Genomic DNA, 288,358 nt, shown 5'->3' on the forward strand with positions numbered 1-288,358 from the left:
TAACATCATACATTCATTTTCCAAAACGCATATAACTTAGATTGTTGGTCTGGCCAGAAATGGTTAGCTATATAGCTACCTACAACTTCAACATCTTGTAACTAAGCTCGAACGTTAGCTAGCGCAGGTGGTCAGAGTTATAGCATGTCCTTTTCATAGGAGTCGGAACTCGCAACAACAGAGGCCGTGTCACAAAGCTACTTGTGTTGCATAACACCAGGTCTTGCCTGGTGAGCTGTGAAAATAGCAAGTCGAGTAAATTCAATATTTTTTTAGAGCTCGCTAAACCATTGCTGGACATGTTAGGATACACACCTTTGCTCCTTCTGGTAAGTCACGGCCATTCTATGCTTTACAGATGAAGACTTTACTTGCTCAAGATTGGATTCAGCCCGGTGACGCCGTTACATCAACAGTGACCTGTTTTGATTTGGGTTTGTTGCCTCTAGTTAGTACACTGTCAGACAAAAGTTAGCTAGTAAGTTACCACCATAACTGCAATCCAAAATGTATTTGTGCCCTAGACATGGGTTGCACGCCGGAGGCTAATGTGACTTTCGTCTAGATTACACTAATTCATAGTCATAGAAATAGGAAGACATTGCTAAAGTAGGCAATTAATTGGTATGAAACAACTTTGCCATATTATTTACTTTAGAGATGGCAATGGTGCCATTACTGTTACTAGCAACGTTCATTTAAAAAAATAGCTAGCATTGCTAATGTTAGCTAGGTAAAATACAGTGGGTGGTCCTCTCAATCTTCATTAGCTGGCCAAAGTTGGACTGCATCAAAAGTATGGCGACATCACAATCCAAAAAAAGGTTTTCCTACTAATTATTTGCATTCTTTTGAAATGTTAACATATTTCCAAGCCAAATCCTAGTTGTATTGAGGTAGGCTAAAGTCAGCCAGCTACCTAGCTAGGTACTAGCTAACATTAGCTATGCTAGCAATGACAATGATTTTCTAAATATACATAACCAGCAGTCTGCGGTCTAGCTACCGGTATACTCACCACCACTGGGAGCAACGATCTCCAACCACCTATTCTGTAAGGAAGGGTCCTTCAGCAGGGCATGCATACCATAGTTGGCTGTGCTTACAGGGGCGGACTTGTAACCGAAAGGTTGCAAGATCGAATCCCTGCGCTGGCAAGGTTAAACAAATATTATAAATTATAATAATGCGGTTCTGTCCCTGAACAAGGCAGTTAACACACTATACCTATGCCGTCATTGAAATAAGAATGTCCTTAACCGAATTGCCTAGTTAAATAAAGTTTTAAATAAAATACCTGGAAGCATGCATTGTCGAACCAGTGCCAAAGGCATAGGGCTTTTCAGTCTCAAACCGCTGTGATCCTTTGAATGCGTTGGGGGCGATAAAACAACATTCAATGAAGGGTAGCAGAGGGGCGATTTCTTTGCATCTGGAGTTATCAAAACCCAACCTTCATTTACATCCTGATACACTCCGTTTAAGACGAGACTGACTTGATGACCAAAATGATCCAATTTACACTTCCTAGTAAATTTGGAATAAATGTTTGACTCATATCGATGTCACACAGGCCGTTTTCAAAAGGATTTGTTCATTTTCAGGGGCAGACATTCTTTAACCGTTTTAAATTTCAACTTCAATGTGGGTGACGTTTGCCTTCACAACGATCCCGGTTTAGACTTTTCCATTTTGCACACAAAGGTCTTGATCTTTATGAGGGGCATCCTTCATCGCCTGTGTGAGGCTCTGCGTAGTGGCCAGAGCTAAGCATTGCATTACTGTTGATGCATCGGGAATGTTACAACAACAACAAAAATCCACAAAAACAAATATTTGTGGAATACTGCTTAGAAAAATACAATGGTAAAGAAATAGTTTGAGAATGTCAGCATGTTTTGGGAACATTTGAATGAGTCAAAGATTATGATCACGTGACTTATGGCTGGTCGCGTGACGTCTCTTCTGCTTTGTTGTTGGCTAATGTGGGAGCTCTAAAAAAAAATGGAGGGGTTTAGACGGTTAGTAAAGTGTTTTTTATCCCTATCTTCAGTGTGGAATGTTGGTCATTTCAAGGACAGTGGAATGCTCTTTCCCCGAGAGTCGTCGTCGCGAGAGATCAAAGAGCTGAATGGACTATGGAACTTCAGGGCCGACCACTCGCTCAACAGGAACTTGGGCTTTGAACAAGCATGGTACAAAAGTCGCCTCGCAGAGGTATGTAAAACATCAATTGGCATTGTCTAAAGAGACCATAACTATGCAACATGGCTATTGTCGTTAATCGTGCTCAAAAGTATGTGCATGTGGACTACGGGTCTTGCTTGTGCATAATTAGTTATGGGTTAAATAAATTACCTTCAATGAGTGTGGTGTGTGGGAAATTTGAATTAAACTTTTATTCGCAGAATGCTCTATCTTTAGTCTGCAAAAAAACAGTTCAGTAGTCTGTTGCAACTACATAGGGTAAATACATTTTAGTCCAATAAATAAGTTGACATTCACAACTACAACTATTTGTTTAGCCAAGTAGTTGCATGTATTTGAGTAGTTATACATTACAACAGTGATATACCATGGCTCGTTTGAAAGGGTCAAAAGCAATGACTGTAATCCTACATGGTGTGGCAGGTAGCCTAGTGTTTAGTGTTGGGCCAGTAACTGAAATGTTGCTTGTTTACCTTGTCGGCTCGGGGATTCGAACATCTGTCATTCTGCAAGCAGTTAACCCACTGTTCCTAGGCCGTCATTGTAAATGAGAATTTGTTCTTATTAACTGATTTGACTAGTTAAATAAAGGTGAATGGACAAAGCCGGGGAGAACTGACTGCCCCTTCTAATTGAATCCAAAATGGAAATATTTGTGGTCAATCTTAGTGTAATAAATACACATTTCAAAACAATCATGGTACCAATAATTGCTTTTAATACACCAGATGTCCATGAACCTATTTTAAAATCTCAAACACGTCATTAGGACTAAGCCCTCAATCACGTGACACTTCTTATGTGAAGACTCAATCACAGGACAATGAGACAGATATTTCACCGGATGTATAAATGTGGAGCATTCGCTTGGCGTTTCCACTCACTACCAAATATGGCAGTGGGAGAAGATTCTGCAAATTCTCATCAATAAAACATTTGCTCTCAATACAATTTCTGTTCCCAAAACTAGAATATGTTATGAACATGGTGGACTAACTTTAGTAGACTTTACAAAAGTTAAAGTTCATGAGTATGAAAGTGAATAGAAATGTTGCACACGCGCACTTCAGGGTCCCTAACGGACATATGCAGATGTGAGAACAGGCCAATAGAATCTTGCTATCTCATGCATGGCTCTGCCCACCTATGGTGTGTTCATAAATTCAATCTGGAGTGTGCTCTGGGCGTTCTTAATTTCAGCGTTTCGCTATCTGAGCGTTCAGAGCGCACACTGGAAGTGGTCAGAACGCTTGGATCAACCCTACTCCTCGGCCAGAGCATCCAGTGTGCGCTCTGAACATAGGGGTGTGTTGGCTAACGTTGGCTGGCTTGCTAGCTATTTCCAGACACAAATGAGAGAACGCCTCACTCTGACCATTTCACTCGCCCTAGCAGAGCTGGTTATCCAGAGTGTTGGTGACTGTAACTTATGCTTTTTTGCCGACGTTTACTGACACTGGACATATATATGTAACAGGCGTTAAGCGTTTGTACCGGAGTGCAGAATAACTGATGAATTTACACTCTGACGAGAGTGCTCTGAAATTGAAGAACACACCCCTACTTGCTTGTTTTGCCCACTATAACAAATTTGTTCCAATTAGAAAAGGCAGGTTGGTTTAGTTCTCTTGGTTTAGTTATAAAATTATTTGACTCAATAGCGTATTGAAGACTTAAGATGGAATCTCATGAAGACATGCTGCGTTCAAAACTACTGGGAACTTGTAAATCTCAAACTGGGGGAAAAAAATAATCGATTTGAACGGTCATCCATCTCGGAATGCTAGAGCTCTGACGTGAAGGTCACTGACATCACGATTCGACCATATACTGTTCCCAGTTAAGCACAAGCTGACGTGCTGTTTGAGCCACTCCAGGAAGTGACTGCAGACTAGCTCAGCGCTGCCCCCTCTCATTGAGTAACTCAAGTTGAAAGGCAACTGTGGTACTGCAGGCTGCCATTAGCACCTAAATTATCATTCTGTGTACGATTTTAAAATAATCAGTTCAAGGACATGCATCTGGTCTATTAGAAGCAATTATTGGTACCGTTAGCAGCGTTCATCATTTTTCAGTTTTAAAAAAAATTGTTTGGATAATGGATGAAGACTCCAAACTTTGAATTTTTATAATCCATCCAATATTGACTTAATTATAGCACATTTTACTGGCAAGGATAAATAATGAATTCAAGGATTTTGGTGGGAATTCAGCTATCCAATTTGTCAAATGTAACATTTTTCTTAGAGTGTGTGTGTGTGAGTGATTAAATCAATGTTATTTGTCACATGCCCCGAATACAACAGGTATCACAACAGACCTTACCGTGAAATGCTTACTCACAAGCCCTTAACCTCTTACATCTATGAGGGCGCTATTTCATTTTTGGATGAAAAACGCTCCCGTTTTAAACAAGATATTTTGTCACAAAAAGATGCTCGACTATGCATATAATTGATAGCATTCGAAAGAAAACACTCTGACGTGTCCAGAAATACCAAGATATTCTCTGTGCGTGCCCTAGAACGTGAGCTTCAGGCAAAACCAAGATGAGATGGCATCCAGGAAATGACAAGGATTTTTGAGGCTATGTTTTCCATTGTCTCCTTATATGGCTGTGAATGCGAGAGGAATGAGCCTGCCCTTTCTGTCGTTTCCCCAAGGTGTCTGCAGCATTGTGACGTATTTGTAGGCAGATCATTGGAAGATTGACCATAAGAGACCACATTTACCAGGTGTCCGCCCGGTGTCCTGCGCCGAAATTGGTGCGCAAAAGTCACCTGCCAGTATTTTTACATGGGATACAGAGAGGAAAGCAAGCTTCCACGAACTGCATATCAATGAAGATATATGTGAAAAAACACCTTGAGGATTGATTCCAAACAACGTTTGCCATGTTTCGGTCGATATTATGTAGTTAATCCGGAAAAAGTTTTACGTTGTAGGTGACTGAATTTTCGGTTCATTTCGGTAGCCAGACGCAATGTAGAAAACGGAACGATTTCTCCTACACACAGACGCTTTCAGGAAAAACTGCGCATTTGGTATGTAACTGAGAGTCTCCTAATTGAAAACATCAGAAGCTCTTCAAAGGTAAATGATTTTATTTATTTGGTTATCTGGTTTTTGTGAAAATGTTGCGTGCTAAATGCTACTCAAAATGCTATGCTAGCTTTGCATACTCTTACACAAATTAGTCAATTTCTATGGTTCAAAAGCATATTTTGAAAATCTGAGATGACAGTGTTGTTAAGAAAAGGCTAAGCTTGAGAGCAGACGCATTATTTTCATTTTATTTGCGATTTTCAGAAATCGTTAACGTTGCGTTATGCTAATGAGCCTGAGGCTTTAGTCACAAACCCGGATCCGGGATGGGGAGTTTCAAGAAGTTAACCAACAATGCAGTTTTGAGAAAATAAGAGTTGAAAAAAAACTAGAAAAGAAAATAATTTACTTAACTTTAGTTAGTAACACAATAAAATAACAATAACGAGGCAATAATACAGGAGGTACCAGTACAGAGTCAATGTGCAGGGGTACAGGTTAGTCAAGGTAATTTCTACATGTAGGTAGGGGTAAAGTGACAAAGCATAGATGATTAAAAAGCTAATGGGAGCAGTGTAAAAACAGGGGGGGGATTAATTGTTCAGAAGTCTTATGGCTTGGTGGTAGAAGCCGTTAACCTCTAGCATCGAGCAATCCCGTATCCGGGAGCTTAATCATAGCCTCAAGCTCATTACCATAACGCAATGTTAACTATTCATGAAAATCGCAAATGAAATGAAAGAAATATATTCACTCACAAGGTTAGCCTTTTGTTAACAACACTGTCATCTCAGATTTTCAAAATATGCTTTTGAACCATAGCTACACTAGCATTTGTGTAAGAGTATTGATAGCTAGCATAGCATTAAGCCTAGCATTCAGCAGGCAACATTTTCACAAAAACAAGAAAAGCATTCAAATAAAATCATTTACCTTTGAAGAACTTGTTTTCAATGAGGAGGATGAACTTGTTTTCAATGAGGAGGAGACTCTCAGTTAGATAGCAAATGTTCATTTTTTTCCAAAAATATTATTTGTGTAGGAGAAATCACTCTGTTTGTTCATCACGTTTGGCTAAGAAAAAAAGTCAGTCATTACAACTTTTTTCCAAATTAACTCCATAATATCGACAGAAACATGGCAAACGTTGTTTAGAATTAATCCTCAAGGTGTTTTTCACATCTATTCGATGATAAATCATTTGTGGCAGTTGGGTTTCTCCTCGGAAGCAAATGGAAAAATACACGCAGCTGGAGATTACGCAATAATTGAGACGGAGGACACCAAGCGAGCACCTGGTAGATGTAGGCACCTGGTAGATGTAGTGTAAAATGGTCAATCTTCCAATGATATGCCTACAAATACGTCACAATGCTGCATACACCTTGGGGAAACGATAAAGTGTAAGCTCATTCCTGGCCCATTCACAGCCATATAAGGAGACATTGGAACACAGCGCCTTCAAAATCTGGGGCACTTCCTGTTTGAAATTTCATCATGGTTTCGCCTGTAGCATCAGTTCTGTGGCACTCACAGACAATATCTTTGCAGTTTTGGAAACTTCAGTGTTTTCTTTCCAGAGCTGTCAATTATATGCATAGTTGAGCATCTTTTCGTGACAAAATATCTTGTTTAATACGGGAACGTTTTTTTTATCCAAAAATTAAGAGCGTCCCCTATATCCAAGAATTTGACAATTTTGGGGGGGGGGGCCTTCCTCTGACACCGCTGTATGTATGTCCTGGATGGCAGGAAGCTTGGCCCCAGTGATGGACCGGGCCGTACGCACTACCCTCTAGCGCCTTACGGTCGGATACCGAGCAGTTGCCATACCGGGCAGTGATGCAACCGGTCAGGATGCTCTCGATGGTGCTGCTGTAGAACTTTTTGAGGATCTGGGGACCCATGCCAAATCTTTTCAGGCTCTTGAGGGGGGGAAAGGTGTTGTCGTCCCCTCTTCACTGTTTGGTGTGTTTGGACCATGACAGTTTGGTGATCAATGAACTTGAAGCTCTCAATCTGCTCCACTACAGCCCTGTCAATGTGAATGGGGGCATTCGGCCCTCCTTTTCCTGTAGTCCACGATTGGCTCCTTTGTCTTGTTGTCCTGACACCACACTGCCAGGTCTCTGACCTCCATATAGGCTGTCTCGTCATTGTCTGTGATCAGGCCTACCACAGTTGTCGTCAGCAAACTTAATGATTGAGTTGGAGTTGTGCTTCGCCACGCAGTCGTGGGTCGAAAAGGGAGTACAGGAGGAGACTAAGCACGCACCCCTGAGGGGAACCTGTGGTGAGGATCAGCGCGGCAGATGTGTTGCTACCTATCCTCACCACCTGGGTCGTGGCCTGTCTGGAAGTCCAGGATCCAGTTGCAGAGGAAGGTATTTAGTCCCAGGGTTCTTAGCTTAATGATGAGCTTTGTGGGCACTATGGCATTGAACGCCGAGCTGTAGTCAATGAACAGCATTCTCACAGATGTTCCTTTTGTCCAGGTGGGAAAGGGCAGTGTGATTTGAGATTGCATCATCTGTGGATCTGTTGGGGCGGTATGCAAATTGGAGTGGGTCTAAGGTTTCCGGGATGATGGTGTTGATGTGAGCCATGACCAGCCTTTCAAAGCACTTGAAAGGCTGGCAACCGCCGTGAGTGCTATGGCTGACGCTGTGAGTGCTATGGCTGACGCTGTGAGTGCTATGGCTGACGCTGTGAGTGCTATGGCTGACGCTGTGAGTGCTATGGGGCGGTTGTCATTTAGGCAGGTTACCTTTTGCTTTCTTTGGCGCAGGGACTATGGTGGTCTGCTATGTAGGTATTACAGATTCGATCAGGGAGAGGTTGAAAATGTCAGTGTAGACACTTGCCAGTTGGTCCACGTGTGCACAGAGTACACGTCCTGGTAATCTGTCTGGCCCCGCGGCCTTGTAAATGTTGACCTGTTTTAAAGGTCTTGCTCACATCGGCTACGGAGAGCGTTATCACACAGTTGTCCGGAACAGCTGGTGCGCTCATGTATGCTTCAGTGTTGCTTGCCTCGACGCGAGCATAGAAGGCATTTAGCCCGTCTGGTAGCTCGCGGTTGGGTTTCCCTTTGTAGTCCGTAATAGTGTGCATGCCCTGCCAGAGAAACTATGTATGTAGAGGGATATTTATCAATCACATTTTCTTATTGTATGAGATTTTGTTTAAAATAAGGACATTTGCATAAATAAACTGAGCCTATTTGCATATATGAGTATATTAACTTAAAGGGGTGGAACAGGGCTGTAACCACCAAACACTTACTCGTCTAGGCCTACCTGCAATCACCTGCACTGTCTTGTCAAGTTCTGTTGCCTAATTTAACAAGTGTGTGTCAATAGCAGGATACCCTCGGATAAAAATCAACACGCTTGGCTCTATATTATTACTTTTTTTCTTCCACAAATGAACACCATCAAAATAAAGGTATTTTCTCTTTCTTGTGATGCAAGTGTCAAGATGTTGCGTTAAATCACCACTGGAGCTTTAATTAGTGTTCTTATAGATTCAACAGAAAGCCAAAGTATTCCATCCATTACAGGGGTATGTTAAACAGGTCATTATAAACATTTCCACAGTCGTAATGTTAAAACGAGAAACGAAAGGCACCAGAAAGAGTATGAAAGTAAAATAAAAGCAATCAATCCAGAGCGATTTTAAGTGAATTTTGCATACCTCAGACTCAGGAAATGGGTGGCTGGAAAAAGACAGATCCTCAGGTGGGCAGGGCATGCACGTTGCTAGTATCATGATTGTCCCCCCCCCCAAAAAAAAATAATAATATATATTTACATGAAGATTGACCACAAATATAAAACATTCTCCATCTCCTATCAGGGGCTAACAATTCCTGCAGTTCCGCAGTCGTCCGTCGTGCGGGCAATTTTTCATCTAACCTGGTACTTGCAGATACACCTTTATACCGAATCGAAAACAAAGGTATTTTGTAAATGTCCGTGTTCAGCTGCAGGCGGTTCGCCAAAAACCAGAGAATATTCAGAAAAATGGTAAAAATCCATGTTTTGTATCATGTGAGAAATGCCTCTTGCATGTGTGTTCTGTGTTTTGGTCACACTGACGCGCTGTTATCACACAGATGACTCTAGGGCCCAAAAGCCCATTTTAGCATGTGCAGCGCCATTGGACTTTCACCATTTGGCAGTAGTCAACAGGGTGGGACTTCCTATGGGTTAAGGAAGGATCACATAATTCCATCCAGGTTATCAGGAGGGATCAGCCAATGAATTATACTCGTGATAAAACATTCCGGATTTGCAGGTGCCAGTAAATTGCCAACCTTTGCTTTATACCTGTTGAAACAACACATTATAGGTGGCAGTATGAAACATTTCAGTTTGTGTATTAACTTGTAGAAGACAATTGACCAGGCCTACTTCAAAATGGAGATGGCCTCAATGGTACTGCCCACGCTCTCACATGCCATGATGGGACATATACTGTTGGGTCCTCTATCTCTATTAGGGTTGCACGATATATTGGTGAAAGTATCGGAATCGGACAATATTAGTTAAAAATGCTGACATCGGCCCAATGTCTAGTTTAATGCCGATGTGCAGAACTGATGTCAAAGCTGACGTGCATACCTATATGACGCCAAGTAAAATTTTGCATTGCATGTGCACAATGTCTGCTGTGTGGATCGAGCAGTCATTTGAAAGAGTAAGAAAATGTCAGCGAGACAACTCAAAGGCAAAATCCATTAACGCCAAGATGATGGAATTCATTACCCGTTTTGTCGTGGGTAATGTTGGCTTTCGCCGACTGGTGGAGCACTGGTACGCACTACCTATCGCGCTATTTTTTTCAGATCTTGCACTACCAGAGTTGCACAGTAATAGAATCACTGCTATTAGCTTCACCACTGACATTTGGACCAGCAATATCAGCATGCGGAGTCTGACGGCACAGTGGGTCGTCAAGGATTTCCTACTGAGGAAAGCTGTATTGCCTGCTCATGAATGTGCTGGTTCTCATACCGCTGCTGCCATTTCAATGGCATTTGAGAACATGTTTGAAACTTGGAAACAAACACACTCCCAGCTCCATTCGAACAACTGACTGGAGAAATAAGCTCATCAACTGCGTCTGCAGCATACGTGATACCCTCTGTCATGGCATTGATACGCCTGGTCGTCAAAACTGCCGACACAGGCTGTGAACAAGGGATTCGGTGGAATTCTCGAATGTGTCGCCACCATACAAGGACCGCTACCTCGATGCAGACAAACAGGGTTTACATGAAATGTTAGACACGGTGACAGTGCTCACAGAGGAAGAGAGGCCACGGACAGACGAGCTGAAACTTCACTGCTTGGCACGTATGATGAAATCTGAGTTAAGAATGCAATGACTGAACAACGAAACAGCACAGCAAATAAGTGAAAGAAATAGGTTTGGATTGTTTTACTGGTAATGGGGACATACGTAAATGCCAACAAAATAACGTGTGTGCGCAACCTTTTTTTATTTAACTAGGCAAGTCAGTTAAGAACAAATTCTTATTTACAATGACAGCCTACCCCGGCCATACCCGGACGACGCTAGGCCAATTGTGCCCCGCCCTATTAAATTCCTAATCACGGCTGGATGTGATACAACCTGGATTCGAAACAGGGACTGTAGTGACGCCTCATGCAGTGCATTAGACCGCTGTGTGTGTGTGTGTGTTAACTATTTAACTGTACTAGAATGCTTAAGGCCAAATTCATTTTAAATATCAGTTATTTTTTGGCATGGAAAATATCAGTGCATCACTAATCTGTCTGTCATTTACTTCTACACGTGTCCACGTTGCATAGAAACGACTAGAAATGCAAGATGTCTGGTAGCTAAAATGGCAAGGGAACTGCTTTTCTGAATATTCTCTGGTTTTTGGAGAACCACCTGCAACTGAACAGACATTTGAACAGATACTTTTTTTGTTCTCGAGTCAGAAAAGTGTATCGGCAAAAACCGACCCTTTCTGCAAGCCAAAGTATAATGGCTACTATGGAAAAATTCACATCGCCACTTAATGTATAGCTAATGCTTTGTGTAAACTCTCAATAACTCAACATGATTTTAAAGGGATAGCCTGTTTCAAATAACCTTTAATTCCTCCCTCTTTTTCTCTCGCTCTTTACCTGTATTTGTTTATGTAGAGTGGTCCAGTGATTGACATGCCAGTGCCCGCCAGCTACAATGACATCACCCAGGACCCACGGCTGAGGGATTTCATTGGCTGGGTGTGGTACGAGAGAGAGGTGTTGGTACCCTCTGGATGGGTGTCTGAGGGAACCAGAGTTGTACTGCGAGTTGGGAGTGCACACTACTACTCAGTGGTCGTGAGTATCTCACAAATTTTCAAACACTTCTGCTTAAGTTGCCATTCTGTTTCGCTCGTAGGATAATTCCTCAACCTCTTCTCACATGAGTTAATCTGCAATGTTCGTGCACATCCCTCATTGAAAAGGGTATGATATTGTGTAAAGACTGTCACTCTGGCTACATGGGAATAACAGTATTTCTTCTCTCTTTTCCTTCCCTGCCAGTGGGTGAATGGGATCAAAGTGATGGAGCACGAGGGCGGCCATCTTCCCTTTGAGGCTGAGATAGTGGAGGTCCTCCGTAACAACCCAGGTGGGGCCTGCAGGATCACCATAGCTGTCAACAACACCCTGACTCTCCAAACCCTGCCCCCAGGGACTATCCAACATATAGACGACCCCACCAGGTGACATGATGAAGAGATTGTGTGTATATATAATACAATTAGCATTGCCAGCGTTTCCCAAACTCGGTCCTGGGGACCCCAAGGGGTGCACATTTAGTTTTTTGCCCTAAGACTACATAGCTGAATCAAATCATAAGTTTGAGTTGATTATTTGTATCAGCTGTGTAATGCTAGGTCAAAAAACAATGTAGATTCACATTGCTCTGGCCAAAAGTCACACCCACTAGCCCCCGCCTACACACAATCAATGTATGGAGAGATCGTTAGAGCAGCCGGATTAAATTCAGGATGCGTCGTCACTAGTCCCAGGACAGAGTCTGGGAAACACTGCGCTATGTTATCATTTTTAAGTTGGGACTAATCTCACATTGCCAGACACACATTTTAAGATTTTCTACAGACCAAACCTAAAATGACAGGTCGTGGCTAACTAACTTTTGATTCCTTTTCTGGTGTTAGGAGGGGAAATCATGTTTTGGATTACAAATGGAGGAAAATCTATGTCTATTGTCTACAGGTATCCTGCTGACTATGTTGTGCAAAACACAAACTTTGACTTCTTCAACTATGCTGGCTTACATCGGCCTGTAAAGTTGTATACCACTCCTAAGGCGTATGTGGATGACATCACAGTGCTGACAACCTTTGCCGACAACATTGGTGAGTGCAAAAAAAGAAAACAACAAGATTCTCATTCACTTGATCACTCATTCAGTTATTTAGGCCTGTTCATCCATACCCTTTTCACACTATCTTGCCGACCAAAACTGTACTGACTCGGATATTTCCTTTTCACATGGTTCTTTTCTGCATGATTCCATCAACTAATGGAATAGTGGGAAAATGGCACAAGTTTATTGAGGTGTTGGTTTCTTCTGTTATGTGGCCTAGGTCTGCTCTCCTACCAGGTGTCGGTGCTGGGCAGTCCCAACCCCTTGGTAATGGTGACTCTCTCAGACAAAGATGGCCGTTGTGTGGCCTCTTCCACTGGACCCTCTGGGGTCCTCAAAGTAACGGACGCCAACCTGTGGTGGCCGTATCTAATGCATGAGAATCCAGGTTATCTGTATTCTATGGGGGTGAGTTGGGCTGCATTCATAGTTGTATTAGTCTACTGTTCCTTTACGGTCTTTTTTGTCAAACCTTTTATCAATGCAAACTACATCAAATTATTATATGCAGAAATAAAATAATTTGCAGTTTTTACTCATGTATCACCCTATCCGTGTGATTGATGACTCACAGCTCACATGAACATAGCATCAGTTTGACAACTCAATCACACCACCCACACATCCATTTCCTGTGTTTATGTAACAAATTATTTTGTAGCCTTTTCAGAAAGTTGCAAAATTACAGAATGTTCAAAATGTCTTGTACAGCAGATATAATTATCTGCCTGTCATTGTAAATAAGAATTTGTTCTTAATTGACCTGATTGGTAAAATATATCTGACCCATAGAATTTTGAGTTGTGTAAGCTCTATTGCAACGTCCTAAATCTGAACGTTTCACCTAATTAGTGTATTCAGACCCTTTGACTTTTTCCACATTTTGTTAAGTACAGCCTTATTCTCAAATTGATTACATTGTTTTCCCCCGCTTTGCTATGAGACTTAAAATTGAGTTCAGGTGCAACCTGTTTCCATCGATCATCCTTGATGTTTCTACAACATGATTGGACTCCACCTGTAGTAAATTCTATTGATTGGACATGATTTGGAAAGGCACACCTGTCTATATAAAGGTCCCACAGTTGACAGTCATGGCAGAGCAAAAACCAAGCCATTATTAGGGTGACGGAATAGTCCGTATAGCTCCGAGACAGGATTGTGTCGAGCCACAGATCTGGGGAAGGGTACCAAAAAATTCTCAGGAAAACCGTGGCCTTCATCATTCTTAAATGGAAGAAGTCTCTAACAAGACTCTTCTAAGAGCAATCGGGTGAGAAGGGCCTTGGTCAGGGAGGTGACCAAGAACCCGATTTGTCACTCTGACAAGCTCCAGAGTTCCTCTGTGGAGATGGGAGAACCTCCCAGAAGGACAACCATCTCTGGAGCACTCCACCACCTTTATGGTAGTGGCTAGACGGAAGTCGCTCCTCATTAAAGGCACATGACAGCCCACTTGGAGTTTGCCAAAAGCTACCTAAAGGACCCTTTACTCAGTACTTTGTTGAAGCACCTTTGGCAACAATTACACCATGAGAAACAAGATTCTTTGGTCTGATGAAACCAAGCTTGAACTATTTGGCCTGAATGCCAAGCGTCACGTCTTGAGGAAACCTGGCACCATCCCACAATGAAGCATGATGATGGCAGCATCATGCGGTGGAGATATATCTTTCAGGGACCGGGAGACTAGTCAGGATCGAGGGAAAGATGTACAGAGATCCTTGACGAAAACCTGCTCCAGACCTCTCAGGACCTCAGACTGGGGCGAAGGTTCACCTTCCAACAGGAAAACGATCCTAAACACACAGCCAAGACAACGCAGGAGTGGCTTCAGGACAAGAGCCCGGACTTGATCCCGATCGAACATCTCTGGAGAGACCTGAAAAGAGCTGTGCAGCGACGTTCCCCATCCAACCGGACAGAGCTTGAGAGATTCTGCACAGAAGAATGGGAAGAACCAACCAAACACAAGTGTGCCAAGCTTGTCGCTCCTACCCAAGAAGACTTGAGGTTGTAATCGTTGCCAAAGGTGCTTCAACAAAGTACGGAGTAAAGGGTCTGAATACTTATTTAAATGTGATATTTCAGTTTTTTTTTTAAACATTTGCCAAAATTTATAAATGTGTTTTTGCTTTCATTATGGGGTATTGTGTGTAGATTGATAAGGGGGATGGGACTATTTAATCCATTTTAAAATAAGGCTGTAACGTAACAAAAATGTGGGGAAAGTCGAGGTCTGAATATTTTCCAAATGCACTGTACATCCCTCATTGCCAGGTTCACATGACGACAAGTGGTGAGGGTTCTGTCTATGAGGATGTGTATGCTCTGCCTGTGGGCATCCGCACTGTGCAGGTCACCAACACACAATTCCTCATCAACAACAAACCCTTCTATTTCCATGGAGTCAACAAACATGAGGATGCTGATGTGAGTACTGAGTAGTACCGTTAGAGGGCAGCAAAACTCTGAACCAGAAAGGTGGGCAGTGTGTCAGTTTTGTCTTGTGTATGCAACTGACTTCCAGCAGGTGTTCTGTCATATCTGCCAAGGAATTTAAGCAATAAAGATGGTTGAAGTGGCATATAAGTTCTTATTATCTGATTAGGTTCTCGTGTTTAGAATAAACACTTTTTTGTTATCTGGTTTTATGTGTATGGGACTCTGTAATTCAATAGAAATTGGTGTGTCAACTGTCCTCATTGCTTGCTGTGTGTGTGTGTGTGTCAGATCCGAGGCAAAGGCCTAGACTGGCCCTTGATGGTGAAGGATTTCAACCTGTTGAAGTGGCTGGGGGCCAACTCGTTCAGGACCAGCCACTACCCCTACGCTGAGGAGATAATGCAGATGGCAGACCGCCATGGCATCGTGGTCATCGATGAGTGTCCCGGGGTGGGCATCAAAGATATGTAAGTCATCGTCATAGTGACCGTTGCGGTTCCTGTGACCTCTCTGAAGGTTACACGTTCACCAGGTGTCAGCAACATTTGACGAGAACCTCCAAGGTGTTCTTTCGCACAATGAGTGTGCCAGTCATTTTTTTTTAAAGATACTTTTATTTGAGCCTGTCCTTTTTTTGCTTGCATGTCTAAACCATTAACTGCTGTTTTTTTAATGGACCATTGTTGGCAAGTTTTTATATACAGCATTGAACTTTTAAAATATTATCAATGCTCTGCCAATACATCATCAATAAAGTCTGGCGTCAGGTCTTCTGTGTCTCCGGGACATCCACTAACCTTATCCTGTCTCTTGTCCCCCCCAGCCGTAGTTTTGGGAACGCCTCCCTGTCACATCACCTGGCGGTCATGGATGAACTGGTGAGGAGGGACAAGAACCACGCCTCCGTGGTCATGTGGTCTGTAGCCAATGAGCCGGCTGCTGAGATGCCTCCTGCTGGATTCTATTTCAAGTAAGAGAATGTTAGCATTCATTCACGCTCCATAAATGTGCGTCCTTGTTACTTAATGAACACTCACGTCATGCAAGAGTGACATTGTAGTGAACAAGGACTGTTAGTTACACTGAAACTCTTCTTAGTTCTCACATTTCCAAACGAGGTAGCCCTTTAAGCTTGCAGTCAGTTTACAGTATGACAATTGCATATTTGGTCAATAATAAGGACCTAAATTGGAACACAGTGGATGTACAGTAACATTATAAATGTCAGTGTCGGCTTTACAGCAGCACTGTATGGGATTCAACTAACATACATTTTAAATGTGTGCACCACACACAACCAGAAAGATGCCCCATCCCTCCTGTTAATTGGGTTACTTTTGGAAAACAGTGAGGAGTGCTGTAAATCAGGAAGAGAATTATAATAAACACCGCTTTCACCATACATCCTCGAGTCCAAATGTGCTCTTCACATTTCCATATTATAAAACTCATGTCATTTACCGTATCAAAGTTTTATAGTCGTTGTGCTACATGTACAGTCACAAGGATGACATGGTGTCATAGCCTGGGTCTAGTGTGAGTGAACATTATGATGAATTTATCTTTTTACTGGCTCTGCACTTCTCGACTAATTCAGTGACAATACATCTTTTGACTCCTCCGTTCGAGTCAGTAATGCCCAAAGCAAGCCTTCCTCTGACACCGCCTGGCAAAGAGGTCCTGGATGGCAGGAAGCTTGGCCAAAAGTGATGTACTGGGCCGTACACCGAGCAGTTGCCATACCAGGCGACTATGCAACCAGTGCTCTCGATGGTGCCGCTGTAGAACCTTTGGAGGACCTGAGGACCCATACCAAATCTAAGTCTGCTGAGGGGGAATAGGTGTTTGGACCATGGTAGTTTGTTGATGTGGACACCAAGGAACTTGGTACTCCACTACAACCCTGGCGCCGTCAATGGGTCCTTTTCCTGTAGTCCACGATCAGATCCTGAGTCTTGATCACGTTGTGGGTGGGGTTGGTTTTTTTGGCACCACACTGCCAGGTTTCTGACCCTTCTCCCTATAGGCGGTCTCATCGTTTGTCGTCGGCAAAGTTAATGATGGTGTTGGAGTCGTGTTTGCCACTCAGTCGTGGGTGAACTGGGAGTACAGAAAGGTACACACACCCCTGAGGGACCCCCATATTGAGGATCAGGTTGGCAGATGTGTTGGGGGTGGCCTGTCAGGAAGTCCAGCATCTAGTTGCAGAGGGAGGTGTTTAGTCCCAGGGTCCTTAGGTTAGTGGTGAGCACTATGGTGTTGATCTCTGAGCTGTAGTCAATGAACAGCATTCTTACATAGGTGTTCCTTTTTGTCCAGGTGGGAAAGGGCAGTGTGGAGTGCAACAGATTGCATCATCTGTGAATCTGTAAGGGCGGTATGCGAATTGGAGTGGGTCCAGGGTTTCCGGGATGATTGGATTGTGAGCCATGACCAGCCTTTTTAAAAGCACTTCATGGCTACCGTCGGTCATTTAGGCAGGTTACCTTCGCTTTCTTGGGCATAGGGACTATAGTGGTCTGCTTGAAACATGTAGATAATACAGACTCGGTCAGGGAGAGGTTGAAAATGTCAGTGAAGACACTTGCCAATTGGTTAGCGCATTCTCTTTAGTGCACGTCCTGGTTATCCGTGAATGTTGATCTGTTTTAAAGGTCTTGCTCACATCAGCTACAGTGAGCGTGATCACACAGTCATCCGGAACAGCTGGTGCTCTCTTGCATGCTTCAGTGTTGCTTGCCTCAATGCGAGCATAAAAGGCACTTAGCTCATCTGGTAGGCTCGCGTCACTGGGCAGCTTGCGGCTGGGTTTCCCTTTGTAGTCCGTAATAGTTCGCAAGCCCGCCACAAACGAGCGTCAGCCAGTGTAGTAGGATTCAATCTTAGTCCTGTATTGACGCTTTGCCTGTTTGATGGTTCGTCTGAGGGCATAGCAGGATTTCTTATTGTCCGGATTAGTGTCCTGCTCCTTGAAAGTGGCAGCTCTATCCTTTAGCTCGATGTGGATGTTGCCTGTTATCCATGGCTTCTGTTTGGGATATGTGTGTATGGTAACTGGATACGTCTTCGATGCACTTATTGATGAATAAGGTGGCTGAGGTGGTATACTCCTCAATGCCATTGGAATATGTACCATGGTTTTCCAGTCTGTGCAAGCAAAACAGTCCTGTAGTGTCCGCATCATCTGACCACTTCCGTATTGAGCGAGTCACTGGTATTATCTGCTTTAGTTTTTGCTGGTAAGCAGGAACCGGGAGGAAATAATTATGGTCAGATTTGCCAAATAGAGGGAGAGCTTTTTTACATGTCTCTGTGTGTGAAGTAAAGCTTTTTTTATTTTATTTAAAAAAAAATTCTCCTCTCGCTTTTGACATGCTGGTAGAAATGTAGTAAAACAGATTTCAAGTTTGCCAGAATTAAAGTCCCTGGCCAGTAGGAGCGCCGCTTCTGGATGAGCATTTTCTTTTTTGCTTAGACGGCTATGTAAAATATTGATAGTGTGGTCTACAGTTTATCATGAGGTACTCTACTTCAGGCGAGCAATACCTCAAGACCTCCTTAATATTAGACATTGCGCACCAGCTGTTATTGACAAATAGACACACACCGCCTCCCCTTGTCTTGCCAGATGTAGCTGTTCTGTCCTGCCGATGCACGGAAAACCCAGCCAACTGTAAATTATCCGTGTCGTCATTCAGCCACGACTTGGTGAAACATAAGATGTTCGTTTTTAATGTCCCGTTGAGGTGGGTTACCCACTCACCGACGAATCATCATGAGGCACTCCGATTTCCGCCCTCTGTATTTACTTCAAAAGAATAACAGGATTTTGGGCCTGGTCTCGGAGAAGCAGTACATCCTTCGCATCGGACTCATTAATGAAAAAAGTCTTCATCCAGTTCGAGGTAATTGCTGTTCTGATATCCAGAAGCTGTTTTCGGTCATACGAGACGGGAGCAGCAACATTATTTACAAAATAAATGTGAAGAAAAAACTCACAAAATAGCACAGTAGTTTAGGAACCCTTAACCTCTTGAATCTATAGGGGTGCTATTTCATTATTGGATAAAAAAAACGTGCCCGTTTTAAGCGCAATATTTTGTCACAAAAAGATCCTCGACTATGCATATAATTGACAGCTTTGGAAAGAAAACACTCTGACATTTCCAAAACTGCAAAGATATTATCTGTGAGTGCCCCAGAACTGATGCTACAGGCGAAACCAAGATGAAACTTCAAACAGGAAATGAGCAAAATTTTTGAAGCTCTGTTTTCCAATGTCTCCTTATATGGCTGTGAATGCGACAGGAATGAGCCCACAATTTCTGCCGTTTCCCCAAGGTGTCTGCAGCATTGTGACGTATTTGTAGGCATATCATTGGAAGATTGACCATAAAGAGACTACATTTGCCAGGTGTCCGCCCGGTGTCCTCCGTCGAAATTGGTGCGTCATCTTCAGCTGCAAGTATTTTTCCATGGGATTCAGAGGAGAAAGTAGACTTCCACGAACGATATATCAATGAAGAGATATGTGAACAACACCTTGAGGATTGATTCTAAACAGCGTTTGCCGTGTTTCAGTCGATATTATGGAGTTAATTTGGAAAAAAGTTTGCCTTTTTTTTTTGGTACCCAAACGTGATGTACAAAACGGAGCGATTTCTCCTACACAAAGAATCTTTCAGGAAAAACTGAACATTTTGCTATGTAACTGAGTCTCCTCATTGAAAACATCCGAAGTTCTTCAAAGGTAAATTATTTTATTTGAATGCTTTTCTTGTTTTTGTGAAAATGTTGCAGGCTGAATTCTAGGCTTATAGCTATGCTAGCTATCAATACTCTTACACAAATGCTTGTTTAGCTATGGTTGAAAAGCATATTTTGAAAATCTGAGATGACAGTGTTAACAAAAGTCTAAGCTTGAGAGCAAATATATTTATTTCATTTCATTTGCGATTTTCATGAATAGTTAACGTTGCGTTATGCTAATGAGCTTGAGGCTATATCCGGCTCCGGGATTGCTCGACGCAAGAAGTTAAAACTGCAGCCACCCCCTCCAGCATAATTGTGCACCCATTCCAAATAAAATGCAATAAATTTTAAAAAAAATGTAAAAAGTCAAATGGGTTTCCATCGCATTTTCATCTCTGAACTTTAGTTGAAAACTGATTTAGTTTTTGTCACAAATAAATGTTGCGTTGGGATAGCGAATGTGCCCACTGCTTTTGGCACACAGTTTGCGGATACACTACTACATAAGATTATTATGGACTTAAGTGCAAGATTATTTTTATTTGTCAAATGGCAGCCAATCATCGATCATCATTCACCAGAATAAGACCCTCTCTTTATTGAAAAGAGCATCAACCTCATCACTGTGCACTTTCACCACCCTGTGAAGTTCATCATTTATTTAATCTGTAGCGTAATAAACTACATGCTTTACCATAATGCCGTGAATGAAAAAATGTTTAAAATAAATATCCGAAATGTGGGCTACTTAACTCTCATAAAAAGGTGGGATGGAAACCTGGTTAATGTCAAGACATTTTGAGGATGCTGGAATTATATTTTGGATCAACATGCAGATGCCTACTGGAGACTTGAAGTAGCCTAATCAGATTTTAAAAACATTGCCTGGTAGTGTTTAAGCCACATACACTACCAGTCAAAAGTTTTAGAACACCCGCTCATTCAAGGGTTTATTCTAATTTGACTATTTTCTACATAGTGAAGACATCAATGAAATGAAATAAAACATATGGAATCATGTTGTAACCAAAAAGTGTTAGACAAATCAAAATATACTTAAGTTTCTTCAAATAGATACCCTTTGCTTTGACAGCTTTGCACATTCTTGGCATTCTCTCAACCAGCTTCACCTGGAATGCTTTTATAACAGTCTTGAAGGAGTTCCCACATATGCTGAGCACTTGCTGCTTTTCCTTCACTCTGCAGTCCAACTCATTCCAAACCAGCTCAATTGGGTCAAAGGATTGTGGACGCCATGTCATCTGAAGCAGCACTTCATCACTCTAATTCTTGGTCAAATAGTCCTTACACAGCCTGTTGAAAAATAAATGTTAGTCCCACTAAGCCCAAACCAGATGGGATGACGGAGGTAGCCATGCTGGTTAAGTATGCCTTGAATTCTAAAAAAAATCAGTGTCACCAGCAAAGCACACCATAACACCACCTCCATGCTTGACAGTGGGAAATACACATGTGGAGATCATCCGTTCACCCACACAACATCTCACAAAGACCTGGCGTTTGGAATCAAAAATCTCCAATTTGGGCTCCAGGCCAAAGGACAAATTTCCACCGGTCTAATGGCCATTGCTCGTGTTTCTTGGCCAAAGCAAGTCTTCTTATTGGTGTTCTTTTAATGGTTTATTTTCAGCAAATCGACCATGAAAGCATTATTCACACAGTCCTCTGAACAGTTGTCTGTTACTTGAACTCTAACGCATTTATTTGGGCTGCAATTTCTGAGGCTGGTTGCTAATGAACTTCTCTGCAGCAGAGCTCTGGGTCTTCCATTCCTGTGGCTGTCCTCATGAGAGCCAGTTTCATTATAGCGCTTCATGGTTATTGCGACTTCACTTGAAGCAACTTTCAAAAATCTTAATATTCCGTATTGACTTAACTTCATGTCTAAGGATCGGACCCTTTAAAAGAAAATAAAAATAGCCTAAAATGACATACTCAAATCTAACTGCCTGTAGCTCAGGACCTGATGCAAGGATATGCATATTATTGACACCATTTGAAAGGAAACACTTTGAAGTTTGGAAATGTGCAATGAATGTAGGAGAATATAACACATTAGATCAGATGTAAGATAATACAAAGAAAAAGGTTAGACGCAATTTAGATTTTGGCCTCTAGGTGACAGCAGTGTATGTGCAAAGTTTTAGACTGATTCAAATGAACTATTCCATTTACATTGACTCTACTCTTCCTATCAACTATTCCTATTTGATCTTGTCGGTTCATATTGAAAATTGATGCAGCTTTGAATGCTTTTGTGTGGTATGATTGGTAGTTAGCCTATTGCAGATCTGGACAAACTATCCACCTACCACTATTGGCACAATGAATGGTGTATAGAGGGGCAGGATAGACCGTTAGACTGGTAGACTATACTGACCTGTGGTATAGTAAAAGTTATACACTATGCTTTTCCGTGTGCGAAGTGAAGTACCGAAGCACCTTGATATAGGGGAAGCGCATGCAAGCTGATGAGGAAATTTGGCTAGGATGGAGGAAATTTTATATAGTAACCATGGGTAAAAAACACCATACCCTCCCGTGCCCAATTTTTTAAAATTATTTTTCAACACAACCCAACCCAAAGTAAAAAATAAACTATCTGATAAATAAACTGTTATGCTCTCTGTATCCATATTTTGGACCAACCCTCCCACCCAGTAAATTGAACTTTCCCTAGCTAATATCGATGAGGCAAATTTATAAAAAGGGGAACGTTCATCAAGTGTCATGACTCATGCATGTTATGTATACCTAGCTATATTTACGGCGTCCACCCAGTCTGCCAAGAGTTGGTGAAAAATGCACTTTGATAACATTTCACTTCCTTTTATGTTATGAAATCTTAACAAGACAAATATGATTAATGTTCTGACTCATTCAGTGGGGTCTTTCTCAAACATATCATTAACCTTATGTCCAAAAAGTCATGTTTCATAACCTAATACATCTGATAATTAACACCAAGCTCTATTGACAGTGTTGTAGCATTCTTGACGAAACTTTTGTGGATTGTACATTTTCTGGTCATCTTCTAATTTTTTCCGCGTGTCGCAAAAATGTACACGAACTGACTTAAATGTAAAAGGCTTTGAAAATAAACCTTGCGGTACACTGCTCGTTTTAACAATTCACTGCATTATATTTTTCGGATTTATTTATTATTTAAGGGAAAAGGAGCATAATGTATATATTGTAGGCTGTGTTATTGTGGAGCAGCTTTTAGAAAGAAGTCTGAGTGTATTGGTAGAATGAGTCTGAGCATGTCTTGGTAGAATGCCATACTGGCCTGTGGAATGCGTCAGAGTCGTACTTAACAGAGCATTAACAGGTGTAGCTCAGGCCAGGGAGTGACTGGCAGAAGTGGACGGGCACACAGCAGGGATTTCCTCATACAGTTAATTTACAATAGTTAATAGTGTTGTGGTCATAGTCAACAAAGAGCCTGATACGAGAGACTGAGTCATTCTTTATACTGGTTTAAAATACTTTTCTTCTTCCTGGTCCTTTCTCCTGTACTCATCAGTCTCTGTATCCCGACCTCAACCCTGTGATCCCTTACCCCATCTTGGAACAGTAAACAATTGCTCTCTGTTTTTGTGTCTCTTCAGGACACTGATGGCGCATACCAAATCTCTGGACCCAACTCGACCTGTCACCTTTATCACAGACAGTAACTTTGCCAGGGACAAAGGGGTGAGACTTCACCGTTTCTCTGTTCTGCTTATGAAGGATTCTTTCTTCATAGAACTACGGCTCTCTCAATTCATTTTTCCTCGCATCCTCTCTCACTTCCTTCCCAAAACACATTCGAGGAGGTCAGAGGGAGAATTTTGGACCTTATCCTACAATGCGCTTTGAGAAGAGGATGCAAGGAATTGATGAAAGACCAACTGAAAAAAAGTCAGTCTTTAGTCTCCCTTTTTGACTGTGCTTGATTCTAAAGCCCTTGTTGGAATATATGTAGGGCCATTTTGAAGGCATACCTATGCCCTGATTCAATATTGTCTTACTGCTTACCTGAGGTCTGACTCTGCAGCCACAGTGACTCCCTGCTGCAAAGTCTAAGATAAATTTAACAGAATTTCACGGGAAGTTCTACTCCAACTATCCAGACAGTAGTTGATCGGTGGTGCCACTTAGTGGTGGTGCTTAGCTTAGTCACTATCATTCAAATTCCATTCATTACAATGGGAATTCAATCAAAATGTATTTTGTAACACCACCATTGTATCTATAGTTCTAGCCCTTTTCGGGCTTATTTCTTCTCACATTGAAACCTGATTTTCATGCCCATGCTCCATCAACTATGACATTTTAAATGTCAATGGAAATGTATTGACCACTGTTTACCCGGTATTTCTGCTCTTCTCACATTGAACCTGGTCTTTCCCCAGGCTCCCTTTGTGGATGTGATCTGCGTGAACAGTTACTTCTCCTGGTACCACGACCCAGGTCACCTGGAGGTCATCCCCTTCCAGCTCAACACCCAGTTTGAGAACTGGTACGGGAAGTACCAGAAACCCATCATCCAGAGTGAATATGGAGCCGACGTGGTTCCGGGGCTACACACGGTGAGTGTTCCAGAACTTTTGTTCTTGCAGAACCTCTTCCATGTCGTGTCCTCACAAGACAGAAACAGACTGAAAAGGACGTAAGGTATAAGGTAAACACGTGTGTATTTGCTGTGATTTCATGGCCTCTGAGGCGAACAATGGTCTGGATACCAGTTTTTCAAATATGCTTGAACAATTTGTCAAACACCTACCCAGGCTAGAACACAAGTTGAAACCTAAGGGGTTTGAGCTTGAATGATCAACCCACATCTCTTTAGTGAAATAGACGTTTGTCTCAATGAGAACCCGTAGAAACCGAAGTTAAAATGTGGCTTTCCATTTATGTTCCCCCAGGACCCTCCCATGATGTTTACTGAGGAGTACCAGAAGATGGTCTTACAGAACTACCATGATGTGTTTGACCGAAAGAGGAAGGAGTATGTCATTGGAGAGCTCATCTGGAACTTTGCTGACTTCATGACAGCACAAAGTAAGAAGGAATCAATACAAATCTATAGTACTGGAGTTCATTGAAATTGTCAGAACAACCATTCTTGTTAAATATACAATTGAAGCTAGTTGTCATACCTTTGCTTGTTTCAGTTGTGTGTATATTGAACAGAAATGACAAACTCCATCATGCCTAGGTAAGGAAAAAGGGAGCAGTAGCACCAACGTTTAGTAATGTGATGGTGGGGTAATAGAATGCTGAAAGTAGGCCAGTGCTTGAAAAGGTGCCAGTATTTATGTGAAATGTATTTAAAGTTCCCAGTGTTGTAAGTAAAGCCAGCAGGAATGGGTATGGCACATCAGGAGGGTTCATTCTTACTTTTAGACAGGCCACTGCGCAGGGAGTCTTGTTGTTGATGGACCTAGCCTTGAGTGGAATGGCTACCTTGTAGTGTGTTCATATAGTATAGTAAGCTTTGTTAAACTGGAACCTTGTCGTTGTGTCATTTCGAGATAACAGTTGTACGTGTCAAACTGCTTTGCTTTATCTTGGCCAGGTCGCAGTTGTAAATGAGAACATGTTCTCAACTTGCCTACCTGGTAAAATAAAGGTGACATTTAAAATTGTTGGGGTGATTCATGTACTGGAGGCAACTCTGCAGAGGGGTCACTAGCTGGCACAGCCACAAAGTCATAAAATCTGATTTTTAAACATAACTTTAAGAACACGGCTAACCCTAATGCCTATCCTTAACCTTAAATGAGGACCAAAAGGCTATTTTGCTTTCATGAATTTTTACTGTATTGTCATTGACTTTGGTTTCCACTAGATGGGCCAGCTACAATCAGTTATGCTTCCAGGGCAAGAATCATGACCATCAACATGCCACTACCCCAGGGCCAAGTTAGACTAGCACTCCAGAATACCATGTTGACACTGCTGGTCTTAAACAGATTACCCACCCAATCCTCACTTTACATGCTGGTCTGGCCCCATGTGTATACAGGGGAGTGAACATAATGCACTGTTTGAAGCAAGACAGTCTCCAAGAGAAAGCAGAAGCTGTCTGTTCCTTTTCCACCTAATGGTGTTGAATTTGGCGACCGTAAGAAATGAATGTACAGATCTATAGACTTTATACTTTTAAACGGCTGAAACAAACATACACATTTTGTTCAGGAAATTAACCCTTTCTCTTCCTATCTCTGCAGCGGTGACCCGTGTGGTGGGCAACAAGAAGGGCATCTTCAGTCGGCAGAGACACCCCAAAGCTGGCGCCTTCCTCCTGAGGGAGAGGTACTGGAGGCTGGCCAATGAGACGGGCCTGCTGCCCATTGGAGCTAGGTACCCCTGATACACCTGGATGGGGGGGACACAGCACCTGGGTTGTATTCATTAGAGCAAATACCTTCACTTTGTAACAAAACATTTAGCTATTGGACAAGTCCAGGTAGTCCTTCTGTTTATCTGTTTTGTTCCGTTTGGTACCTAATGAACACAACCCTATATGTGGGACAAACCCACGACTCAGGGGGTTGTCTTATGACAACTACAATGCTCAGAAGACCACATCAGATTGGTTCTGGTAACAATCTCACTTTGTATTTTGGCTGAGTATTTGTCTTCCTCTGTTTTTAATTCAGGAATCAACCCCATTTTATGCATGAATGTAAATCATGATGATGATCTGTGTCAGATGAATGGGAATGTGTTGTATGAAAAATGCATGTGTATTGTTCTTAGAATGCTTGCTGGCTCAATGTTAAGACTTCACCAATTTTACTTTTTCCAGATTGTTGTTACAGCCTGAATTTAAAATTGATTCAATTGAGTTTTTGTTACTGGCCTTGACACAATAACCCATAATGTCAAAGTGGAATTATGTTTTTAGACATTGTTAAAAATGAAAAGCTGAAATGTCTTGAGCCAAGTATTCAGCACCATTTGTTATGGCAAGCCTAAATAAGTTCAGGAGTAAAAATGTGCTTATCAAGTCACAAGTTGCATGGACTCACTCTGTGCAATAGTGTTTAACATGATTTTTGAATGACGACTGCATCTCTGTACCCAACACATGCAAAAACACATGTAAGATCCCTCAGTCAAGCAGTGAATTTCAAATGGATTCAACCACAAAGACCAGGGAGGTTTTCCAATGCCTCACAAAGGGCACCTATTGGTAGATGGGTAAGAAAAAGCAGACATTGAATATCCCTTTTAGCATAGTGATGGTGCATCAATACACCCAGTCACTACAAAGATACAGGCGTCCTTCCTAACTCTGTTGCCTGGGAGGAAGGAAACCGCTCAGAGATTTCACCATGAGGCCTAATGGTGATCTAAAACAGCTATAGTTTCATGGCTGTAATGGGAGAACTGAGCCGGGATCAACATTGTAGTCACTCCACAATACGAACCTAATTGACACAGTGAAAAGGAAGCCTGCACAGAAAAAAAATACAAAACATGTATCCTGTTTGCAACAAGACACTAAAGAGTAATACTGCCAAAAAAATAGCAAAAATATGTTTTTGCCCTGAATAGAAAGTAGTCAGCTTGGGACAAATCTAATGCAACATATTACTGAGTACCACTCTAAAAAATATTGTCAAGCATAGTGGTGGCTGCATTCTGTTATGGGTATGCTTGTAATTGTTAAGGACTGGGGAGTTTCAGGGTAAACATTGAATGGAGCTAAACAGAGTACCACTCCATATTTTCAATTATAGTGGTGGCTGCATCATGTTATAAACTCGGCAAAAAAATAAATGTCTGCTCACTGTCAACTGCGTTTATTTTCTGCAAATTTAATGTGTAAATATTTGTATGAACATTAATATTCAACAACTGAGACCAACTGAACAAATTCCACAGACATGTGACTAACATATGTAATGTGTCCCTGAACGGGGGGGGGGTCAAAATCAAGGGTAAGTCGGTATCTGGTGTGGCCACCAGCTGCATTAAGTACTGCAGTACATCTCCTCATGGACTGCACCAGATTTGCCAGTTCTTTCTACGATATACCCCACTCTTTCACCAAGGCACCTACAAGTTCCTGGACATTTCTGGGGGGAATGGCCCTAGCCCTTACCCTTCGATCCAACAGGTCCAAAATGTGCTCAAAGGGGTTGAGATCTGGGCTCTTTGCTGGTCATGGCAGAACACTGGCATTCCTGTCTTGCAGGAAATCACGCACAGAACGAGCAGTATGGCTGGTGGCATTGTCATTTTTTTTACCATTAAAATAACATCAAATTGATCTAAGGTGTAGACATTGTTAATGTTGTAATGTATTGTAGCTGGAAACAGCAGAATTTTATTTTTTTAATGGAATATGTACGTAGGCGAACAGAGGCCCATTATCAGCAACCATCACTCCCTGTGCTCTTGAGTCAACATGGGCCAGCATCCCTGGGAACTCTTTTGGTGTGTAGCCAGTTCAGAAGGGAAACCCGAGTGTGGTGGCATCAGCTGATTGCATCAGCAGATATTGCACCAATTGGATTCACACACTAATTACATGCGGTCTATTTAAGTTTACCAGTTCTACACACATTTCATCAATGCCGGATGTCAGGCACTCTCATTGCGCTGGTGACTCATGCTGATGTAACTACTCGTTATGCTCACTGTTTCTGATATGAACTTTCGGTCACATGTTATTTGATCCCTAGCATAACATGGTCATAAACATGCCATAATATATAACAGTCACAACACTGTCATGACCCATATTAAGACGCATTGTGATTTGTATGTTCTAATATTTTCTGGCTGGTTATGAGTGTCAAAGACAAATCATACACAAGGCAAACCATTCCATTCTACTTGTAAATAGTATGCTATATAACATTTCCTAAAATTTCCAATTTTATTACCGATGTAATTCTGCCTCTTCGACCTTCCTCTCCTTTCCGCATCCTATGACTCGTCCCCATTCCTCCCGGCCGGCTCGGCCCTCCTGTCCTGCTCCGTGTCTGAGTGACTCATTGCGAGCTTACAGAACAGGGCTGCGGACAGCTGAGTGAAAACTAAACATCCGGAGGACCTAACATCCTTTCACTCCCTCCTCTCTACCTTCTCTTTCTCTGTATCTGCTGCTAAAGACACTTTCTACCACTCTAAATTTCAAGCGTCTACCTCTAACCCTAGGAAACTCTTTTCCAACTTCTCCTCCCTCCTTAATCCTCCACCTCCTCCCTCTCTGTGGACGACTTTGTCAACCACTATGAAAAAAAGGTTGACGACATCCGCTACTCATTCACTCAGCCTTTCCAAGTTCTCTCATGTCACCCCGCTCCTCCGCCCACTCCGATCGAAGCCCGCATCCACTACAAGACCATGGTGCTTACCTACGGAACAGCAAGAGGAACTGCCCCTCCCTACATTCAGGCTATGCTCAAACCCTACACCCCAACCCGAGCACTCTATTCTGACACAGGATCTGAATTATCAGATCTTCAACCAAAACCAAATATTAGATAAAGGGAACCTGAGTTAACAAATAAAAAAAATAAAAGTATACTTATAATAAATAAAATATTTAACAAAGTTTTGCAACACCCAAATCCCCTGTGTGAAAAATATATTTCTCAATAACTGGCTGGTTGTGCCACCTTCAGCTGCAATGACTCCAACCAAACGCTTCCTGTAGTTGTTGATCAGTCCACCTTTAGCTATAATGACTCCAACCAAACACTTCCTGTAGTTGTTGATCAGTCTCCCACGTCGCTGTGGAGGAAATGTGGTCCTGTCTTCCATGCAGAACTGCTGTAACTCAGCGACATTTGTGGGTTTAAGCATGCACTGCACTGGCACAACATCTCAATTGGGATTAGGTTTGGACTTTGACTAGGCCGTTCTAAAACGTGTTGCTTCTTAGCCATTGTAGACTTGATTGTGTGTTTTGTATCATTATCTAGCTGCATGACCCAGCTGTGCTTCAGCTTACAGACAGATGGCCTGACATTCTCCTTTATAATTCTCTGATACGGAGCAGCATTCATGGTTCCTTCTATTAAGGCAAGTTGTCCAGGTCCTGAGGTAGCAAAGCATCCCCAAACGATCACACTGCCATCCCCATGCTTGACCACTGTTATGTTCTTACTGTGGAATCCAGTTTTTGGTTTTCGCCAGGCAACATGTTGTCCAAAAAGTTGATTCAAGTTTGCCAAAAAGCAAATGGATGATCATCAAGACTCTTGGAAGAATGTTTTAATGGACAGATGATTCAAAAGTATAACTTTTGGATGACATTACCCAAATCCACTATGCCTGGTGAAACCAAACACTGAATTCCACAGTAAGAACATCACACCAACGGTCAAGCACGGTGGGTCGAAAAATGTATGGATGTGAATAAGGCATTTCCATTTCAAATGTATACGGGTAATTCCACTGCAAATTCTTTATTTTTCTGAGCTACTTATCTCAGATATAGGAGACAGACTTCCTTTAGATGTGTTTTTGGACTGTTTTGCCATGTATGAATGTTATTCAGTGAGTTTCTATATTGATAAGGCCAAATTCAATGTTTAGTAATGATAAATAAAAAGTGACACCTACGGGGGTTCTAAAATTCAAAATGAAATAGCTAAATGATCCATGGTCTAATGATCCATTTTAACAACCCCCCCCACCCGCAAAAAACAACAACCTAAAGAGGTGTGTAGACTTTCACTTGGTACTGTATGTTGGCACAATCGGAAAATTAGGTTTAAATTTAAATCAAGCTAAATAACAATGTCCGGATTGAATCTAGCCCTTGGTAATGAACTGTAGAAATTCTTAAATATTGTTCCTTCCTTACTAGTAAGTCCGTTCCCTGGAAGAGAACCACCACAGCCTTATACTGTGAAACCTTGACATTATCAACCCAATGGATTTAAGTTATTTTCAACACCCAATGTTACGTGTTGAGACAGAATAAACATTGAATAGCTGTTGCCATTTAAACATTTTGCTCGTTGACAAGATTTTCAGTTACATATTTTCAGTGAAATATTAATTCAAGAGTGAGATGTCATAGGAAGAGGCACAGAACTCACTTCAGAAGGAATGTTTTAATGGTAGACCATTTCCACACAACGACACAATTAAAATGTTCACTCGTGTCAACTTCCGCAACAGTTTCTCACAAGGGAAGCAAATACAGAATTTAATCCGATTGTTTCTCTGCACCCATCTCATCAACCATTCACGTAAAACTTGTTCCATGTAAGAAAATACAGCATTTTTTTTCAACTTAATATTTGGCAAATAGAAAGCAAACCTAGTCTTCCTCCCACAAAGAAATTACATGGATTCCTAGACCTCCAATCCTTTTTTTTTCTACCAAAAATAACCCATAATGTTAACTCTACAGCTAAAGGGTGTAGTTACTAATGGAGTCCATTTATACAACATTAGGGAAGAAATAACTATTATTTCACTAAGTCACAGTCAGAGAAAGAAATAAGAACTTTACAATATTGTAATTTGGACAAAGAATATATTTTTTTCAGAAAAAAAAGTGTCCATCTCTAATAACAGAGAAATTAAAGATGACATTTTTTAAAGATTAATGTACTGAAAATATAGTTAAGAGAATTGGGTAAAAAACAAAACAATGACCTTTTAAATACAAGACGGGCTTTTTGGTGGGTCATTTCTACCCACACGGTCTATGGAGTAGCCTGGTCTCAGATCTGCTTGTGCTCTTGCCAACTAGCCAACAGAAGGCACTTTTGATGGCATTTGTTGATGCAGCGAACATGACCGTCTTCGCTCTAATCTTGGGACCTTTTAGAATTCACTCAACACTTTATGAAACAGGACACTGATCAGGATTAGCTGAGGGTGTATTATGCATTTAGCTGTTTCTATTGACTTTATTCAATTATTTTAATTTGACAAAAACATACATCAAATGTGGTGACTCCTTATCTAACAGGTTAGGAACACTGTTTGTAAAGCTTCTTTTAGGGACTTTGACTTGTGATTTAATAAGCCAAACATATTCCACCCACCTCTCTGGAATTGTGGGACTATTAATCAAGTATCCCAAATAATTCAATAGTAACATGGGTTTATGTCCCAACAGCACTAAACTACTGTAGCAACGATGGCTATTTTAGTTTGTTGATGGCAGACAGTGCCAACAGACACAGTGAGTAACCCATAGGAACATCTATACAGTGCAGCCAGACTGCTTTAGATCAACCTCCAGGAGTGGAGCTTTAGAAGTGAGCATACAGGCTTCATTTCTGGATCAGTGTCATCGTGCAATGGTGTCTCTTCCCAATGACCTCAGTGAGTTTGTCACTGATAAAAGTCTGATGCAACAAACCACGTTTTGAATACCAAGTGCAGAGCTAGTGAGTTACAATGTAACCAATACGTACCTCGTTAACAGACTTGTGTAACAATCTGCCATATAATACGTAGCTAAGATAAGTGCCCATCTAAAACCATATCAATGAGGTTGTTCAATGTGAGCCAGGGGATGTTGCATTGGAAAGCAACCTCACAAAACAAGTACAATATTATTTGGGGTTGAATGGCTTTAAGCTGATCCATCAGCTTCCCTTGGCGCTGGTTCTGGACGTTCCACCTGGCTTGGGTTGTTCCACACACTGTGGGCAATACTGAGAGGTAGAGGCAAGGACACTGAGTACTGTGTGGTTTCCTTCCCCACAAACAGTGCTGTTGTACCATTAAGAGAGAGACAATGAACCTTATTTCTCAACCAACAACAGTAACCTACAAAAATGCCTTAGGAGCTTTTTTTATGAACAAAACTGCCTACTACTATCAACACCATTGAGCGGACAGAATCATTGCGTGTTTAGCCGCCTGTGCTACATTACCATTAGAATATACAGGAGAGGGGTGAGACACTAACAAAGCATTTAAAATACACAATTCAGTTATTGATAAAATAAAATGTAACAATGGTGAGAATGAGCAAAAAGTAGTGATACATTACATATATCCCTCCTCCCAAAAAAATAAAGGTCATTCACTTCACACCTCTTTTAGGCACATAAGTCTTCATGGATCCCACTCCTACAGTAGCGTGTGGTGTCAGGAATGCTTATCACACGTAATAAAGACAAGACAGTGAAGGTGCCATTATGGAGAGTATAAGTAGTCTCGGCAGTGGAGAAATTAACTAGGGCCATGTTCATTAGGCACCAAACGTAAGAAATCTAAATGAAACAGCTGGGACTACCCGGACCTTGTTTTCCAGTGTAAATAGTGGAACACTGAGGAAGGGCTTATCAGATGCCTTGGGACCTCGGTGAGAGCGACTGAGAAAGAGATGAAAGAAACTGATCAGTGAGCACTTGACTTGACTCACATTAGATCCACGCAACTTAGAGCAGCATGCCTCGCTTGGGATTGTAGGAACTTAAGATGTCACACACTGACTGACTGACTGCAAAACAGATCTTCATGCAGACTCAATTCACCCAGATGACGACTTGATTTCGGTTACTTTTTTGTTCCTAATTTTGTGATTTAAATTATTTTATTTGTTTTTTTTAACTTAGTCTACATTAACACTAAATCACAATCTAGCCTGGAATACTGCTCAGCAGCTATTTACAGAATTTCTAAAAGAAAACAAAAACATGAACATCTGACAATTACACAAAATCTCAAATGTTTCATATTAGTGGTCCTTTTCAAAAGACAAAACAAAATTGCTGTAAAGTGTAAACATAAAACAACTCTTGTGTGGTGTTTGTTGTTCATCTGTTTCTCTCTCCTCATGGAATCAAAGCTGCTGCTGTGAACTGTATGACTGTTCGCCCCATGACCATGCATTTCGTATTCTGACCCATTTTTTACTACAACCTGACCCGCTCAGGTTGTAGTAATGTTTACAGCTAGCTTCCGGACCCGGTCAGCTGTGCAGGAACATGACCTTCCTTTTTATTTCAAGTAAACACCTTCCTATAAGTCCCAGTTTTCTTCCATGTTCTGGTCCTTCTGGTTCAGGAGAAGGGTGTCCTGTCCTGTCCTCCCATCTTCCATAGTGAAGACTGGCATTCTGCTGTTGCTTCCCTGCTTGCTTGGATTTAATGTGTTTTCAGCCCCATAAACCCTATTCATCACCTGTGTCACAAGAGTTAGATTTTTTTTTTTTTTTATATAGAAACAAATTATTCCCCCTCTTCTTTTTATTTTATCCTTCCATCACGTATGCAACAATGAACTTGATGTCTGGCCCAATTTTTTTTTTCCTACGGTAATCTTCTGGTTTCTTTTTTATAACACACAGCAGAATAAACATTGTTTTGGGAGCAAGGTCTCCTGGTGGCAAGTCAAAATGTTCTGTTCAAGAGGTCACATTTCATTTTTTTGTTTGTTCTATTTTTCACTTGCCTACTGTTCTTTTTTACAACCCATCTTAGTCCTGTTTGGCTGGAACCTGCTGCTTCCAGGCCTCATTCAAGTAAACCAGTCGCTTGTAGTTGAGCATAAAGAGAATGAAGTTCAGTGTGTATGTGGTGATGCAGATGATGCAGAAGTCCTTGAGGACGAAGTAGAGGATGTAGCCCAGGTAGAGCGAGCCCATCACCGATAGGATGGACGTCGTCATGACGATCAGGGCAGCCATCGCACTCACTGTGATTCCTGGAACCAACCAGATGAGAGAGAGCAGGGGCTTAGGCTACGGAGATGACGTGCATTGCACAAACAAATACAGTAAGACATGCTGTGCAAAGGTGGCAGTGAAGAAATATAAATCACTTTGACAAACACTACTACATGGAACAGACAAAAGCAAGAGTTTTGGATAAAAACACGAGTCACGAAATGCCTGGACCTTTGTACACTTGAATCAGGGGGGAATGCCTTTGTCAGGTGACTTTGTATGAGAGTCAGTCAGCTTTAAGTCTTACTTATTTGCTTACTCATGGTTGACGTTGATGTACATAAATACAGAGATCAGACACTTGGCTGTTAATGGCACCCTATTTCCCATATAGTGCACTACTTTTGAACAGGGCCCATAGGAATCTGGTCAAAAGTAGTGCACTATATAGGGAAAAGGGTGCCATTTTGGACCCATCACATTAGCGGTGGCTTCTATGCTATGCAGCCCTTAGGCCCCTCATTTGTAACCTGGCACTAGTGAGTGACCACCACAAAACTCTGGCTGCACCCTTCAACTGAAAGTGGAGCGCTTAAGACCAGACCTGGGTTCAAAATACTATTTGAAATATTCTACAGTGCCAGATGGGTGGGTTTGCAGTTTTAGGACTTGTCTTGGTCCAATAAGCCGGACAAGCTCAATCAAACCCAGGAAGTTTTTGAAATGACTTAGTCAACATGGATGTGGAGTCTCTATACGCCACCATTGAACATGAACACGGATTGGCAGCTCTGCACCATTTCTCGAGTACCCGGCCTGAGACCGATGCCTCCCACGAATTCATGGTCTCACTGACTGGACTCTTAATAATAACATCTGTCTTTCAGAACAAGTTAAAGGATGTACCATGTGAGCTTGCTATACAGCCCTTACTACGCTGGTTTGTACTTATGTAAAATGGGAAACATATTTCAGTTTAGATCCTTCTAAAAACCAGTTATTTGACCGGATTATATGGTGGGGATGCTAAAATGTTTACCTGCTCTGGTCCGGCTCAGAAGATGAACTTATTTCCTTCCACCAATACAGCATTAACCCTCACATCAAACTATGGAGTACAGCAAGGATAACATTTGTTGGACCTTGACATCAGTAAAAATGACAGAGGTTGTTTGCACATCAATCATTTGGAAGCCTACAGATTGGAATACCATTCTGAGGGCAGACAGCTTCCAACCAAAAAGGCTAAAAGAGAACATTCCATATGGCCAATTCCAAAGAATCTGCAGAATTTGCGATCAGGAAACAGACTACAGTGTCAAACCTGCTGAATTGGAGAATCACTTCTTGAATCGGGGCTACAGCGCTCAGGTCCTGAAAGATGCAGGTAATAGGGCTGGATTACTTGACAGAGAGAACTTGTTGCGAAGGGGAGAGCCTCGTGATACATCAGAGTGTAATTTGTTACAAAATAGAGGGCTGAAGCAGAGAACATTACAAGAATCATTAAAAAGACTTGGGGAATCTTCCAAAGTGATACATCACTACGCCAATTCTTTCTAGAGCCACCAGTTATAAGCGGTGTCCTACCCTAAATGACAAACTAGTCTACAGCTCTCTTCCAGGTGACTCTCAAAACACTTTGCTAGACCACAAACCCAGGGGCTCATTTAAATGCAAGTATTTTGTTGACAGCTTCTAAAATGGAGTATCAAGTCAAGCATTTCATTAACTGCAAAACCACTCATGTTGTTACAGATTTATCGGCACCATCTTGAAGGCAAGATGGCAGCTTCGCTTCTAGTCCTTAGGAAACTGTGCAGTATTCTGTTTTTTTATGCAGTATTTCTTACATTGTCAGCCCAGAAAACCTTAAGTGTATAAGCATTTCGCTACACTCGCAATAACATCTGCTAACCATGTGTATGTGACCAATTCAAATTGGATTTGCTTGGAATGTCCACAGTGCAAGGTGTTATATATTGGACGGACAAAGAGACGCCTTCAAGACCGCTTCGTTGGACACAAGTATGCCATACGGGTAGGCAATGAAGACTACCCCATGGCAAGGCACTACAAGTCCCTACACCATGGAAACCCTACCTCCCTACAAGCTATGGGTATTGATCATATTCCGGGGACCGTCTTAAACAGTTAAACCAAAGGAAAAGTTTTTGGATTTACAAACTACAGGCCACTAAGTACCCTGGTTTAAATGAAGATATGGATTTACAAACTACAGGCCACTAAGTACCCTGGTTTAAATGAAGATATGGATTTCTCACCCTTCCTGTAGGGTTGTGATGGGTCCATTTGCTGTCATCTAGTGGACATTTTTGCTCTATTTCCCTCAGCTATGTTTAGACTGTTGTGGTCCATGTTAGCTGTGTAACGGTGTACTATAAAATAAATGGTTATCTTATTCTTAACACTGTGACCAGTCATATTCAGGGTTGGTTCTGATGCTTCTAGCCTTGAGATGCATCTGATAACATATCTACAGTATTTCACTTTAACATGTATAGTATTGCTTACTAGTGTTACAAATTATTTCTGTAACCACTCCCTCTTCAAAGTCAGGGTTGATCATATCTTTGCGCTCCCTGACAAAAGCCATGCACCCAAAGCCATACAAATAAAGACATTTTATCTTGGTCCTCCTTTCTTTCTGATGACTTCAAATAGGTGTTTTTGAACCCAGGTCTGCTTAAGAAAGTAAACCACTGAGCCAGATGCATGACAGGACACAGGACCCCCTGGTTAAAGGAGGAAGAGCAGGTGTTGTAGAGGACATTCTAAACAGACTGGTTCTGGCACAGGCTTCTATTCATAGTGATGAAATGACATTAGAGGGGAAAGGGACAAAGAGACAAACACATTCTGTACAAGGGCGAGAGTGCTACAGGATAAGGTTAAAGCTACCGGTTTTTAGTTAACAGGGGGAACTGTGTAAATACAGTGTGACAAAAGCAGCAAGAATGGGGCAACAGAAACCAACTGTACAGTAAGCCTTAGGCCATATCGTTTAGCCTAAGTCTTCTTAGCTGACTTGATAATGAGAATAAAAAAATTAAACAATGTCCAGTGGCCACAGATGAAAAGGCTCTTTTTAGGAGAATTCCCATTCTGAGACACCAGCTAATCCATGGTCCCTTCAACCTACGTCTAAATGATTCATTTTTAAAAATAACTTATATCCTCACAAACCTAACCACAATGCCTGGACAGTAAGTTTCACCCACTGTACCACTGTTGTGTTAGTCAAATCCAGCTGTGTAGTAAATGGATATGGGTAAAAGGGGCTCTAGTTCTGAGTCAGGACCAGTTGGCTAAACAGAACACAGGGCCCTTAGGCCAGTCAGCAGGGGAACAGATCTGAGTCAGGACCAGTTGGCTAAGCAGAGCACAGGGCCCTTAGGCCAGTCAGCAGGGGAACAGATCTGAGTCAGGACCAGTTGGCTGAACAGAACGCAGGGCCCTTAGGCCAGTCAGCAGGGGAACAGATCTGAGTCAGGACCAGTTGGCTGAGCAGAACGCGGGGCCCTTAGACCAGTCAGCAGAGGAATAGAATCTAAACCAGCAGGACTGACTTAGGAAAACCGCCATCCTGCCACCAGGACGTCAGGCGGGAGTGTATAGTATGACTTCACACAGGGAAGGGGCCCTTAGAGGGGCTCAGCAAGAAGCATTACACTGATCTAGGTCTACTACCTTAAGGACACCAACATGCCAGGTATATAATAGAGCAGGGTTCCCCACAACTGGCCTCCCGTGGGCCGAATTTGGCCCGTGGGTGATTTTATTTGGCCCCCTAAGATCATTACTATTTATTTTTAAACATTTTTATTGTTGGACATAAGACTGTAAAAACACAGGCAAATCAGCTCCAAGTGATTTTACTTTTGGAGATCTGTTCCAAAGTATTCACACGCATAAAACGCATATGTGATCGTATAAAAACGAAAGGTTTGAAAATAGAATGTTATCTGTTTGAGCTTCTTGCGGTCAATTTGCAGAGTCCCCAAATTATTTAAAATTATGTTCCAGCCCCAACCACCGCGTCATAAATAAATACAAATCGGCCCACGGCTGAATCTATTTGTTGATCCCTATAATAGGTTTGTTGACAAGCATATATTAATTATGCATCCAGATGTAAGTGGCTTTGACCTGTAAAAATATACACACAGTGGTGAAAGACATAGTCAAGTGTTCCTAATTCTATGGAGGACACTGAAAGGACACTTTAGGTTTATTAAACTCGTGGGAAGTAACAAAGAGCTCTTGTAGGACCACGGCACAAATAATAATATTATAATAACCAATCATTTTGCGATTTATTTAACCATCTTACATACAAAACCTTATTTGTTCTTCGAAAATTGTGAATAACTCACCACCGGTTAATGAGAAGGGTGTGCTTGAAACGATGCACATAACTCTGCAATGTTGGGTTGTATTGGAGAGTCTCAGTCTTAAATAATTTTCCACACAGTCTGTGCCTGTATTTAGTTTTCATGCTTGTGAGGGCCGAGAATCCACTCTCACATAGGTATGAGGTTGCAAAGGGCATCAGTGTCTTAACAGCGCAAGATACTCTGAGAGCAGCCCAAATCAGAAATCTGTCAGTGGCTTCTAATTATAATACATTTTCACAGAACCGCTTGTTGCAATTTTGATGAGGCTCTTGTTCAGATATCAGTAAGTTGACTGGAGGCAGGGCATGAAAGGGATAACAAATCTAGTTTGCGTTATCCGTTTTGGGAAAGTACCTATGTAATTGCGCAACCAACTCACTTTGGTTCTTCACTATATCACATTTGACATTGTCCTGTAAACTTGAGTTCATTTGCACATAAAATCAAACAACGATGGAAAGACCTGTGTGTTGTCCTTGTTAATGCAGTCAGAGAAGAGCTCCAACTTCTTAATCATAGCCTCAATTTTGTCCCGCACTTTGAATGTAGTTGCGGAGAGTCCCTGTAATCCTAGATTCAGATCCTTCTGTCGAGAAAAAAACATCACCCAGATAGGCCAGTCGCGTGAGAAACTCATCATGCAAGCGGTCAGAAAAAATAACTTTAAGCTCGTCTCAATTTTTTTTTAAACTTGTTGATACTTTGCCCATTGATAACCAGCGCACTTCTGTATGTTGTAAAATCGTTACATGGTCGCTGCCCATGTAATTGCAAAGTGCAGAAAAAACATGAGTTCAGGGGCCTTGCTTTAACAAAGTTAAACATTTTCACTGTAGTGTCCAAAACTTCTTTCAAGCTGTCAGTCATTCCCTTGGCAGCAAGAGCCTCTTGGTGGATGCTGCAGTGTACCCAAGTGGCTTTGGGAGCAACTGCTTGCACGCGGGTTACCACTCCACTATGTCTCCCTGTCATGGCTTTTGCTCCATCAGTACAGATACCAACACATTACCAAAGTCCATTTGATGTCACAAAGCTGTCCTGTACTTTAAAAATATCCTCTTGTGTTGTCCTGGTTTCCAGTGGTTTGCAGAAGAGGATGTCTTCCTTAATTGACCCCCCATAAATGTAATAGACATATAGCAGGAGCTGTGCCAAGCCCGCCACGTCTGTTGACTCATCCAGCTGTAACGCATAGAATTCACTGGCTTGTATGCGAAGCAGTAATTGTTTCAAAACATCTCCTGCCATGTCACTGATGCGTCGTGAACCAGTGTTGTTTGATGAAGGCATTGTCTGTATAGTTTTTTTGGCCTTTTCCCCCAGCATTGTCCCAGCCATATCCACGGCAGCAGGAAGAATTAAGTAGTATAGTATGGGGCTTGCCTGTCCTAGCCACTCGGTAGCTAACCATATAAGACGCTTCTAGCCCCTTCTTATTAATGGTATCTGTTGCTTATATATACACGTCTTACTACTCTACATTTGTCTTAATTCTCGCTCAAAAAACTCCTGTGGCTTATTTTTCAAATTGGCATGTTTTGTTTCTAAATGTCTGCGCAAGAGTGAAGTTTTCATTGAGTTGTGAGATAGTACTTTTGCACATATAACACACTGTGGCTGAGGAAAGGCACTACTCCCAATATAAGTGAAGCCCAAACCAATGTAGTTCTCATCATATTTGCACGTCTTCAATGGTCCAACGTCCCGGTCTGTTGTTCGGTGCTTTCCCGGTTAAGGGGGCAGTAGCTCTTCGGCTGCATCAGATTCACAGTGTCCATGCTAGCTGGACTAACAACAAATGTAGAATTACTGATGCTAGCATTGAATCTGCTTGTGAAAGCAGAACAACTTGTGTTGTCGACAGGTGCAGTGCTGCTGGTTTGTCTCTCTATGGGCCTTAGTTTAAAAAAAAAACTTATCCATTTTCGAGCAAACGGGAGGAGCAGCAGCTACGTTTGGCTACATACGGAATGTTAGTGGAATTCCCACAAGAGTGTAATGGTTAATGAGATTGGATGTTAATTATTTGACTAGGCTACCTGTATATACAGATAGTTTAAATGTTATTTTTGGCAGTGAAACGGGGCTACTCAGGCAAGAAAAACCTTACCCAAATGCCCGTTAGAAAATATAAATTGACTGTTTGAAAATGTTACTTAAAAATAAAAATATTTATGAATCACTTTTTGGTGTACCCCTGACGGCATTGCGCGTACCCCTGGTTTGGGAATACCTGGTCTGAGAAGAACAGTATTGGTAGGACAGGCAAATAGCCAAAACGCAAATGTGATAATGTATTAGGCCTACTGCACAAATCTAATTCCTACAGAACGTTTATTAATGTTGTATATGCTTACATTTTGTAAGTCTTTTATTTTTTCATCTGAGCGGTAAAAAAAGAAAAGAAAAAGAGTTGGTGACCACTGGCCTACATCTTGATTTACCTGGTTTATTTAGAGATTTGCATTAGCTGATTTTCTCCATCTGGGTCAAGTGCCATTCTGTGACTGGCTAATACGCCTTTTTTGCTGCGGTAGAGTATCTTGATGATATGGAGTATCGTGATACTAAACCTGGCATTGAAGTAAAACATTCTGGTATAGTGACAACGCTACCCCTTTAATATACACCACAGTCCTGACTCAGGACTGATCTGAGCCACGGTGCAGTCAAATATAGTAAAGAGGAAGTGAGGGCCTGAGAGTGGTGGGTCAGCACAAATAGCCCAAAGTGACTATTCAAGGAGGCTTGTCACCTAAATTCTCTCCATACTTTGCATAGCATGAGCCGGTGGCTGTGGAATCGAAAGTCTTACCTAGTAACAGTTGAAAGACATAAAAGAAAATTCCATAGACACTGTTTGGCTGGTTCATTGCACTGTCGATTCCGAAGATTGAGCCCAGCAGTCCAAATCCTCGGCCCCACCTACACAGGGGGAGAAATTAGGAAAAAACAAATGGAAATGTGTTAGTAATCGTGTTGATGAATTGCAGGGACAAATTCACAAATACATGTATTCAACCTGAAAAACAAATAGCAATGTACGCCAAGGAAAATGTCTGAGAAGGTCAAGCTATTATTGGGTGAGATTATGATAAGGTGATCGCCTAAATGGTGTAATTTACAAGTTATAATCATAAAGATATGACGGGTGACGTCTACAATCCTAAATTATATAACCATGTTGATACAGTATCTCAATAGGAAGGCTTAACAGGTGTCATATACAAGCTATAACCATAAAAGTAAAAGCAGAATTTCGTCAAACCATTACAAAGGGAACAAACGGAAATTCCAGAGGGCGACTGTACGGCCTCAGAAGCAAAATAACAAAGTACCCTGGAAACCTGAGTGGCGCACCAACCACTGGTCCTGGTTTTGTCGTCTCCCCTCCCTGCACTGCCTCCACGGGATCACACCACTGCGTTGTTCACAGCAGCACTTAAGTAATGCATTTAGGACCTACACAGAGTGTACAAAACATTAGGAACACCATCCTAAATATTGAGTTGCACCCCCTTTTGCCTCAATTCGTCGGGGGGCATGGACTCTAAAAGGTGTCGAAATCATACCACAGGGATGCTGGCCAGCTAGGGAAATTAACTTTTTGGCCCACCAGCCACTATGGCATGTAGATTTAAAGAATCTACTAGTCACTCAGATCATTTACCAGCCAAATTGTGTTTTATGCTATAATTACAGAAAACACATTTTTTGATAAGACAAGAAATGTATTACTAGTAAGAAGTAATGGGGTATATTGCTGAATTTCATGAACTGCGTCTTAACAAATACATGGTAAACATTTTTTTTAGATGCAATAGTAAAAACAGCTGTTCAGTTATTAGAACTGTTTTATCAAGAATCAACAAAAGTGTCTACAATGCCACAAAAGGCTGAGTGATGTGGTTTATATATTATACTTCAGGGTGCTACGCTGATATAAAAAAGAATAAAAACATTTTAGGAGTACATGTGCTCCGAATTAGAAATGTAGAAGCACACAAATCTAGGAGATCTAAAGGACGGGCCGTTAGGGTGTATACGTTATTTATAATACGAGTCACCTGGACAGAATCTGACCTCAGAAATGAAAATGGATGGCCCTCCCTTCAGCAAAAAGTGACCTTCCCCTTTAGCAAAATAAAAATGTAAACGAAGTGGATTGCAGATAACATGCCTTCCGTTTACCAGAGATTTAGATATGCAGCTTTATAAACTGTTCTTCGTACTGTAAGCATTTGCAGAACATACATCCATAGTAGACCTGATTACCAACAATGACGAGACAGCCTATAGGGAGGTGGTGAGGGCCCTGGAGGAGTGGTGACAGGAAAATAACCTCAACGTCAACAAAACGAAGGAGCTGATCGAGGACTTCAGGAAACAGCATAGGGAGCACGGCCCCGTGCATTGACAGGACTGCAGTGGAGAAGGTGGAAAGCGTCAAGTTCCCCGACATACAAGTCACTGACGATCTGAAATGATTCACCCACGGCATCCCCAGTGGCACAGTGGTCTAACACGCCGCATCGCAGTGCTAGCTGTGCCACTAGAGATCCTGGTTCCAGTCCAGGCTCTGTCGCAGCAAGCTGTGACCGGTAGACCCATGGGGCAGCGCACAATTGGCCTCGCATCGTCCGGGTTAGGGGGGGGTTTGGCCGGCTGGTATGTCCTTGTCCCATCACACTCTAGCGACTCCTGTGGCGGGCCAGGCGCATGCATGCTGACAAGGTCGCCAGGTGTATGGTGTTTCCTCTGACACATTGGTGCAGCTGGCTTCCGGGTTAAGCGGACAAGAAGCAGTGCGGCTTGGCCGGGTCGTGTTTCAGAGGAAGCACAGCTCTCGACCGTCACCTCTCCCGAGTCCGTACGAGAGTTGCAGTGATGAGACAAGACTAACTACCAATTGGGCAGAAAAAGGGGTAGAAAACAATGACAGTTGAAGTCAGAAGTTTACATCCACTTCCATCCACTTTTACATCCAGTCATTAAAACTCCTTTTCAACCACTCTACACATTTCTAGTTGACAAACTATACTTTTGGCAAGTTGGTTAGGACATCTACTTTGTGCATGACACAAGTCATTTTTCCAACAATTGTTTACAGACAGATTATTTCACTTATAATTCACTGTATCGCGATTCCAGTGGATCAGAAGTTTACATACACTAAGTTGACTGTGCCTTAAACAGCTTGGAAAATTCCAGAAAATGTCATGGCTTTAGAAGTGTCTGATTGACTCAAATTATGTCAATTAGCCTATTGGAGGTGTACGTATGGATGCATTTCAAGGCCTACTTTCAAACTCAGTGGCCCTTTTCTTGACATCATGGGAAAATCAAAAGAATTCAGCCAAGACCTCAGAAAAAAATTGTAGGCCTCCATAAGCCTAGTTAATCCTTGGGAGCAATTTCCAAACGCCTGAAGGTACCATGTTCATCTGTACAAACAATAGTACAGTATAGAGTATGAACACCATGGGACCACACAGCCGTCATACCGCTCAGGAGGAAGACACGTTCTGTCTCCTAGAGATGAACGTACTTTGGTGTGAAAAGATGCTAGGAGAAACAGGTACAAAAGTATTTATATCCACAGTAAAACGAGTCCTATATCAACATAACCTGAAAGTCCGCTCAGCAAGGAAGAAGCCACTGATCCAAAACCGCCATAAAAAAGCCAGACTATGGTTTGCAACTGCACATGGGGACAAAGATCGTACTTTTTGGAGAAATGTCCTGTGGTCTGATGAAACAAAATTAGAACCGTTTGGCCATAATGACCATCGTTATGTTTGGAGGAAAAGGGGGAGGCTTACAAGCCGAAGAACACCAACCCAACCGTGAAGCACGAGGGTGGTAGCCTCATGTAGTGGGGGTGCTTTGCTATACAAGAGGGACTGGTGCACTTCAGAATAGATGGCATCATGAGGTAGGAAAATTATATAGATATATTGAAGCAACGTCTCAAGACATCAGTCAAGAAGTTAAAGCTTAGTCGCAAATGGGTCTTCCAAATGGACAACGACCCCAAGCATACTTCCAAAGTTGTGGCAAAATGTCTTAAGAACAACAAAGTCAAGGTATTGGAGTGACCATCATAAAGCCCTGACCTCAATTCCATAGAAAATGCGTGGGCAGAACGGAAAAAGCGTGTGCGAGCAAGGAGGCCTACAAAACTGACTCCGTTACACCAGCTCTGTCAGGAGGAATGGGCCAAATTATTGGGAAGCTTGTGGAAGGCTACCCGAAACGTTTGACCCAAGGTAAACAACTTAAAGGCAATGCTACCAAATACCAATTGAATGTATGTAAACTTCTGACCCACTGGGAATGTGATGAAATAAATAAATCACTCTACTATTATTCTGACATTTCACATTCTTAAAATAACTAACCTAAAACAGGGAATTTTCACTGAGATTAAATGTCAGGAATTGTGAAAAGCTGAGTTTAAATGTATTTGGCTAAGGTGTATGTAAACTTCCGACTTTAACTGTACATAGACATGGAATCACTGGTCACTTTAATAATGGAACACTAGTAACTATAATGTTTACATACTGCTTTACTCATGTCATACATGTATACTGTATTCTATTCAATGCCACTCCGACTTTGCTCGTCCTAATATTTATACATTACTTAATTCCATTATTTTACTTTAAATGTGTGTATTGTTCGATATTACTGCACTGTTGGAGCTAGAAACACAAGCATTTCGCTTGTCATGACTGTCCTGTGAGGATCCAAACAGGTCAGATCAGCTTTGTAATAAATAACTTCAACCAGACCCATTCTCACTCGCAGAGGACCTGGCATCCTTTCACTCCCTCCTCTCTACATTTTCCTCCTCTGTCTCTGCTGCTAAAGCCACTTTCTACCACTCTAAATTCCAAGCATCTGCCTCTAACCCTAGGAAGCTCTTTGCCACCTTCTCCTCCCTTCTGAATCCTCCTCCCCCTCCCCCCCCCTCCTCCCTCTCTGCAGATGACTTCGTCAACCATTTTGAAAAGAAGGTCGACGACATCCGATCCTCGTTTGCTAAGTCAAACGACACCGCTGGTTCTGCTCACACTGCCCTACCCTGTGCTCTGACCTCTTTCTCCCCTCTCTCTCCAGATGAAATCTCGCTTCTTGTGACGGCCGGCCGCCCAACAACCTGCCCGCTCGACCCTATCCCCTCCTCTCTCCTCCAGACCATTTCCGGGGACCTTCTCCCTTACCTCACCTCGCTCATCAACTCATCCCTGACCGCTGGCTACGTCCCTTCCGTCTTCAAGAGAGCGAGAGTTGCACCCCTTCTGAAGAAACCTACACTCGATCCCTCCGATGTCAACAACTACAGACCAGTATCCCTTCTTTCTTTCCTCTCCAAAACTCTTGAACGTGCCGTCCTTGGCCAGCTCTCCCTCTATCTCTCTCAGAATGACCTTCTTGATCCAAATCAGTCAGGTTTCAAGACTAGTCATTCAACTGAGACTGCTCTTCTCTGCATCACGGAGGCGCTCCGCACTGCTAAAGCTAACTCTCTCTCCTCTGCTCTCATCCTTCTAGACCTATCGGCTGCCTTCGATACTGTGAACCATCAGATCCTCCTCTCCACCCTCTCCGAGTTGGGCATCTCCGGCGCGGCCCACGCTTGGATTGCGTCCTACCTGACAGGTCGCTCCTACCAGGTGGCGTGGCGAGAATCTGTCTCCTCGCCACGCGCTCTCACCACTGGTGTCCCCCAGGGCTCTGTTCTAGGCCCTCTCCTATTCTCGCTATACACCAAGTCACTTGGCTCTGTCATAACCTCACATGGTCTCTCCTATCATTGCTATGCAGACGACACACAATTAATCTTCTCCTTTCCCCCTTCTGATGACCAGGTGGCGAATCGCATCTCTGCATGTCTGGCAGACATATCAGTGTGGATGACGGATCACCACCTCAAGCTGAACCTCGGCAAGACGGAGCTGCTCTTCCTCCCGGGGAAGGACTGCCCGTTCCATGATCTCGCCATCACGGTTGACAACTCCATTGTGTCCTCCTCCCAGAGCGCTAAGAACCTTGGCGTGATCCTGGACAACACCCTGTCGTTCTCAACCAACATCATGGCGGTGGCCCGTTCCTGTAGGTTCATGCTCTACAACATCCGCAGAGTACGACCCTGCCTCACCCAGGAAGCGGCGCAGGTCCTAATCCAGGCACTTGTCATCTCCCGTCTGGATTACTGCAACTCGCTGTTGGCTGGGCTCCCTGCCTGTGCCATTAAACCCCTACAACTCATCCAGAACGCCGCAGCCCGTCTGGTGTTCAACCTTCCCAAGTTCTCTCACGTCACCCCGCTCCTCCGCTCTCTCCACTGGCTTCCAGTTGAAGCTCGCATCCGCTACAAGACCATGGTGCTTGCCTACGGAGCTGTGAGGGGAACGGCACCGCAGTACCTCCAGGCTCTGATCAGGCCCTACACCCAAGCAAGGGCACTGCGTTCATCCTCCTCTGGCCTGCTCGCCTCCCTACCATTGAGGAAGTACAGTTCCCGCTCAGCCCAGTCAAAACTGTTCGCTGCTCTGGCCCCCCAATGGTGGAACAAACTCCCTCACGACGCCAGGACAGCGGAGTCAATCACCACCTTCCGGAGACACCTGAAACCCCACCTCTTCAAGGAATACCTAGGATAGGATAAGTAATCCCCCCCCCCCCCCCCCCCCCTAATGACTTAGATGCACTATTGTAAAGTGGCTGTTCCACTGGATGTCAGAAGGTGAATTCACCAATTTGTAAGTCGCTCTGGATAAGAGCGTCTGCTAAATGACTTAAATGTAAATGTAAATGTAAGAAAACTGGTGGGGGTTGACAGTTCACACCCAGTTGTAAATCAAGGAGAGAACATTCAGCAAATCCCTCTCCAAATTCACCTAAGGAATGTGCTTATGTTTCAACAGACCTTTTCCCGCTGAAACTAACACGTTCTAAAGCGAATACTGGAACAATATTGCTAACATAGGACGTGTGGAATGGTCAGTGGCGATCTGGAAAACACTGGTGACGTTTTGGGTGTTATTAAAAATGCCATAAAGGAAATACTGTAACTTGGAAAGTTGATCAACTATATGTGTGGTGTCCAGTCGATGCATTGTGCATAAAAAAATGAAGAATTAGTGTTTTTGTTAAGAGAGGGACATGATTTTAGGAGCCTTTTTTTGTTTGTTGACAAGGCACGCCCTTGAGAGGTCAGAGAGTGTTAGCCTGACGGAACCGCCCCTTTTGAATGAACTGTATAAAATGATGGGTTAAGAATGAACATATCAGACCAGAGACGTTGAGCAACAGCTCACATTTAAGGTGGTTTGAACTCAATCTCAACACAAGGTAGAGACGATAAAGTCCCCTCCCGGACAATCACTGGTAAGGCTGATTAGCTGTCCTAAGTAAAAAGTTAATTGAAGTGGAACCATTCTACTACTTGGCTCAATCCACTGTAGTATGCTACTCTCATTACCCCACTTGGATCCATCAACACGGCTGACGAGCCTATTTTCAAAGCAGCATCTTCCAGAGCAAATGGAAGGAGAATAAACTGTTAAATCATCACCCGTTTGGTAGGCTGTGATTCGTAGGCTGTGATTCGATGATAAATTAACAGGCACCGCATTTATTATATGCAACGCAGGACAAGCTAGTTATACCATCAACCATGTGTAGTTAACTAGTGATTACGTTAAGATTGATTGTTTTTTATAAGATACGTTTAATACGAGCTAGCAACTTACCTTGCTGCACTCGTGTAACAGGTGGTCAGCCTGCCACGCAGGCTCCTCGTGGATTGCAAAGTGATTGGCCATTATCGCCATCCAAAAATGCCAATTACCGATTGTTATGAAAACTTGAAAATCGTCCCTAATTAAATCAGCCATGCTGATTAAAAATCGGTCGACCTCTAGTTAATGGCTTTTGTTAAAAAGAGGGGAGTCACAGCTTGCCATTCCTACTTTATTTCTCAACTCTTAAATATGTGTGAACTGCACCATTTTAAACCCAGGGTTTTTAGCAGAGGCACGGTTGAGCACATTACCGCTCCGCAACTGGCAGTGAGTGCACAGGGGAGAGTCAGGCTAAATGTAACATCGGTCAATTGTAGGCTGACTGGGGTACAATGCCTCTCTACCTCAAAATAATACATTTAGAACTACTCAAATTGTGATGAGACAGATCATATTTTTTGTTGCGCAAGAGTAGTGGAAACCAGGGAAAGTGTTGGGGAAAAAAAATGTTAAATGAAGTGGTTTCTGTGAGAAGTACAGGCAGGGGGCTTTTTACCCCAGGTGGCGAGTTACCAAGTTACCCCAACATTAAATTCAGTGTTTATGCAAGTTTTTGGGACATAAAATTAATCTATGATAATAACTAGTTAAAAGATCACATTTGAGATCTGGCTAATGATTAGCCTAATAGGGTAAATGCAGAAAAGAAACCCCATGCTTCAGCCTATTTATTTGTACTTTGCTGCATCAGTTGGGCTAAAGGTGATAATGTTTATTGCATGGTCCATATCAGGTATGCTTAGGCTATATATGACTCGTTTCAGAAAACTAGGTGTATGTTGCGTGTCACTACGTAACAGGAATGTAAACTTTTTTTTTATCAAAACGTTTTTTGGGGCAGAAATGCTTTCTGGAACGTGAAATTTCATGTCATACAATTTGTTATTAAGGCACATCTGTAAATACAAATACAATTGTTAAATAACGAGCCTTGTTGCTTTAGCCATGGAAAAAGCCCGCAACCTTCCCACTAGCCATGATTGGCTGAGATAGTGAGTGGGCTGGACATGCATTTACATTACATTTACATTTAAGTCATTTAGCAGACGCTCTTATCCAGAGCGACTTACAAATTGGTGAATTCACCTTCTGACATCCAGTGGAACAGCCACTTTACAATAGTGCATCTAAATCATTAAGGGGGGGGGGTGAGAAGGATTACTTATCCTATCCTAGGTATTCCATGCAGAGAGGTGAGTTCGGATTGGTCTGCCATGTAGCACGCTTCTGTCTATAATATGAGCTGGTTAGTATGTGTAGATTATCCTTTCTAACATGGCTGTTTTGAAAGATATCACACAGAAGAACTGCTTAAGTGGCACTCTCCACTTTCTGGAGGACCGAGTTTTGAAATCAGTGGAAGGCCCGGTGGAATTAGAGTATGATAGCTAAGGAGATGGAGAAAATTCTGCCGTTTGATTGCCAATATGAAGACTGAGTTGAAAACACACAGAAGGCTCCGGATTACAAGATCAAACTAAGGGCAACCATGGCATCCGTGACAAAAAGGGAGAAGCATCCATCCATGTATACGGACGGGTAAGTTAGTCTAGCTAGGTGCATTTTCAGATATTACACATTTCTAATTTTGTCAAAGTCATTTTCATTTCATGTTAGTGTACTTCCTAGCAGTTAGGCCTAGTTCCCTTTAGGGTTCCTGTATACAGTTCACAGACATGCCACACAGACAAAGAGCATCCAGTCACTACTCTACCATTAAAAAAAACTCCCCTTGTTGAGACAAAATACTGTAGTCCTACACAATGACACTTCACAGGGCAGGTTGAGGTTGGTTATTTGCTTCGGTGTTATTGAAGGCTGCTCATGATTGCGTTTGCAGGCAGATTGTGGTTGATTAACTGAAGTTCTCAGCAGTGTTATTCTCATGACTTGTGCATCATGTCTGAAACTATTCCCTGCATTTCCCCCAGAGACCTGGCATTGCTTGGATGTCAGCATTTGTACAAACAGGAGTGTGTATGTCCTACAACCCAGATAACTACTTACAAATAAATTACCTAAAATCACTCTGGCACATGAACTATGTATGACCAACAATCATAAACTGAACTCGAATGACATGGTTTCACTTTAGGACTCTAGTTTAATTCAACAGATTCAGACAGATGCCCTTGTGTTAATTCAACTTTGTTAATATACAATTCTGTATTTTCCAATCTAAGGATTAAGTTGTTTATCTTGTCATTTTACAGCCCACAATCCAACTAATCGCATCAAGGGCAGAAATGCAAGGCCCATATTTGAGATCGCTATGGAATTATACAAATGCAGCATAGTTTTTAGAATTGTAGTGAGACGTATTAAAATGATATCCGTTTAAGATATTGGTAAACTTGTTTGAGGTATTCTCCAATGTATAGCCGATTCACATAGCTAAGAAAATGCTACCCAAAACTGGCTGAATGGTTACGCCTCTCGTCTAGCTCGCTAGCCAATGTTAACTTAATAAGGGGTGTCGCCCCATTCGCTACCTAGCTAATTTAGCAGTCAAAAACTAAATATCAGTGTTACGGTTGGAGGGCAATAGTGTGCATCCATGCAAATTAAAACACAATTTCATAGCATCTAACAGCCAGCTAGTAGCTAACTTAGTTGTTTCCTGGTGAATAGCTAAGTAACTTACCGTAGTGTTAGCAATGTGGCTACGATAGCTTCTACACACTAAACAGGCTAAGTTTATTATCAGAGTTGAAATGTTTAACGTACTAAAGAACAGCGCATGCTAAAACATTGACAGTTTAGCACAATGATGCCAAAAAAACGCACAGTCTCATCCAGAGCGCTGCTAGTACTCGGCGCCGCCGTTGAATTAAAATTACCTGGAGGTGAAGACTTTTGAACAGCTGATAGAATTGCTCACGTCACACATGGCCCGATAATTCGAGTCTCTAGCCTTTTCCGTTTCCACATGATAGGCGTATAAAGACAACAATATGCCCAATACGCAAACAAGGAGCCTGGCTATTCTTTCCCATCGAGGGGTGGACACTCTCAGGACGGGCGCCGCCATCTTTCCGGCCTCGCTCGAGTCGTACACGCAACGCAACCGATGACGAGAACTGCGACGTGGAAAATACGTCAACGTGCCACACGACCAGGGCAGAGGCAGTCGGTATTGATGCCGCTTTCAAATACTAGTCTACTACTACTCGAAAATGTCCGACTTGCTGATTCGATGTGGCACCTGTATAACTACTGTTAGTACGTCGGAAATTTCCGAGTTTCCTAGTTCCGACAGACGTGGTATCAGAACGTATACCATGGGTATGACAAAACATGTATTTTTACTGCTGTAATTCTGTTGGTAACTAGTTTGTAATAGCAATAAGGTACATCTGGGGTTTGTGGTATATGGCCAATATACCACGGCTAGGGGCTGTATCCAGGCACTTCACGTTGCATCGTGCTAAGAACAACCCTATACAACACCCATCATGCCTTATTGCTTAAGTATAAGTCATAATACCCATAGAACCTAGCGGTAAAACCCAGAAATGTTTCCAATCGTTTTTTTAACCATTCATTTTTTTCGTCTGGAATTTTAGAACTACTTCATATAAGGTCTCTGTTTTTTGTAGGCTTATCCTGGCATGACGTTTTGATAACCGCGCAAATCTCTCTCGGACAAGGTAACTTTTCGCAATATGTTTGCCTGTAATTACCCCTCCCTCCCCAAAAAATAAATGAAACGCTAATTACCTCTAATGTGGCGATCATACAGAACTACACATCCTGCCTCAAGCTTTGACGTCATCACCCAAGGCACGTTGCTCCATGCAAACTCATCGCCAAGTAACAAGTAAACTACCATGTAGATACATTATTATAGCCTTTGTAGTTTATCGTGTAGTGTGTATTTCTCGTGGTCTTGTTTAGTATTCTTTTAAATTAGCTAGCAACGTTTAGCAGTTTTTAAAATTACTAGATTTTCTACATTTGTATTGCCCTCTGGCCTTTTGTAGCGAACTAGCTAACCTTAGGTCTCCGTCGATCAGAAGCAAGGATGGTTCTGTGCTATGTACCGGATTGTAACCACTACTCCAAAAAGCACACACATTGTATTGTTTTCCGACCCCGAGAGACGTCGTTGGAGCAGTGTGATAAGGTTTGCTAGCTACTAACAAGCTATTTTGGTTAGGTCAAAGCTCTGTGGTTAGCTAGATAATCACCGACCGCAGGTAACGTGCGTGTACAATGCACCTTAGAAGTAAAAAAGAGAACCAGCATATGCAGAATGACTTGTGTTGAGGGAACGATTCAGCTAGTTAACTCACGGTTTGTGTAGTCATACTTTTTTCACGTGGTGACATGCTAGCTAGCATTAGCCCACCAGGGAAGGGATATTTAGCTAACGTTGGCTAGTGTTGATGATTAGCTACCGGAGAGAGAGACCAAATCAAGACGCTGGACAGAGTGGATTCAAGTATAGCAAAAAGGCAGTTTATTATGTAAAAGATATCTTGTCCTCTAATTAAGCGTGCATGGACCTAGTCATATGGCTCAGGAGGCAGCTGACAAGGATCCCTAAACAGAGTGTGCAACAGATTTTATACATAGGTTGATTCTTGTAGTTCTGTCTTCTGACTGGTTGGTGAAGGTTGGAGGCGGGTCCTGACCGAGCCTGTGCAGGAGCCTTATTGGTGCCCCGTGAAGTCCTCCCATCCTGGCTCCTGCCCAGTAGAAAGGGGAGTGGAGTGTGTGTGTGTTTATGCAAGAAGATGTTTGTGTGTCCCATTATGGCCAGGTGTGTGTGTTTGTGTGATGGAATGTCCGTGTGTGTCCCGGAGTCGTGAGATAAGGGAGCAAATGGGGTCGTGAAATAACATAGCTGAGGGGGGTAGCTTATTGCTGGGTATGTGTGTGTCAGGGGACAGTGAGACCGGAGATCAGAGGGGTCTTGAAACACAAAGAGCTGAGGGGGGTAGTTTATTGCTGGGTATGTTTGTGTCGGGGGACAGTTTTAGCAGGGGTACAAGAAATGACTTGAGTCAGGCAGATCAGCTTAGTGCTGTATAATATATGAGCCATGTGTATGAATATTTATATAACAAATCCCCCTCTTCACGTCTACTAGACGTGAACAATAGAACCAAAACATGAAGCAACCAAATCAATTTGGTAGGAACTGTAGTTCAAATTGTAGTCCCCCTCTTCACGTCTACTAAGACGTGAAGACTATAGCAGAAAGGAGGAGGATATAACGAAAACAAGAAGCCCCCTTGTATGGAGCTAAGCGAGGTAAATAAGCAAGGACCAAAAGGAGTCCACCCCAAGTGCTACACCTGGAGTGGCCAAGAGGGATAGACAGGATGAGGGGTTCCTCAAAAGATGGAAATGCCTCATCGGGGTCATCAGCCGCTAAAAGGGGTACATGTGGGTCTGATCACTGGGCAGTGGGGTGATGGCAGTGGTAATAACTCTAGTGGCCAATGTGCGGGCACAGGGAATGCAACAACAGCCGCAAAGGGCTAGGATAGCTACAAAAACAGCAATGGACACTAGGATAGAGGAGATCAGTGTTTTATATCTACCAAAAGCATCCATCCAGGAATCCCACATAGAGGTGTCAACACCTGAATGGTATTTCATTTTCCCATTAAGAGTTCGTAGTCCCTCTAGGGCCACAGTCAAACTGCCTTCAGCCGCTGTGTTATTGGGAATAAAAGTGCAACACTGCTCACCAAACATAGCCCAAACCCCGCCACGTTCAGCCAATAACATGTCAACAGCAATCCTATTTTGGAAAGCCATCAAAGATGTTGCTGCCAGTTGACCATGCACGGCTTCGAATCCTTGCTGAGTCCAATTGCCTAGTTTTTGGACATTAAAATGAATGTAGTTAATACGATCTATATTTTTGTTAACTGTGCACCACCAGCAGATTGAGGATTCAAAACCTGCAGCTACTTGGTTCGCCCACAGCATACCATGGGTCATCCTCAGTCAGTCTCATCCTCCCCTGAATGCATGCTTCAGTATCAGCATCTCCAACTGGAGCATCAAGCAAAGGCATCATGCCTGAAGCCTTCACCACATCTGTAACAGACTTCTTAAAATACGGTATGATGCAAGCAGCACAACACATCAATAACAAAAATACAAGAATTAGGGTCAGAAATCCAGTAACCACAATACTAGTGTACTTACCAAACCAGGCTCCCAACCAAGAGAGCAGTCCAGACTCCTCCACCCCCGCCATGGTCCTCATCTCAGCAGATAGTGCATCAAGCCCACTAAGGACCTTAGATATACTACCATCTGGACTGGTGTTATTAGGAATATACGTGCAACATTGTTCACCGAACATCTTGCAGACACCCCCCTGACTGGCAAGAAGCATATCCAAAGCAAGTCTATTCTGTCTGGCAACCCTAGATGTGGCCTCAAGCTGTTCAGACAGACCAGTGAGTGCATCACGGAAGTAATTCACAAAACGCTGTTGATTATAGTAGATATAATTCATCCTTGCAGTCTGTCTTGCATCCACTATGGCTGGACCTATAATAGGTAGTAAGAGTCCATCATTCCTACCCAGGGCCTGAAACTCATGAGGAACCCCCACTAGCACTCCCAACAGGTTAGTGTGTATGTCAACTACATCCTCTGTCCATGGAGCACTACGTCTATGTCTCCCATGGGATGGAATGTTTTCAGGTCCCCTGGATAAAGAACCCAACAGCTGCTCAGCAGTAACATCAACAATGGTCAGTGGAATTATCAAACTGGTCAGAGCACACGTACCTTGCCAGTCTCCTCTAAGAATGGGTCTCAGCACTCTTTTGGGTCCACAGATCCACCACACATCAGCCAGACCACTAGTTTGGTTTAGGCCTGTAACTGGCCAAGTGGAATTAATGGCTATGTTACTACTGCAATCAGCTTCAGACTATCTCCCATAATCAATGCCATTACCTGTACCCGTGATGCAACTGTAATTGCCCCCATATGCCTTAACACCCCAAGGGCCCCGATGAGGAGGTACTGCAGGAAACACAGGGCTCAAAGAGGAACAGAGAGTTGAATTGGGCTGAACCTGGTAAAAACCTCAGAATACACAGCCACCCCTCTCCTTCTCCTATAGCAAATGGGTGCGTAGCCAGAACAGGTCTAGCATGACCAATGTTTCATGTAACTCATGCAGTCCTTTCTTTTCAGGGTCTTAGCTGTACACCTCATATAAGACAGCCACAAATTGTCCCTACCATCAACACCAGTCTCAGTGCTAACATTAATTACCTGAATGGGATTTTTAACACAGTGGTGGCAGGTTCGGTCCAGGGGTAGTAGAGGAGTGTGTCTGGCCCTGGTTCGTCTGGGACCTCTGGTTTTGGCAGCACTTTAATAGAAAACACACCCATCGTGTCTGTCCCGATCCTTTGTGGTCCGAGGGTGTAAATGCCTGCATCAGAGAGCTTAATAGTTTTGATGGTTAGTAGGATTATCACCTTTACAGAGTTCAACAGTGCTCCCAGGTTTTCCCCATATCATGGAAAACCTATCCACCTTTGTGGAATCCCCTATGCTATAAGGATACCCTTCTTCTCCAAGCTGTGTTATTTGGGATGTAAGCACAAACATGGTCCTGATAAACACGCATACTTCTCCCTTTTCAGCCATTAACAAATCTAATGCAATTCTATTCTGTCAAGCCATCCAGGCTGGTTGCTTCAGTCTGTTCTGCAAAACATTTAATAGCATCTCTGGTATAATTGTTAAAGCGCTGTTGATTATAATAAATATAATTAATCCAGTCCACGTCCGTGGAACCCCAATGTTATCAATGTATACTTTGTTCCTCCATACTGAGTGGATTCATATAGCCCTCTCTCTCCAAATGAGCTATGACCTGTGTCCACGATCAATATGGGAACCTGCACCGATATATCCCATATTGGCTCAGTGTCCCAGACTGCCATGTAGTTAGAGACTCCATTTTGGTCTACATAAAACTCGATTGAGAGATCCTTCCCAACCTCTACTCTAACTTCCTGTCTACCCAGATCTAGGGATATCTTATGCTTATTTTGGAACAAAATCCTCATCGTCCAAACCATGGGTCAAATTATCACTCTCCGCATACTCAAGTAGGACGTGCTTATCAGGAATATGTCACCCACGATAAGACAGCTCAGACGAACAGCTTCCATGTGAAGCCCCACCCTCTCCGAGAACACATCACTTAGCAAGAGCCAGACACATCTTCACTTCTATGAACAACAACAGTGAGGAAAGGACAGGTAGGGTATTTTTCATTCGAGAGATGGCCCCCAGAATTCTATTAATTCCAGTTCTCCTCTCGAACTCTGTTATTGTTCGACAGTGTCAAATGTGCCTTACCCTCCCGCAGTGCGATATGAATCCGGGTAGCTCTTTCAGCTAGCTGTCACCAGGAGTCTTTGGTATGGTCCCCCCAACAGGCCTCAGGGACTGGATTGAGTGACTTCATCTGTAATTCACCTGTAGTGTATAAAATCTTGGACATACAGGTTAACAAACAGTTTCTCATTTGTTCTGATTGTTAGCTAATAATTTTTTTTTTAGTTAATTATCCCATAGGTCACATCCTATTCTAGAACACAATTTACCCATCCCCCCTTTGTTACCTGGCTCTGCCCAGGTAACAACCATGCCTACTCTTAAACAATGATTTGGGCAAGATTTGTAAATTATCCTAATGTCTGACATCATCATGTAGGAGCCCCTTTTAAATGTTCCACATGTCCAATTCTCCCTTGGGCGTCCATTCATGTCAATCCTGTAACAATACTCTGTCAAGTTTCTTATCTATTTTTAAGAACTATCTGTGCTACATATATATATATATATTCCCGATAACCCTTTTCTCTCATATCTCTCAAATTCCACTAAGCTTCTAACTGTTTGACTTTGTCTATAATCATTGATTTTAGAAAAAACATGTCTATGAGCGGCTTTTCTCTAAAGTCCTTACTTTTCCTTAGTCAATCTATCTTAATACTAACAATAATCCTAAATCAGAGATGTCCTATATTCCTGTTAAATGTAATAGTATTTAAAAACTTATAATAAAACAAAGTCTAATAAATACTAACCATATCACAATCCTTCCTACACTAACAAGCCATCTCCTATCTGACAATAACATGAATTTAATGTGTGTTGCAAAGTGTGGAATACCTTATCTACAGTAATTTATTACCCCTAAAAACCGCAACTTATTTTTCTATGTAATTCCCTGCCCTATTGGCTTAATCTATCTTCCCCTATTTATTCTCAATGATAAATATGACTTTTTCTCTGTTACAATACCAAATCATTAATAGCCCATTCAAAAACTTCACAGCTAATGTTGTAAAACAGAATCCTGAACCACTCTCTCATTTGCGGTTCAAACAATAATTCTAACCCCCCAACCAAAACTCCATTATAATGAATTTACCTTAAAACTAGTAACTCAATATGACCACATTCATTATACAAATGACTCTCCCCTGAGGCTGATCAGACCTCAGAAGACAGTCACGATAAGATCAATAGGTCATAAAATAAAATAAAAATTCACCTGTATAATTAAAACTCATAAAGTTCCATATTGTGAGCGTGCCTCTCTAAAATACCTTTGCACTAAAACAAATAGTCATAACAATGGTTTTAGGTGTATATACTTGCAGACCTGTTTTAATTTGGTCGTTTATGGCCTCATTCTCCCTTTTTATAATCCCAGGAAACATCTAAAATTGAGACACCTAAACATCAATATTCCCAGAAGAACACAACACTCCTAACTAGCATTCACTATGCTAATTCCGATTCAGAAACTCAAAAGTGAACTATAAACTAAACCTAATGATTCCCCTTTAACTCAAATCATTAATCATAAGTTTTAAACAACGTCAATGTATATAATTACTTAAATGAACATGCTATCCTTAGATACAATTAACCGATAACGTTATTGTATTACTTCTTCCCCTCTGCCGCAAATGTCGTACATTTCTCAGTGTAAGAAATCCTAATCCCAGATATTTAATAAAAATATAAACACGTTTTTTCCTTGGCTCCTTCAACTCACATACTTTAGATAACTTCCATCCGTCCCGGTATGAAGAATCCTACTTAAACACACCAGAACTAATGCTTAATTAAGTTGAATCAACTCCTAGAATAACCAGTCTCATAGGAATCAAACAAGTAGGTATATGGACTTTTTTAAATCACCTTCTGAAAAGTGACTCAAAACAATAATGCACGCATTTTCCTTCTAAAAGACACGAACAATTTTCTCCGTTACCCCCAGTCCGTGGCGACAACAGTGCCTCGTGAGTGATGTCATCAACAAGCGCTCAACCTTGGCTCAATCCGTAACGACTTTTAATGAATTGTAAATAATTGTTGTTCGATAAACCAAACCTAATTTATCACATCTGTTCAAATCCGGAATTATAATTTACCACCCCAACCAATATCTCTAAATTCGCTAATTTTATAAAAACATTTCGATGGGCATAAATCGTAATTGTCTCTTCGTTTTTATTTAGAATTCATTTTGATTTGAGTAACTGTCTCGTCTTTGACTTAGCATTTTAATTACGACTCTATTCCCAATACGTTATTTACTTGTTTTAATTAAAACTCATACCAGCATATGTGAGTGTACACCTTTAAAATACCTTGTCACTGGGAATAGGGAAATCCTCTTAACACAAACTTGTACTACTACAACGACACCCAATAATTCTGATAATCCCTTCACATCGTTTGTTTTAAATCTCTTGATGTTTCATGTTTTTATTCGTGTTTCTCCAAATTTTCTCCCCAAAATACTCCTTAAATACCCAGCCTTTAGACACACACACACCTGTGATAAATGTATACTGTCCCTTTAACATAAAAACTCAGCCTGCAGTCCATTCTGCGGGCCTTTCATTGTTCCCCATAATGAAAACAGATTCTAATGTTAGTATACCTTAACCTCCTGTTTAATTTCAATTGTGTTATCTGAACAATCAAACCAAAATCAATAACCGGGAAGTACTTGTGTATATTAATTAAAATAACAAAATAAATCTACCTTTTTTCTCAGCACTTGGTTAGAACACCACTCCCTTCTTTCATCGACCACATTTAGTTTTTTTTTAGCTATGATTTAGGTTTTTCCGCTATGGCGGAGACTACTGGGTAGACTGCGTCCCACTATAAGCAATTTACAGGATAACAAACAAGGGCCCAGATAGTCCTAGCCTCGCACAAGGAGAGAGAGATGTCCCTTTAACTGGGCGAGGTTCCTTTTTCAGGGGAGGTGGAGTTTGATGCTCCATCACCTGAGTCAGGAGTGTCTCCATTTGGTACCAAATTTAGGCTGTTCAAATCAGCTCTGACTTCAGTCAGTGTTCTGGAAGGAGTTGGGGCTGGGTGCAATGTGTAAGGTGGTGCCAAGGTGCGCCTGATTTACTTTTGACCTGGACTGAGTGTGAAGTAACCTCCTTCACTTCGTACGGTCCAGTCCACCTGGGTTCCAGCCACTTTCTCTTGTGGACTTTAACCCTCACCCAGTCACCAACTTTTACCTTCAGTGGTGGCGTGTCTCCTGGCAGTTCCCCCTCCTGGACCTTGTGAACCTGGGTAGAGAGTGCTGCAGAGAGAACCGTTAGTTTTTTCACATAATCAGACATTACAATTTGTTGTACATCAAGAGCGGGCATATGACCTCCCTCCCTTGGTGGACCAGGCATGACTCTACCAGTCATTATCTCATGAGGAGAGAGATGGGTGCCTGCTCCTGGTGAGGCTCTCATGGCCATCAACGCCAGAGGCAGGGCTTCAACCCATGTCAACTTCGAACCTGCACATGCTTTAGCTATTTTAGCTTTCAGCATTTGGTTTGGCGTTCTACCAGACATTGAGACGGGGGCCTGTACACAGATCCAAATCTGTGGGTTATGCCAAATCTTTCTTCTTCCTGTCTCAGGTGTTTGTTACTGTCAGATCTGATTTGTCTTGGGATGCCATACCTGGGTATTAGTTCGTTTTGTAGCCACTTAACGACTGACCTGGCATCCTCTTTTGCTGTTGGTATTGCTTCTACCCATTTGAAGAACCTATCTACCATGACTAGGAGATAGCGTTTTCCTTTGGATACATTGTCAGGGCCCATGTCGGTGTAATCTATGCTAATGTCCTGTAAACATGCATTAGGTACTGGGCGTCACAAAATAATTATATCTCTTTAGGAAATATCGATAGAAATTGGAAAACCAAAAGTTGTTCAGCGAATTATTTAGACACTTTCTAAAAGCAATTCAGCAATCACCTCTTGGTACAATATATGAGCAAATTCACGTGGTTCTATAACAATTGTCCGAACAATTTTATCTCCTGGGGAACACCAACAGCAGAAAGAGGGAAAAAGCAAACAGTCAGTATTTTAGCACGGCGGCTGGGCCAATTCACAGCTCGGTGACTGAACAGTATTTGGCTCAGCGGCCGTCAATATTACACTGTTTATGTATTCAGTGTTATTCCCCAACAAACGTTCTCTCTGACTTAAGCCAAATAACCACGATATGCCACTGAACCTAATGTTATAGTTTAATGTCCAATGGTCACATCCTCCCCGATCACTGTCTCGCAGAACGCCAAACTTACATTTACTACATCTACTTGACCTCAAGTCCTCTACAAGACCTATTCGATAGTACACAACGTATCAATAGGACATTTTATATGCAGATTCGGTTCATCTATTAATGCAAGATATCTTTTAACCATGCCTTAATTTTTAAAAGTAATTTAACAGCAATCCATACTCACGCCCAGTACTACTGATCAAAATTTGGCAATTGACTAAAATACAATATGCAGAATTTTGATTTAACAGGTTCTGCTTACCTTTTATGTCGAGCTCTGTGATCAGTTTCCTGAGGCAAATTGAATGGCCGATGTCTCCTGGCGACAGGTCACTCTTCCGTCTGGTTTGCACCCAATGATTTGTCTCCCCTCACATCAACTTGTCATAGATCGAATTTAGATGTTTAAGCCATCCTCTGCTACCAAGTTTTGTTGATGATTAGCTACCGGAGAGAGAGACCAAATTAAGACGCTGGACAGAGTGGAATCAAGTATAGCAAAAAGGCAGTTTATTATGTAAAAGATTGTCCTCTAATTAAGCGTGCACGGACCTAGTCATATGGCTCAGAAGGAGGCAGCTGACAAGGATCCCTAAACAGAGTGTGCAACAGATTTTATACATAGAATGACATAGGTTGATTCTTGTAGTTCTGTCTTCTGACTGGTTGGTGAAGGTTGGAGGCGGGTCCTGACCGAGCCTGTGCAGGAGCCTTATTGGTGCCCCGTGAAGTCGTCCCATCCTGGCTCCTGCCCAGTAGAAAGGGGAGTGGAGTGTGTGTGTGTTTATGCAAGAAGATGTTTGTGTGTCCCATTATGGCCAGGTGTGTCTGTTCGTGTGATGGAATGTCTGTGTGTGTCCCGGAGTCGTGAGATAAGGGAGCAAATGGGGTCGTGAAATAACATAGCTGAGGGGGGTAGCTTATTGCTGGGTATGTGTGTGTCAGGGGACAGTGAGACCGGAGATCAGAGGGGTCTTGAAACACAGAGAGCTGAGGGGGGTAGTTTATTGCTGGGTATGTTTGTGTCGGGGGACAGTTTTAGCAGGGGTACAAGAAATGACTTGAGTCAGGCAGATCAGCTTAGTGCTGTATAATATATGAGCCATGTGTATGAATATTTATATAACACTAGTTAACGTTAAATCACCATTTGTGTAGTCAGACTTGCTACAGTTGGCTAGCATGTCACCACTTAGAAAAGTTGACTACACGAACGGTGAACTAATGTTAACTAGTTAGCTAGCTAAATGTTGGCTAGCTAGTTAGGCACCTTGGTTGGCTAGTTAACTACATTAGCTAAAGTTGGCTAACTCGCTCACAAGGGACTTGTGGCCTCAATGTTTTCCCCATACAGTACACTGAAACGGTTTTGTTCCACAAGTGCACCTGTTGTACATGACTAGTCAAATGACCTGTAAAGTCAGTTGGAAATGTCAACAGGGATGGAAATTAAGCTTGCCCGAGTCTAGTACTTTCAGACTGGGCTAGTAGACAATGTGCCAAACTAGCCTGACACAGCAGTGAAATTTTGCCTTTACAAAAATTGCATGCCACAGATTTGGGACCTGAATGTTACCCGGGCTAGTTGAAAACCTTATGTTCTACCCCTGCATGTCAGTCCCATTCAGACGATTCCCCTATCACTGTTGGTCATCCTCAGTGACTTCACAGCTCAGGGTTTTTAACTTTACTCTTGAGAATTAAAATAATAAGTACAGCCGTATAGCTCATCGCAATACTTCCTCTTCGGGCAATAGTATCCTAGACTGTCTTGATCATCTAGTTGAGCATTCCAGGTAATTTCTCCATCCCAGCAGAAATGTCCCATCCACATAGTAGGATTTTAGATGTGCAGATAGACCAAAGTCCAGTCTATTTTACGGTTACTATATAGTCAAGTCTGTGGGTTATGGTATTTAAATATAATGTTACCATTTTCGTAATCAACCTATTGGGTGGAGAGAGAAAAAACGACCACTGACCAAATGTCTTTGTTTTCCAGGCCAACAGGAGTGCACCACTCAGACCATCCAGTGCATGGACATCCTGTGCCAGTGGTATGATATGTGCCAGTGTGATCCGAGCGCAACAGTCCAGTTGTAGAATACAGCAGATCGAGCCTGTGGACGGAGAGGTCAGTACTCATCAAATGTGATACAATGAATTTGTAGATATATCTGCACAGTATGTTTGTGTATGGTTCCCATGAGTTAAGATTGGGTGATGAGGGACCACTTGTCACATTGTCCAAGGTGAGTTTTGTGTTCTGAAAAACAATGTGTTTTCTGTCCAGATAAAGATGGTGATACAGCATTGAAAAAGACCTACCACTGACCAAATGTCTCTTTAGTTTTCCAGTCCAACAGGAGTGTATCCTTCAGACCATCCGGTGCATAGACATCCTGCGCCAGTGTGATCTGAGCATGAGCATCCAGTTATGGAGGATACCAGTGGTGAAAAAAGTACTCAATTGTCATACTTGAGGAAAAGTAAATATACCTTAATAGAAAATGACTCAAGTGAAAGTCACCCATTTTAAATCTACTTGAGTGAAAGTCTAAAAGTATTTGGTTTCAAATATACTTAAAGTATCAAAAGTAAATGTAATTGCTCAAATATAAGTATCAAAAGTAAGTCATTTAAAATTCCATATTAAGCAAACAAGACGGCAACATTTTCTTATTATTTTAATTTACGGATAGCTATGGGGCACGCTCCAACACTCAGACATAATTTACAAACAAAGCATGTGTTTAGTGAGTCCGCCAGGATCAGAGGCAGTAGGGTTGACAAGGAATGTTCTCTTGGTGTGTGTGTGTGTGTGTGTGTGTGTGTGTGTGTGTGTGTGTGTGTGTGTGTGTGTGTGTGTGTGTGTGTGTGTGTGTGTGTGTGTGTGTGTGTGTGTGTGTGTGTGTGTGTGTGTGTGTGTGTGTGTGTGTGTGAATTAGATAAGTTTCCTGTCCTGCTAAGCATTCAAAATGTAACAAGGACTTTTGGGTGTCAGGGAAAATGTATGGAGTAAAAGTTGCATGATTTTCTTTAGGAATGTAGTGAAGTAAAAGTTGTCAAATATAAATAGTGGATGGTCTTCAGAGGCTGTAAGACCCTCCCTCCTTGATATAGAAATCAACTTCAATGGTAATGCCCCTGTGCCATAAGGACACTTGACCTCTAACCACTGCAGTGGTGCTCACCAGACCATCCAGTGAGGCTCCCAGGACCGAAAGCCCTGACTCCCACACATCCATCCCTGTAGCCATTTTGAATGCCTGATGCCCTCCTCTTTATGTGCCCCACTTTACAGACAACACCCCATCCATTGAGTGTGATCTGAGGACCCTGCTCCACCGACAGCACCATGCCAGCCTGGTTGCCTGCATGCCCCAGGTGCCCTTGTTTTTGAACAATGTCTGATACAGGGAGGGTTGCGGTTGTTCTAGCTCAGGTCCAAGGAGACATGTCATTCCACTGAACCTTCCCTTGGGATGGTTCCTTAGCCACTGAAGATCCTCCTCTGTGGGCTCCCGGGACAGAGGATTTGTAGTCTTCGGCCAGGTACCGTTCCTCCACTGACTGGGCCTGGCTGGCTTCCTCACACTCCACATCCATACAGCTGATATTGTGAACTGCCAAAATAGGCTGCATGGCTACACTTATGAGCTCCATGGAGGCATTTGCATGTGGTAGAGAATTACCTGGTCACTTATTATAGAGACCTGACAAGCGGAAGGATGTTGGATGTTAAGTGCCACATTCCTTTCTGTGCTTGACTTTGAACACCCTGAAATGCATTTGTTTTAAGGGTGCTATATAAGAAGTTTGACATTACAACTGTAGAATATTTCAACTGTAATTTTCACAAGGACAGTGCAGTTTTTCCATAAACCTTTAATTGATAACTTGATTTTCACTTGACATATCAGTCAGTGCAAAGGATCCCATAATCAAGACTGAATAAATAAATTGTTTTTGAAGCTTTGTCTCTGGTCATGAAACTAAAATACAAGCAGAATGTCTAATCAAAGTCAATTCTGGTTCATTCTCAATGACAACATTCTATACTGAACAAAAATAAATGCAACATGTAAGGTTTGTCCCAAGAATTGGAATAAGAGCCCTGAAATGTTTCATAAGCATATTTCTAATTTTGTGCCCATTCCTGTTAGTGAGCATAACTCCTTTGCCAAGATAATCCATTCACCTAACAGGTGTGGCATATCAAGAAACTGATTAAAGAGTATGGTCATTCCACAGGTGCATCTTGTGCCGGGGACAATAAAAGGCCACTAAAATGCTCAATTTTGTCACAACACCAGATGTCTCAAGTTCAGGGAATGTGAAATTAGCATGCTGACTGCAGGAGAATCTAATGTTAATTTCTCTAACACCACCTCCAACTTAGTTTTAAAGAATTTGGCAGTACTTCCAGCCGGTCTCACAATCGCACACCAGCCCAGGACCTCCACATCCGGCTTATTCACCAGCGGGATCGTCTGAGGGGGTGCTGAGGAGTGTTTCTGTCTGATAACTAATTCTGATTGTCTGGACCTTGGCTCACCAGTGTGTGGACCTATGGCTGCACCCTTGCCCAGTCATGTAAAATCCATAGATTAGGGCATCATTAATTTCAATTGACTGATTTTATTTAACCAGGCAAGTCAGTTAAGACCAAACTCTTATTTACAATGACGGCCTCCTGCGCGGACTCAAAATATAGAACACACACACACATCACTACGAGAGACGTAAGACACCAACAGATGGCAGCAGCATTGTACAAATATTATTTGGCACAGATAACAGCACAAAGGCAAGAAAGCAGCCACAACTGTCAGTAAGTGTCCATGATTGAGTGAGAGCTTGAGATAAAATTATCCAGTTTGAGTGTTTGCTGCAGCTCGCTCCAGTCACTAGCTGCAGCGAATTGAAAAGACGGGCGACCCAGGGAACTACATATATAAAACCTTTGAAATTGTTGCGTTTATATTTTTGTTCAGTATAGATGTGAGTTGTCACTCGTCCAAGTCTGTTATCCAGGGTGATCTGGTTAATGATTATATAATTGATTAGGTGGCTATTTTCTTGTAGAATGCTGACAGCTGTGTAGAACACATTGTATTGCTAAGATGCTTAAACTTAATTTAACCCCACTCACCGACACAGGATAAACTTTAACCCTCATGCCGGCTCTGACCAAACCTGTAAATTGCCTTAACTGTAGCTGCACTTCTCCACATGACCAGACTTCTAGACTTCTCCCATTTTAATGCTCATCCTTAAAATGTCTGAAATAGACACCAAGGTTGACATACCGTACAAATAATTATCTAGGCTAAATAATAAATACTTTTTTGGTCAACTGTTATGCTAGCTATGACAGAGGAAGGGGACCAAAGAAAGAATTACACGGTTATCAAAAACGTCGCACCAAGATAAGCCTACACCAAACACACGCTTAATTTTAAGGGTTTGTAAAATTCACTGAAAAATGAAGGGTGGAAAAGGGAGGAGAACCATTTCCATGTTTTACCGCTAGGTGTTATGGGTATTATAACACCTCCACTGTGGCGACTATTTAAAACATTGCGGCCCGCACGCCTGTGTGTGGGGGAAGACAACCTGTGGTTACCTAGGTTAACCCATTGGCTTCCAAGCAAAAACTTCCCTCACAAAAAAGATTGCAGTTTTAGTGCAGTAACTGCAGTCAACTGTGATATTTTGGATGCAATATTTGTAGCATACTGCACTCCAACAGCAAAAGGTTTAACTTTTTCCAAATGCAATTTTCTTGTCTGCTTGTTTTAGTCAATTGCAAAACTTAATTTAAGAGAAGTACATGTCTAAAGATAACTTTTCAACATTGACTGCTCTCGAGCGTTCTCACTACGTAAAATAACGTAATGTTGGGCTTCCTTCATGCCCCTTTTCTTGACAGTGCTAGCAGCCACGTGAGAGCTAGCTAAACTCAGCAACAACAAAAGTCCTCACTAGCAACTGTTTATTTTCAGCAAACTTAACATGTGTAAATATTTGTATGAACATAACAAAATTCAACAACTGAGACAAACTGAACAAGTTCCACAGACATGTGACTGAGAGAAATGGAATAATGTGTCACTGAACTGAGAGAGGGGGGGGGGGGTAAAATCAAAAGTAACAGTTGGTATCTGGTGTGGCCAGCTGCATTAAGTACTGCAGAACATCTCCTCATGGACTGCACCAGATTTGCCAGTTCTTGCTACGAGATGTTACCCCCTTTTTCCACCAAGGCACCTGCAAGTTCCCGGAAATTTCTGGGGGGGGGGGTGACCTAGCCCTGACCCTCTGATAAAACAGGTCCCCGACGTGCTCAATGGGATTGAGATCTGGGCTCTTTGTTGGCCATGGCAGAACACTGACATTCCGGTCTACCTGCAGGAAATCAAGCACAGAACGAGCAGTATGACTGGTGTCATTGTCATGCTGGGGGGTCATGTCAGGATGAGCCTGCAGGAAGGGTACCACGGCATTGAGATTGCCTTCAATGACAAGAGGCTCAGTACGATAATGCTGTAACACACTGCCCCAGACCATGACGGACCCTCCACCTCCAAATCGATCCCGCTCCAGAGTACAGGCCTCGGTGTAACGCTCATTCCTTTGACAAAATACGCAAGTCCGACCATCACCCCTGGTGAGACGAAACCGCGACTCGTCAGTGCACTTTTTGCCAGTCCTGTCTGGTCCAGCAACGGTGGGTTTGTGCCCATAGGCGATGTTGTTGCTGGTGAGGACCTGCCTTCCAACAGGACTACAAGCCCTCATTCCAGCCTCTCTCAGCCTATTGCGGACATTCTGAGCACTGATGGAGGGATTGTGCGTTCCTGGTGTACCTCAGGTGTGATGTTCAGATGTACCAATAATGTGCAGGTGTTGTTACATGTAGTCTGCCACTGCGAGGACGATCAGCTGTCTCCCTGTAGCGCTGTATTAGGCCTCTCACAGTACGGACATGGCAATGTTTTGCCCTGGCCACATCTGCTTATTAATTGTCTATGGTTCTTGAACAAGCATGGGAAACAGCATTTGAACCCTTTACAATAAAGATCTGTGAAGTTATTTGGGTTTTTACAAATTAAAGAATGAAAATAATTATAAAATTGTTGCAACTTGTTCTATCTTAGGTAAAGAATCCAAGCAGTACATCTCTCCACAGTAGTGTAAAATAGTCATAAATATGTTCAATTATAAATCTACTGATGTCTTGCCACAGTTTCCTTACATGAATATAATGCCAAAAAAGATGCAACACCATTTCTATGTGGTCATTACAAAAGCTACAATTTGAGTTAGCTTTTCTTAAACTTCAACATCCAACCATTTTCCCAACTGATATTATCAATAAAACGGTTGTATAGATACAACATCCTGCTGAAACAAGGTTCGTATCGCTCTGTTGTTGAATGGACCAAAAGAAACAAATCTTTCATACTGATGAGTGAACAGGGAAGGTAGGTTCTGAGGGTCAGGTCTTTTTTTAAAACCTTTATTTAACTAGGCAAGTCAGTTAAGAACAAATTCTTATTTTCAATGACGGCCTAGTGGGTTAACTGCCTGTTCAGGGGCAGAACGACAGATTTGTACCTTGTCAGCTCAGGGATTTGAACTTAAAACCTTCTGGTTACAAAACCAACACTCCAACCACTAGGCTACCCTGGCGTCTTGACACGTTCCTGATTAATAAATCAACACCTGAGAGAATAGCATCTAAAACAATTGCAACATATTTAGGTGTTTACAGGGATCTTGTAAAGTGATAAGAATTCCTTAAGTTTTTTTTTTAACTCTGCATTTACAAGTTGGCTCACCAACATGATATTATTTTGGAACCAGTATTTTAAAAACAACGTATTTTTATACCATATATCCCGATTATTCCACATATAATATCTGTGTGGAGAAATTATGCTTAGAAATGAAGGACCATATGACAAGAAAACCTGCCCGATGAAAAGCAGTTTCACTGGAACTTCAATATTATAAACCAACATGAAATTAAGGCCACCAAAAGTAGAGAAGACATGATGAGGAATACAATTCCACATAGAAGTGGGTCTTCTTGGGAATTGTTTTATCCAATTGATCTTTAAAGTATTATTTAAGGTAGTAAAGTCCAGAAAATTCAGCCCACCATACTCATAAGTGTTCACTACGATTGGGAACTATTTCACGCTGGGAAGATTTTAACATGACACCGGCCACTAGTGGAGGTATATTTGGAAGTGAGCGGAAACGCCAAGCGGTTGCACATTTATACATTCGGTGAAATATCTATCATTGTTCTATCTGTTACCATCTCGAGCGTACAGCTGGAACTTATTTTTGTTGCTTCGTCTTGAGGGCAAAGGTTGCACATGAAGATTCCTCCGCCTATTACGCGCTTGTTTGTTTTTGTATAAAAAGGCAACTTTCAAAAAGCCTGGTAAGTAATGTACGATGATTGCTTGTGTTTACAAAATAATGTAATTATACATTTGTAAATTCGGAAAGAAGTTTCAGTTGTCAGGAACATGAAACAAGATCAGTAACAGATTGGTTGATATAACTCTTCGCAGGGAAAGTAGCTAACGTTAACTAGCTAAATTAATGTTTCTTTCTGACGCTTCAATTTGATTCGAATTTCTTCAGACCCTGGTGACAGTGGAGGTAGCTGCTAGTTAACCAAATAAGCAAGTAAACCACAGTAAATGTAAACTGTGCCGTAATCTAACACATTCTGGTTGTTGGTTTTGTATTTCATGACGATTGCTAGTCAGTTTAAAACATACTCCGGTTAGCTAACTATCGCAAAAGCATGCTCGAGCGGCAGAGTCGATATCTGCGTTTATAAACCCAGGGTCGTTACACTACTCCCTCCTTTCAAATAGCACGTCCTCGCGCGAGCTTGCGACTCTACGTCTTACAGGAACGCGCTCACCGGCCAAGCACATGCACTGTTGTGGATGCAAGGTCCGATCACTTCTGACACTAATGTAATAAAACAGCAGGGAGCAGGTCTCGAACCCTCTCGCCCGAAGTCCAGCGCCCTAACGGTAACTAGCAGCAGCCAGCCAGAGAGTCAGCCAGTTATCCATGACTAATAGATCATTGACTTGCTACAATGGCATTTATCAACCACATAAGCGTTTAAAATGGTTGGGATCATTTCATTTTACAGTACATTACAATGTATTTTTTTTCAAAATGATAATTCACTGCCTGTTATGACAAGGCATAGAAATTGAAATGACGTGTGGTGTGTACTTAGCCCTAGCTATTGGTGAAACTCTGTTCGATTTGCTCAATCTTTCCCCACTGTCTACAGGCAATACGTGATACCACCGCGACAGGAGCTGTAAGACATGGCGTGTTTGGTTGCGGTTTGCAGGGACGGGGAAGAGGACTTCCCTTTCCTCGCAAGACAGATTCCCCTGTACATCGATGACACTCTCACAGTAAGAAAGTGCATTGTTTCCGTCTCCCATATGGTCCTCAAGTTGTTTGAAGGCTTTTACGATCAGCCACTCTTCTGAACCTAGCTAGCTACCTATGTCGACAATGAAACACGGTTGCGAGCGAGAGACCGAGAGTACTAGTTAGGCCTCTCCAACAACTAGCGCCAGCAAGCTAACCTTAGCCTGCCGGATCCACCAACCGGCTTTCTAGCTAGCTAGGTATGTTCTAGTTGTCACGTATTGCCAATGACACCTTGATGTAGGTGAAGCAATGCATTTTTCCATTACATTTCTGAGCTGTTAGGTTAGCCTAATTGACAAGTTAACTAACCGGCAAGCTAATGATGACCGCAAACTGGATGCGGTTGCTGGGTGGCTAGCCTAAATGGTTAGAATTTGAGCAGTGGTAGCATATTAGATACTGTGTTTGGACCTAGGTTGGCGATGCAGACACTGTATGGACAGGTTTATGTTGGAACAGCTTTACTTCCTCTACTTCACATAGTGTAGAATATCCCAGTTGTTGTGGAATACTTGTGCTGATGACACTTTCAATATATGTCCTCTTGTTATTACAGATGGTGATGGAGTTTACTGACGATGCCATGAACCTTGACAGTCACCAGATCAACAGTTCTGAGATGAAGCAGTTTGTTGAGGTGAGTGAGACCTGTCAACATCCTAGTCATGAGGAAGGAAGATTTGTGTGTATTAGGGACGTTACCCATGAACCTTTAGTCGGTTAGCCACTGAAAACACATTTGACCGGTCATTTCTTAACTGACTTCCGTAGTTAAATAAAGGTTATAAATATATAATAATTAGCATAGTTCGGTGGAATTAAATTGCAGTGTGTTTTCGTTAGTCGACATGCATGTAATGTAAAATTTAACGTTTTTTTTAAACCACTAATTGACAGATGTCAGTTAAATTATTTGAAATCCATTTTGTTCGTTTTTTTCTTCTTCTGTGTACTCAATGCGCTCATTGATACAGTTTTCTATAGAGATAAATCAGGTCCAGCCTGAACTGTGTGATGTACTAAGGAGTTTCCAAAAGGCCAATATTCTACATGGTTTAGTGCTTAAAACGTGGTTATTAACTAGAATGACCATAATCCATTGCGCATCTCCTTATCGGGTCTGTGTTTCTTTTAAGCCTGCTACGGAAGAGGCAGAAGAATGCGTGATTGTGAGGGTATCTCGAAAGCAGTTTTTGCTTATATCTCTATCTGAAAATACACAAGTGATTGATAGTCGGAAGTTGACCATGAACATTTTCCGTGTGTGTAACCGATGTGAAATGGCTAGCTAGTTAGCGGGGTGCACGCTAATAGCGTTTCAATCGGTGATGTCACTCACTGAGATCTGAAGTAGTTGTTCCCCTTGCTCTGCAAGGGCCACAGCGTTTGTGGCGTGATGGGTAACGATGCTTCGTGGGTGACTGTTGTTGATGTGTGCAGAGGGTCCCTGGTTTGAGTCCAGGTAGGGGTGAGGAGAGGGATGGAAGCAAAACTGTTACACCTAACCTAATTAGGGCATCCACCCATGGTGCTCAGAATGACATCACATTTCAAATATTCATATTAATAGAACATGCAAGTTGAGGTGTGGTGTGTGGTCCTTAACCATTTTTGATGTGCACTTTGAACATGTTCACATTTGACTTTTCCTCAGCCAGCAAGATGAGTAACGAACAGCAAAATCACTAGCCTATGTCAATCTGCTATAGTCAAAGTTTAGGCTACCTATTCTATTGGTCAGCTTGTTTAAAGAAATAGCCTATTCCAAACATACTCCGGGACAGTTGTGGGACGATCGATTCCAAATTCATACAACCAGTAGGCCTAGTCTACGTAAAACATGTTTGTCTGATGCAACGTTTATCTTAAAATGTTGAACTATAATTTATTTACATTATAAGCGCACAAGGCAGTAGTCTACGTGCAAATGTTCGTTCCATACTGCACTTAGTTAAAAACACCATTGTCAAAAGGGCAGTGCATATGTGAGCGGTTTCATGTGACATATGACAATATCAGTTAGAAATTTAGAAAGAGGAGATCTAATAGGCAACTTTGACACAAAGTAAGACATGCCTAATAATGTGTATTAAAACGTTCATGTTTAAAACAATAAAGTATGTTTTCAAAGTGATTACTGCCTCCAGCTCATTGCAAAGTGATGTGTGATGCGCTGATGAAGCCTGCCTTCATTTGCTGTTTGATGCTGCGTTCAAGACAGCTGGGAACTCGGAAATCATCAACTTCAATGCAGAACTGGGACAAAAACAAGCTCCAACTGGGAAAAAATCATTTTGAACTGTCATCCAACACGGAATTCCAACTCAGGAATTCAGGCCTCTTTCTAGAGCTCATATTTTCCGATCGGATGATCTCTGACGTCATGATTAGACCTCGTGTTTCTCCTGAGTTCCCAGTTGTCTTGAAAGTGCCACAAGATGCTGCTCTAACAGCAGCTCTTGCGATCTCTAACACATTTCCCACACAAAGGCTCTGTATCTGTATGCTGTACGTGTGTGATAAATAAGCTGCATAAGGAATATACTGTACACAAGCCAATTTAATTCCTCTAAATTATGCAAATTAACCTATAAGCATAACCAGTCAAGTGTATTTACCCACTGCAATATCAAATCATACAAGTGTAGACTTTATTGTGAAATGCTTACTTACAAGCCCTTAACCAACAGTGCAGTTCAAGAAGAAAATATTTATCAAGTAGACTAAAATAAAAAGTAATAATAAAAATTAACACTAAGAATAAAAGAGGGGCACCGGTACCGAGTCAGTGTGCGGGGGTACATGCTGGTTGAGGTAATATGTACATGTAGGTGGGGGTGAAGTGGCTATGCATAGGTAACAGAGTAGCAGCAGTGTACAAAAATGAGGGGGGGTTAATGTAAATTGTCCGGTGGCGATTTTATGAATTGTTCAGCAGTCTAATGGCTTGGGGGTAGAAGCTGTTGAGGAGCCTTTTGGTCTTAGACTTGGCACTCCAGTACTGCTTGCCGTGCGGTAGCGAAGAAAACAGTCTCTAACTTGGGTGATTGGAGTTTCTGACAATTTTATGTGCTTTTCTCTGACACAGCCTATTATATAGGTCCTGGATGGTAGGAAGCTTGGCCCCAGTGACGTACTGGGCCGTTCGCACTACCCTCTGTAGCGCCTTACTCTCAGATGCTGAGCAGTTGCCATACCAGGTGGTGATGCAACCGGTCAGGATGCTCTCGATGGTGTAGTTGTAGAACTTTATGAGGATCTGGGAACCTATGCTAAATCTTTTCAGTCTCCTGAGGGGAAAATGGTTTTGTCGTACCCTCTTCACAACTGTCTTGGTGTGTTTGGACCATGATAGTTCGTTGGTGATGTGGACACCAAGGAACTTAACTCTCGACCTGCTCCACTACAGCCCTGTTGATGTTATTGGGGGCTGTTCGGTCCGCCTTACCCTGTAGTCCACTATCAGCTCCTTTGTCTTGCTCACATTGAGGGAGAGGTTGTTGTCCTGGCAGCACACTGCCAGTTCTCTGACCTCCCTAAAGGCCGTCTCATCGTTGTCGGTGATCAGGCCTACCACTGTTATGTCGTCAGCAAACTTAATGATGGTGTTGGAGTCGTGTTTGGCCACACAGTCGTGGGTGAACAGGGAATACAGGCAGTCGTGGGTGAACAGGGAATACAGGCACGGACTAAGGATCAGTGTGGATCAGTGTGGCAGACGTGTTGTTGCCTACTCTTGCCACCTGGGGTCGGCCCGTCAGGTAGTCCAGGATCCAGTTGCAGAGGGGGGTGTTTAGTCCCAGAGGTCTTAGCTTAGTGATGAGCTTCGTGGGCACTATGGTGTTGAACACTGAGCTGTAGTCAATGAACAGCATTCTCACATAGGTGTTCCTTTTGTCCAGGTGAGAAAGGGCAGTGTAGAGTGCTATTGAGATTGCGTCTTCTGTGGAATCTATTGGGTTGGTATGCAAATTGGAGTGGGTCTAGGGTGTCCGGGAGGATGCTGTTGATGTGAGCCATGACCAGCCTTTCAAAGCACTTCATGGCTACCAACGTGAGCGCCACGGGGCGATAATCATTTAGGCAGGTAACCTTCGCTTCCTTGGAAACGGGAACTATGGTGGTCTGCTTGAAACATGTAGGTATTACAGACTCGGCCAGGGAGAGGTTGAAAATGTCAGTGAAGACACTTGCCAGTTGGTCCGCGTGTGCTTTGAGTACACGTCCTGGTAATCCATCTGGCCCACCGGCTGGCCCACCTGTTTAAAGGGTTTGTTCACATCAGCTACCAAGAGCGTTATCACAGTCATCCAGAACAGCTGGTGCTCTCATGCATGCTTCAGTGTTGCTTGCCTCAAAGTGAGCATAAAAGGCATTTAGCTCGTCAGGTAGGCTCGTGTCACTGGGCAGCTCGCGTATGGGTTTCCCTTCCATAATAGTTTTCAAGCACTGCCACATCTGACGAGTGTCAGAGCCGGTGTAGTAGGATTCAATCTTAATCCTGTATTGACGCTTTGCTTGTTTGATGGTTCATCTGAGGGCATAGCGGGATTTCTTATAAGCGTCCGGGGGAGTCTCCCGCTCCTTGAAAGCAGCAGCTCTATCCTTTAGCTCGATGCGGATGTTGCCTGTAATCCATGGCTTCTGGTTGGGATATGTACGTACAGTCACTGTGGGGACGACGTCATCGATGCACTTACTGATTAAGACAATGACTGAGGTGGTGTATTCCATCAGTGTCATTGGATGAATCCCGGAACATATTCCAGTCTGTGCTAACAAACAGTCCTGTAGAGTAGCATCCATGTCATCTGACAACTTCCATATTGAGTGAGACGCGGGTACTTCCTGCTTTAGTTTTTGCTTGTAAGCAGGAATCAGGAGGATAGAATAATGGTCAGATTTGCCAAATGAAGGGCGGGGAGAGCTTTGTATGCATCTCTGTGTATGGTGTAAAGGTGGTTTAGTATTATTTTCCCCCTGGTTGCACATGTGACATGCTGGTGTAAATTTGGTAAAACAGATTTAAGTTTTCCTGCATTAAAGTCCCCTGCCACTAGGGAGTGCCGTTTCTTCTTCGCATTTTCTTCTTTGCTTATGGCCTTAGAGTTGGTTGAGAACTGTCTTATTGCCAGCTTCTTTTTATGGTGGTAAATAGACGGCTACGAATAATACAGATGAGAACTCTCTTGGTAGATAATGTGGTCTACAGCTTATCAGAAGGTACTCCACCTCAGACGAGCAATACCTCGAGACTTCTTTAATATTAGACATCGCGCACCAGTTCTTATTTATTGACACATACCCCTCACCCCTTGTCTTACCAGAGGTAGTGTCTCTGTTCTGCCGGTGCATGGGAAATCCGGCTAGCTCTATATTTTCCGTATTTTCGTTCAGCCACGTCTCGGGGAAACATAAGATGTAACCTTTTATAAATGTCCCGTTGGTAGGTTAATCTTAATTGTATATCATCAATTTTATTTTCTATTGATTGCACGTTAGCGAGAAGAATGAAAGGTATGGGGAGTTTACTCATTCGCCTCCGGATTCCTGATCTGCGTCCTCTTTTCTGCAGCCTGTTCTTAACGCAAAAGGCATGGATCTGGGCCCGTTCGAGTGAAAGCAGGATATCCTTCTCGTCTGACTTGCTACAGGAAAACGTTTGTTCCAGTCCGCGATGAGTAATCGCTTTCCTGATACCCAGAAGTTATTTTCGGCAACATTATGTACACAATAAGTTTTTTTTTTTTTTATTACACAAAACGCAAAAAAAATAGCACAATTGGTTGGGAGACTGTAAAACGCCATCTTGTCATATCACCTACCTTGGAGTGAAGGATCAACTTTTTGGAAAAACATTGAAACCTTTTTACCCCTTTTTCTTCCCAATTTCGTGATATCCAGTTGGTAGTTAGTGTTGTCCCATGGCTGCAACTCCCGTGAAGACTCGGGAGGCGAAGGTCGAGAGCCATGCGTCCTCCGAAACACGACCGTGCCACACCGCACTGCTTCTTGACACACTACTCCCTTAACCTCTAGCGACGAGCAATCCCGTATCCGGGAGCGTAATCATAGCCTCAAGCGCATTACCATAACGCAACGTTTCCTATTCATGAAAATCGCAAATGAAATGAAATAAATATTTTCAAACACAAGCTTAGCCCATTGTTAACAACACTGTCATCTCAGAGTTTAAAAATATGCATCACAGCCAACGCTAGACAAGCATTTGTGTAAGTTTAGCATGGCATAATGCTATGCTAGGCTGTGCTGGCAGCAGGCAACATTTTCACAAAAATAAGAAAAGCAACCAAATTAAATAATTTACCTTTGAAGAACTTCAGATGCTTTCACTCAGGAGACTCCCAGTTAGATAGCAAATGTTCCTTTTTTCCAAAAATAATATTTTTGTAGGCGAAAAACGTCACGGTTGTTCATCCTGCTTGGCTGAGAAATCGACAGAAAAATACTTAAACTATAACGCATTAGCATAACGCAACTTTTTCTATTCATAAAAATCACAAATGAAATGAAATAAATATATTGAAACACAAGCTTAGCCTTTTGTTAACAACACTGTCATCTCAGATTTTCAAAATATGCTTTTCAACCAAAGCTACACAAGCATTTGTGTAAGAGTATTGATAGCCTAGCATAGCATTAAGCCTAGCATTCAGCAGGCAACATTTTCACAAAAACAAGAAAAGCTTTAAAATAAAATAATTTACCTTTGAAGAACTGGATGTCAGAAGGTGAATTCACCAATTTGTAAGTCGCTCTGGATAAGAGCGTCTGCTAAATGACTTAAATGTAATGTAAATGTAACTTCGGATGATTTCAATGACGAGACTCTGTTAGATAGCAAATGTTAATTTCTTCGAAAAAGATTATTTGTGTTGGCGAAATAGCTCCATTTTGTTCATCACGTTTGGCTAAGAGAAAGACCGGAAAATGCAGTCACTACAACGCCAAACTTTTTTCCAAATTAGCTCCATAATATCGACAGAAACATGGCAAACGTTGTTTAGAATCAATCCTCAAGGTGTTTTTCACATATCTATTCGATAATATATCAGTCGTGACAGTTGGTTTCTCATCAGAAGCGAACAGAAAAGTACTGCAGCTGGTGATTACGCAATAATTGCAACGGAGGACACCAAGCAACCACCTGGTAGATGTAGTCTCTTATGGTCACAATCTTCCAATGATATGCCTACAAATACGTCACAATGCTGTCGACACCTTGGGAAGCGACGGAAAGCCTAAGCTCATTAGTGCCCCATTCTCAGCCATATAAGGAGTCATTGGCATGAGGCGGTTTCAAAAAATACGGCACTTCCTGATTGGATTTTTATCTGGGTTTCGCCTGTAACATCAGTTCTGTGGCACTCACAGACAATATCTTTGCAGTTTTGGAAACGTCAGTGTTTTCTTTCCAAAGCTGTCAATTATATGCAAAGTCGAGCATCTTTTTGTGACAAAATATCTTGTTTAAAACTGGAACGTTTTTCATCCAAAAATTAAAATAGCGCCCCCTATATCCAAGAAGTTAACCTGGAAGCCAGCCGCACCAATATGTCGGAGGAAACACCGTACAACTGGCGACCCTGTCAGCGTGCATGCGCCCATCCCACCACAGGAGTCGCTAGATCGTGATGGGACAAGGATATCCCGGCCGGCCAAACCCTCCCCTAACCCAGACAGCGCTGGGCCAATTGTGGGTCTCCCGGTGGCGGCCCGGGATCGAACCCAGTTCTGTAGTGACGCCTCAAGGGCTGCAGTGCCTTAGACCCCTGAGCCACTCAGGAGGCCCATTTTTGAAACTATTTAACTGTAAATGTAATTGTTTAACCTAGATGTTTTATTTTGTGGCATTTCTTAGCATGTTCCAACCATAGCAATGTTAAGGGGATTATTTTATGAACTCTTCCTCATATGCCATTTAAAACCAATATTTCACTCATGTTCTCAACTTTCTTTCATTGTCCAGCAGCCAAAGACGCAATCCTAATTATTATATTAGTGGCAATATGTAACTTTTTGGGCGACCTGACCAAATTCGCATAGAAATGCTCGTTATTGATCTATAAGCGGTAGATCAGTTCTATGTGCACTACTTCTATGCTTCCCGTTCTTAAGTCATTTTACGTCTTTCCACTGTCGGTTTTGTACACCAGCATCAAACAGCTGAAAATAATGTTTTTGGTTATTGAAAATATATTTTGGGGGTTTAGACGTCACAAGGATGCTCTACACCAGGGGTTCCCAAACGTTTTCACTCAGGGGGCCCCACTTCCAGCATTGGGGAAAATCCTGCGCTCTGAGGGAGAAGGGAATTATAATAACTAATAAATAATTATTTAAAATAATATATTCAATATTATATTCAGCCCAACAGCACAACGTCCACTTTGGCATAGATTTGTTTTAGGTGTCGGTGTTTTATGTGTCGACGGTGGTCGATGCTGACGGGAAATGTGAGGCCTGCTCCAAGTCCATGGCTGCCTACTGCTGATCTATTGGCTGATTTGCTTCTGACAAATTTAAGGACCTTCCCGAAATCAGAAATAACTTCCTCTGTTAGACAGAGGAGCCACGAATAGATTTACTATCACTCACTCTCTGTGTGCAGCTCACTCTACATGTTCTCTGCTCATGGTTGCTCTGTGAGTAACCATAGCAACAGCTCCGCTTGGGTTGCTCTGCTCAATGTGGAGACATGAGAGTAGTTAGCTACTTTTCATCACTCTAAACTCAAGGAACATTATTTTCTGTGAAATATCTCTCGTTATACTTAACGAGTTTGAAGCACTTCTGACACCATGTTAGGATCTTAGTCAGATATGACTGTATTGTGTAGCAGTGCAAGAGCAAATGGCTCCGCTTCAAAATGTATAATGTTTTTGGCCCAGTGACGAGAACCATGTAGCTATGACGCGTTCCTACATGGTTTCCTGATTTCAGATTGAACACTTAAAGAAGTTATTTTACCCACTGATAGAACATAGGCTTTCACTGAGTTGACAGGAGTTTCATGATTTGTATTTCGGGGTTGGATTATAACCGCTTAACCGTTTGACATGTTAATGAGGGTCGGTTATTCAGCAGCAAAATTGACCCAAATTTGCATCCCTAGTGTGTGCCTTGGCTTGATGATATTGACCTTAAGACTGGTTGTCATACTTTGCTCAAGGATCATGCCTTTATTTCTTCAACATTGCGCTACACACTACTAAGTCAAGGTGTGTGAGAGTGTGTCTACCTGCCTCCTCCCCCCTCAGCATCACAGCATGCTGAAGCAGCAGGACCTGAACAACGCCATGATTGTGTCGTCCAGGGAGATGTTCAGCGCCCTGTCCCAGCTGGTGCCGTGTGTGGGCTGCAGGCGGAGTGTGGAGCGCCTCTTCTCCCAGCTGGTGGAGTCTGGGAACCCGGCTCTGGAGCCCCTCACTGTGAAGCCCATCGGCGTGCTCTCTGTCACCAAGGCCTGCGTGGTCAACGCAAAGAAGCTCTACACCCTCTTCTACGTCCACGGGTGGGTGAGACCTGTAGTCTTATCTCTCTATTCATACTTTATTGCCATGTCAGACTGAATCTTGTGTGTCTTAATGTTTTATTAATACTTTATTGACCTGTCATAAGATGGACTCATACTATTGCTGTGGTCCATCTTTTATCTGTACTTTCTTGGCCAATTTGCCTCAGAACGAATCGGTAAACTGTCCCCTTGATGGACAGCAAAAATATAACTTCCCATTTCTCGAGTCCCAGTAAGAATCATCTGTATTTGTGTGTTGGAATGTTTTTTTGTTTAACTTATATAATAAGTACTGATCAAATCTGACCACTTATGTTTTTATGGTAAGCTATTAGTTAGCAGAATTTTTAGTTTGATACCAGGTTTAGCATCACAGTACTTTATACCATCACGAAACTATGTACCAGAATGATACCAAGGGGAAAAAATAAGGCGTATTAACCAAAGTTACAGAATGACACTTGATCCAGACAGATCTTTTGAGTTCAATGTCATTACATTTTATCTTTTATTTTAATTTTGAATGTATGCACTCATGATTCAATGATAACATCATAGAATCAATTTGACTTTGGTAAAAAGAAAATGCTCTAACTACATAGGCCTTGGCTACATCTTGATTTACCCAGTTTATCAGACTAGAGATTTGCGGTGCATTTGGAAAGTGTTCAGATGCCTTCACTTCTTCCACATTTTATTAGTTACAACCTTATTCTAAAATGGCTTATATACATTTTTGACAAAGCGAAAACAGGTTTTTAGAAATGTATGCTAATGAATTACAAATAAAAGACAAACCCTATTTACATAAGTATTCAGACCCTTTGCTATGAGGACCTCAGACTGGGGTGACGGTTCACATTCGAACAGGGCAAAGACCCTATACACACAGCCAAGACAACGTAGTAGTGGCTTCAGGACAAGTCTCTGAATGTCCTTGAGTGGCCCAGCCAGAGCCTGGACCTGAACCCGATCGAACATCTCTGGAGAGACCTGAAAATAGCTGTGTAGCGATGCTCCCCATCCAACCTGACAGAGCTTGAGAGGATCTGCAGAGAAGAATGGGAAACTCTCCAATTACAGGTATGACAAGCTTGTTGTGTCATACCCAAGAATACTCAATGCTGTAATTGTTGCCAAAGGTACTTCAGGGTCTAAAGGGTCTGAATACTAAAGTAAATGTAATAATGTTATTTTTGATAAGTTAGCAAAATATTTATAGAAAGTATTTGCTTTGTCATTTTGAGGTATTGTGAAAAGATTGATGGACAAAAACAATTTAATCAATTTTAGAATATGGCTGCTTTCAAGGGGCTACAGATGAAAACTGTCTGTTTCCCTTGCATTTGGGATTTATTTTTTGTGTTCTGGTCACCATTTGCATGTAAGACGCAATCTCTTCTTTGATAAGTGTTTGCTGTCTCTTAAGAACCATGGCGTCATTCACACGCACCCAGTTTGAGGCATGATTGGGGAGACTTGAGGTGTTTTGCATTATTCAAGTGTGTTAACTTTGCAGCGTAAATTGTGATACAGCCCAGACTCCTAGTGAGTGCAATGGTTCCTCAGGACAGTCTGTGTAGATATCAGTTTTCCTTCAGCCTGTTTGCATGCTTCTGTCAAAGCCACCAATTCCACCACCCGTGCTGATGTTCCTGCAGGTAACGTGTCTGTCACTATCACATTGTCCATTATAGTAACTGCCCAGCCTGCCTACCTCACATCCCCCTCCACAATGCTTGAACCATCTGTGTGGAAGATAAACTCAGGCTTTTCCCATGGATGACTCTTAATAAACCCATCAGAGAGCTGATCCAAAGCCAACTTGCAACAGTCGTGTTCAAGTAATGTATCTGGAGGAAGCATCAGAATAGCTGGATTACATGGTGTGCCACGTTGTATCATGTGCGGAGCCTCCAACACCATCGACCATTTGTTCCAATGAGCACTTGTGACCTGTGCAGCTCGATTCATTGTCAAGAGTTTGAACCACTGGTCTGCAAAATCTACATTCACTACTGTAGTAGCATCCATAGCTTTCTTGCTCATTTGGATATTGTTTTGTGCAATGCGGACCAACACCTGTCAACCACACTGCTTCCATATCCAAAGTTCCACACATGTTTATTTGTAGTCCAAATAGGATGGTTCTGAACTGTAGAGCCCTGCCCCGTCACCTTCCCTTCAGAAATGTTCAGTGTAGGGTCAAATTGCATAATAACATCAAGGACTAAAATAGGTTGTTCAAATGAGCCTATCCACACCCCTGCATAAATCTTCATTGGACCAATATGAATTGATAATGGTTGTCTGTTTCATATCTGGACATATAAACTCAGCAAAAAAAAGCCATGTCCTCTCACTGTCAACTGTGTTTATTTTCTGCAGACTTAACTTGTAAATATTTGTATGAACATAAGATTCGGGGCGGCAGGGTAGCCTAGTGGTTAGAGCGTTGGACTAGTAACCGGAAGGTTGCAAGTTCAAACCCCCAAGCTGACAAGGTACAAATCTGTCATTCTGCCCCTGAACAGGCAGTTAACCCACTGTTCCTAGGCCGTCATTGAAAATAAGAATTTGTTCTTAACTGACTTCCTGGTTAAATAAAGGTAAAAATAAAAAATAAAAAGAAATTCAACAACTGAGACGTAAACTGAACATGTTCCACAGACATGTGACTAACAGAAATGGAATAATGTGTCCCTGAACAGAGGCTGAGTCCGATGATGCTGTGACACACTGCCCCAGACCATGACGGACCCTCCACCTCCAAATCGATCCCGCTCCAGAGTACAGGGCTCGGTGTAACGCTCATTCCTTCGACGATAAACGTGAATCCGACCATCACCCATGGTGAGAAAAAAACGCAACTCGTCGGTGAAGAGCACTTTTTGCCAGTCCTGTCCAGCGACGGTGGGTTTGTGCCCATAGCTGACGTTGTTGCTGGTGATGTCTGTCTGGTGAGGACCTGCCTTACAACAGGCCTACAAGCCCTCAGTCCAGCCTCTCTCAGCCTATTGCGGACAGTCTGAGCACTGATTGAGGGATTGTGTGTTCCTGGTGTAACTCCGGCAGCTGTTGTCATCCTGTACCTGTCCCGCAGGTGTGATGTTCGGATGTACTGATCCTGTGCAGGTGTTACACATGGTCTGCCACTGCGAGGACGATCAGCTGTCTGTCCTGTCTCCCTGTAGCTCTGTCTTAGGCGTCTCACAGTACGGACATTGCAGTTTATTGCCCTGGCCACATCTGCAGTCCTCATGCCTCCTTGCAGCATGCCTCAGGCACGTTCATACAGATGAGCAGGGACCCTGGGCATCTATCTTTTGATGTTTTTCAGAGTCAGTAGAAAGGCCTCTTTAGTGTCCCAAGTTTTCATAACTCTGACCTTAATTGCCTACAGTCTGTAAGCTGTTAGTGTCTTAACGACCGTTCCACAGGTTCTATTAGTTTCCCTCCAAAGCGTCCAGCAAACTGTTGCTGAGCCGGAGAGAGCTTCCTAAATGTCTGCATCGGCATTGTGTCGTTGGGGCTGTTTTACTCCGGTTTCCCTGAGACGGACCCTGCTTTCCCTGGTCATTCCTCATAAGAACACGTTTTCTTTTCCGACCGTCTTGTTGCCAGTGACCAGAAATCTTGCAATAATGACACACCAGGTTTCTCTTCTGCTGAATGAGTGTAGTTGTTTGTTTCACTCGGAACCTGACAGCCTGTCGACGATGTCGCCGTAGTTTTCTCTCCCAGTCCGTAGTTGTAAATCATGTGTGATTTCGCCAATCATCATGTTTGGATTGCATCAGCTGATGAGTGATTTGCCCCTTTTTTAGAGGAATTGAGTGCTTCTTCTATGTCGGGTCACCCACTGTCTAACCACTTCTGCTCTAAACAAATGGTTCTTTTTGGTTTTTGAACATGTTTGGTTCTCTCTCCCCAGTTGGTGGTTGCATTGGTAAGGCCCTTAAGGAAAACATGTATGGCTCTCCATCTTGCCACATCTTGCTCTTCATCACCCACAGCTCTATAAACCTTTTCTTCAACTACTCCATGTTCACGGTTGTTCAAAACAAAGGCTAGTAACTGTAACCCATCATAAGGATGTTGATTGTAGAGTTTCTTATAACGCTTCATATGGTCCCATGTCTTCATACCCACGTTTTGTGGATGTTTCAAAGTTTTTGACCATTCATCCAACTGTTTTGGAGATGATTTATGTGATTACTGTCACTGGAGGTTTGTCTTTACTACCTTTTTGCAGCCTGTGTTCTGGTTGGCCCAAGACATCGTTCATAACTGCTGTCAGTATCTGTTAACTCAAAGCCAGGTAGTGCTGACCAGATGGTTGAAACCTTATCTGCCTTGTGCAACTCAGTGTGAGGATAGATGGAGGGAACAAAGGGTCCACATGTTGGAGCCAAGTCTGTTTTTACAACCCTTTCCTGTAGTTGTTGAATTTGTCCTTTTAAAGGTTTTTATCTGTTCACTAACATTACATTTAAGTCATTTGGCAGACGCTCTTATCCAGAGCGATTTACAAGAGCTCTCAAACTATCTGCAATGTCCGATCACGGTTATCAAGACAGAATTTCTCATCCCTCTTCCTTACTTCTTTTAATACAGATAAAGACCATCTTGTTTTTGTCAACGAGTTAGACATTCTCTGTATTTTTTCATCCAAGTTTTTTGTCCATCAGACTGATTCCATCTTTGTCAACAATGACAGAATATTAATTTCTCTTGCCTACACTTCTCTGCTTTGAAATGGTTCTTCATATCACTAGACAGTGATTTTAAAATATTTATCATGCTCACATCCAGAGGAGCTGTTCAGTCCTTTTCCAGAGTGGTTTTCTCACTTAATGTAATGCCATTAACTTCAAAAGTTGTATAATATATCTATATTTGAAATGAAAAAACCTTGAGGACTCAAACCTCCTTTCTATAGAACCCATATTGTCTCTGTAAGGCCTGCTTACCCATAAAATCTGTTATCTTCAAAAGCTTGTTCAAGGCTTACATTACCCACACGTGTAAAAATTAGCAACTCCTATGCAACAAGGTTTCACAAAATGGAATTGAACCCCTATAATAGAGATAACAAACCCGTAACAGAGCAAACAAAGGACTCGACCCTTATACATAACAGATGGGTATCATTCATTGCATGCACTGATTTTGGTTCTTTTTAAATAATATTGGTCTAGACTCACTCAACAATCTGTTCGCAGTCAATCAGGAGATTAAGATTTGAAGCCCTATTTCTTTTTCCTGGATAAACACAGTTGAGTTTTTCTTTTCTTGTTGGTCACGACACCAAGTGTTAGCAGTTGATGTTACTCTTCAATAACACAGACCCCAAAGCAAATTGGGGGGGAATTATAGGTTTATTCATAGACGTTATGCTGAGAGGTAGATGTTCATTCTCCCTTGTCCTCGGTGATTCTCTCCACAGAACAAAGGGACAGGATGTAGTTTTATAATCCAGCCCTAGTATGTGGTTGACCAATTAGAATTCCTTAAATTAAAACTGGACCAATGGCCAAATAACAAGTATCCTATTTCAGGCTCAATGTACAGTGGGGAGAACAAGTATTTGATACACTGCCGATTTTGTAAGTTTTCCTACTTACAAAGCATGTAGAGGTCAAAAGTACACTTTAACTGTGAGAGGTGGAATCTAAAACAAAAATCCAGAAAATCACAGTATGATTTTTAAGTAATTAATTTGCATTTTATTGCATGACATAAGTATTTGATACATCAGAAAAGCAGAACTTAATATTTGGTACAGAAACCTTTGTTTGCAATTACAGAGATTATACGTTTCCTGTAGTTCTTGACCAGGTTTGCCGACACTGCAGCAGGGATTTTGGCCCACTCCTCCATACAGACCGTATCCAGATCCTTCAGGTTTTGGGGCTGTCGCTGGGCAATACGGACTTTCAGCTCCCTCCAAAGATTTTCTGTTGGGTTCAGGTCTGGAGACTGGCAAGGCCACTCCAGGACCTTGAGATGCTTCTTATGGAGCCACTCCTTAGTTGCCCTGGCTGTGTGTTTCGGGTCATACTGGAAGACCCAGCCACGACCCCTCTTCAATGCTCTTAGTGAGGGAAGGAGGTTGTTGGCCAAGATCTCGCGATACATGGCCCCATCCATCCTCCCCTCAATACGGTGCAGTCTTCCTGTCCCCTTTGCAGAAAAGCATCCCCCAAAGAATGTTTCCACCTCCATGCTTCACGATTGGGATGATGTTCTTGGGGTTGTACTCATCCTTCTTCTTCCTCCAAACACTTAGAGTGGAGTTTAGACCAAAAAGCTCTATTTTTGTCTCATCAGACCACATGACCTTCTCCCATTCCTCCTCTGGATCATCCAGATGGTCATTGGCAAACTTCAGACGGGCCTGGACATGCGCTGGCTTGAGCAGGGGGACCTTGCGTGTGCGCTGCAGAATTTTAATCCATGATGGCATAAAGTGTTACTAATGGTTTTCTGTGAGACTGTGGTCCCTGCTCTCTTCAGGTCATTGACCAGGTCCTGCCGTGTAGTTCTGGGCTGATCCCTCACCTTCCTCATGATCATTGATGCCCCACGAGGTAAGATTGTGCATGGAGCCCCAGACCGAGGGTGATTTGACCGTCATCTTTAACTTCTTCCATTTTCTAATCATTGCGCCAACAGTTGTTGACTTCTCCCCAAGCTGCTTACCTATTGTCCTGTAGCCCATCCCAGCCTTGTGCAGGTCTACAATTTTATCCCTGATGCCCTTACACAGCTCTCTGGTCTTGGCCATTGTGGAGAGGTTGGAGTCTGTTTGATTGAGTGTGTGGACAGGTGTCTTTTTATACAGGTAATGAGTTCAAACAGGTGCAGTTAATACAGGTAATGAGTGGAGAATAGGAGGGCTTCTTAAAGAAAAACTAACAGGTCTGTGAGAGCCGGGATTCTTACTGGTTGGTAGGTGATCAAATACTTATGTCAAGCAATAAAATGCAACTTAATTACTTAAAAATCATACAATGTGATTTTCTGGATTTTTGTTTTAGTAGGAAAACCTGCAAAATCGGCAGTGTATCAAATAATTGTTATCCCCACTGTATAGACAAATTCCTCCCATGTCTCTAACCCATTGATCATTAATCCCCTGTTACAGAAACCACTTTCCATTCATCATTAGTATTCTATTGACTTTTAATCCTCTGCATTGTGTAGTTATCTTCAAAATATTCTTACAACTACTACAGTATTAGTAAATGTGCCAGAAATAAATTGTTTTTTGTATTTTTTTTTTGTAGGTCAAAGTTGAATGACATGATCGACGCCATTCCAAAAAGCAAAAAGAATAAACGCTGCCAGTTGCACTCCTTAGACACACACAAACCTAAGCCACTGGGGTGAGTCACATTAACTGGCTCTATTTATCATCTATCTACTATTTATCATCTATCTGCATTTGGAAAGTATTCAGACCCCTTCACTTTTTCCACATTTTGTTAGGTTACAGACTTATTCAATACTTATTCAACACAATATTGATGTGAATATATATAATTATATATATAAACTGTATTTTTTTTTTAAATTTATTAGAAAAAGAACAACTTATTTACATAAGTATTCAGACCCTTTGCTATCAGACTCAAATTAGCTCTGATGCATCCTGTTTCCATTGATCATCCTTGATGTTTCTGCAACTTGATTGGAGTCCACCTGTGGTAAACACAATTGATTGGACATGATTTGGAAAGGCACACACACCTGTCTATATAAGGTGCCACAGTTGACAGTGGATGTCAGAGCAAAAACCAAGAAATGGGGTCGAAGGAATTGTCCGTAGAGCTCCGAGACAAGACTGTGTAGAGGCACAGATCTGGGGACGGGTAATCAAAACATTTCTACAGCATTGAATGTCCCCAAGGACACAGTGGCCTTCATTTTTAAATGTAAGAAATATGGAACCACTAAGAATCTTCCTTAGACCTGCCTGCCTGTTCAAACAGAGCAACCAGGGGCCTTGGTCAGGGAGGTGACCAAGAACTTGGTGGTCACTGGCAGAGCTCCAGAGTTTCTCTGTGGAGTGCTGGAAGTTCCTCCCATCAGGTCTTTATGGTTGAGTGGCTAGACGGAAGACACTCCTCAGTAAAAGGCACATAACAGCCTGCTTGGAGTTTGCCAAAAGGCACCTAAAGGACTCTGACCTTGAGAAACACGATTTGCTGCTCTGACGAAACCAAGATTGAACTCTTTGGCCTGTATGCCATGCGCCACATCAATAGGAAACCTGGTACCATCCCTACGGTGAAGCATGGTGGTGGCAACATCATGCTGTGGGGATGTTTTTCAGCGGGAAGGACTGGGAACCTAGTCAGGATCGAGGCAAAGGTTAACTGAGTCAATTACATAGAGATCCTTGATGAAAACCTGCTCCAGAGCTCAGACTGGGGGCGAAGGTTCACCTTCCAACAGGACAACGACCTTAAGCACACAGCCAAGACAACGCAGGATTGGCTTCGGACAAGTCTCTGAATGTCCTTGAGTGGCCGGACTTCAACCCAAGAAGATGAGAGGCTGTAATCGCTACCAAAGGTGCTTCAACAAAGTACTGAGTAAAGGGTCTGAATACTTGTGTAAATGTGATATTTCAGTTTTTATATACATTAGCAAAGAAACTGAAGGGGTCTGAATACTTTCCGAATGCACTGTAACTGCTGTATTGGACTTAATTGCAATATTGTTTATGACGATACAATTCTAGAGGAATAAGTTGTGAAGCCTGTTCTCTCAGTTTAAATGTAAGCTGTATGTCCACCTATTGGTCAGACTAGGAAATTTGAAGCTGTAGTAAGAGTATTTTGTGATGTACAGTATTGAAGTGTCTTCGAGATGTCTCTATGAATCTTTAGAGGAGAAGGGAGCGTAGACAAAGGGCTAGGTTTAGAGAAAGACAAAGATGGAGGAGCCAAGAGAGACCACAGATGTAACGTCGCTTTTCACTTTGGCCCTTTTCAGCCCCCCAGCAGGTATGCAGCAAAGCAAACAGCTTGTTCGTTAAGAGTTTAAGTGACATTTCTGAATGCTAGCTAGTTAGCGCCAGTCTGAAGTAGTTATGGGTGGTTTGCTGCTCACAGGGGAAGCTGGATGGAGGTGTGGGAGCTCATGTCTCAGGAGTGCAGGGATGAGGTCGTTCTGATTGACGGTGCCTGCCTCCTGGAAACCCTGGAAACATACTTGCGCAAACACAGGTTAGAGTAATGTTACTTATGTAATAACACCTTAATGTAACTTAAGACTGAAAATATATTTTACTATTACTACCGTGTTTTCCTTTTGTTCCTTCCCTCTTCCTTTCAGGTTCTGTACTGACTGCAAGAACAAGGTATTGAGAGCGTACAACATCCTGGTAGGGGAGCTGGACTGCACTAAAGAGAAGGGCTACTGCGCTGCCTTGTACGAGGGTATCCGCTGCTGCCCCCACGAGCGCCACGTCCATGTCTGCTGCGAGACGGACTTCATTGCCCACCTCCTGGGCCGGGCCGAGCCCGAGTTCACCGGAGGTTATGAGTATGTAAACTGCTACTTTTTCTTATGTTCTATATACACGTAGTAAAGTATGATAAAATATGCCCGTATCCTTCTGATATACTAGCTTAGTTATAGTTTTTCATTACCTTTTTGTTTGCTTGTTAAAGACCATATAAACTCAGCAAAAAAAGAAATGTCCTCCTTGTCAACTGTGTATATTTTCTGCAGACTTAACATGTAAATATCTGTATCAACATAAGATTCAACAACTGAGACATAAACTGAACAAATTCCACAGACATGTGACTAACAGAAATGGAATAATGTGTCCCTGAACAAAGGGGGATGGGGTTAAAATCAAAAGTAACAGTCAGTATCTGGTGTTGCCACCAGCAGCATTAAGTACTGCAGTGCATCTCCTCCTCATGGACTGCACCAGATTTGCCAGTTCTTGCTGTGAGATGTTACCCCACTCTTCCACCAACGAAGCTGCAAGTTCCCGGACATTTCTGGGGGGGGAATGGCCCTCGCCCTCACCCTCCGATCCAACAGGTCCCAGACGTGCTCAATGGGATTGAGATCCGGGCTCTTCACTGGCCATGGCTGTCACGCCTTGGTCTTAGTATTTTGTGTTTTAGTTTATTAGTTAGTCAGACCAGGGTGTGACATGGGTTTATTATGTATTGTATTTTCGTATCGGGGTTTGTAGTATTAGGGATTGTAGTTGAGTAGGGGTGTGTGTTAAATAGGTTTGGCTGCCTGAGGCGGTTCTCAATCAGTCAGGTGATTCTCGTTGTCTCTGATTGGGAACCGTATTTAGGTAGCCTGGGTTTCGCTTTGTATTTCGTGGGTGATTGTTCCTGTCTCTGTGTTAGTTTCACCAGTCAGGCTGTAATAGGTTTCACGTTCCGTTTGTTGTTTTGTATTTATTAGTTTCGTGTATAGTTCGTTTGTTTGTTTCACCAATTAAACATGAGTAACCAACACGCGGCATTTCGGTCCGACTCTCTTTCGACAAAAGAAGAACGTCGTTACAATGGCAGAACACTGACATTCCTGTCTTGCAGGAAATCATGCACAGAACGAGCAGTATGGCAGGTGGCATTGTCATGCTGGAGGGTCATGTCAGGATGAGTCTGCAGGAAGGGTACCACATGAGGGAAGAGGATGTCTTCCCTGTAACGCACAGCGTGGAGATTGCCTTCAATGACAACAAGCTCAGTCCGATGATGCTGTGACACACTGCCCCAGACCATGACAGACCCTCCACCTTCAAATCGATCCCACTCCAGAGTACAGGCCCCGGTGTAACGCTCATTCCTTCTACGATAAACGTGAATCCGACCATCACCCCAGGTGAGACGAAACCGCAACTCGTCAGTGAAGAGCACTTGTCTGGTCCAGCAACGGTGGGTTTGTGTCCGTAGGCAACGACGTTGCCGGTGATGTAAGGCAGGTCCTGACCAGACAACAGGCCTACAAGCCCTTAGTCCAGCCTCTCTCAGCTTATTGCGGACAGTTTGATGGAGTGATTGTGCGTTCCTGGTGTGACTTGTGCAGTTGTTGCCATCCTGTATCTGTCCCGCAGGTGTGATGTTCGAATGTACCGATCCTGTGCAGGTGTTGTGCCACTGCGAGGACGATCAGCTCTCCGTCCTGTCTCCCTGTAGCTCTGTCTTAGGCGTCTCACAGCACATCTGCAGTCCTCATGCCTCCTTGCAGCATGCCTAAGACACGTTCACGCAGAGGAGCAGGGACCCTTGGCATTTTTCTTTTGGTGTTTTTCAGAGTCCGTAGAAATGCCTCTTTCGTTTCCTAAGTTTTCATAACTGTGACCTTAATTGCCTACCGTCTGTAAGCTGTTTAGTGTCCTAATAGGGATAGCGGGACAGTCAACAACATCCGGTGAAATTGGAGGGCGCGTAATTCAAATAAATAATTGTAGTATTAAACATTCATGAACATACAATATCTTATATAATTTAAAAGCTTAAATTATTGTTAGTCTAACTGCGTTGTCTGATTTTTAAAAAGGCTTTACGGCGAAAGCATACCATTGTCTGAGGACGGCACCCCACAACATATTTTTCAACCAGCACAGGCTTCATAAAATCACAAATAGCAATTTTAAATAAATCACTTTTTTGAAGGTCTTCCTCTGTTTGCAATCACAAAAGGGTCCCAGCTACAACATGACTGGTCGTTTTGTTAAATAAAATCCTTCTTTATATCCCAAAAAGTAATTTTAATTGGTGCCATCGATTTCAGTAATCCAAGGAGTCCAAAAAGCTATCGCTAAACTTCATCCAAATAAGTCAAACAACGTTTCTATAATCCTCAGGTACTCAAATGTAAATGAGCTGTAATATTTCATACGGAAAGTAGCATGTTCAATAGGAAAGGAAAATTAGTATGTGGGCGCCCTCTTCTCACCAAAACTCCAAATACTTGTTAGTTTTTCAAAAAACGAGCCTGAAACCTTGAATTAAAGACTGACATCTTGTGGAAGCCAATAGGAATTGCTATCTGGGAGATGGATTTACATAGAAACAATAGGTTCCCATTATAAGAGCCTGGGAGCTCAAAAACAAATCCGATTGGATTTTCGCCTGCCATATCATTTCCGTTAGTCTCAGACATTTATTTGAACAGTTTTAGAAACTTCAAAGTGTTTTCTATCCAATGCTACCAGTTATATGCATATCCTGGCTTCTGGGCCTGAGTAACAGGCTGTTTACTTTGGGCATGTCAGTTAGGTGGAAATTCAGGAAACTTGACCATATCCCAGAGGTTTTAATGACCTGCTGCATGTTCATTAATTGTTTATGGTTCATTGAACAAGCATGGGAAACAGTGTTTAAACCCTTTACAATGAAGATCTGTGAAGTTATTTGTATTTTTACAAATTATCTTTGAAAGACAGGGTCCTGAAAAGGGACGTTTGTTTTTTTGCTGAGTTTATAAGTAAAATGCTAATTTTCACACAACTCCTGCCGTCTGTTCTTAGACGTAGAGAGCGGCACGCTAAGACCATTGACATTGCTCAAGAGGAAGTGCTGACCTGCCTGGGCATCCACCTGTACGAGCGGCTGCACAGAATCTGGCTGAAGCTGAGGGCAGAGGAGCAAACCTGGCAGATGCTCTTCTACCTTGGCATTGATGCTCTACGCAAAAGTTTTGAGGTTTGTTTATTTATTTTTATGATCAAATTATATATTTTTCCACCCAATAACATACTAAAAAGAACACCAACAAACGAGCTGAGGTTTGTTATGCACTGCCAGCTGCATGACATGATAACAAGTTGAAGTGACATGTATCAGACATTTGTTGATGGAAGTGATGTATTTTTTTAAGGATCCCCATGAGAAGCTTCTCTTCCTGGGGTCCAGAAAGATTAAGGCAGTTATATACAAGAAATATTAAATTTCATAACTTTTCACAACATGAAGTGTGTGCCCTCAGGCCATTACTCTACAATACAAAATCCATGTGTGTAGAGTGCATGTGTTGTGTATATCTCTTCACAGGTCCCTCTGTTCCATGAGGTATATTTTTATCAGTAAAAAAAAAAATCTGATTCTACTGCTTGTAGAGCAGTGACCTAATGTGGAATATAGAGTTCCATGTAGTCATTGCTCTATGTAGTAATGTATGCCTCCCATAGTCTCTTCTGGACTGGGGGATATGCGTGGGTGTCCGAGTTGTGTGATAGTAGTTTAAACAGACAGCTACTGCCTTCAACATGTCAATACTTTAAAAAAACAAGTATTGATGAAGTCAATATGTCCTCTAATTTGAGCCATGAGAGATTGACATGCATATTAATGTTGGCTCTTCATGTACATTTAAGGGCCAGCCGTGCCGCCCTGTTCTGAGCCAATTGTTATTTTCCATCTTTGTGGCACCTGCCTACACGACTGAAAAGTAGTCCAGGTGCAACACAACTAGCCTGTAGGACCTGTCTTGTTGATAATGTTAAGGCAGAGTAGCACTTTATTATGAACAGACTTCTCCCCATCTTAACCACTGTTGCAGCAACATGTTTTGACCATGACAGTTTACAATCCAGGGTTACTCTAAGCAGTTTAGTCACCTCAAATTGTTCAATTTCCACATTATTCATTACCAGATTTAGTTGAGATTTAGTGAAGGATTTGTCCCCCCCCTATTTTCTTTTCTTTTATTTATTAGGACAAATTTATTCCGTGCCTCCCATTCTGAAACTGACTGCAGCTCTTTGTTAAATGTTGCAGTGATTTCACTCGCTGTTGTATCTGAAGTGTTGTCATTCACATAAATATATGTGTATATATGCTGGCTTTACTCAGCCATGTCATTAATAAAGATTGAAAAAAGTAAGGGGCCTAGACAGCTGCCCTGTGAAATTCCTGCTTCGACCTGGATTATGTTGGAGAGGCTTTCATAAAAGAATACCCTCCGTTCTGTTGGACAGTTAACTTTTATCCACAATATAGCACATAACGGACTGATCGATAATGTCGAAAGCCGCACTGAAGTCTAACAAGACAGCCCCCACAATCATCTATTTCTCTCAGCCAATCAACGTCATTTGTGTAAGTGCTGTGCATGTTTGAATGTCCTTCCGTATAAGCACGCTGAAAGTCTGTCAATTTGTTTACTGTGAAATAGCATTGTATCTGGTCAAACTATTTTTTTCCAGAAGTTTACTATGGGTTTATATCAGGCTGATTGGTCGGCTATTTGAACCAGTAAAGTGGGCTTTACTATTCTTGGGTAGCATAATGGCTTTTGCTTCCCTCCAAAAACAAGAAATGGTCTATGTCTGTATATATGGAAACAATATTTTCAAAAATAAGGAAGTTGTAAGCTTACAAAGCTGTCAAACCTTTCTAGCAGGCTTAAATTGAAGATATGGCAAATAGGAGTGGCAATATCATCTGCTATTAACATCAGTAATTTTCCATCTAGATTGTTGAGTCCAGGAGCTGATTTGGATGGACTCCGTCAATCCTGTAGAGCATCTTGTGTTTCCAGAAGGTGTCAAAGTTATCAATAACTGTTATTCCAACAGAGCTACAGCAATATTTTAGCCAGGTGTGTAATGCTGAATCTTTCACATCCGCGGCCCAACAATGGTACCGGAGCTGAAATAATTGGCCACAATCTTTCAGAGCTTGAATCAGTTCTTTAAAATCAATTGTCAGAGGTTCGGAGCTGTATTTTGTGTTGTGTTTCCATCAGACACATGACTCATGTACAGTGCCTTATATTCACACCTATTGTCTTTTTCCACATTTGGTTGTGTTACAGACCAGATTTAATATGTATCAAGTTTAGATTTGTCACTGACCTACATGCAATACCCCATAATGTCAAAGTGGAATTATGTATTTTGAAATTGTAACTAATTAATAAATGAAGCTGAAATGTCTTGAATAAATAAGTATTCAACCCCTTTGTTATGGCAAGCAAAAATAAATTCAGGACTATAAATTTGCTTAAGTCATATAAGTTGCATGGACTAAATCTGTGTGCAATAGTGTTTAACATGCTTTTTTTTAAATGATTACCTCATTTCTGTACCCCACATATGCAATTACCTGTAAGGTCCCTCAGTCAAGCAGTGAATTTCAAATACAGATTCAACCACAATGACGAGGGAGGTTCTCCCATGCCTCGCAAAGAATAGCACCTATTGCTATACTGAACAAAAGTATAAATGCAACATATATGAAGTGTTGGTCCCATGTTTCAGGAGCTGAAATGAAAGATCCAAGAAAACATTTGGGAAATAAGCTTAACATTTGTTTATGTCCCTGAAAGTGAGCATTTCTCCTTTGCCAAGTTAATCTATCTACCTGTTGTGGCATATCAAGAAGCTGATTAAACAGCATGATCATTACACCGCTGCACCTTGTGCTGGGCCCAATAAAAGGCCATGCTGACTGCAGGAATGTCCACCAGAGCTGTTGCCAGATAAAATTATTTCATTTTGCTACCAGCCACTTCCAACGTTATTTAAAAAAAAAAAATGGCAGTAGGTCCAACCGGCCTCATAACACCAGACCACGTGGACCACGCCAGCCCAGGTCATCCACATCTGGCTTTTTCACATGCTGGAACGTCTGAGACCAGCCACCCGGACAGCTGATGAAACTGGGTTTGCACAACTGAAGAATTTCTGCACAAACTGTCAGAAACCAACTCTGAGAAGCTCGTCTGCGTGCCTCTCGTCCTCACCAGGGTCTTCACCTGACTTGCAGTTCGACATTGTAACCAACTTCAGTGGGAAAATGCTCACCTTCGATGGCCACTGGTACACTGGATAAGTGTACTCTTCACGGATGAATCCTGGTTTCAACTGTGCCGGACAGATGGCAGACGGTGTGTACATCATCGTGTTTGTGACCGGTATGGTGATGTCAACATTGTGAACAGAGTGCCTCGGTGGCAGTGGGGTTATGGTATGGACAGTTATAAACTATGGACAACGAACACAATTACATTTTATCGATGGCAATTTGAATGCACAGGGATACCAGGAAGAGATCCTGGAGGCCCATTGTCATGCCATTAATCCACCGCCATCATGTTTCAGCATGATAACGCACAGTCCCATGTCTCAAGGACCTGCACACAATTCCTGGAAGCTGAAAATGTCAGTTCTTCCATGGCCTGTATATTCACCAGACATATCACCTGTTGGGCATGTTTTGGATGCTATGGATCGATGTGTACGACAGCGGGTTCCAGTTCCCGCCAATATCCAGCAACTTCACACAGCCATTGACGAGGAGTGGGACAACATTCCATAGGCCACAATAAACATCCTGATCAACTCTAAGCGAAGGAGATGTCACACAGCATGAGGCAAATGCTCTTCACCAGATACTGGCTGGTTTAAATATATTTTTTTATTCAGTTATCTGTGACCAACAGATGCATATCTGTTTTCCAGTCATGTGAAATCCATAGATTAGGGCATAATTAATTAATTTAACCTGTAGTGACACCCCATCCCGTGAATGGGACCGTTGTCATCATCTGACACTAATTAGCATAATGCAACGGACATAAATCTTACTAGAAAATAATCCTATTCATGAAAATCACAAGTGAAATATATTGGAACACAGCTTCCTTTTGTTAATCACCCTGTCATCTCAGATTTTCAAAATATGCTTTACAGCCAACGCTAGACAAGCATTTGTGTAAGTTTATCATAGCCTAGCATAGCATTATGCCTTGCTAGCAGCAGGCAACCTTGTCACGGAAATCAGAAAAGCAATCAAATTCAATCGTTTACCTTTGATGAACTTTGGGTGTTTTCACTCACGAGACTCCCAGTTAGATAGCCAAAGTTCATTTTTTTTCCCAAAAGATTATTTTTGTAGGCGAAATAGCTCTTTGTTCTTCACGTTTGGCTGAGAAATCGCCCAGAAATTGCGGTCACCACAACGCGGGAAAAATATTCCAAATTAGCTCCATAATATCGACAGAAACATGGCAAATGTTGTAGAATCCATCCTCAAGGTGTTTTTTCTAATATCTATTCGATAATATATCTGGGACAATTTGTTTTTCAGTAGGACCGATTGGAATAATGGCTACCTCTGTTTTACGCGAGAATCTCTCTCGGAGCCACCATGTGACCACTTACGCAATGTGGCCGCCTACGGCTATTCTTCAACAGAAATGCGTAAAACTACGTCACAATGCTGTAGACACCTTGGGGAATACGTAGAAAGTGTAAGCTCGTTGATTGTACATTCACAGCTGAATAGGGAGTCATTGGAACACAGCGCTTTCAAAACCTGGGGCACTTCCAGATTGGATTTTTCTCAGGCTTTCGCCTGCAACATCAGTTCTGTTATACTCACAGACAATATCTTTACAGTTTTGGAAACGTTAGTGTTTTCTATCCAAAGCTGTCAATTACAGTGTGGCAAAAAAGTATTTAGTCAGCCACCAATTGTATAAGTTCTCCCACTTAAAAAGATGAGAGGCCTGTAATTTTCATCATAGGTACACTTCAACTATGACAGACAAAATGAGAAAAAAAATCCAGAAAATCACATTGTAGGATTATTTTTTTTATGAATTTATTTGCAAATTATGGTGGAAAATAAGTATTTGGTCAATAACAAAAGTCTCAATACTTTGTTATATACCCTTTGTTGGCAATGACAGAGGTCAAACATTTTCTGTAAATATTCACAAGGTTTTCACATATTGTTGCTGGTATTTTGGCCCATTCCTCCATGCAGATCTCCTCTAGAGCAGTGATGTTTTGGGGCTGTTGCTGGACAACACGGACTTTCAACTCCCTCCAAAGATTTTCTATGGGGTTGAGATCTGGAGACTGGCTAGGCCACTCCAGGACCTTGAAATGCTTCTTACGAAGCCACTCCTTCGTTGCCCGGGCGGTGTGTTTGGGATCATTGTCATGCTGAAAGACCCAGCCACGTTTCATCTTCAATGCCCTTGCTGATGGAAGGAGGTTTTCACTCAATCTCACGATACATGGCCCCATTCTTTCCTTTACGCGGATCAGTCGTCCTGGTCCCTTTGCAGAAAAACAGCCCCAAAGCATGATGTTTCCACCCCAATGCCTCACAGTGTCCTCCAAACACGACGAGTTGAGTTTTTACCAAAAAGTTATATTTTGGTTTCATCTGACCATATGACATTCTCCCAATCTTCTTCTGGATCATCCAAATGCTCTCGAGCAAACTTCAGACGGGCCTGGACATGTACTGGCTTAAGCAGGGGGACATGTCTGGCACTGCAGGATTTGAGTCCCTGGTGGCGTAGTGTGTTACTGATGGTAGGCTTTGTTACTTTTGTCCCAGCTCTCTGCAGGTCATTCACTAGGTCCCACCGTGTGGTTCTGGGATTTTTGCTCACCGTTCTTGTGATCATTTTGATCCCACGGGGTGAGATCTTGCGTGGAGCCCCAGATCAAGGGAGATTATCAGTGGTCTTGTATGTCTTCCATTTCATAATAATTGCTCCCACAGTTGATTTCTTCAAACCAAGCTGCTTACCTATTGCAGATTCAGTCTTCCCAGCCTGGTGCAGGTCTACAATTTTTTGTTTCTGGTGTCCTTTAACAGCTCTTTGGTCTTGGCCATAGTGTAGTTTGGAGTGTGACTGTTTGAGGTTGTGGACAGGTGTCTTTTTTATACTGATAACAAGTTCAAACAGGTGCCATTATTACAGGTAACGAGTGGAGGACAGAGGAGCCTCTTAAAGAAGAAGTTACAGGTCTGTGAGAGCCAGAAATCTTGCTTGTTTGTAGGTGACCAAATACTTATTTTCCACCATAATTTGCAAATAAATTCATTAAAAATCCTACAATGTGATTTTCTGGATTTTTTTTCTCATTTTGTCTGTCATAGTTGAAGTGTACCTATGATGAAAATTACAGGCCTCATCTTTTTAAGTGGGAGAAATTGCACAATTGGTGACTTAAATACTTTTTTGCCCCACTGTATATGCATATTCTAGCATCTTTTCCTGACAAAATATCACGTTTAAAACGGGAACATTTTTTTTTTTTCAAAAATGAAAATACTGCCCCCTAACACAGAGGTTTTAAGGAAATCAATCAATTTAAATGAACTGTAACAGGGGCTCATAAGTATGCATTTCACTGTAAGGTCTACACCTGTTGTATACGCATGCATGTGACTAATAACATTTGATTTGAGCAGTATCTTATATTTTTGTTCAGGGTAGATGTGTTTTTAAAAATAAAACAAATCTCACATTGAATATCCCCTTAAGCATGGTAAAGTTATTAATTACACTGGATGGTGTATCAATAGACCCAGTCACTACAAAGATGCAGGCGTCCTTCCTTACTACGTTGCCGGAGAGGAAGGAAACTGCTCGGGGATTTCACAATGAAATCGCTAACGTTCCCACCTTGCCAACAATAAATGCAAATGCACTACGCCAAATGCTAATAGCAGTCGTTAAAACTCAAACGTTCATTAAAACACACATGCAGGGTACTCAATTCAAGCTACACTCGTTGTGAATCTAGCCAACAAGTCAGATTTTTAAAATGCTTTTCTGCGAAAGCATGAGGAGCTATTATCTGATAGCATGCAACACCCCGAAATACCTGAAGGGGAAGTAAACAAAAGAATTAGCGTAGCCGGCGCCACACAAAACGCAGAAATAAAATATTAAACATTCATTACCTTTGACGAGCTTCTTTGTTGGCACTCCTATGTCCCATAAACATCACAATTGGGTCTTTTTTTCGATTAAATCGGTCCTTGTATACCCAAAATGCCCATTTATGAAGACTGTGATCCAGGAAAAACACTTTCTAAACGCAACGTTATTTTTTTTTAAATTAAAAAAGTTGCCTATAAACTTTGACAAAACACGTCAAACTACTTCTGTAATCCAACTTTAGGTATTAGTAAACGTTAATAAACGATCAAATTGATCACGGAGCGATCTGTATTCAATAGGAGCAAGTTTGGAAAACGACGTCCACTTTCCCCTTTCCATAACTTCCTGTTGTGTACCCGAAGACAGGATGTGCTTATTACTCATATGACCAAGGATTTACCTGCATAGAATTCACAACACTGGCGACATCGTGTGGAAGCTGTAGGAACTGTAAACCGGTCACTATCTATTATACCTTGCAATAGACAATACAGAGACTGGCGGATTGATTTTTTTTTTTTCGTCGATTTTGTGATCAGGTTTCCTTGCGATTTTGACCACGAAACACGTTCTGTTATAGTCAGACATCATTTTACCAGTTTTAGAAACTTCAGAGTGTTTTCTATCCACACATACTAATCATATGCATATACTATATTCCTGGCATGAGTAGCAGCATGTTGAAATGTTGCGCGATTTTTAACAGAATGTTGAAAAAAGTAGCCCGATCTCTAACAAGTCCAATAGCTCAAATGAAAGATAAACACCTTGTTCATCTACCCAGCGAGTCAGATTTCTAAAATGGTTTACGGCGAAAACATAGCACATATGTATATCAAACCACCACAAAGACACAGACGATATGTAGCCATTTTGTCAAACAAAAGATGCAATCACAAACGCAGGATTAAAAGAAAAATAATTCACTAACCTTTTGAAGATCTTCATCAGATGACAGTAATAGGACATGTTACACAGTACATTTGTTTTTGTTTTTCAATAATATGCCATTTATATCCATAAATCTCCGTTTACATTGATGCCATGTTCAAAAAATGCTACAAAAATGTCCGGAGAAATTATAGATAACTCCGCCAGATAACAGCAATACACATCATAAACTTTGACTAAATATACATGTTCTACATATAGTTAGAAAGATACACTGCTTCTTAATGCAATCGCTTTGTCACATTTCTTTTTCACGTTACAGAAATCGCTCACTATTCAATAATCTGAGACGGCGCTCAGACGTAAGCAACATTTCTCCGCTATGTTGGAGTCAACAGAAACACAAAATTAAAACGTAAATATTCCCTTACCTTTGATGGTCTTCGATCAGAATGTAGTGGAAGGAGTCATACTTACCCAAAACAGCGTTTTGGTTTCAAGTCGTGTGTCTTTGTATTAGCAAACGCGACAAATTCCGGCTGAAATGCAGCCAAAATTTCCTCTGGTCTCGAGGGGTTGCGCATCAAAACTTCAAAATTACATATTATATGTCAACTAAACTGGTCAAACTAAGTGCAGAATCAAGCTTTAGGATTATTATTATTGTTATTAACGTACAAAACAATTGGTGATTCGACCGGAGAAACGCAACTCCTCTCAGACAATCTGGAACAAAGGAATGACTGTACAATTGCGCCAGAACGCGCATCTATTTTCTCGCGACACTTCAGTATTTAGCCTGCCAAAGGGTCAAAGCTCGCGGGATTTGCACAATTGCACGCTATATTGAAAGAAGTCATCTCGCTGAAGACATAGAAACTGTTCCCAGATCCATAGCTGGTTGGGAAAGGTGGGGGCCGATGACGTCAAAGTTGGCCCAACTTTCCTGCTGAGAGAAATAGTTTGGGAGATTTGCTGCCCTGTGAGTTCTGCTTTACATACAGACATAATTCAAACGGTTTTAGAAGCTTTAGAGTGTTTTCTATTCAATAATAATTATTATATGCATATATTAGCAATTTTGGACAGATTTTTCTTCAGTTTACTATGGGCACGCAATTCATCCAAAGGGGGCAGTATTGTCCCGAGCCTTAACAGGCTAATTAGCAGAAAAACACCCCCAAAGCATAATGTTTCCACCTCCATGTTTGACGGTGGGTATGGTGTTCTTGGGATCATAGGCAGCATTCCTCCTCCTCCAAACACGGCGAGTTGAGTTGATGCCGAAGAGCTCCGTTTTGGTCTCATCTGACCACAACACTTTCACCCAGTTGTCCTCTGAATCATTCAGATGTTCATTGGCATGTATATGTGCGGCGCTGCAGGATTTCAGTCCTTCACGGCGTAGTGTGTTACCAATTGTTTTCTTGGTGACTATGGTCCCAGCTGCCTTGATCATTGCCAAGATCCTCCCGTGTAGTTCTGGGCTGATTCCTCACCATTCTCATGATCATTGCAACTCCACGAGGTGAGATCTTGCATGGAGCCCCAGGGCGTGGGAGATTGACAGTTCTTTTGTGTTTCTTCCATTTGCGAATAATCGCACCAACTGTTGTCACCTTCTCATCAAGCTGCTTGGCGATGGTCTTGTAGCCCATTCCAGCCTTCTGTATGTCTACAATCTTGTCCTTGACATCCTTGGAGAGTTATTTGGTCTAAGCCATGGTGGAGAGTTTGGAATCTGATTGATTGCTTCTGTGGACAGGTGTCTTTTATACAGGTAAACAAACTGAGATTAGGAGCACTCCCTTTAAGAGTGTGCTCCTAATCTCAGCTCGTTACCTGTATAAAAGACACCTGGGAACCAGAAATCTTTTTGATTTGAGAGGGGGTCAAATACTTATTTCCCTCATTAAAATGCAAATCAATTTATAACATTTTTGACATGTGTTTTTCTGGATATTTTTGTTGTTATTCTGTCTCTCACTGTTCAAATAAACCTACCATTTAAAATTATAGACTGATCATTTCTTTGTCAGTGGGCAAACGTACAAAATCAGCAGGGGATCAAATACTTTTTCCCTCACTGTGTGTATTGAGTAAACATTCAACCTTTTTTTTTTTTTTTGACAAATCATTTTCACTTTAACAACCTGTTAACACCCATTTCCCCAGATGGCGGTGGAGAAGGTGCAAGGCATCAGTCGTCTGGAGCAGCTGTGTGAAGAGCTGTCAGAGGAGGAGAGGGCCAAGGAGCTGAAGCAGGAGAAGAAGAGGCAGAAGAAGAAGAACAGGCGAAAAAACAAATGCGTCTTCAACATGTCCGACGGCAAGGAGAAGAGCCTGGATGAGGTAATGTTTTTCTCCACTCTTACACACGACAGGAGTACAGTATGACAACAGGGAAATACCAGTGAGTCTGTTTTAGGAAACTGTCCCCACATGCCCTTGTCTGGCATATTTGTTCCGCATTCTGTGGTGAACCTTATCCAGGCTCTTCATTATCAAGCTAACCATGTTATTACCAGATTACTAAAGCATTCTATTTGTGACCTTTTTATTATTCACACACTCAGTGTTTGGCATCCATAGTGTTTGGCATCCATAGTGTTTGGCATCCATAGTGTTTGGCATCCATAGTGTTTGGCATCCATAGGTTTAAATGGCAACTAATGGCTTTCAAATGGTCATACAGTGTTTGTAAGTCCACAACTCTCCCTGCCCATAACACTGCCACTTAGGGCTGAACAGATTTAGTCCACTGGTCGATTTGTATATTTTTATTTATTTATTTGCTCCTGAGTGGTGCAGCGGTCTAAGGCACCGCATCTCAGTGCAAGAGGTGCCACTACAGTCACTGGTTCAAATCCTGGCTGTATCACATCCGTCTGTGATTGGGAGTCCCATAGGGGTGTCGCACAATTGGCTCAGCGTCGTCCAGGTTTGGCCGTCTTTGTAAATAATTTGTTCTAAACTGACTTGCCTAGTTAAATAAAATAAACATTTTAAGTTATGTTTTATTTTTTACTTTTTGGGGTGTCGATATGCTTTTAATTGACAAAGTTTATTTTATTTTATTGTCCGAGCAGTCACATATGTATTATTTTTGTTATGGCACTTGACGCCTGTCTGAGTGGACTAAACCATTGCGGTGGCCCGGGGATGCCACACCAGTAGTAGGCCTACATTTACCGTTAATTCCATTTGGTTACTGTCTTTTCTGTTAATATGTTCAATTTACTATTAGTCTTATTATTGTCATTATTAGAGTGGACACGCTGTTTGCGGAGTGCACAACCTATGCTACACTTGTGAGAAATGCACCTGATTACCCATAAAATAGGCCTAGGCAACCTGGCCTGCGTGCATATGTAAGCCTTTAAATGTGCCTGTCTGGGGATCTGATGGTGTTTTCTGATTTGTCTTAACTCACTAACACTGTGGAGCTTCTCAAAGTAATGTATTTGCCTCAAACGGCAAGTAAACAGTCTTTTTTTACATTCATTGAGAATGACAATAAGTCCCTCAACGTACCAATTTGAAAAATCTTTCCAGCTCTCTCCTTTTCATAACCACTCATTATCAAAGGGGGGGAAAAGTTGTGCTCTAATCTGGTGGAAACGTCATAAAATAGTCCTACCTAATTACTTCTTATCCCTTGCGCAAACAGCTGTGTCTGTCATGAGCTCACTGGCGCTGGAAACTGAGGGCCCAGAATATTTTATACTATGTTGTACAGTGCCTTGCGAAAGTATTCGGCCCCCTTGAACTTTGCGACCTTTTGCCACATTTCAGGCTTCAAACATAAAGATATAAACTGTATTTTTTTGTGAAGAATCAACAACAAGTGGGACACAATCATGAAGTAGAACGACATTTATTGGATATTTCAAACTTTTTTAACAAATCAAAAACTGAAAAATTGGGCGTGCAAAATTATTCAGCCCCCTTAAGTTAATACATTGTAGCGCCACCTTTTGCTGCAATTACAGCTGTAAGTCGCTTGGGGTATGTCTCTATCAGTTTTGCACATCGAGAGACTGAAATATTTTCCCATTCCTCCTTGCAAAACGGCTCGAGCTCAGTGAGGTTGGATGGAGAGCATTTGTGAACAGCAGTTTTCAGTTCTTTCCACAGATTCTCGATTTGGATTCAGGTCTGGACTTTGACTTGGCCATTCTAACACCTGGATATGTTTATTTTTGAACCATTCCATTGTAGATTTTGCTTCATGTTTTGGATCATTGTCTTGTTGGAAGACAAATCTCCGTCTCAGTCTCAGGTCTTTTGCAGACTCCATCATGTTTTCTTCCAGAATGGTCCTGTATTTGGCTCCATCCATCTTCCCATCAATTTTAACCATCTTCCCTGTCCCTGCTGAAGAAAAGCAGGCCCAAACCATGATGCTGCCACCACCATGTTTGACAGTGGGTATGCTGGGTTCAGGGTGATGGCCTGTGTTGCTTTTACGCCAAACATAGCGTTCTGCATTGTTGCCAAAAAGTTCAATTTTGGTTTCATCTGACCAGAGCACCTTCTTCCACATGTTTGGTGTGTCTCCCAGGTGGCTTGTGGCAAACTTTAAACGACACTTTTTATGGATATCTTTAAGAAATGGCTTTCTTCTTGCCACTCTTCCATAAAGGCCAGATTTGTGCAATATACGACTGATTGTTGTCCTATGGACAGAGTCTCCCACCTCAGCTGTAGATCTCTGCAGTTCATCCAGAGTGATCATGGGCCTCTTGGCTGCATCTCTGATCAGTCTTCTCCTTGTATGAGCTGAAAGTTTAGAGGGACGGCCAGGTCTTGGTAGATTTGCAGTGGTCTGATACTCCTTCCATTTCAATATTATCGCTTGCACAGTGCTCCTTGGGATGTTTAAAGCTTGGGAAATATTTTTGTATCCAAATCCAGCTTTAAACTTCTTCACAACAGTATCTCGGACCTGCCTGGTGTGTTCCTTGTTCTTCATGATGCTCTCTGCGCTTTTAACGTACCTCTGAGACTATCACAGTGCAGGTGCATTTATACGGAGACTTGATTACACACAGGTGGATTGTATTTATCATCATTAGTCATTGAGGTCAACATTGGATCATTCAGAGATCCTCACTGAACTTCTGGAGAGAGTTTGCTGCACTGAAAGTAAAGGGGCTGAATAATTTTGCACGCCCAATTTTTCAGTTTTTGATTTGTTAAAAAAGTTTGAAATATCCAATAAATGTCGTTCCACTTCATGATTGTGTCCCACTTGTTGTTGATTCTTCACAAAAAAATACAGTTTTATATCTTTATGTTTGAAGCCTGAAATGTGGCAAAAGGTCGCAAAGTTCAAGGGGGCCGAATACTTTCGCAAGGCACTGTAAGTTTGCAGGACCAAGTTTACAGTTGATAAAAATGTTCAAGTTCCTTACAGACAGGCCATGCGTAGTACATGACATTGACTTTGAGATATGATGCCTTGATTGTAAATTAAACTGTTCCACAAAAATGTGCATATGAAAAACATAACTGGCCTGCAAATCAGTAGTAATGGTATGATGAATTGGCACTCTAAATGGAAAAGGCCTCTGTTGTCGCCGAATTACCAGACACTTCTGGAGCAATAAGGCAGAAGGTCAGGAACAGGGCACTAATTCACAAAACACTTTTTGCTCAAAAACGTAAGGTTGTTAAGAAAAAAAAATAGGAAGTTCATAACATAGTCAGTTCAATTCCCCAACAAGATTTTAAGATTGAATGATTTTCATCTTGTAAATGTTAAGATGTTTGTTGCTAGGCAACCGTTTTAGGTAGCTAGCAATGCCAATCATGTTAGCATATGTCTTACTGAGATTACTGTTCTAAAACATGTTCTTGGATTTAAAATAATCAATACTGAAACGTTCAGAAGAAGTGAGTGAATTAAACATGTTCAATTGCCTTCATGAACTTTTTCTCTCACTGCCCTGAGTTTAAGACAATGGGTTTAGCTATCTCGGAATTAACAACATTTCCAATAAGATTTGATTCTTGAAAATAAATTCTTAACTTTGCTTAAGGAGAAACATAAGAAATAGCGCGAGAAAATGTCTAAGAACCTTTTTGAGGAATAGCAACTTTGCATAACTTAAGTCTACAGTAAAGAAGAAATTGCTTTTAAGAAGGTTTTGTGAATCTGGGCCAAGGTTTTTCTTCTTTCTTCTTTTTCTATTAGTCTCTGGCTCCCTCTAATTTGCATTTAAGCACTGTGATTAAAAATTATCAGACAAGCTCAGTAGCCTGCATATAGTTGATTTTATTAAAACGTGGGGTGTGTCTATATATGGAAAAATACATGTTACAAAATATAGACCAATCAATTAGTCGAAAGAACAGACGACTCGGTCGACCAAGATTGTTTTTGTCTGGGACAGCCCTACTGCCACCCCTTTCTGTGGTCATCCCATTAACAATAATATAATACTGTTCTGACATACTATGCTCCCCCATACAGGCTTCATTAGAGTCTGTGGAGAGAAGAGGCTGCAAGGCCTGTGGAAGCCCAGAGGTGGAGGGTCATGTCGGCTGTGTGGAGGTGGTCGTCACCAGCAACGAGAGCACTACTTCCTGCAGCTGTCCAGACGGCACCGTTCCTAAAGTCAAGAAAGGTAAAGCTGCCACCAATATCCAACCATCACCTAAGACCAGATACCTGACCCTGGGTAAGATCAATCTTACCTATGATGGCTAATACTGAAATGTATTTGTTTTATTTTTACCGAGTATACAAAACATTAAGAACACCTGCTTTTTCCATGACACACACCAGTGGTTCCCGAACTATGGGGTAAAGAGATTAACAAATGCAACCACAACAAAATATCACTGAACTAGTCATTTTCCTTTTTTTGCGTCTATGGGCGTAGTTTAAAAGCTGATTTAATATAGTGGGGGCAGTCAATTTTTTTTTAGCTCGTTGACCACTTCCCCAAATTGGCGCAAATTTTCGAACTAGCTACCCTGTTCTCAGAGTCTCCGACACAATTTAGCTAAATATGGACCGTTGGCTGATTTAACAAAAAATAAAGACAATCCAACCAATAATGAAGGTGAATCTACAACTGATGAACCGCCATCTGATAATGACACTGGTGGGAGAGGCTGGTGGGAGACCCTAATGCCATTGGGAAAGAAGAGCAAGGATAAGCTGACCCTCAAATTCAGCAAAGCTACAGAATTATCAAGATGATTACATGCAGTATGGTTTCACGTGTCATGGTCGATGGGGATCCACATCCACAATGTGTTGTGGATGTGATAGCAAACTACAGTTTGAAGCCAGTGAAATTGAAGAGGCATTTACAGTGTGCGGGGGTGACACACACACCAAACACACAACGCACACTGATAAATCTGTGGATTTTTTCCCATCACAAAGACCAAGATTTTCTTGGCCAAAAGCAGGTATTAAACACACAGTGATTTATAACAGTACCAGTCAAAAGTGTGGACACCTACTCATTAAAGGGTTTATTTTTGTTTTTACTATTTTCTGCATTGTAGAATAATGGTGAAGACATCAAAACTATGAAATAACACATGGAATCATGTAGCAACCAAAACTGTTAAACAAATCCAAATTAATTTTAGATTCTTCAAAGTAGCCACGATGACAGCTTGGCATTCTCTCAACCAGTTTCATGAGTTAATCACCTGGAGTGCTTTTCCAACAGTCTTGAAGGAGCACTTGTTGGCTGCTTTTCTTTCCACTCTGCCGTCCCAACTCATCCCAAACCATCTCCATTGGGTTGAGGCCAGGTCATCTGATGTAGCACTCCATCACTCTCCTCCTTGGTCAAATAACCCTTACACAGCCTGGAGGTGTGTTGGGTCATTGTACAATCGAAAAACAAATGATAGTCCCACTAAGCGCAAACCAGATGGGATGGCGTATCGCTGAAGAATGCTGTGGTAGCCATGCTGGTTAAGTGTGCCTTGAATTCTAAATAAATCACTGACTGTGTCACCAGCAATCACACCACCACCTCCATGCTTCATGGTGGGAACCACACATGCGGAGATTGTCCGTTCATCTACTCTGCGTGTCACAAAGACACGGCGGTTGGAACCAAAAATCTCATTTAGACTCATCAGACCAAAGGACAGATTTCCACCGGTCTAATGTCCATTGCTTGTGTTTCTTGGTCCAAGCAAGTCTCTTCTTATTTTTGGTGTCCTTAATAGTGGTTTCTTTGCAGCAATTTGACCATGAAGACCTGATTCACGCAGTCTCCTCTGAACAGTTGATGTTGAGATGTCTGTTAGTTGAACTCTGAAGGATTTATTTGGGCTGCTATCTGAGGTGCAGTTAACTCTAATGAACTTATCCTCTGCAGCAGAGGTAACTCTGGGTCTTCCTTTCCTTTGGCGGTCCTCATGAGAGCCAGTTTCATCATAGCGCTGATTTTTACAACTGCTCTTGAAGAAACTTTAAAACTTCTTGACATTTTCATGATTGACTGACCTAAATGTCTTTAAGAAATGATGGACCGTTGTTTCTCTTTGCTTATTTGAGCTGTTCTTGCCATAATATGGACTTGGTCTTTTACCAAATAGGGATTTTCTGTATACCACACCTACCTTGTCACAACACAACTGATTGGCTCAAATGCATTATGAAAGAAATTCCACAAATCAACTTTTATTAAGGCACACCTGTTAATTGAAATGCATTCCAGGTGACTACCTCATGAAGCTGGTTGAGAGAACGCAGAGTGAAGAATCTCATCAAAATATATTTGATTTGTTTAATACTTGTTACTACATGATTCCATATGTGTTATTTCAGTGTAGAAAAAGAGTAAAAAATAAAGAGAAATTAGGTGTACAAACTTTTGACTAATACTGTATGCAGCTCAGCTTCTCGTATCATCAGATACTGCTATGACGGGCAACTACATGAAGATGTGTTAATTTGCAGTGCACTTGAGGGGACATGCACTGGACAGGATATATTTAACTGGCTTGATGAGGAGGGGGTATGTTAGGAGATGTCAACAAAACGCCAAATTATGGAATTTCTCGAAACACGTGTGGATAATGTCCTGAGGTATAATTGAAGTTGTTCTGGCTCCTGGTGGCCCAACACCCTAATAAGACACTATATATTGGTGTTTATGATATTTCAACGCCAATACCTATTATTGGAGGACCAAAAAAAGCCGATACCGATTAATCTGACAGGTTTATTTTTTTTTGTATTTGTAATAATGACAATTACAACAATACTGAATTAACACTTATTGTAACTTAATATAATACATCAATAATATCAATTTAGCCTCAAATAAATAATAAAACATGTTCAATTTGGTTTAAATAATGCAAAAACAAAGTGTTGGAGAAGAAAGTAAAAGTGCAATATGTGCCATGTAAAAAAGCTAATGTTTAAGTTCCTTGCTCAGAACATGAGAACATATGAAAGCTGGTGGTTCCTTTTAACATGAGTCTTCAATATTCCCAGGTAAGAAGTTTTAGGTTGTAGTTATTATAGGACTATTTCTCTCTCTACGATTTGTATTTCATGTACCTTTTGACTATTGGATGTTCTTATAGGCACTTTAGTATTGCCAGTGTAACAGTATAGCTTCCATCCCTCTCCTCGCTCCTCCCTGGGCTCGAACCAGAAACACATCGACAACAGCCACCCTCTAGGCAGCGTTACCCATGCAGAGCAAGGGGAACAACCACTCCAAGTCTCAGATCGAGTGACGTTTGAAACGCGCACCCCGCTAGCTAGCTAGCCATTTCACATCGGTTACACCAGCATAATCTCGGGAGTTGATAGGCTTGAAGTCATAAACAGCGCAATGCTTGAAGAATTGCGAAGAGCTGCTGGCAAACGCACTAAAGTTCTGTTTGAATGAATGCTTACGAACCTGCTGCTGCCTACCCCCGCTCAGTCAGACTGCTCTATCAAATCATAGACTTAATTATAACATAATAACACACAGAAATATGAGCCTTTGGTCATTAATATGGTCGAATCCGAAAACTATCATTTTGAAAACAAAACGTTTATTCTTTCAGTGAAATACGGATGGCATCCCGAAGTCTAAATATTGCTGTTACATTGCACAACCTTCAATATTATGTACAATTCTTAACTGACTTGCCTAGTTAAATAAAGGTGTACAACAACAACAAAAATTGAAATTGGCCCTAATTAATCGACCATTCTGATTAATCGGTCGACCTCTAATCTGTATATGGGCAGGCGGCTTTGCACGCTAGACCAGCACTTGTTGAGCTCATTTAAGTGATTTTTCTCCTTGTCCTTTCCCCAGGTTTGTCACCCCACAGCAATGGGAGTGACTGTGGCTACTCTTCTAGCATGGAAGGCAGCGAGACTGGCTCACGGGAGGGATCTGACGTCGCCTGCACTGACGGAATCTGCAACCATGAGGAAGCAGGTTGGTCCATTTTTTTGTTGTTGTTGTGTGTGGTCCAAATGGTGATGTGTTTTCCCAAGCCTGGTGTTGCTGTCATTTGTCTTATTTTTTTGTAAGACGGAATGTGGTGTATCTGGATAGGATGCCTGTCGGTCTCCTTTCTCACTGCTGCTGTGTGTCTTGTTGTCATCTGAAGGAGACTACTTGTGTGGTCACCATCATAATCCCTGTGATGAAGACGAGGAGGACGGGGTATACAGCTGTGTGGAGTGCTGGGCTAACTCTGAAGAAAACACAAAGGGCAAGAAAAATAATAAGAAAAGAAAGAACAATGGCTCGTTATGTAACGATCAGGTGAGATGAGAATTTAGCTTGATTTCACCATTAGGGATGTGATTTTTCCAGATCTTTCCATTTGTATAGTCTAACTTAAATGGACCTTTCCCCTTGACAGTTTTTCCTTGTGTTATGTTAGTCTAGTCAGAGCTATGGTTAGTACCCAATTCATTGCTAATCAGGTGACACTATTAAACAAAACTTTAAAACATGTATTTTCTCCAAAGGGTGGAAAAACAGAGGGTTGTGTGATGGAAGGGTACAGGAGAGGGAAAAACACTTCTACAACGTCACCTGTGTGCAGAACCAAAGAGACGTGTGCCAAGTTATGCTGTGACACCTTTTCTAGCATTGCACTGCAGTTACCATGGGCAGGACATCAAAAGAACATGAGCCATTATCTGGAGGCAAACATGTGTGGTCAGGGGAACACCAGCGCCAACAGTCTCATGGAACTACTGGTCAGTGAAATGTAAAAAAAAAAAAAAATGTAAAAGCTGTGATAGTCACTTCAGTGCTGGATGTCATTATCTGTACTCATTTTGAGTTCCCTATCAGTGTTGCTGTAGGATGTAAAACATTTATTCAGTGTGTGTGTAAGGTCCATTTTAACTGTATTTTCTACTGAAAACAGAACGACTCTGAAGTGACTTCAGACGAAGAGAACTGCCTCACGCAGGACGAGATCCAGTTGTTTGTGGATAGCAACAAGTCCTTCTACAACAACCGCCACCAGTACAGACAGCACCTGAAGGATAAATTTACCAAGTACTGCCGCGGCGGTGGAGAGTGGTTCGCTGCTGCCACCACCAGCGTCAATTAATGAATTTGCTGCTGTTGCACGACTCTACTGTTGTGAAGTCTTTTTAACACATGATTATTACCATTGCTCTGCGCGTACCGCCTTTAAAACAAATAGAAAGAAATCTAAGTACATTTTGGTCTGGTGTTTATTTTGTCCCCCACTCTGTGGTTGAAGTAAATGTGACTCTTAATTTCCCCCATGTGTTTATCTTCTCTCAATCTATCTCTGTCCCTACTGTTCACCTATCTTGTCACCTCTCCTCATTCACCTTGTCGCCCCATCTTTGTTCTACTCCCTCCCAGCCTGACCAGTTTCTTTCTGGTCTCATTTTGTAGGGCTGATGGATTTATTTATTTTTTGTAGCACAGTAGATCTGATAATCAAGCTTGCAAGCTGTGACATTAGGATTTAAATGTTGGTAGTCAGTCCTGTGTTGTTTTTTTCTCGCATATTCCTTTTTGTGTATCTCACTTATTACTCTGACACTTCATTTTAGTGGAATAAGTTGCACCAATAAATGTGTACATAAATGAAATTATCTGAATATAAAGATTTTACAGTAAGACAATGTATAAGATTTACTAAATAAAACATATTTATTAATATGCGTTTATAGTTTGTGCTTCTGACCTGGCTCCCTACCATGTGCTATGTTATTGAATAACCAGTAGATAGCGTAATATGACAAGTTTAGCCTCACAGGCCTGTCATTGGGAGCTGACCGAAAGCACGGTACTTTGTTTAGAATATAACAAGTTATTGGTATGGAATAATTAGTCTTGAGTTTTCCGTTTTTACACATGGAAAGTTTTGCAATAAATTCCCTCAAGTTTGCACTTTGGCTTCTGTTGGTTGCAAAATAATGCAACATGCATGTGAATTTGAGGTAATGTGACCAGATTTTGGGAAATGTGTTGCTGGGGAAAAATGTAATTGAACTATATTTAACGATCCATTTTTAAATTTACAGTCCTTTCAACTACAACACATACATAGATTACCCTTTGTTTTACTCTAACATACTGACGTTGAAGTGCGCAAGCAGTGTGGAGGCAATGATTGAATAACATGTATGTGTACATTTATTTTGCAACACTCGCGGGAGGCGGTGTGGTCATGTTAGCCTATGTAGTTATTTTAGAATCACCCAAATTTGGTAGCCTATACTGTTGGATTGTTTTGTTTTTTTGTCTGTTCATTTTTTTTGGTTCATTCGGTGTTGCAATTGTATCACTGATTAAACGAGTGAAGGCGAGACTACATTTTTTACATGCAAATCCGATTTGATGCAGCTTTTGATTACGGAAATATCAATTTAACTACAGTGGTTGGCTACATTTTCAAGACCAAGGATATTACTTACTGTATTTTAACAAATTGATAACTCCTGTGTGCTGCAGACGTCAAAGTATGCATGAGGAAATCCTATACAAAACTACACAACGACCGCGTTTAGACAAATAATATCAGACTATCATTGTACAGTATTTGTATTAAGGAAATCCATTAGCAGCTACTCTCCCTGGGCTGCAAACATATTAAGGCACTTACAGTACGTCATAACATTATTACGCTACTACATATTTTGTATTGTTATACTATCCGTATATAATGCACACAAAGAAATGTATGTCTGTTTGTCAGTATGAAGATTACACAGTTGAGCACAGAGGCCGTTTAAGACTCATCTTTTCATACAAAACAAAAACGCATCGTGATCCAGGAAGTAACATTTGGACGATTTACATACATTTTAACCAACCGAAGAGCAATACAAACATACTAATCCCGCCTCTATTAGAAAATGACCAATAGTGATTCAGTAAGAAAACTTCCGCTGCAGTAGCAGGACGTGTTCATTGTACAAGCTATTCTGAAAGAATTACCGCGGCTGTTGAGGTGAAGTCTATGAAATACGTGATGTCTTCAAAATTGTTTAATCAGTGAAAGACGATTGAAGTGTTCCGATTTCGTGTGATATGTGAACCGTTTAGAGCTATATGTATGAATGATAGAAAATTAACGGTTGCGTTATATCAGTTTAGGAATTTCGTTCGCTAGCAATAGCTACTTAGCTAGCAAGCCACCTTGAGGTCCTGTCTCTTTCTTGACATTCTAGCCTGTATTGTGGTATGGGTTCCTAGCTTGACGACGAAACTCAGTACAGCGTCCTTTCATTACCTTTTCGCATTGGTTTAATATAAAATCAGTTGTTACGACGATAACGATTGTCTGTAGAAGAAAGTGGCCATTCAAGGACGACAGAACGTTATCAGTGGCTTTTACAAGAAGATCCCCAAACCAACTATCATGAACGGGTTCAGCACAGAAGAAGACAGTCACGATGGACCTCCGGCTCCGCCGTTTTACGGCCAGACTTGTTGTTTGATTGAGGACGGTGAGCGCTGCGGACGATCAGCTGGAAACGCTTCCTTCAGCAAGCGGATCCAGAAAAGCATATCGCAGAAAAAACTAAAGCTGGACATCGACAAAAGTGTAAGTGTGTAATTCTAACTAGTTGTTCCAACTATGAGACGAGGTAGCCAGCTAGCCCCGTAGACAGTCCCACTGACAGTTTGCTAGGCAATAATGTGCTAATCGCGCACGCTTGCAGCTTGTTGGCAACCACACTTATCTATTTGCTATTGTTTTACAAGTGTCCTGCGCCATAATCACGGAACATTTCATTTCTATGATTGCTTATGGCTTCATTTGGATTAGTTTGTGGAACATCAAACAAGGAGGACCTCCAATCCTTGGCTGTTTCATCGAGAAGGTCCACCAACATTACGCGTTTACTACATCCCGCGCCCACTGCCATTTATGCTGCTAACTGGCCAAGCGACCGGCAGTGTCCTTCGCCTCCTCTCCGCAGATTTTAATGTTTAGCGAGTTTCGGGTTGGCTCACAAACTAGCTACTTCCCTCGCTGTAACATTAATAGAACTTCTGTAAAACAGTGCTTGGTTAGGCGGTGGCGAAGAACACTGTCTACGGGGGTGTCCTAGCTAAGCAAGCAGCCTTCTTCTTCGGTGGGGGTTTCCAACGTTGGTGCATTACCGCCACAGGACTGTTCTGGTGTGTCAGAGACGGCGCTTAACAACCCAATGGCAGTGGGCGCGGCATGTTTAGAACCGCAGTCTGCGGATAGACAATTTGGGTTCACCCTGCATAGCTAGTGGTGCACGAGTCGAAAAGAGTCGACTCTTGCTGGCCCCCCAAAACACAGTGCACACATACTCACAACCTCACTATACTGTTGCGGAGACTTACTAGGAAGACATTTGCGTCCTAGAGGACTGACATGAACATGATGCTGCCTATAAAAGGCCTACTTTTGAATATAGGAACTATAATAGTTCAGTGATATTTCTGATTTGGTAATTATTATCCAAGCATGTGCGTTATTCCAGAGGATGATTCACACGATTGTTTTTTCCAAACTGCCCCCTGTAAAAAAAAAAAAATTTTTTTTTTTACTCTTATGACTGGAGCCTATAGGTTTGTAATTGAAGGTGTGAAGATATTTCAACATTTATAGACCATTAATAGGCTGGCTAACAACTTCAGGCCCCTCACTCCCTTGAAAGACTGAGCGCCTCAATTTTTCAGAAGCTGTACCAGGACTCTGTATTGCAGGCATATCAGGCTGAGCTACTGGAGGATGTGGGGAATTGGACTCGGACACCCTAGACCCAAATGCGTGGGAGGAGGTCTGTATGATTACAGACCAAAATCTCTGTGCCTCAGGCTAGGCGCCTGAACCAGGCCAAAACTGTAGGGAAGCAGAGTCCCATAAAGCTATCTGGCACTCCTGAGTCCACAAAGCTTTGGATATACCTAATTTGTTTGTTTTCTGCGATTTGGTTCACACAACCGGGCCACTGCCTGCTCTGCCTTCCCATCTTACAGGAGCGAGCAACTTAGTAGATATTCCCCTTCTCCTCCCCGTCCTCTAAATGAATTTGAAGCAATTTAGAAAATGACATCAATAAGGGATCATAGCTTTCACCTTTTTTTATACCCTGATGAAGACAGCTTGGCTGTCGAAATGTTGGTAATTACATTTTTGCATATGGGCGGCTCTCTTTTATTTTCAAGTATTCTACTCCGCTAGCCAGCACCTCGCCTAAATAGGTGTGCGTTTCTTTTTCTTCTAAATTTTATGTAATGGGAAATGTTTTGTACACTCTTATTCCTCTTATTTTAGGTCCGACACCTCTACATATGCGACTTCCACAAAAACTTCATCCAGAGTGTCCGTAACAAACGGAAGAGGAAGACGAGTGACGACGGAGGGGAGTCTCCTGATCATGATGTGGAGGTGCCAGAGGTAAAAGCCGGGGAAACGAGCCCATTGTCCTCCCTTTAAATCATGTCTCTAATGTCACTGCTTCTCCTTGAAAAAGAAAAAACATCAAGTTGAATAGATATGAAAAAGAACATAAGACGACTGTTGATGAAAAGGCCCAATAGCATGACAGTTCTATGCATTCTTTTGTGTGAAAACATAATTGATAGAGAGCAGTAAAATGTGCTTAATGATATTCAACGCTTAATGGATGGCACACCACTCTGTCCTCACAATGTGTGTCTCTGTGATGTTAGGTGGATCTGTTCCAGCTTCAGGTGAACACTCTGAGACGCTACAAGAGACACTACAAGCTCCAGACCAGACCTGGCTTGAACAAGGCCCAACTGGCTGAGGTAGGCCAATATTTACACTCAAGTCATTTAGCGTTCAATCTTATCCAGAGCGACTTAGTGTGTATTCAACTAAGATGGGTTTAGACAACCACATATCAGTCACTGCAAGCAAAACAAATGTTAGTGAAACAAGTGCCATTAAGAAATGCAGCAATTTTGAGGGGCTTCCTGGTTTCCATTGCTACCGCACTTATTTCTCTACTCCTTAATTGGCATATTTCTACAAGTGCAAGAAAGACAAGTATTTCTACACAGGGGTTGAAGTTCTCCTTTACTGCGATGGATTTTTGTTTTTGAGGTCAGTGTAGATCCGCAATAAACATCTCTGGGTATGATGTAGCCTACTATAGAAGCATGTCTGTTCTATGAAATATATTCCCAAATAAGTGTGTTCTCAAATATGTTATTTTCTGTTACGTTGTGTGCAACTTACATATATTCCTTTTAAGGCGCATTCAAGTTGCAGGAGCCACAAGGGGGGGGGGGGACTGCCTCTTCTCTATCCTTCCTCCTGACGCTGACTGCTCAAGCCATTAATTAACTATTAGATCGCCTTAAAAAGTCTATTTTAATACACTGAAAAAGTGTGGGCCAGAATAAGGCTCTCTCCTCACTATTGTTTCTGCACAATGAGAAATGACCATCTTCAGAGAAGATACTATAGTAGTGTGCGAATCAGGGAGCCAAATGAATGGCCCTTTCACATGTTCGATTCCTGACGTTCACTGAAAAGAGCAGTTCGTATAGTGGTTTTCTCTACAATCTCCAAAAAATGATTGTGATAGTCCATGAAATTTGTAGTATCTTCGCTGAAGATGGTAATTTCTCATTGCAGAAACAATATTTTTTTTTTTTTTTTTTTTTTTTAACCTTTATTTACAAGTCAGTTAAAAACAAATTCGTATTTACAATGACAGCCTACCAAAAGGCCTACGGGGATTAAAAATCAAATATCAATATAAGACAAAACCCGTGACGACTAGAGAGACGCCACAACACTACATAATGAGAGACCTAAGACAACAACATAGCAAGGCAGCAACACATGACAAAACAGCATGGTAGCAACACAACATAACAACATGGTAGCAATACAACATGGTAGCAGCACAACATAACAACATGGTAGCAACACAAAACATGGTACTAACATTATTGGGAACAGACAACAGAGGGCAAGAAGGTAGAGACAACAATACATCACGCAAAGCAGCCACAACTGTCAGTAAGTGTCCATGATTGAGTCTTTGAATGAAGAGATTGAGAGTGTTTGTTGCAGCTCGCTCCCGTCGCTAGCTGCAGCGAACTGAAAAGTGAGGAGGAGAGCCTTATTCTGGCCCACACTATTTTTCAGTGTATTAAAATATACTTTTTATGGCTATCTAATAGTTAGTGGCTAGAATGTCCTTTTTTTTTTTTTTTTTTTTTTAAGAGCTTCTTCTGCATAAAAATGATCCCGGTCCCCCTAAGCAAGGGAACTGGAGTTTGTCCAACTCTGTTAAACACATGTACAAAATGATCTTTTCTCTAAAAGTATGATGGTCATGACTTTCTTACATGAAAGGGGAGGTTAACTTGCCCCTAGACAATCTAATCTGAGATCAACTTAAGTTTGTCATGGGATTTTTAAATGTATTTTTAACCACAGGGCCTACAGCAGTAATATGTTTGTAGTATGTCATAGACCGCTAACAGTGTACACTGCAGTGGGGTATCTATTCCAGCGAAAGACAAGCACCAGGCACAATATTTTACTTTGATGAATGTATTCATATATTGTTGCCCTCTATGGAGTTTTCGCATTTTGTAATCTAGATGTACTTCATAATACTGGACTATTAAATACAATGGTCCGGCTATCCAAAACAAACTGCAACTTGCGAAACCAGTTTCGCCTGACATCTTGGCCGAAGGGGAGCTGGCTAGTAGAGTAGAAAGCCTAAGTGCCAGACCCACAGGCAGGAGAAACTACTCGCGTCCCTCTTGCAATCTCGTTCCTTGTCTAAATAAGCTTATTCCAACCTAATTATGGCTTGTACTGCTTCGTGTCAACATATCCAAATGACAAACGGTTCATTTGTTTATTGCCACAGTGATAGTAGGCAGGCTTTAAAAATCTTACATTACTGATTTTATACAGCAGTGCTGTCCTGATAGTTTAATATAAACGGGACAATTTCAACCATTTTACTGAGTTACAATTCATATAAGGAACTCAGTCAATTGAAATGAATTCACTAGGACCTAATCTATGGATTTCACATGACTGGGCAGGGGCACAGACATGGGAGGGCTTGGGAGCCAGGCCCAGCCAAATCGTTTTTCCCCACAAAAGGGCTTTATTACAAACACCAATGCTCGTCTGTTTCATCTGTTGTCCGGGTGGCTGGTCTCAGACGATACCGCCGTGGAGGTCCTGGGCTTGTGTGGTTACACGTGGTCTGCGGTTGTTAGGCCAGTTCGATGTATTGCCAAATTCTCGAATATGACGTTGGAGGTGGCTTATGATAGAGACATTAACGTTACCAGCGCTGGTGGACATTCCTACAGTCATCATGCCAATTGCACTCTCCCTCAACTTGAGACATCTGTGGCTTTTAGTGTCCCCAGCACAAGGTGCACCTGTGTAAGGATCATGTTGTTTAATCAGCTTCTTGATATGACACCTGTCAGGTGGCTGGATTATCTTGGCAAAGGAAAATGTTCACTAGCAAGGATGTAAACAGATTTGTGCACAAAATTGTAGAGAAATAAGCTTTTGAGGCATATGGAACATTCTGGAATCTTTTATTTCAGCTCATGAAAAATGGTGAGCAACACATGTAGCATTTATATTTTTGTTCATTAGGTAGTAGCCCATCTAAAGAACTTGGTAAACTGTCTCAGAAGGACTCTGCTCTAAAAGAGTAAACTTCTGTCTTGGGATTTCATTAGGGCAATTATCCAAAGTCATTCTCCTCTCCTAATAACTCCAGTATCCTCAAAGGGAGTGGCTCCTAATCCGTGACCGGATCTTTTATTTCTGAGACTTCGTATCCGTAAGTGTGTGTCGCAGTATCTTGCCGGGAATTTGGGACTTCATTCATTTTCTCATGTGAAAACCGGATTAGATACAGTGCATTCGGAAAGTATTCAGGCCCCTTGACTTTTTCCATATTTTGTTACCCTACAGCCTTATTCTAAAATGGATTAAATATTTTTTTCCCCCTCAATCTAAACACAATGTACCATAATGACAATTCAAATTCTTTTAGACATTTTAGTAAATTTATAAAATACAAAAATTACATTTACACAGGTATTCAGACCCTTTACTCAGTATTTGTTGAAGCACCTTTGGCAGCGATTCCAGTTTTGAGTCTTGGGTATGATGCTACAAGCTTGTCATACCTGTATTTGGGGAGTTTCTTCCATTCTTCTCTGCAGATCCTCTCAAGCTCTGTCAGGTTGGATGGTGAGCGTCGCTGCGCAGCTATTTTCAGGTCTCTCCAGAGATGTTCAAGTCCGGACTCTGGCTGGGTCACTCAAGGACATTCAGAGACTTGTCCTAAAGCCACTCCTGCGTTGTCTTGGCTGTGTGCTTAGGGTTGTTGTTCTGTTGGAAGGTGAACCTTTGTCCCAGTCTATGGTTCTGTGCGCTCTGGAGCAAGTTTTCATCAAGGATCTCTCTGTTTATCTTTCCCTCAATCCTGACTAGGCTCTCAGTCCTTGCCACTGAAAAACATCCCCACAGCATGAGGCTGCCAACCAACACTATGCTTCACTGTAGGGATGGTGCCAGGTTTCCTCCAGATGTGACTCTTGGCTTTCAGGCCAAAGAGTTCAATCTTGGTTTCATCAGACCAGAGACTCTTGTTTCTCATGGTCTGAGAGTCATTTAGGTGCCTTTTTGTAAACTCCAAGCAGGCTGTCATGTGCCTTTTTTTCCCTGAGCAATGGCTTCCGTCTGGCCACTATCATAAAGGCCTGATTGGTGGAGTGCTGCAGAGATGGTTGTCCTTCTGGAAGGTTCTCCCATCTCCACAGAAGAACTCTGGAGCTCTGTCAAAGTGACCATTGGGTTCTTGGTCACCTCCCTGAGCAAGGCCCTTCTCTCCCAATTGCTCAATTTGGCTGGGCGGCCAGCTATAGGAAGAGTCTTGGTGGTTCCAAACTTCTTCCTTTCTTAAAAACAATGGAGGCCACTGTGTTCTTGGCCCTTCCATGCTGCAGAAATGTTTTGGTACCCTTCCCCAGATCTGTGCCTCAACACAACCATGTCTCGGAGCTCTATAGACAATTCCTTCGGCCCCATGGCTTGGTTTCTGCTCTGACATGCACTGTCAACTGTGGGACCTTATATAGACAGGTGTTCTATTTTTTATTTTTAATAAAATTGCAACAATCTATACCTGTTTTCACTTTGTCATTATATGTATATTGTGTGTAGATTGAGGGTAATAAATTATTTTATCCATTGTAGAATAAGGCTGTAACGTAATAAAATGTGTAAAAGGGGAAACGGTCTGAATACTTTCGGAATGCACTGTACATACCGGTAGTTAAATTACAAAAATATGGTATTCGCAATGTCACTAAGCAAAAAAACAAACAACCACAACATCAATAGCCACTACAAGTGGAAATGTGATTTTTGTCCTGAGTTCAGTAGCATTTACTTGATTTTTGCAGACCCAGCATTAGCTAGCTAGTATATTAGCAATGCCAGTCAGCATATGCTGCTACATGATTATCAGCTCGCACTAGCCAGCTAGCATTAGCTAGCTAGCTCTAGTCCAATGGAAACCGATGCAACCCTGCTGGTTATGTGGCTAGCTAGATGACAAGTGGTGACAGGGGCCCCTATGAGATTCAAGGCTTTAATAAGTGTCATAGCACAGAAAAATACTTCATTGAGCTAGCTAAGTTAGCTAGCAAGATGGCTATGACAGTTACGAGTGTGCAATATATTAAATGTTTCCCCAGGCGGTAGAGGCCTAGACCACCATTAACCTCTCTGGGATATTCGGGGCGGTAGAGTCCCACCTCAACAACAGCCAGTGAAAGTGCAGGGCGCCAAATTCAAAACAACAGAAACCTCATAATTAAAATTCCTCAAGCAATTCCTCAAGTATTTTACACAATTTTTAAAGGTTAACTTCTCGTTAATCCAGCCACAGTGTCGAATTTCAAAAAGGCTTTACGGCGAAAACACCACAAACGATTATGTTAGGCCAGAGCCAAGTCACAGAAAAACACAGCCATTTTTCCAGCTAAGGAGAGGAGTCACAAAAAGCACAAATAGCGAGAGAATTATTAACTAACCTTTGATCTTCATCAGATGACACTCATAGGACCTCATGTTACACAATATGTGTATGTTTTGTTTGATAAAGTTCATATTTATATAAAATAAATCTGAGTTTACATTGGTGCGTTACGTTCAGTAGTTCCAAAACATCCGGTGATTTTGCAGAGAGCCACATCAATTTGCAGAAATTCTCAAGTGTTGATGAAAATTCAAGTGTTATGCATGGAACTTTAGATAAACTTCTCCTTAATGCAACCGCTATGTCAGATTTCAAAAAAGCTTTACCAAAAAAGCACACCACGCAATAATCTGAGTATATCTGAGCGCTCAGACAACAAAACAGCCAAACTGATATCCGCCATGTTGTGTAGTCAGCAGAAGTCAGAAATAGCATTATAAATATTCACTTACCTTTTGATCTTCATCAGAATGCACTCCCAGGAATCCCAGTTCCACAAATGTTTGATTTATTTGATAAAGTCCCTCATTTATGTCCAAATACCACCTCGATGTTTGCGTGTTTAGTACACAATCCAAAATCACGACGTGCCGGCAAGTCCATGCGAAAGTTCAGACAAAGTTATATTACAGTTCGTAGAAACATGTCAAACGAAGTATAGAATCAATCTTTAGGATGTTTTTATCATAAATGTTCAATAATGTTCCAACCAGAGAATTCCATTGTCTGTAGAAAAGCAATGGAACGCGAGTTAACTCTTACGTGAACGCACTTCACAAACTCATGGCACTCTGCCAGACACCTGGCTCAAACAGCCCTTATTCGCCCTCACTTCACAGTAGAAGCCTCAGACAAGGTTCTAAAGACTGTTGACATCTAGTGGAAGCCTTGGGAAGTGCAATATGACCAATATCCCACTATCTTCGATAAACTACAAACCTCAGATTTCCCACTTCCTGGTTGGATTTTTTTCTCAGGTTTTTGCCTGACATATGAGTTCTGTTATACTCAAACATCATTCAAACAGTTTTAGAAACAGTGTTTTCTATCCAAATCTATTAATAATATGCATATATTAGCAACTGGGTGTGAGTAGCAGGTAGTTTACTCTGGGCACCTTATTCATCCAAGCTACTCAATTAATGCCCCCCAGTCCCAAAGAAGTTAATGAGCCTGTCATGTCAATAAGCACATGTCAACAGGTCCAAACAATTATTGCTCTCTACGTGCTGCCCCCATTGAGTGGAACTGTCAGCCCTGAATGGAGCTGGGTGAGACTAGGGCTGTGGCAGTCACAATTTCGTCAGCCGGTGATTGTCAAGCAAATCAAATAACTGTCGGACTCATGATAATTGACATTAATGAACATAAACAAATTTAGCATCTCCTGGCTTCCACACAACTTACAAGCCACTGATGCAGACCTTTGGAACATCTACATTTTAAAAAGTCTAATAAATCCATGTAAAAAAGCCTACAACTTCACAATAAATCCATGTAATATAGCCTACGCCATCATAATCAATAAATCCATGTAATATAGCCTGCGCCATCATAATCAATAAATCCATGTAATGTAGCCTGCGCCATCACAATCAATAAATCCATGTAATATAGCCTGAGCCATCATAATCAATAAATCCATGTAATGTAGCCTGCGCCATCACAATCAATAAATCCATGTAATGTAGCCTGCGCCATCACAATCAATAAATCCATGTAATGTAGCCTGCGCCATCACAATCAATAAATCCATGTAATGTAGCCTGCGCCATCACAATCAATAAATCCATGTAATGTAGCCTGCGCCATCACAATCAATAAATCCATGTAATGTAGCCTGCGCCATCACAATCAATAAATCCATGTAATGTAGCCTGCGCCATCACAATCAATAAATCCATGTAATGTAGCCTGCGCCATCACAATCAATAAATCCATGTAATGTAGCCTGCGCCATCACAATCAATCCATGATTTATTTAAGACAGGTCTAAAGAATCATGACATGAAGAAAATGTAGTCTATTTCAGGAGAACAGAATAGCATACTGAGTTGTCTTGATCTGGCTATGCCAAATGGCTGTGGGCTACACTAGTTCATTTAGCAGACCCTATTTGCTTAGAATTCCCTGGCATTCTTTTATAGTATCAATAATACAATTAAACAAAGCTGAATAAAATATAATTTCTATTTTATACAAATTATTTGAGGGGTGTGTATTCTGTGTTGAGCGGTTAACAAAGAAATATGTACTCCGTCCTATATGCTGAGTTTAGTTAATGAAACTTTAGTTCTAAACTTTGGGCTAAATGTTTTGATTTTGAATACATTGTAAGGCTGCGTGATGCGACTCTAAATTATTTTTCAATCTCTCATTCACAATTTGACAAGCAATTGATAATGCCGCGAATCGAATTTCTCAGCGGAATCCCCTTTATGTGGCCGTAATGCACCCTAAAAAAATCCATGCCTTTTGCTACCAGTGGCCGTTGTGCCCTTCTCCCCGAGTGCTGCGTTGTGCCCTTCTCCCCGAGTGCTGCGTTGTGCCCTTCTCCCCGAGTGCTGCGACGTGACCTTCTCCCCGAGTGCTCCGAAGCACCTCTCCATCACATGATCGGGTCTTTCTCACAGGCTACAATTGAAGACCGATGCATCTGGAATGCAACTGTGAGCGTTATTATCCAATTCCGAGGTGCATATGGAAGATATTGGAAGAACTGTCCAAATGTACTTTTTGTCAGCCAACAAGATATGAGTAGGTCGAACCAACAGCAAAAGCACTAGTCTAAATAAATCTACTATCTCCCATAGTACAAAGGTTGACCTATTCTGTGCGAGAAATAAATATTCCAAACAAAGTCTGGGACAGTTGGGGGATGTGATAGATCCCAAATGAATACAACCACTAGCATCAAAAAACATTGTGGCTGACGCAACCGATCAGAATGTTTAGTTTTGAATGTTGATAAACTATTAGGCTATTTCTTCATATTATAAGCGCAGCAATGGGCACAGGACAGTAGGCTATAAGCACAAATGTTTCATTAGTGGGAAAACACCATTATCTAAAGTGCCCTATGTGATTTTGCAATGCTTTTATTATAAAGGTGCAATTTTTATGGTGAAAAATTATCTTGCCCAAACTAGAGACCCACACTCTGCGTGTGTATGCCAGTTAGGCTCTACACTTGTAAAGCAGAATGTGCTTCATTTTAAGAAGTTATTTGGCCACTCATAGCCTGGTTCCTCTCTAGGTTTCTTCCTAGGTTCTGGCCTTTCTAGGGAGTTTTTCCTAGCCACCGTGCTTCTACACCTGTATTGCATGCTGTTTGGGGTTTTAGGCTGGGTTTATGTACAGCACTTTGAGATATCAGATATATATATATTGAGATATAAGAAGGGCTTTATAAATACATTTGATACAAACCTTATCAAATGATATAGGCCTATGAGCTAGGCTACATGAGGTGTGTGACTAGGATCCGAAAGGTCCCCAAAAATAAAAAGGCATTGTTTCTTGCCTTACGCTGGGCATTATTCACAAGTGATAATATATCATTCACAAGTGATAATATATCATTCACAAGTGATAATATATCATTCACAAGTGATAATATATCATTCACAAGTGATAATATATCATTCACAAGTGATAATATATCATTCACAAGTGATAGGCTAATTATTGGTGAAATGTGTTTTGATTCAGAATGGACCATTATCATGCACCTGTCTCAACAGGGGTTGTGGGGAAAATACATGTCATCTATGCACTTAAATAGCAAATGGAGGACACTTTTCCCGTGGTTCACTATCATGCCGGTCAGGTAGCCTATACTCCTGTTGTAAAGACAAGCAATGTGCTTAATATTAGGAAAGTTGAGAAATAAATATAGTAGGCTTAGCCTATAGGATCCTCCTCTTTTTAATAGAGGCCATCACTGTTTTCTCGCGCAATTGCATAGCTTATAGAAATGTTGCGCAACATAAGCTCATGCGCTCTCAAAGTGTTTGATTAGATTTTTGATTAGACTTGTATTGATGTCAGAGTGATTAGAGGGAATATAGAGTGCTGACTACAAGGCAGTTTTTGGTAGGCTACTTATGACCATCAGCAGCATCAGAGCTTGGAGAAGCTGAATTATTGCGACTAAACGGTCACATGGAATTTGACTGCCTTCAAAACTCATGACCGCCGGTGTGACTACATAGATGATGTTTATTTTGCGTTTATTGTTTTAAATCAAATCATCTGTTTATACATGAATTTATACGTGGAGTTCTGATCCTTGACAGAATTGTGGTCATTGATTTGGTTGGGAGTTAAAAGGATGCTTTAAACTGCACGCAGAGACATAAAAATGGTATCCAGGAGTTCATCTGTCTCTGGGGAAGTAGATCAAGGGCTTCCTTGCCAAAATCTCAAAGTATCCCTTTAACCAGACCGATGATCACACTTGGTCTATGTTGGTCTTGCTTCCAGGGGCGCAACTTTGTTTTAGAAGTGGAAGTTTTAATTTTATTTATCCTGTAGAATAAACGCTCCCAACAGCCTACCCGACCGCTTGGAGGCATCCGCATGGTCCTAAAGCACACCTGTGCCTTTTTTTTTTTGTATTACATTCCAATGAAAGAACTGGGGGGACAAACATTTAAATTCAGAATGTGGGGGGGGCATGTCCCCAGTGAAAGTTGTGCCCCTGACTATGCCACTAATCCTCACAACAATGTTTTTATTAAAATTGGGGAGAAAACAACTGGATGTTCAATCAATAGACTGATTAAACTGACCTCTACCTTTCTATTGTCTTGCATACCACTTTGGATACAATGTAGTTCTTCTCTGTGATAACTAAATGATTTTGGCCTCAATGCAATGTTATTTGTTTTCAGACGGTCAGTCGCCACTTCCGGAATATCCCAGTGAACGAGAAGGAGACTCTCACATACTTCATTTATATGGTGAAGAGCAGCAAAAGCCGACTGGACCAGAAATCAGAGGGCAGCAAACAGCTGGAATAAAGGCCACCGATAAGTCTTGGACATGAACATGTGTGTTTGATGAGGTGTTTCCGCCAGGCAGCCTAATCTGATTTCAGACCGTTGTCAAGACTCTCCGCGGGTGATGTAATTCTGTAATGTGAATATGCCGATATGTACAAAACAGGACGAGTATGAGTATCAGCAACACGATAGAATGCAATGTCTGAGAACTGCCTTAAAGATTTGTTTGTATTTGTTTGTATTTTGCATGGACTGTTAACAACTTGAAGAAAGGCTTGTGTCCAACCAGAGAGTGTGCAAACTTAATATTGCAATAAACTGGTCATGGAGCATTTTGTGAATGAAAAGATGGTGGATAAGGTTTTGGGAAGCGTTGCACATTTTCTGGTGTCCAACTAGAATTAAGCAATAAGGCCCGAGGGGGTGTGGTCTATGGCCAATATACCACGGCTAAGGGCTGTTCTTATGCATGACCCATCGCGGAGTGACTGGACACAGCCCTTAGCCGTGGTATATTGGCCATATCACACAAACCCCAGAGGTGCCTTATTGCTATTATAAACTGGTTATCAACGTAATTAGAGCAGTATACCACAGCTGTCGGCCAATCAACATTCCGGGCTCGAACAACCCAGTTTTATAATACTCATCCAGTGGTATGACATACATGGGAAGACTGAAGTTGAATGATGCAGCATTTGGCCCTTTTTACGTTGACTTGACCTGCTCTTTCCCGTCTAATACACTGAAACACACACATACTGCAGAGTGAAATGGCGTTTCAGTGAACACCAAGCTCTTTTCAAGTATTGGTGGAAATGTTATGTCTGACTCTTTTCTTTACTACATTTTCTACTTTTTTGTGAGATGTCAGTACTTTAGTTCATCCTTGATTGTCAGGTCTCTGTGAAGTTGTCTCTGGTGGAAAGTAACTTTCAGTCTGTACTCATTTTCATGGTTTCAGCTTTTGAGACTAATTTAAAGCAATTAATTGAACTTGTTCATTAGGGGTTTAAAATGCATTATTATTATTTCTATTATAGTACAGCAACAATTCTTCTGAAATAATAACACAAACACCTAGAACGTCTCAACTTGAGCTCAATGAACCATATTTGAACCACTTAAATAGTTTTCAGGGCAGCACACAAAGCACTGGCTGGACTTTGCCTTCGTGTTCACAATACATTTGTTCTATTCTATTGCAATGTATGTATGACTATGATTCTGTGGAATCATGTCACCCTCAGCTGTCAAGTCTATTTCCTCTCCTGGCACAGTGTTGAAATGATGTGTCTCGTGGGCACACAACCACACGATAACACTACCTACCGCTTATAGTCGCTGGTTGAAGATGGGAGTTATAATAAATATATAATATGTTTTTTGCTTTCCCTCATTCACTAATTGGGGTTTTCTTGTTCACTTCAACACTGCTGTGTGCTCGCTGTTTTGTTTGTCAGTGGTCTCTTCACAGATGATGCTATGCCTTAGTATTGATTAGGTTCTCTGTCCCAGACCTTATTTAAGTAATAAGTTATGTCTACTGTTTTACATTTTACACCATCAATTAGTCATGTCTGTGTCATTTGCTGAACTATGGATGGCTTTGTTTTTGCTTGTAGCTTTGTAGTGCCAGATTTCCCTCTTCTGTTTCCCTCCTATATTTTAGCATATTGGCTGTGCTGCTTAACCCAATTGTTGTATTATATAAGACACATTTATTTAAATATGGCTGCTTATTGCTTTTAATAAATGTATTGTACATAATGGCTTGTCTTTTTGTTTGTTGTTGGGCAGTCATTCCATTTTCTGATTAGTGGGTGGATGGAATTAGTGACTGGATAAAACTTCTCTCCTTTTTTTTTATTTTTTTTTTAAATGCCTCAGATTATATGAATTGCCCGGAGGCCAGGTTGCTCTGTGTTACTAGATCCACCACCAGGTGTCCAGCAGCATCCTATTGGGGCCCCAGTGGTCAAGCAGAAACGAGGCTCGACCTGCCTACCTACCTACCGCTCTATGCAGGTCACAGGACTTAAACCTCTATACTTTTTTATGATACTATTTTAGGTTTCTAAAAACACACGTAGGCCTTATATATATATTTATTTATTTTTTCAGTTGTAAGGACAATTAAAAATATATATATTTATTTTCAGTTGTAAGGACAATTAAAAATGTCTAGCCTGCCTAGCCCTTTCTCCCTGCAATAATTTAGTCCATGCGCGAGTAGGGCTATGTCCAAAATTGCAGCGCCAATATCAGGAAATATGGACATTGCTCAGGCTGTATATTTTGCATTTCCCGACACAGGCTGTGGAATACAAGGTTTCCTGCATGCTACTAATTGCTGTCATAGCCTACAACACCTTTTCAGTGAGTTTCCGCATAGGCGAATTTATATACTTTGCATTGATGTTGGGCATGTAGGTTGGAGAATGACATGTTTGTTTTTCAAAGAAAACAGATGCACACCGTTGCTCGAGGAACCCCTTTCTTGTGGAGAACTAAGTTAGACCACATAGGTTATAAGTTATACAATATAAGGATTCAGGTTTTGGCTCTCCCTCTTTAGCCCAATAATTATTTATTCTGGCCAATTTGATTGTTTTTCCTCTGATGTGGAACGTGTTGTCATGTATGACTAGGCTTCTGCAAATAGCCTATTCCAAACCAATATTATTCTGAGCTATAAGCAAATCTTTGTTCATAAGCTTTATACACTGTGTTTATCATTGAAATAATAGCCTACATCTCTTAATTCGATTATTATATCCCATATGATATACTTTGATTGATTGATGGGACTACTTTCATGTGAGCTGTTCAATCGAAAGAACGCTCTCTTAGTTCAGGCGAAATAGCATGCATCTGTCCCTGCCCCAGAAAGGAATACAACCGTAATTTGAAAAATATTTGTTTCGTCTACATTTGGATAATATCATTTGATTGCTGTAGACATACTGATCAATAATTAATTTCTCAATTTGGTAAATATCGTGTAGAGCCAATCAAATGTTTTAGCTCACACCATCGAACCATGCGGGTACCCTGAAAGAAAATAGCCTATAAAATCACAAATGGCATTATGGCTGGAAATATCGAGAGCTTGGGACGATAAGGTTCTATCTTTAAAAAATATGATTCTGAAATAGTTGGCTTTAAAACTCCCGAACCCTCATTGGTATAAATGATGTCAGCAAATTTTCATATTGTATGTACTCTTCTGAACTTAACCACGTGAATTGGGGTATTTAGAGTAGACTATAAGTTAGCCTTGTTCTGTTCCATGTTCTATGTCAATAACTCAATTTGGACAAAAATACAGATCGAACCTTAGTCCTACCACTGTTAATTGTCCTCCGGAAACAGCACACTTGAGCATGTATTTCCATATTTTATACTACTACTACTACTCAAAACCTTAAATTATATAGTAAGCCTACATCACCAAAAAACTAAAGTTTTAAATAAAACAAGAATGTGTCCTCATAAAGCAAATTAATAATTGCTTAGAGCTATGCATATCAATATTTGTATAGCCTACCTAATCATTGTGTTGAACAACTGACTGATTTCATTGCCGTTTTAAAGATTTTGTGATAAATTAAGTCATTATAAATATAATTTCACATTGAATTCATAAGAAGAAAACTATCAAAACCAAATACCAATAGTCCAATAGTTGGCCTTTACCGGTATCATTTCAAAGTAATATAAACCTGTGCGTTCCATTGTTTTTTAACAGATAGGTTATTGCTGAATGTATTAGTTTTCTATTTCAAACGAACGGTTACATTCATTTGAGGTAGATTCAACATTATTCTTTACAAGACATAGCACGACAGTAAGTCGACTCTACTACAACAAGACCAATGCAAAGCGGGAAAAAATAATGCTGAACAGCATTGCCCCATAACTGAGGCATAAAGAAACACCTCGAATATCCCAGTCTCTCCGTTCGTTGTTGTGGCCTATCCACAACCAAAAATATTTATACAACTATGCAACTTTCATTTAAGTTCTCTCAGACGACAAATGACAAAGACACGTTTAACAGGCAGTTGTTGAAATATTTGCATAATATTGCATTTTACCAAGTCCACCTTGTTTGAATTTAAACATTGCACGTATATACGGTAGATGAGTATAAGTGGTTGTATTCCTTGCAGCGACGTGCTTGAATACGGAGTCTTTGAGTGGGTTGCATGTTCCGAGGTCAAAACATTCACTGGTTCAGTTCCAAAGCCCAGACTTGCTGAGGCCAACCTGTCCGTCCTTTGAACTTTTTCTCGTTTCCTAATGACTCTTGCAGGCCATCGTTCTGTGAAATAAAATAAAAAATGTAGTCAATATTGACATACGCACTCTGCAATTGTAATAGACTGATTTTAAACACAATGTAAAATGACATGGCCTGAATAAAAATTTAAAAAACACTTAGGCCTATTCCATATTCACATTAACAACCAGAGGTCGGATAATGTTGATCTTTATAGGCCTTTTCAGGCTTGTTCAATTGAGCTCAAAGTATAATTTCTCTGACATGGGATTGCTCTAAACTGTGAAATGTTTTCGCTTACAGAGCCAACAAACACAATTGAATTTAACAAATGTAATAGGCCTACACAGTAATTACAACATTATGGCCTCAACGTTGTTTCAACATAAAACCACAATCACGAAAGTGCATATTACATCATATTCCGTAATATAAGACACATAAGACACTCAATAATTAAGACAATAATTGAGATTGATGGCAGAACATCATGATCCTAATTCCAATAAATAATTTTTACAATGCTGCTAAAGTTTGCAGAATATGAATTTAGATTTTTGGAACAGAAAAATATTATCACCATATATCTTAGGCCTATGCAAAAATAATAGGCTGCTTATTAAAATAGTTCACATAGCCTACCGTTTCCCGTTTCCATTTCAAATCTCTATCATATTTCTTGATTTCGGCCTTGAATCCCTCCGTCTCCCCAGTGTCTTTAGCCAGCACGTCCATTAGGTAGGAAATGTAACTTGTTGCTAGACGTAACGTTTTAATTTTGGACAGTTTCGTATCTGCCGGTACATTTGGTATACATTCTCTCAGTTCGGTGAACGCGGTGTTGATGCTCTCCGTCCTTCTCCGCTCCTTCTTCGGCCCTGATGCTCTCCTCTTCCCCATGCACGCAGAGAGATCGTCCAGCTGGCTTTCTTGCGCCGGACCCGGAGCCCCGAACTCCGTGGAGTACGGCATCTGGATCTGGAAGTCAGAGTTGACTTCGCCATGGTTCACCACCCAGTTTTGGAAGTAGTGATAATCTTGATGACACCTCTGGACGAATGGAAACGTCTCGTGCATCAGATGATGATGCTGGTAGCTCCCAATAAGGTTCATTTTTACAATAAATAAAAATCTCCACCGGTCTGCAGGTCTTTTGGAGTCTTGCGGTTGGTGACACTAGTCAGTGACCTATGCTATAGTGAATAGGGGAAAGTGACATTCGCGAATGATGTTCCAATCGACATATGAAGACCTTCACTATTACAAATAAGGCCCACAAACACATAAGACAACCAGCACACGTTTTAAACATTTATCATCAAAAAAGGGTGTCTGTCGTTGACATTCTGATACGTTTAAAGTGAGGTAGGCCTAGTATAATCCAGACAGGTTTTGGCAATCTCGAGTGCACTATTTTTTCTTGGGATTGCGCTCTTTTGCGCAATACATTTGACGGTAATGAAGGTGCGGGCCCATAGGTTTATATGGTTTCGGACGTGACAGAACGAACGGTCAGCCAATAGCGTGAGAATGCTGAAGGTTTGGGTGGAGAGTGTTTGATGCCACGTTCAAACAAATGGGAACTCGGAACTCAGAAATCTCCAACTTCCGACTTCTGTGCGTCCAGCTGGAAACTTCAAAAAAACGAGCTCCGACTTGGAAAAATCGTTTTGAATGATCATTCAACTCGGAAGTGCAAGTTGGATACTCTGGTATCTTTCTAGAGCTTCGTCTTTCCGAATTATAGATCACTGGCTTTACGTTTTTCCGAGTTCCCAGTTGTCTTGAAAGGACCATGAGAGCAGAGAAGTCCGCGAGGTTAAGGGCGCGTTCCTCTGCCCAGGCTTTGCCAACGTATGTCAGATTTTACCACGCCTGGATAGGTATTTTACGGATCAGCTAACCACATCATATGTTATAGCAATATGGTGCCCGACGGTACAGTCGATGACGTGCCACGCGACCATTGGATGATGCGTGCAATGTCTGAGCAGGGGACGCGACCTAAAGCCTACAAAAACATGCGCCATGGTCCCACTACAAAACCGCAGTAACTGGATACGGGAGCATACATAGAAAGCAAATCAAGACATAATTTGCAGGGTCTTTCCCCATTTAAAAAGGGCATAATGCCATCATTTTCATGTGTTTAATTAGAATATTTGCATTGGAAAGGGCTCCTGCGGATTCCACAATGAGCTCTCTGACAGCCTTTGCACACGGATTTTACGCAATTTTGATATTTATATTTTTCTTCAGTTAGTAAAATGTTGTGTTGTCGTTCAGCATACTTACGTTGGTCCCCTTTTGCATACATATGTGGAAAAAATAAGTTCCTTGCATGCATGTTGTATTTCTTTGTGAGCATAGCATATGTTATAGTAGGCTGATACAATTAGGCCGCTGCCTCGATGTGAAATACTTTGAGGGAGGGAAATGGTTCATTCAATATAATGTAGACGAGAGAAAGAAACGCAAAATAAAGGTGCAGGCTAATATTGTCTGAGGTCTACATTTGAAGAAAAAAAACATACAGGGATGTAATTTTATATCTATTACTTTGCAAAATTGTTGGTACGTGGGCTAGTCGTTTAATGTGAAACCCGTGTATTATCATTTGTAAGAGCCAACAAACACAATTGAATGTAGAAACACTTTTGGCATATAATCCAAGGAAACACTTTTTAAAAACAAATTAACCTTTCAAATGAGGGTCAATCAGTTCTGTTTTCACTCCCGGGATTGAAATATTCCCAAAATAATTGTTGCTTTACCAGAACTGTAGAATCAACCTTTATTATAATTGTATAAATGCATAATCATATAATACCATAGAAAATGTATTTATAAAGATCCTGGGGGCGCTCTTTTCATTTTTGGATGAAAAACGTTCCCGTTTTAAACAAGATATTTTGTCACGAAAAGATGCTCAACTATGCATATATAATTGACAGCTTTGGAAAGAAAACACTCTGACGTTTCCAAAACTGCAAAGATATTGTCTGTGAGTGCCACATAACTGATGTTACAGAAAAAACCCAGATAAAAATACAATCAGGAAGTGCCGCAATTTTTGAAACCTGGCAATGACTCCTTATATGCCTGTGGAGGAGCGAGGAGTCACCTTACCTTTTCCACGTTTTCCCCAAGGTGTCTGCAGCATTGTGACGTATTTGTAGGCATATCATTGGAAGATTGACCATAAGAGACTACATTTACCAGGTGGTCGCTTGGTGTCCTCCGTCGCAATTATTGCGTAATCTCCAGCTGCAGTATTTTTCCGTTTTCTTCCGATGAGAAGCCAGCTGCCACCACTGATAGATTATCAAATGTGAAAAACACCTTGAGGATTGATTCTAAACAACGTTTGCCATGTTTCTGTCGATATTATGGAGCTAATTTGGGAAAAAGCTTGGCGTTGTAAGTGACTGCATTTTCGTTTTTTTTTCTTAGCCAAACGTGATGAACAAAACAGAGCTATTTCTCTTACACAAATAATCTTTTTGGAAAAAATGAACATTTGCTATCTAACTGAGAGTCTCGTCATTGAAAACATCCGAAGTTCTTCAAAGGTAAATTATTTTATTTGAATGCTTTTCTTGTTTTTGTGAAAATGTTGCCTGCTGAATGCTAGGCTTAATGCTATGCTAGGCTATCAATACTCTTACACAAATGCTTGTGTAGCTTTGGTTAAAGCATATTTTGAAAATCTGAGATGTCTGTGTTGGTAACAAAAGGCTAAGCTTGTGTTTCAATATATTTATTTAATTTAATTTGCAATTTTCATGAATAGTAAACGTTGCGTTATGGTAATGAGCTTGAGGCTATGATTACGCTCCTGGATACGGGATTGCTCGACGCTAGAGGTTAAATTATGACCTCATAGTTGACAAGTTTATCTGACTTACATGTCTTCTGAATAATGAAATTATAACATTATTTTGTAAATCTAGCAAGGGACTTTTTTTATTAATCTCAACAGTGTATCTTTTTGAATAATAGTGCTAGTTGGGAAATTATAAAAATGTAAAAGCTGCCCATTTCATCAAACAGGCATACTTGTTTACACAGGCTATCACACATGTAGATTATAATTATAAAAATGTATATGCAGTTAACATGACCAACAAAATATCAATCATTAATTAGTCTATCTATTCCCATAATTGGAGAGGCTTATGTTGTATCCTATATAGTTTCTATTCACTGTTCAAGTAATGTAATTCATGGCATGTAATAATACCAGTCTAAGCATTGGTATGCTACAGAAACATTCATATTAATCATAATTTTTTGTTGTTTTCATATGTTAAATGTTTATAATTCAAATACATCACTCACAGTTTGAATGAATGTTCATGGTCTTGAGGTTGAAATGAATGATGCTTCAGTGTGTGAGTATCAAGGTTATTATATTTTTGTGTTTTTATTTATATTATTTTTTTTATTTTTTTTTATTTAACCTTTATTTAACCAGGTAGGCTAGTTGAAAACAAGTTCTCATTTACAACTGCGACCTGGCCAAGATAAAGCAAAGCAGTGTGAACAGACAACAACAGAGTTACACATGGAGTAAACAATAAACACATCAATAACACAGTAGGAAAAAAATAGTCTATATACATTGTGTGCAAAAGGCACGAGGAGGAAGGCGAATAATTACAATTTAGCAGATTAACACGGGAGTGATACATTATCAGATGGTCATGTGCAGGTAGAGATACTGGTGTGCAAAGAGCAGAAAAGTAAATAAATAAAAACATTATTGGGATGAGGTAGGTAAATTGGGTGGGCTATTTACCGATGGACTATGTACAGCTGCAGCGATCGGTTAGCTGCTTAGATAGCAGATGTTTAAAGTTGGTGAGGGAGATAAAAGTCTCCAACTTCAACGATTTTTGCAGTTCGTTCCAGTCACAGGCAGCAGAGAACTGGAAGGAAAGGCGGCCAAAGAGGTGTTGGCTTTAGGGATGATCAATGAGATACACCTGCTGGAGCGCGTGCTACGGGTGGGTGTTGCCATCGTGACCAGTGAACTGAGAAAAGGTGGAGCTTTACCTAACATGGACTTGTAGATGACCTGGAGCCAGTGGGTCTGGCGATGAATATGTAGCGAGGGCCGGCCGACTAGAGCATACAGGTCGCAGTGGTGGGTGGTATAAGGTGCTTTAGTAACAAAGCACTGTGATAAACTGCATCCAGTTTGCTGAGTAGAGTATTGGAAGCCATTTTGTAGATGACATCGCCGAAGTCGAGGATCGGTAGGATAGTCAGTTTTACTAGGGTAAGTTTGGCGGCAACAAGTAGACTGCAACTCCTCCCCCTTTGGCAGTTCTATCTTGATGGAAAATGTTAAAGTTGGGTATGGAAATCTCAGAATTTTGGTGGCCTTCCTAAGCCAGGATTCAGACACAGCAAGGACATCAGGGTTAGCAGAGTGTGCTATAAAGCAGTGAGAAAAACAAGCTTAGGGAGGAGGCTTCTGATGTTGACATGCATGAAAACAAGGCTTCTTCGATCACAGAAGTCAACAAATGAGGGTGCCTGGGGACATGCAGGGCCTGGGTTTACCTCCACATCACCCGCGGAACAGAGGAGGAGTAGGATGAGGGTGCGGCTAAAGGCTATCAAAACTAGTCGCCTAGAGCGTTGGGGACAAAGAATAAAAGGAGCAGATTTCTAGGCGTGGTAGAATATATTCAGGGCATAATGCGCAGACAGGGGTATGGTGGGGTGCGGGTATAGCGGAGGTAAGCCCAGGCACGCTAAAACGTTCTGATCTGTTCTTCCAATATCTTTAATATGCACCTCAGAATTGGATAGGCAGGCGCGCAGTTGCGTCGTGGGTGTGTTGGTCTTCACTTGTAGCCTGTGAGAAAGACCCGATCACATGATGGAGAGCCATGTGAGTGAGAAGTGCTTCAGAGCACTCAGCACTCAGGGAGAACGGCACAACGGCCACTGGCAGCAAAAGGCATGGATTTGTTTTAGGTTGCATTATGGCCACACAAATGGGATGCCGCCGTGAAATTCGAGGCTTGTCAAAATTCTGAATGAGAGACTGATAAAGTGTGTACAGCCTCAAAAAACAAAGCAGAGCTCATGCCTTTCAAGCTACTTTTTTCAAATCATCATTAGAGTTGCATCATGCAGCCTTACGATGTATTAGAAATCTAAACATATAGCCCAATGTTTGTAGAACAGCTAAAGTTACATTAATAACTCTAAATGAAGCATATAGTTGTACCTATTTCTTTGTTAACCGCTCAACACGGAATTACGCGCTCCCTCAAATCATTTGGAGGAAATATCCTTTCTATTTTATTTAGCTTTGTTCAATTGTTCTATAAAATAATATAAAATAATGCCAGGGAATTCTACGCAAATAGTGTCTGCTAAATGACCTAGTGTAGCCCACAGCCATTTGGCATAGCCAGATCAAGACAACTCAGTATGCTATTCTGTTCTCCTGAAATAGACTACATTTTCTTCATATCATGCTTCTTTAGACCTGTCTTAAATAAATCATGGATTTATTGTGATGGTGTAGGCTGTATTACATGGATTTATTGTGAAGTTGTAGGCTGTATTACATGCATTTATTAGACTTTTTAAAATGTAGATGTTCCAAAGGTCTGCATCAGTGGCTTGTAAGTTATGTGTGGAAGCCAGAAGATGCTAAAAGTATTTATGTTCATTAACGTCAATTACCATGAGACCGACAGTTGTATGCTTGACAATCACCGGCTGATGACATTTTGTGACCCCACAGCCCTAGACATGAATCCAACATATCAGTTATTCATTTGTGGACAAACTTGTCACATCCTGATCTGTTTCACATGTCTTGTGCTTGTCTCCACCCCCCACCTGGTGTCTCCCATTTGCCCCCATTATCTCCTGTGTTTTTATACCTGCGTTTTCTGTTTGTCGTTGCCAGTCCATCTTGTTTTGTCAGGTCTTACCAGCATGTTTCCCGTTTATCCTGTTCTCAAGTTTTTGTTTTCTAGTTTTCCCAGTTCTGACCTTTCTGCCTGTTCTGACCCTGAGCCTGCCTGCCGTCCTGTACCTGTCTGACTCTGACTTCGTTTACGAACCTCTGCCTGCCTGCCGTCCTGTACCTGTCTGACTCTGACCTCGTTTATGAACCTCTGCCTGCCTGCCTGCCGTCCTGTACCTGTCTGACTCTGACCTCGTTTACGAACCTCTGCCTGTCCTCGACCTGCCTTTCACCCCTTTTGTTCAAATCTCAAACGGCATTGATCACTTGCACCATGTACCTTTATGTAATCTCAGCTGCAATCCAGATCTTTTGGTTCTGCTAATTAGATGAAGCACAGTGATAATAAATTAATCTCTTGTATGAATTAACAAAATACCTGACATTGTGTTCTCATTTGAACTTTGCTGTGTTTATAAATAGCTGAAAGTGCAGTGGCAGACATTTGGTTGACAACTAAAAAACTAGACGTTGTATTTCCATTGGAATTTGGTTGTGCATTTAGATGGTTGGAAGCATAGTAATAACCAATTTGAAATGTTGGCTGTCTTTTTGAGTGGTGGCCCTATGGGCCCAGGTCAAGAGTGGTGCACTATATAGGGAATAGGGTGCCATTTGGGAAGCATACTGATTATGAGCCATGGATGCCTTGCCTGGATGAGGTAGCCTCCCACTGGGCACACACTGGTTGAATCCACGTCTTTTCAATGAAATGTGGAATAAAAGTTGAATTGACGTCTGTGGCCAGTGGGCTCTATCTTCAGTATGGACTTTCCCATTTACAGTATGTGTATTATTAGAGAGAAAATGTGTGTGACAAAGAAACTAAATAGCATCATTAGCACAGTATAAAGTAATGCAAAGAGGGCAATTCTGTGGCAACAACATAAATCTGTTCATATTGTTTGAACCTTGTCTTGTAGGGAATTCTCTGGGAAGAGAAAACACAGGGTCAATCTGGGCTAAGCTCCAGTGGTGCCAGTGGACCACCATGTCATCTGAACCCAGGATAGAACAAAACACAGCCTGGCCATGGCCCTGGGTCTTATCTGGACCCACACTGCCTCTGGGACTAGGGCTGCGTGCTGTCCCTGTCCTGGATTGTAGGCCTGGGGTGGGTTTGGAGCCTTGCATAGGGCTGGAGATTCTTCCCCGCTCACACCACTTTCCCATTCCCTGGCTTTTCCACGTCGGCCTTGCTCACAGCCTCGCTCCTGAGAAAAAGCAGACACCTCCACCACCACCACCCTCCCCCTTCTCCCCTCCTCCCTTCCTCTTCCTCCCTCTCCCAGCTTTCTTCTCTTTCCCTTTTCCTCTCAGGCTTTTTTTTATGGCAGGTCCTTTGACATATGACCTCTGCCATATGCATTAGACAGCGTGTACACTATCGTACAACGGCAGAAATACAGAGCATGTGATTATATAGTCATGTCCATAGAGCTATTTAATAGGAAGCACTTACTTTCCAATCTCTGTCCATGCCAGTTGTCTGCAGCGATAACATTGTTGATTAATTCCTCCCTAAAACATATATACTATAATCCAATCAAACTACATTCACTTGGATTTTCAGTTCGCTTGGCAATTTAGGAAGGTAAGAAATCATCTCTGTGTGGTGTAGAAGTCATTGGGACAAATGTCTTTTTTTACCTGTCTACCTGCCTTTAATGGCAGGTTTCTGTGGACTCTCTGCTTGGCTATTGGCTTATGCAGTACGAAATGTTGTAATTCTGTGTATACATTACATAGAATTAGACTATTTGTTCTGCCTGCCACCAAAATTAAACATTTGTTTAATATACTTTTATCTATTTATTTATTTTTAACAAAGGGAGCTCAATTTTAGTTGAGTTTTGCTGGAGAGGCAAAACGTTGCCGCTTAACAATGAACCTTTTGTATTGTGTGTTTGTGTGTTTTCTTCCCCTGTATCTCTGTGTAATGGAGTCTGTTTCTATTGGTGCAGGAGATGGTCTGGTGTTGAGAGCAGCACTGTTGGACCTGGTCCTGGATCAGATGTCGAGACGATGTTGAATGGAATCCTTTCTGAAGGAGAGAAATGTAAGTTAACCTCATTGATCTTAATCGATTCAATATTAAGTCACAAGTGATAATGAACACAGGGACTACAAATCTAACATCTGGCACAATGATTGTTGTACAATGATTGTTGTACACTGTCAAATAAAATAATACAAAATAATGAGTTCATTTCACTGTCAGTCAGATTTCCGATAAAATACTTCATTATCCACTTGCCTTGACTCGAAGAACAGCAAGTCAGGATAGAGACACATGGGTGAATGGAGAGGGCAGTGGGCACAGATCTCCTGTGAACTCATCTCATGGGATGGGAGCCCATCAAGCATTTCTGTGCATGCCGTCATGTACGATGTTGTGCCTTATTTCAGTAAAGCTCATAATTGGCCACGGCGCCATGTTTTTGACTGGCTGAATTTATTGCAGGGGCCCCAAGCTCAAGACCTCTGTTTTTCAAGCTTTTCCGAGATGGTTTTTTTCTACTTCTGTACATGTGTCATCTTCTTAAGTACTCCTCACCAGAGTCGTACATAATATGTTGTTTATTTGTGAGGAGGATAACAATGGTCTGGCCAAATAATCAATTCTAAAGTTTAAACACACTCCCCCCTCCAATCTATAGTCTGTAATTTGGCGAACTCTGAACCTGCGGGCCCCCCTCTGCTGCTGAGAACCACCGTTGGCCGGCCGCACTGGAGATGGGGTGCATTGTTTTATGGCTCTGTCTGTCTCGTGTGTCTCAGACCAAATCCTATTTTTATTGCTTGCTTATACATTCCTGCTGCAAATGGTTTACATACTAAAGCAGGGAGCCCCCCTAAATCACCTGGCAGGGCCAGGCAGCCCTGCCAGGTGGAAACTGGGTGGAAACTCTGTCATCGGGTCGCTTCTCACGGGATTAATGTACCCCAAATCAAGATAACATCTCCGCCTGACCCGTAGCACCGGATTACATCACTTTAACAGAAAATCAATTTAGACTCTTGCCATTCCCTGTCAGTGGGACTCCGCTGTGACATTTTATCTCTCTTTCTTTATGAAAAGCAAGAAAGCAACACCCATTCATGAATCATATGTTTTTCTTTTCTTCATCCGAGGGTCCTTCAACACTGTTCAAACACTGTTGAGTGAAGGTGGAGAAGCTGTAGTGAAGGGGTGCACTATGTAGGGAATAGGGTGCCATTTGGGACGGAGCTTGAGAAGTTAAAGGGGACTGACTCAACCATTCAGGATGGGGCAACAATCTCGTCCAGCGTTCAGGAGGCCCCAGATTGCAACCACACACATCCTCTGTTGCCTACTCTGTTGTAAAACCTTGTTCCATTCATGTTAGCTGCTCATTAAAGGCCGCCCACTGCCTCTGCAAAAACAATCTCCAGCCTTCAGATTTATACCACACACTATAATGTGGGCAATGATCACATTTTGGCTTTCTTTAGTAAATCCATTTGGCTTGATAAATCAAATCATCAAATCAAGTAGCGCACACAGTTTAGCAGATGTTTATCGCAGGTGCAATGAAATGCTTGTGTTACCAGCTCCTAATGGCGCAGTAAAATGTTAAACAAGTAGACAAATAATAAATAATAATAAAAAACTAGAAACAACCAAAATAACACTGTTAGTAATCCAAATGCAATCTATGCATACATATATACACCAAAATATATAGTACGAATTATATGTACAGCAGTAGAGGTGATAAGAGGTATGTGGAGGTCATGAGCGGTCCCTGCTATTAGAGTAATCTGACTTCCCATGAACAGCCAGACACTCCCTTTACGGTTTACTTTCATTTAGTTTATGTTGATGTAGAAAATGTGACAATACCTCTTAATGTTTTTCTCTCCCTTCGCCTTGGAAGAGAACTACTTCCTTACATGTGGGAGAAAATGTTTCTTAAAAGTCTTTATGAGTGAAAAGGATGTTACCTCATTAAAGAAAGGGCCGTAAATCTGTCTCCCCACTCAGCCTCACCACGCCACATCTGGCCCGCTCCGCTCGCTCACTCTAGCCACTCATTGTTCCTTATACTCAATGAGCTTCCCACCCGATTTACAGATGCCATTCACGTCACATATTGTTTAGCCTCCATTTAGTCCCTTCACTGTCCACGGTGTCATGTTTTGTTGGTCCGATTGCATATGGGACTTTTGCCAAGACATCATGTATGTGATGTAACAATGACAGATGCGTTAGGGACTGTATATGAGCGTATGGCTCGAAAGCACTTGAAACCAAGTAGGAAGACTAAATACAGACATTGTTTGCATCCCAAATGGCACTCTATTCGCTATATAGTGTGCAACTACTGACCAGGGCCACAGATGACTCAGGTCAAAAGTACTGCAATATACATATATAGGGAATAGAGTGCCATTTGGGATGCATCCGTTGTATTAGTCGATGAGGCTAGTTCTCTATTTATGTCAGAGAGAGGCGGAACCATTTTGTCCCTGGGGTGAATGAGAAGTCCTGTAAATTCATGCATCTTCTCTCTTCTTTCCCATACAGATTTTTTATTTTATTTCAATATAGTTAATAAGGTCACGTAATATTTATTTCAAGTGCATGAGATACATTTGCATCTTTTTGTAAAACGCATTTAAGGCCTTGAAATGTATTCCAGAGATGCATGTCCATACATTTGCATCTTTGCTCAAATGGATGTAAGACCTGACAATATTTTACAAATGCCTGGCTATGACATCTAGTCGACAGGGTGGTCCTAATTCGGATTCTTAAATGACTCTTTAGCCAAAACTTTGGCAGTGATATGATTTAAACTGTGATTTCACCATATTTTAACATTCTGTCATAAAGAGCACATGTTCAACTTCATTGAAAAACAGACGTTTTCCCAAAGATCTGACACTAGGCTGTTTCTATCATTTTTTTTGTTTGTTATCGTTGTTTATTTGTTTATTATTTGTTATCGATTTAAACATAAACTATACATCATACAACGATCCACAATATGTCAATGTGTAGGTCTATGTGTTGTGCTTATACGGCTCCAATGTGGATAGTTAGCGGTTTTATGATGCGTTCGTAACCAAGTGGGAAGTGGGAATTTACCACATCTGGGAAAAGTCCTCCTTAACAGCAATCCAACTGGTCATTACTACACTGAATAAAAATATAAACACAACATGTAATGTGTTGGTCCCAGGTTTCCTGAGCTGAAATAAAATATCCCAGAAATGTTCCATGAGCAAAAGCTTATTCCTCTCAAATTTGGTCCCTGCAGTTCTCCTTTGTCAAGATAATTTAAGAAGCGGATTAAACAGCATGATCATTACACAGGTGCACCTTCTTCTGAGGACAATAAAAGGTCCCTCTAAAATCTACAGTTTGTCACACAACACAACGCCACAGATTTTTTTTAGGGAATGTGCAATTGGCATGCTGACTGCAGGAATGTCCACCAGAGCAGTTGCCAGAGAGATGTTGCCAACGTCGTTTTAGAGAATTTGCCAGGATGTGCAACCGGCTTCACAACTGCAGACCTCTTGTAACCACGCCAGCCCAGTTCCTCCACGTCCGGCTTCTTCACCTGCGGGATCTTCTGAGAGCAGCCACCCGGACAGCTGATGAAACTGCGGGTTTGAACAACCAAATCATTTCTGCACAAACTGCTCGTTGTCCTCATCAGGGTCTTGAACTGAAAGCAGTTCGGCGTTGTAACCGGCTTCAGTGGGCAAATGCTCACCTTCGATGGCCACTGGCACGTTTGTGAAGTGTGCAATTCACGGATGAATCCCAGTTTCAACTGCACCGGGCGTGTATGACGTAGTGTGGGCGAGTGGTTTGCTGATGTCAACATTGTGACCAGAGTGTCCCACGCCTCAGCCGGCTCGTCGAGCTCCTTGCCTCGGCCGGCCCATCAGGCTCGCCCAGGTGGGACGCCGAGTGGCGTCCCTAGAGGGGAGGGGGTACTGTCACACCTGCTCCCTCCTGCTCCCTCTCTGTCACACCTGTCACCATCATTACGCACATCAGTGCTTCATTGGACGTGAGAGTCCAGCGTGTTCAGGTCCCGGAGCTGACGGTAAATTCTCCTTAGGACCATAGATGAACAGGAGCAGCTTCCTAACCTGGCATCTCACAAAGGGCATCTGCTGAATCCTCAGGTACTCATACAGTAAGTAGAACCAGGAGTGGTCAAAGATGGGAGGGGGGATGCAGGGGTGCCTAGTGGTTAGAGCGGTGGGCCAGTAACCGAAAGGTTGCTAGATCGAATCCCCGAGCTGACAAGGTAAAAATCTGTCGATCTGCCCCTGAACAAGGCAGTTAACCCACTGTTCCAAAGGTCATCATTGTAAATAAGAATGGGTTCTTAACTGACTTACCTAGTTAAATAAATAAAATAATAAATTGAACTCACCTGGACTCCTTAACTTTGTTGATTGCCCCCTCTATATCTGTATGTTCCTCAGTTTGATCCCCCGTGCCAGCATTAAATCCGCCATGAATCCCATTGTGACAGAAAGAATGGAAGCTTGTTGTGTGCAATTGAATTGTTGAAACATTTCTTCCCTGTCTATGTATTGATAACAGGGTTGCTGTGTTATGCTTGACCCGCTCAGTTTTCAACACAAAACACCCGAATTTGATTCAATGTTTCCTTTGAAAGAAAAAGTAATAATTTCACCATATTAAAATGAGAGTTCAGTTCACATAACAGACTTAAATGGACAGACTTAAATTAATCACATGAAATAAATAATAATCTTCAGAAATAACTTTGTCAAAGCAACAAAATATCTTGGGCTTTGCAATGGTGGTGAAAACTTGGAGTATTTTTGGGAGATTAGTGGGTTAAAATCTTCCTAGAAGTCACAGAGGGACATGTCAAAATCCGTAATTTACTTTAGCAAGTCTTTTTTCATTCTGAATATTAGATTTATAACATTTTTCATGTGGTCTTTTTGAAAGTGTCCTTTGTTTCATATAACGGGCTTTTAAAATGTAATGTTGGTGCAAAAGACAGTGATTTTGTGGAACTACCCAGACATGTTAAGTTCTGCCCATTGGAGGTTGGTTGTAAATGCTCTTCAAGTTTCTTTGTGTATTTGTCATAATAATGACCAATAATGTGTCATGTTTGTAGTAATCAGACTGGCATAAGTGCATGTGATACCAAAGAGCCTACTAAAGCTTCATTTTTAAGACAGTCACCATTTTGTTACAATATGATTTGGCAAATTTTTATACTAGACATGCAAAATTATTTAAATAAATACATTTATTGTTGCAATATGTTTGACACAATATTTCCAAGTACATTTTAAAATACACTGAGTGTACAAAACCTGCTTTTTCGATGTCTAACCAGGTCCATGACATTCACTTCAATCAGTGTAGATGAAGAGGGGGAGGGGGGGACAGGTTAAAGAAGGATGTTTAAGCCTTGAGACAATTGAGACATGAATTGTGTATGTGTGCCATTCAGAGGGTGAATGGGCAAGACAAAATATTTAACTGTCTCTGAATGGGGTATGGTAGAAGGTGCCAGGCACACCATTTTTAGTGTGTCAAGAACTGCAACGCTGCTGAGTTTTCATACTTAACAGGTTTTTGTTGTGTCTCAGGAATGGCCTACCATCTAAAGGACACCCAGCCAACCTGACACAATTGTGGGAGAAAGTGATTCCTAATCTTTTGTACACCCAGTGTACATGTGAAAATATATTCTAAAATACATTTAATTTAAGAATGGATTTTGAAATACATCAAATTGTAAGGGATTTCTTCCATTGACGGAGAGGCAGACCAAAGCGCAGCGTGGTTATTTTGACTCATGTTTTAATAAATCACTTAACATGAACAAACTTACAAAAAAACAAGAAATGTGAAAACCCCAAACCGTCCTATCTGGTGCAGACACAGAGACAGGAACAATCACCCACAAACACACAGTGAAACGCAGGCTACCTAAGTATGATTCTCAATCAGAGACAACTAATGACACCTGCCTCTGATTGAGAACCATACTAGGCCGAAACATAGAAATACCCCAAATATAGAACAAACAAACAGACTGCCCACCCAACTCACGCCCTGACCATACTAAATAAAGACAAAACAAAGGAAATAAAGGTCAGAACGTGACACAAATACATTTTCCAATGCATATATCATATACATTTTACATAACTTTATATACAGTGCCTTGCGAAAGTATTCGGCCCCCTTGAACTTTGCGACCTTTTGCCACATTTCAGGCTTCAAACATAAAGATATAAAACTGTATTTTTTTGTGAAGAATCAACAACAAGGGTCCTTATTCCTGACATTGTCTGGAAAAATGCATGGTTAATACGTTACAAATACTGTATACCAAACAAAGTTAAGGAAGTGCACTTCAACATTTTGCATAAGATAAATCCATGTAATTCTATGATGTCCAAATTTGTGGCTATTGATGATATTTGTGTTTTCTGTGAAAAAGGTGAGAATCTGTCTCACTTGTTCTTTGAATGTAAATTTGTGTCCGAATTTTGGGGAAACCTTGCAAAGTACTTACTTACCATTATGAACACTGCCTATAATTGCAACATAAAATATATAATATGTTACTATTGCAATGATAGCAAAACCACTGAAATGATTGTTATTTTTTTAATTCTTGTTGCCAAATACTTTATACACAAACAAAAATTCCAAAATTCTATAACAAAATTACCAATTTTTCTGATTTAATTTAATTATCTTATTAAAACACTAACCCTAGTGAATAACAAAAAGAATAACATCTTCATGAATCATTATAATAAGATATTTTCAGAGTGAATATAATTGCACTTAAATTGTTTCTGTTTTGTATTTAATTTATATTTTTTGTATGTTTGAGCATTGTTAATACCTGTGTTTGGTTTGCTAGACATGTTTGATGTAGCAATGTAAGTTGATTTTTGTATTATGAACAATAAAAACAAAATAATAATAATACAAATTTAAAAAGTAAAAAAAAAAAAAGTAAAAACGTAGAAAAAGTAATCCGGTTGATAGCCCATTCACTGCTCAATAGTGACGTATTGGAACGCAGAGCTTTCAAAACACGAGGCACTTCCGGATTGGATTTTTCTCAGGCTTTCGCCTGCAATATCAGTTCTGTTTTACTCAGAATAATATTTTTACAGTTTTGGAAACTTTAGAGTGTTTTCTATCCTAAGCTGTCAATTATATGCATATTCGAGCATCTTGTCCAAACAAAATATCCCGTTTACTTTGGGTACATTATTTTTCCAAAAATGAAAATACTGCCCCCTAGTCACAACAGGTTTTAAGGAAATAAATAGGCCATGGTGGCGAAGTAATTACAATATAGCAATTAAACACGGGAATAAACACCAGATTCTGGGGTGCAAAGGAGCAAAATAAATAAATAAATACCAGTATGGGGATGAGGTAGGTAGATAGATGGGCTGTTTACAGATAGGCTATGTACAGGTGCAGTGATCTGTAAGCTGCTCTGACAGCTGGTGCTTAAAGCTAGTGAGGGAGACGTGAGTCTCCAGCTTCAGAGATTTTTGCAATTCGTTCCAGTCATGGTTAGCAGAGAACTGGAAGGAAAGACGACCAAATGAGGAATTGGCTTTGGGGGTGACTAGTGAGATATATCTGCTGAAGCGCGTGCTACAAGTGGGTGCTGCTATGGTGACCAGTGAGCTGAGATAAGGCGTGGCTTTACCTAGCAGAGACTTGTAGATAACCTGTAGACAGTGGATTTGGCGGCGAGTATGAAGCGAGGGCCAACTAACGAGAGCATTGCAATGGTGGGTAGTGTATAGGGCTTTGGTGACAAAACGGATGGCACTGTGATAGACTGCATTTTGTTGAGTAGAGTGTTGGAGGCTATTTTATAGATGTTATCACCGAAGTCGAGGATCGGTAGGATGGTCAGTTTTACGAGGGTATGTTTGGCAGCATAAGTGAAGGATGCTTTGTTGCGATATAGGAAGCCGATTCTACATTTAATTTTGGATTGGAGATGCTTAATGTGAGTCTGGAAGGAGAGTTTACAGTCTAACCAGACATCCAGGTATTTGTAGTTGTCCACATATTCTAAGTCAGAGCCATCCGGAGTAGTGATGCTGGACAGGCGGGCAGGTGCAGGCAGCGATCGGTCGAAGCGCATGCATTTAGTTTTATTTGTGTTTAAGAGCAGTTGGAGCCCACGGAAGGAAAGTTGTATGGCATTGAAGCTCGTCTGGAGGTTAGTTAACACAGTCTCCAAGGAGGGGCCAGAAGTATACAGAATGGTGTCGTCTGCGTAGAGGTGGATCAGAGAATCACCAGCAGCAAGAGCAACATCATTGATGTATACAGAGAAGAGAGTTGGTCTGAGAATTGAACCCGGTGGCACACCCATAGAGACTGCCAGAGGACCGGACAACAGTCCCTCCGATTTGACACACTGAACTCTATCAGAGAAGTAGTTGGTAAACCTCAATCATTTGAGAAACCAAGGCTGTCGAGTCTGCCAATAAGAATGCTGTGATTGACAGAGTCGAAAGCCTTGGCCAGGTCGATGAATACGGCTGCACAGTAATGTCTCTTATCGATGGCGGTTATGATGTCGTTTAGAACCTTGAGCATGGCTGAGGTGCACCCATGACCAGCTCTGAAACCAGATTGCATAGCGGAGAAGGTATGGTGGGATTCGAAATGGTCAGTAATCTGTTTGTTAACTTGGCTTTCGAAGACCTTAGAAAGACAGGTTAGAATAGATATAGGTCTGTACAGTTTGGGTCTAGAGTGTGATTAGGTGAAGAGATGATTTCTGCATGTGTGGTTCCCACCGTGAAGCATGGAGGAGGAGGTGTGATGTGTGGGGTGCTTTGGTGGTGACATTGTCAGGGATTTATTTAGAATTCAAGGCACAATTAAGCAGCATGGCGACCACAGAATTCTGCAGCAATATGCCATGCCATCTGGTTTGTGCTTAGTGGGACTATCATTTGTTTTTCAACAGGACAATGACCTAACACACCTCCAGGCTGTGTAAGGGCTATTTGACCAAGAGGGAGAGTGATGGAGTGCTGCATCAGATGACCTGGCCTCCACAATCACCTGATCTCAACCCAATTGAGATAGTTTGGGATGAGTTGGACCGCGGAGTGAAGGAAAAGCAGCCAACAAGTACTCAGCATATGTAGGAACTCCTTCAAGACTGTTGGAAAAGCATTCCAGGTGAAGCTGGTTGAGAGAATGCCAAGAGTGTGCAAAGCTGTCATCAAGGCAAAGGGTGGCTACTTTGAAGAATCTCAAATATAAAATATATTTAGATTTGTTTTTGGTTACTGCATGATTTCATATGTGTTATTTCATAGTTTTATTCTACAATGTAGAAAATAGTAAGAATAAAGAAAAACCCTTGAATTAGTAGGTGTGTCCAAAGTTTTGACTGGTACTGTATTTTTAGATGTGAAATATTACAATTGGCCAAATAATGGATATAAAAAATAAAAAAGAGTATTTAATACGTTTGAAATAGATTCCTAACATATATTATGGAATGTATTTAAAATGTACAGTATACAGTGCCTTGCGAAAGTATTCGGCCCCCTTGAACTTTGCGACCTTTTGCCACATTTCAGACTTCAAACATAAAGATATAAAACTGTAATTTTTGGGAAGAATCAACAACAAGTGGGACACAATCATTATTGGATATTTCAAACTTTTTTAACAAATCAAAAAACTGAAAAATTGGGCGTGCAAAATGATTCAGCACCTTTACTTTCAGTGCAGCAAACTCTCTCCAGAAGTTCAGTGAGGATCTCTGAATGATCCAATGTTGACCTCAATGACTAATGATGATAAATACAATCCACCTGTGTGTAATCAAGTCTCCGTATAAATGCACCTGCACTGTGATAGTCTCAGAGGTCCGTTAAAAGCGCAGAGAGCATCATGAAGAACAAGGAACACACCAGGCAGGTCCGAGATACTGTTGTGAAGAAGTTTAAAGCTGGATTTGGATACAAAAATATTTCCCAAGCTTTAAACATCCCAAGGAGCACTGTGCAAGCAATAATATTGAAATGGAAGGAGTATCAGACCACTGCAAATCTACCAAGACCTGGCCGTCCCTCTAAACTTTCAGCTCATACAAGTAGAAGACTGATCAGAGATGCAGCCAAGAGACCCATGATCACTCTGGATGAACTGCAGAGATCTACAGCTGAGGTGGGAGACTCTGTCCATAGGACAACAATCAGTCGTATATTGCACAAATCTGGCCTTTATGGAAGAGTGGCAAGAAGAAAGCCATTTCTTAAAGATATCCATAAAAAGTGTTGTTTAAAATTTGCCACAAGCCACTTGGGAGACACACCAAACATGTGGAAGAAGGTGCTCTGGTCAGATGAAACCAAAATTGAACTTTTTGGCAACAATGCAAAACGTTATGTTTGGCGTAAAAGCAACACAGCTCATCACCCTGAACACACCATAACCACTGTCAAACATGGTGGTGGCAGCATCATGGTTTGGGCCTGCTTTTCTTCAGCAGGGACAGGGAAGATGGTTCAAATTGATGGGAAGATGGATGGAGCCAAATACAGGACGACCATTCTGGAAGAAAACCTGATGGAGTCTGCAAAAGACCTGAGACTGGGACGGAGATTTGTCTTCCAACAAGACAATGATCCAAAACATAAAGCAAAATCTACAATGGAATGGTTCAAAAATAAGCATATCCAGGTGTTAGAATGGCCAAGTCAAAGTCCAGACCTGAATCCAATCGAGAATCTGTGGAAAGAACTGAAAACTGCTGTTCACAAATGCTCTCCATCCAACCTCACTGAGCTTGAACTGTTTTGCAAGGAGGAATGGGAAAACATTTCAGTCTCTCGATGTGCAAAACTGATAGAGACATACCCCAAGCGACTTACAGCTGTAATTGCAGCAAAAGGTGGCGCTACAAAGTATTAACTTAAGGTGGCTGAATAATTTTGCATGCCCAATTTTTCAGTTTTTGATTTGTTAAAAAAGTTTGAAATATCCAATAAATGTCGTTCCACTTCATGATTGTGTCCCACTTGTTGTTGATTCTTCACAAAAAAATACAGTTTTATATCTTTATGTTTGAAGCCTGAAATGTGGCAAAAGGTCGCAAAGTTCAAGGGGGCCGAATACTTTCGCAAGGCACTCTATGTCAAGAAAGTCCAACACTTCTAGACCGCCTTCAGCTCTTTTGTTAAAGGACATCTTTTTTTAGTTTGTGAGGCTTATTTTTCCACTTTTTCTACGTCCCCAAGGTGTCTACAGCATTGTGATGTAGTTTTACGCATTTATGTTGAAGAATACCCGTAAGCGGCTACATTGCGCAAGTGGTCACCTGATGCTCCCAGAGTGATTCTCGAGTAAAGGTAGCCATTATTCCAATCGATCCTACTGAAAAACTAATTGTCCCGACGGATATATTATCGAATAGATATTTGAAAATCACCTTGAGGATTGATTATAAACAATAAACAAAGTTTTCCATGTTTCTGTCGATATTATGGAGCTAATTTGGAATATTGGAATATTTTTCAGCGTTTTCGTGATCGTAATTTCCGGTTGATTTCTCAGCCAAACGTGAAGAACAAACGGAGCTATTTCGCCTACAATAATAATGTTTTGGGGAAAAATGAACATTGGCTATCTAACTGGGAATCTCCTGAGTGAAAACATCCAAAGCTCATCAAAGGTAAACGATTTAATTTGATTGCTTTTTCTGATTTTCGTGACCAAGTTACCTGCTGCTCGCTGGACATAATGCTATGCTAGGCTATCAAAAAAACTTACACAAATGCTTGTCTTGCTTTTGCTGTAAAGCATATTTTGAAAATCTTGAGATGACAGGGTGATTAACAAAAGGTTAAGCTGTGTCTCAATATATTTCACTTGTGATTTTCATGAATAGGAATATTTTCTAGTAATATTTATGTCCGTTGCGTTATGCAAATCAGTCGATGATTACGCTCCTGGATCCGGGATGGGGAGTATATCAAGATTAATTTACCTCATTTGCACTCACTGTATATAGACTTTTTGTTTTCTTTTGTTCTACTGTATTATTGACTGTATGTTTTGTTTATTCCATATGTGTAACTCTGTTGTTGTATGTGTCGAATTGCTACGCTTTATCTTGGCCAGGTCGCAGTTGCAAATGAGAACCTGTTCTCAACTAGTCTACCTAGTTAAATAAAGGTGAAATAAATATAAAATAAATAAATAATCTTCATGTCACAAAGACACGGTGGCTGGAACCAAATATCTCAAATTTGGACTCATCAGACCGAAGGACAGACCTAATGTCCTTTGCTCGTGATTCTTGGCCCAAGAAAGTCTCTTCTTCTTATTGGTGTCCTTTAGTAGTGGTTTCTTTGCAGCAATTCTACCATGAAGGACTGATTTACACAGTCTCCTCTGAACAGTTGAAGTTGAGATGTGACTTACTTGAACTCTGTGAAGCATTTATTTGTGCTGCAATCTGAGGTGCAGTTAACTCCAATGAACTTTGCTGCAGCACCCCTACCAGCACCCCTACCTTGTTGCTGCAGCACCCCTACCAGCACCCCTACCTTGTTGCTGCAGCACCCCTACCAGCACCCCTACCTCCTCTGCTGCAGCGCCCCTAACTTATTGTTGCTGCAGCACCCTTACATTGTTGCTGCAGCACCCCTACCTTGTTGCTGCAGCACTCCTACCTTGTTGCTGCAGCACCCCTACCATCACCCCTACCGTGTTTCTGCAGCACCCCTACCAGCACCCCTACCTCCTCTGCTGCAGCACCCTTACCTTGTTGCTGCAGCACACTTACCGTGTTTCTGCAGCACCCCTACCAGCACCCCTACCTCCTCTGCTGCAGCACCCTTACCTTGTGCTGCAGCACACTTACCTTGTTTCTGCAGCACCCTTACCTTGTTGCTGAAGCACCCTTACCAGCACCCCTACCTCCTCTGCTGCTGCACTCCTACCTTGTTGCTGCAGCACTCCTACCTTGTTGCTGCAGCACCCTTACCTTGTTGCTGCAGCACACTTCACTTGTTTCTGCAGCACCCTTACCTTGTTGCTGCAGCACCACTACCTTGTTGCTGCAGCACCCCTACCATCACCCCTACCGTGTTTCTGCAGCACCCCTACCAGCACCCCTACCTCCTCTGCTGCAGCACCCTTACCTTGTTGCTGCAGCACACTTACCGTGTTTCTGCAGCACCCCTACCAGCACCCCTACCTCCTCTGCTGCAGCACCCTTACCTTGTTGCTGCAGCACACTTACCTTGTTGCTGCAGCACCCCTACCTTGTTACTGCAGCACACCTACCAGCACCCCTACATTGTTTCTGCAGCACCCCTACCAGCACCCCTACCTCCTCTGTTGCAGCACCCCTACCTTGTTGCTGCAGCACCCCTACCATCACCACTACAGTGTTTCTGCAGCACCCCTACCTTGTTACTGCAGCACCCCTACCAGCACCCCTACATTGTTTCTGCAGCACCCCTACCAGCACCCCTACCTTCTCTGCTGCAGCACTCCTACCTTGTTGCTGCAGCACCCCTACCAGCACCCCTACCTCCTCTGCTGCAGCACCCCTACCTTATTGTTGCTGCAGCACCCTTACCTTGTTTCTGCAGCACCCCTACCAGCACCCCTACCTTGTTATTGCAGCACCCCTACCAGCACCCCTACATTGTTTCTGCAGCACCCCTACCAGCACCCCTACCTCCTCTGCTGCAGCACCCCTACCTTGTTGCTGCAGCACCCCTACCAGCACCCCTACCTTGTTGCTGCAGCACACCTACCTTGTTGCTGCAGCACCCCTACCAGCACCCCACCTTGTTTCTGCAGCACCCCTACCAGCACCCCTACCTCTGCTGCAGCACCCCTACCTTGTTTCTGCAGCACCCCTACCAGCACCCCTACGTTGTTTCTGCAGCACCCCTACCAGCACCCCTACCTTGTTTCTGCAGCACCCCTACCAGCACCCTACCGTGTTTCTGCAGCACCCCTACCAGCACCCCTACATTGTTTCTGCAGCACCCCTACCAGCACCCCTACCTCCTCTGCTGCAGCACCCCTACCTTGTTGCTGCAGCACCCCTACCTTGTTGCTGTAGCACCCCTACCAGCACCCCTCCCTTGTTGCTGCAGCACCCCTACCAGCACCCCTACCTCCTCTGCTGCAGCAACCCTACCTTATTGTTGCTGCAGCACCCCTACCTTGTTGCTGCAGCACCCCTAACTTGTTGCTGCAGCACACTTACCTTGTTGCTGCAGCACCCTTAACTTGTTGCTGCAGCACACTTCACTTGTTTCTGCAGCACCCTTACCTTGGTGCTGCAGCACCACTACCTTGTTGCTGCAGCACCCCTACCATCACCCCTACAGTGTTTCTGCAGCATCCCTACATTGTTGCTGCAGCACCCCTACCAGCACCCCTAACTCCTCTGCTGCAGCACCCTTACCTTGTTGCTGCAGCACCCCTACCATCACCCCTACCGTGTTTCTGCAGCACCCCTACCAGCACCCCTACCTTGTTATATCAGCACCCCTACCAGCACCCCTACATTGTTCCTGCAGCACCCCTTCCAGCACCCCTACCTACTCTGCTGCAGCACCCCTACCTTGTTGCTGCAGCACCCCTACCAGCACCCCTACCTTGTTGCTGCAGCACCCCTACCTTGTTGCTGCAGCACCCTTACCTTGTTGCTGCAGCACCCTTACCTTGTTGCTGCAGCACCCTTACTTGTTGCTGCAGCACCCCTACCTTGTTGCTGCAGCACCCCTACCATCACCCCTACCGTGTTTCTGCAGCACCCCTACCAGCACCCCTACATTGTTTCTGCAGCACCTCTACCAGCACCCCTACCTCCTCTGCTGCAGCACCCCTACCTTGTTGCTGCAGCACCCCTACCTTGTTGCTGCAGCACCCCTACCAGCACCCCTACCTTGTTTCTGCAGCACCCCTACCAGCACCCCTACCTCCTCTGCTGCAGCAACCCTACCTTATTGTTGCTGCAGCACCCCTACCTTGTTGCTGCAGCACCCCTAACTTGTTGCTGCAGCACACTTACCTTGTTGCTGCAGCACCCTTAACTTGTTGCTGCAGCACACTTCACTTGTTTCTGCAGCACCCTTACCTTGTTGCTGCAGCACCACTACCTTGTTGCTGCACCACCCCTACCATCACCCCTACCGTGTTTCTGCAGCACCCCTACATTGTTTCTGCAGCACACCTACCAGCACCCCTAACTCCTCTGCTGCAGCACCCTTACCTTGTTGCTGCAGCACCCCTACCAGCACCCCTACCTACTCTGCTGCAGCACCCCTACCTTGTTGCTGCAGCACCCCTACCAGCACCCCTACCTTGTTGCTGCAGCACCCCTACCTTGTTGCTGCAGCACCCTTACCTTGTTGCTGCAGCACCCTTACCTTGTTGCTGCAGCACCCTTACCTTGTTGCTGCAGCACCCCTACCTTGTTGCTGCAGCACCCCTACCATCACCCTACCGTGTTTCTGCAGCACCCCTACCAGCACCCCTACATTGTTTCTGCAGCACCCCTACCAGCACCCCTACCTCCTCTGCTGCAGCACCCCTACCTTGTTGCTGCAGTACCCCTACCTTGTTGCTGTAGCACCCCTACCAGCACCACTACCTTGTTGCTGCAGCACCCCTACCATCACCCCTACCGTGTTTCTGCAGCATCCCTACATTGTGTTTGCAGCACCCCTACCAGCACCCCTAACTCCTCTGCTGCAGCACCCTTACCTTGTTGCTGCAGCACCCCTACCATCACCCCTACCGTTTTTCTGTAGCACCCCTACCAGCACCCCTACCTTGTTATATCAGCACCCCTACCAGCACCCCTACATTGTTCCTGCAGCACCCCTTCCAGCACCCCTACCTACTCTGCTGCAGCACCCCTACCTTGTTGCTGCAGCACCCCTACCAGCCCCCTACCTTGTTGCTGCAGCACCCCTACCTTGTTGCTGCAGCACCCTTACCTTGTTGCTGCAGCACCCTTACCTTGTTGCTGCAGCACCCTTACTTGTTGCTGCAGCACCCTTACCTTGTTGCTGCAGCACCCCTACCATCACCCCTACCGTGTTTCTGCAGCACCCCTACCAGCACCCCTACATTGTTTCTGCAGCACCTCTACCAGCACCCCTACCTCCTCTGCTGCAGCACCCCTACCTTGTTGCTGCAGCACCCCTACCTTGTTGCTGCACCACCCCTACCAGCACCCCTACCTTGTTTCTGCAGCACCCCTACCAGCACCCCTACCTCCTCTGCTGCAGCAACCCTACCTTTGTTGCTGCAGCACCCCTACCTTGTTGCTGCAGCACCCCTAACTTGTTGCTGCAGCACACTTACCTTGTTGCTGCAGCACCCTTAACTTGTTGCTGCAGCACACTTCACTTGTTTCTGCAGCACCCTTACCTTGTTGCTGCAGCACCACTACCTTGTTGCTGCACCACCCCTACCATCACCCCTACCGTGTTTCTGCAGCACCCCTACATTGTTTCTGCAGCACACCTACCAGCACCCCTAACTCCTCTGCTGCAGCACCCTTACCTTGTTGCTGCAGCACACTTAACTTGTTTCTGCAGCACCCCTACCTTGTTTCTGCAGCACCCTTACCAGCACCCCTACCTCCTCTGCTGCAGCACCCCTACCTTGTTGCTGCAGCACCCCTACCTTGTTGCTGCAGCACCCCTACCAGCACCCCTACCTTGTTGCTGTGGCACCCCTACCAGCACCCCTACCCCTACCTTGTTGATGCAGCACCCCTACCTTTTTGTTGCAGCACCCCTACCTTGTTGCTGCAGCACCCTTACTTTGTTTCTGCAGCACCTTTACCTTGCTGCTGCAGCACCCCTACCTTGTTGCTGCAGCACCCCTACCATCACCCCTACCGTGTTTCTGCAGCACCCCTACCAGCACCCCTACCTTGTTACTGCAGCACCCCTACCAGCACCCCTACATTGTTTCTGCAGCACCCCTACCAGCACCCCTACCTCCTCTGCTGCAGCACCCCTACCTTGTTGCTGCAGCACCCCTACCAGCACCCCTACCTTGTTGCTGCATCACCCCTACCAGCGCCCCAACCTTGTTTCTGCAGCACCCCTACCTTGTTGCTGCAGCACCCCTACCAGCACCCCTACCTTGTTGCTGCAGCACCCCTACCAGCACCCCTACCCCTACCTTGTTGATGCAGCACCCCTACCTTGTTGCTGCAGCACCCCTACCTTGTTGCTGCAGCACCCTTACTTTGTTTCTGCAGCACCCTTACTTTGTTGCTGCAGCACCCCTACCATCACCCCTACCTTGTTACTGCAGCACCCCTACCAGCACCCCTACATTGTTTCTGCAGCACCCCTACCAGCACCCCTACCTACTCTGCTGAAGCACCCCTACCTTGTTGCTGCAGCACCCCTACCAGCACCCCTACCTTGTTGCTGCAGCACCCTACCTTGTTGCTGCAGCACCCTTACCTTGTTGCTGCAGCACCCTTACCTTGTTGCTGCAGCACCCCTACCTTGTTGCTGCAGCACCCCTACCATCACCCTACCGTGTTTCTGAGAGCACCCCTACCAGCACCCCTACATTGTTTCTGCAGCACCCCTACCAGCACCCCTACCCCCTCTGCTGCAGCACCCCTACCTTGTTGCTGCAGCACCCCTACCTTGTTGCTGTAGCACCCCTACCAGCACCCCTACCTTGTTTCTGCAGCACCCCTACCAGCACCCCTACCTCCTCTGCTGCAGCAACCCTACCTTATTGTTGCTGCAGCACCCCTACCTTGTTGCTGCAGCACCCCTAACTTGTTGCTGCAGCACACTTCACTTGTTTCTGCAGCACCCTTACCTTGGTGCTGCAGCACCACTACCTTGTTGCTGCAGCACCCCTACCATCACCCCTACCGTGTTTCTGCAGCACCCCTACATTGTTTCTGCAGCACCCCTACCAGCACCCCTAACTCCTCTGCTGCAGCACCCTTACCTTGTTGCTGCAGCACCCTTACCTTGTTGCTGAGGCACCCCTACCTTGTTGCTGCAGCACCCCTACCGTGTTCCGGCAGCACCCCTACCAGCACCCCTACATTGTTTCTGCAGCACCCCTACCAGCACCCCTGCCTCCTCTGCTGCAGCACCCCTACCTTGTTGCTGCAGCCCTCCTACCAGCACCCCTACCTTGTTGCTGCAGCACCCCTACCAGCACCCATACCTTGTTTCTGCAGCACCCCTACCAGCACCCCTACCTCCTCTGCTGCAGCAACCCTACCTTATTGTTGCTGCAGCACCCCTACCTTGTTGCTGCAGCACCCTTACCTTGTTGCTGCAGCACACTTCACTTGTTTCTGCAGCACCCTTACATTGTTGCTGCAGCACCACTACCTTGGTGCTGCAGCACCCCTACCATCACCCCTACCATGTTTCTGCAGCACCCCTACATTGTTTCTGCAGCACCCCTGCCAGCACCCCTAACTCCTCTGCTGCAGCACCCTTACCTTGTTTCTGCAGCACCCTTACCTTGTTTCTGCAGCACCCTTACCAGCACCCTTACCTCCTCTGCTGCAGCACCCTTACCTTGTTGCTGCAGCCCCCTTACCTTGTTTCTGCAGCACCCTTACCTTATGTGTGCAGCACCCTTACCTTGTTGCTGAGGCACCCCTACCTTGTTGCTGCAGCACCCCTACCAGCACCCCTACCGTGTTTCTGGAGCACCCCTACCAGCACCCCTACCTCCTCTGCTGCAGCACCCCTACTTTGTTGCTGCAGCACACTTACCTTGTTGCTGCAGCACCCTTACCTTGTTGCTGCAGCACACTTCACTTGTTTCTGCAGCACCCTTACCTTGTTGCTGCAGCACCCCTACCTTGTTGCTGCAGCACCCTTACCTTGTGTGTGCAGCACCCTTACCTTGTTGCTGAGGCACCCCTACCTTGTTGCTGCAGCACCCCTACCAGCACCCCTACCGTGTTTCTGCAGCACCCCTACCAGCACCCCTACCTCCTCTGCTGCAGCACCCCTACTTTGTTGCTGAAGCACACTTACCTGGTTGCTGCAGCACCCTTACCTTGTTGCTGCAGCACACTTCACTTGTTTCTGCAGCACCCTTACCTTGTTGCTGCAGCACCCCTACCATCACCCCTACCTTGTTAATGCAGCACCCCTACCAGCACCCCTACATTGTTCTGCAGCACCCCTACCAGCACCCCTACCTACTATGCTGCAGCACCTCTACCTTGTTGCTGCAGCACCCTTACCTTGTTGCTGCAGCACCCCTACCTTGTTGCTGCAGCACCCCCACCTTCACCCCTACCGTGTTTCTGCAGCACCCCTACCAGCACCCCTACATTGTTTCTGCAGCACCCCTACCAGCACCCCTACCTCCTCTGCTGCAGCACCCCTACCTTGTTGCTGCAGCACCCCTACCTTGTTGCTGTATCACCCCTACCAGCACCCCTACCTTGTTTCTGCAGCACCCCTACCAGCACCCCTAACTCCTCTGCTGCAGCACCCTTACCTTGTTGCTGCAGCACCCCTACCTTGTTGCTGCAGCACCCCTACCTTGTTGCTGTAGCACCCCTACCAGCACCCCTACCTTGTTTCTGCAGCACCCCTACCAGCACCCCTACCTCCTCTGCTGCAGCACCCCTACCTTGTTGCTGCAGCACCCCTACCTTGTTGCTGTAGCACCCCTACCAGCACCCCTACCTTGTTTCTGCAGCACCCCTACCAGCACCCCTAACTCCTCTGCTGCAGCACCCTTACCTTGTTGCTGCAGCACACTTAACTTGTTTCTGCAGCACCCTTACCTTGTTTCTGCAGCACCCTTACCTCCTCTGCTGCAGCACCCTTACCTTGTTGCTGCAGCACACCTACCTTGTTTCTGCAGCACCCTTGCCTTGTGTCTGCAGCACCCTTACCTTGTTGCTGAGGCACCCCTACCTTGTTGCAGCAGCACCCCTACCATCACCCCTACCGTGTTTCTGCAGCACCCCTACCAGCACCCCTACATTGTTTCTGCAGCACCCCTACCAGCACCCCTACCTCCTCTGCTGCAGCACCCCTACCTTGTTGCTGCAGCCCTCCTACCAGCACCCCTACCTTGTTCCTGCAGCACCCCTACCAGCACCCCTACCTTGTTTCTGCAGCACCCCTACCAGCACCCCTACCTCCTCTGCTGCAGCAACCCTACCTTATGTTTTGCTGCAGCACCCCTACCTTGTTGCTGCAGCACCCCTAACTTGTTGCTGCAGCACACTTACCTTGTTGCTGCAGCACCCTTACCTTGTTGCTGCAGCACACTTCACTTGTTTCTGCAGCACCCTTACCTTGTTGCTGCAGCACCACTACCTTGTTGCTGCAGCACCCCTACCATCACCCCTACCGTGTTTCTGCAGCACCCCTACATTGTTTCTGCAGCACCCCTACCAGCACCCCTAACTCCTCTGCTGCAGCACCCTTACCTTGTTTCTGCAGCACCCTTACCTTGTTTCTGCAGCACCCTTACCAGCACCCTTACCTCCTCTGCTGCAGCACCCTTACCTTGTTGCTGCAGCACACTTACCTTGTTGCTGCAGCACCCTTACCTTGTTGCTGCAGCACACTTCACTTGTTTCTGCAGCACCCTTACCTTGTTGCTGCAGCACCACTACCTTGTTGCTGCAGCACCCCTACCATCACCCCTACCGTGTTTCTGCAGCACCCCTACATTGTTTCTGCAGCAACCTTACCAGCACCCCTAACTCCTCTGCTGCAGCACCCTTACCTTGTTGCTGCAGCACACTTAACTTGTTTCTGCAGCACCCTTACCTTGTTTCTGCAGCACCCTTACCAGCACCCTTACCTTGTGTGCAGCACCCTTACCTCCTCTGCTGCAGCACCCTTACCTTGTTGCTGCAGGTCACTTACCTTGTTTCTGCAGCACCCTTACCTTGTGTCTGCAGCACCCTTACCTTGTTGCTGAGGCACCCCTACCTTGTTGCTGCAGCACCCCTACCAGCACCCCTACCGTGTTCCTGCAGCACCCCTACCAGCACCCCTAAATTGTTTCTGCAGCACCCCTACCTCCTCTGCTGCAGCACCCCTACCTTGTTGCTGCACCCCTCCTACCAGCACCCCTACCTTGTTGCTGCAGCACCCCTACCTTGTTGCTGCAGCACCCCTACCAGCACCCATACCTCCTCTGCTGCAGCACCCCTACCTTGTTGCTGCAGGACCCCTACCTTGTTGCTGCTGCACCCTTACTTTTTTTCTGCAGCACCCTTACCTTGTTGCTGCAGCACCCCTACCTTGTTGCTGCAGCACCCCTACCATCACCCCTACCGTGTTTCTGCAGCATCCCTACCAGCACCCCTACCTTGTTACTGCAGCACCCCTACCAGCACCCCTACATTGTTTCTGCACCACCCCTACCAGCACCCCTACCTCCTCTGCTGCAGCACCCTTACCTTGTTTCTGCAGCACCCTTACCTTGTTTCTGCAGCACCCTTACCAGCACCCTTACCTCCTCTGCTGCAGCACCCTTACCTTGTTGCTGCAGCCCACTTACCTTGTTTCTGCAGCACCCTTACCTTGTGTGTGCAGCACCCTTACCTTGTTGCTGAGGCACCCCTACCTTGTTGCTGCAGCACCCCTACCAGCACCCCTACCGTGTTTCTGGAGCACCCCTACCAGCACCCCTACCTCCTCTGCTGCAGCACCCCTACTTTGTTGCTGCAGCACACTTACCTTGTTGCTGCAGCACCCTTACCTTGTTGCTGCAGCACACTTCACTTGTTTCTGCAGCACCCTTACCTTGTTGCTGCAGCACCCCTACCGTGTTGCTGCAGCACCCTTACCTTGTGTGTGCAGCACCCTTACCTTGTTGCTGAGGCACCCCTACCTTGTTGCTGCAGCACCCCTACCAGCACCCCTACCGTGTTTCTGCAGCACCCCTACCAGCACCCCTACCTCCTCTGCTGCAGCACCCCTACTTTGTTGCTGAAGCACACTTACCTGGTTGCTGCAGCACCCTTACCTTGTTGCTGCAGCACACTTCACTTGTTTCTGCAGCACCCTTACCTTGTTGCTGCAGCACCCCTACCATCACCCCTACCTTGTTACTGCAGCACCCCTACCAGCACCCCTACATTGTTCTGCAGCACCCCTACCAGCACCCCTGCCTACTATGCTGCAGCACCTCTACCTTGTTGCTGCAGCACCCTTACCTTGTTGCTGCAGCACCCCTACCTTGTTGCTGCAGCACCCCCACCTTCACCCCTACCGTGTTTCTGCAGCACCCCTACCAGCACCCCTACATTGTTTCTGCAGCACCCCTACCAGCACCCCTACCTCCTCTGCTGCAGCACCCCTACCTTGTTGCTGCAGCACCCCTACCTTGTTGCTGTATCACCCCTACCAGCACCCCTACCTTGTTTCTGCAGCACCCCTACCAGCACCCCTAACTCCTCTGCTGCAGCACCCTTACCTTGTTGCTGCAGCACCCCTACCTTGTTGCTGCAGCACCCCTACCTTGTTGCTGTAGCACCCCTACCAGCACCCCTACCTTGTTTCTGCAGCACCCCTACCAGCACCCCTACCTCCTCTGCTGCAGCACCCCTACCTTGTTGCAGCACCCCTACCAGCACCCCTACCTTGTTTCTGCAGCACCCCTACCAGCACCCCTAACTCCTCTGCTGCAGCACCCTTACCTTGTTGCTGCAGCACACTTAACTTGTTTCTGCAGCACCCTTACCTTGTTTCTGCAGCACCCTTACCAGCACCCTTACCTCCTCTGCTGCAGCACCCTTACCTTGTTGCTGCAGCACACCTACCTTGTTTCTGCAGCACCCTTGCCTTGTGTCTGCTGCACCCTTACCTTGTTGCTGAGGCACCCCTACCTTGTTGCAGCAGCACCCCTACCATCACCCCTACCGTGTTTCTGCAGCACCCCTACCAGCACCCCTACATTGTTTCTGCAGCACCCCTACCAGCACCCCTACCTCCTCTGCTGCAGCACCCCTACCTTGTTGCTGCAGCCCTCCTACCAGCACCCCTACCTTGTTCCTGCAGCACCCCTACCAGCACCCCTACCTTGTTTCTGCAGCACCCCTACCAACACCCCTACCTCCTCTGCTGCAGCAACCCTACCTTATTGTTGCTGCAGCACCCCTACCTTGTTGCTGCAGCACCCCTAACTTGTTGCTGCAGCACACTTACCTTGTTGCTGCAGCACCCTTACCTTGTTGCTGCAGCACACTTCACTTGTTTCTGCAGCACCCTTACCTTGTTGCTGCAGCACCACTACCTTGTTGCTGCAGCACCCCTACCATCACCCCTACCGTGTTTCTGCAGCACCCCTACATTGTTTCTGCAGCACCCCTACCAGCACCCCTAACTCCTCTGCTGCAGCACCCTTACCTTGTTTCTGCAGCACCCTTACCTTGTTTCTGCAGCACCCTTACCAGCACCCTTACCTCCTCTGCTGCAGCACCCTTACCTTGTTGCTGCAGCACACTTACCTTGTTGCTGCAGCACCCTTACCTTGTTGCTGCAGCACACTTCACTTGTTTCTGCAGCACCCTTACCTTGTTGCTGCAGCACCACTACCTTGTTGCTGCAGCACCCCTACCATCACCCCTACCGTGTTTCTGCAGCACCCCTACATTGTTTCTGCAGCACCCCTACCAGCACCCCTAACTCCTCTGCTGCAGCACCCTTACCTTGTTGCTGCAGCACACTTAACTTGTTTCTGCAGCACCCTTACCTTGTTTCTGCAGCACCCTTACCAGCACCCTTACCTCCTCTGCTGCAGCACCCTTACCTTGTTGCTGCAGGTCACTTACCTTGTTTCTGCAGCACCCTTACCTTGTGTCTGCAGCACCCTTACCTTGTTGCTGAGGCACCCCTACCTTGTTGCTGCAGCACCCCTACCAGCACCCCTACCGTGTTCCTGCAGCACCCCTACCAGCACCCCTACATTGTTTCTGCAGCACCCCTACCTCCTCTGCTGCAGCACCCCTACCTTGTTGCTGCACCCCTCCTACCAGCACCCCTACCTTGTTGCTGCAGCACCCCTACCAGCACCCCTACCTTGTTGCTGCAGCACCCCTACCAGCACCCATACCTCCTCTGCTGCAGCACCCCTACCTTGTTGCTGCAGGACCCCTACCTTGTTGCTGCTGCACCCTTACTTTTTTCTGCAGCACCCTTACCTTGTTGCTGCAGCACACTTAACTTGTTTCTGCAGCACCCTTACCTTGTTTCTGCAGCACCCTTACCAGCACCCTTACCTCCTCTGCTGCAGCACCCTTACCTTGTTGCTGCAGGTCACTTACCTTGTTTCTGCAGCACCCTTACCTTGTGTCTGCAGCACCCTTACCTTGTTGCTGAGGCACCCCTACCTTGTTGCTGCAGCACCCCTACCAGCACCCCTACCGTGTTCCTGCAGCACCCCTACCCCTACCCCTACCTTGTTGCTGCAGCACCCTTACCTTGTTGCTGCAGCACCCTTACCTTGTTGCTGCAGCACCCCTACCTTGTTGCTGCAGCACCCCTACCATCACCCCTACCGTGTTTCTGCAGCACCCCTACCAGCACCCCTACATTGTTTCTGCAGCACCCCTACCAGCACCCCTACCTCCTCTACTGCAGCGCGCCTACCTTGTTGCTGCAGCACCCCTACCAGCACCCCTACCACTACCTTGTTTCTGCAGCACCCCTACCAGCACCCCTACCTCTGCTGCAGCACCCCTACCTTGTTGCTGCAGCACCCCTACCAGCACCCATACCTCCTCTGCTGCAGCACCCCTACCTTGTTGCTGCAGTACCCTTACCTTGCTGCTGCAGCACCCTTACCTTGTTTCTGCAGCATCCTTACCTTGTTGCTGCAGCACCCCTACCTTGTTGCTTCAGCACCCCTACCATCACCCCTACCGTGTTTCTGCAGCACCCCTACCAGCACCCCTACCTTCTTACTGCAGCACCCCTACCATCACCCCTACCTTGTTGCTGCAGCACCCCTACCAGCACCCTTTCCTTGTTTCTGCAGCACCCCTACCAGCACCCCTGCCTCTGCAGCAGCACCCCTACCTTGTTGCTGCAGCACCCCTACCAGCACTCATTCCTCCTCTGCTGCAGCACCCATAACTTGTTGCTGCAGCACCCCTACCTTCTCTGCTGCAGCACCCCCACCAGCACCCCTACCTCCTCTGCTGAAGCACCCCTACCTTGTTGCTGCAGCACCCCTACCAGTACCCCTACCTCCTCTGCTACAGCACCCCTACCTTGTTGCTGCAGCACACTTACCTTGTTTCTGCAGCACCCTTACCAGCACCCCTACCTCCTCTGCTGCAGCACCCTTACCTTGTTGCTGCAGCACACTTACCTTGTTTCTGCAGCACCCTTACCTTGTTTCTGCAGCACCCCTACCTTGTTGCTGCAGCACCCCTACCATCACCCCTACCGTGTTTCTGCAGCACCCCTACCAGCACCCCTACCTCCTCTGAGGCAGCACCCCTACCTTGTTGCTGCAGCAGCCCTACCAGCACCCCTACCTTGTTGCTGCACCTGTTAATTGAAATACATTGCAGGTGACTGCCTCATGAAGCTGGTTGAGAGAATGCCAAGAGTGTGCAAAACTGTAATCAAGGCAAAGGGTTGAAGAATCTCTTCCCTGTGTGTTATTTCATAGTTCTGATGTCTTCACTATTATTATACAATGTAGAAAATAGTGAAAATAAAGAAAAACCCTTTAATGAGTAGGTGTCTCCAAACTTTTGACAGTTACTGTATATTCTAAATGTATTTTTTTCCATATGGGCTATGTGTTTGACTGTAGAATTGTCTCTCCAAAGTGTGCACAATTCCTAATCAATTTCAATGCACTTTTATGACTCAAAGAAGAGGCTTCAACTAAGGTACATTTTGGAGCTCTCCTAGCTGTACCGTTGAGGACCTATAACAAAGCACACTTGTCGTTATTTAATTTGGAACACAACTTTGCACACAATTACTGTTGTCATTTATGCAATCCAAAAGTAGTCCAAAAGACTGCATAAGTAATTGCAGTCTGGGCCAGGTGGGAATGATTTGAAAGCTTGTTCTATTGCCAACATGACTAGGAACTTATGTTATAAAATACAACTGTACAGTGTTAGGCTTTCACAAGGCAATTTAGTGAAACATATCGTAATTTTGGTGCGTATAGAACGGAGTCATACGTGCATTCAGGTGCGTGTGCCATGGAAAACGTTCTTCACAATAAACAAGCATAGTTTCATTCTGTTCAATACAACTCAGGGTATGACACCATGTCATCTTCAAACTGTACATCATACATAGCGATCATAAACGTTGACACTGTATATGACATGAGTTTTAGGATCTGGAAAAGTGCTAATTTGAAGTCACGGGTGTTTGGCTTGTATGACATGTATAAACTGTACTTATTATAATCCTCAACGTCTCGTTTTACATCCAGTCATCTTCATTTACAGCATTTCCCTCAGTCTGACAACAAAATATTTGCAAATGCTGCCCAATTACCGGGAGGGATGGGCAAACCTCTTGTCACAGTTGGTGCTCAAATTCAGAGCGTCTGTCAGTCAAAACACCCACACAGCTGTGCAACGCAGAGCCAGATCTCTGACGTCATGTATAGCATGTTACTGTACAGCCACTGCGTTCCAATTCAGGTGCTTATCAGTGACCAGGGCTATGATGGCATCTCGTGGAATCACAACACCTGCAGTTTGAGGTACTCCAAGAAGTGAGGTTGCAGAGTAACTCAAGTTGAAGACCGACCGAGGTACTGCATGCTGCCATAAGCAACTAAAATATCCTTCCAACTTATTCTGTGTGCGATTTAAAAAAGAATCAGTTCAAGGACATACTATACATCTGGTGTATTAGAAGCAAATATTGGTACCATGATTATCTTCTAAAAATAGTTTAATTTTTGCGAAGATTGACCACAAAGATTTGTATTTTACCATTCACTATAATGGGAGTAGGCAAACAATGCCTGCAGTAACGCAGTCGGCCAATGAGAGGCGGAAGTCGTTCTCCCCTACTCTGTACTGGTGCTTTGTCTTTTCTGAGTTATTATAACCCAAAGTGCACCAACATTTCAGAGATGTTCCTAGAGTTTCCTCTCCCATAGAACAGTGTGTCTCGTAGTCAATAAATCAATGCAAAAGGGCTGTGACGTTTAGTCCTGATACACTGGGGCCTCCCAATCACTCCGTCCTAGTCCTGTCCACATGAATGTAGAACTGTGCTAACCGGAGGCTTCTACTCTCCAGAACGTATTCTGTCATATTCTGTCCTTGAATGGCACAGATCGGATATACTATATATCAATCAAATGTATTTATGACTTTACATCAGCCCAAGTTGTCACGCCTTGGTCTTAGTATTTTGTGTTTTCGTTAATTAGTTGGTCAGGCCAGGGTGTGACATGGGTTTATGTTGTTGTATTTCGTATTGGGGTTTTGTAGTTATTGGGATTGCGGCTGAGTAGGGGTGTTGCATAGGCTTGGCTGCTTGAGGTGGTTCTCAATCAGAGTCAGGTGATTCTTGTTGTCTCTGATTGGGAACCGTATTTAGGTAGCCTGGGTTTCACTTTGTATTTCGTGGGTGATTGTTCCTGTCTCTGTGTTAGTGTTCACCAGACAGGCTGTATAGGTTTTTCACGTTCTGTTTGTTGTTTTTGTATTTATAAGTTATTTCATGTATCGTCATTTGTTTCATTAAAGACATGAGTAACCACCACGCTGCATTTCGGTCCTACTCTCTTTCGACAAACGAAGAACGCCGTTACACAAGTGCTACACCGAAACCCAACCTAAAACCCCAAACAGCAAGCAATGAAGATGATTAGGAAAAAGTCCCTTTTTATAACAATGTTTTTACCCACATTATTTGTGAATAGTTCATCATTGGTCTGTAACAAATGTTATGTTTGGCCTACTGTTTGGTCAAGTTTAGAGTAGTTCAAAGTTCAGTTTTGCAGAGTTTTCTGAATAATCAACCTACGAAGCACATTGCCTTTCAGTAAAAACCTTGTGTAATGTACATTGTGTAGTACTGCATTCAAATCACTAGTGTCAAAGTGCTGCATTTAGCTGTTTCGTCTGACCTACGTTTGAAAACTATATTAACGCTCTATCCTAACCTATACTGGTAAAAACCCAGCTACGGTTGTCCTTCAATATTTTGCTCCAACAACATCAGACAAGTAGCGCTGGCTATAGAGTGTTGCTTTAAAGTGTCCTCTGTCTGGTTCACGCCAGAGAGAATCAGAATGGAGCTGAACAGATTGCAACGACACAAAGAAAGCTTTCCTTTAATGTTATCAGAAAGGGATGTCTGTTGTGACAGTAATGATTCTGTATTCCCCCCTCTGCCTGACAGGGGCCGTATGGCTTTTATAAACCAGCCTTAATACAACTACGAGCCATTACAAATTGTTTTTATTAAGTTTCCAACCAGAGAAAACCTTCTTCGTCTTCAGTGAGACGGATGGCTTGCTGTTTTTGACATTCATCAAGATAAACGGTGCCATTTCTCCGATGCCGTCAGGATGTTGTTCCATGTGTGCTGGTGTATCTCATGTTGAAAACCAATGGCTTTGGCTGAGAAGACACCGATATAATCAGCTTAACTTTTATAAAATGGCAACACTATGCATTTCAGCTTTCTTAGACTCTATTTGTTAAGAAAGCTGTAGTCTTCTTTGACGATGAAGTTGTTTGGATGTTGTAAGTGCAGCCAGGCCATTTCTGATCATTGGTATTTGTCCCATTGCCATGGTGGGATTGCCATTGACTGGCTGGCCGTGTTTACAGGGACATTCAACCATCCCCATACAATGTATGATCCCAGCACATCTCTTCATTCATTTCACTTCTCAATCCTTCACATTCAGAGAAGTGTCACTGCTTCTAATCCCCCTGACATCCAGCTTTCTTTACCTCATTTACAAAACAGCTCGTTTTCACATTCCAACCGCTTCTCTCCTGTGCTTTTTTACAGTGTTTGGTTTATTTAACATTGCGTTATAAAATATATTTTTGGACTCCCAGTGCAGGTCAGTCTCTGGTACAGGCTTTGATAAACACCCCTCGGCCCTCCCTCAGCCCCACGTTCCAAATCTAAATGGGGGTCTTTGATGTTAGTGAACGGGGCCTGTTGTTTTTGTTTGTATCAGGGCTTATCACTGCAGTAATGCAGTTCTCCCCCCTTGCCTGTCTGTCTGCTGTCTGGCCGGTCGGCGGGTCCTGGGCCCCAACAGCACATGCTGGGCCGGCCCTCTGCTCTCCTCTGAAACAGGCCCTGCTGCAGTCTGGGACTCCAGTGCCGCCAGACTCCCCCTGATAAGGATGATGGATGGGCAGAACTCTGGCTCCACCAAAGCCCGGCAGATCCACCGTGGCAGGGGGCACAACAACTTTATTTTGGAGTTATCCCCACACTCCCATCACTTGGCTCTATTCGCATTCCCATTAATTATTTGTTTGGTTCTCAAAATAATCAAGAAATTACATTTGTGGTCTATTTGGATTCGTTTTTGAAGGAAAGGAAAGGACACCACAACCTCGTTACATTATGATATTTATATTTATATATAATTTCCTTCAGACATGAGTTTTAGTCATACAATATTTTTTATGATTTCATATTTTATGTATTTTATTCAACAGCGGTTTTCTTTAATCCTAACTGGGAAAAAAAATATTCCCAATTGTGAGTACATATTCAGCACAGAAAAGTGCTTCTTTGCAGCAAATGTAACTTATAGCTAGCTATATTTAGGCAAAATCATGTTTAAAGTTTTTCCACTGTGTTATCTGTGTGGATGACGGAAGGAAAGAAAGCCATGTTCTCCTAAGTGCTACAGTATCTTGTTTAATCATAGATCTTGGCAGGGATGGAAAAAGCTGTGACGAGAACTGGCAACAGCCGCAGATTTCAACCAAATCTGTTCCTGGCAGCTGCTTAGCTTTCCTCTCTGTGTGTGAGAGTAAATCACCCAAACCGTTCCTCTGTCACACTTCAAATACAAACACAGAGACAGCTTCGGTACTCATAATTCTTCCATGCTCCCCTAAGGTGCGTGTACGAACACTGGGGACCCGGAAATTATTTAGATATGCTTACCACTGCTCACTTAAACATTTACATTTGTGCACAAGGTGAAACTGAGAGTCCCTTGTTCTGTGGTTGAGCTTTGTGACACCTGGAGGTGTAACACGGGGTTTGGGTGTCTCAAGTTACTCCCAAATGCCACACTAATACATTTTTAGTGCACTACTTTGGACAAGAAACCTATGGGCCCTGGTCAAAAGTAGTGCATTATAAAGGGAATAGGGTCCTCAGTTCCCTGATGGGTGACATCTCCCCCTGAGTCTACCTGACATTTACTAGGCAGCAGAGGCTTGATGTGGTTGGAGGAACTTTGTGATCACTGCTCCACCTTCTCAACTACACACACACACACACACACACACACACACACACACACACACACACACACACACACACACACACACACACACACACACACACACACACACACACACACACACACACACACACACACACACACACATTTTGTCTGATTCTTAATCCATTACTGCAAAACGCTTGGACGGGGTGACTTACTATCTGTTAATGCTTCAGATGGAATGTAAATACTTGGATATTTGCCAATGTGCTTGGAATTTAATTCAGTTTTGGAGTTACTTCACTCGCTCTTGCCAAGCCACAGGTTCTAGCTAAATAGATCACTTCTCTTTAAAAGTTCCTCCCCACACTTCCACTGTTAAGCCTTGATAATATGCAACACATTGAGCTTTAAGAGGTGCAGTTAAAGATAATTAGTAGAGAGGGATGGAAGTAAGGGCAGAGGCCTGGGTTGCAGTCTCCCCAACTCTGTTTAGAACTAGGGGGATGGGTGATAGAGTGTGTGTGTGTGTGTGTGTGTGTGTGTGTGTGTGTGTGTGTGTGTGTGTGTGTGTGTGTGTGTGTGTGTGTGTGTGTGTGTGTGTGTGTGTGTGTGTGTGTGTGTGTGTGTGTGTGTGTGTGTGTGTGTGTGTGTGTGTGTGTGTGCGTGCGTGCGTGTGCGTGCGTGCGTGTGTGTGTGTGTGTGTGTGTGTGGATTTTGCCCATTAAGACCTGTGGAAGCAAACGGTAGAGCATGATTAGTGACTCCCCTAACTGACCACCTCTGGTGGCATTTTCTAAACAACGCATAATATTGTATCCAATAAAGAATTAAAGAATAGAATATTTGAAAGTCTAGGTTTGATATCAAATACTATATGTCACCAAATACTGTTCCAAAATTATTTTATTTTTATTCAGAAAAAAAAATCTCAGATCTTTTACCTCTAAACATGCACAAATTCACATTGGAACACAACCTTTTTAAATGTGCAGGACTTGTGCATTGTACAGTCTAATTTTCATCTTACAGGAATGATATACAGTGCAATTTGCAAAACTTTAAAAAAAAAATAGTTTTTTGTTTTGTGGTATTGTATGTAGATTTCTGAGGATTTTTTAAATTTAATCCATTTTCGAATAAGGCAGTAACGTAAAAAAAATGAGGAAAAGGTCAAGGGGTCTTAATACTTTCCAATGGCACTGTATATAAGAGAAATCTGAAGTCTCTACCGATCCATTGATTTATATCCTCTGTCTGATTCCCATTTTGTCCACTAGATCAATGGTTCTCAACTGGTTTTGCCTTGCGACCCAATATTCGCATCACAAAAATAATCGCCAAAATATAATCTGGAAAAATATACTGAACAAAAAAATGGACAGTGACAGTTCATATAAGGAAATCAGTCATTTAACTTAAATTCATTAGGCCCTAATCTATGGATTTCACATGACTGGGCAGGGGAGCAGCCATGGGTCAGCTTGGGAGGGCATAGGCCCACCCACTGGGGAGCCAGGCCCAGCCAATAAGAATTTGTTTTTCTCTACTAAAGGGCTTTATTATAGACAGAGACACTCCTCAGCACCCCCTCAGATGATCCTGTAGGTGAAAAAGATGAATGTGGAAGTGAGGTTGTGGCGTGGTGTGAGGTTTTGATGCCAGTTGGATGTACTGCCAAATTCTCTAAAATTAAGTTGGAAGCGCCTTATAGAGAAATTAACATTAAATTCTCTGGCAACTGCTCTGGTGGACATTCCTGCAGTCAGCATGCCAATTGCACGCTTCTTCAAAACTACACATTTTAGAGTGGCCTTTTATTGTCCCCAGCAAAAGGTGCACCTGTGTAATGATTGTGTTGTTTAATCAGCTTATTGACATGCCACTCCTGTCAGGTGGATGGATTAGCTTGGTAACTGGGATGTAAAAAAAATTGTGCACAAAATTTGAGATTTTTTGTGTGCGTATGGAACATTTCTAGGATCTTCAATCTCAGCTCATGAAACATGGGACCATGTTATTTTCATTAGATTTTAAATGCTATATTGATATTAAATGTAGAAATTACATGACATGGGAACAAGAAGATTGGTCAGATTAATTTTTTTTACATGTAAATTCATTATCATTTCTACAAACTTTCTACCTGGTTTAAGTTCAGACTGGAGTATTTTTTCATTCATTCATTTTAAAGGATTAAAATCTGATCAATTTTATTTTTTAAATCCATTCAATCCTGCGACCCAACATCAGTTGAGAAGCGTTGCACTAGATTCCAGTAGGTAATCACATGACGTCTCTTGGCCACTTGAAACCAGTTGCGTCTGGTTTTTGTAGTGAGTCACTGTGCCAAAATGGCTAAACAGACTTTCAACCCCGACATCTTAAAATGAATTTAGCAATCAGGGCTTTCAAGTTTTAAAAAATGTTATAAGACAAACAGGTCAGGAAACTTGAGAATTTGTTATGACATTGCCAGCAGTAAGATTTGAGTTAAAATTCCAGAAAGGCCTGTAGCTTTCAAATGATATGTCACTTTCTATTTTCTGATACTTTTTTGGGGGGGTCTTCCCAAAATAACCACTCAGAGTTTAACAGAGTTTGGCTCTATTTTTGGTCCTGCAAGCTAGGTGTGTGTGTGAGAGTGTTATATATGTAGGTGTGTGTGTGTGTGTGTGTGTTATACGTAGGTGTGTGTGTGGAATGCTGGGTGCTGATCTCTGTGGTGACGTGCAACATCTAAGAGGGGAGCTGTGAACAGTGACAGGCAAGGTGTTAGCTGCGACACGCTAATGGCCCAGCTTGGCCTTATCTCCCCAGTGGAGTGAGTGGAGTGAGTGCAGAGACCCAGCAGTGCCAGGAGAGGGAGAGAGGGGTGTTCTCAGACACCTAACCAGCAACATTCCTGTCAGGGCATAAGGAGAGAGAAACTCATACACACTGGACCTGTGCCATTCAGCTATGAGATTCTCCTCTTACCAAGGTTGGGGTCAATTCCATTTAAATTCAGCTAATTCAGGAAGTGACATGAAATTCCAAGCCAGGGAAACCAGGACTGTTTCTTGGGTCAGTCATAACTATTAGAGAATAGGCATGAGCGGCTATGGCCATAGCAGCAGGAAGTAGGGTTGAAAAAGTATTTTTTTCCCAAAAGTGACATAGTTTCCCAAAAGTGACAAAAGTGACATAGTAGTTTTACGCATTTATGTTGAAGAATAGCCGTAGGCGGCTACATTGCGCAAGTGGTCACCTGATGGCTCCCAGGGTGACTCTCGCGTAAAATACAGAGGTAGCCATTACTCCAATCGGTCCTCCTGAAAAACGAATTGTCCCGACGGATATATTATCGAATAGATATTAAAAAAACACCTTGAGGATTGATTATAAACAGCTTTTGCCATGTTTCTGTCGATATTATGGAGCTAATTTGGAATATTTTTCGCCGTTTTCGTGACTGCAATTTCTGGGCGATTTCTCAGCCAAACGTGAAGAACAAACAGAGCTATTTCGCCTACAAAAATAATATTTTGGGAAAAAATGAACTTTGGCTATCTACCTGGGAGTCTCGTGAGTGAAAAAATCCGAAGCTCATCAAAGGTAAACAATTTAATTTGATTGCTTTTCTGTTTTCCGTGACCAAGTTACCTGCTGCTCGCTGGACAAAATGCTATGCTATCGATAAACTTACACAAATGCTTTGTCTAGCTTTGGCTGTAAAGCATTTTTTGAAAATCTGAGATGACAGGGTGATTAACAAAAGTCTAAGTAAACTGTGTCTCAATATATTTCATTTGTGATTTTCATGAATAGGAATATTTTCTAGGGATATTTATGTCCGTTGCGTTATGCTAATTCATTTCAGGCGATGATTACGCTCCTGCATGCGGGTTTGTCATTGTAAGCTGTAGAGTCAAGATTTCCCTTCACTGGAAATAAGGCGCCTAGCCCGAACCATGAAAAACTGCCCCAGACCATTCTTCCTCCTCCACCAAACTTTATAGTTGACACTTTGCATTGGGACAGGTAGCATTCTCCTGGCATCTGCCAAACCCAGATTCATTTGTTGGACTGCCAGATGGTAAAACGTGATTCATCACTCTAGAGAAAGCGTTGGAGATTGCATGGCTGTGTGCTCGATTTTATACATCTCTCAGCAACGGGTATGGCTGAAATAGCTGCATCAACTAATTTGATTTGGTGTCCACATACTTTTGTATATAATGTACATTCCATGACAGCGTACATGTACAGTTGAAGTCGGACACTTAGGTTAGGTTGGAGTCATTAAAACTCCTTTTTCAACCACTCCACACATTTCTAGTTAATTTAACAAACTATAGTTTTGGCAAGTCGGTTAGGACATCTACTTTGTGCATAACACAAATCATTTTTCCAACAATTGTTTACAGACAGATTATTTCACTTATAATTCACTGTATCACAATTCCAGTGGATCAGAAGTTTACATACACAGAGTTGACTGTGCCTTTAAATCATGGCTTTAGAAGCTTCCGATAGGCTAATTGACACCATTTGAGTCAATTAGAGGTTTACCTGTGGATGTATTTGCCTACCTTCAAACTCAGTGCCTCTTTGCTTGACATCATGGGAAAATCAAAATAAATCAGCCAAGGCCTCAGAAAAACATTTGTAGACCTCCACAAGTCTGGTTCATTCTTGGGAGCAATTTCCAAACGCCTGAAGGTACCACGTTCATCTGTACAAACAATAGTACACAAGTATAAACACCATGGGACCATGTAGCCATCATACAGCTCAGGAAGGAGACACGTTCTGTCTCCTAGAGATGAACGTATTTTGGTGCGAAAAGTACAAATCAATCCCAGAACAACAGCAAAGGACCTTGTGAAGATGCTGGAGGAAACAGGTACAAAATGATCTATATCCACATTAAAACAAGTCCTGTACCGACATAACCTGAAAGGCCCCTATCAAGCTTGTTATTAGAGTTCCACATATTTATTACCGTGAAACTTCAAAACAACAAAGAATTAACGAGCGTGCAATACGTAAGGCACATAGACACTGAACAAAACACATTGCAGGTGGGAAAAGGGACACACTAAGTATGATCCCCAATGATCCCCAATTAGAGGCAACGAACATCAGCTGCATCCAATTGGGAACCATACACACCAACCAACATAGAAAATAACACCTAGAACCCCCCTAGTCACGCCCTGACCTATAACACCATAGAGAACCCCAAGGGCTCACTATGGTCAGGGCGTGACAGCCTCTCAGCAAGGAAGAAGCCACTGCTCCAATACCGCCATAAAAAAAGCCAGACTACAGTTTGCAACTGCACATGGGGACAAAGATCGCACTTTTATTTTTAGAACTGTTTGGCCATAATGACCATCGTTATGTTTAGCGGAAAAAGGGGGAGGCTTGCAAGCCGAAGAATACCATCCCAACCGTGAAGCACCGGGGTGGCAGCATCAAGTTGTGGGGGTGCTTTGCTGCGAGAGGGACTGGTGCACTTCAGAATAGATGGCATCATAAGGTAGGAAAATGATGTGGATATATTGAAGCAACATCTCAAGACATCAGTCAGGAAGTTAACATTTGGTCGCAAATGGGTCTTCCAAATGGACAATGACCCCAAGCATACTTCCAAAGTTGTGGAAAATGGCTTAAGGACAACAAAGTCAAGGTATTGCAGTGGCCATCACAACGTCACTGGGGCCAAGCTTAGGGGTAGAGGTTGTTTAGAAGCCTCTTTGACCTAGACTTGATGCTCCCGGTATCGCTTGCCCTGCGGTAGTAGATAGAACGGTCCATGGCTCGGGTGTCTGGAGTCTTTGACAATTTTTAGGGCCTTCCTCTGACACTGCCTGGTATAGAGGTCCTGGATGGCAGGAAGCATGGCCCCAGTGATGTACTGGGCTGTACGCATTACTCTCTATAGTGCCTTGCCGAGCAGTTCTGTTCAGAAGAAAATTATTGGAAAATAATTTAGGTTCTAATGTCCCTACCAACTGGGGTCATTTTGAAAGATGGTTTGTTAAATTTTTCAAAATATTGGACTTTTTATAAATTCAAGTCATTTGGGGTCATTTTGACCTCAGTCAAAAACACACTAATCCGCCTATAGTATTTGATAGATAGGACCTATATTTAAATCTAAGTTTCTCATACCACCAGAGGGCAAAGGGCGACTTGTATCAGTGATTTCGGTCAGATAGTCAGAGTATCTGCAGAGATGTTGCACCCCATGTACTCGCCTAAGATTGTACTTTTACCACTTATCGTATGACTGTGTACAACACTACTTTATTTTTGTGCATATATAAATCTGTCAATGGGTCTGCCATTGGGATCTGTATACAAGGTCTGCCAATGGAATGTAAGAGAGGAAGTAATTGTGGATGGCAGTCGGGGGCAAGATACCTAACCTTCTCTGGATCCAAATTGATGATGGTCCTGAACACACGCAAGCGGTTCGCGAACACTCCAAATGCATTCACACCTTTTAGAAAATATGAAATAGAAGTAGTAATGTGTAAACAGAATAATATAAAGTATATAATGTGTATATACTACACATTTTTACTAGATTTCGGTCTGTCTTTTTTGTTGTTGCATAACGGCCAAGATTTGTAAGAAATATCACCTGTAGATGAAGATTGTGGTTGCTGTGGTCAGTTGGCCCCTTTGGGTATTGGCTTCATGATGGTCTTCTTCAAGACGAAAGTCTCATCGGCTACCACCACATAGGGGACTGGTTTTTACTCTGTGATGGGAGGGCAGATGACTGAGGGATGTTTAGGAACCCCCCCTCCCCCCCATCGCTCACTCTGCCATGCACATAGGTCAACTTGAGATCTGCATCCGCTAGAGCCATTATTACAATGGAGTCCAGGTGAGGACATGTTTAATAACAATTATTCTATAAAGAAATACACATAATGTAATCATGCATGTCAAATATGTGAGTTGAAAACACCATGTTAAAAGCACTGTTTGTGTGTGAGTGTCCCTAGCATTGCCCTTGTAATTGTGGTACTGGGGTCCACTGTGGGGGTTTGGATGTTGACGTGTTTCCCGTACAAAGATCCTATGCAGTGTTGAAATTGCCTCTAAGCTCCTCATACTTAGCTAGCTACCTTTTAACACTTTGCACATGTGCTTGGCATGTTCCCATCACTATTTCAGAATGGCTTGCCGGCTGATTCTAAACATTTATTTTATTTTATTTTACCTTTATTTAACTAGGCTAGTCAGTTAAGAACAAATTCTTATTTTCAATGACGGCCTAGGAACATGTTGGACAGGGAGGTGAATGTCTCCCGGGGGACAAAAATCTCAAGGTGACTGACCATCTCTGTGCTGGGCTGATTTCTTCCCTCATTACTGTCTTCCTCACGAACTCTTCAAAACTTCCCGGATCTAAAAAACAAACAAACAAGAGATAAACTCAGCAGAAAAGGGAACCGTCCTCTCACTGTAAATATCTGTATGAACATAAGATTCAACAACTCCGACATAAACTGAGCAAGTTCCACAGACATCTACACAGACATTGGGTGTGTGGTTTAGTGGGGGTGTCTAGCATAGTCTATGGCTGTCTGGAGTGGTTCTCAATCAGAGTTTATCGTTGTCTCTGATTGGGAACCATATTTAGGCAGCCATATTCTTTGAGTATTTCGTGGGTGATTGTTCCTGTCTCTGTGTTTGTTGTCACCAGATAGGCTGTATAGGTTTTCACGTTCCGTTTGTTGTTTTACAAAAACGAACAAAAAAATTGTTCGTCTTTCATCGTCATTAAACATGTCTCAAAAATACCACGTTGCATTTTGGTCCGCTTCTTCTTCACCAGACGAGAACCGTTACATCTACTTTAAATAAAACAGCTGTTCTCTTCTAGGACTGTTCAATCCTATCCTCATATTCTCCTTTTCATCTTATTTTCAGTTTTCAGTTTTACACTGAGGGTTGGGCATCACCTTTTGGATATCCTGGAACTAAAACTCAATGGTTGAAAATGAACAAACATACTTTGGGGGATTTGTTTAATGAGGGGAAATGACTCTTTGCACATGAGCAAAGTCCCATTAGCCACAATAGAGGAAATTAAGACTGCAAAAGGAGCTTTTCGTTTTGTACCGGAACGTGAGGTTGGAGGGTGAAGAGGGGGGGTGGGGTGGGGTGGGTGTAAAGAAAGTCACAGATTTTAAATCAGTTCCCTGGCCTTTAACGGCCACAACATCGGCTCAGTGTGAGTATTCTGAGGACTGAGGTTCCAGAACAAAGAGGACTACAGGGGGCCAGCCTCTCCCCCAATGAACATTCCTCCTGCCTTTATGACCCGGGCTCCACCCACCCCTTCACTCGCACCTCATAAAAGTCACAAACATCAATTCTTGTAAACCGTAAGTCATTATAATCTCATTAAAAACAACCCACCGAGAGTGTACACCGGGCCAAACCTGCCAGGCTGTTAGAAAAACTCTCTCCAAAACAGCGTGCAGAATAAATAAGGAAGTATATTGTGAGTAATTAGGCTAATATGACACTATAATGACACCACTCCTGCTTTGATCCCCTGGTTCCTTCTTTGTACCTGGGTTCTCCAAGGCTGTGTGGTCAAAATTGCTCCCATAGGGTTCTGGTCAATAGTAGTACACTGTGTAGGGAATAGGGTCCCATTTGAGATGCAGCCCAGTATTTTCCTGAAATTCAGGACAGGTCTGAGAGACCAGGTTGTCCTTTAATGAAACACACACCATTTCTGAAATGGCCATCGCTCCAACATCACCATTAGCATCATTCAGCCATCAAATCCCACTGTGATTGGTTCAACCTGTTGGCCCGGCTTGAGCTCACATTCAGGGATTAACAACATTGAAGATTGACAAAAGGGCAAGGCAGCTGGCATCAAGAAACACTGTCAAAGGTTGTACTGGAGTAGCCTACACACCAGGGTGTCATACAGCAGTGGATATACTGTGGCCCAACTAATCAACAGCAGGACTTAATCCAAAGGCCATGCAGGAAAACAAAATGCATGATTTAGCGCTTAAAAATGAATAGAATATCATTTGTCTACTGCATCATGCTTCCCTTGAGAGGTGTACATTTTATACAGCTCCAGCTACTCATGTCATCCTATATGCCTAATAAAGAGACCAAGTTCACCTCCCACTACATTGACCAGGGCCCTGGTCACAAGTAGTGCACTATAAAGGGAATTAGGGTCCTATTATAGAGCAGAGACGCACACCAATATGTCAGAAGTCTACTGAGGTCAACAACAGGGACCTGAGGATGTTATGTCACACTGAGTTTATAGGACATCTGTCTGAGGGAACTTAATCATATCCTACACATCATCCTGGGGGGGTTGCAGAGCAGGTGGGTTAGTTGGGGCCAAGCTTGTGTCTGTGTGTACGTGTGATTGTGTGTGTGTCTTGAGGGGGCATGCAGGCTGGGCGTCTGGGACACCTCAGCAGACTCAAGAGTAACACCCCTTTCTCAGAAATCCAGGGTGACCCGCTCAGCGTGAAACCAGTTTCATCACCTTCCTTACCCTGTATCAGCTAATTACAGCTAGGTCTCATATGCAGCGTGCTACCACTGAACACAGGTTATGTCCCAAATGGCACCCTATATTCTCTTTACTATGACCAGCTCAAAAGCAGTGCAATATGTGAATTGGGAGCCATTTGATACGAAACACTGAACATAGATGTGGCTTCACCCCTAATTTCTAAAAGTAAAGACGCAAGACAGGTGGAATAGTTTAAAACAAATATTATTTCTACAAAATGTACGAAGCAATTCAAGTAGACAGCATAAGACACATTTATAAAAACATTCAGTATCATCAAGGGTTTCTCAAGCCAAGTTAAGCGCAAAATTTAGCTGAATAGTGACACCTTTTGGGCATTGATTGTATTTACACAATTTAACTGAATGGGAGAGATCTTGTCATTTTAGGTCGTGGGCAATCCTCAAAAAGTGCTTTTTTTTAACCCTATCCAAGGTATAACAAAGCACGACCATGTTTTTCTATATTCTCTAAGGTCTCCCATATATAACATGGATGGTTGTCTAAAAATAGTTTACTGCAAAAGTGGTTAAATTGATAGACATTGTGACCTGCTTAAATCAAACGGTGCAGATTAATGCCTTGCTGGCTCTGATTTTGCTCAAATTTGGAATACAAGTAGTCACCTGTCTGCCCTACATACACAGACAAACAACATTAGGGTATATTACTGCATGTTGGAAATATAGACCTGTAAACACACAGATACAATAGTTGTATAGTCAACAATTATTATTTATGATGAATGTTAGTGTCACGATTTTGTCATTTCAGGGGCAAGGCCGTTTGGCCTTGAAGAGGTGCCCAATCTGCCATGGCACAAGGCCATCTGTTATGGGACCAATGCCATTAACCAAAATAGCCAATTATATTTATTTGAAAACCCCAAAATGCAAACCTGTGAAGAAAAACATGTGTTAGTAAATGTACGTATATAATTATCTTACATGTCAAAGTGTAGGTGATAGCCTATGTGTATTGGCTACAGCCGCTCAATGTCCACACATATTCTGACATGAGGGAGGCGGCAGTAAATTTAGCCCAACTTTAATGAGACTTTTAATTATATATAGAGTATATGATCAGATGACATGGACTGTTTTGGACTGTTTTGGACTGTTTTGGACTGTTTTGTTAGCACAGACTGGAATATGCTCCGGGATTCATCCAAAGGCATTGAGGAATACACCACCTCAGTCATCGGCTTCATCAATAAGTGCATCGACAACAGTGAATGTACATGCATATCCCAACCAGGAGCCATGGATTTACAGGCAACATCCGCATCGAGCTAAAGGCTATGAGCTGCCGCTTTCAAGGAGCGGGACACTAATCCAAAATGCCTTCTATGCTCTCTTCGAGGCAAGCAACACTGAAGCATGCAGGAGAGCACCAGCTGTTCTGGATGACTGTGTGATAACGCTCTCGGTAGCCGATGTGAGCAAGACCTTTAAACAGGTTAGCATTCACAAAGCTGCAGGGCCAGACGGATTTTACCTACCAGGAGGTGTACTCAAAGGACGTGTGGATCAACTGGCAAGTGTCTTCACTGACATTTTCAACCTCTCCCTGACCGAGTCAGTGCCTTATGGCACTCACGTCGGTAGCTTTGAAGTGCTTTGAAAGGCTGGTCTTCGCTCACATCTCCACACTGCCATTTCCCAATTGGACAATGCTGTTCATTGACAGAATTCTCACATAGTGCCCACGAAGCTTGTCCCTACTGGGACTACTGGGATCACTGGGACTAAACCCCCCCCTCTGCAACTGGATGCTGGACTTCCTGGCGGGCCACCCCCAGGTGGTAAGGGTTAGGCAATAACACATCTGCCACACTGATCCTCAACACGGGGGCCCCTCAGGGGTGTGTTCTTAATCCCCTCCTGTACTCCCTGTTCAACCACAACTGCATGGCCAAACACGACTCCAACACCATCATTAAGTTTTCTGACGACACAACAATGATGAGACAGCCTATATGGAGGAGGTCAGAGAACTGGCAGTGTTGTGCCAGGGTAATAACCTCTCGCTCAACGTGAGCAAGACAACGGAGCTGATCGTTGACTACAGGATAAGGGCGGGCTCGAACAGCCTCCATTAACATCGATGGTGCTGTAGTGGAGCGGGTCAAGAGGTTCAAGTTCCTTGGTGTCCACATCACCAACAAACTATCATGGTCCAAACACACCAAGACGGTCGTGAAGAGGGTACGACAAAACCTTTTCCCCCTCAGGAGACGGAAAATATTTAGCATAGGTTCCCAGATCCTCAAAAAGTTCTACAGTTGCACCGTCGAGAGCATCCTGACCGGTTACAACACTGCCTGGTATGGCAACTGCTCGAAATTTGACCGTGAGGCGCTACATAGGGTTGTGTGTACAGCCCAGTACATCACTTGGGCCAAGCTTCCTTGCCATCCAGGACTTATATAATAAGCAGTGTCAGGGGAAAGCCCATAAAATTGTCAGAAATTCCAGTCACCCAAATTCATATACTTTTTTTCACTGCTACCGCACGGCATGCAGTACCAGAGCACCAAGTCTAGGACCAAAGGGCTCCTCAACAGCTTCTGCCCCCAAGCCATAAGACTGCTGAATTAATCAAATGGCTCTAAGAACTCTAAGAGCCGGCTCTCGTAGGTGAACGTTGGAGGCCGGCTCACATATCAGAAGAGCTGTATCTATTATTAAAAATAAATAAAAAACTAAGATATGAATGATCAAAAGATTTAAATGAATAAACTAATTCAAAGAACGAAAAAAAACAAAAACAATATAGGCCTTAATGCACACATTCATTCTGATTGTCTGGTCAGGCTAACAGCCTCACCTGTTGTTCCTGTCAATCAGACACACAATGAACCAAAGATGCGTGAGGGAGGTCTGAGCCAAAATCACTCACAGTCACATACTTAGCAGCGAGGAGAGAGAGGAACCACAGTAGCATTTTTATAATGTAAACAATTTCAGAGCACAGTGTAGAATTTACCAAAGCAAAATCTCATAAAAGCCGGTTCTACGCACGAACCTAGATGCGAATTGTGCACCCAACTGTGAAAGCTAGCTGTAGCAGAGCTTCGAGAAACTGGCGGGCCCTGCTAGTGATAGTGGGTGGGGCCAGCACCTCCACACGTGGAGATGTATCCACTCAGTCAAGTAGGCCTACTCCGCGACCCACAAGCAACGCAGTCTGTAGAAAAACAAGGCTAAATTGATTGCAATTGGCTAAAACGATTTGCCACCGATTTCCAGACAATTTCGATCGTGGAGAACAGAGGTTTTTAGAAATTATAGTAATAGTCTAAATCCAATGTACACCATTATAAGCAGCACTTATTCCACAACTGTACGAGAGCACGCAGGATTCTATCAGGACCCGGTTTCGAACCTGGGTCTCCGGAGTGAGAAACAGTCACTTAACCAACTGAGCCACGAATAGTCGGCAGAACCCAGAAGATGAGGCAGACACAGCAGTACTTAAGACGGTGTATTTAATAAAGAAAAAATCCTTAAATACAAAAAAATGGCAAATCCAAAAGGTGGTAGGAAAAGCACAAAAAGGCCTCAAAAGAAACACAAAAAATAAACAAAAACAAAAAACAGAATACCACAAGAGCGTCACCCGGAATCGACAAGAGTACACAGAACACTAGGGCAGGGTGCTAACATACAAACACAGAGCACAGAACTGAGGGAAACTAAGGTTTTAAATACAATTAGAGGAAACGAGGCACAGGTGCAAATAATAATGGGGATCAAGGGAAAAACAAAAGGACAAAAAGCACAATGGGGGCATCTACTGACCAAAACCCGGAACAACACTGGCCAAATCCTGACAGAATCCCCCCCCTAGGAACGGCTCCTGACGTTCCTACCAGCTTTCTCAGGGTGGAGGACCCTGAACTGACGAATGAGGTCATGGTCCAGGATGTCTTTGGCAGGAACCCAGGAGCGCTCCTCAGGACCGTAGCCTTCCCAGTCCACCAGATACTGCCAGGACCGCTGCACCCGGCGGGAATCCAGTATCCGGTGGACGGTATAAGCCGGCTGGCCTCCAATGACACGAGGCGGAGGGGGAGGTCTGTCTGCCGGGACAAGGGGAGAAAAAAAAACAGGTTTTAACAATGACACATGAAATGTGGGATTAATCTTAAGGGATCTGGGTAAGTGTAGGCGATAAGAAACTGGGTTAACTCTCCTGGCAACCTTGAAGGGACCGATGTATTTTTGGGACAGCTTGCGAGACTCCACCCGTAGAGGTAAGTCTCTTGTGGAGAGCCAGACTCTCTGGCCGGGGCGCAGGGTAGGCCCGGGACGGCGACGTCTGTTGGCTTGTTGTTGATACCTCTGTGAGGAACGCATAAGATTAAGACGGGTCTTCCTCCACATAAGCCGACAGCGTCTGACGAACTTCAAGGCTGAAGGCACTCTGACTTCTGCCTCCTGGTCCGGGAACAATGGAGGAGCATAGCCAAACTGACACTCGTGCGGGGACATACCAGTGGAGGAGGAGCGCAAGGTGTTGTGCGCGTATTCGGCCCAAACAATAAAGGATGACCATGTGGACGGGTTGTCACGAGTCATACATCGGAGGGTGGTTTCCAGCTCTTGATTCATCCTCTCTGTTTGGCCGTTGGACTCCGGATGGTACCCTGAAGATAGACTGGCAGAAGCCCCCATGAGTTGGCAGAAGGCCTTCCAAAACCTTGAGGCGAACTGGGGACCTCTGTCAGAAACCACATCTTGAGGAATGCCGAAGACTCGGAACACATGATTAATTACCAACTCAGCCGTTTCCTTGGCAGAAGGTAACTTAGTCAGAGGGACGAACCTGGCCGCCTTTGAAAACCTGTCGATTATGACTAGGATAGTAGTATTGCCATGGGATGGAGGAAGTCCAGTAATAAAGTCCAATGAGATATGGGACCAGGGTCTGTGGGGAACAGGTAAAGGGTGAAGGAGTCCTTGAGGGCGGAGGTGAGAAGATTTGCCCTGGCAGCACACGGGGCAGGCATTGACGAAAGTGGCAACGTCTTCTCTTATGGTAGGCCACCAGAACTTACGCTGGATGAACTCCAAGGTGCGACCTACGCCCGGATGACAGGTGAGGCGAGAGGAGTGCCCCCACAGAAGGACCTGAGTCCTCACTGCCTTGGGGACAAACAACCGATTGGCAGGGCCTCCTTTAGGGTCCGGTTCGCTAGCTTGAGCACGTCTCACGGTATCCTCAACTTGCCACGAGATCGGAGCCACAATCTTAGCAGCAGGAAGGACAGGCATGTCCGTGTCATCTCGAATGGCAGGAGCGTAGACTCGGGACAGGGCATCCGGTTTGAGATTCTTCGACCCGGGCCGATAGGTGAGGATAAACTGGAATCGATTGAAGAAAAGAGACCATCGAGCTTGTCTAGAGTTCAATCGATTCGCCTGCTGGATATACTCCAGATTTTTGTGGTCCGTAAGCACTTGAAACGGGTGAGAAGCCCCCTCGAGCCAGTGTCTCCATTCCTTCAATGCCATCTTAACCGCTAGGAGTTCACGATCCCCCACATCGTAGTTCCTCTCAGTCGGGGTAAGCCGGTGTGAGAAGAAAGCGCACGGATGAAGCTTCTTGTCTTCACCCCTCTGAGACAGGACAGCTCCAACACCAACCTCTGATGCGTCTACCTCCACCACAAATGGTTCATCCGTAGTCGGTAGTATCAGGATGGGAGCAGAGAGGACGCGCTGCTTGAGTCCTTGGAAGGCCGTCTCAGCTTCTCTTCCCTACAAAAACCTTGCATTGCCACCTTTGGTTAAAGCTGAGAGAGGAGCTGCCACCAAACTGAAGTTCTTGATGAACTTGCGGTAAAAGTTTGTGAAGCCCAGGAAACGCTGAACATCCTTAACGGATTTGGGGGTGGGCCAATCCGCTACCGCCCCTACCTTCCTAGGGTCCATTTGGACTCGACCGGGTTCCACTACAAATCCCAGGAATTGTACTCGGGATGAATGGAATTCACATTTTTCCGGCTTAACGTACAGATGGCTGTCTAGGAGGCGTTTGAGTACTTGTCTGACATGCTTAGTGTGTTCTTGAAGGGAGCTCGAAAAGATGAGGATGTCATCCAAGTAAACGAACACAAATATGTTAAGCATATCCCTAAGCACATCGTTTATGAGCGCTTGGAACACCGCTGGGGCGTTGGTCAGGCCGAAGGGCATCATAGTGACCAGTAGGCGTGTTGAAAGCGGTCTTCCACTCGTCACCAGGTCTGATCCGCACAAGATGGTATGCGTTCCGCAGGTCAAGCTTAGTGAAAACAACTGCTTCCTGGAGCAGCTCGAAGGCTGTGGCCATAAGGGGTAGCGGGTAACGGTTACGGACGGTTATGGCATTGAGTCCCCGGTAGTCGATGCAAGGACGTAATCCACCGTCTTTCTTGGCCACAAAGAAAAACCCTGCTCCCGCCGGGGAGGTGGATGGACGCATGAGGCCTGCTTCCAGAGCGTCCTTGATGTAGGTATCCATAGCAGCTCGTTCGGGTGGAGATAGGGAAAAGATCCGACCCCTGGGGGGCAAGTGCACGGAAACAGGTCGATGGGGCAATCGTAAGGTCTATGGGGTGGTAGCATGGTGGCCCTCTGTTTGCTAAACACCAGTTTGAGGTCATGGTAACACTCGGGAACTCGGGTCAGGTCGATGGATTCTAAAGACTCGGGAGTAGAACTCGGGAATTCTGGAAAATACAAGTAGCTTGGCACGTAGGACCCCACTGCTTGATAGTGCCCACAGACCAGTCGATGTGAGGGTTATGGCTGTGAAGCCAGGGGTATCCAAGGACGAGAGGGAACTCGGAACAGGAGATCAAATGAAAGTTCATCAATTCCTGGTGTTGTGAAACTGAAAGTCGCAAGGAGGTAGTGACATGAGTGACAAGTCCAGATCCCAAAGGGCTTCCATCCAATGTAGTAACCCTCATGGGGTCACTTAGAGGTTCAGAGGGAACGCCATTCTCCTTCGCCCAGACACCATCCATGAAGTTACCTGCGGCTCCAGAGTCTACCAAGGCTTGAAGGTGAAGCTTGTGGTTGTCCCAGGAGAGGGTGACTGGAATGAGCAGACGGGAATTGGACGGATGGGAGGAGGTTATGTTTCCCGTTACAGTTCCCCCCGGTCTGTACGGGACAGAGCGTTTCCCTGGAGCCCGGGACACGTGGAACGGAAATGGCCCGGTTTGCCGCAATATAGACAGCGTCGCTCCCTCATCCAGCGGTCTCTCTCAGCCTGGGAGATGCGTCCAATCTGCATGGGTTCCGGTGGAGCCAGCGATGATAAAGGTGGGGACTCGGAGCTGGGACTGATAGGGGCTAGAGGTCTACGGTTGAGTTCTCTCTCTCTCAGACGCTGGTCAATGCGTGAGGCCAACTTGATCAGGGACTCGAGATTGTCCGGTGGTTCCCGAGTGGCCAGTTCATCTTGGATAGTGTCGGAAAGGCCTTTCAGAAAGCACACCGTGAGCGCCTCGTTGTTCCAGCCACTCGCTGCTGCCACCGTGCGGAACTGGATGGCATAGTCCGTCACGCTGCGCCAACCTTGATGGAGAGTCAGGAGCTGTTTGGCTGAGTCAGAACCACTGCTTGGGCCTTGAAACACTCGTTTGAATTCCTCAGCAAAGGCAGAGTAGCTGGCACAGCAGGAACTATGGGCATCCCACACAGCAGTAGCCCAGGCCAGGGCTTTTTCCGACAGCAGGGTGATGATATATGCGATCTTAGACCGGTCGGTGGGAAATGATGAGGGTTGCAGCTCAAAGGAGAGAGAACATTGAGTGAGAAACCCTTTACAAACACTTGGATCACCTGAGAACCGTTGGGGAGGTGGAAGACGAGGTTCAGCCAGGGGGTTAACTGCCATGGGTACGTGAACCTGAGGTACTGGGACGGGAACTGTTGCCGGGGTAAGTCGATCAGATATTTGCTTAATGGAAGTCAGCATCTCCGACAGAAGATGAGAATGTCTAGCCATTAAGGCCTCTTGCTGAACCAGGGCGGCTTCGTGGCGTTGGACAGTCTCCTGGTGGTGGGACAGCGTGGCAAAAAGGTCCTGGGAACTGGCTGCCTCTGGGTTCATTTTTGGCTCTGTGTTTCTGTCAGGACCCGGTTTCGAACCTGGGTCTCCAGAGTGAGAAACAGTCACTTAACCAACTGAGCCACGAATAGTCGGCAGAACCCAGAAGATGAGGCAGACACAGCAGTACTTAAGACGGTGTATTTAATAAAGAAAAAATCCTTAAATACAAAAAAATGGCAAATCCAAAAGGTGGTAGGAAAAGCACAAAAAGGCCTCAAAAGAAACTCACAAAAAATAAACAAAAACAAAAAACAGAATACCACAAGAGCGTCACCCGGAATCGACAAGAGTACACAGAACACTAGGGCAGGGTGCTAACATACAAACACAGAGCACAGAACTGAGGGAAACTAAGGGTTTAAATACAATTAGAGGAAACGAGGCACAGGTGCAAATAATAATGGGGATCAAGGGAAAAACAAAAGAACAAAAAGCACAATGGGGGCATCTACTGACCAAAACCCAGAACAACACTGGCCAAATCCTGACAGGATTCATTGCGGGAAAGAGTCCAAAAAAGTTTCTGCAGTTTGCCTTACCAGTGACTGCAAGGACATCAAGAGTAACCACTTCTTACATGTCGATTACATGTCACTTCATTGAAGATTTTTCGATGTCTAGCTGTCTTCTGGACTGCTTTGAGCTCAGCAACAGACAGAGAACATGGCAGAGGAACTGTTGAGAATGGCAAGTAAGATGGAAAAGTGGTTTGTTGTGTTAGCAACAATGCAGTGAACATAACCAAAGCAATGATTTTTTTGTAAATGGACCCATCATCCATGTCTTGCCCACACAATCAACCTGATTGTAAGAGATGCTCTGAAGGGGATGAAGCCCACTGTGGACAAAGTGAAAGCGGCTTTGGAATATTTCCACAGGAGCACAGTAGATGCAGAAAAACTAAAGTCTAAACAACGCCAGATGGGGATGCCTGAGCTGAGGCACAAGGTGGAATTCACAAGGTGGAATTCAACATGTTTTTGAGTCAAAGGATGCCATCATCTCTATCCTGGCCAATGTCAATGCACCTATTTGATGCTCTGACACAAGAGGAATGGGAGGTAGCAGGTCACTGTGGAGATCAGTGGAGAAGTACAGTAAAGCAGTTATTACTACATCATTATTTAATACAGTATTATATATGTAGATGAGCAGTACATCAAATCAAATCATCAAATCAAATTTATTTATAAAGCCTTTCTTTACAATCAACTGATATTCTGCTGTACAGAAACCCAGCCTAAAATCCCAACAGCAAGCAATGCAGGTGTAGAAGCACAGTGGCTAGGAAAAACTTCCAGGACCTAGAGAGGACCCAGGCTATAAGGGGTGGCCAGTTCTCCTCTGGCTGTGCCGGGGGAGATTATTAATAGAACATGGCCAAGATGTTCAAATATGACCAGCATGGTCAAATAATAATAATCACAGTGTTTGTCGAGGGTGCAACAAGTCAGCAGGAGTAAATGTCAGTTGGCTTTTCATAGACGATCATTCAGAGTATCTTTACTGCTCCTGCTGTCTCTAGAGAGTTGAAAACGTCCAGTGAACTGGTCAGGGAGAAACTTGAGCAGCAACACGGCCAGGTGGACTGGGGACAGCAAGGAGTCATCAGACCAGGTAGTCCTGAGGCATGGTGCTAGGGCTTAGGTTCTCAGAGAGAGAGAGAAAAAAGAAAGAAAGAAGAAACAAAGAAGTAAAGAGACAAAGAAAGAAAGAAAGAAAGAAAGAAAGAAAGAAAGAAAGAAAGAAAGAAGGAAAGAAAGAAAGAAAGAAAGAAAGAAAGAAAGAAAGAAAGAAAGAAAGAAAGAAAGAAAGAAAGAAAGAAAGAGAGTTGAGAGAGCATACTTAAATTCACACAGGACACCGGATAACAGGAGAAGCACTCCAGATATAACAGACTGGCCCTAGCCCCCCAACACAAACTACTGCAGCATAAATACTGGAGGCTGAGACAGGATGTAGATGAGTAGATGAGAATGTAGTATGTAGTAGGCAAATCTCTCACAGTTGAGGTGTACCTAATGATTAACATTACAGAACTTTACATGCTCTGGGTTGTCTTTGTGACTATAGAGAAAACATATTAATTAAAGTTCGTTGGCTACTTACTTAAACATCATCGTTACAAAATGTTATTGCTAGATTATAGAAGAAACATAGCTAGCTACTTTGTCTCCATCCACCGGTTGATTCGACATGCTAACTAGTTATATGTAACGTTCTATGTAACGTATCCTGCAGGGAAGAGCGTGTTCCACGACGTGCAGAGAGGATTGTGGAAAGTTGACTGATGAGTGCAAACTGCATCTTGTTCAACAGTTTCTACACTGTCCCATACTAGAAACAACAAGCGTTGATTCTCTCCGGCTTAGAACAGGTTAGAAACAACACAAAACGCCTATTATTATAATAGCTATAAACGTGCATAGTTTAACTTTGACAGTAATGATACGTACATTAACGTTAGCTCTAAAAGTGCAGTGTAAACACAATGGTGCAATGCAAACTCTCTGTGTATAGGTTGGGAGTGTGTGAAAGATGGAGGTCCTAATCGAGCATACGCTGAATGTGCTACAGTATATTCAATTCTGAATTTATCATTGTCAATTTGTAATGCAGCATGAGGTGAAACGGAGACTTGACCACAGGATACAAAGGAGAACAAACGACGGAAACAAATTATTTTGTGTGTGATCAATTGGACCTTTTTTAATCTGAATGAATTAAAAACAAATAAATCATCACATACAGTATGTGAGTATTCATTTGATCTTGATTCCCTTTTTTTAATTCATTTCAATATACGTACACGTCTCTCTGTCACCACATTTAGCATGAACTCTAAGCAGTTAATACTTATTATACTTACTGCTGTCACCTCAGTACAGAAAGACATTTCTTGCCTTTAGCATGAGTATAACGTAATTCAAAACCTAATTGCTGATCATAGTGTTAAAACCTCTAGGGGGCACTATTTTCATTTTTGGAAAAATAACGTTCTCAAAGTAAACTGGCTATTTTTCAGGACCAGATAATAGAATATGAATATAATTGTCAGCTTAGGATAGAAAACACTCAGAAGTCAAGTTTCCAAAACTGTAAAAATATTGTCTGAGTATAACTGATATTGCAGGTGAAAGCCTGAGAAAAATCCAATCAGGAAGTGACTCTTATTTAGAAACCTATGCGTCCCTATTGAGCAGTGAAGTGGTATCAACCAGATTCCTTTTTCTATGGCTTCCCTAATGTGTCTAGTGTCACAAGACATAGTTTCAGGCTTTTATTTTGAAAAATGAGCGTGAGCGAAGACAATGCGTCAGTGGTCACCTGGTGGCTCTCAGAGTGATATGTGTTTTTATTAGACAAATGCGGCCATTGTTTCTCTCGCTCCAACTTGACCCTGTTGATATATTATCGAATACATATTTGAAAAACAGCTTGAGGATTGATTATAAAAAACGTTATTGAGGTTTTATGTTAAACATATCCTAAAGATTGATTCCATACATCGTTTGACATGTTTCTTAAAGGACTTATAACGGAACTTTTGAGTTTTTGCCTGGACGAAGTGTTTGCGACTAATGAAGATGGATTTACTGAGCTGAACACCCTAACAACAAGTGGCTATTTGGACATAAATTATAGACATTGGAACAAATCAGGAACAATATGCAAATATGGAACAAATCAGTCATTTATTGTCGAACTGGGATTCCTGGGAGTGCCTTCGGATGAAGATCATGGGGGCAAAGAAGTATTTAGTCAGCCACCAATTGTGCAAGTTCTCACACTTAAAGAAATGCCTGTAATTTTCATCAAATTTTCATTCAACTATTACAGAGAAAATGAGTAAAAAAAGATCCAGGAAAATTCATGTAGTCTAACATAATCTGTTTCCATTATGTGGAACAATGTCAGGGCAACCTCTATAGTAAAAAACAATTGCATATGTTTTGGGAAATTAGCTAGGTTGAATTTGGGTATTTGTGCTTTTCAGTTGTTTTTTTAAACATGCAGACTGTGTTTTATTTTATTGAGATGTAAATATGAGTCTCTGAGCAATTTTGTCATCTAAAACCATTAAGTTGAGGTCTTGTGTAGTTTTTTTTGCATGAATTTATTACTGTTTTTAATGAAACGTTTGCTTTGATTTTTTCGCTAATGATTTATTTTTTTGCTTTGATTTTTTTACCAACTTTTGAAAGATTTTAGATTTGTTAAAATTCAGGATAGTTTTTACAAAATTTATATCAACAGGTTGAAATTATTAGATTGCTGATTAAAGTGGTTTGTTTAATTGTTTACTGTTTATTGTTGATTTTAGGTGTTGATTAATAGCACTTTTCATTAAAGAAGCTCTAAATCATGTGTGATGCATTCTGGATGTCCGATTTTTGCTGTGCCGTCTATTTGAGATGAAATGAACATTGTGGACAGTTTTCAGCAAGTTGCAACATGGAAGTACAAAAATAAGCACTAATTCCTTAACAAAATTATCCACATTGTAACAAATTTACGGCAAAAGAGAAGAAGGGTGTACGGAAATACAATTAACCCGCGATGGGCCAAACCAAAATATACAAAACTTTTTTTTTTATGGACAATATTGATATGAAAAATTGTTTGTTCACCAAAGAAAAACATCAGCTATGCTGGGAAACAAATCTATCGACCACATCAATTGAAAGCAATTGAAAATGTTGTTGTTGTGTTATCCTGTTATGCAGAGTATGAATGACAATAAACGTATGACTTGGATTGTATGCATATAATAGTGTAGTAAACAGTATCGCTCAGCGTGGGAACATTTGGTGTTTGGATTCGTTTTCTTGTTGGTAATAGTAAAAAATGCATGACAGTCTGCATTGTAATGGCCTAACAGGTGTTTTTCATTTTGTTCATCACATTAAACAGACATTTTGAGAACGGAATTGCTTTACAGAAACTGTCCTTCTCTCCCCTTACCATTTTCGTGGTATTGCTTTGTGCACTGACTTTACTGAACTCCGGAGAAAACGAACATTGCTTGCTGGGTGAGGATATCTGACAATGTGCTCTCCCGTCAATTAGACATTTTGTCTGCAGGAACTCGTTCTTTTTCACTCGATCCACTCGTCCAAGTGCCGACGTAAATGTGTCAACACTACGAATTTGTGTCACCACCAAGGTCTAATGGTTTTAAATGATTGTTTTGTTATTGTCTGGAAACTCACTTGTAGAATTCGAACAGTTGGAATTTCTTGCATTGAATATTGAGCTTCTCTCTATAACTCTGATTGGCTGTTTATAGACCCCCCCAGTGCTCTTGGTGATTGCATTTTGATTGGTGATCTCAACTTGTGTTAAAGCCTGTGTCTGATGATTTAAAAATGTTTTGTAATTCTATGAATCTAACCCAGTTGATTATCTGACCCACTCGCACCAAATCTTAAATGCCCAGATCAATCAGATCAATATTTATTTGATATTGACAAATGTTCCACATAAAATATTCTGCGATTGGTGTTTTTTGTAATGATGTGTGACCATTGTGCTGTTGTTGTTGTTAGAAATACTAAGGTTCCTAAAAACAAACCCACGTTTTATTCGTAAAAGAAATTTGAAGTGTTTTAATGAGCAGGCTTTTTTTCATGATTTGCTTTATTTTGACTGGAGCAGAGTGAGTTTATCCCTGCTGATGTGGTTTTTGTTTTTTTCCTAATAGTTAACAAACGTGCCCCATTCCGCAGGTTCAGTGTTGAAGGGCGGGTTAATCCATAGTTTTCTTCTGAGCTGTCTTGTATTATTCATAACCGTAATCTAGCCTGGGCTAAACAAGGAAATCATGTTCTGATGCTGATTGGCTTATTTTTAGGCAGTTATGAAACAAGTGTTCTTTTCTTCTCATTAAATTTTATGTCTGTTACCAGTGTTACCTGAATAACCCTGTCACGTCCTGACCTTAGTTTCTTTTTTTTGTCTCTATTTTAGTTTGGTCAGGGCATGAGTTGTGGTGGGCATTCTTATGTTTTGTTCTGTGTGTTATATTTCTATGTGTTTTGCCTGGTATGGTTCAGAGGCAGCTGTCAATTGTTGTCTCTGATTGAGAACCATAGGCAGCCTGTTTTCCCACTATGGGATGTGGGTATGTTGATTTCTGTTTTGTGTGTATTGCACCTTGCAGAACTGTTCGCTTGTCTTGAGGTTGTTTTTTGTTCAAGTATTCGTATTTATTAAAAGTATTATGAATACATACCACGCTGCACCTTTGGTCCTCTTCTCCTTCTCCCGACGACCATCGTTACAGACCATAGAATGTTTTGGAAGGCTATTAAGTCTATGTCTTTGGTAACAGTAATGTTAATGTTTTGAAGGACTCTGTTGCTGTATTATGACAAAACTAAATTGTTTCAATGAGAGCACTTTTTTATTTGGTAGGTTGTTTTATTCAGTGTCCTCTGTCTCTGTACAACCCTGTGTGGATGAAACAATGAGAGCTGGTCAAACTTTTTGCTTTTTCTATTCTCAGTGCTGGTGGTACATAAAAGCCCTGAAATCCTTCATCAGAGCCTGCAGGCCCTTCTTTTTAAATCTGGCAGCTGATTTCATAGCTGAACCACTCACATATATATCTGTTCAATCTAACCCTGGAATGTAAAATGAAATTCCAAAGATCTGGAAATCAGCATTTGTCCTACCACTTTTCAAAGGGGGAGATCCAACTCTATTAAATAATTATAGGCCAATCTCAAAGCTGTCACCCCTGGTGAAAATACTTGAAACCCTTGTGAGTGAACAGTTGAATTAGTTTTAATTTACAAACTCTATTTTATTAATGCACCATTCGGGCATCAGGAAGAAGCATATCACATTTGCAGCAGCCATGAAGGTTGTGAATGATATAACTGAAGCCCTTGACAAAAAACTTTTTATTGATCTCTCTAAGGCTTTCATGCTATAGCATAGATTGTCGAGTGTAGGTCTTTCAGAGCATGCAGTTGCATGATTTGCTAACTGTCTGATAGTACTCAGTGTTCTCAATTTGATGGGCTTATGTCTGTTAAATTTGTCTGTCTTTAATGATGTGCCCCAAGGCACATTTCCTGGTCCTCTCTTATTCACTAATTATATAAATGATTTAGACAAAAATGTCCAAAATCCACAACTTCATTTTTATGCTGATGATCCTGTTATTTACTGTTGTGCCTCGTCTATATTACAAAAGCTTCCCAGAACCTGCAAACTGATTTTTATAACTGTTCAACATACCTTGTGTCAATTGAAGCTTATCCTCATCAATACTGACAAAACTAATGGTGTTGTCTAAAGCAAGAAATAGACCTCTGAACCTTTCAGGGCAAGGAGATTGAGGTTGTAACCTCATACAAATATCTTGGAATTTTAATTGATGATTGAAGATGAATTTGGGATTTTATTTTAAGGAATAAGGCCTGTAAGGCCTGTTGAAGCCAGAAGGAGGTTATTAAAGTCAGCTACATTTATGCCTTTACCTACAAAGAGTAGGTGTGTTCAAACTTTTGACTGGTACTGTATATTTTACACACTTATTTTACTATGTCAATAAGCCTTTGTCATTTTGGCTCCAAACTGGTGATGAAAAAAATAAATCAGTAGTTTATAGAATAAAACAAAATGTTCATTTGAGGTGTCGTGGAAATTTCCTGTATTTACCAAATCATGAGAGCAAACCACACAGAGTTATCACAAAGTCAATCTTTAATTATATGAGCTCCATCACAACCCTGTGACTCTCAGATCAATTCAGTGTCTATAAATGAATTCTCTGAGAGTCCATTAACACATTGCAACTGAGATCCTTTATAGCAAAAGACACACATAGCCAGACAGCATTGGCCATAATTTATCTTTCAGCTACAAACCGTACAATCTCCAGAGGCACATCACTTCAAGCAGTGCCCTCATCACCTGTAGGACCGAAACAGTGTAGGCTGATATCTCATAGCCGGGCTCTGAATCCAAGCTCCTCGAAGAGATTACCAAACAATCTTACACATATGTTCATGAGAATCATGAAAGTGGCATACATTGGAAAGCATGAAAAGCAGTAGGCTACTAAAAAAGCTCTTTGAATGTAACTGTTTGTGGTAATGTGGATGATACTTGGTAATGTGGAGGGATAGATAAAAGGCTTGTATCGAATACTCTTGAAACATCTAATAATATATCTATTAATCATTTTCAAGGTTAAGGGATTTACAGGGTCCATCCTGCTTAACTGCCTCCATTGCCTATAGGAGATAATTTAGTTTTTAACACCAACACACATACAATTTATAAAATCCTCCAGGTGACATTGCATTCAAATACTACAATAGAAGTTTGGACATACTCCTCAGTAATTTTTTTGAGAAACCGGATGATAATAGGGTTGAAAGCATCCGGATTGATTGGCTCCCGGCAAGAGCCCTGGTCTGACAGGCCCTGGAGACATACTCACTTAGGATCTTTTCATTAGATTGTCCCCGGTGAGATGTCCCCTGAATTGCCATCCCAGAGAATTCCACAGATGTCGAGGGACCTGTGTGCAAAGCAGCATTCACCAAGGTAAAAAGTCAGAAAACATGTAACCTGAGGCAAGTGTGTATTAGACAATTTTGTGTACTTTGTGAAGTTAAGTACCCAAGAAAGGATAACATGGGCACTCTGCTATATTAGTCCTCTGCTCAATAGATGTCCATACTAAATTACATTTACATGCCAAAAGTATTACATTCTGTGAAATTAGAGTTTTATTCATGACCTGCATCTGTATCAAGTGATCTGCTCCACTTTGTTTCTCTTGGTTCTCTTGGTCTAAAAAGACATAACAGTCAATGATATATACGTAGATACTTGTATGAAGCCATTTCAATACAGCCCTTTGAGAAGAGCAAGGGTAAGACTGATTGTAAGGGCTGTCCCCGACAAAAAAAAACATTTGTCGACCGAGAGTCATACTGTTCTAATGGTAAAAATGTATTTTTCCATATCAGACACACCCTATGTGTTTGAATACAATCACCTACATAGGCACTGAGCTTGTCTGATGCTTTTAAGCACAATTCAGTAGTAATCAATTCAATTGGTGATTAAGAGAATACTGTTTCACAGATAACAAAATATATTTTCACAAAATGGGTTATGAATAGTTAGGTGAAACCGGTTTCACTAGGAATGACTGAACATACCCATTACGAGAGGAGCTTGATTTAGCCGTGCAAGACCTTGAGGATTTGCTGCTGCCTCTCTTGTGAACCTTCAGGTTTGTGCTGGAGGATCTCTCTGATTCTGTCAGAGACTTGCCGGATACTGGAGATACACGGCTGTATATCCGTACAAAACAGAAAATTGCAGGGATGATGACCTCCAGGATGGCCTCAGATACAAACCGTACTATTTCCAGGTACATCTCCGCAGGCAGTGCCCTCATCACCGGTGTAGGACCGAAACAGTGTAGGTTGATATCTCATAGCCGGGCTCTGAAACCAAGCTCCTCGAAGAGATTACCAAACAATCTTACACATATGTTCATGAGAATCATGAAAGTGGCATACATTGGAAAGCATGAAAAGCAGTAGGCTACTAAAAAAGCTCTTTGAATGTAACTGTTTGTGGTAATGTGGATGATACTTGGTAATGTGGAGGGATAGATAAAAGGTGTTATGTACTTGAGTGAAGACCCAAAAGCGGTTTTAACAGAAAACAGAGTTCTTTAATGAAAAACAGGAATGGCATAAATCCTCTTCCAACGTTGACAATGGAACAAAAGAACGTAGTATAGTGCAGGATGCACCTGCCAGGCAGACTCCGACAGGATAGGACAAGGTGGAAGCAAACGAGACGACAGCTTGCTTCTGGCATCAAAAACACAAACAAGAATCAGACACTGAAAGTAGCAGGAACAGAGAGAGAAATAGAGACCTAATCAGAGGGGGAAGAGAGAACAGGTGTGAAAGAGTGAATGAGCTAGTTAGGGGAGATGTAGAACAGCTGAAGAATGAGAGACAGAGAAGGTAACCTAAAAAGACCAGCAGAGAGAGACAGAGTGAAGAGAAAGGACAGGAACAGACATAACAAGACATGACAGTACCCCCCACTCACCGAGCGCCTCCTGGCGCACTCGAGGAGGAAACCTGGCGGCAACGGAGGAAATCATCGATCAGCGAACGGTCCAGCACGTCCCGAGAGGGAACCCAACTCCTCTCCTCAGGACCGTACCCCTCCCAATCCACTAGGTACTGATGACCACGGCCCCGAGGACGCATGTCCAAAATCTTACGAACCCTGTAGATGGGTGCGCCCTCGACAAGGATGGGGGGAGGGACGAGCGGGGGCGCGAAGAACGGGCTTAACACAGGAGACATGGAAGACCGGGTGAACGCGACGAAGATAGCGGGAGAAGAAGTCGCACTGCGACAGGATTAATGACCTGGGAAATACGGAACGGACCAATGAACCGCGGGGCCAACTTGCGAGAAGCTGTCTTAAGGGGAAGGTTCTGAGTGGAGAGCCATACTCTCTGACCGCAACAATATCTAGGACTCTTGGTCCTACGCTTATTAAACGGCCCTCACAGTCTGCGCCCTATTACGGCAAAGTGCCGACCTGACCCCCTTCCAGGTGCGCTCGCAACGCTGGACAAAAGCCTGAGCGGAGGGGACGCAGGACTCGGCGAGCTGAGATGAGAACAGCGGAGGCTGGTACCCGAGGCTACTCTGAAAAGGAGATAGACCGGTAGCAGACGAGGGAAGCGAGTTGTGGGCGTACTCTGCCCAGGGGAGCTGTTCTGACCAAGACGCAGGGTTACGAAAAGAAAGACTGCGTAAAATGCGACCAACAGTCTGATTGGCCCGTTCGGCTTGACCGTTAGACTGGGGATGAAAGCCGGACGAGAGACTGACGGAAGCCCCAATCAAACGGCAAAACTCCCTCCAAAATTGAGACGTGAACTGCGGGCCTCTGTCGGAAACGACGTCAGACGGAAGGCCATGAATTCGGAAAACATTCTCGATAATGATCTGAGCCGTCTCCTTAGCAGAAGGGAGCTTAGCGAGAGGAATGAAATGAGCCGCCTTAGAGAATCTATCGACAACCGTAAGAATAACTGTCTTCCCCGCTGATGAAGGCAGTCCGGTGATGAAATCTAAAGCGATGTGAGACCACGGTCGAGAGGGAATGGGAAGCGGTCTGAGACGGCCGGCAGGAGGAGAGTTCCCAGATTTAGTCTGCGCGCAGACCGAACAAGCGGCGACAAATCGACGCGCGTCACGTTCCCGAGTGGGCCACCAGAAACGCTGGCGAATGGAAGCGAGCGTACCCCGAACGCCGGGGTGGCCGGCTAACTTGGCAGAGTGGGCCCACTGAAGAACGGCCGGACGAGTAGGAACGGGAACGAACAGAAGGTTCCTAGGACAAGCTCGCGGCGACGGAGTGTGAGCGAGTGCTTGCTTTACCTGCCTCTCAATTCCCCAGACAGTCAACCCAACAACACGCCCCTCAGGGAGAATCCCCTCAGGGTCGGTGGAGACCTCAGAAGAACTGAAGAGACGAGATAAAGCATCAGGCTTGGTGTTTTTTGAGCCCGGACGATAAGAAATAACAAACTCGAAACGAGCGAAAAACAGAGCCCAACGAGCCTGACGCGCATTAAGTCGTTTGGCTGAACGGATGTACTCAAGGTTCCTATGGTCAGTCCAAACGACAAAAGGAACGGTCGCCCCCTCCAACCACTGTCGCCATTCGCCTAGGGCTAAGCGGATGGCGAGCAGTTCGCGATTACCAACATCATAGTTACGTTCTGACGGCGATAAGCGATGAGAGAAAAACGCGCAAGGATGGACCTTGCCGTCAGAGAGAGAGCGCTGAGAAAGAATGGCTCCCACGCCCACCTCTGATGCGTCAACCTCAACAACAAACTGACTAGAGATGTCAGGTGTAACAAGAATAGGTGCGGATGTAAAACGATTCTTAAGAAGATCAAAAGCTCCCTGGGCGGAAACGGACCACTTAAAGCACGTCTTAACAGAAGTAAGGGCTGTGAGGGGAGCTGCCACCTGACCGAAATTACGGATGAAACGACGATAGAAATTAGCGAAGCCCAGAAAGCGCTGCAGCTCGACGCGTGACTTAGGAACGGGCCAATCAATGACAGCCTGGACCTTAGCGGGATCCATCTTAATGCCCTCAGCGGAAATAACGGAACCGAGAAAAGGGACAGAGGCGGCATGAAAAGTGCACTTCTCAGCCTTCACATAAAGACAGTTCTCCAAAAGGCGCTGGAGGACGCGTCGCACGTGCTGAACATGAATCGAGAGAGACGGTGAAAAAATCAGGATATCGTCCATGTAAACGAAAACAAAAATGTTCAGCATGTCTCTCAGGACGTCGTTAACTAGTGCCTGAAAGACAGCTGGAGCGTTAACGAGGCCGAAAGGAAGAACCCGGTATTCAAAGTGCCCTAACGGAGTGTTAAACGCCGTCTTCCACTCGTCCCCCTCCCTGATGCGCACGAGATGGTAGGCGTTACGAAGGTCCAATTTGGTGAAAAACCTGGCTCCCTGCAGGATCTCGAAGGCTGAAGACATAAGAGGAAGCGGATAACGATTCTTAACTGTTATGTCATTCAGCCCTCGATAATCCACGCATGGGCGCAGGGACCCGTCCTTCTTCTCAACAAAAAAAAACCCCGCTCCGGCGGGAGAGGAGGAGGAGACTATGGTACCGGCGTCGAGCGAAACCGACAAATAATCCTCGAGAGCCTTACGTTCGGGAGCCGACAGAGAGTATAATCTACCCCGGGGGAGTAGTTCCCGGAAGGAGATCAATACTACAGTCATACGACCGGTGTGGAGGGAGAAGTGGCCTTGGAACGACTGAACACCGTGCACAGATCGTGATACTCCTCCGGCACCCCTGTCAAATCGCCAGGCTCCTCCTGTGAAGAAGAGACAGAGGAAACAGGAGGGATAGCAGACATTAAACAGGTCACATGACAAGAAACATTCCAGGATAGGATAGTATTTACTAGACCAATTAATAGAAGGGTTATGGCGCACTAGCCAGGGATGACCCAAAACAACAGGTGTAAAAGGTGAACGAAAAATTAAAAAAGAAATGGTTTCGCTATGATTACCAGAGACAGTGAGGGTTAAAGGCAGCGTCTCACGCTGAATCTTGGGGAGAGAACTACCATCTAAAGCGAACAAGGCCGTGGGCTCCCCTAACTGTCTGAGAGGAATGCCATGTTCCCGAGCCCAGGTCTCGTCCATAAAACAGCCCTCCGCCCCAGAGTCTATCAAGGCACTGCAGGAAGCAGATGAACCGGGCCAGCGGAGATGGACCGGAAAGGTAGTGCGTGATCCAGAAGGAGAGGCCTGAGTAGTTGCGCTCACCAGTAGCCCTCCCCTTACTGATGAGCTCTGGCTTTTACTGGACATGAGGTGACAAAATGACCAGCGGAGCCGCAGTAGAGACAGAGGCGATTGGTGATTCTCCGTTCCTTCTCCTTGGCCGAGATGCGGATACCCCCAGCTGCATAGGCTCAGCATCCGAGCCGGCGGAGGAGGGTGGCAGTGATGCGGCAGGTGGCAGTGATGTGGAGAGGGGAGCAACGGAGAACGCGAGCTCCTTTCCACGAGCTCGGCGACGAAGATCAAACCGTCGCTCTATGCGAATAGCGAGGGCTATTAAGGAGTCCAGACTGGAAGGAACCTCCCGGGAGAGGATCTCATCCTTAACCTCGACGAGGAGACCCTCCAGAAAACGAGCGAGCAAAGCCGGCTCGTTCCAGTCACTAGAGGCAGCGAGAGTGCGAAACTCAATAGAATAATCCGTTATGGATCGATTCCCCTGACATAGGGAAGACAGGGCCCTGGAAGCCTCCTCCCCAAAAACAGAACGGTCAAAAACCCGTATCATCTAATCAGAGGGGGAAGAGAGAACAGGTGTGAAAGAGTGAATGAGCTAGTTAGGGGAGATGTAGAACAGCTGAAGAATGAGAGACAGAGAAGGTAACCTAAAAAGACCAGCAGAGAGAGACAGAGTGAAGAGAAAGGACAGGAACAGACATAACAAGACATGACAAAAGGCTTGTATCGAATACTCTTGAAACATCTAATAATATATCTATTAATCATTTTCAAGGTTAAGGGATTTGCAGGGTCCATCCTGCTTAACTGCCTCCATTGCCTATAGGAGATAATTTAGTTTTTAACACCAACACACATACAATTTATAAAATCCTCCATTTGACATTGCATTCAAATACTACAATAGAAGTTTGGACATACTCCTCAGTAATTGTTTTGAGAAACCGGATGATAATAGGGTTGAAAGCATCCGGATTGATTGGCGGGAGGGCAAGAGCCCTGGTCTGACAGGCCCTGGAGACATACTCACTTAGGATCTTTTCATTAGATTGTCCCCGGTGAGATGTCCCCTGAATTGCCATCCCAGAGAATTCCACAGATGTCGAGGGACCTGTGTGCAAAGCAGCATTCACCAAGGTAAAAAAGTCAGAAAACATGTAACCTGAGGCAAGTGTGTATTAGACAATTTTGTCTAATTACATTCTGTGAAATTAGAGTTTTATTCATGACCTGCATCTGTATCAAGTGATCTGCTCCACTTTGTTTCTCTTGGTTCTCTTGGTCTAAAAAGACATAACAGTCAATGATATATACGTAGATACTTGTATGAAGCCATTCCAATACAGCCCTTTGAGAAGAGCAAGGGTAAGACTGATTGTAGGGCTGTCCCCGACAAAAAAAAACATTTGTCGACCGAGAGTCATATTGTTCTAATGGTAAAAATGTATTTTTCCATATCAGACACACCCTATGTGTTTGAATACAATCACCTACATAATAGGCACTGAGCTTGTCTGATGCTTTTAAGCACAATTCAGTAGTAATCAATTCAATTGGTGATTAAGAGAATACTGTTTCACAGATAACAAAATATATTTTCACAAAATGGGTTATGAATAGTTAGGTGAAACCGGTTTCACTAGGAATGACTGAACATACCCATTACGAGAGGAGCTTGATTTAGCCGTGCAAGACCTTGAGGATTTGCTGCTGCCTCTCTTGTGAACCTTCAGGTTTGTGCTGGAGGATCTCTCTGATTCTGTCAGAGACTTGCCGGATACTGGAGATACACGGCTGTATATCCGTACAAAACAGAAAATTGCAGGGATGATGACCTCCAGGATGGCCTCAGATACAAACCGTACTATTTCCAGGTACATCTCCGCAGGCAGTGCCCTCATCACCTGTGTAGGACCGAAACAGTGTAGGTTGATATCTCATAGCCGGGCTCTGAAACCAATCTCCTCGAAGAGATTACCAAACAATCTTACATATGTTCATGAGAATCATGAAAGTGGCATACATTGGAAAGCATGAAAAGCAGTAGGCTACTAAAAAGCTCTTTGAATGTAACTGTTTGTGGTAATGTGGATGATACTTGGTAATGTGGAGGGATAGATAAAAGGCTTGTATCGAATACTCTTGAAACATCTAATAATATATCTATTAATCATTTTCAAGGTTAAGGGATTTACAGGGTCCATCCTGCTTAACTGCCTCCATTGCCTATAGGAGATAATTTAGTTTTTAACACCAACACACATACAATTTATAAAATCCTCCAGGTGACATTGCATTCAAATACTACAATAGAAGTTTGGACATACTCCTCAGTAATTGTTTTGAGAAACCGGATGATAATAGGGTTGAAAGCATCCGGATTGATTGGCGGAGGGCAAGAGCCCTGGTCTGACAGGGGCCCTGGAGACATACTCACTTAGGATCTTTTCATTAGATTGTCCCCGGTGAGATGTCCCCTGAATTGCCATCCCAGAGAATTCCACAGATGTCTAGGGACCTGTGTGCAAAGCAGCATTCACCAAGGTAAAAAATTCAGAAAACATGTAACCTGAGGCAAGTGTGTATTAGACAATTTTGTGTACTTTGTGAAGTTAAGTACCCAAGAAAGGATAACATGGGCACTCTGCTATATTAGTCCTCTGCTCAATAGATGTCCATACTAAATTACATTTACATGCTAAAAGTATTACATTCTGTGAAATTAGAGTTTTATTCATGACCTGCATCTGTATCAAGTGATCTGCTCCACTTTGTTTCTCTTGGTTCTCTTGGTCTAAAAAGACATAACAGTCAATGATATATACGTAGATACTTGTATGAAGCCATTTCAATACAGCCCTTTGAGAAGAGCAAGGGTAAGACTGATTGTAAGGGCTGTCCCCGACAAAAAAAAACATTTGTCGACCGAGAGTCATACTGTTCTAATGGTAAAAATGTATTTTTCCATATCAGACACACCCTATGTGTTTGAATACAATCACCTACATAGGCACTGAGCTTGTCTGATGCTTTTAAGCACAATTCAGTAGTAATCAATTCAATTGGTGATTAAGAGAATACTGTTTCCCTTTTTTTAATTCATTTCAATATACGTACACGTCTCTCTGTCACCACATTTAGCATGAACTCTAAGCAGTTAATACTTATTATACTTACTGCTGTCACCTCAGTACAGAAAGACATTTCTTGCCTTTAGCATGAGTATAACGTAATTCAAAACCTAATTGCTGATCATAGTGTTAAAACCTCTAGGGGGCACTATTTTCATTTTTGGAAAAATAACGTTCTCAAAGTAAACTGGCTATTTTTCAGGACCAGATAATAGAATATGAATATAATTGTCAGCTTAGGATAGAAAACACTCAGAAGTCAAGTTTCCAAAACTGTAAAAATATTGTCTGAGTATAACTGATATTGCAGGTGAAAGCCTGAGAAAATCCAATCAGGAAGTGACTCTTATTTAGAAACCTATGCGTCCCTATTGAGCAGTGAAGTGGTATCAACCAGATTCCTTTTTCTATGGCTTCCCTAATGTGTCTAGTGTCACAAGACATAGTTTCAGGCTTTTATTTTGAAAAATGAGCGTGAGCGAAGACAATGCGTCAGTGGTCACCTGGTGGCTCTCAGAGTGATATGTGTTTTTATTAGACAAATGCGGCCATTGTTTCTCTCGCTCCAACTTGACCCTGTTGATATATTATCGAATACATATTTGAAAAACAGCTTGAGGATTGATTATAAAAAACGTTATTGAGGTTTTATGTTAAACATATCCTAAAGATTGATTCCATACATCGTTTGACATGTTTCTTAAAGGACTTATAACGGAACTTTTTGAGTTTTTGCCTGGACGAAGTGTTTGCGACTAATGAAGATGGATTTACTGAGCTGAACACCCTAACAACAAGTGGCTATTTGGACATAAATTATAGACATTGGAACAAATCAGGAACAATATGCAAATATGGAACAAATCAGTCATTTATTGTCGAACTGGGATTCCTGGGAGTGCCTTCGGATGAAGATCATGGGGGCAAAGAAGTATTTAGTCAGCCACCAATTGTGCAAGTTCTCACACTTAAAGAAATGCCTGTAATTTTCATCAAATTTTCATTCAACTATTACAGAGAAAATGAGTAAAAAAAGATCCAGGAAAATTCATGTAGTCTAACATAATCTGTTTCCATTATGTGGAACAATGTCAGGGCAACCTCTATAGTAAAAAACAATTGCATATGTTTTGGGAAATTAGCTAGGTTGAATTTGGGTATTTGTGCTTTTCAGTTGTTTTTTTAAACATGCAGACTGTGTTTTATTTTATTGAGATGTAAATATGAGTCTCTGAGCAATTTTGTCATCTAAAACCATTAAGTTGAGGTCTTGTGTAGTTTTTTTTGCATGAATTTATTACTGTTTTTAATGAAACGTTTGCTTTGATTTTTTCGCTAATGATTTATTTTTTTGCTTTGATTTTTTTACCAACTTTTGAAAGATTTTAGATTTGTTAAAATTCAGGATAGTTTTTACAAAATTTATATCAACAGGTTGAAATTATTAGATTGCTGATTAAAGTGGTTTGTTTAATTGTTTACTGTTTATTGTTGATTTTAGGTGTTGATTAATAGCACTTTTCATTAAAGAAGCTCTAAATCATGTGTGATGCATTCTGGATGTCCGATTTTTGCTGTGCCGTCTATTTGAGATGAAATGAACATTGTGGACAGTTTTCAGCAAGTTGCAACATGGAAGTACAAAAATAAGCACTAATTCCTTAACAAAATTATCCACATTGTAACAAATTTACGGCAAAAGAGAAGAAGGGTGTACGGAAATACAATTAACCCGCGATGGGCCAAACCAAAATATACAAAACTTTTTTTTTTTATGGACAATATTGATATGAAAAATTGTTTGTTCACCAAAGAAAAACATCAGCTATGCTGGGAAACAAATCTATCGACCACATCAATTGAAAGCAATTGAAAATGTTATTGTTGTGTTATCCTGTTATGCAGAGTATGAATGACAATAAACGTATGACTTGGATTGTATGCATATAATAGTGTAGTAAACAGTATCGCTCAGCGTGGGAACTTTTGGTGTTTGGATTCGTTTTCTTGTTGGTAATAGTAAAAAATGCATGACAGTCTGCATTGTAATGGCCTAACAGGTGTTTTTCATTTTGTTCATCACATTAAACAGACATTTTGAGAACGGAATTGCTTTACAGAAACTGTCCTTCTCTCCCCTTACCATTTTCGTGGTATTGCTTTGTGCACTGACTTTACTGAACTCCGGAGAAAACGAACATTGCTTGCTGGGTGAGGATATCTGACAATGTGCTCTCCCGTCAATTAGACATTTTGTCTGCAGGAACTCGTTCTTTTTCACTCGATCCACTCGTCCAAGTGCCGACGTAAATGTGTCCACTACGAATTTGTGTCACCACCAAGGTCTAATGGTTTTAAATGACTGTTTTGTTATTGTCTGGAAACTCACTTGTAGAATTCGAACAGTTGGAATTTCTTGCATTGAATATTGAGCTCTCTATAACTCTGATTGGCTGTTTATAGACCCCCCCAGTGCTCTTGGTGATTGCATTTTGATTGGTGATCTCAACTGGTGTTAAAGCCTGTGTCTGATGATTTAAAAATGTTTTGTAATTCTATGAATCTAACCCAGTTGATTATCTGACCCACTCGCACCAAATCTTAAATGCCCAGATCAATCAGATCAATATTTATTTGATATTGACAAATGTTCCACATAAAATATTCTGCGATTGGTGTTTTTTGTAATGATGTGTGACCATTGCGCTGTTGTTGTTGTTAGAAATACTAAGGTTCCTAAAAACAAACCCACGTTTTATTCGTAAAAGAAATTTGAAGTGTTTTAATGAGCAGGCTTTTTTTCATGATTTGCTTTATTTTGACTGGAGCAGAGTGAGTTTATCCCTGATGTGGTTTTTGTTTTTTTCCAAATAGTTAACAAACGTGCCCCATTCCGCAGGTTCAGTGTTGAAGGGCGGGTTAATCCATAGTTTTCTTCTGAGCTGTCTTGTATTATTCATAACCGTAATCTAGCCTGGGCTAAACAAGGAAATCATGTTCTGATGCTGATTGGCTTATTTTTAGGCAGTTATGAAACAAGTGTTCTTTTCTTCTCATTAAATTTTATGTCTGTTACCAGTGTTACCTGAATAACCCTGTCACGTCCTGACCTTAGTTTCTTTTTTTTGTCTCTATTTTAGTTTGGTCAGGGCATGAGTTGTGGTGGGCATTCTTATGTTTTGTTCTGTGTGTTATATTTCTATGTGTTTTGCCTGGTATGGTTCAGAGGCAGCTGTCAATTGTTGTCTCTGATTGAGAACCATATGCAGCCTGTTTTCCCACTATGGGATGTGGGTATGTTGATTTCTGTTTTGTGTGTATTGCACCTTGCAGAACTGTTCGCTTGTCTTGAGGTTGTTTTTTGTTCAAGTATTCGTATTTATTATTATTATGAATACATACCATGCTGCACCTTTGGTCCTCTTCTCCTTCTCCCGACGACCATCGTTACAGACCATAGAATGTTTTGGAAGGCTATTAAGTCTATGTCTTTGGTAACAGTAATGTTAATGTTTTGAAGGACTCTGTTGCTGTATTATGACAAAACTAAATTGTTTCAATGAGAGCACTTTTTTATTTGGTAGGTTGTTTTATTCAGTGTCCTCTGTCTCTGTACAACCCTGTGTGGATGAAACAATGAGAGCTGGTCAAACTTTTTGCTTTTTCTATTCTCAGTGCTGGTGGTACATAAAAGCCCTGAAATCCTTCATCAGAGCCTGCAGGCCCTTCTTTTTAAATCTGGCAGCTGATTTCATAGCTGAACCACTCACATATATATCTGTTCAATCTAACCCTGGAATGTAAAATGAAATTCCAAAGATCTGGAAATCAGCATTTGTCCTACCACTTTTCAAAGGGGGAGATCCAACTCTATTAAATAATTATAGGCCAATCTCAAAGCTGTCACCCCTGGTGAAAATACTTGAAACCCTTGTGAGTGAACAGTTGAATTAGTTTTAATTTACAAACTCTATTTTATTAATGCACCATTCTGGCATCAGGAAGAAGCATATCACATTTGCAGCAGCCATGAAGGTTGTGAATGATATAACTGAAGCCCTTGACAAAAAACTTTTTAGTGATCTCTCTAAGGCTTTCATGCTATAGCATAGATTGTCGAGTGTAGGTCTTTCAGAGCATGCAGTTGCATGATTTGCTAACTGTCTGATAGTACTCAGTGTTCTCAATTTGATGGGCTTATGTCTGTTAAATTTGTCTGTCTTTAATGATGTGCCCCAAGGCACATTTCCTGGTCCTCTCTTATTCACTAATTATATAAATGATTTAGACAAAAATGTCCAAAATCCACAACTTCATTTTTATGCTGATGATCCTGTTATTTACTGTTGTGCCTCGTCTATATTACAAAAGCTTCCCAGAACCTGCAAACTGATTTTTATAACTGTTCAACATACCTTGTGTCAATTGAAGCTTATCCTCATCAATACTGACAAAACTAATGGTGTTGTCTAAAGCAAGAACTAGACCTCTGAACCTTTCAGGGCAAGGAGATTGAGGTTGTAACCTCATACAAATATCTTGGAATTTTAATTGATGATTGAAGATGAATTTGGGATTTTATTTTAAGGAATAAGGCCTGTAAGGCCTGTTGAAGCCAGAAGGAGGTTATTAAAGTCAGCTACATTTATGCCTTTACCTACAAAGAGTAGGTGTGTTCAAACTTTTGACTGGTACTGTATATTTTACACACTTATTTTACTATGTCAATAAGCCTTTGTCATTTTGGCTCCAAACTGGTGATGAAAAAAATAAATCAGTAGTTTATAGAATAAAACAAAATGTTCATTTGAGGTGTCGTGGAAATTTCCTGTATTTACCAAATCATGAGAGCAAACCACACAGAGTTATCCCAAAGTCAATCTTTAATTATATGAGCTCCATCACAACCCTGTGACTCTCAGATCAATTCAGTGTCTATAAATGAATTCTCTGAGAGTCCATTAACACATTGCAACTGAGATCCTCTATAGGAGATAATTTAGTTTTTAACACCAACACACATACAATTTATAAAATCCTCCAGGTGACATTGCATTCAAATACTACAATAGAAGTTTGGACATAATCCTCAGTAATTTTTTTGAGAAACCGGATGATAATAGGGTTGAAAGCATCCGGATTGATTGGCTCCCGGCAAGAGCCCTGGTCTGACAGGCCCTGGAGACATACTCACTTAGGATCTTTTCATTAGATTGTCCCCGGTGAGATGTCCCCTGAATTGCCATCCCAGAGAATTCCACAGATGTCGAGGGACCTGTGTGCAAAGCAGCATTCACCAAGGTAAAAAAGTCAGAAAACATGTAACCTGAGGCAAGTGTGTATTAGACAATTTTGTGTACTTTGTGAAGTTAAGTACCCAAGAAAGGATAACATGGGCACTCTGCTATATTAGTCCTCTGCTCAATAGATGTCCATACTAAATTACATTTACATGCCAAAAGTATTACATTCTGTGAAATTAGAGTTTTATTCATGACCTGCATCTGTATCAAGTGATCTGCTCCACTTTGTTTCTCTTGGTTCTCTTGGTCTAAAAAGACATAACAGTCAATGATATATACGTAGATACTTGTATGAAGCCATTTCAATACAGCCCTTTGAGAAGAGCAAGGGTAAGACTGATTGTAAGGGCTGTCCCCGACAAAAAAAACATTTGTCGACCCAGAGTCATACTGTTCTAATGGTAAAAATGTATTTTTCCATATCAGACACACCCTATGTGTTTGAATACAATCACCTACATAGGCACTGAGCTTGTCTGATGCTTTTAAGCACAATTCAGTAGTAATCAATTCAATTGGTGATTAAGAGAATACTGTTTCACAGATAACAAAATATATTTTCACAAAATGGGTTATGAATAGTTAGGTGAAACCGGTTTCACTAGGAATGACTGAACATACCCATTACGAGAGGAGCTTGATTTAGCCGTGCAAGACCTTGAGGATTTGCTGCTGCCTCTCTTGTGAACCTTCAGGTTTGTGCTGGAGGATCTCTCTGATTCTGTCAGAGACTTGCCGGATACTGGAGATACACGGCTGTATATCCGTACAAAACAGAAAATTGCAGGGATGATGGCCTCAGATACAAACCGTACTATTTCCAGGTACATCTCCGCAGGCAGTGCCCTCATCACCGGTGTAGGACCGAAACAGTGTAGGTTGATATCTCATAGCCGGGCTCTGAAACCAAGCTCCTCGAAGAGATTACCAAACAATCTTACATATGTTCATGAGAATCATGAAAGTGGCATACATTGGAAAGCATGAAAAGCAGTAGGCTACTAAAAAAGCTCTTTGAATGTAACTGTTTGTGGTAATGTGGATGATACTTGGTAATGTGGAGGGATAGATAAAAGGCTTGTATCGAATACTCTTGAAACATCTAATAATATATCTATTAATCATTTTCAAGGTTAAGGGATTTACAGGGTCCATCCTGCTTAACTGCCTCCATTGCCTATAGGAGATAATTTAGTTTTTAACACCAACACACATACAATTTATAAAATCCTCCAGGTGACATTGCATTCAAATACTACAATAGAAGTTTGGACATACTCCTCAGTAATTGTTTTGAGAAACCGGATGATAATAGGGTTGAAAGCATCCGGATTGATTGGCGGGAGGGCAAGAGCCCTGGTCTGACAGGCCCTGGAGACATACTCACTTAGGATCTTTTCATTAGATTGTCCCCGGTGAGATGTCCCCTGAATTGCCATCCCAGAGAATTCCACAGATGTCGAGGGACCTGTGTGCAAAGCAGCATTCACCAAGGTAAAAAAGTCAGAAAACATGTAACCTGAGGCAAGTGTGTATTAGACAATTTTGTGTACTTTGTGAAGTTAAGTACCCAAGAAAGGATAACATGGGCACTCTGCTATATTAGTCCTCTGCTCAATAGATGTCCATACTAAATTACATTTACATGCCAAAAGTATTACATTCTGTGAAATTAGAGTTTTATTCATGACCTGCATCTGTATCAAGTGATCTGCTCCACTTTGTTTCTCTTGGTTCTCTTGGTCTAAAAAGACATAACAGTCAATGATATATACGTAGATACTTGTATGAAGCCATTTCAATACAGCCCTTTGAGAAGAGCAAGGGTAAGACTGATTGTAAGGGCTGTCCCCGACAAAAAAAAACATTTGTCGACCCAGAGTCATACTGTTCTAATGGTAAAAATGTATTTTTCCATATCAGACACACCCTATGTGTTTGAATACAATCACCTACATAGGCACTGAGCTTGTCTGATGCTTTTAAGCACAATTCAGTAGTAATCAATTCAATTGGTGATTAAGAGAATACTGTTTCACAGATAACAAAATATATTTTCACAAAATGGGTTATGAATAGTTAGGTGAAACCGGTTTCACTAGGAATGACTGAACATACCCATTACGAGAGGAGCTTGATTTAGCCGTGCAAGACCTTGAGGATTTGCTGCTGCCTCTCTTGTGAACCTTCAGGTTTGTGCTGGAGGATCTCTCTGATTCTGTCAGAGACTTGCCGGATACTGGAGATACACGGCTGTATATCCGTACAAAACAGAAAATTGCAGGGATGATGACCTCCAGGATGGCCTCAGATACAAACCGTACTATTTCCAGGTACATCTCCGCAGGCAGTGCCCTCATCACCGGTGTAGGACCGAAACAGTGTAGGTTGATATCTCATAGCCGGGCTCTGAAACCAAGCTCCTCGAAGAGATTACCAAACAATCTTACATATGTTCATGAGAATCATGAAAGTGGCATACATTGGAAAGCATGAAAAGCAGTAGGCTACTAAAAAGCTCTTTGAATGTAACTGTTTGTGGTAATGTGGATGATACTTGGTAATGTGGAGGGATAGATAAAAGGCTTGTATCGAATACTCTTGAAACATCTAATAATATATCTATTAATCATTTTCAAGGTTAAGGGATTTACAGGGTCCATCCTGCTTAACTGCCTCCATTGCCTATAGGAGATAATTTAGTTTTTAACACCAACACACATACAATTTATAAAATCCTCCAGGTGACATTGCATTCAAATACTACAATAGAAGTTTGGACATACTCCTCAGTAATTGTTTTGAGAAACCGGATCATAATAGGGTTGAAAGCATCCGGATTGATTGGCGGGAGGGCAAGAGCCCTGGTCTGACAGGCCCTGGAGACATACTCACTTAGGATCTTTTCATTAGATTGTCCCCGGTGAGATGTCCCCTGAATTGCCATCCCAGAGAATTCCACAGATGTCGAGGGACCTGTGTGCAAAGCAGCATTCACCAAGGTAAAAAAGTCAGAAAACATGTAACCTGAGGCAAGTGTGTATTAGACAATTTTGTGTACTTTGTGAAGTTAAGTACCCAAGAAAGGATAACATGGGCACTCTGCTATATTAGTCCTCTGCTCAATAGATGTCCATACTAAATTACATTTACATGCCAAAAGTATTACATTCTGTGAAATTAGAGTTTTATTCATGACCTGCATCTGTATCAAGTGATCTGCTCCACTTTGTTTCTCTTGGTTCTCTTGGTCTAAAAAGACATAACAGTCAATGATATATACGTAGATACTTGTATGAAGCCATTTCAATACAGCCCTTTGAGAAGAGCAAGGGTAAGACTGATTGTAAGGGCTGTCCCCGACAAAAAAAACATTTGTCGACCCAGAGTCATACTGTTCTAATGGTAAAAATGTATTTTTCCATATCAGACACACCCTATGTGTTTGAATACAATCACCTACATAGGCACTGAGCTTGTCTGATGCTTTTAAGCACAATTCAGTAGTAATCAATTCAATTGGTGATTAAGAGAATACTGTTTCACAGATAACAAAATATATTTTCACAAAATGGGTTATGAATAGTTAGGTGAAACCGGTTTCACTAGGAATGACTGAACATACCCATTACGAGAGGAGCTTGATTTAGCCGTGCAAGACCTTGAGGATTTGCTGCTGCCTCTCTTGTGAACCTTCAGGTTTGTGCTGGAGGATCTCTCTGATTCTGTCAGAGACTTGCCGGATACTGGAGATACACGGCTGTATATCCGTACAAAACAGAAAATTGCAGGGATGATGACCTCCAGGATGGCCTCAGATACAAACCGTACTATTTCCAGGTACATCTCCGCAGGCAGTGCCCTCATCACCTGTGTAGGACCGAAACAGTGTAGGTTGATATCTCATAGCCGGGCTCTGAAACCAAGCTCCTCGAAGAGATTACCAAACAATCTTACATATGTTCATGAGAATCATGAAAGTGGCATACATTGGAAAGCATGAAAAGCAGTAGGCTACTAAAAAGCTCTTTGAATGTAACTGTTTGTGGTAATGTGGATGATACTTGGTAATGTGGAGGGATAGATAAAAGGCTTGTATCGAATACTCTTGAAACATCTAATAATATATCTATTAATCATTTTCAAGGTTAAGGGATTTACAGGGTCCATCCTGCTTAACTGCCTCCATTGCCTATAGGAGATAATTTAGTTTTTAACACCAACACACATACAATTTATAAAATCCTCCATTTGACATTGCATTCAAATACTACAATAGAAGTTTGGACATACTCCTCAGTAATTGTTTTGAGAAACCGGATGATAATAGGGTTGAAAGCATCCGGATTGATTGGCGGGAGGGCAAGAGCCCTGGTCTGACAGGCCCTGGAGACATACTCACTTAGGATCTTTTCATTAGATTGTCCCCGGTGAGATGTCCCCTGAATTGCCATCCCAGAGAATTCCACAGATGTCGAGGGACCTGTGTGCAAAGCAGCATTCACCAAGGTAAAAAAGTCAGAAAACATGTAACCTGAGGCAAGTGTGTATTAGACAATTTTGTGTACTTTGTGAAGTTAAGTACCCAAGAAAGGATAACATGGGCACTCTGCTATATTAGTCCTCTGCTCAATAGATGTCCATACTAAATTACATTTACATGCCAAAAGTATTACATTCTGTGAAATTAGAGTTTTATTCATGACCTGCATCTGTATCAAGTGATCTGCTCCACTTTGTTTCTCTTGGTTCTCTTGGTCTAAAAAGACATAACAGTCAATGATATATACGTAGATACTTGTATGAAGCCATTTCAATACAGCCCTTTGAGAAGAGCAAGGGTAAGACTGATTGTAAGGGCTGTCCCCGACAAAAAAAAACATTTGTCGACCGAGAGTCATACTGTTCTAATGGTAAAAATGTATTTTTCCATATCAGACACACCCTATGTGTTTGAATACAATCACCTACATAGGCACTGAGCTTGTCTGATGCTTTTAAGCACAATTCAGTAGTAATCAATTCAATTGGTGATTAAGAGAATACTGTTTCACAGATAACAAAATATATTTTCACAAAATGGGTTATGAATAGTTAGGTGAAACCGGTTTCACTAGGAATGACTGAACATACCCATTACGAGAGGAGCTTGATTTAGCCGTGCAAGACCTTGAGGATTTGCTGCTGCCTCTCTTGTGAACCTTCAGGTTTGTGCTGGAGGATCTCTCTGATTCTGTCAGAGACTTGCCGGATACTGGAGATACACGGCTGTATATCCGTACAAAACAGAAAATTGCAGGGATGATGACCTCCAGGATGGCCTCAGATACAAACCGTACTATTTCCAGGTACATCTCCGCAGGCAGTGCCCTCATCACCGGTGTAGGACCGAAACAGTGTAGGTTGATATCTCATAGCCGGGCTCTGAAACCAAGCTCCTCGAAGAGATTACCAAACAATCTTACATATGTTCATGAGAATCATGAAAGTGGCATACATTGGAAAGCATGAAAAGCAGTAGGCTACTAAAAAGCTCTTTGAATGTAACTGTTTGTGGTAATGTGGATGATACTTGGTAATGTGGAGGGATAGATAAAAGGCTTGTATCGAATACTCTTGAAACATCTAATAATATATCTATTAATCATTTTCAAGGTTAAGGGATTTACAGGGTCCATCCTGCTTAACTGCCTCCATTGCCTATAGGAGATAATTTAGTTTTTAACACCAACACACATACAATTTATAAAATCCTCCATTTGACATTGCATTCAAATACTACAATAGAAGTTTGGACATACTCCTCAGTAATTGTTTTGAGAAACCGGATGATAATAGGGTTGAAAGCATCCGGATTGATTGGCGGGAGGGCAAGAGCCCTGGTCTGACAGGCCCTGGAGACATACTCACTTAGGATCTTTTCATTAGATTGTCCCCGGTGAGATGTCCCCTGAATTGCCATCCCAGAGAATTCCACAGATGTCGAGGGACCTGTGTGCAAAGCAGCATTCACCAAGGTAAAAAAGTCAGAAAACATGTAACCTGAGGCAAGTGTGTATTAGACAATTTTGTGTACTTTGTGAAGTTAAGTACCCAAGAAAGGATAACATGGGCACTCTGCTATATTAGTCCTCTGCTCAATAGATGTCCATACTAAATTACATTTACATGCCAAAAGTATTACATTCTGTGAAATTAGAGTTTTATTCATGACCTGCATCTGTATCAAGTGATCTGCTCCACTTTGTTTCTCTTGGTTCTCTTGGTCTAAAAAGACATAACAGTCAATGATATATACGTAGATACTTGTATGAAGCCATTTCAATACAGCCCTTTGAGAAGAGCAAGGGTAAGACTGATTGTAAGGGCTGTCCCCGACAAAAAAAAACATTTGTCGACCGAGAGTCATACTGTTCTAATGGTAAAAATGTATTTTTCCATATCAGACACACCCTATGTGTTTGAATACAATCACCTACATAGGCACTGAGCTTGTCTGATGCTTTTAAGCACAATTCAGTAGTAATCAATTCAATTGGTGATTAAGAGAATACTGTTTCACAGATAACAAAATATATTTTCACAAAATGGGTTATGAATAGTTAGGTGAAACCGGTTTCACTAGGAATGACTGAACATACCCATTACGAGAGGAGCTTGATTTAGCCGTGCAAGACCTTGAGGATTTGCTGCTGCCTCTCTTGTGAACCTTCAGGTTTGTGCTGGAGGATCTCTCTGATTCTGTCAGAGACTTGCCGGATACTGGAGATACACGGCTGTATATCCGTACAAAACAGAAAATTGCAGGGATGATGACCTCCAGGATGGCCTCAGATACAAACCGTACTATTTCCAGGTACATCTCCGCAGGCAGTGCCCTCATCACCTGTGTAGGACCGAAACAGTGTAGGTTGATATCTCATAGCCGGGCTCTGAAACCAAGCTCCTCGAAGAGATTACCAAACAATCTTACATATGTTCATGAGAATCATGAAAGTGGCATACATTGGAAAGCATGAAAAGCAGTAGGCTACTAAAAAGCTCTTTGAATGTAACTGTTTGTGGTAATGTGGATGATACTTGGTAATGTGGAGGGATAGATAAAAGGCTTGTATCGAATACTCTTGAAACATCTAATAATATATCTATTAATCATTTTCAAGGTTAAGGGATTTACAGGGTCCATCCTGCTTAACTGCCTCCATTGCCTATAGGAGATAATTTAGTTTTTAACACCAACACACATACAATTTATAAAATCCTCCATTTGACATTGCATTCAAATACTACAATAGAAGTTTGGACATACTCCTCAGTAATTGTTTTGAGAAACCGGATGATAATAGGGTTGAAAGCATCCGGATTGATTGGCGGGAGGGCAAGAGCCCTGGTCTGACAGGCCCTGGAGACATACTCACTTAGGATCTTTTCATTAGATTGTCCCCGGTGAGATGTCCCCTGAATTGCCATCCCAGAGAATTCCACAGATGTCGAGGGACCTGTGTGCAAAGCAGCATTCACCAAGGTAAAAAAGTCAGAAAACATGTAACCTGAGGCAAGTGTGTATTAGACAATTTTGTGTACTTTGTGAAGTTAAGTACCCAAGAAAGGATAACATGGGCACTCTGCTATATTAGTCCTCTGCTCAATAGATGTCCATACTAAATTACATTTACATGCCAAAAGTATTACATTCTGTGAAATTAGAGTTTTATTCATGACCTGCATCTGTATCAAGTGATCTGCTCCACTTTGTTTCTCTTGGTTCTCTTGGTCTAAAAAGACATAACAGTCAATGATATATACGTAGATACTTGTATGAAGCCATTTCAATACAGCCCTTTGAGAAGAGCAAGGGTAAGACTGATTGTAAGGGCTGTCCCCGACAAAAAAAAACATTTGTCGACCGAGAGTCATACTGTTCTAATGGTAAAAATGTATTTTTCCATATCAGACACACCCTATGTGTTTGAATACAATCACCTACATAGGCACTGAGCTTGTCTGATGCTTTTAAGCACAATTCAGTAGTAATCAATTCAATTGGTGATTAAGAGAATACTGTTTCACAGATAACAAAATATATTTTCACAAAATGGGTTATGAATAGTTAGGTGAAACCGGTTTCACTAGGAATGACTGAACATACCCATTACGAGAGGAGCTTGATTTAGCCGTGCAAGACCTTGAGGATTTGCTGCTGCCTCTCTTGTGAACCTTCAGGTTTGTGCTGGAGGATCTCTCTGATTCTGTCAGAGACTTGCCGGATACTGGAGATACACGGCTGTATATCCGTACAAAACAGAAAATTGCAGGGATGATGACCTCCAGGATGGCCTCAGATACAAACCGTACTATTTCCAGGTACATCTCCGCAGGCAGTGCCCTCATCACCGGTGTAGGACCGAAACAGTGTAGGTTGATATCTCATAGCCGGGCTCTGAAACCAAGCTCCTCGAAGAGATTACCAAACAATCTTACATATGTTCATGAGAATCATGAAAGTGGCATACATTGGAAAGCATGAAAAGCAGTAGGCTACTAAAAAGCTCTTTGAATGTAACTGTTTGTGGTAATGTGGATGATACTTGGTAATGTGGAGGGATAGATAAAAGGCTTGTATCGAATACTCTTGAAACATCTAATAATATATCTATTAATCATTTTCAAGGTTAAGGGATTTACAGGGTCCATCCTGCTTAACTGCCTCCATTGCCTATAGGAGATAATTTAGTTTTTAACACCAACACACATACAATTTATAAAATCCTCCATTTGACATTGCATTCAAATACTACAATAGAAGTTTGGACATACTCCTCAGTAATTGTTTTGAGAAACCGGATGATAATAGGGTTGAAAGCATCCGGATTGATTGGCGGGAGGGCAAGAGCCCTGGTCTGACAGGCCCTGGAGACATACTCACTTAGGATCTTTTCATTAGATTGTCCCCGGTGAGATGTCCCCTGAATTGCCATCCCAGAGAATTCCACAGATGTCGAGGGACCTGTGTGCAAAGCAGCATTCACCAAGGTAAAAAAGTCAGAAAACATGTAACCTGAGGCAAGTGTGTATTAGACAATTTTGTGTACTTTGTGAAGTTAAGTACCCAAGAAAGGATAACATGGGCACTCTGCTATATTAGTCCTCTGCTCAATAGATGTCCATACTAAATTACATTTACATGCCAAAAGTATTACATTCTGTGAAATTAGAGTTTTATTCATGACCTGCATCTGTATCAAGTGATCTGCTCCACTTTGTTTCTCTTGGTTCTCTTGGTCTAAAAAGACATAACAGTCAATGATATATACGTAGATACTTGTATGAAGCCATTTCAATACAGCCCTTTGAGAAGAGCAAGGGTAAGACTGATTGTAAGGGCTGTCCCCGACAAAAAAAAAAACATTTGTCGACCGAGAGTCATACTGTTCTAATGGTAAAAATGTATTTTTCCATATCAGACACACCCTATGTGTTTGAATACAATCACCTACATAGGCACTGAGCTTGTCTGATGCTTTTAAGCACAATTCAGTAGTAATCAATTCAATTGGTGATTAAGAGAATACTGTTTCACAGATAACAAAATATATTTTCACAAAATGGGTTATGAATAGTTAGGTGAAACCGGTTTCACTAGGAATGACTGAACATACCCATTACGAGAGGAGCTTGATTTAGCCGTGCAAGACCTTGAGGATTTGCTGCTGCCTCTCTTGTGAACCTTCAGGTTTGTGCTGGAGGATCTCTCTGATTCTGTCAGAGACTTGCCGGATACTGGAGATACACGGCTGTATATCCGTACAAAACAGAAAATTGCAGGGATGATGACCTCCAGGATGGCCTCAGATACAAACCGTACTATTTCCAGGTACATCTCCGCAGGCAGTGCCCTCATCACCGGTGTAGGACCGAAACAGTGTAGGTTGATATCTCATAGCCGGGCTCTGAAACCAAGCTCCTCGAAGAGATTACCAAACAATCTTACATATGTTCATGAGAATCATGAAAGTGGCATACATTGGAAAGCATGAAAAGCAGTAGGCTACTAAAAAGCTCTTTGAATGTAACTGTTTGTGGTAATGTGGATGATACTTGGTAATGTGGAGGGATAGATAAAAGGCTTGTATCGAATACTCTTGAAACATCTAATAATATATCTATTAATCATTTTCAAGGTTAAGGGATTTACAGGGTCCATCCTGCTTAACTGCCTCCATTGCCTATAGGAGATAATTTAGTTTTTAACACCAACACACATACAATTTATAAAATCCTCCATTTGACATTGCATTCAAATACTACAATAGAAGTTTGGACATACTCCTCAGTAATTGTTTTGAGAAACCGGATGATAATAGGGTTGAAAGCATCCGGATTGATTGGCGGGAGGGCAAGAGCCCTGGTCTGACAGGCCCTGGAGACATACTCACTTAGGATCTTTTCATTAGATTGTCCCCGGTGAGATGTCCCCTGAATTGCCATCCCAGAGAATTCCACAGATGTCGAGGGACCTGTGTGCAAAGCAGCATTCACCAAGGTAAAAAAGTCAGAAAACATGTAACCTGAGGCAAGTGTGTATTAGACAATTTTGTGTACTTTGTGAAGTTAAGTACCCAAGAAAGGATAACATGGGCACTCTGCTATATTAGTCCTCTGCTCAATAGATGTCCATACTAAATTACATTTACATGCCAAAAGTATTACATTCTGTGAAATTAGAGTTTTATTCATGACCTGCATCTGTATCAAGTGATCTGCTCCACTTTGTTTCTCTTGGTTCTCTTGGTCTAAAAAGACATAACAGTCAATGATATATACGTAGATACTTGTATGAAGCCATTTCAATACAGCCCTTTGAGAAGAGCAAGGGTAAGACTGATTGTAAGGGCTGTCCCCGACAAAAAAAAACATTTGTCGACCGAGAGTCATACTGTTCTAATGGTAAAAATGTATTTTTCCATATCAGACACACCCTATGTGTTTGAATACAATCACCTACATAGGCACTGAGCTTGTCTGATGCTTTTAAGCACAATTCAGTAGTAATCAATTCAATTGGTGATTAAGAGAATACTGTTTCACAGATAACAAAATATATTTTCACAAAATGGGTTATGAATAGTTAGGTGAAACCGGTTTCACTAGGAATGACTGAACATACCCATTACGAGAGGAGCTTGATTTAGCCGTGCAAGACCTTGAGGATTTGCTGCTGCCTCTCTTGTGAACCTTCAGGTTTGTGCTGGAGGATCTCTCTGATTCTGTCAGAGACTTGCCGGATACTGGAGATACACGGCTGTATATCCGTACAAAACAGAAAATTGCAGGGATGATGACCTCCAGGATGGCCTCAGATACAAACCGTACTATTTCCAGGTACATCTCCGCAGGCAGTGCCCTCATCACCGGTGTAGGACCGAAACAGTGTAGGTTGATATCTCATAGCCGGGCTCTGAAACCAAGCTCCTCGAAGAGATTACCAAACAATCTTACATATGTTCATGAGAATCATGAAAGTGGCATACATTGGAAAGCATGAAAAGCAGTAGGCTACTAAAAAGCTCTTTGAATGTAACTGTTTGTGGTAATGTGGATGATACTTGGTAATGTGGAGGGATAGATAAAAGGCTTGTATCGAATACTCTTGAAACATCTAATAATATATCTATTAATCATTTTCAAGGTTAAGGGATTTACAGGGTCCATCCTGCTTAACTGCCTCCATTGCCTATAGGAGATAATTTAGTTTTTAACACCAACACACATACAATTTATAAAATCCTCCAGGTGACATTGCATTCAAATACTACAATAGAAGTTTGGACATACTCCTCAGTAATTGTTTTGAGAAACCGGATGATAATAGGGTTGAAAGCATCCGGATTGATTGGCGGGAGGGCAAGAGCCCTGGTCTGACAGGCCCTGGAGACATACTCACTTAGGATCTTTTCATTAGATTGTCCCCGGTGAGATGTCCCCTGAATTGCCATCCCAGAGAATTCCACAGATGTCGAGGGACCTGTGTGCAAAGCAGCATTCACCAAGGTAAAAAGTCAGAAAACATGTAACCTGAGGCAAGTGTGTATTAGACAATTTTGTGTACTTTGTGAAGTTAAGTACCCAAGAAAGGATAACATGGGCACTCTGCTATATTAGTCCTCTGCTCAATAGATGTCCATACTAAATTACATTTACATGCCAAAAGTATTACATTCTGTGAAATTAGAGTTTTATTCATGACCTGCATCTGTATCAAGTGATCTGCTCCACTTTGTTTCTCTTGGTTCTCTTGGTCTAAAAAGACATAACAGTCAATGATATATACGTAGATACTTGTATGAAGCCATTTCAATACAGCCCTTTGAGAAGAGCAAGGGTAAGACTGATTGTAAGGGCTGTCCCCGACAAAAAAAAACATTTGTCGACCCAGAGTCATACTGTTCTAATGGTAAAAATGTATTTTTCCATATCAGACACACCCTATGTGTTTGAATACAATCACCTACATAGGCACTGAGCTTGTCTGATGCTTTTAAGCACAATTCAGTAGTAATCAATTCAATTGGTGATTAAGAGAATACTGTTTCACAGATAACAAAATATATTTTCACAAAATGGGTTATGAATAGTTAGGTGAAACCGGTTTCACTAGGAATGACTGAACATACCCATTACGAGAGGAGCTTGATTTAGCCGTGCAAGACCTTGAGGATTTGCTGCTGCCTCTCTTGTGAACCTTCAGGTTTGTGCTGGAGGATCTCTCTGATTCTGTCAGAGACTTGCCGGATACTGGAGATACACGGCTGTATATCCGTACAAAACAGAAAATTGCAGGGATGATGACCTCCAGGATGGCCTCAGATACAAACCGTACTATTTCCAGGTACATCTCCGCAGGCAGTGCCCTCATCACCGGTGTAGGACCGAAACAGTGTAGGTTGATATCTCATAGCCGGGCTCTGAAACCAAGCTCCTCGAAGAGATTACCAAACAATCTTACATATGTTCATGAGAATCATGAAAGTGGCATACATTGGAAAGCATGAAAAGCAGTAGGCTACTAAAAAGCTCTTTGAATGTAACTGTTTGTGGTAATGTGGATGATACTTGGTAATGTGGAGGGATAGATAAAAGGCTTGTATCGAATACTCTTGAAACATCTAATAATATATCTATTAATCATTTTCAAGGTTAAGGGATTTACAGGGTCCATCCTGCTTAACTGCCTCCATTGCCTATAGGAGATAATTTAGTTTTTAACACCAACACACATACAATTTATAAAATCCTCCAGGTGACATTGCATTCAAATACTACAATAGAAGTTTGGACATACTCCTCAGTAATTGTTTTGAGAAACCGGATGATAATAGGGTTGAAAGCATCCGGATTGATTGGCGGGAGGGCAAGAGCCCTGGTCTGACAGGCCCTGGAGACATACTCACTTAGGATCTTTTCATTAGATTGTCCCCGGTGAGATGTCCCCTGAATTGCCATCCCAGAGAATTCCACAGATGTCGAGGGACCTGTGTGCAAAGCAGCATTCACCAAGGTAAAAAAGTCAGAAAACATGTAACCTGAGGCAAGTGTGTATTAGACAATTTTGTGTACTTTGTGAAGTTAAGTACCCAAGAAAGGATAACATGGGCACTCTGCTATATTAGTCCTCTGCTCAATAGATGTCCATACTAAATTACATTTACATGCCAAAAGTATTACATTCTGTGAAATTAGAGTTTTATTCATGACCTGCATCTGTATCAAGTGATCTGCTCCACTTTGTTTCTCTTGGTTCTCTTGGTCTAAAAAGACATAACAGTCAATGATATATACGTAGATACTTGTATGAAGCCATTTCAATACAGCCCTTTGAGAAGAGCAAGGGTAAGACTGATTGTAAGGGCTGTCCCCGACAAAAAAAAACATTTGTCGACCCAGAGTCATACTGTTCTAATGGTAAAAATGTATTTTTCCATATCAGACACACCCTATGTGTTTGAATACAATCACCTACATAGGCACTGAGCTTGTCTGATGCTTTTAAGCACAATTCAGTAGTAATCAATTCAATTGGTGATTAAGAGAATACTGTTTCACAGATAACAAAATATATTTTCACAAAATGGGTTATGAATAGTTAGGTGAAACCGGTTTCACTAGGAATGACTGAACATACCCATTACGAGAGGAGCTTGATTTAGCCGTGCAAGACCTTGAGGATTTGCTGCTGCCTCTCTTGTGAACCTTCAGGTTTGTGCTGGAGGATCTCTCTGATTCTGTCAGAGACTTGCCGGATACTGGAGATACACGGCTGTATATCCGTACAAAACAGAAAATTGCAGGGATGATGACCTCCAGGATGGCCTCAGATACAAACCGTACTATTTCCAGGTACATCTCCGCAGGCAGTGCCCTCATCACCTGTGTAGGACCGAAACAGTGTAGGTTGATATCTCATAGCCGGGCTCTGAAACCAAGCTCCTCGAAGAGATTACCAAACAATCTTACATATGTTCATGAGAATCATGAAAGTGGCATACATTGGAAAGCATGAAAAGCAGTAGGCTACTAAAAAGCTCTTTGAATGTAACTGTTTGTGGTAATGTGGATGATACTTGGTAATGTGGAGGGATAGATAAAAGGCTTGTATCGAATACTCTTGAAACATCTAATAATATATCTATTAATCATTTTCAAGGTTAAGGGATTTACAGGGTCCATCCTGCTTAACTGCCTCCATTGCCTATAGGAGATAATTTAGTTTTTAACACCAACACACATACAATTTATAAAATCCTCCATTTGACATTGCATTCAAATACTACAATAGAAGTTTGGACATACTCCTCAGTAATTGTTTTGAGAAACCGGATGATAATAGGGTTGAAAGCATCCGGATTGATTGGCGGGAGGGCAAGAGCCCTGGTCTGACAGGCCCTGGAGACATACTCACTTAGGATCTTTTCATTAGATTGTCCCCGGTGAGATGTCCCCTGAATTGCCATCCCAGAGAATTCCACAGATGTCGAGGGACCTGTGTGCAAAGCAGCATTCACCAAGGTAAAAAGTCAGAAAACATGTAACCTGAGGCAAGTGTGTATTAGACAATTTTGTGTACTTTGTGAAGTTAAGTACCCAAGAAAGGATAACATGGGCACTCTGCTATATTAGTCCTCTGCTCAATAGATGTCCATACTAAATTACATTTACATGCCAAAAGTATTACATTCTGTGAAATTAGAGTTTTATTCATGACCTGCATCTGTATCAAGTGATCTGCTCCACTTTGTTTCTCTTGGTTCTCTTGGTCTAAAAAGACATAACAGTCAATGATATATACGTAGATACTTGTATGAAGCCATTTCAATACAGCCCTTTGAGAAGAGCAAGGGTAAGACTGATTGTAAGGGCTGTCCCCGACAAAAAAAAACATTTGTCGACCCAGAGTCATACTGTTCTAATGGTAAAAATGTATTTTTCCATATCAGACACACCCTATGTGTTTGAATACAATCACCTACATAGGCACTGAGCTTGTCTGATGCTTTTAAGCACAATTCAGTAGTAATCAATTCAATTGGTGATTAAGAGAATACTGTTTCACAGATAACAAAATATATTTTCACAAAATGGGTTATGAATAGTTAGGTGAAACCGGTTTCACTAGGAATGACTGAACATACCCATTACGAGAGGAGCTTGATTTAGCCGTGCAAGACCTTGAGGATTTGCTGCTGCCTCTCTTGTGAACCTTCAGGTTTGTGCTGGAGGATCTCTCTGATTCTGTCAGAGACTTGCCGGATACTGGAGATACACGGCTGTATATCCGTACAAAACAGAAAATTGCAGGGATGATGACCTCCAGGATGGCCTCAGATACAAACCGTACTATTTCCAGGTACATCTCCGCAGGCAGTGCCCTCATCACCGGTGTAGGACCGAAACAGTGTAGGTTGATATCTCATAGCCGGGCTCTGAAACCAAGCTCCTCGAAGAGATTACCAAACAATCTTACATATGTTCATGAGAATCATGAAAGTGGCATACATTGGAAAGCATGAAAAGCAGTAGGCTACTAAAAAAGCTCTTTGAATGTAACTGTTTGTGGTAATGTGGATGATACTTGGTAATGTGGAGGGATAGATAAAAGGCTTGTATCGAATACTCTTGAAACATCTAATAATATATCTATTAATCATTTTCAAGGTTAAGGGATTTACAGGGTCCATCCTGCTTAACTGCCTCCATTGCCTATAGGAGATAATTTAGTTTTTAACACCAACACACATACAATTTATAAAATCCTCCATTTGACATTGCATTCAAATACTACAATAGAAGTTTGGACATACTCCTCAGTAATTGTTTTGAGAAACCGGATGATAATAGGGTTGAAAGCATCCGGATTGATTGGCGGGAGGGCAAGAGCCCTGGTCTGACAGGCCCTGGAGACATACTCACTTAGGATCTTTTCATTAGATTGTCCCCGGTGAGATGTCCCCTGAATTGCCATCCCAGAGAATTCCACAGATGTCGAGGGACCTGTGTGCAAAGCAGCATTCACCAAGGTAAAAAGTCAGAAAACATGTAACCTGAGGCAAGTGTGTATTAGACAATTTTGTGTACTTTGTGAAGTTAAGTACCCAAGAAAGGATAACATGGGCACTCTGCTATATTAGTCCTCTGCTCAATAGATGTCCATACTAAATTACATTTACATGCCAAAAGTATTACATTCTGTGAAATTAGAGTTTTATTCATGACCTGCATCTGTATCAAGTGATCTGCTCCACTTTGTTTCTCTTGGTTCTCTTGGTCTAAAAAGACATAACAGTCAATGATATATACGTAGATACTTGTATGAAGCCATTTCAATACAGCCCTTTGAGAAGAGCAAGGGTAAGACTGATTGTAAGGGCTGTCCCCGACAAAAAAAAAAAACATTTGTCGACCGAGAGTCATACTGTTCTAATGGTAAAAATGTATTTTTCCATATCAGACACACCCTATGTGTTTGAATACAATCACCTACATAGGCACTGAGCTTGTCTGATGCTTTTAAGCACAATTCAGTAGTAATCAATTCAATTGGTGATTAAGAGAATACTGTTTCACAGATAACAAAATATATTTTCACAAAATGGGTTATGAATAGTTAGGTGAAACCGGTTTCACTAGGAATGACTGAACATACCCATTACGAGAGGAGCTTGATTTAGCCGTGCAAGACCTTGAGGATTTGCTGCTGCCTCTCTTGTGAACCTTCAGGTTTGTGCTGGAGGATCTCTCTGATTCTGTCAGAGACTTGCCGGATACTGGAGATTACACGGCTGTATATCCGTACAAAACAGAAAATTGCAGGGATGATGACCTCCAGGATGGCCTCAGATACAAACCGTACTATTTCCAGGTACATCTCCGCAGGCAGTGCCCTCATCACCTGTGTAGTACCGAAACAGTGTAGGTTGATATCTCATAGCCGGGCTCTGAAACCAAGCTCCTCGAAGAGATTACCAAACAATCTTACATATGTTCATGAGAATCATGAAAGTGGCATACATTGGAAAGCATGAAAAGCAGTAGGCTACTAAAAAAAGCTCTTTGAATGTAACTGTTTGTGGTAATGTGGATGATACTTGGTAATGTGGAGGGATAGATAAAAGGCTTGTATCGAATACTCTTGAAACATCTAATAATATATCTATTAATCATTTTCAAGGTTAAGGGATTTACAGGGTCCATCCTGCTTAACTGCCTCCATTGCCTATAGGAGATAATTTAGTTTTTAACACCAACACACATACAATTTATAAAATCCTCCATTTGACATTGCATTCAAATACTACAATAGAAGTTTGGACATACTCCTCAGTAATTGTTTTGAGAAACCGGATGATAATAGGGTTGAAAGCATCCGGATTGATTGGCGGGAGGGCAAGAGCCCTGGTCTGACAGGCCCTGGAGACATACTCACTTAGGATCTTTTCATTAGATTGTCCCCGGTGAGATGTCCCCTGAATTGCCATCCCAGAGAATTCCACAGATGTCGAGGGACCTGTGTGCAAAGCAGCATTCACCAAGGTAAAAAAGTCAGAAAACATGTAACCTGAGGCAAGTGTGTATTAGACAATTTTGTGTACTTTGTGAAGTTAAGTACCCAAGAAAGGATAACATGGGCACTCTGCTATATTAGTCCTCTGCTCAATAGATGTCCATACTAAATTACATTTACATGCCAAAAGTATTACATTCTGTGAAATTAGAGTTTTATTCATGACCTGCATCTGTATCAAGTGATCTGCTCCACTTTGTTTCTCTTGGTTCTCTTGGTCTAAAAAGACATAACAGTCAATGATATATACGTAGATACTTGTATGAAGCCATTTCAATACAGCCCTTTGAGAAGAGCAAGGGTAAGACTGATTGTAAGGGCTGTCCCCGACAAAAAAAAAAAACATTTGTCGACCCAGAGTCATACTGTTCTAATGGTAAAAATGTATTTTTCCATATCAGACACACCCTATGTGTTTGAATACAATCACCTACATAGGCACTGAGCTTGTCTGATGCTTTTAAGCACAATTCAGTAGTAATCAATTCAATTGGTGATTAAGAGAATACTGTTTCACAGATAACAAAATATATTTTCACAAAATGGGTTATGAATAGTTAGGTGAAACCGGTTTCACTAGGAATGACTGAACATACCCATTACGAGAGGAGCTTGATTTAGCCGTGCAAGACCTTGAGGATTTGCTGCTGCCTCTCTTGTGAACCTTCAGGTTTGTGCTGGAGGATCTCTCTGATTCTGTCAGAGACTTGCCGGATACTGGAGATACACGGCTGTATATCCGTACAAAACAGAAAATTGCAGGGATGATGACCTCCAGGATGGCCTCAGATACAAACCGTACTATTTCCAGGTACATCTCCGCAGGCAGTGCCCTCATCACCGGTGTAGGACCGAAACAGTGTAGGTTGATATCTCATAGCCGGGCTCTGAAACCAAGCTCCTCGAAGAGATTACCAAACAATCTTACATATGTTCATGAGAATCATGAAAGTGGCATACATTGGAAAGCATGAAAAGCAGTAGGCTACTAAAAAGCTCTTTGAATGTAACTGTTTGTGGTAATGTGGATGATACTTGGTAATGTGGAGGGATAGATAAAAGGCTTGTATCGAATACTCTTGAAACATCTAATAATATATCTATTAATCATTTTCAAGGTTAAGGGATTTACAGGGTCCATCCTGCTTAACTGCCTCCATTGCCTATAGGAGATAATTTAGTTTTTAACACCAACACACATACAATTTATAAAATCCTCCATTTGACATTGCATTCAAATACTACAATAGAAGTTTGGACATACTCCTCAGTAATTGTTTTGAGAAACCGGATGATAATAGGGTTGAAAGCATCCGGATTGATTGGCGGGAGGGCAAGAGCCCTGGTCTGACAGGCCCTGGAGACATACTCACTTAGGATCTTTTCATTAGATTGTCCCCGGTGAGATGTCCCCTGAATTGCCATCCCAGAGAATTCCACAGATGTCGAGGGACCTGTGTGCAAAGCAGCATTCACCAAGGTAAAAAGTCAGAAAACATGTAACCTGAGGCAAGTGTGTATTAGACAATTTTGTGTACTTTGTGAAGTTAAGTACCCAAGAAAGGATAACATGGGCACTCTGCTATATTAGTCCTCTGCTCAATAGATGTCCATACTAAATTACATTTACATGCCAAAAGTATTACATTCTGTGAAATTAGAGTTTTATTCATGACCTGCATCTGTATCAAGTGATCTGCTCCACTTTGTTTCTCTTGGTTCTCTTGGTCTAAAAAGACATAACAGTCAATGATATATACGTAGATACTTGTATGAAGCCATTTCAATACAGCCCTTTGAGAAGAGCAAGGGTAAGACTGATTGTAAGGGCTGTCCCCGACAAAAAAACATTTGTCGACCCAGAGTCATACTGTTCTAATGGTAAAAATGTATTTTTCCATATCAGACACACCCTATGTGTTTGAATACAATCACCTACATAGGCACTGAGCTTGTCTGATGCTTTTAAGCACAATTCAGTAGTAATCAATTCAATTGGTGATTAAGAGAATACTGTTTCACAGATAACAAAATATATTTTCACAAAATGGGTTATGAATAGTTAGGTGAAACCGGTTTCACTAGGAATGACTGAACATACCCATTACGAGAGGAGCTTGATTTAGCCGTGCAAGACCTTGAGGATTTGCTGCTGCCTCTCTTGTGAACCTTCAGGTTTGTGCTGGAGGATCTCTCTGATTCTGTCAGAGACTTGCCGGATACTGGAGATACACGGCTGTATATCCGTACAAAACAGAAAATTGCAGGGATGATGACCTCCAGGATGGCCTCAGATACAAACCGTACTATTTCCAGGTACATCTCCGCAGGCAGTGCCCTCATCACCGGTGTAGGACCGAAACAGTGTAGGTTGATATCTCATAGCCGGGCTCTGAAACCAAGCTCCTCGAAGAGATTACCAAACAATCTTACATATGTTCATGAGAATCATGAAAGTGGCATACATTGGAAAGCATGAAAAGCAGTAGGCTACTAAAAAGCTCTTTGAATGTAACTGTTTGTGGTAATGTGGATGATACTTGGTAATGTGGAGGGATAGATAAAAGGCTTGTATCGAATACTCTTGAAACATCTAATAATATATCTATTAATCATTTTCAAGGTTAAGGGATTTACAGGGTCCATCCTGCTTAACTGCCTCCATTGCCTATAGGAGATAATTTAGTTTTTAACACCAACACACATACAATTTATAAAATCCTCCATTTGACATTGCATTCAAATACTACAATAGAAGTTTGGACATACTCCTCAGTAATTGTTTTGAGAAACCGGATGATAATAGGGTTGAAAGCATCCGGATTGATTGGCGGGAGGGCAAGAGCCCTGGTCTGACAGGCCCTGGAGACATACTCACTTAGGATCTTTTCATTAGATTGTCCCCGGTGAGATGTCCCCTGAATTGCCATCCCAGAGAATTCCACAGATGTCGAGGGACCTGTGTGCAAAGCAGCATTCACCAAGGTAAAAAGTCAGAAAACATGTAACCTGAGGCAAGTGTGTATTAGACAATTTTGTGTACTTTGTGAAGTTAAGTACCCAAGAAAGGATAACATGGGCACTCTGCTATATTAGTCCTCTGCTCAATAGATGTCCATACTAAATTACATTTACATGCCAAAAGTATTACATTCTGTGAAATTAGAGTTTTATTCATGACCTGCATCTGTATCAAGTGATCTGCTCCACTTTGTTTCTCTTGGTTCTCTTGGTCTAAAAAGACATAACAGTCAATGATATATACGTAGATACTTGTATGAAGCCATTTCAATATACAGCCCTTTGAGAAGAGCAAGGGTAAGACTGATTGTAAGGGCTGTCCCCGACAAAAAAAAAACATTTGTCGACCGAGAGTCATACTGTTCTAATGGTAAAAATGTATTTTTCCATATCAGACACACCCTATGTGTTTGAATACAATCACCTACATAGGCACTGAGCTTGTCTGATGCTTTTAAGCACAATTCAGTAGTAATCAATTCAATTGGTGATTAAGAGAATACTGTTTCACAGATAACAAAATATATTTTCACAAAATGGGTTATGAATAGTTAGGTGAAACCGGTTTCACTAGGAATGACTGAACATACCCATTACGAGAGGAGCTTGATTTAGCCGTGCAAGACCTTGAGGATTTGCTGCTGCCTCTCTTGTGAACCTTCAGGTTTGTGCTGGAGGATCTCTCTGATTCTGTCAGAGACTTGCCGGATACTGGAGATACACGGCTGTATATCCGTACAAAACAGAAAATTGCAGGGATGATGACCTCCAGGATGGCCTCAGATACAAACCGTACTATTTCCAGGTACATCTCCGCAGGCAGTGCCCTCATCACCTGTGTAGGACCGAAACAGTGTAGGTTGATATCTCATAGCCGGGCTCTGAAACCAAGCTCCTCGAAGAGATTACCAAACAATCTTACATATGTTCATGAGAATCATGAAAGTGGCATACATTGGAAAGCATGAAAAGCAGTAGGCTACTAAAAAGCTCTTTGAATGTAACTGTTTGTGGTAATGTGGATGATACTTGGTAATGTGGAGGGATAGATAAAAGGCTTGTATCGAATACTCTTGAAACATCTAATAATATATCTATTAATCATTTTCAAGGTTAAGGGATTTACAGGGTCCATCCTGCTTAACTGCCTCCATTGCCTATAGGAGATAATTTAGTTTTTAACACCAACACACATACAATTTATAAAATCCTCCATTTGACATTGCATTCAAATACTACAATAGAAGTTTGGACATACTCCTCAGTAATTGTTTTGAGAAACCGGATGATAATAGGGTTGAAAGCATCCGGATTGATTGGCGGGAGGGCAAGAGCCCTGGTCTGACAGGCCCTGGAGACATACTCACTTAGGATCTTTTCATTAGATTGTCCCCGGTGAGATGTCCCCTGAATTGCCATCCCAGAGAATTCCACAGATGTCGAGGGACCTGTGTGCAAAGCAGCATTCACCAAGGTAAGAAAGTCAGAAAACATGTAACCTGAGGCAAGTGTGTATTAGACAATTTTGTGTACTTTGTGAAGTTAAGTACCCAAGAAAGGATAACATGGGCACTCTGCTATATTAGTCCTCTGCTCAATAGATGTCCATACTAAATTACATTTACATGCCAAAAGTATTACATTCTGTGAAATTAGAGTTTTATTCATGACCTGCATCTGTATCAAGTGATCTGCTCCACTTTGTTTCTCTTGGTTCTCTTGGTCTAAAAAGACATAACAGTCAATGATATATACGTAGATACTTGTATGAAGCCATTTCAATACAGCCCTTTGAGAAGAGCAAGGGTAAGACTGATTGTAAGGGCTGTCCCCGACAAAAAAAAAAACATTTGTCGACCCAGAGTCATACTGTTCTAATGGTAAAAATGTATTTTTCCATATCAGACACACCCTATGTGTTTGAATACAATCACCTACATAGGCACTGAGCTTGTCTGATGCTTTTAAGCACAATTCAGTAGTAATCAATTCAATTGGTGATTAAGAGAATACTGTTTCACAGATAACAAAATATATTTTCACAAAATGGGTTATGAATAGTTAGGTGAAACCGGTTTCACTAGGAATGACTGAACATACCCATTACGAGAGGAGCTTGATTTAGCCGTGCAAGACCTTGAGGATTTGCTGCTGCCTCTCTTGTGAACCTTCAGGTTTGTGCTGGAGGATCTCTCTGATTCTGTCAGAGACTTGCCGGATACTGGAGATACACGGCTGTATATCCGTACAAAACAGAAAATTGCAGGGATGATGGCCTCAGATACAAACCGTACTATTTCCAGGTACATCTCCGCAGGCAGTGCCCTCATCACCGGTGTAGGACCGAAACAGTGTAGGTTGATATCTCATAGCCGGGCTCTGAAACCAAGCTCCTCGAAGAGATTACCAAACAATCTTACATATGTTCATGAGAATCATGAAAGTGGCATACATTGGAAAGCATGAAAAGCAGTAGGCTACTAAAAAAGCTCTTTGAATGTAACTGTTTGTGGTAATGTGGATGATACTTGGTAATGTGGAGGGATAGATAAAAGGCTTGTATCGAATACTCTTGAAACATCTAATAATATATCTATTAATCATTTTCAAGGTTAAGGGATTTACAGGGTCCATCCTGCTTAACTGCCTCCATTGCCTATAGGAGATAATTTAGTTTTTAACACCAACACACATACAATTTATAAAATCCTCCATTTGACATTGCATTCAAATACTACAATAGAAGTTTGGACATACTCCTCAGTAATTGTTTTGAGAAACCGGATGATAATAGGGTTGAAAGCATCCGGATTGATTGGCGGGAGGGCAAGAGCCCTGGTCTGACAGGCCCTGGAGACATACTCACTTAGGATCTTTTCATTAGATTGTCCCCGGTGAGATGTCCCCTGAATTGCCATCCCAGAGAATTCCACAGATGTCGAGGGACCTGTGTGCAAAGCAGCATTCACCAAGGTAAAAAAGTCAGAAAACATGTAACCTGAGGCAAGTGTGTATTAGACAATTTTGTGTACTTTGTGAAGTTAAGTACCCAAGAAAGGATAACATGGGCACTCTGCTATATTAGTCCTCTGCTCAATAGATGTCCATACTAAATTACATTTACATGCCAAAAGTATTACATTCTGTGAAATTAGAGTTTTATTCATGACCTGCATCTGTATCAAGTGATCTGCTCCACTTTGTTTCTCTTGGTTCTCTTGGTCTAAAAAGACATAACAGTCAATGATATATACGTAGATACTGTATGAAGCCATTTCAATACAGCCCTTTGAGAAGAGCAAGGGTAAGACTGATTGTAAGGGCTGTCCCCGACAAAAAAAAAAACATTTGTCGACCGAGAGTCATACTGTTCTAATGGTAAAAATGTATTTTTCCATATCAGACACACCCTATGTGTTTGAATACAATCACCTACATAGGCACTGAGCTTGTCTGATGCTTTTAAGCACAATTCAGTAGTAATCAATTCAATTGGTGATTAAGAGAATACTGTTTCACAGATAACAAAATATATTTTCACAAAATGGGTTATGAATAGTTAGGTGAAACCGGTTTCACTAGGAATGACTGAACATACCCATTACGAGAGGAGCTTGATTTAGCCGTGCAAGACCTTGAGGATTTGCTGCTGCCTCTCTTGTGAACCTTCAGGTTTGTGCTGGAGGATCTCTCTGATTCTGTCAGAGACTTGCCGGATACTGGAGATACACGGCTGTATATCCGTACAAAACAGAAAATTGCAGGGATGATGACCTCCAGGATGGCCTCAGATACAAACCGTACTATTTCCAGGTACATCTCCGCAGGCAGTGCCCTCATCACCGGTGTAGGACCGAAACAGTGTAGGTTGATATCTCATAGCCGGGCTCTGAAACCAAGCTCCTCGAAGAGATTACCAAACAATCTTACATATGTTCATGAGAATCATGAAAGTGGCATACATTGGAAAGCATGAAAAGCAGTAGGCTACTAAAAAGCTCTTTGAATGTAACTGTTTGTGGTAATGTGGATGATACTTGGTAATGTGGAGGGATAGATAAAAGGCTTGTATCGAATACTCTTGAAACATCTAATAATATATCTATTAATCATTTTCAAGGTTAAGGGATTTACAGGGTCCATCCTGCTTAACTGCCTCCATTGCCTATAGGAGATAATTTAGTTTTTAACACCAACACACATACAATTTATAAAATCCTCCATTTGACATTGCATTCAAATACTACAATAGAAGTTTGGACATACTCCTCAGTAATTGTTTTGAGAAACCGGATGATAATAGGGTTGAAAGCATCCGGATTGATTGGCGGGAGGGCAAGAGCCCTGGTCTGACAGGCCCTGGAGACATACTCACTTAGGATCTTTTCATTAGATTGTCCCCGGTGAGATGTCCCCTGAATTGCCATCCCAGAGAATTCCACAGATGTCGAGGGACCTGTGTGCAAAGCAGCATTCACCAAGGTAAAAAAGTCAGAAAACATGTAACCTGAGGCAAGTGTGTATTAGACAATTTTGTGTACTTTGTGAAGTTAAGTACCCAAGAAAGGATAACATGGGCACTCTGCTATATTAGTCCTCTGCTCAATAGATGTCCATACTAAATTACATTTACATGCCAAAAGTATTACATTCTGTGAAATTAGAGTTTTATTCATGACCTGCATCTGTATCAAGTGATCTGCTCCACTTTGTTTCTCTTGGTTCTCTTGGTCTAAAAAGACATAACAGTCAATGATATATACGTAGATACTTGTATGAAGCCATTTCAATACAGCCCTTTGAGAAGAGCAAGGGTAAGACTGATTGTAAGGGCTGTCCCCGACAAAAAAAAACATTTGTCGACCGAGAGTCATACTGTTCTAATGGTAAAAATGTATTTTTCCATATCAGACACACCCTATGTGTTTGAATACAATCACCTACATAGGCACTGAGCTTGTCTGATGCTTTTAAGCACAATTCAGTAGTAATCAATTCAATTGGTGATTAAGAGAATACTGTTTCACAGATAACAAAATATATTTTCACAAAATGGGTTATGAATAGTTAGGTGAAACCGGTTTCACTAGGAATGACTGAACATACCCATTACGAGAGGAGCTTGATTTAGCCGTGCAAGACCTTGAGGATTTGCTGCTGCCTCTCTTGTGAACCTTCAGGTTTGTGCTGGAGGATCTCTCTGATTCTGTCAGAGACTTGCCGGATACTGGAGATACACGGCTGTATATCCGTACAAAACAGAAAATTGCAGGGATGATGACCTCCAGGATGGCCTCAGATACAAACCGTACTATTTCCAGGTACATCTCCGCAGGCAGTGCCCTCATCACCGGTGTAGGACCGAAACAGTGTAGGTTGATATCTCATAGCCGGGCTCTGAAACCAAGCTCCTCGAAGAGATTACCAAACAATCTTACATATGTTCATGAGAATCATGAAAGTGGCATACATTGGAAAGCATGAAAAGCAGTAGGCTACTAAAAAAGCTCTTTGAATGTAACTGTTTGTGGTAATGTGGATGATACTTGGTAATGTGGAGGGATAGATAAAAGGCTTGTATCGAATACTCTTGAAACATCTAATAATATATCTATTAATCATTTTCAAGGTTAAGGGATTTACAGGGTCCATCCTGCTTAACTGCCTCCATTGCCTATAGGAGATAATTTAGTTTTTAACACCAACACACATACAATTTATAAAATCCTCCATTTGACATTGCATTCAAATACTACAATAGAAGTTTGGACATACTCCTCAGTAATTGTTTTGAGAAACCGGATGATAATAGGGTTGAAAGCATCCGGATTGATTGGCGGGAGGGCAAGAGCCCTGGTCTGACAGGCCCTGGAGACATACTCACTTAGGATCTTTTCATTAGATTGTCCCCGGTGAGATGTCCCCTGAATTGCCATCCCAGAGAATTCCACAGATGTCGAGGGACCTGTGTGCAAAGCAGCATTCACCAAGGTAAAAAAGTCAGAAAACATGTAACCTGAGGCAAGTGTGTATTAGACAATTTTGTGTACTTTGTGAAGTTAAGTACCCAAGAAAGGATAACATGGGCACTCTGCTATATTAGTCCTCTGCTCAATAGATGTCCATACTAAATTACATTTACATGCCAAAAGTATTACATTCTGTGAAATTAGAGTTTTATTCATGACCTGCATCTGTATCAAGTGATCTGCTCCACTTTGTTTCTCTTGGTTCTCTTGGTCTAAAAAGACATAACAGTCAATGATATATACGTAGATACTTGTATGAAGCCATTTCAATACAGCCCTTTGAGAAGAGCAAGGGTAAGACTGATTGTAAGGGCTGTCCCCGACAAAAAAAAACATTTGTCGACCGAGAGTCATACTGTTCTAATGGTAAAAATGTATTTTTCCATATCAGACACACCCTATGTGTTTGAATACAATCACCTACATAGGCACTGAGCTTGTCTGATGCTTTTAAGCACAATTCAGTAGTAATCAATTCAATTGGTGATTAAGAGAATACTGTTTCACAGATAACAAAATATATTTTCACAAAATGGGTTATGAATAGTTAGGTGAAACCGGTTTCACTAGGAATGACTGAACATACCCATTACGAGAGGAGCTTGATTTAGCCGTGCAAGACCTTGAGGATTTGCTGCTGCCTCTCTTGTGAACCTTCAGGTTTGTGCTGGAGGATCTCTCTGATTCTGTCAGAGACTTGCCGGATACTGGAGATACACGGCTGTATATCCGTACAAAACAGAAAATTGCAGGGATGATGACCTCCAGGATGGCCTCAGATACAAACCGTACTATTTCCAGGTACATCTCCGCAGGCAGTGCCCTCATCACCGGTGTAGGACCGAAACAGTGTAGGTTGATATCTCATAGCCGGGCTCTGAAACCAAGCTCCTCGAAGAGATTACCAAACAATCTTACATATGTTCATGAGAATCATGAAAGTGGCATACATTGGAAAGCATGAAAAGCAGTAGGCTACTAAAAAGCTCTTTGAATGTAACTGTTTGTGGTAATGTGGATGATACTTGGTAATGTGGAGGGATAGATAAAAGGCTTGTATCGAATACTCTTGAAACATCTAATAATATATCTATTAATCATTTTCAAGGTTAAGGGATTTACAGGGTCCATCCTGCTTAACTGCCTCCATTGCCTATAGGAGATAATTTAGTTTTTAACACCAACACACATACAATTTATAAAATCCTCCATTTGACATTGCATTCAAATACTACAATAGAAGTTTGGACATACTCCTCAGTAATTGTTTTGAGAAACCGGATGATAATAGGGTTGAAAGCATCCGGATTGATTGGCGGGAGGGCAAGAGCCCTGGTCTGACAGGCCCTGGAGACATACTCACTTAGGATCTTTTCATTAGATTGTCCCCGGTGAGATGTCCCCTGAATTGCCATCCCAGAGAATTCCACAGATGTCGAGGGACCTGTGTGCAAAGCAGCATTCACCAAGGTAAAAAAGTCAGAAAACATGTAACCTGAGGCAAGTGTGTATTAGACAATTTTGTGTACTTTGTGAAGTTAAGTACCCAAGAAAGGATAACATGGGCACTCTGCTATATTAGTCCTCTGCTCAATAGATGTCCATACTAAATTACATTTACATGCCAAAAGTATTACATTCTGTGAAATTAGAGTTTTATTCATGACCTGCATCTGTATCAAGTGATCTGCTCCACTTTGTTTCTCTTGGTTCTCTTGGTCTAAAAAGACATAACAGTCAATGATATATACGTAGATACTTGTATGAAGCCATTTCAATACAGCCCTTTGAGAAGAGCAAGGGTAAGACTGATTGTAAGGGCTGTCCCCGACAAAAAAAAACATTTGTCGACCGAGAGTCATACTGTTCTAATGGTAAAAATGTATTTTTCCATATCAGACACACCCTATGTGTTTGAATACAATCACCTACATAGGCACTGAGCTTGTCTGATGCTTTTAAGCACAATTCAGTAGTAATCAATTCAATTGGTGATTAAGAGAATACTGTTTCACAGATAACAAAATATATTTTCACAAAATGGGTTATGAATAGTTAGGTGAAACCGGTTTCACTAGGAATGACTGAACATACCCATTACGAGAGGAGCTTGATTTAGCCGTGCAAGACCTTGAGGATTTGCTGCTGCCTCTCTTGTGAACCTTCAGGTTTGTGCTGGAGGATCTCTCTGATTCTGTCAGAGACTTGCCGGATACTGGAGATACACGGCTGTATATCCGTACAAAACAGAAAATTGCAGGGATGATGACCTCCAGGATGGCCTCAGATACAAACCGTACTATTTCCAGGTACATCTCCGCAGGCAGTGCCCTCATCACCGGTGTAGGACCGAAACAGTGTAGGTTGATATCTCATAGCCGGGCTCTGAAACCAAGCTCCTCGAAGAGATTACCAAACAATCTTACATATGTTCATGAGAATCATGAAAGTGGCATACATTGGAAAGCATGAAAAGCAGTAGGCTACTAAAAAAGCTCTTTGAATGTAACTGTTTGTGGTAATGTGGATGATACTTGGTAATGTGGAGGGATAGATAAAAGGCTTGTATCGAATACTCTTGAAACATCTAATAATATATCTATTAATCATTTTCAAGGTTAAGGGATTTACAGGGTCCATCCTGCTTAACTGCCTCCATTGCCTATAGGAGATAATTTAGTTTTTAACACCAACACACATACAATTTATAAAATCCTCCATTTGACATTGCATTCAAATACTACAATAGAAGTTTGGACATACTCCTCAGTAATTGTTTTGAGAAACCGGATGATAATAGGGTTGAAAGCATCCGGATTGATTGGCGGGAGGGCAAGAGCCCTGGTCTGACAGGCCCTGGAGACATACTCACTTAGGATCTTTTCATTAGATTGTCCCCGGTGAGATGTCCCCTGAATTGCCATCCCAGAGAATTCCACAGATGTCGAGGGACCTGTGTGCAAAGCAGCATTCACCAAGGTAAAAAGTCAGAAAACATGTAACCTGAGGCAAGTGTGTATTAGACAATTTTGTGTACTTTGTGAAGTTAAGTACCCAAGAAAGGATAACATGGGCACTCTGCTATATTAGTCCTCTGCTCAATAGATGTCCATACTAAATTACATTTACATGCCAAAAGTATTACATTCTGTGAAATTAGAGTTTTATTCATGACCTGCATCTGTATCAAGTGATCTGCTCCACTTTGTTTCTCTTGGTTCTCTTGGTCTAAAAAGACATAACAGTCAATGATATATACGTAGATACTTGTATGAAGCCATTTCAATACAGCCCTTTGAGAAGAGCAAGGGTAAGACTGATTGTAAGGGCTGTCCCCGACAAAAAAAAAAACATTTGTCGACCCAGAGTCATACTGTTCTAATGGTAAAAATGTATTTTTCCATATCAGACACACCCTATGTGTTTGAATACAATCACCTACATAGGCACTGAGCTTGTCTGATGCTTTTAAGCACAATTCAGTAGTAATCAATTCAATTGGTGATTAAGAGAATACTGTTTCACAGATAACAAAATATATTTTCACAAAATGGGTTATGAATAGTTAGGTGAAACCGGTTTCACTAGGAATGACTGAACATACCCATTACGAGAGGAGCTTGATTTAGCCGTGCAAGACCTTGAGGATTTGCTGCTGCCTCTCTTGTGAACCTTCAGGTTTGTGCTGGAGGATCTCTCTGATTCTGTCAGAGACTTGCCGGATACTGGAGATACACGGCTGTATATCCGTACAAAACAGAAAATTGCAGGGATGATGACCTCCAGGATGGCCTCAGATACAAACCGTACTATTTCCAGGTACATCTCCGCAGGCAGTGCCCTCATCACCGGTGTAGGACCGAAACAGTGTAGGTTGATATCTCATAGCCGGGCTCTGAAACCAAGCTCCTCGAAGAGATTACCAAACAATCTTACATATGTTCATGAGAATCATGAAAGTGGCATACATTGGAAAGCATGAAAAGCAGTAGGCTACTAAAAAAGCTCTTTGAATGTAACTGTTTGTGGTAATGTGGATGATACTTGGTAATGTGGAGGGATAGATAAAAGGCTTGTATCGAATACTCTTGAAACATCTAATAATATATCTATTAATCATTTTCAAGGTTAAGGGATTTACAGGGTCCATCCTGCTTAACTGCCTCCATTGCCTATAGGAGATAATTTAGTTTTTAACACCAACACACATACAATTTATAAAATCCTCCATTTGACATTGCATTCAAATACTACAATAGAAGTTTGGACATACTCCTCAGTAATTGTTTTGAGAAACCGGATGATAATAGGGTTGAAAGCATCCGGATTGATTGGCGGGAGGGCAAGAGCCCTGGTCTGACAGGCCCTGGAGACATACTCACTTAGGATCTTTTCATTAGATTGTCCCCGGTGAGATGTCCCCTGAATTGCCATCCCAGAGAATTCCACAGATGTCGAGGGACCTGTGTGCAAAGCAGCATTCACCAAGGTAAGAAAGTCAGAAAACATGTAACCTGAGGCAAGTGTGTATTAGACAATTTTGTGTACTTTGTGAAGTTAAGTACCCAAGAAAGGATAACATGGGCACTCTGCTATATTAGTCCTCTGCTCAATAGATGTCCATACTAAATTACATTTACATGCCAAAAGTATTACATTCTGTGAAATTAGAGTTTTATTCATGACCTGCATCTGTATCAAGTGATCTGCTCCACTTTGTTTCTCTTGGTTCTCTTGGTCTAAAAAGACATAACAGTCAATGATATATACGTAGATACTTGTATGAAGCCATTTCAATACAGCCCTTTGAGAAGAGCAAGGGTAAGACTGATTGTAAGGGCTGTCCCCGACAAAAAAAAAAACATTTGTCGACCCAGAGTCATACTGTTCTAATGGTAAAAATGTATTTTTCCATATCAGACACACCCTATGTGTTTGAATACAATCACCTACATAGGCACTGAGCTTGTCTGATGCTTTTAAGCACAATTCAGTAGTAATCAATTCAATTGGTGATTAAGAGAATACTGTTTCACAGATAACAAAATATATTTTCACAAAATGGGTTATGAATAGTTAGGTGAAACCGGTTTCACTAGGAATGACTGAACATACCCATTACGAGAGGAGCTTGATTTAGCCGTGCAAGACCTTGAGGATTTGCTGCTGCCTCTCTTGTGACCTTCAGGTTTGTGCTGGAGGATCTCTCTGATTCTGTCAGAGACTTGCCGGATACTGGAGATACACGGCTGTATATCCGTACAAAACAGAAAATTGCAGGGATGATGACCTCCAGGATGGCCTCAGATACAAACCGTACTATTTCCAGGTACATCTCCGCAGGCAGTGCCCTCATCACCGGTGTAGGACCGAAACAGTGTAGGTTGATATCTCATAGCCGGGCTCTGAAACCAAGCTCCTCGAAGAGATTACCAAACAATCTTACATATGTTCATGAGAATCATGAAAGTGGCATACATTGGAAAGCATGAAAAGCAGTAGGCTACTAAAAAAGCTCTTTGAATGTAACTGTTTGTGGTAATGTGGATGATACTTGGTAATGTGGAGGGATAGATAAAAGGCTTGTATCGAATACTCTTGAAACATCTAATAATATATCTATTAATCATTTTCAAGGTTAAGGGATTTACAGGGTCCATCCTGCTTAACTGCCTCCATTGCCTATAGGAGATAATTTAGTTTTTAACACCAACACACATACAATTTATAAAATCCTCCATTTGACATTGCATTCAAATACTACAATAGAAGTTTGGACATACTCCTCAGTAATTGTTTTGAGAAACCGGATGATAATAGGGTTGAAAGCATCCGGATTGATTGGCGGGAGGGCAAGAGCCCTGGTCTGACAGGCCCTGGAGACATACTCACTTAGGATCTTTTCATTAGATTGTCCCCGGTGAGATGTCCCCTGAATTGCCATCCCAGAGAATTCCACAGATGTCGAGGGACCTGTGTGCAAAGCAGCATTCACCAAGGTAAGAAAGTCAGAAAACATGTAACCTGAGGCAAGTGTGTATTAGACAATTTTGTGTACTTTGTGAAGTTAAGTACCCAAGAAAGGATAACATGGGCACTCTGCTATATTAGTCCTCTGCTCAATAGATGTCCATACTAAATTACATTTACATGCCAAAAGTATTACATTCTGTGAAATTAGAGTTTTATTCATGACCTGCATCTGTATCAAGTGATCTGCTCCACTTTGTTTCTCTTGGTTCTCTTGGTCTAAAAAGACATAACAGTCAATGATATATACGTAGATACTTGTATGAAGCCATTTCAATACAGCCCTTTGAGAAGAGCAAGGGTAAGACTGATTGTAAGGGCTGTCCCCGACAAAAAAAAACATTTGTCGACCGAGAGTCATACTGTTCTAATGGTAAAAATGTATTTTTCCATATCAGACACACCCTATGTGTTTGAATACAATCACCTACATAGGCACTGAGCTTGTCTGATGCTTTTAAGCACAATTCAGTAGTAATCAATTCAATTGGTGATTAAGAGAATACTGTTTCACAGATAACAAAATATATTTTCACAAAATGGGTTATGAATAGTTAGGTGAAACCGGTTTCACTAGGAATGACTGAACATACCCATTACGAGAGGAGCTTGATTTAGCCGTGCAAGACCTTGAGGATTTGCTGCTGCCTCTCTTGTGAACCTTCAGGTTTGTGCTGGAGGATCTCTCTGATTCTGTCAGAGACTTGCCGGATACTGGAGATACACGGCTGTATATCCGTACAAAACAGAAAATTGCAGGGATGATGACCTCCAGGATGGCCTCAGATACAAACCGTACTATTTCCAGGTACATCTCCGCAGGCAGTGCCCTCATCACCTGTGTAGGACCGAAACAGTGTAGGTTGATATCTCATAGCCGGGCTCTGAAACCAAGCTCCTCGAAGAGATTACCAAACAATCTTACATATGTTCATGAGAATCATGAAAGTGGCATACATTGGAAAGCATGAAAAGCAGTAGGCTACTAAAAAGCTCTTTGAATGTAACTGTTTGTGGTAATGTGGATGATACTTGGTAATGTGGAGGGATAGATAAAAGGCTTGTATCGAATACTCTTGAAACATCTAATAATATATCTATTAATCATTTTCAAGGTTAAGGGATTTACAGGGTCCATCCTGCTTAACTGCCTCCATTGCCTATAGGAGATAATTTAGTTTTTAACACCAACACACATACAATTTATAAAATCCTCCATTTGACATTGCATTCAAATACTACAATAGAAGTTTGGACATACTCCTCAGTAATTGTTTTGAGAAACCGGATGATAATAGGGTTGAAAGCATCCGGATTGATTGGCGGGAGGGCAAGAGCCCTGGTCTGACAGGCCCTGGAGACATACTCACTTAGGATCTTTTCATTAGATTGTCCCCGGTGAGATGTCCCCTGAATTGCCATCCCAGAGAATTCCACAGATGTCGAGGGACCTGTGTGCAAAGCAGCATTCACCAAGGTAAAAAAGTCAGAAAACATGTAACCTGAGGCAAGTGTGTATTAGACAATTTTGTGTACTTTGTGAAGTTAAGTACCCAAGAAAGGATAACATGGGCACTCTGCTATATTAGTCCTCTGCTCAATAGATGTCCATACTAAATTACATTTACATGCCAAAAGTATTACATTCTGTGAAATTAGAGTTTTATTCATGACCTGCATCTGTATCAAGTGATCTGCTCCACTTTGTTTCTCTTGGTTCTCTTGGTCTAAAAAGACATAACAGTCAATGATATATACGTAGATACTTGTATGAAGCCATTTCAATACAGCCCTTTGAGAAGAGCAAGGGTAAGACTGATTGTAAGGGCTGTCCCCGACAAAAAAAAAACATTTGTCGACCGAGAGTCATACTGTTCTAATGGTAAAAATGTATTTTTCCATATCAGACACACCCTATGTGTTTGAATACAATCACCTACATAGGCACTGAGCTTGTCTGATGCTTTTAAGCACAATTCAGTAGTAATCAATTCAATTGGTGATTAAGAGAATACTGTTTCACAGATAACAAAATATATTTTCACAAAATGGGTTATGAATAGTTAGGTGAAACCGGTTTCACTAGGAATGACTGAACATACCCATTACGAGAGGAGCTTGATTTAGCCGTGCAAGACCTTGAGGATTTGCTGCTGCCTCTCTTGTGAACCTTCAGGTTTGTGCTGGAGGATCTCTCTGATTCTGTCAGAGACTTGCCGGATACTGGAGATACACGGCTGTATATCCGTACAAAACAGAAAATTGCAGGGATGATGACCTCCAGGATGGCCTCAGATACAAACCGTACTATTTCCAGGTACATCTCCGCAGGCAGTGCCCTCATCACCTGTGTAGGACCGAAACAGTGTAGGTTGATATCTCATAGCCGGGCTCTGAAACCAAGCTCCTCGAAGAGATTACCAAACAATCTTACATATGTTCATGAGAATCATGAAAGTGGCATACATTGGAAAGCATGAAAAGCAGTAGGCTACTAAAAAGCTCTTTGAATGTAACTGTTTGTGGTAATGTGGATGATACTTGGTAATGTGGAGGGATAGATAAAAGGCTTGTATCGAATACTCTTGAAACATCTAATAATATATCTATTAATCATTTTCAAGGTTAAGGGATTTACAGGGTCCATCCTGCTTAACTGCCTCCATTGCCTATAGGAGATAATTTAGTTTTTAACACCAACACACATACAATTTATAAAATCCTCCATTTGACATTGCATTCAAATACTACAATAGAAGTTTGGACATACTCCTCAGTAATTGTTTTGAGAAACCGGATGATAATAGGGTTGAAAGCATCCGGATTGATTGGCGGGAGGGCAAGAGCCCTGGTCTGACAGGCCCTGGAGACATACTCACTTAGGATCTTTTCATTAGATTGTCCCCGGTGAGATGTCCCCTGAATTGCCATCCCAGAGAATTCCACAGATGTCGAGGGACCTGTGTGCAAAGCAGCATTCACCAAGGTAAAAAGTCAGAAAACATGTAACCTGAGGCAAGTGTGTATTAGACAATTTTGTGTACTTTGTGAAGTTAAGTACCCAAGAAAGGATAACATGGGCACTCTGCTATATTAGTCCTCTGCTCAATAGATGTCCATACTAAATTACATTTACATGCCAAAAGTATTACATTCTGTGAAATTAGAGTTTTATTCATGACCTGCATCTGTATCAAGTGATCTGCTCCACTTTGTTTCTCTTGGTTCTCTTGGTCTAAAAAGACATAACAGTCAATGATATATACGTAGATACTTGTATGAAGCCATTTCAATACAGCCCTTTGAGAAGAGCAAGGGTAAGACTGATTGTAAGGGCTGTCCCCGACAAAAAAAAAACATTTGTCGACCGAGAGTCATACTGTTCTAATGGTAAAAATGTATTTTTCCATATCAGACACACCCTATGTGTTTGAATACAATCACCTACATAGGCACTGAGCTTGTCTGATGCTTTTAAGCACAATTCAGTAGTAATCAATTCAATTGGTGATTAAGAGAATACTGTTTCACAGATAACAAAATATATTTTCACAAAATGGGTTATGAATAGTTAGGTGAAACCGGTTTCACTAGGAATGACTGAACATACCCATTACGAGAGGAGCTTGATTTAGCCGTGCAAGACCTTGAGGATTTGCTGCTGCCTCTCTTGTGAACCTTCAGGTTTGTGCTGGAGGATCTCTCTGATTCTGTCAGAGACTTGCCGGATACTGGAGATACACGGCTGTATATCCGTACAAAACAGAAAATTGCAGGGATGATGACCTCCAGGATGGCCTCAGATACAAACCGTACTATTTCCAGGTACATCTCCGCAGGCAGTGCCCTCATCACCTGTGTAGGACCGAAACAGTGTAGGTTGATATCTCATAGCCGGGCTCTGAAACCAAGCTCCTCGAAGAGATTACCAAACAATCTTACATATGTTCATGAGAATCATGAAAGTGGCATACATTGGAAAGCATGAAAAGCAGTAGGCTACTAAAAAGCTCTTTGAATGTAACTGTTTGTGGTAATGTGGATGATACTTGGTAATGTGGAGGGATAGATAAAAGGCTTGTATCGAATACTCTTGAAACATCTAATAATATATCTATTAATCATTTTCAAGGTTAAGGGATTTACAGGGTCCATCCTGCTTAACTGCCTCCATTGCCTATAGGAGATAATTTAGTTTTTAACACCAACACACATACAATTTATAAAATCCTCCATTTGACATTGCATTCAAATACTACAATAGAAGTTTGGACATACTCCTCAGTAATTGTTTTGAGAAACCGGATGATAATAGGGTTGAAAGCATCCGGATTGATTGGCGGGAGGGCAAGAGCCCTGGTCTGACAGGCCCTGGAGACATACTCACTTAGGATCTTTTCATTAGATTGTCCCCGGTGAGATGTCCCCTGAATTGCCATCCCAGAGAATTCCACAGATGTCGAGGGACCTGTGTGCAAAGCAGCATTCACCAAGGTAAGAAAGTCAGAAAACATGTAACCTGAGGCAAGTGTGTATTAGACAATTTTGTGTACTTTGTGAAGTTAAGTACCCAAGAAAGGATAACATGGGCACTCTGCTATATTAGTCCTCTGCTCAATAGATGTCCATACTAAATTACATTTACATGCCAAAAGTATTACATTCTGTGAAATTAGAGTTTTATTCATGACCTGCATCTGTATCAAGTGATCTGCTCCACTTTGTTTCTCTTGGTTCTCTTGGTCTAAAAAGACATAACAGTCAATGATATATACGTAGATACTTGTATGAAGCCATTTCAATACAGCCCTTTGAGAAGAGCAAGGGTAAGACTGATTGTAAGGGCTGTCCCCGACAAAAAAAAACATTTGTCGACCGAGAGTCATACTGTTCTAATGGTAAAAATGTATTTTTCCATATCAGACACACCCTATGTGTTTGAATACAATCACCTACATAGGCACTGAGCTTGTCTGATGCTTTTAAGCACAATTCAGTAGTAATCAATTCAATTGGTGATTAAGAGAATACTGTTTCACAGATAACAAAATATATTTTCACAAAATGGGTTATGAATAGTTAGGTGAAACCGGTTTCACTAGGAATGACTGAACATACCCATTACGAGAGGAGCTTGATTTAGCCGTGCAAGACCTTGAGGATTTGCTGCTGCCTCTCTTGTGCACCTTTGTGTGATTCTGTCAGAGACTTGCCGGATACTGGAGATACACGGCTGTATATCCGTACAAAACAGAAAATTGCAGGGATGATGACCTCCAGGATGGCCTCAGATACAAACCGTACTATTTCCAGGTACATCTCCGCAGGCAGTGCCCTCATCACCGGTGTAGGACCGAAACAGTGTAGGTTGATATCTCATAGCCGGGCTCTGAAACCAAGCTCCTCGAAGAGATTACCAAACAATCTTACATATGTTCATGAGAATCATGAAAGTGGCATACATTGGAAAGCATGAAAAGCAGTAGGCTACTAAAAAAGCTCTTTGAATGTAACTGTTTGTGGTAATGTGGATGATACTTGGTAATGTGGAGGGATAGATAAAAGGCTTGTATCGAATACTCTTGAAACATCTAATAATATATCTATTAATCATTTTCAAGGTTAAGGGATTTACAGGGTCCATCCTGCTTAACTGCCTCCATTGCCTATAGGAGATAATTTAGTTTTTAACACCAACACACATACAATTTATAAAATCCTCCATTTGACATTGCATTCAAATACTACAATAGAAGTTTGGACATACTCCTCAGTAATTGTTTTGAGAAACCGGATGATAATAGGGTTGAAAGCATCCGGATTGATTGGCGGGAGGGCAAGAGCCCTGGTCTGACAGGCCCTGGAGACATACTCACTTAGGATCTTTTCATTAGATTGTCCCCGGTGAGATGTCCCCTGAATTGCCATCCCAGAGAATTCCACAGATGTCGAGGGACCTGTGTGCAAAGCAGCATTCACCAAGGTAAAAAAGTCAGAAAACATGTAACCTGAGGCAAGTGTGTATTAGACAATTTTGTGTACTTTGTGAAGTTAAGTACCCAAGAAAGGATAACATGGGCACTCTGCTATATTAGTCCTCTGCTCAATAGATGTCCATACTAAATTACATTTACATGCCAAAAGTATTACATTCTGTGAAATTAGAGTTTTATTCATGACCTGCATCTGTATCAAGTGATCTGCTCCACTTTGTTTCTCTTGGTTCTCTTGGTCTAAAAAGACATAACAGTCAATGATATATACGTAGATACTTGTATGAAGCCATTTCAATACAGCCCTTTGAGAAGAGCAAGGGTAAGACTGATTGTAAGGGCTGTCCCCGACAAAAAAAAACATTTGTCGACCGAGAGTCATACTGTTCTAATGGTAAAAATGTATTTTTCCATATCAGACACACCCTATGTGTTTGAATACAATCACCTACATAGGCACTGAGCTTGTCTGATGCTTTTAAGCACAATTCAGTAGTAATCAATTCAATTGGTGATTAAGAGAATACTGTTTCACAGATAACAAAATATATTTTCACAAAATGGGTTATGAATAGTTAGGTGAAACCGGTTTCACTAGGAATGACTGAACATACCCATTACGAGAGGAGCTTGATTTAGCCGTGCAAGACCTTGAGGATTTGCTGCTGCCTCTCTTGTGAACCTTCAGGTTTGTGCTGGAGGATCTCTCTGATTCTGTCAGAGACTTGCCGGATACTGGAGATACACGGCTGTATATCCGTACAAAACAGAAAATTGCAGGGATGATGACCTCCAGGATGGCCTCAGATACAAACCGTACTATTTCCAGGTACATCTCCGCAGGCAGTGCCCTCATCACCGGTGTAGGACCGAAACAGTGTAGGTTGATATCTCATAGCCGGGCTCTGAAACCAAGCTCCTCGAAGAGATTACCAAACAATCTTACATATGTTCATGAGAATCATGAAAGTGGCATACATTGGAAAGCATGAAAAGCAGTAGGCTACTAAAAAGCTCTTTGAATGTAACTGTTTGTGGTAATGTGGATGATACTTGGTAATGTGGAGGGATAGATAAAAGGCTTGTATCGAATACTCTTGAAACATCTAATAATATATCTATTAATCATTTTCAAGGTTAAGGGATTTACAGGGTCCATCCTGCTTAACTGCCTCCATTGCCTATAGGAGATAATTTAGTTTTTAACACCAACACACATACAATTTATAAAATCCTCCATTTGACATTGCATTCAAATACTACAATAGAAGTTTGGACATACTCCTCAGTAATTGTTTTGAGAAACCGGATGATAATAGGGTTGAAAGCATCCGGATTGATTGGCGGGAGGGCAAGAGCCCTGGTCTGACAGGCCCTGGAGACATACTCACTTAGGATCTTTTCATTAGATTGTCCCCGGTGAGATGTCCCCTGAATTGCCATCCCAGAGAATTCCACAGATGTCGAGGGACCTGTGTGCAAAGCAGCATTCACCAAGGTAAAAAAGTCAGAAAACATGTAACCTGAGGCAAGTGTGTATTAGACAATTTTGTGTACTTTGTGAAGTTAAGTACCCAAGAAAGGATAACATGGGCACTCTGCTATATTAGTCCTCTGCTCAATAGATGTCCATACTAAATTACATTTACATGCCAAAAGTATTACATTCTGTGAAATTAGAGTTTTATTCATGACCTGCATCTGTATCAAGTGATCTGCTCCACTTTGTTTCTCTTGGTTCTCTTGGTCTAAAAAGACATAACAGTCAATGATATATACGTAGATACTTGTATGAAGCCATTTCAATACAGCCCTTTGAGAAGAGCAAGGGTAAGACTGATTGTAAGGGCTGTCCCCGACAAAAAAAATTTGTCGACCGAGAGTCATACTGTTCTAATGGTAAAAATGTATTTTTCCATATCAGACACACCCTATGTGTTTGAATACAATCACCTACATAGGCACTGAGCTTGTCTGATGCTTTTAAGCACAATTCAGTAGTAATCAATTCAATTGGTGATTAAGAGAATACTGTTTCACAGATAACAAAATATATTTTCACAAAATGGGTTATGAATAGTTAGGTGAAACCGGTTTCACTAGGAATGACTGAACATACCCATTACAAGACCTTGATTTGCTGCTGCAAGACCTTGAGAATTTGCTGCTTTCTCTTGTGAACCTTCAGGTTTGTGCTGGAGGATCTCTCTGATTCTGTCAGAGACTTGCCGGATACTGGAGATACACGGCTGTATATCCGTACAAAACAGAAAATTGCAGGGATGATGACCTCCAGGATGGCCTCAGATACAAACCGTACTATTTCCAGGTACATCTCCGCAGGCAGTGCCCTCATCACCGGTGTAGGACCGAAACAGTGTAGGTTGATATCTCATAGCCGGGCTCTGAAACCAAGCTCCTCGAAGAGATTACCAAACAATCTTACATATGTTCATGAGAATCATGAAAGTGGCATACATTGGAAAGCATGAAAAGCAGTAGGCTACTAAAAAGCTCTTTGAATGTAACTGTTTGTGGTAATGTGGATGATACTTGGTAATGTGGAGGGATAGATAAAAGGCTTGTATCGAATACTCTTGAAACATCTAATAATATATCTATTAATCATTTTCAAGGTTAAGGGATTTACAGGGTCCATCCTGCTTAACTGCCTCCATTGCCTATAGGAGATAATTTAGTTTTTAACACCAACACACATACAATTTATAAAATCCTCCATTTGACATTGCATTCAAATACTACAATAGAAGTTTGGACATACTCCTCAGTAATTGTTTTGAGAAACCGGATGATAATAGGGTTGAAAGCATCCGGATTGATTGGCGGGAGGGCAAGAGCCCTGGTCTGACAGGCCCTGGAGACATACTCACTTAGGATCTTTTCATTAGATTGTCCCCGGTGAGATGTCCCCTGAATTGCCATCCCAGAGAATTCCACAGATGTCGAGGGACCTGTGTGCAAAGCAGCATTCACCAAGGTAAAAAGTCAGAAAACATGTAACCTGAGGCAAGTGTGTATTAGACAATTTTGTGTACTTTGTGAAGTTAAGTACCCAAGAAAGGATAACATGGGCACTCTGCTATATTAGTCCTCTGCTCAATAGATGTCCATACTAAATTACATTTACATGCCAAAAGTATTACATTCTGTGAAATTAGAGTTTTATTCATGACCTGCATCTGTATCAAGTGATCTGCTCCACTTTGTTTCTCTTGGTTCTCTTGGTCTAAAAAGACATAACAGTCAATGATATATACGTAGATACTTGTATGAAGCCATTTCAATACAGCCCTTTGAGAAGAGCAAGGGTAAGACTGATTGTAAGGGCTGTCCCCGACAAAAAAAACATTTGTCGACCGAGAGTCATACTGTTCTAATGGTAAAAATGTATTTTTCCATATCAGACACACCCTATGTGTTTGAATACAATCACCTACATAGGCACTGAGCTTGTCTGATGCTTTTAAGCACAATTCAGTAGTAATCAATTCAATTGGTGATTAAGAGAATACTGTTTCACAGATAACAAAATATATTTTCACAAAATGGGTTATGAATAGTTAGGTGAAACCGGTTTCACTAGGAATGACTGAACATACCCATTACGAGAGGAGCTTGATTTAGCCGTGCAAGACCTTGAGGATTTGCTGCTGCCTCTCTTGTGAACCTTCAGGTTTGTGCTGGAGGATCTCTCTGATTCTGTCAGAGACTTGCCGGATACTGGAGATACACGGCTGTATATCCGTACAAAACAGAAAATTGCAGGGATGATGACCTCCAGGATGGCCTCAGATACAAACCGTACTATTTCCAGGTACATCTCCGCAGGCAGTGCCCTCATCACCGGTGTAGGACCGAAACAGTGTAGGTTGATATCTCATAGCCGGGCTCTGAAACCAAGCTCCTCGAAGAGATTACCAAACAATCTTACATATGTTCATGAGAATCATGAAAGTGGCATACATTGGAAAGCATGAAAAGCAGTAGGCTACTAAAAAGCTCTTTGAATGTAACTGTTTGTGGTAATGTGGATGATACTTGGTAATGTGGAGGGATAGATAAAAGGCTTGTATCGAATACTCTTGAAACATCTAATAATATATCTATTAATCATTTTCAAGGTTAAGGGATTTACAGGGTCCATCCTGCTTAACTGCCTCCATTGCCTATAGGAGATAATTTAGTTTTTAACACCAACACACATACAATTTATAAAATCCTCCATTTGACATTGCATTCAAATACTACAATAGAAGTTTGGACATACTCCTCAGTAATTGTTTTGAGAAACCGGATGATAATAGGGTTGAAAGCATCCGGATTGATTGGCGGGAGGGCAAGAGCCCTGGTCTGACAGGCCCTGGAGACATACTCACTTAGGATCTTTTCATTAGATTGTCCCCGGTGAGATGTCCCCTGAATTGCCATCCCAGAGAATTCCACAGATGTCGAGGGACCTGTGTGCAAAGCAGCATTCACCAAGGTAAAAAAGTCAGAAAACATGTAACCTGAGGCAAGTGTGTATTAGACAATTTTGTGTACTTTGTGAAGTTAAGTACCCAAGAAAGGATAACATGGGCACTCTGCTATATTAGTCCTCTGCTCAATAGATGTCCATACTAAATTACATTTACATGCCAAAAGTATTACATTCTGTGAAATTAGAGTTTTATTCATGACCTGCATCTGTATCAAGTGATCTGCTCCACTTTGTTTCTCTTGGTTCTCTTGGTCTAAAAAGACATAACAGTCAATGATATATACGTAGATACTTGTATGAAGCCATTTCAATACAGCCCTTTGAGAAGAGCAAGGGTAAGACTGATTGTAAGGGCTGTCCCCGACAAAAAAAAACATTTGTCGACCGAGAGTCATACTGTTCTAATGGTAAAAATGTATTTTTCCATATCAGACACACCCTATGTGTTTGAATACAATCACCTACATAGGCACTGAGCTTGTCTGATGCTTTTAAGCACAATTCAGTAGTAATCAATTCAATTGGTGATTAAGAGAATACTGTTTCACAGATAACAAAATATATTTTCACAAAATGGGTTATGAATAGTTAGGTGAAACCGGTTTCACTAGGAATGACTGAACATACCCATTACGAGAGGAGCTTGATTTAGCCGTGCAAGACCTTGAGGATTTGCTGCTGCCTCTCTTGTGAACCTTCAGGTTTGTGCTGGAGGATCTCTCTGATTCTGTCAGAGACTTGCCGGATACTGGAGATACACGGCTGTATATCCGTACAAAACAGAAAATTGCAGGGATGATGACCTCCAGGATGGCCTCAGATACAAACCGTACTATTTCCAGGTACATCTCCGCAGGCAGTGCCCTCATCACCTGTGTAGGACCGAAACAGTGTAGGTTGATATCTCATAGCCGGGCTCTGAAACCAAGCTCCTCGAAGAGATTACCAAACAATCTTACATATGTTCATGAGAATCATGAAAGTGGCATACATTGGAAAGCATGAAAAGCAGTAGGCTACTAAAAAAGCTCTTTGAATGTAACTGTTTGTGGTAATGTGGATGATACTTGGTAATGTGGAGGGATAGATAAAAGGCTTGTATCGAATACTCTTGAAACATCTAATAATATATCTATTAATCATTTTCAAGGTTAAGGGATTTACAGGGTCCATCCTGCTTAACTGCCTCCATTGCCTATAGGAGATAATTTAGTTTTTAACACCAACACACATACAATTTATAAAATCCTCCATTTGACATTGCATTCAAATACTACAATAGAAGTTTGGACATACTCCTCAGTAATTGTTTTGAGAAACCGGATGATAATAGGGTTGAAAGCATCCGGATTGATTGGCGGGAGGGCAAGAGCCCTGGTCTGACAGGCCCTGGAGACATACTCACTTAGGATCTTTTCATTAGATTGTCCCCGGTGAGATGTCCCCTGAATTGCCATCCCAGAGAATTCCACAGATGTCGAGGGACCTGTGTGCAAAGCAGCATTCACCAAGGTAAAAAAGTCAGAAAACATGTAACCTGAGGCAAGTGTGTATTAGACAATTTTGTGTACTTTGTGAAGTTAAGTACCCAAGAAAGGATAACATGGGCACTCTGCTATATTAGTCCTCTGCTCAATAGATGTCCATACTAAATTACATTTACATGCCAAAAGTATTACATTCTGTGAAATTAGAGTTTTATTCATGACCTGCATCTGTATCAAGTGATCTGCTCCACTTTGTTTCTCTTGGTTCTCTTGGTCTAAAAAGACATAACAGTCAATGATATATACGTAGATACTTGTATGAAGCCATTTCAATACAGCCCTTTGAGAAGAGCAAGGGTAAGACTGATTGTAAGGGCTGTCCCCGACAAAAAAAACATTTGTCGACCGAGAGTCATACTGTTCTAATGGTAAAAATGTATTTTTCCATATCAGACACACCCTATGTGTTTGAATACAATCACCTACATAGGCACTGAGCTTGTCTGATGCTTTTAAGCACAATTCAGTAGTAATCAATTCAATTGGTGATTAAGAGAATACTGTTTCACAGATAACAAAATATATTTTCACAAAATGGGTTATGAATAGTTAGGTGAAACCGGTTTCACTAGGAATGACTGAACATACCCATTACGAGAGGAGCTTGATTTAGCCGTGCAAGACCTTGAGGATTTGCTGCTGCCTCTCTTGTGAACCTTCAGGTTTGTGCTGGAGGATCTCTCTGATTCTGTCAGAGACTTGCCGGATACTGGAGATACACGGCTGTATATCCGTACAAAACAGAAAATTGCAGGGATGATGACCTCCAGGATGGCCTCAGATACAAACCGTACTATTTCCAGGTACATCTCCGCAGGCAGTGCCCTCATCACCGTGTAGGACCGAAACAGTGTAGGTTGATATCTCATAGCCGGGCTCTGAAACCAAGCTCCTCGAAGAGATTACCAAACAATCTTACATATGTTCATGAGAATCATGAAAGTGGCATACATTGGAAAGCATGAAAAGCAGTAGGCTACTAAAAAAGCTCTTTGAATGTAACTGTTTGTGGTAATGTGGATGATACTTGGTAATGTGGAGGGATAGATAAAAGGCTTGTATCGAATACTCTTGAAACATCTAATAATATATCTATTAATCATTTTCAAGGTTAAGGGATTTACAGGGTCCATCCTGCTTAACTGCCTCCATTGCCTATAGGAGATAATTTAGTTTTTAACACCAACACACATACAATTTATAAAATCCTCCATTTGACATTGCATTCAAATACTACAATAGAAGTTTGGACATACTCCTCAGTAATTGTTTTGAGAAACCGGATGATAATAGGGTTGAAAGCATCCGGATTGATTGGCGGGAGGGCAAGAGCCCTGGTCTGACAGGCCCTGGAGACATACTCACTTAGGATCTTTTCATTAGATTGTCCCCGGTGAGATGTCCCCTGAATTGCCATCCCAGAGAATTCCACAGATGTCGAGGGACCTGTGTGCAAAGCAGCATTCACCAAGGTAAGAAAGTCAGAAAACATGTAACCTGAGGCAAGTGTGTATTAGACAATTTTGTGTACTTTGTGAAGTTAAGTACCCAAGAAAGGATAACATGGGCACTCTGCTATATTAGTCCTCTGCTCAATAGATGTCCATACTAAATTACATTTACATGCCAAAAGTATTACATTCTGTGAAATTAGAGTTTTATTCATGACCTGCATCTGTATCAAGTGATCTGCTCCACTTTGTTTCTCTTGGTTCTCTTGGTCTAAAAAGACATAACAGTCAATGATATATACGTAGATACTTGTATGAAGCCATTTCAATACAGCCCTTTGAGAAGAGCAAGGGTAAGACTGATTGTAAGGGCTGTCCCCGACAAAAAAAACATTTGTCGACCGAGAGTCATACTGTTCTAATGGTAAAAATGTATTTTTCCATATCAGACACACCCTATGTGTTTGAATACAATCACCTACATAGGCACTGAGCTTGTCTGATGCTTTTAAGCACAATTCAGTAGTAATCAATTCAATTGGTGATTAAGAGAATACTGTTTCACAGATAACAAAATATATTTTCACAAAATGGGTTATGAATAGTTAGGTGAAACCGGTTTCACTAGGAATGACTGAACATACCCATTACGAGAGGAGCTTGATTTAGCCGTGCAAGACCTTGAGGATTTGCTGCTGCCTCTCTTGTGAACCTTCAGGTTTGTGCTGGAGGATCTCTCTGATTCTGTCAGAGACTTGCCGGATACTGGAGATACACGGCTGTATATCCGTACAAAACAGAAAATTGCAGGGATGATGACCTCCAGGATGGCCTCAGATACAAACCGTACTATTTCCAGGTACATCTCCGCAGGCAGTGCCCTCATCACCTGTGTAGGACCGAAACAGTGTAGGTTGATATCTCATAGCCGGGCTCTGAAACCAAGCTCCTCGAAGAGATTACCAAACAATCTTACATATGTTCATGAGAATCATGAAAGTGGCATACATTGGAAAGCATGAAAAGCAGTAGGCTACTAAAAAAGCTCTTTGAATGTAACTGTTTGTGGTAATGTGGATGATACTTGGTAATGTGGAGGGATAGATAAAAGGCTTGTATCGAATACTCTTGAAACATCTAATAATATATCTATTAATCATTTTCAAGGTTAAGGGATTTACAGGGTCCATCCTGCTTAACTGCCTCCATTGCCTATAGGAGATAATTTAGTTTTTAACACCAACACACATACAATTTATAAAATCCTCCATTTGACATTGCATTCAAATACTACAATAGAAGTTTGGACATACTCCTCAGTAATTGTTTTGAGAAACCGGATGATAATAGGGTTGAAAGCATCCGGATTGATTGGCGGGAGGGCAAGAGCCCTGGTCTGACAGGCCCTGGAGACATACTCACTTAGGATCTTTTCATTAGATTGTCCCCGGTGAGATGTCCCCTGAATTGCCATCCCAGAGAATTCCACAGATGTCGAGGGACCTGTGTGCAAAGCAGCATTCACCAAGGTAAAAAAGTCAGAAAACATGTAACCTGAGGCAAGTGTGTATTAGACAATTTTGTGTACTTTGTGAAGTTAAGTACCCAAGAAAGGATAACATGGGCACTCTGCTATATTAGTCCTCTGCTCAATAGATGTCCATACTAAATTACATTTACATGCCAAAAGTATTACATTCTGTGAAATTAGAGTTTTATTCATGACCTGCATCTGTATCAAGTGATCTGCTCCACTTTGTTTCTCTTGGTTCTCTTGGTCTAAAAAGACATAACAGTCAATGATATATACGTAGATACTTGTATGAAGCCATTTCAATACAGCCCTTTGAGAAGAGCAAGGGTAAGACTGATTGTAAGGGCTGTCCCCGACAAAAAAAAACATTTGTCGACCGAGAGTCATACTGTTCTAATGGTAAAAATGTATTTTTCCATATCAGACACACCCTATGTGTTTGAATACAATCACCTACATAGGCACTGAGCTTGTCTGATGCTTTTAAGCACAATTCAGTAGTAATCAATTCAATTGGTGATTAAGAGAATACTGTTTCACAGATAACAAAATATATTTTCACAAAATGGGTTATGAATAGTTAGGTGAAACCGGTTTCACTAGGAATGACTGAACATAGCCGTGCAAGACCTTGAGGATTTGCTGCTGCCTCTCTTGTGAACCTTCAGGTTTGTGCTGGAGGATCTCTCTGATTCTGTTAGAGACTTGCCGGATACTGGAGATACACGGCTGTATATCCGTACAAAACAGAAAATTGCAGGGATGATGACCTCCAGGATGGCCTCAGATACAAACCGTACTATTTCCAGGTACATCTCCGCAGGCAGTGCCCTCATCACCTGTGTAGGACCGAAACAGTGTAGGTTGATATCTCATAGCCGGGCTCTGAAACCAAGCTCCTCGAAGAGATTACCAAACAATCTTACATATGTTCATGAGAATCATGAAAGTGGCATACATTGGAAAGCATGAAAAGCAGTAGGCTACTAAAAAAGCTCTTTGAATGTAACTGTTTGTGGTAATGTGGATGATACTTGGTAATGTGGAGGGATAGATAAAAGGCTTGTATCGAATACTCTTGAAACATCTAATAATATATCTATTAATCATTTTCAAGGTTAAGGGATTTACAGGGTCCATCCTGCTTAACTGCCTCCATTGCCTATAGGAGATAATTTAGTTTTTAACACCAACACACATACAATTTATAAAATCCTCCATTTGACATTGCATTCAAATACTACAATAGAAGTTTGGACATACTCCTCAGTAATTGTTTTGAGAAACCGGATGATAATAGGGTTGAAAGCATCCGGATTGATTGGCGGGAGGGCAAGAGCCCTGGTCTGACAGGCCCTGGAGACATACTCACTTAGGATCTTTTCATTAGATTGTCCCCGGTGAGATGTCCCCTGAATTGCCATCCCAGAGAATTCCACAGATGTCGAGGGACCTGTGTGCAAAGCAGCATTCACCAAGGTAAAAAAGTCAGAAAACATGTAACCTGAGGCAAGTGTGTATTAGACAATTTTGTGTACTTTGTGAAGTTAAGTACCCAAGAAAGGATAACATGGGCACTCTGCTATATTAGTCCTCTGCTCAATAGATGTCCATACTAAATTACATTTACATGCCAAAAGTATTACATTCTGTGAAATTAGAGTTTTATTCATGACCTGCATCTGTATCAAGTGATCTGCTCCACTTTGTTTCTCTTGGTTCTCTTGGTCTAAAAAGACATAACAGTCAATGATATATACGTAGATACTTGTATGAAGCCATTTCAATACAGCCCTTTGAGAAGAGCAAGGGTAAGACTGATTGTAAGGGCTGTCCCCGACAAAAAAAAACATTTGTCGACCGAGAGTCATACTGTTCTAATGGTAAAAATGTATTTTTCCATATCAGACACACCCTATGTGTTTGAATACAATCACCTACATAGGCACTGAGCTTGTCTGATGCTTTTAAGCACAATTCAGTAGTAATCAATTCAATTGGTGATTAAGAGAATACTGTTTCACAGATAACAAAATATATTTTCACAAAATGGGTTATGAATAGTTAGGTGAAACCGGTTTCACTAGGAATGACTGAACATACCCATTACGAGAGGAGCTTGATTTAGCCGTGCAAGACCTTGAGGATTTGCTGCTGCCTCTCTTGTGAACCTTCAGGTTTGTGCTGGAGGATCTCTCTGATTCTGTCAGAGACTTGCCGGATACTGGAGATACACGGCTGTATATCCGTACAAAACAGAAAATTGCAGGGATGATGACCTCCAGGATGGCCTCAGATACAAACCGTACTATTTCCAGGTACATCTCCGCAGGCAGTGCCCTCATCACCGGTGTAGGACCGAAACAGTGTAGGTTGATATCTCATAGCCGGGCTCTGAAACCAAGCTCCTCGAAGAGATTACCAAACAATCTTACATATGTTCATGAGAATCATGAAAGTGGCATACATTGGAAAGCATGAAAAGCAGTAGGCTACTAAAAAGCTCTTTGAATGTAACTGTTTGTGGTAATGTGGATGATACTTGGTAATGTGGAGGGATAGATAAAAGGCTTGTATCGAATACTCTTGAAACATCTAATAATATATCTATTAATCATTTTCAAGGTTAAGGGATTTACAGGGTCCATCCTGCTTAACTGCCTCCATTGCCTATAGGAGATAATTTAGTTTTTAACACCAACACACATACAATTTATAAAATCCTCCATTTGACATTGCATTCAAATACTACAATAGAAGTTTGGACATACTCCTCAGTAATTGTTTTGAGAAACCGGATGATAATAGGGTTGAAAGCATCCGGATTGATTGGCGGGAGGGCAAGAGCCCTGGTCTGACAGGCCCTGGAGACATACTCACTTAGGATCTTTTCATTAGATTGTCCCCGGTGAGATGTCCCCTGAATTGCCATCCCAGAGAATTCCACAGATGTCGAGGGACCTGTGTGCAAAGCAGCATTCACCAAGGTAAAAAGTCAGAAAACATGTAACCTGAGGCAAGTGTGTATTAGACAATTTTGTGTACTTTGTGAAGTTAAGTACCCAAGAAAGGATAACATGGGCACTCTGCTATATTAGTCCTCTGCTCAATAGATGTCCATACTAAATTACATTTACATGCCAAAAGTATTACATTCTGTGAAATTAGAGTTTTATTCATGACCTGCATCTGTATCAAGTGATCTGCTCCACTTTGTTTCTCTTGGTTCTCTTGGTCTAAAAAGACATAACAGTCAATGATATATACGTAGATACTTGTATGAAGCCATTTCAATACAGCCCTTTGAGAAGAGCAAGGGTAAGACTGATTGTAAGGGCTGTCCCCGACAAAAAAACATTTGTCGACCGAGAGTCATACTGTTCTAATGGTAAAAATGTATTTTTCCATATCAGACACACCCTATGTGTTTGAATACAATCACCTACATAGGCACTGAGCTTGTCTGATGCTTTTAAGCACAATTCAGTAGTAATCAATTCAATTGGTGATTAAGAGAATACTGTTTCACAGATAACAAAATATATTTTCACAAAATGGGTTATGAATAGTTAGGTGAAACCGGTTTCACTAGGAATGACTGAACATACCCATTACGAGAGGAGCTTGATTTAGCCGTGCAAGACCTTGAGGATTTGCTGCTGCCTCTCTTGTGAACCTTCAGGTTTGTGCTGGAGGATCTCTCTGATTCTGTCAGAGACTTGCCGGATACTGGAGATACACGGCTGTATATCCGTACAAAACAGAAAATTGCAGGGATGATGACCTCCAGGATGGCCTCAGATACAAACCGTACTATTTCCAGGTACATCTCCGCAGGCAGTGCCCTCATCACCTGTGTAGGACCGAAACAGTGTAGGTTGATATCTCATAGCCGGGCTCTGAAACCAAGCTCCTCGAAGAGATTACCAAACAATCTTACATATGTTCATGAGAATCATGAAAGTGGCATACATTGGAAAGCATGAAAAGCAGTAGGCTACTAAAAAGCTCTTTGAATGTAACTGTTTGTGGTAATGTGGATGATACTTGGTAATGTGGAGGGATAGATAAAAGGCTTGTATCGAATACTCTTGAAACATCTAATAATATATCTATTAATCATTTTCAAGGTTAAGGGATTTACAGGGTCCATCCTGCTTAACTGCCTCCATTGCCTATAGGAGATAATTTAGTTTTTAACACCAACACACATACAATTTATAAAATCCTCCAGGTGACATTGCATTCAAATACTACAATAGAAGTTTGGACATACTCCTCAGTAATTGTTTTGAGAAACCGGATGATAATAGGGTTGAAAGCATCCGGATTGATTGGCGGGAGGGCAAGAGCCCTGGTCTGACAGGCCCTGGAGACATACTCACTTAGGATCTTTTCATTAGATTGTCCCCGGTGAGATGTCCCCTGAATTGCCATCCCAGAGAATTCCACAGATGTCGAGGGACCTGTGTGCAAAGCAGCATTCACCAAGGTAAAAAAGTCAGAAAACATGTAACCTGAGGCAAGTGTGTATTAGACAATTTTGTGTACTTTGTGAAGTTAAGTACCCAAGAAAGGATAACATGGGCACTCTGCTATATTAGTCCTCTGCTCAATAGATGTCCATACTAAATTACATTTACATGCCAAAAGTATTACATTCTGTGAAATTAGAGTTTTATTCATGACCTGCATCTGTATCAAGTGATCTGCTCCACTTTGTTTCTCTTGGTTCTCTTGGTCTAAAAAGACATAACAGTCAATGATATATACGTAGATACTTGTATGAAGCCATTTCAATACAGCCCTTTGAGAAGAGCAAGGGTAAGACTGATTGTAAGGGCTGTCCCCGACAAAAAAAAACATTTGTCGACCGAGAGTCATACTGTTCTAATGGTAAAAATGTATTTTTCCATATCAGACACACCCTATGTGTTTGAATACAATCACCTACATAGGCACTGAGCTTGTCTGATGCTTTTAAGCACAATTCAGTAGTAATCAATTCAATTGGTGATTAAGAGAATACTGTTTCACAGATAACAAAATATATTTTCACAAAATGGGTTATGAATAGTTAGGTGAAACCGGTTTCACTAGGAATGACTGAACATACCCATTACGAGAGGAGCTTGATTTAGCCGTGCAAGACCTTGAGGATTTGCTGCTGCCTCTCTTGTGAACCTTCAGGTTTGTGCTGGAGGATCTCTCTGATTCTGTCAGAGACTTGCCGGATACTGGAGATACACGGCTGTATATCCGTACAAAACAGAAAATTGCAGGGATGATGACCTCCAGGATGGCCTCAGATACAAACCGTACTATTTCCAGGTACATCTCCGCAGGCAGTGCCCTCATCACCGGTGTAGGACCGAAACAGTGTAGGTTGATATCTCATAGCCGGGCTCTGAAACCAAGCTCCTCGAAGAGATTACCAAACAATCTTACATATGTTCATGAGAATCATGAAAGTGGCATACATTGGAAAGCATGAAAAGCAGTAGGCTACTAAAAAGCTCTTTGAATGTAACTGTTTGTGGTAATGTGGATGATACTTGGTAATGTGGAGGGATAGATAAAAGGCTTGTATCGAATACTCTTGAAACATCTAATAATATATCTATTAATCATTTTCAAGGTTAAGGGATTTACAGGGTCCATCCTGCTTAACTGCCTCCATTGCCTATAGGAGATAATTTAGTTTTTAACACCAACACACATACAATTTATAAAATCCTCCATTTGACATTGCATTCAAATACTACAATAGAAGTTTGGACATACTCCTCAGTAATTGTTTTGAGAAACCGGATGATAATAGGGTTGAAAGCATCCGGATTGATTGGCGGGAGGGCAAGAGCCCTGGTCTGACAGGCCCTGGAGACATACTCACTTAGGATCTTTTCATTAGATTGTCCCCGGTGAGATGTCCCCTGAATTGCCATCCCAGAGAATTCCACAGATGTCGAGGGACCTGTGTGCAAAGCAGCATTCACCAAGGTAAAAAAGTCAGAAAACATGTAACCTGAGGCAAGTGTGTATTAGACAATTTTGTGTACTTTGTGAAGTTAAGTACCCAAGAAAGGATAACATGGGCACTCTGCTATATTAGTCCTCTGCTCAATAGATGTCCATACTAAATTACATTTACATGCCAAAAGTATTACATTCTGTGAAATTAGAGTTTTATTCATGACCTGCATCTGTATCAAGTGATCTGCTCCACTTTGTTTCTCTTGGTTCTCTTGGTCTAAAAAGACATAACAGTCAATGATATATACGTAGATACTTGTATGAAGCCATTTCAATACAGCCCTTTGAGAAGAGCAAGGGTAAGACTGATTGTAAGGGCTGTCCCCGACAAAAAAAACATTTGTCGACCCAGAGTCATACTGTTCTAATGGTAAAAATGTATTTTTCCATATCAGACACACCCTATGTGTTTGAATACAATCACCTACATAGGCACTGAGCTTGTCTGATGCTTTTAAGCACAATTCAGTAGTAATCAATTCAATTGGTGATTAAGAGAATACTGTTTCACAGATAACAAAATATATTTTCACAAAATGGGTTATGAATAGTTAGGTGAAACCGGTTTCACTAGGAATGACTGAACATACCCATTACGAGAGGAGCTTGATTTAGCCGTGCAAGACCTTGAGGATTTGCTGCTGCCTCTCTTGTGAACCTTCAGGTTTGTGCTGGAGGATCTCTCTGATTCTGTCAGAGACTTGCCGGATACTGGAGATACACGGCTGTATATCCGTACAAAACAGAAAATTGCAGGGATGATGACCTCCAGGATGGCCTCAGATACAAACCGTACTATTTCCAGGTACATCTCCGCAGGCAGTGCCCTCATCACCTGTGTAGGACCGAAACAGTGTAGGTTGATATCTCATAGCCGGGCTCTGAAACCAAGCTCCTCGAAGAGATTACCAAACAATCTTACATATGTTCATGAGAATCATGAAAGTGGCATACATTGGAAAGCATGAAAAGCAGTAGGCTACTAAAAAGCTCTTTGAATGTAACTGTTTGTGGTAATGTGGATGATACTTGGTAATGTGGAGGGATAGATAAAAGGCTTGTATCGAATACTCTTGAAACATCTAATAATATATCTATTAATCATTTTCAAGGTTAAGGGATTTACAGGGTCCATCCTGCTTAACTGCCTCCATTGCCTATAGGAGATAATTTAGTTTTTAACACCAACACACATACAATTTATAAAATCCTCCATTTGACATTGCATTCAAATACTACAATAGAAGTTTGGACATACTCCTCAGTAATTGTTTTGAGAAACCGGATGATAATAGGGTTGAAAGCATCCGGATTGATTGGCGGGAGGGCAAGAGCCCTGGTCTGACAGGCCCTGGAGACATACTCACTTAGGATCTTTTCATTAGATTGTCCCCGGTGAGATGTCCCCTGAATTGCCATCCCAGAGAATTCCACAGATGTCGAGGGACCTGTGTGCAAAGCAGCATTCACCAAGGTAAAAAAGTCAGAAAACATGTAACCTGAGGCAAGTGTGTATTAGACAATTTTGTGTACTTTGTGAAGTTAAGTACCCAAGAAAGGATAACATGGGCACTCTGCTATATTAGTCCTCTGCTCAATAGATGTCCATACTAAATTACATTTACATGCCAAAAGTATTACATTCTGTGAAATTAGAGTTTTATTCATGACCTGCATCTGTATCAAGTGATCTGCTCCACTTTGTTTCTCTTGGTTCTCTTGGTCTAAAAAGACATAACAGTCAATGATATATACGTAGATACTTGTATGAAGCCATTTCAATACAGCCCTTTGAGAAGAGCAAGGGTAAGACTGATTGTAAGGGCTGTCCCCGACAAAAAAAAAAAACATTTGTCGACCGAGAGTCATACTGTTCTAATGGTAAAAATGTATTTTTCCATATCAGACACACCCTATGTGTTTGAATACAATCACCTACATAGGCACTGAGCTTGTCTGATGCTTTTAAGCACAATTCAGTAGTAATCAATTCAATTGGTGATTAAGAGAATACTGTTTCACAGATAACAAAATATATTTTCACAAAATGGGTTATGAATAGTTAGGTGAAACCGGTTTCACTAGGAATGACTGAACATACCCATTACGAGAGGAGCTTGATTTAGCCGTGCAAGACCTTGAGGATTTGCTGCTGCCTCTCTTGTGAACCTTCAGGTTTGTGCTGGAGGATCTCTCTGATTCTGTCAGAGACTTGCCGGATACTGGAGATACACGGCTGTATATCCGTACAAAACAGAAAATTGCAGGGATGATGACCTCCAGGATGGCCTCAGATACAAACCGTACTATTTCCAGGTACATCTCCGCAGGCAGTGCCCTCATCACCGGTGTAGGACCGAAACAGTGTAGGTTGATATCTCATAGCCGGGCTCTGAAACCAAGCTCCTCGAAGAGATTACCAAACAATCTTACATATGTTCATGAGAATCATGAAAGTGGCATACATTGGAAAGCATGAAAAGCAGTAGGCTACTAAAAAGCTCTTTGAATGTAACTGTTTGTGGTAATGTGGATGATACTTGGTAATGTGGAGGGATAGATAAAAGGCTTGTATCGAATACTCTTGAAACATCTAATAATATATCTATTAATCATTTTCAAGGTTAAGGGATTTACAGGGTCCATCCTGCTTAACTGCCTCCATTGCCTATAGGAGATAATTTAGTTTTTAACACCAACACACATACAATTTATAAAATCCTCCATTTGACATTGCATTCAAATACTACAATAGAAGTTTGGACATACTCCTCAGTAATTGTTTTGAGAAACCGGATGATAATAGGGTTGAAAGCATCCGGATTGATTGGCGGGAGGGCAAGAGCCCTGGTCTGACAGGCCCTGGAGACATACTCACTTAGGATCTTTTCATTAGATTGTCCCCGGTGAGATGTCCCCTGAATTGCCATCCCAGAGAATTCCACAGATGTCGAGGGACCTGTGTGCAAAGCAGCATTCACCAAGGTAAAAAAGTCAGAAAACATGTAACCTGAGGCAAGTGTGTATTAGACAATTTTGTGTACTTTGTGAAGTTAAGTACCCAAGAAAGGATAACATGGGCACTCTGCTATATTAGTCCTCTGCTCAATAGATGTCCATACTAAATTACATTTACATGCCAAAAGTATTACATTCTGTGAAATTAGAGTTTTATTCATGACCTGCATCTGTATCAAGTGATCTGCTCCACTTTGTTTCTCTTGGTTCTCTTGGTCTAAAAAGACATAACAGTCAATGATATATACGTAGATACTTGTATGAAGCCATTTCAATACAGCCCTTTGAGAAGAGCAAGGGTAAGACTGATTGTAAGGGCTGTCCCCGACAAAAAAAAACATTTGTCGACCGAGAGTCATACTGTTCTAATGGTAAAAATGTATTTTTCCATATCAGACACACCCTATGTGTTTGAATACAATCACCTACATAGGCACTGAGCTTGTCTGATGCTTTTAAGCACAATTCAGTAGTAATCAATTCAATTGGTGATTAAGAGAATACTGTTTCACAGATAACAAAATATATTTTCACAAAATGGGTTATGAATAGTTAGGTGAAACCGGTTTCACTAGGAATGACTGAACATACCCATTACGAGAGGAGCTTGATTTAGCCGTGCAAGACCTTGAGGATTTGCTGCTGCCTCTCTTGTGCACCTTCAGGTTTGTGCTGGAGGATCTCTCTGATTCTGTTAGAGACTTGCCGGATACTGGAGATACACGGCTGTATATCCGTACAAAACAGAAAATTGCAGGGATGATGACCTCCAGGATGGCCTCAGATACAAACCGTACTATTTCCAGGTACATCTCCGCAGGCAGTGCCCTCATCACCTGTGTAGTACCGAAACAGTGTAGGTTGATATCTCATAGCCGGGCTCTGAAACCAAGCTCCTCGAAGAGATTACCAAACAATCTTACATATGTTCATGAGAATCATGAAAGTGGCATACATTGGAAAGCATGAAAAGCAGTAGGCTACTAAAAAAGCTCTTTGAATGTAACTGTTTGTGGTAATGTGGATGATACTTGGTAATGTGGAGGGATAGATAAAAGGCTTGTATCGAATACTCTTGAAACATCTAATAATATATCTATTAATCATTTTCAAGGTTAAGGGATTTACAGGGTCCATCCTGCTTAACTGCCTCCATTGCCTATAGGAGATAATTTAGTTTTTAACACCAACACACATACAATTTATAAAATCCTCCAGGTGACATTGCATTCAAATACTACAATAGAAGTTTGGACATACTCCTCAGTAATTGTTTTGAGAAACCGGATGATAATAGGGTTGAAAGCATCCGGATTGATTGGCGGGAGGGCAAGAGCCCTGGTCTGACAGGCCCTGGAGACATACTCACTTAGGATCTTTTCATTAGATTGTCCCCGGTGAGATGTCCCCTGAATTGCCATCCCAGAGAATTCCACAGATGTCGAGGGACCTGTGTGCAAAGCAGCATTCACCAAGGTAAAAAAGTCAGAAAACATGTAACCTGAGGCAAGTGTGTATTAGACAATTTTGTGTACTTTGTGAAGTTAAGTACCCAAGAAAGGATAACATGGGCACTCTGCTATATTAGTCCTCTGCTCAATAGATGTCCATACTAAATTACATTTACATGCCAAAAGTATTACATTCTGTGAAATTAGAGTTTTATTCATGACCTGCATCTGTATCAAGTGATCTGCTCCACTTTGTTTCTCTTGGTTCTCTTGGTCTAAAAAGACATAACAGTCAATGATATATACGTAGATACTTGTATGAAGCCATTTCAATACAGCCCTTTGAGAAGAGCAAGGGTAAGACTGATTGTAAGGGCTGTCCCCGACAAAAAAAAACATTTGTCGACCGAGAGTCATACTGTTCTAATGGTAAAAATGTATTTTTCCATATCAGACACACCCTATGTGTTTGAATACAATCACCTACATAGGCACTGAGCTTGTCTGATGCTTTTAAGCACAATTCAGTAGTAATCAATTCAATTGGTGATTAAGAGAATACTGTTTCACAGATAACAAAATATATTTTCACAAAATGGGTTATGAATAGTTAGGTGAAACCGGTTTCACTAGGAATGACTGAACATACCCATTACGAGAGGAGCTTGATTTAGCCGTGCAAGACCTTGAGGATTTGCTGCTGCCTCTCTTGTGAACCTTCAGGTTTGTGCTGGAGGATCTCTCTGATTCTGTCAGAGACTTGCCGGATACTGGAGATACACGGCTGTATATCCGTACAAAACAGAAAATTGCAGGGATGATGACCTCCAGGATGGCCTCAGATACAAACCGTACTATTTCCAGGTACATCTCCGCAGGCAGTGCCCTCATCACCTGTGTAGGACCGAAACAGTGTAGGTTGATATCTCATAGCCGGGCTCTGAAACCAAGCTCCTCGAAGAGATTACCAAACAATCTTACATATGTTCATGAGAATCATGAAAGTGGCATACATTGGAAAGCATGAAAAGCAGTAGGCTACTAAAAAAGCTCTTTGAATGTAACTGTTTGTGGTAATGTGGATGATACTTGGTAATGTGGAGGGATAGATAAAAGGCTTGTATCGAATACTCTTGAAACATCTAATAATATATCTATTAATCATTTTCAAGGTTAAGGGATTTACAGGGTCCATCCTGCTTAACTGCCTCCATTGCCTATAGGAGATAATTTAGTTTTTAACACCAACACACATACAATTTATAAAATCCTCCATTTGACATTGCATTCAAATACTACAATAGAAGTTTGGACATACTCCTCAGTAATTGTTTTGAGAAACCGGATGATAATAGGGTTGAAAGCATCCGGATTGATTGGCGGGAGGGCAAGAGCCCTGGTCTGACAGGCCCTGGAGACATACTCACTTAGGATCTTTTCATTAGATTGTCCCCGGTGAGATGTCCCCTGAATTGCCATCCCAGAGAATTCCACAGATGTCGAGGGACCTGTGTGCAAAGCAGCATTCACCAAGGTAAAAAGTCAGAAAACATGTAACCTGAGGCAAGTGTGTATTAGACAATTTTGTGTACTTTGTGAAGTTAAGTACCCAAGAAAGGATAACATGGGCACTCTGCTATATTAGTCCTCTGCTCAATAGATGTCCATACTAAATTACATTTACATGCCAAAAGTATTACATTCTGTGAAATTAGAGTTTTATTCATGACCTGCATCTGTATCAAGTGATCTGCTCCACTTTGTTTCTCTTGGTTCTCTTGGTCTAAAAAGACATAACAGTCAATGATATATACGTAGATACTTGTATGAAGCCATTTCAATACAGCCCTTTGAGAAGAGCAAGGGTAAGACTGATTGTAAGGGCTGTCCCCGACAAAAAAAACATTTGTCGACCGAGAGTCATACTGTTCTAATGGTAAAAATGTATTTTTCCATATCAGACACACCCTATGTGTTTGAATACAATCACCTACATAGGCACTGAGCTTGTCTGATGCTTTTAAGCACAATTCAGTAGTAATCAATTCAATTGGTGATTAAGAGAATACTGTTTCACAGATAACAAAATATATTTTCACAAAATGGGTTATGAATAGTTAGGTGAAACCGGTTTCACTAGGAATGACTGAACATACCCATTACGAGAGGAGCTTGATTTAGCCGTGCAAGACCTTGAGGATTTGCTGCTGCCTCTCTTGTGAACCTTCAGGTTTGTGCTGGAGGATCTCTCTGATTCTGTCAGAGACTTGCCGGATACTGGAGATACACGGCTGTATATCCGTACAAAACAGAAAATTGCAGGGATGATGACCTCCAGGATGGCCTCAGATACAAACCGTACTATTTCCAGGTACATCTCCGCAGGCAGTGCCCTCATCACCGGTGTAGGACCGAAACAGTGTAGGTTGATATCTCATAGCCGGGCTCTGAAACCAAGCTCCTCGAAGAGATTACCAAACAATCTTACATATGTTCATGAGAATCATGAAAGTGGCATACATTGGAAAGCATGAAAAGCAGTAGGCTACTAAAAAGCTCTTTGAATGTAACTGTTTGTGGTAATGTGGATGATACTTGGTAATGTGGAGGGATAGATAAAAGGCTTGTATCGAATACTCTTGAAACATCTAATAATATATCTATTAATCATTTTCAAGGTTAAGGGATTTACAGGGTCCATCCTGCTTAACTGCCTCCATTGCCTATAGGAGATAATTTAGTTTTTAACACCAACACACATACAATTTATAAAATCCTCCAGGTGACATTGCATTCAAATACTACAATAGAAGTTTGGACATACTCCTCAGTAATTGTTTTGAGAAACCGGATGATAATAGGGTTGAAAGCATCCGGATTGATTGGCGGGAGGGCAAGAGCCCTGGTCTGACAGGCCCTGGAGACATACTCACTTAGGATCTTTTCATTAGATTGTCCCCGGTGAGATGTCCCCTGAATTGCCATCCCAGAGAATTCCACAGATGTCGAGGGACCTGTGTGCAAAGCAGCATTCACCAAGGTAAAAAGTCAGAAAACATGTAACCTGAGGCAAGTGTGTATTAGACAATTTTGTGTACTTTGTGAAGTTAAGTACCCAAGAAAGGATAACATGGGCACTCTGCTATATTAGTCCTCTGCTCAATAGATGTCCATACTAAATTACATTTACATGCCAAAAGTATTACATTCTGTGAAATTAGAGTTTTATTCATGACCTGCATCTGTATCAAGTGATCTGCTCCACTTTGTTTCTCTTGGTTCTCTTGGTCTAAAAAGACATAACAGTCAATGATATATACGTAGATACTTGTATGAAGCCATTTCAATACAGCCCTTTGAGAAGAGCAAGGGTAAGACTGATTGTAAGGGCTGTCCCCGACAAAAAAAAAAACATTTGTCGACCGAGAGTCATACTGTTCTAATGGTAAAAATGTATTTTTCCATATCAGACACACCCTATGTGTTTGAATACAATCACCTACATAATAGGCACTGAGCTTGTCTGATGCTTTTAAGCACAATTCAGTAGTAATCAATTCAATTGGTGATTAAGAGAATACTGTTTCACAGATAACAAAATGTATTTTCACAAAATGGGTTATGAATAGTTAGGTGAAACCGGTTTCACTAGGAATGACTGAACATACCCATTACGAGAGGAGCTTGATTTAGCCGTGCAAGACCTTGAGGATTTGCTGCTGCCTCTCTTGTGAACCTTCAGGTTTGTGCTGGAGGATCTCTCTGATTCTGTCAGAGACTTGCCGGATACTGGAGATACACGGCTGTATATCCGTACAAAACAGAAAATTGCAGGGATGATGACCTCCAGGATGGCCTCAGATACAAACCGTACTATTTCCAGGTACATCTCCGCAGGCAGTGCCCTCATCACCTGTGTAGGACCGAAACAGTGTAGGTTGATATCTCATAGCCGGGCTCTGAAACCAAGCTCCTCGAAGAGATTACCAAACAATCTTACATATGTTCATGAGAATCATGAAAGTGGCATACATTGGAAAGCATGAAAAGCAGTAGGCTACTAAAAAGCTCTTTGAATGTAACTGTTTGTGGTAATGTGGATGATACTTGGTAATGTGGAGGGATAGATAAAAGGCTTGTATCGAATACTCTTGAAACATCTAATAATATATCTATTAATCATTTTCAAGGTTAAGGGATTTACAGGGTCCATCCTGCTTAACTGCCTCCATTGCCTATAGGAGATAATTTAGTTTTTAACACCAACACACATACAATTTATAAAATCCTCCAGGTGACATTGCATTCAAATACTACAATAGAAGTTTGGACATACTCCTCAGTAATTGTTTTGAGAAACCGGATGATAATAGGGTTGAAAGCATCCGGATTGATTGGCGGGAGGGCAAGAGCCCTGGTCTGACAGGCCCTGGAGACATACTCACTTAGGATCTTTTCATTAGATTGTCCCCGGTGAGATGTCCCCTGAATTGCCATCCCAGAGAATTCCACAGATGTCGAGGGACCTGTGTGCAAAGCAGCATTCACCAAGGTAAAAAAGTCAGAAAACATGTAACCTGAGGCAAGTGTGTATTAGACAATTTTGTGTACTTTGTGAAGTTAAGTACCCAAGAAAGGATAACATGGGCACTCTGCTATATTAGTCCTCTGCTCAATAGATGTCCATACTAAATTACATTTACATGCCAAAAGTATTACATTCTGTGAAATTAGAGTTTTATTCATGACCTGCATCTGTATCAAGTGATCTGCTCCACTTTGTTTCTCTTGGTTCTCTTGGTCTAAAAAGACATAACAGTCAATGATATATACGTAGATACTTGTATGAAGCCATTCCAATACAGCCCTTTGAGAAGAGCAAGGGTAAGACTGATTGTAGGGCTGTCCCCGACAAAAAAAAACATTTGTCGACCGAGAGTCATACTGTTCTAATGGTAAAAATGTATTTTTCCATATCAGACACACCCTATGTGTTTGAATACAATCACCTACATAATAGGCACTGAGCTTGTCTGATGCTTTTAAGCACAATTCAGTAGTAATCAATTCAATTGGTGATTAAGAGAATACTGTTTCACAGATAACAAAATATATTTTCACAAAATGGGTTATGAATAGTTAGGTGAAACCGGTTTCACTAGGAATGACTGAACATACCCATTACGAGAGGAGCTTGATTTAGCCGTGCAAGACCTTGAGGATTTGCTGCTGCCTCTCTTGTGAACCTTCAGGTTTTGTGCTGGAGGATCTCTCTGATTCTGTCAGAGACTTGCCGGATACTGGAGATACACGGCTGTATATCCGTACAAAACAGAAAATTGCAGGGATGATGACCTCCAGGATGGCCTCAGATACAAACCGTACTATTTCCAGGTACATCTCCGCAGGCAGTGCCCTCATCACCTGTGTAGTACCGAAACAGTGTAGGTTGATATCTCATAGCCGGGCTCTGAAACCAAGCTCCTCGAAGAGATTACCAAACAATCTTACATATGTTCATGAGAATCATGAAAGTGGCATACATTGGAAAGCATGAAAAGCAGTAGGCTACTAAAAAAGCTCTTTGAATGTAACTGTTTGTGGTAATGTGGATGATACTTGGTAATGTGGAGGGATAGATAAAAGGCTTGTATCGAATACTCTTGAAACATCTAATAATATATCTATTAATCATTTTCAAGGTTAAGGGATTTACAGGGTCCATCCTGCTTAACTGCCTCCATTGCCTATAGGAGATAATTTAGTTTTTAACACCAACACACATACAATTTATAAAATCCTCCAGGTGACATTGCATTCAAATACTACAATAGAAGTTTGGACATACTCCTCAGTAATTGTTTTGAGAAACCGGATGATAATAGGGTTGAAAGCATCCGGATTGATTGGCGGGAGGGCAAGAGCCCTGGTCTGACAGGCCCTGGAGACATACTCACTTAGGATCTTTTCATTAGATTGTCCCCGGTGAGATGTCCCCTGAATTGCCATCCCAGAGAATTCCACAGATGTCGAGGGACCTGTGTGCAAAGCAGCATTCACCAAGGTAAAAAAGTCAGAAAACATGTAACCTGAGGCAAGTGTGTATTAGACAATTTTGTGTACTTTGTGAAGTTAAGTACCCAAGAAAGGATAACATGGGCACTCTGCTATATTAGTCCTCTGCTCAATAGATGTCCATACTAAATTACATTTACATGCCAAAAGTATTACATTCTGTGAAATTAGAGTTTTATTCATGACCTGCATCTGTATCAAGTGATCTGCTCCACTTTGTTTCTCTTGGTTCTCTTGGTCTAAAAAGACATAACAGTCAATGATATATACGTAGATACTTGTATGAAGCCATTCCAATACAGCCCTTTGAGAAGAGCAAGGGTAAGACTGATTGTAGGGCTGTCCCCGACAAAAAACATTTGTCGACCGAGAGTCATACTGTTCTAATGGTAAAAATGTATTTTTCCATATCAGACACACCCTATGTGTTTGAATACAATCACCTACATAATAGGCACTGAGCTTGTCTGATGCTTTTAAGCACAATTCAGTAGTAATCAATTCAATTGGTGATTAAGAGAATACTGTTTCACAGATAACAAAATATATTTTCACAAAATGGGTTATGAATAGTTAGGTGAAACCGGTTTCACTAGGAATGACTGAACATACCCATTACGAGAGGAGCTTGATTTAGCCGTGCAAGACCTTGAGGATTTGCTGCTGCCTCTCTTGTGAACCTTCAGGTTTTGTGCTGGAGGATCTCTCTGATTCTGTCAGAGACTTGCCGGATACTGGAGATACACGGCTGTATATCCGTACAAAACAGAAAATTGCAGGGATGATGACCTCCAGGATGGCCTCAGATACAAACCGTACTATTTCCAGGTACATCTCCGCAGGCAGTGCCCTCATCACCGGTGTAGGACCGAAACAGTGTAGGTTGATATCTCATAGCCGGGCTCTGAAACCAAGCTCCTCGAAGAGATTACCAAACAATCTTACATATGTTCATGAGAATCATGAAAGTGGCATACATTGGAAAGCATGAAAAGCAGTAGGCTACTAAAAAGCTCTTTGAATGTAACTGTTTGTGGTAATGTGGATGATACTTGGTAATGTGGAGGGATAGATAAAAGGCTTGTATCGAATACTCTTGAAACATCTAATAATATATCTATTAATCATTTTCAAGGTTAAGGGATTTACAGGGTCCATCCTGCTTAACTGCCTCCATTGCCTATAGGAGATAATTTAGTTTTTAACACCAACACACATACAATTTATAAAATCCTCCAGGTGACATTGCATTCAAATACTACAATAGAAGTTTGGACATACTCCTCAGTAATTGTTTTGAGAAACCGGATGATAATAGGGTTGAAAGCATCCGGATTGATTGGCGGGAGGGCAAGAGCCCTGGTCTGACAGGCCCTGGAGACATACTCACTTAGGATCTTTTCATTAGATTGTCTCCGGTGAGATGTCCCCTGAATTGCCATCCCAGAGAATTCCACAGATGTCGAGGGACCTGTGTGCAAAGCAGCATTCACCAAGGTAAAAAAAGTCAGAAAACATGTAACCTGAGGCAAGTGTGTATTAGACAATTTTGTGTACTTTGTGAAGTTAAGTACCCAAGAAAGGATAACATGGGCACTCTGCTATATTAGTCCTCTGCTCAATAGATGTCCATACTAAATTACATTTACATGCCAAAAGTATTACATTCTGTGAAATTAGAGTTTTATTCATGACCTGCATCTGTATCAAGTGATCTGCTCCACTTTGTTTCTCTTGGTTCTCTTGGTCTAAAAAGACATAACAGTCAATGATATATACGTAGATACTTGTATGAAGCCATTCCAATACAGCCCTTTGAGAAGAGCAAGGGTAAGACTGATTGTAGGGCTGTCCCCGACAAAAAAAAAACATTTGTCGACCGAGAGTCATACTGTTCTAATGGTAAAAATGTATTTTTCCATATCAGACACACCCTATGTGTTTGAATACAATCACCTACATAATAGGCACTGAGCTTGTCTGATGCTTTTAAGCACAATTCAGTAGTAATCAATTCAATTGGTGATTAAGAGAATACTGTTTCACAGATAACAAAATATATTTTCACAAAATGGGTTATGAATAGTTAGGTGAAACCGGTTTCACTAGGAATGACTGAACATACCCATTACGAGAGGAGCTTGATTTAGCCGTGCAAGACCTTGAGGATTTGCTGCTGCCTCTCTTGTGAACCTTCAGGTTTGTGCTGGAGGATCTCTCTGATTCTGTCAGAGACTTGCCGGATACTGGAGATACACGGCTGTATATCCGTACAAAACAGAAAATTGCAGGGATGATGACCTCCAGGATGGCCTCAGATACAAACCGTACTATTTCCAGGTACATCTCCGCAGGCAGTGCCCTCATCACCGGTGTAGGACCGAAACAGTGTAGGTTGATATCTCATAGCCGGGCTCTGAAACCAAGCTCCTCGAAGAGATTACCAAACAATCTTACATATGTTCATGAGAATCATGAAAGTGGCATACATTGGAAAGCATGAAAAGCAGTAGGCTACTAAAAAGCTCTTTGAATGTAACTGTTTGTGGTAATGTGGATGATACTTGGTAATGTGGAGGGATAGATAAAAGGCTTGTATCTAATACCCTTGAAACATCTAATAATATATCTATTAATCATTTTCAAGGTTAAGGGATTTACAGGGTCCATGCTGCCAATGCTTACTGCCTCCATTGCCTATAGGAGATAATTTAGTTTTTAACACCAACACACATACAATTTATAAAATCCTCCAGGTGACATTGCATTCAAATACTACAATAGAAGTTTGTGGACATACTCCTCAGTAATTTTTTTGAGAAACCGGATGATAATCGGGTTGAAAGCATCCGGATTGATTGGCGGGAGGGCAAGAGCCCTGGTCTGACAGGCCCTGGAGACATACTCACTTAGGATCTTTTCATTAGATTGTCCCCGGTGAGATGTCCCCTGAATTGCCATCCCAGAGAATTCCACAGATGTCGAGTGACCTGTGTGCAAAGCAGCATTCACCAAGGTAAAGAAGTCAGAAAACATGTAACCTTCTGAGGCAAGTATGTATTAGCCAATTTTGTGTACTTTGTGAAGTTAAGTACCCAAGAAAGGATAACATGTGCACTCTGATATATTAGTCCTCTGCTCAATAGATGTCCATACTAAATTACATTTACATGCCAAAAGTATTACATTCTGTGAAATTAGAGTTTTAATTCATGACCTGCATCTGCATCAAGTGATCTGCTCCACTTTGTTTCTCTTGGTTCTCTTGGTCTAAAAAGTCATAACAGTCAATGATATATACGTAGATACTGTATGAAGCCATTCCAATACAGCCCTTTGAGAAGAGCAAGGGTAAGACTGATTGTAGGGCTGTCCCCGACAAAAAAAATATTTGTCGACCGAGAGTCATACTGTTCTAATGTTAAAAATGTATTTTTCCACATCAGACACACCCTATGTGTTTGAATACAATCACCTACATAGGCACTGAGCTTGTCTGATGCTTTAAGCACAATTCAGTAATCAATTAAATTGGTAATTAAGAGAAAACTGTTTCACAGATAACAAAATATATTTTCACAAAATGGGTTATGAATAGTTAGGTGAAACCGGTTTCACTTGGGCCAAGCTTCCTTGCCATCCAGGACTTATATAATAGGCAGTGTCAGGGGAAAGCCCATAAAATTGTCAGAAATTCCAGTCACCCAAAGTCATATACTTTTATACCAGCTGTCTTCTGGGCTGCTTTGACCCATCATCCATGTCTTGCCCACACAATCAACCTGATTGTAAGAGATGCTCTGAAGGGGATGAAGCCCACTGTGGACAAATTGAAAGCGGCTTTGGAATACTTCCACAGGAGCACAGTAGATGCAGAAAAACTAAAGTCTAAACAACGCCAGATGGGGATGCCTGAGCTTAGGCCTAAACAAGACTGCACTACAAGGTGGAATTCAACATGTTATTGAGTCAAAGGATGCCATCATCTCTATCCTGGCCAATGTCAATGCACCTATTTGATGCTCTGACACAAGAGGAATGGGAGGTAGCAGGTCACTGTGGAGATCAGTGGAGAAGTACAGTAAAGCAGTTATTACTACATCATTATTATTATTTAATAATAATAATAATAATTATTATTATTTAATACAGTATTATATATGTAGATGAGCAGTACATCAAATCAAATCATCAAATCAAATTTATTTATAAAGCCTTTCTTTACAATCAACTGATATTCTGCTGTACAGAAACCCAGCCTAAAATCCCAACAGCAAGCAATGCAGGTGTAGAAGCACAGTGGCTAGGAAAAACTTCCAGAACCTAGAGAGGACCCAGGCTATAAGGGGTGGCCAGTTCTCCTCTGGCTGTGCCGGGGGATATTATAATAGAACATGGCCAAGATGTTCAAATGTTCATATATGACCAGCATGGTCAAATAATAATAATCACAGTGGTTGTCGAGGGTGCAACAAGTCAGCAGGAGTAAATGTCAGTTGGCTTTTCATAGACGATCATTCAGAGTATCTTTACTGCTCCTGCTGTCTCTAGAGAGTTGAAAACGTCCGGTGAACTGGTCAGGGAGAAACTGGAGCAGCAGCACGGCCAGGTGGACTGGGGACAGCAAGGAGTCATCAGACCAGGTAGTCCTGAGGCATGGTGCTAGGGCTTAGGTTCTCCGAGAGAGAGAGAAAAAAGAAAGAAAGAAGAAACAAAGAAGGAAAGAGACAAAGAAGGAAAGAAAGAAAGAAAGAAAGAAAGAAAGAAAGAAAGAAAGAAAGAAAGAAAGAAAGAGAGAGAGTTGAGAGAGCATACTTAAATTCACACAGGACACCGGATAACAGGAGAAGCACTCCAGATATAACAGACTGGCCCTAGCCCCCCAACACATAAACTACTGCAGCATAAATACTGGAGGCTGAGACAGGATGTAGATGAGTAGATGAGAATGTAGTATCAGTAGGCAAAACATGAACTTGAACTAATAAGTTACTGTTCTCTCTTTTCAACCTCAATAATGATACTCCAGTGTAAGGGTCTTGCAGCGAATCCCAGCCAGCCGCCAGAGAGAAGCAAATGTAACCACAGGACATGTGACAGAGTGGATGGACACCCTATGTTCATCAATGGACAGAAAGTTCCACAGAATGGAATATAATCACGTGCTATCGGAAACCGCTGCACTTGACCACAGGTATAAAGAAGTTTGCCTTCGGTGATGCCAGAGCGATTGATGAATCGCTTGATTCAAAGAATAACTCCAGCAGTCATCTGGCTCAGGCACCAGGGCCAGCACCAGCAGTAGTTCCACAAACGTTGGCTGTTTGGATGCTGTTTGACGAGAGAGCAACTGGGAATGCAGCACGAAGGAAACCCTCAGCAGATTCCATAATGGAGGTCTGATCCTATTTGGATGAGCGTCCGTTCCCTCTGAGAGGCTCTTCTCGAAAAAGGGACAAATAATTGAATCCTACAGATATACAGTGGGGAGAACAAGTAATTTGATACACTGCTGATTTTGCAGGTTTTCCTACTTACAAAGCATTGTAGAAGTTTGTAATTTTTATCATAGGTACGTGAGAGACGGAATCTAAAACAAAAATCCAGAAAATCACATTGTATGACTTTTAAGTAATTAATTTGCATTTTATTGCTTGACATATAAGTATTTGATCACCTACCAACCAGTAAGAATCCCGGCTCTCACAGACCTGTTAGTTTTTCTTTAAGAAGCCCTCCTGTTCTCCACTCATTACCTGTATTAGCTGCACCTGTTTGAACTCATTACCTTAAAAAGACACATGTCCACACACTCAATCAAACAGACTCCAACCTCTCCACAATGGCCAAGACCAGACAGCTGTGTAAGGATATCAGGGGTAAAATTGTAGACCTGCAAAAGGCTGGGATGGGTTTACAGGACAATAGGCAAGCAGCTTGATGAGAAGGCAACACTGTTTGCCAACAACTGTTGGTGTGGGATTTTCTGGATTTTTATTTTAGGTTCCATCTCTCACAGTTGAGGTGTACCTAATGATTAACATTACAGAACTTTACATGCTCTGGGTTGTCTTTGTGACTATAGAGAGAACATATAATTAAAGTTCGTTGGCTACTTACTTAAACATCATCGTTACAAAATGTTATTGCTAGATTATAGAAGAAACATAGATAGCTACTTTGTCTCTATCCACCGGTTGATTCGACATGCTAACTAGTTATATGTAACGTTCTATGTAACGTATCCTGCAGGGAAGAGCGTGTTCCACGACGTGCAGAGAGGATTGTGGAAAGTTGACTGATGAGTGCAAACTGCATCTTGTTCAACAGTTTCTACACTGTCCCATACTAGAAACAACAAGCGTTGATTCTCTAAGGCTAGGAACAGGTTAGAAACAACACAAAACGCCTATTATTATAATAGCTATATTGAACACGTGCATAGTTTAACTTTGACAGTAATGATACGTACATTAACGTTAGCTCTAAAAGTGCAGTGTAACACAATGGTGCAATGCAAACTCTCTGTGTATAGGTTGGGAGTGTGTGAAAGATGGAGGTCCTAATCGAGCATACCCTGAATGTGCTACAGTATATTCAATTCTGAATTTATCATTGTCAATTTGTAATGCAGCATGAGGTGAAACGGAGACTTGACCACAGGATACAAAGGAGAACAAACGACGGAAACAAATTATTTTGTGTGTGATCAATTGGACCTTTTTTAATCTGAATGAATTAAAAACAAATAAACCATCACATACAGTATGTGAGTATTCATTTGATCTTGATTCCCTTTTTTTATTCATTTCAACATACGTACACGTCTCTCTGTCACCACATTTAGCATGAACTCTAAGCAGTTAATACTTATACTTACTTACTGCTGTCACCTCAGTACAGAAAGACATTTCTTGCCTTTAGCCTGAGTATAACGTAATTCCAAACCTAATTGCTGATTATAGTGTTAAAACCTCTAGGGGGCACTATTTTCATTTTTGGAAAAATAACGTTCTCAAAGTAAACTGGCTATTTTTCAGGACCAGATAATAGAATATGAATATAATTGTCAGCTTAGGATAGAAAACACTCTAAAGTTTCCAAAACTGTAAAAATATTGTCTGAGTATGGCTGATATTGCAGGTGAAAGCCTGAGAAAAATCCAATCAGGAAGTGACTCTTATTTAGAAACCTATGCGTTCCTATGCGTCCTTATATTGAGCAGTGAAAGGGATATCAACCAGATTCCTTTTTCTATGGCTTCCCTAATGTGTCTAGTGTCACAAGACATAGTTTCAGGCTTTTATTTAGAAAAATGAGCGTGAGCGAAGACAATGCGTCAGTGGTCACCTGGTGGCTCTCAGAGTGATATGTGTTTTTATTAGACAAATGCGGCCATTGTTTCTCTCGCTCCTACTATAAGCCAACTGACCCTGTTGATATATTATCAAATACATATTTGAAAAACAGCTTGAGGATTGATTATAAAAAACGTTATTGAGGTTTTATGTTAAACATATCCTAAAGATTGATTCCATACATCGTTTGACATGTTTCTTAAAGGACTATAACGGAACTTTTTGAGTTTTTGTCTGGACGAAGTGTCTGCGACTAATGAAGATGGATTACTGAGCTGAACACCCTAACAACAAGTGGCTATTTGGACATAAATTATAGACATTGGAACAAATCAGGAACAATATGGAAATATGGAACAAATCAGTCATTTATTGTCGAACTGGGATTCCTGGGAGTGCCTTCGGATGAAGATCATCAAAGCTACAGTGGGGCAAAAAAGTATTTATAGTCAGCCACCAATTGTGCAAGTTCTCCCACTTAAAAAAATGAGAGATGCCTGTAATTTTCATCAAAGTTTCATTCAACTATTACAGAGAAAATGAGTAAAAAAAGATCCAGGAAAATTCATGTAGTCTAACATAATCTGTTTCCATTATGTGGAACAATGTCAGGGCAACCTCTATAGTAAAAAACAATTGCATATGTTTTGGGAAATTAGCTAGGTTGAATTTGGTTATTTGTGCTTTTCAGTTGTTGTTTTTTTAAACTGGCAGACTGTGTTTTATTTTATTGAGATGTAAATATGAGTCTCTGAGCAATTTTGTCATCTAAGTGAGATCTTGTGTAGTTTTTTTTGCATGAATTTATTACTGTTTTTATAATGAAACGTTTGCTTTGATTTTTTCGCTAATGATTTTGATTTTTTTGCTTTGATTTTTTCGCTAACTTTTGAAGGATTTTAGATTTGTTAAAAATCAGGATAGTTTTTACAAAATTTATATCAACAGGTTGAAATTATTAGATTGCTGATTAAAGTGGTTTGTTTATTTGTTTACTGTTTATTGTTGATTTTAGGTGTTGATAATAGCACTTTTCCTTAATCATCATGTGTGATGCACTCTGGATGTCCGATTTTTGCTGTGCCGTCTATTTGAGATAAAATGAACATTGTGGACAGTTTTCAGCAAGTTGCAACATGGAAGTACAAAAATAAGCACTATTCCTTAACAAAATTATCCACATTGTAACAAATTTACGGCAAAAGAGAAGAATAGGGGGTACGGAAATACAATTAACCCGCGATGGGCCAAACCAAAATATACAAAACTTTTTTTTTTATGGACAATATTGATATGAAAAATTGTTTGTTCACCAAAGAAAAACATCACCTATGCAGGGAAACAAATCTATCGACCACATCCATTGAAAGCAATTGAAAATGTTGTTGTTGTGTTATCCTGTTATGCAGAGTATGAATGGCAATAAACGTATGACTTGGATTGTATGCATATAATAGTGTAGTAAACAGTATCGCTCGGCGTGGGAACTTTTGGTGTTTGGAAAGTATCCGTTATAATATAATGACACGCAATCATTCGTTTTCTTGTTGGTAATAGTAAAAATGCATGACAGTCTGCATTGTAATGGCCTAACAGGTGTTTTTCATTTTGTTCATCACATTAAACAGACATTTGAGAACGGAATTGCTTACAGAAACTGTCCTTCTCTCCCCTTACCATTTTCGTGGTATTGCTTTGTGCACTGACTTTACTGAACTCTGGAGAAAACGAACATTGCTGCTGGGTGAGGACATCTGACAATGTGCTCTCCCGTCAATTAGACATTTTGTCTGCAGGAACTCGTTCTTTTTCACTCGATCCACTCGTCCAAGTGCCAATGTAAATGTGTCAACACTACGAATTTGTGTCACCACCAAGGACTTAAATGACTGTTTTGTTATTGTCTGGAAACTCACTTGTAGAATTCGAACAGTTGGAATTTTTTGCATTGAATATTGAGGTTTCAAAGGGTCTCTCTATAACTGTGATTGGCTGTTATAGACCCCCCAGTGCTCTTTGTGATTGCATTTTGATTGGTGATCTCAACTGGTGTTAAAGCCTGTGTCTGATGATTTAAAAATGTTTTGTAATTCTATGAATCTAACCCAGTTGATTATCTGACCCACTCGCCCAAATCTTAAATGCCCAGATCAATCTACCCTGATTTATTTGATATTGACAAATGTTCCACATAAAATATTCTGCGATTGGTGTTTTTTGTAATGATGTGTGACCATTGTGCTGTTGTTGTTGTTAGAAATACTAAGGTTCCTAAAAACAAACCCACGTTTTATTCGTAAAAGAAATTTGAAGTGTTTTAATGAGCAGGCTTTCTTTCATGATTTGTTTTATTTTGACTGGAGCAGAGTGAGTGGAAATGCTGATGTGGAAACTACCGGGAAATTCTTTCATGATGTTTTTTTCCAAATAGTTAACAAACGTGCCCCATTCCGCAGGTTCAGTTTTGAAGGACGGGTTTATCCATAGTTTTCTTCTGAGCTGTCTTGTATTATTCATAACCGTAATCTAGCCTGGGCTAAACAAGGAAATCATGTTCTGATGCTGATTGGCTTATTTTTAGGCAGTTATGAAACAAGTGTTCTTTTCTTCTCAGGAAGGCCACTCATTAAATTTTATGTCTGTTACCAGTGATAACCTGAATAACCCTGTCACGTCCTGACCTTAGTTCCTTTTTTTTGTCTCTATTTTAGTTTGGTCAGGGCATGAGTTGTGGTGGGCATTCTTATGTTTTGTTCTGTGTGTTATATTTCTATGTGTTTTGCCTGGTGTGGTTCAGAGGCAGCTGTCAATTGTTGTCTCTGATTGAGAACCATAGGCAGCCTGTTTTCCCACTATGGGATGTGGGTATGTTGATTTCTGTTTTGTGTGTATTGCACCTTGCAGAACTGTTCGCTTGTCTTGAGGTTGTTTTTTGTTCAAGTATTCGTATTTATTAAAAGTATTATGAATACATACCACGCTGCACCTTTGGTCCTCTTCTCCTTCTCCTGTAACGACGACCATCGTTACAGACCCTAGAATGTTTTGGAAGGCTCTATTAAGTCTATGTCTTTGGTAACAGTAATGTTAATGAATGTTAATGTTTTGAAGGACTCTGTCGCTGTATTATGACAAAACTAAATTGTTTCAATGAGCACTTTTTTATTTGGTAGGCTGTTTTATTCAGTGTCCTCTGTCTCTGTACAACCCTGTGTGGATGAAACAATGAGAGCTGGTCAAACTTTTTGCTTTTTCTATTCTCAGTGCTGGTGGTACATAAAGCCCTGAAATCCTTCATCAGAGAAAGCCTGCAGGCCCTTCTTTTTAAATCTGGCAGCTGATTTCATAGCTGAACCACTTACATATCTGTTCAATCTAACCCTGGAATTGTAAATGAAATTCCAAAGATCTGGAAATCAGCATTTGTCCTACCACTTTTCAAAGGGGGAGATCCAACTCTTTTAAATAATTATAGGCCAATCTCAAAGCTGTCACCCCTGGTGAAAATACTTGAAACCCTTGTGAGTGAACAGTTGAATTAGTTTTTATTTACAAACTCTATTTTATTAATGCACCATTCGGGCATCAGGAAGAAGCATATCACATTTGCAGCAGCGATGAAGGTTGTGAATGATATAACTGAAGCCCTTGACAAAAAACTTTTTATTGATCTCTCTAAGGCTTTCATGCTATAGCATAGATTGTCGAGTGTAGGTCTTTCAGAGCATGCAGTTGCATGATTTGCTAACTATCTGTCTGATAGTACTCAGTGTTCTCAATTTGATGGGCTTATGTCTGTTAAATTTGTCTGTCTTTAATGATGTGCCCCAAGGCACATTTCCTGGTCCTCTCTTATTCACTAATTATATAAATGATTTAGACAAAAATGTCCAAAATCCACAACTTCATTTTTCTGCTGATGATCCTGTTATTTACTGTTGTGCCTCGTCTATATTACAAAAGCTTCCCAGAACTTGCAAACTGATTTTTATAACTGTTCAACATACCTTGTGTCAATTGAAGCTTATCCTCATCAATACTGACAAAACTAATGGTGTTGTCTAAAGCAAGAAATAGACCTCTGAACCTTTCAGGGCAAGGAGATTGAGGTTGTAACCTCATACAAATATCTTGGAATTTTAATTGATGATTGAAGATGAAATTGGGATTTTATTTTAGGAATAAGGCCTGTTTTTCTGTTGAAGCCAGAAGGAGGTTATTAAAATCAGCTACATTTATGCCTTTACCTAGAAAGAGTAGGTGTGTCCAAACTTTTGACTGGTACTGTATATTTTACACACTTATTTTACTATGTCAATAAGTCTTTGTTGTAAACATTTTGGCTCCAAACTGGTGGTGAAAAAAGTAAATAAGTAGTTTATAGAATAAAACAAAATGTTCATTTGAGGTGTCGTGGAAATTTCCTGTATTTACCAAATCATGAGAGCAAACCACACAGAGTTATCACAAAGTCCATCTTTAATTATATGAGCTCCATCACAACCCTGTGACTCTCAGATCAATTCAGTGTCTATAAATGAATTCTCTGAGAGTCCATTAACACATTTCAACTGAGATCCTTTATAGCAAAAGACACACATAGCCAGACAGCATTGGCCATAATTTATCTTTCAGCTACAAACCGTACAATCTCCAGAGGCACATCTCTTCAAGCAGTGCCCTCATCACCTGTAGGACCGAAACAGTGTAGGTCGATATCTCATAGCTGGGCTCTGAAACCAAGCTCCTCGAAGGGATTACCAAACAATCTTACATATGTTCATGAGAATCATGAAAGTGGCATACATTGGAAAGCATGAAAAGCAGTAGGCTACTAAAACAGCTCTTTGAATGTAACCGTTTGTGGTAACGTGGATGATACTGTAGATAGATAAAAGGCTTGTATCTAATACTCTTGAAACATCTATTAATATATCTATTAATCACTTTCAAGGTTAAGGGACTTACAGGGCCCATCCTGCCAATGCTTAACTGCCTCCATTGCCTATAGGAGATCATTTAGTTCTTAACACCAAAAACCACACCAACAAGCATACAATTTATAAAATACTCCAGGTGACATTGCATTCAAATACTACAAAAGAAGTTTGGACATACTCCTCAGTAAGTTTTTCGAGAAACCGGATGATAATCGGGTTGAAAGCATCCGGATTGATTGGCGGGAGGGCAAGAGCCCTGGTCTGACAGGCCCTGGAGACATACTCACTTAGGATCTTTTTATTAGATTGTCCCCGGTGAGATATCCCCTGAACTGCCATCCCAGAGAATTCCACAGATGTCGAGGGACCTGTGTGCAAAGCAGCAATCACCAAGGTAAAGAAGTCAGAAAACATGTAACCTTCTGAGGCAAGTATGTATTAGCCAATTTTGTGTACTTTGAGAAGTTAAGTACCCAAGAAAGGATAACGTGCACTCTGCTATTAGTCCTCTGCTCAATAGATGT

The 288,358-nt window shown here is 41.9% G+C and overlaps 5 protein-coding genes and 2 long non-coding RNA genes across 12 annotated transcripts; 4 read left to right on the forward strand and 3 right to left on the reverse strand.

The window, feature by feature from the left end:
- Window positions 1–1,961: 1,961 nt before the first annotated feature.
- On the forward strand, window positions 1,962–28,165 carry LOC135548755 (beta-glucuronidase-like). The gene is made up of 12 exons (XM_064978656.1): window positions 1,962–2,217; window positions 11,436–11,618; window positions 11,826–12,007; window positions 12,525–12,667; window positions 12,899–13,086; window positions 14,959–15,111; window positions 15,412–15,590; window positions 15,947–16,093; window positions 23,508–23,592; window positions 24,294–24,470; window positions 24,807–24,942; window positions 26,115–28,165. The coding sequence occupies exons 1-12, from the start codon at window positions 2,005–2,007 to the stop codon at window positions 26,255–26,257; spliced, it is 1,929 nt and encodes a 642-aa protein (XP_064834728.1). The 5' UTR covers window positions 1,962–2,004; the 3' UTR covers window positions 26,258–28,165.
- A 2,784-nt stretch (window positions 28,166–30,949) lies between these two features.
- Window positions 30,950–51,804, reverse strand: vkorc1l1 (vitamin K epoxide reductase complex, subunit 1-like 1). Its single transcript, XM_064978657.1, has 3 exons — window positions 51,566–51,804; window positions 41,726–41,835; window positions 30,950–34,530 (listed from the first exon to the last, which is right to left on the reverse strand). Exons 1-3 carry the CDS (start codon window positions 51,754–51,756, stop codon window positions 34,304–34,306), a joined length of 528 nt encoding a protein of 175 aa, XP_064834729.1. The 5' UTR covers window positions 51,757–51,804; the 3' UTR covers window positions 30,950–34,303.
- A 7-nt stretch (window positions 51,805–51,811) lies between these two features.
- LOC135548757 (uncharacterized) lies at window positions 51,812–65,329 on the forward strand. Of its 3 annotated transcripts, none has more exons than XR_010456887.1 (5): window positions 51,812–52,010; window positions 52,325–52,375; window positions 52,468–52,851; window positions 54,625–54,806; window positions 63,354–65,329. It is a non-coding gene; the product is annotated as an uncharacterized LOC135548757 (long non-coding RNA). The 3 variants fall into 3 exon arrangements; XR_010456886.1 differs by lacking the exon at window positions 54,625–54,806 and having other exon boundaries at window positions 51,818–52,010; window positions 63,354–63,485; window positions 64,656–65,329; XR_010456885.1 differs by lacking the exon at window positions 54,625–54,806 and having other exon boundaries at window positions 51,815–52,010.
- LOC135548759 (uncharacterized) lies at window positions 53,165–59,377 on the reverse strand. Its single transcript, XR_010456888.1, has 2 exons — window positions 58,944–59,377; window positions 53,165–57,203 (listed from the first exon to the last, which is right to left on the reverse strand). It is a non-coding gene; the product is annotated as an uncharacterized LOC135548759 (long non-coding RNA).
- Window positions 65,330–69,583: 4,254 nt separating the features above from the next.
- On the forward strand, window positions 69,584–114,218 carry LOC135548760 (gametogenetin-binding protein 2-like). Of its 4 annotated transcripts, none has more exons than XM_064978661.1 (14): window positions 69,584–69,812; window positions 70,695–70,824; window positions 71,403–71,483; window positions 80,128–80,381; window positions 87,677–87,775; window positions 89,510–89,623; window positions 89,733–89,942; window positions 92,911–93,085; window positions 103,146–103,322; window positions 107,449–107,602; window positions 111,281–111,406; window positions 111,582–111,739; window positions 112,071–112,182; window positions 112,356–112,494. In XM_064978661.1, the coding sequence occupies exons 2-14, from the start codon at window positions 70,732–70,734 to the stop codon at window positions 112,364–112,366; spliced, it is 1,764 nt and encodes a 587-aa protein (XP_064834733.1). In that variant the 5' UTR covers window positions 69,584–69,812; window positions 70,695–70,731; the 3' UTR covers window positions 112,367–112,494. The 4 variants fall into 4 exon arrangements, with proteins under 4 accessions (XP_064834733.1, XP_064834730.1, XP_064834731.1 ...); XM_064978658.1 differs by having other exon boundaries at window positions 69,588–69,812; window positions 111,949–112,182; window positions 112,356–114,218; XM_064978659.1 differs by lacking the exon at window positions 69,584–69,812 and adding an exon at window positions 70,291–70,422 and having other exon boundaries at window positions 111,949–112,182; window positions 112,356–114,218.
- A 141-nt stretch (window positions 114,219–114,359) lies between these two features.
- Window positions 114,360–127,819, forward strand: LOC135548761 (histone deacetylase complex subunit SAP30L). The gene is made up of 4 exons (XM_064978662.1): window positions 114,360–115,022; window positions 116,736–116,858; window positions 117,134–117,232; window positions 127,377–127,819. Exons 1-4 carry the CDS (start codon window positions 114,837–114,839, stop codon window positions 127,503–127,505), a joined length of 537 nt encoding a protein of 178 aa, XP_064834734.1. The 5' UTR covers window positions 114,360–114,836; the 3' UTR covers window positions 127,506–127,819.
- A 3,598-nt stretch (window positions 127,820–131,417) lies between these two features.
- Window positions 131,418–132,885, reverse strand: LOC135547990 (heart- and neural crest derivatives-expressed protein 1-like). Its single transcript, XM_064977189.1, has 2 exons — window positions 132,415–132,885; window positions 131,418–131,814 (listed from the first exon to the last, which is right to left on the reverse strand). Exons 1-2 carry the CDS (start codon window positions 132,883–132,885, stop codon window positions 131,719–131,721), a joined length of 567 nt encoding a protein of 188 aa, XP_064833261.1. The 3' UTR covers window positions 131,418–131,718.
- Between the last annotated feature and the right edge of the window lie 155,473 nt (window positions 132,886–288,358).

The sequence above is a fragment of the Oncorhynchus masou genome, chromosome 11 (genome assembly GCF_036934945.1).
Source record: "Oncorhynchus masou masou isolate Uvic2021 chromosome 11, UVic_Omas_1.1, whole genome shotgun sequence".
NCBI lineage: Eukaryota > Metazoa > Chordata > Actinopteri > Salmoniformes > Salmonidae > Oncorhynchus > Oncorhynchus masou.

What these genes read in the sequence shown, in the direction of transcription:
- LOC135548755 (XM_064978656.1), top strand. Translation starts at nt 2,005, where the DNA reads ATGGAGGGGTTTAGACGGTTAGTAAAGTGTTTTTTATCCCTATCTTCA. An exon ending in CATATAGACGACCCCACCAG is followed by an intron (nt 12,008 to 12,524) that starts GTGACATGATGA and finishes TATTGTCTACAG; the next exon opens with GTATCCTGCTGACTATGTTG. An exon ending in GGGGTGGGCATCAAAGATAT is followed by an intron (nt 15,591 to 15,946) that starts GTAAGTCATCGT and finishes TGTCCCCCCCAG; the next exon opens with CCGTAGTTTTGGGAACGCCT.
- vkorc1l1 (XM_064978657.1), bottom strand. Translation starts at nt 51,756, where the DNA reads ATGGCGGCGCCCGTCCTGAGAGTGTCCACCCCTCGATGGGAAAGAATA. An exon ending in TCAAAAGTCTTCACCTCCAG is followed by an intron (nt 41,836 to 51,565) that starts GTAATTTTAATT and finishes CCCCCTGTGTAG; the next exon opens with GTGGGGCCGAGGATTTGGAC. An exon ending in TGTCTTTCAACTGTTACTAG is followed by an intron (nt 34,531 to 41,725) that starts GTAAGACTTTCG and finishes GGTTGGTTCCAG; the next exon opens with GAATCACAGTGAGTGCGATG.
- LOC135548760 (XM_064978658.1), top strand. Translation starts at nt 70,732, where the DNA reads ATGGCGTGTTTGGTTGCGGTTTGCAGGGACGGGGAAGAGGACTTCCCT. An exon ending in ACCCTCTTCTACGTCCACGG is followed by an intron (nt 80,382 to 87,676) that starts GTGGGTGAGACC and finishes TTTTTTTTGTAG; the next exon opens with GTCAAAGTTGAATGACATGA. An exon ending in ACAGTCTCATGGAACTACTG is followed by an intron (nt 112,183 to 112,355) that starts GTCAGTGAAATG and finishes TACTGAAAACAG; the next exon opens with AACGACTCTGAAGTGACTTC.
- LOC135548761 (XM_064978662.1), top strand. Translation starts at nt 114,837, where the DNA reads ATGAACGGGTTCAGCACAGAAGAAGACAGTCACGATGGACCTCCGGCT. An exon ending in AGCTGGACATCGACAAAAGT is followed by an intron (nt 115,023 to 116,735) that starts GTAAGTGTGTAA and finishes CTCTTATTTTAG; the next exon opens with GTCCGACACCTCTACATATG. An exon ending in ATGATGTGGAGGTGCCAGAG is followed by an intron (nt 116,859 to 117,133) that starts GTAAAAGCCGGG and finishes CTGTGATGTTAG; the next exon opens with GTGGATCTGTTCCAGCTTCA.
- LOC135547990 (XM_064977189.1), bottom strand. Translation starts at nt 132,885, where the DNA reads ATGAACCTTATTGGGAGCTACCAGCATCATCATCTGATGCACGAGACG. An exon ending in TGAAATGGAAACGGGAAACG is followed by an intron (nt 131,815 to 132,414) that starts GTAGGCTATGTG and finishes TTTATTTCACAG; the next exon opens with AACGATGGCCTGCAAGAGTC.